The 288,358-nt window shown below is 36.5% G+C and overlaps 8 protein-coding genes and 2 long non-coding RNA genes across 14 annotated transcripts in view; 7 read left to right on the top strand and 3 right to left on the bottom strand.

The window, feature by feature from the left end:
• ntn1a (netrin 1a) overlaps nucleotides 1-33,923 on the top strand; it is a 76,397-nt gene extending 42,474 nt beyond the window's left edge. The window contains exons 2-6 of one of the 2 annotated variants that reach the window (XM_051896710.1): nucleotides 4,263-4,451; nucleotides 16,167-16,316; nucleotides 18,187-18,240; nucleotides 25,439-25,513; nucleotides 30,991-33,923. In XM_051896710.1, the coding sequence (XP_051752670.1) occupies nucleotides 4,263-4,451; nucleotides 16,167-16,316; nucleotides 18,187-18,240; nucleotides 25,439-25,513; nucleotides 30,991-31,319 (797 nt within the window). In that variant the 3' untranslated portion in view covers nucleotides 31,320-33,923. The remainder of the gene's footprint in view (nucleotides 1-4,262; nucleotides 4,452-16,166; nucleotides 16,317-18,186; nucleotides 18,241-25,438; nucleotides 25,514-30,990) is intronic. The other variant, XM_051896711.1, reaches the window with a different exon arrangement.
• A 571-nt stretch (nucleotides 33,924-34,494) lies between these two features.
• Nucleotides 34,495-100,318, bottom strand: stx8 (syntaxin 8). 3 transcript variants are annotated; one of them, XM_051896712.1, is made up of 8 exons: nucleotides 100,168-100,318; nucleotides 99,672-99,771; nucleotides 99,476-99,570; nucleotides 96,602-96,712; nucleotides 88,858-88,985; nucleotides 88,157-88,249; nucleotides 42,134-42,235; nucleotides 34,495-35,196 (listed from the first exon to the last, which is right to left on the bottom strand). In XM_051896712.1, exons 1-8 carry the CDS (start codon nucleotides 100,182-100,184, stop codon nucleotides 35,135-35,137), a joined length of 708 nt encoding a protein of 235 aa, XP_051752672.1. In that variant the 5' UTR covers nucleotides 100,185-100,318; the 3' UTR covers nucleotides 34,495-35,134. The 3 variants fall into 3 exon arrangements, with proteins under 3 accessions (XP_051752672.1, XP_051752673.1, XP_051752674.1); XM_051896713.1 differs by lacking the exons at nucleotides 34,495-35,196; nucleotides 42,134-42,235 and adding an exon at nucleotides 84,310-84,646; XM_051896714.1 differs by lacking the exons at nucleotides 34,495-35,196; nucleotides 42,134-42,235 and adding an exon at nucleotides 84,310-84,616.
• A 5,792-nt stretch (nucleotides 100,319-106,110) lies between these two features.
• LOC127514931 (TBC1 domain family member 24-like) lies at nucleotides 106,111-114,059 on the top strand. 2 transcript variants are annotated; one of them, XM_051898203.1, is made up of 7 exons: nucleotides 106,111-106,843; nucleotides 108,393-109,419; nucleotides 109,541-109,693; nucleotides 110,092-110,155; nucleotides 112,669-112,764; nucleotides 112,899-113,124; nucleotides 113,482-114,059. In XM_051898203.1, exons 1-7 carry the CDS (start codon nucleotides 106,441-106,443, stop codon nucleotides 113,652-113,654), a joined length of 2,142 nt encoding a protein of 713 aa, XP_051754163.1. In that variant the 5' UTR covers nucleotides 106,111-106,440; the 3' UTR covers nucleotides 113,655-114,059. The 2 variants fall into 2 exon arrangements, with proteins under 2 accessions (XP_051754163.1, XP_051754164.1); XM_051898204.1 differs by lacking the exons at nucleotides 106,111-106,843; nucleotides 108,393-109,419 and having other exon boundaries at nucleotides 109,428-109,693.
• A 2,348-nt stretch (nucleotides 114,060-116,407) lies between these two features.
• On the bottom strand, nucleotides 116,408-118,277 carry LOC127514933 (uncharacterized). Its single transcript, XR_007930738.1, has 4 exons — nucleotides 118,172-118,277; nucleotides 117,972-118,065; nucleotides 117,420-117,507; nucleotides 116,408-117,092 (listed from the first exon to the last, which is right to left on the bottom strand). It is a non-coding gene; the product is annotated as an uncharacterized LOC127514933 (long non-coding RNA).
• A 233-nt stretch (nucleotides 118,278-118,510) lies between these two features.
• On the top strand, nucleotides 118,511-130,029 carry cfap52 (cilia and flagella associated protein 52). Its single transcript, XM_051898205.1, has 14 exons — nucleotides 118,511-118,708; nucleotides 118,839-119,038; nucleotides 119,190-119,326; nucleotides 119,503-119,631; nucleotides 121,027-121,126; nucleotides 121,273-121,389; nucleotides 123,322-123,422; nucleotides 123,584-123,754; nucleotides 123,894-124,042; nucleotides 125,411-125,556; nucleotides 126,394-126,545; nucleotides 127,486-127,588; nucleotides 128,976-129,087; nucleotides 129,415-130,029. Exons 1-14 carry the CDS (start codon nucleotides 118,648-118,650, stop codon nucleotides 129,588-129,590), a joined length of 1,854 nt encoding a protein of 617 aa, XP_051754165.1. The 5' UTR covers nucleotides 118,511-118,647; the 3' UTR covers nucleotides 129,591-130,029.
• A 3,010-nt stretch (nucleotides 130,030-133,039) lies between these two features.
• On the top strand, nucleotides 133,040-237,848 carry usp43a (ubiquitin specific peptidase 43a). The gene is made up of 15 exons (XM_051896579.1): nucleotides 133,040-134,302; nucleotides 142,029-142,178; nucleotides 170,541-170,644; nucleotides 183,957-184,049; nucleotides 188,257-188,392; nucleotides 191,004-191,148; nucleotides 204,157-204,319; nucleotides 208,282-208,390; nucleotides 212,465-212,565; nucleotides 216,781-216,858; nucleotides 217,039-217,168; nucleotides 223,523-223,850; nucleotides 225,119-225,277; nucleotides 231,331-231,492; nucleotides 231,648-237,848. Exons 1-15 carry the CDS (start codon nucleotides 133,712-133,714, stop codon nucleotides 232,694-232,696), a joined length of 3,498 nt encoding a protein of 1,165 aa, XP_051752539.1. The 5' UTR covers nucleotides 133,040-133,711; the 3' UTR covers nucleotides 232,697-237,848.
• An 8,190-nt stretch (nucleotides 237,849-246,038) lies between these two features.
• Nucleotides 246,039-248,482, top strand: LOC127514134 (uncharacterized). The gene is made up of 4 exons (XR_007930572.1): nucleotides 246,039-246,577; nucleotides 246,724-246,780; nucleotides 246,890-246,943; nucleotides 247,766-248,482. It is a non-coding gene; the product is annotated as an uncharacterized LOC127514134 (long non-coding RNA).
• A 5,669-nt stretch (nucleotides 248,483-254,151) lies between these two features.
• Nucleotides 254,152-256,770, bottom strand: mchr1a (melanin-concentrating hormone receptor 1a). The gene is made up of 2 exons (XM_051896580.1): nucleotides 256,123-256,770; nucleotides 254,152-255,689 (listed from the first exon to the last, which is right to left on the bottom strand). Exons 1-2 carry the CDS (start codon nucleotides 256,187-256,189, stop codon nucleotides 254,695-254,697), a joined length of 1,062 nt encoding a protein of 353 aa, XP_051752540.1. The 5' UTR covers nucleotides 256,190-256,770; the 3' UTR covers nucleotides 254,152-254,694.
• Nucleotides 256,771-257,157: 387 nt separating this feature from the next.
• grb2a (growth factor receptor-bound protein 2a) lies at nucleotides 257,158-282,135 on the top strand. Its single transcript, XM_051896581.1, has 6 exons — nucleotides 257,158-257,587; nucleotides 259,194-259,432; nucleotides 276,327-276,424; nucleotides 277,421-277,543; nucleotides 277,997-278,165; nucleotides 280,073-282,135. Exons 2-6 carry the CDS (start codon nucleotides 259,355-259,357, stop codon nucleotides 280,256-280,258), a joined length of 654 nt encoding a protein of 217 aa, XP_051752541.1. The 5' UTR covers nucleotides 257,158-257,587; nucleotides 259,194-259,354; the 3' UTR covers nucleotides 280,259-282,135.
• A 1,440-nt stretch (nucleotides 282,136-283,575) lies between these two features.
• On the top strand, nucleotides 283,576-287,201 carry mif4gda (MIF4G domain containing a). Its single transcript, XM_051896582.1, has 6 exons — nucleotides 283,576-283,670; nucleotides 283,930-284,003; nucleotides 284,141-284,250; nucleotides 284,422-284,577; nucleotides 284,672-284,764; nucleotides 286,407-287,201. Exons 2-6 carry the CDS (start codon nucleotides 283,940-283,942, stop codon nucleotides 286,632-286,634), a joined length of 651 nt encoding a protein of 216 aa, XP_051752542.1. The 5' UTR covers nucleotides 283,576-283,670; nucleotides 283,930-283,939; the 3' UTR covers nucleotides 286,635-287,201.
• Nucleotides 287,202-288,358: the final 1,157 nt, after the last annotated feature.

Here is a 288,358-nt window from a genome sequence, read left to right as displayed (position 1 = left end):
TGCTACAACAGTGTTTTCCAGCTGTTGTGCTCATAAAAATTAAAATAAATCATTTATAATATAATAAAATAATCACATTAAATTAATAACGTCTAAAACTATTAGTAAATAATAAATTAAATCAAATTTTTGCTTAAATCAATCCTTTAGCAGGATGCATGGACTCTTGACTGTAGCAACTGCAACAAATTACAATCTAAGACTGCGCATGCTGCCCGATCCATATAAAACATCACTTCTTTTACCACATATTGTTTTAAATCATGTTATGAAGGAAGAAAGAATACAACGAAAAGGTTTTGGGGTGATGTCATTGTAATAACAGATTTTTCTCATTACTTTGGTAAAACATACTGTTGTGATTAGTTTTCTTAGTTTTATGTCTCTCCAATAGCAATATAAGGAAGTTTTGTGCCTTCAAAAAGTAATAAAATGTGGTACAATTTTAATTTTCGGTGAAAACAACTTGGATTTTCTGTTTATCAATAAGTTCAACAAGTCTGTAGAAATTTAAAGAAGCCGGAGGACGCATAGTGGATTGCATTTGCCTTGTTAGCAAAACTGAATAATCCATAGCTGGAGGGTAGGAAGGATCGGTTTCCAGTGGGATCCAAACGAGCAGGCAGAATTAATACCAACAGTATGCCTGTTTGAAAGCAAACAAGCCGTGCATGGAGTAAGTTTGAAGAGGAGACACTTCTAGGACAGGCCAAATTATCATTCTTTATGTCCTGCAGGCATGTCGAAAAACCTATTCCAAGTATTAATGTTTTTGGCAGCAAGTGGAAAATCTGTGGAGATGAGCCAAGAGTATTTTTTAGGAGACATTGAGTGGAGTTTTTTTTCCAAAAAATGTTAAGTCACTCTTTACTAAATACATAACATTGTACTGAAGTGAACAGAAAACAGACTTAGCTTCAAAATCAGAATGAAAATCTGATTTCTTAAACCAAAACTTGTTTTTAAGAAAGGGAATATAATGCCCTACACATATTGTCAAAATCAAGTTATGACCCAACTCAATATTTTACATTATTACTGTTTTCACTTTGTCTGAAGACCGACATTATGAGATTAATTGTGATTATTTTATTCTGTTAAAGGGTTAGTTCACACAAAAATGAAAATTCTGTCATTAATTACTCACCCTCATGTCGTTCCACACCCGTAAGACCTTCGTTCATCTTAAAAACACAAATTAAGATATTGTTGATAAAATCCGATGGCTCAGTGAGGCTTCTATTGCCAGCAAGATAATTAACACTTTCAGATGCCCAGAAAGATGTATTTAAATCAGTTCATGTGACTACAGTGATTCAACCTTAATGTTATGAAGTGATGAGAACACTTTTTGTGCGCCAAAAAAACAGAATAACGACTTTATTCAGCAATATCTAGTGATGGGCGATTTCAAAACACTGCTTCATTAGGCTTCGAAGCTTTACGAATCTTTTGTTTTGAATTAGTGGTTCGGCGCATGTATCAAACTGCCAGAAAAAGTCACGCTCCCCCCCCCATTGAAATTTCGAAACGCTTATGATGTAACAAAGCCTTGTTTACTGAAATCACGTGACTTTGGCAGTTTTATACACGCTCTGAACCACTGATTCAAAGCAAACGATTTGTAAAGCTTCAAAGCTTCATGAAGCAGTGTTTTAAAATCGCCCATCACTAGATATTGCTGAATAAAATGGTCAATTACAGTGTACTTACTCAAAGTAATAAGTAATATAAGGTAATATAATAAAGTAATATCACAACATGAACTTAATATGGGTTAAGATTAGGTTTATCTTACTTAGCATCCTTAATATCCTATATCCTATCCTATTAAGTAAGATTAGTTAGTACCTTATTATAAGTACAAAGTATCCAGATGTAGAACAGCAATGTAAAATAAAGTGCTGTATTAAAAACTGTATTAAAATAGTGTGTAGAAAGTTTTCACTATCAATATAAAATAAATATTTCCCAGATAATACTGTAATAATTTTAAGGTTGGCTTTTATACATGGAAAATATATAGCTGCCTTTATTTTAGGAAGGGGGTCAACATATTTGTGGTCCTTGGCATCACAAAGTATTCAACTATAATCACAGAAAACAAATTGTGAAAAATGATCACTTAAAAAAAAAAAAAAAAAAAAAACTTTAAAGACATTTTTTTCCCCCCATTCTAGTGTTGGTGTAGTTACTGCATTTGCTTTTGTCAGTTGTTATACCCTCTCATCAAAATGCTTATTTTGTCTTGAAGTCTCCTAGCATCAGACCAAATAAACACTCTTGTTGAAGTTGCTCGGAGAATGTGCATCAGCTATGCCTTGCCAACAGTTGTCTGCGCTTGATCAGCCCAAAGCATTTTGGTAGGAGGGTTGGGATTTATTGTTGAATAATACATGAGGAGGAGCCACACCAATGTCTCACCCAGGCTTAATGAAAGAGAACATGTCTGCACACAAATCAGTCATGAATAAACATCAGACAGTAATTAAACTTGGTGGCAGCAACTTTATTCATTAGTAAACAAGCAGGAGCACAGCTTCCTGTGCATGGTGAGGATTGGGAATGGAATGGTAATTGGAGGCCTTGTCTGATATTGCTTGGCATCATTGGGAAAGAGCAGGCCTGGTCAGAGAGAAAGCTCAGAAACTGACCTCATTAACAGAAGTTAATTCCCTGGCACTTAATTTGCTGCAGTTGGTAACAACATAGCTGTCAAACTGCCTGTATCTCTACTACATAATGATTAGAAAACTTTAGTTCATTCCTGATTTGGACTTTTTTTTCCCATGATTTTGATCTAATACCTTTAAGCATGTGGAGTGACTACAGGTGGTACTCAACAGATCTCTGAAAAATAACAAATATTTCAAATAAAATCAATTAATTTTCTTATGTGTTTTCGAGTTTCATATAGATTTGTGTGTCTAAATCTCTTGGAATATAGCTTACATTGAAAATAATGTTAACCTGAAGATGTTCTTCATGTGATGCGGTAAAATTAAATCTAGCAAATCTAAATGAAATATATGGATTAAATTGAACAAATATGACAATAAAGACATTAAGGATCTTAAATTAACGATCTAAGCGCATGGTCTAAAGCGCATGGCGAAGGTGCACTTAGGGTGTGTCCAAATCCTCTTTTGCAAGTTTAACGACGGAAAAAAAATGGTTGGTGCGCCAACCCAAAAGGGTTGTACCTAGTCTCTTAATGAGTCATAGGTGTGTTTTGGGTGTAACGTGCAATAAACCAATCCGAGTCTCATCTCCCATTCCCTTTAAAAACCAGTTGTGCTTGCACCATGGCGGATTCGCTATTTGCACGGCGGAATTTGCAAGCGGAAAGACTGAACGCTTCTCCAGAGAGGGGAATCCTTTTATTTTTTAATATATGGCATGCTTGCTATTTAAACAACGTGGCGCTGGATGTGAAAATGCTAAATGCGTCGGGCTGAAACTAGCAAAAAACACTTGTGTCGTGCCTGCCATCGCATTGCGCTGGGTGTATGATAGGGCCCTAAGAAGTCAAGTCAAGTCAAGTGAAGTACTTTTTTTTTTTTTTTCATTTTTCATTTTTTTTTCAAGCATTAGGCCGTGTGCCCACCAAAGCGTTTATTGCAGCGGGTAGCATACTTTTCAAATTGTTTTCAATGGGTGCGCTGCGTTTTTTAAACGGCACGAGCATAACGAGGCGGTGAGCGTCTTTTTCACTCTGAAGCACTGAGGGCTCTGCGTTTTTTACCGGTCGCCTCGAGTTGAAGAATGTTCAACTTTGAGTAAAATGCTGCTCTCATCACTGTCACCCCAGACAGCATAATAGTGTGGCCCAGATCCGGCCCACATCTGGTACATGTGAATTACACGCGGACAAGATGTGGGCCAGATCTGGGCCGACACTATGCTGCTGTCAGGGACTTTTTAGCCAGCCGTCTAATCAGAGTGTAGGAGGGGCGAGACAAATACAACACCGACCAACTGTCACAACATTCTTAATGTACAACAACATCAACAAGCAGAGAACGGAACAAAATGGATGAGAAATTAATATTGCTGGTCTCCGAACATACATAGCAAGTACTCTACATTGTGTCTTATGGTGTGTTGCTTACAATCCTTAAATTTGCACTCATAGCGAATAGAAAAAAAGAAGGGAGCATTTTTGTGACTATCTGTATTTGGATTTTTTGATTTGATTGTACTTGGATGTGATATCACAGAGGATATGCTGTTTAAACTTTTAACTTCTTCCTTTTCCGCAGCATGCAATTGTAACCTCCATGCAAGGCGCTGTCGTTTCAACATGGAGCTGTACAAACTCTCCGGGAGGAAAAGCGGAGGAGTCTGCCTGAACTGCCGGCACAATACGGCAGGTCGCCACTGCCATTACTGCAAAGAGGGCTACTACAGAGACATGTCTAAGCCCATCTCTCACAGAAAGGCCTGCAAAGGTACGAAGGGTACTGAATCTACACACCATGGGCACAAATGGCATCTGGGTTGGGTCTTAAGAGCCCAAAGTCTGCAACTTATCACTTATCGCTTCCTAAGGAAAGCAGAAAATGCTAACGCTAATGCTAAGTGATTAGCTGGCTGTTTTCTACACAAAGAAATTCACATAATACCACAAAGGAACCAATTAGATGAGCCGGTGACTATTCTTAATGTGTTACCCCTCAAATGAGGGAGTCAGCAGGTCCGAAGGAAGAATTCTCACATTCCTGTGCTCCTCCACCCCCATGAGACTCTGTCAGCATGCAGCCCAAGGACAGGGATGTGGGTGGGGGAGGGGTGGAGGAGGAAGGTTACATCTTTCTGACATAGAGTTATTGGGATTCATTTGGGGGATGGTTTGACAGGACAAGCCAAACAAACAGAGCAGAGGTGTGAACTGATCCTTGTTACAGGTCAGATGAGTGAGAGGAACTGAGGTTAGGGGGAGGATGGACAAGAAGCGAAGAAACGCAGGAGGGGAGGGAATAAGCGAGCAACTTTCCACAGGTGTGTAACTGGCGACAGCACAGTACGCTTACCTAGGAGCTGTCCAGAAGAAAAGAGAGAAAAAAGGCAGCGTATTCTTGCCTAACTTTGCCTTGGGGCAAGATGACAGGAGCAAAAGCTTTGTGCAAACAAGCCCCCCGTCACACCTTAGCATCTCCTCATAACAAGGTCCATTCTGCTGCTGTCCGTGACGGCTTAGGATCATTTACTTCCAGCTTTAGCCCTGGGTAAAATGTGCTGAAAGTTAAAGACTCTGTTTTCCCAAACAGATAAATAGGTAAATAAATAAAAGCATCCATCAATCTGACAATCAAGACAGTGGGGAATGTTTTTGCATCATGTGAGAATGTTATACTTGAAAGCTGAACAGACGGTGTTTGTTTTCCCGCAATACTGTCGGCATGCATGAGTCTTCATTTACAACATCCACACAACAAAGCAATTAGCCTTATTCCTGCTTTCACATAGAGGCAATTGTGGTTGTTTTATTTAGCTTTAAACTGATAGATCTAGAAAATGAATTTTTAGTTTGTATGTTTGAATTTTTAACTTTTAATAAAATGTATTTTTGTAGCATTTTTTTTAACATTTACATTTTATACATGACATTTGTGACCCTGGACCACAACACCAGTCATAAGTCGCAGGGGTATATTTGTAGCAATAGCCAACAATACACTGAATAGGTGAAAATTATCGATTTTTCTTTTATGCTAAAATTCATTAGGATATTAAGTAAAGATCATGTTCCATGAAAATATTTTGTACATTTCCTACTGTAAATATATCAAACATTTATTTTTGTGAGTGGATATGCATTGCTAAGGACTTCATTTGGACAACGTTAAAGGCGATTTTCTCAATATTTTGATTTTTTTGCACCCTCAGACTCCAGATTTTCAAATAGTTGTATCTCGGCCAAATATTGTCCTATCCTAACAAACCATACATCAATGAAAGCTTATTTATTCAACTTTCAGATTCACTCAGATTTCAGATTTTGTGGTCCAGGGTCACATTTAATCATTGTTGTGGCATATTTTGTAGTTTTGAATTTTGTAAATATGACTAAATTAAACTTTTTGTGGCATATCTGTTATATACAGGCAGTTGAGGATGTAAAGTTGTTTTATTTATTTTTTTTATTTTTTTAATTTTAAACATAGTAGTGACATTTTTATGGCATATTATATTTATATATTTTTTTAATATTATATTTTGAAATTTAAGCATTTTGTAAATTTAAGCAGTTGAACATTTTTTTGTGGCGTATTTTACATATAGTTGCTAGAAAAAGTATGTGAACCACTTGCAGAATCTGTGAAAATGTTAATAATTTTAACAAAATAAGGGAGATAATACAAAATGCATGTTATTTTTTATTTAATATTGTCCTGAGTAAGATATTTTACATAAAAGATGTTTACATATAATCCACAAGACAAAAAAAATAGCCGAATTTATTAAAATAACCCCATTCATAAGTATGTGAACCATTGATTCTTACTGTGTGTGGTTACCTGGATGATCTACGACTGTTTTTTTTATTTTGTGATGGTTGTTCATGAGTCCCTTGTTTGTTCTGAGCAGTTAAACTGAGCTCTGTTCTTCAGAAAAATCCTCCAGGTCCCGCAGATTCTTCAATTTTCCAGCATTTTTTGCATATTTGAACCCTTTACAGCAGTGACTGAATGATTTTGAGATCCGTCTTTTCACACTGAGGACAACTGAGGGACTCAAACACAACTTTTAAAAAAGTTTCAAACATTCACTGATAGTCCAGAAAAAAACATGATGCATTAATAGTTGGGGGGTGAAAACATTTGGAATTTGAAGATCAAGGTAAATTGTACTTAATTTGTCTTCCGGGAAACATGCAAGTATTTTCTGTTGCTTCCGAAGGGCAGTACTAAATGAAAAAAAAAAAAAATGATATTCAAGCGAAATAAGAAAAATTTGGACCTCTTCATCCTGTTCAAAAGTTTTCACCCCCCCAACTCTTAATGCATCGTGTTTCCTTCTGAAGCATCAGTGAATGTTTGAACCTTTTTTAATAGTTGTGTTTGAGTCCCTCAATTGTCCTCAGTGTGAAAAGATGGATCTCAAAATCATTCAGTCACTGCTGTAAAGGGTTCAAATATGCAAAAGATGGTGGAAAACTGAAGAATTTTTGGGGCCTGGAGAATTTTTCTGAAGAACAGAGCTCAGTTTAACTGCTCAGAATAAACAAGGGACTCATGAACAACCATCACACAACAAAAAAACAGTCGTAGATCATCCAGGTAACCACACACAGTATTAAGAATCAATGGTTCACAAACTTTTGAACTGGGTCATTTTAATAAATTCAGCTATTTTTTTGTCTTATGGATTATATGTAAACATATTTTATGTAAAATATCTTACTCAGGACAGTACTAAATAAAAAATAACATGCATTTTGTATGATCTCTCTTATTTTGTTAAAATTTTGCACATTTTCACAGATTCTGCAAGTGGTTCACATACTTTTTCTTGCAACTGTATTAGTATTTTTAAACAACATATTTTTTTAAATATTCCAATTATGAAAAAAAAAAAAAAAAAAACCACCTTCAAATGTTCAGATCAAGAAGAAATTCATCTGATTTAGGCACACAGTTTTCATGGAGAAAAAAAAAAAAAAGTAAATTAATGTAAAAGTGAATGTGTGTTGTTTTTAGTTCTCAGACTCACATTACACCTGATGAATATGAAAAAGATTAATGAGCATATAATGATATTCTCTGCATGGAAAGGCATTACAAAAATGCATAACCTAACCAACATATCCATTTTACCATACTCCAGACTGACATTTACCCCTCTCTGGGCTCTCGTTTGATTCTCCTGTCGACTTGGAATGCAAACAGACATTCATCATCCGACTGTGTGTTTCGCTAACCCCCATGCTATGTGTCTTATTGAGGGAAGAGAACTTCTTTTTGTTTTCACTTCCTTTCTCCTGTGGACAAGACTTGATTCTTTCAGCATCCCATTACTCTCATTGGTGAGGTTTGCTCTGTTGGGATATGTTGGCTGTTCAAATGATGCATTTAATTGTAGAATTTTTGTACACACTTTCCTAATAGTGTGCAAATGGAAAAGATGAGTCTGAAAAAGTCTTGTTTTAAAGTTTTGGGATAGAAACACTACAGATTCACTAGAAGTGGTTTAGTCAAGTTTGGCGTTAGATCATATCATTTCTGGCGCTTTCGCAAGGATTCCGTAATTAAAATCAAGGGTGAATAATCCTGCAGGTCTCTGATGACCCTGGTCCTTTTTTCTAAAGTTTTATTAAAATGATCTGCTTTGCTTGGAAAGTTAATGAACTCTTCTGTTTCCCTGAGATTTGAGACAGAGGCCATGGAGGATTTCCCAGGCACTTGGAATTAGGGTCAACAAACCAAATGGAATTCACTAATGGTTCAAGGAAAACTCTTAAAAAATAACACACTAAAAATAGCTGCAATACTCTTTAGATTGTATCAGAATTATTAATAATAGTTTCAAAATATTCATGTGCTACTATGAAAGATGTAGTACTGGATGAAAAATTGCGGAAAAACAATTCATCATTCATTGTGACCCACAGCCATTGAGAACTTTTCCTAATGCAGATACTTCATTTTAAGGGAGATTTGCTGAAGATGCCAATTCTTCTGCACTTATTGATTTAATTGAAAAGAGAAAGTTCCCAGCGCTTTGTTCACCTGTATGTTTGCTGTCTATTTGCATGCTTTCACCTCTCTCTATACATTTCTCATTAGTTTCGTTCTTTCGCAACAATCATCGACTGTTTCTGTTCAGGTCATTAATCTTCAGGTTTAACTTCCTCATCAGACTTTTGTGCTATTTTGAGCTGGGAACATTTATCAGCATCGCTACCATCATCACATAGAGTGGTGCAGGGACAACGTCAAAACCCGGTAGACTAATTTGCCAGTAGTTCCCTCGAGGTTTTCCTATGGGGTTTTATAATGGGGTTTTTCAATTTATGAAGGTTTGTGGTAAACACAACTTGACGATACTTGAACGTTTTGTTCTACAGTGTAACCTGCACACACTCACACCCCAAACGTTCTTATCTAGTTACCTATTAGGAACATACATTTTAAAAATAAAAATAACAGCTTTAAAATTCGCATTTTGGATATGGTTGTGTGCAGTTTACATTGTAGAAAAAAAAAAAAAAAAAACATTATAAAACCCCATAGGAAAATCTTGAGGGAACCACTGGCGAATTAGTCTTCCAGATTCTGAGGTCATCCCTATACCACTCTATAGGCACACGTTCAATACTTTTCTTTTTTTTTCTCACATTGTGTATTTCGATTTTTTTACTTGTTTGGATACTTATGTCAGTTCCCTCTGGGTCTCCTACATAACACACTCTTGAGGTCTTGAACACGGGAAAACGCTGGCACTTTTCAAATGAGAAGGAGACCTCCTGTTAATCTGAGCTGACTACCTCAAATCGAATGTTGCTTCATTTTAAATAGTTCTGAAAACACATTTCATCATGATTTACAAAATCTGTAATTTAAACAAGGCATTTTGTTCGTTTTAATCCTGAAATTTGCCAGAGTTAGAGCCCCTAATGTAATTACAATCAAACACTGTCCAAGTCATACAGCTGTATTAAGTTACATCAAAACAGATGTACAAAAAAAAAAAAAAAGCATGTGTGGTAATTACAGAAAGGTGACAAATGATATGAAGCATGATATTTCTTTCCCGCCAAAGAAAACATTTTCACAAGCTAAATAAGCGATGTATTGCAAGTTAATGAAAATAGGTGTAAGTATGTTGTAATATAAAGCGCCTCACTCCCTTCACACTCATTAATTTAATGTGTTCACTACATTTTTTCTATTTTCTTTTGACAAGTCACTACATTTTTAATCAGAGCAGTGAAATAGTGGCAATGGTATACTATAACAATTTATTTCAGGAAAAACACTTACAGTATGTGCTGCTCTTTTACTGAGCTTCAATTTAATTCAGGCTCCTGGCTTAGTGTTCAGTGCCTCCTACATAACTAATTTCCATAGACTTGATTAAATTTGTAATTTTGGAACACCTTGCAGCATCTTCAAATACAGATATTTGAGTCACACAGTTTTTTGGGTATGGTTGTTTAAGTAAATATAAACAAATTAAGAAACCAATTAGAATAATTTCATATATATACATAATATTTTGAGTTTCTGTTGATAAAACCAATCGCCTTTATTGTATTAACTCAAATTTTTAATTTCAATGAACTCAAAATTTTAAGGCAACCAGGTAACTTACTTTTTTTTTAAGTTAAACCAACAATTCTTTGTACAGATTTAATTTAAATTTAATTGATAAATAAAATCTATTTATGACAATATTTTTGAAAGCATCCTCACTTTACAGCCTAAACTTTTTTTTACAGTACTATAGTTTTGGAGGTAGGTTTCTTCAAGCATCTTGGAGATGTTGCCATAGTTCTTCTGGATATCTTCTCTTTAAGTGTAACCATGATAATAATAACATTGTTACAGTCGCATTGTTAAACCCACAAACAACTGCATAGAATCACCCTAGGTAAACTGAATGGAAACGTCACATTTATTTTATACTTTCTGTAAAGTGATATATCGAAATACACTTGTTCCACTAACATATCCTTTAAAATTCATGAAGAACGAGTTGGAGAGTCTGTGTTAGGTTAGCGCTTCTAATGAAACTTCAGCCCTCTGATTTGTGGCTTCATCCTTCATAAACCACACTGTAAACACACAAAGTGAAGGCAGCTTTGCAAGGTGCATCTTGTTCCTCTCTTTGAGTTGTTTGCTCCATAAGTTTCCTTTACTCTGCTTAGGAAACATTTGCTTCATCGTTTCTCCTGCCCACTGGAGTGAGCGACTCCTTTGAACTAGATTTGATTTGTTAAATGAGCCGTTTTGTTTTAATACAGTAAACCACACTTAGATCATATAAGTGTGTGGTGCTCTGCAAACTGTCATCCATGCTGGGCTATTGTCACCCCATTGGGTGGGCTGTTAATAGTTCATCCATTTTTGGTTAGCTTGGAATCTTGGTTCAGTATTATATAAAATGTTTGAGCTTATATGTATTGCTTAGAACTAGCAAGCTACAGAGAATGACATCAGCCTCTGATGGGATCCCAGGCAGAAAGATGTTAGTCAATGTGTAGTTGCCATGGGTTTATATACAAATAGACAAAATAAAAGGCTAATTTTCTCCCCATCCTCATTAGGGTTCTGGGAAAAGCTAAGAAAAGTTAGTATTGAGTACGCTAGTAGAGATTATGTTTGCAGTGAGAGCTGTGTGGTGTTTGCGGTCACGCTATTACGCCTTCCATTTCGACATGTGTCTTGCATTGTCACAAAACATTGCTATTATTAACCACAAGTAACCTCTTCTGTTGGGGATTTGAAAATATTGTTTTACATTACCTCATTTTGCGCATTAGATAAAAATAAAATAAAAAACTACTTCCTTTGTGGCTGGCTTCAATTAGATGAGAATGTAGTGCATAAAAATGACAAGTTTGGCAAAAACATTGTTGACAAAAAGCAGTTGTTTTCTTCGAGTGACATCCATAATTTCATTAAATTATTATTGTAATGCAAAAAAAAAAAAAAAAAGAGACTCTAAACATGAACTTAAGCAACAACAGACACTCGAAAGATATCAGAAAAACACTCAATGGTGCTTAGTGTGAAGCTGCTCTCATTTTTCTCTTCCTTTTATTAGCTTCAGACATTTTTTTGTGGGCCAGCAGAAATTGTAATCACTACAATACTGAGCCTGGGCTGAGCTGGCCCAACTCCAACAACACACAAATTACCCCACTGACTCTCAACATGATGTTTTTAATGGAGGAGAGGAGCTCAGACTTCAAACAGCAGCTTTATGGTAAACCATTGGCAGGGATCTAAACTTCTCACATTGTGCAATCTGCTCTAGTAATGCTGCCGCGTGCGGATCTCTTTCAAATGGATTAAATGCTTTTATCAAGCACTCAGTTTTTTGCCTTTACTCGTTAGTTGTTTTCTTCAGTGGAATACAGAAAGTATAAATATAAATGTATATAATGCTCCAAAAAACGCTTCAAACATTAAATTTACATATAATATACTTTGTCTTGTGAAGCCATGTAATAGGTTTGGAAAAGTGGAAAAGTGAAAGTAGAGTGACCAGGATATTCTTTCAAAATTCACCTTTTGTTTTCCAGAGAAGAAAGCAAGTTATACAGGTTTGGAATTATGTGAGGGTGGACACTTAAAAATCTCATTCAGGCTTGTATAGCAATAAACTCTTAGCTTGGTACTTCCAGACGAGGGACGTGGCAGTGCTGAGAGTGAGTGGATGAGGAGAGGAAAAAGTAGACCCATATCTACTCCAGGAATCTGGTGTAGCACCACCACTTCACTTTAAGTGGACAACCACTTAAACACTCTCCAGACAGGTTGTTATCAGGCAGCAGAAGCCAAAATGTTTGAGAGACATACACCTGCGCTACATGTGTTTTACGTTGATTTACTGATCAGCTCAGACTATCTGATTTAGACATTTGTCAGGCATTTTCTCCTTCTCTCTGAATCCTTCTTTCTGAAGTACCATTGGCCTAAACTGACATAGATGTACATAACTTCACAAGCTCGGACATTTATGACCATTTATGCCCTCAGACAAACCTCTATGACCTTCTTTGTTCTGTGGAGCAAAAAAAGATACAATGACAATACATTATTTGTCATTATTCACTGATAATTTCCACCTTCACTGGGCTATTAAAGGAATATTCTGAGTTAAGCTCACTCGAATACATTTATCGTATAATGTTGATTACAACATAAAATAATTCGGTCATCCCTCATTTATTTATTTATTTTTTAAAGAAAGTAAAAAATCAAGGTATGGTAAGGTACTTGTGATGGAAGTGAATGGGACTATTTTTAAAGCAGAAATGTGAAGCTGTAAAGCTGTTTAAATCATATTTTTTACAGCCATTTTAGGGTTTTTGGGTTTGTGGCATTGCATTTCATGGCGTCAAAAAATGGTTAATGAGCATTTTTGTCACATTAAAATCCTTTTAGAATGCATATTGATTACATGTGCTTATACTACTGAAACTGTATTTTAATGCTTACAGATTGGCCCCATTCATTGTACTGTATTGCCTCAATGTAACCCTTTTTTTTAGAAATTGAGATAGAAGTGGCAAATTCTGTGGTAATTTATATTACGCAAAAAACGCATTTGATTAAACATAACTTTTACTGACCTTAGAATATTGCGTGAGAACTGGTGCAACACAGTCAATAAGCCATGAGTAAAGGCCCTCAATTAATCCCATCACAACGGCTCAAATATATATATATATATATATATATATATATATATATATATATATATATATTGCAGCAGAAACCTCACTATTTAGTTCGTGTAAGACTCTACTCTTGAATTGATAATTAAGAGCTCCCATTTAAAGTAACCCATTTAAAACGTTCTGAAAATGACTTGCATCACGTTTGTGGCTGTGAAGCTGTTTCATTTAGTGAGGATTAGTCAGCTGAGCTGTTTATTGAGTCTTTAAGGTGTTTTACAGCACATTTGTCACGAGAGACAAAGTGTGGCTACTTTCTACATAGTGACAACTCCAAAGGACAAGACATAAACTTGGCTTTGATGACAAGAGAGTGACAAGTGACAAGAGACAGACATGCAAGGAGTGGCTGTCTCTGCAGTTCCAGCATTGGGACTGGAACTTTACTTCACTGCTCTTAGTAAAGGCTTAAAAGAAATAAAGTTTAGGCACAACTCTCTGTGCTTCATTACTCATAAAATACATGAGCCAATTTACTCATTTAATGTGCAAAACATTTGTCAGAGTATCACTTCTACAGTGCTGGTGGAGGAAATATTGAGTAAATGGCGTTGGGATTTTTTCAAAATAACTTTAATGTAACTACCCATGGTGGGAATTTAAGAAAATGGACTTGAAAGGGGTTTTGACACAAAGGCAATACAATCAGTTCACATGGTTTAAGAAGTTGAGAGAGACTCTGAGCCATATGTTAGAGAGAGACCTCCCAAGAGGGAGGAAATGTGACAGACATTATTGGCATAAGCACGTGTTTCATTTTTCATGTTCTGAATGAAAGAAAAGAAAGCACATGTTGTAGAAACATATTTGAAGAGAATGTTTTTATAAGATATTTTTGCCAGTTTGAATATTTATTGTTATACAGTGGTCCCAAAATGTGTTTGGACATTTAAAAAAATGTAAAAATGTATACATATTTTTGCATTATATAACAAAGTGGCATTTATTGTAAAGAAATATAGCAGATACTTTTTTTTAAACAAAATAGTTCCGTTTGTTGGGTTTCACATGATAAAAATCTTCTGGACTACTATTTTGGAAAGGAAATCTGAACTGTTGTGTAATTATGTAATGTGTGTGAGTATGAAAGTGAAGAGTAAACAAGATGGATGAAGTTTGCTACTCCTGTCTCGTGTGTTTCTTTGCTTAAAAACTCCTGCAGACACCACAAATTGGCAATGAGGATAAAGCTTTTTTTCCCCCACTACCCTTGGAAAAAGGAGAGCCATCACAAAGATAGCTGTGGCTAATGTGCCTTTCCCAAGTTTTTTCCTGACTTGCCCTGGTGAGCCTGCTATGGCTTTCAGCAAAGGGCTGCGGATCTTTGAAAATTATTTACGAATTATTGATGCTACAGCGGATGCTTGGCCATACGAAAAATGGAGAGCTGTACTGCTTCACTACTATTCTGCTCAGGTGGGGAAGAGGAAGTCATGCTTTCGCTGTGGATCGGAGGCGGACATAGCTAATGCTTTGAACTGCCCGGCTGCAACTGCAACATGCAGGAAGTGTAAAAAGATTGGACAATATGCTAAACTGTGCCAATCAGCGCAATCAAATATGTGCGAGGTCCTTGAAATTGAATTACCAGAAATCACTGTACTATATACGAAATATTCAACTTGTACTGACTGTATCTACTTCTTGGTGGTTGACACTGGGTCTTCCGTATCTATCCTGCCCTACAGCACTTATGCATGCCATTTCAGTAATGTTTTGCTGTCGCAACCTAAAGCCAGGCTTCTGACGTATTCAAAAGCCCAGATTCCGGCATCGACGCCTCTGCTTGGGTGTCACCAATTGTTGTTATGCAGAAAAAGTTAGGATGTGCATTGACCTCAGAGAGCCAAATAAAGCAGTGATCGTGGACTGTTTTCCATTGCCACACATGGATGAACTACTCTCTGCTCTAAAAGTTTCCACTGTTTTCTCTACCATCGACCTTACTATGCTTACTACCAAGTGCCACTGCATGAGGACAGTCGTGACCTCACTGCCTTTATTACTCACGATGGACTGTTACGTTTTTGTCGTGTTCATTATGGATTGGCTTCAGCGCCTGGGCCATTTCAGAAGATGATGACCATCATCCTGACTGGCTTATCAGGGGTTGAAAATTACCTGGACGACATTATCATCCATGATAATGTTTATGGGATGACAAAGCACTTCAAGCTGTCTTACAATTACTAGAAGCTGCTGGGATGCAACTCAATAAAGACAAGCGTCGCTTCCGACAAACCAGCCTGCTGTTCCTAGGTTATCCTGTTTCCTTCTTCCTGATGAATCACATGTACAGGCGATTCAAAATGATATATTTTTAATCTAGTGCAATGATATTATTAAGGGTGAATCGAGTGTCCAAAAATGTCCAGATATATTTAGGGGCCACTGTATACAGTTGTTCAGGGAGACTTTACCTTGAAGTGTTATGTTTTTATGTGTTTATGGTTTGAGTTTAACGCATACTGAGAAAAAAATAAATTCTCATGCCACTTCTCATGTAAAATTATTGACTATCAAACCCAAGTTTTGTGTTTAATTTGCATGCTCTTGTCACCAGAGACTGATCACCACTTTCACACACACAGCGTCTTTTTCAACTGCTTCACCAATCTTCACCCTCTATATCCCCAAACTTGGGCCCTTAAAGCTACTTTTATTGTTTATCTGTGCTTTTTGTATGTATGTACTGTTTGTATGTGCGTTTCCCCACACGTGTGTTCTTTTATCTCTTTTCTTCTGTTCCTCACAGCCTGTGATTGCCATCCTGTGGGGGCCGCTGGCAAAACCTGTAACCAAACCACAGGCCAATGCCCTTGTAAAGACGGTGTGACGGGTATCACATGCAACCGTTGTGCTAAAGGCTACCAGCAGAGCCGATCACCCATTGCCCCCTGCATAAGTATGTGGATCACTCAATGTCAAGATTTTTTTTTTTAACACTTCAATCCCCAATGAGCGATAATGCACAAATGTTCTTGTCCATGGAATGTATTGAAAAAATGAGATGAAACTCTTCTAAAGGACTGTAGGATCCATTTCTTATGGAGGAACAAGAAAATCTGCATTTCACAGTGGAAACAATTTGGAACCATGTCTTGTTAAGGTCATTCCACAGGATTATCACCTGCCGTTCTTTAAATTCTGTTTTCTTTACTTCATTGCCCAAATCAGCGATATTGACATTTTTTTGATTCTAAAAACTCGTTGTTTAAAGATTACAAAGTATAATAGCGGAATAAAGAAAACATATTATCCATCACTGGTGAAAGCATTTGAAATCAAACTGTTTAATTGGTGCTTTTGTCGACAAAACAACGCTTGGATATTAAACAAAGCAATTGGGGAAAAAAAGAAACGCTCAGGAGAAATTTTTGGCAGGGAGCTTAGCAGAATGAATTCAACCTATAACTTTCTGGAATCATATATCTTTGATTTTCTTGGGAAAGTCACAAGCATGAATGTGTGAAAGATAGACACTCTGGTAATTTAATTTAAAAATATTTGGTTTCTCTCATAATTGAGAAATAATGTTTTTATTTTAATAGCCCATATAAATTTAAGCAGTATCTCAATCCATGCCAAGCTCAGTTTAACACAAGGAAGTCTTGGCTACACATACCATTATGTCCTTTCATTCTGAAGACCATAAATCAATAGGATTTAAATATTTGTAACAGGCTTGTACTGTAATTTAATCTGGCATTAAACTCGTTCCCATGTTCTCCAAGATGTTTATAGCTGATATAGGAAGTAAGACCACCACAGAAAATGTATATCATTGTACAGTGCCTGTATAGTCTTGCCAAAATGCCAACAGCAAAATTACTTTCCTTGGTACTGGTAGTTCTTTATTGAACTATACTTAAAACCATCGATATGTTATGTGTGTTTTTGTCCAACGCGTTATTGATTAAAATACTGTGTTTTGGATGACTTTAAAATTTGCGATGTCATCCTGTATAAGTAACATTACAGATTAATATTATTATTAAGCGTTGTTTACTGGCCAAAAGCACCATGATGCATAACCGCAACAGAAACATATTTCAGCATGAGCATAAAAACATTTTTGGACCCCAGCAGATGACGAAGATCGTTTATATGTTTTTTTTTTTTTTTTTTTAAATCAGAAGACTTGATTCTTTCTTCCTTAAAAAAAAGCTCTTTTTGCATGCTTGTGCACCAGCTCCACAGAGCACATGAGCACTCTTTTATCAACTTCTTCATATTTCTCTTAGTACGCTTGAGCTGTTCAGTCGTCCTCTTGTTTTGTCCTCATGGCAGTTACTGCCTTTTCTTTTTGTATATTTATGTTCCGATAAAGCAAAATACTGTTCTTTTTTAGCACTTTTATGAATTCAATCACTTCAGTGAAAAGGTCTTTCCTCACGCATGGCTTTACTGAGTGTAAACTTCCCTTCGTTTATGAAAGGGCAATGGAAGGAGGAATGAAAGAATCAAGTCTTGGACAAGCATCTTGCTGTTTTTCATAACAACAAAAGAGGGATATAGATGGAGCAGTTCAGCAAATTGTGTGCCATTTTGTTAACCAATGTTTTGTAAACCTGTTCAATTCACTCTGTAGATGGATCCATAATGTGAATGGTTCAAAATAAGTAGAAAAAAATGTCTGTCTGAAAAGAAGCTAATAGTTATTCTTATATTGATCTTAAATTCTAATTATTATTTATTTTAATTTAAACCAATGTTTACAAGAATATTTATTTAACGTATTTTTTGCTAACTGTGCTCTCTTTTTTTCGGAACAGAAATTCCCATTGCTCCACCAACAACCACTGCAAGCAGCACAGAGGAACCTTCAGGTTAGTTCTGCTAACTAATATTAGCCTTAAAGGGTTAGTTCACCCCAAAATGAAAATTCTGTCATTTATTACTCACCCTCATGCCGTTCCACACCCGTAAGACCTTCGTTAATCTTCGGAACGCAAATTGAGATATTTTTGTTGAAATCCGATGGCTCCGTGAGGCCTACATAGCCAGCAATGACATTTCCTCTCTCAAGATCCATAAAGGTACTAAAAACATATTTAAATCAGTTCATGTGAGTACAGTGGTTCAATATTAATATTATAAAGCGACAAGAATATTTTTGGTGCGCCAAAAACCCCCCAAAATAACGACTTATATAGTGATGGCCGATTTCAAAACACTGCTTCAGGAAGCTTCGGAGCGTTATGAATCAGTGTGTCGAATCAGCGGTTCAGAGCGCCAAAGTCACGTGATTTCAGCAGTTTGGCAGTTTGACAAGCGATCCGAATCATGATTCGATACACTGATTCATTATGCTCCGAAGCTTCCTGAAGCAGAGTTTTGAAATCGGCTAAATAAGTCGTTATTTAGTTTTTTTGGCGCACCAAAAATATTTTCTTCGCTTTATAATATTAATATTGAACCACTGTACTCACATGAACTGATTTAAATATGTTTTTAGTACATTAATGGATCTTGAGAGAGGAAATGTCATTGCTGGCTATGCAGGCCTCACTGAGCCATCGGATTTAAACAGAAATATCTTAATTTGTGTTCCGAAGATGAACGAAGGTCTTACGGGTGTGGAACGGCATGAGGGTGAGTAATAAATGACATTATTTTCATTTTTGGGTGAACTAACCCTTTAAATGAGAATTGTGGAATATTGTATTAGCAAATTTAAAAATGATGTCATTAACCATAGGAGATCTTAGACTACATGCCTCACTATTAAAAAGTTAGGCCACTTGTAAGTGTCTCATACTAAGGAATGAGGAGCTGATGCAGTGCTGTTTGGGGGCTCATTCTTATTGATTTGTTGATTTAAGGTTTTATTCACTTTTGAGTGTAAAGTGGGATTTGATGTACCCCACAACCCATTATGGAAGAGGAACTGTTGAAATTTTTAGAAGCATCTAGTTTTACAATTGCATCCCTTGACACGTTCACTCTTGCCACAGATGTTTAATAAATATGTCTAAAAGTAAGCAGAACGTCAGACTTAACTGCAGCATCTGCCAAATGATTTCATTCAACATCAGACAGTACAACACTGTCTGCAAATATACAAACGCTTCCCTAAGATTTCTTGCAATTATAGACTAAGTGTCTCCTGATCAGATGTTTAATTTCCCAAGTTTTCTTCTCGGAGCCATCAGCCCCCCTCTCTCTCTCTCTCTCTCTCTGTCTTTTTTTTTTTTTTTGGTATTTTCAACATAGTGAGTGAACATGCTTTAGTTTGCCCGTATGGAAAAAGTATTTGTTGAAGAAATATTCGTCATTCTCACGGACAGAGGAATTCTAGCGTGCAAAAAATCTTTGCAGCTGTTGGTTGATCGTCGCAGACCTCTAATGCTTTACTGACAGATAAGATTGACAGCAGAGCTGCTGGTATTCTCTCTCTCTCATGGACCTCATTTCATTCTTCTCTGGGATATTTTCTCTGCCCCCACATTTTTCTTTTACCGTCTTTTATTCTCTCTACATTTCTTCCTCCTTTGTCCGAAAATACCCACTCACTCTCTCTAGCCCATCTGAAACCAATTCTCTGTTTCATGACTGGTAGTTTGGCTATTGCCAAATGTCAGAACAGCATTGTGAAAACTGTCTTTCCTTAATGGACTATCAATGATTTGAGATAGAGGGTGTTATGACCCATGCAAAATAAACAAATAGGCAAAGCGGAGGGAAAAGGTTAACCCATTTACCACAATGTGTTTCCATTTGTCATGGCCTGACCCTGAAGCATATGGCAGCACATGTGTAAAACTAAGAAATGCAGGATAGCTGCATTGTGCTTGTCTTAGTATTTTTGTAGAAAAGAAACAGTGCTGAACGAATATAAATGAATTAATTTTATATATAACTTAATGAATTATGCTTATTTGTTTGTTTGTTACATCACCACTGTTTTAGTGGTTTCTTTTCACAGAAATAAAGAGATTTTTTAATTACTAAAAATGCAAGATAGCCGCATTGTGCCAGCCAGTCTTAGTATTTTTGTAGAAAAAAAAAAAGTTAAAACAGTGCTGAACAAAATAAATACATTTTTCTCTGTATAAAATGTTTAAATATTACAGTAATATAAAAATAATTGTATTTGTCATTTTGTCACCACCATTTCTATTTTACAGAAATACTAAGACAGCCACATTGCAGAAATACTAAATTAGAATTCATTTCTGAAAAAAAGAGTTTATTTCAAACAAAAAAAAAGTGAAATTAATTCAATTCTAAGGTCAGAAAATGAATGAAATACAACCTTTCTAATCATGTAAAAGTATTCTGGCAAGCTATATTTCAAAATCAGCACATTTTTAAAATCTTAATTTATTTGCAAAGATTGCGTGACCTTTAATCTAGGCAATGGGGGCACTGCTGATTTTGAGCCCTTAAAACGTTTGACCCATCTGGTTTTGAGAACAGCCCTCCATGGAAACTGCAGAATTCCAAATCAAGCTGATGGAGAGGTGGAGCACAGGATAGACATATTTGAGTGCCCCCATCAAAATGGACGCTCCAGACCACCCACACATCCTGCTATGGGACTGCATACATTATACCTTCACTCCAGGCCCAGAGCTCACCTCAGGATAGCGCAATACGGCAGAAAAATATGACCTCATCCAATAGATGATTGCAAACAGATGTTCTTATCAGGGCACCTCCACCCTGCTCTTTAGCAGTTGCCCACTCAGACAGAGAAAGACTGAGATTGAGAGAGAGAACCTGTACGTTCTTGTACAGAAGGGTGGGGCAGGCAGCTGTGTAGCAGGTGTCTATGAGAATGAAATAGGGGAATGGCAGGAGGATAGAGGAAAAGTTGAGGGAGGAGAGGAGAAGGAGGATATTAATATGTCTTCAGCACTGCCACATGGAGGGGAGGAGTGCATTGCGAATACCTCTGATTGCTCAGCTCAGACAAAACACATATTGTGTGGCGAGGTCATGCATGGTGTGAGTCACCACTCCCAAGACCCCTGTACAATCCCTCAGACGCACACTCATCTATGACTGACAGAGATGTCTCTACAAACCTGTATTAGGAGATCAGCGCCTGTTGTTTATACAGTCACCAAAACCAACATGGTGGTTATCGTTGTCGGCATGGATTTTGTAGATGTTCTGTTGTTTTACGCAGGCTGTATGTGTGGAGTGGACTGGTGTGGACTAATTTTCTTAAATAATAGCAATATTTTACATAATCCAAAGGGTAGGTCAGCATTTACTTACCCTTATGTTATTTCAAAACTGTATGATTGTCTTTTTTCAGTGAAACACAAAAGATACATTTTTGAAGAATGTTGTGGCTGCTCTTTTCCATATAATGAAAGCGAATAGGGACTGGAGCTGTGAAGCTCCAAAATGATAAAAAGCACTATAAACTATCATAAAGCTATCAAAAGTCATCCATATGACTATGTGCACTGTAATAAGTTTGTTTGTAAATAGTTTTGTGTGGGAAACAAACTGAATTTTATTCAGTGAATGTTATTCACGCAGCTACTGCATGACATGGAATAAAGTAATATATTTTCTTCAAAAATGTACCTTTTGTATTACACAGAACATTGTCAGAAAAATTTAAATATGCACAAAAAAAGCTTTAGAGGGCAGTACTGGCACAAATACTATAGTAATTTATAGTAAATACTAGTGTTTTTGAACCATACTATAGTAAATTGTAGTATACTGTATATATTATAGTATTTACAACACTTTGTTAATGAATTCTACACTGTAAAAAATATTTTCATGATTTGTTATCATAACATTTTTTCTTTTGTCAAATCAACTTAGATAATTAATGTAGTTCAGATAACATAATAATATTTTAAGTTTCTGTTGATTAAACCAATCTCCTTCATTGTATTAACTCTATTTGTTTTATTTAAATGAACTCAAAATTTTAGGGCAACCAGGTAACTTTTTTAAGTTAAACCAACAATTTTATTTATTTTTTTACAGTGTACAGCATACTGTAGTATTAACTATAGTGAACTGATAAACTGCAATGAATACTGTAGTATACTTTAGTTTTTACTACAGTAAACTGTAGTGTATTGTAGTATAAAATACCATATAGAAAACTTAGTACAGTATTGGATAAAGTAATTTGTTTATATTACTATAGTTGTTATATTACCACAGCAACTATAGAATTACAACAACAAATTAATTCAAGCACTTTACTATAGTATGGTTCAAAAACACTATATTATTTACTATAAATTACTATAGTATTTTACCCCTAAAGGGTTTACCTTAAAGTGTAACTAGTTATTGTACTCAATGTGATGACAAACAGACGCCAACCATACCTTTTTTTTTCCCTGACAGGAAAGAAAGTAAGTCATACAGCTTTGGGACAACATGATGATGAGTAAATAATTTTCATTTTGGGGTGAATTATCGCTTTACCACTGTCACCCTTGCAGACCAAATGGTACCATAGAATTCTAGGAGGCTCCTAGTGATTATAAAAGGAACAAACAAAAAAGGGGGAGTGAGAGATAGAGGGAGGGAAAGTGAGAATTAGAGAGAGAGGGAGACAGAAAGAGAGTGAATAGTGTTGAATTAGTGTCTCATCATGAATGCAAAGCTCTCGTCTAATTTAAAGCTGGCCTCTCCTCTCTCCTATTTCACATTGTCAGATTTCGAGGGTTGGCGATATTCCCCACACATCTCTGGGCTTCATTTACAGTAATGAAGTTGGTTTCTACCCATTCTCTCCCCATTAGAACGATGCCACCGTGACCAAAACATACCCTGAATCAAAACTGCACACGCTGTCTGGTCTGTTTCTTTAAATTATGTCAGAATTCAGGAGACAGCTATTTTCCTCTCAGACTCTTGAATGGAATGAAAGAACGACAGAAAACGAGAAGGATATTTTGAGAGGTTGCGAGTAGAAGGAGAAAAAAAGCAGTTCCCTTTGGAATAGACCCAGCTTGCCCATTGAGTCCCTGCCCCAGTGGGAGCTTGGGGCTCTGGCTATAATCTAATTACATGCTTTATTTGCAGCAATTTGTTTCTCAATCAGTCTCATTCCGCACAGAGAAAGCCTTCCCCCTGCGCACTCATTCACACCTCATTGTTACAGCTCCCAGATCTGCGATGTGCGCATGAATAGCATTGTCCGTTCCATCAGAGACCCAACTGGAAACAGACCTCAGGTCAGCTTCAGGCTCTTTTCGCTAACAACAGAGTACAGTGTCTGCCGTCTTCAAGCATTAAAAGACCCAGCAGGTTAGATTGTCAGTGTTAGATGTCAAGGCTTTTCAAAAGTGCTGAGTGAGGCTGAATAGCGCAGACTCATTAGCTGTTCTTCGCCGAATCTCCAGACCAACAACTTCCCTCAATGTCTAGCGACGGAGAGAATTCGTCCACAAATGTTACCCCACAGGGGTCCCCACAGTCAGCGTGTAACCGGTGCCCTCCACTCATTCTTCAGTGTCAAACAAGCCTCACATTCAAACTTACACGCAGCTTTCTTTTACTCACTGGCACCGCTAGCAGCGCCACTGGACGTGGTGCCAAAATCTCTCGTACACAGCTTTCGCTTGAAAAGACGGCAGGAAAAACATCCATTAAGGTGACACCGGCCTCTGTGGGAGCATCATGACGGGACGGCGAGCTAACCCTACTTCCCCTAACTCAAGAGGGGGCACAATGAGTACATTTGTCTTTGCTGCGGGGGACTAGATGTTCAAATAGGAATCTCAGGGTGCTCATCACCTCTTTAAAAGGAGAGCTAATGAGAAATGATGGCTATCAAAGGGAAGTATCGTGATGGCATTAAACAGGGTTATAGGAAAACAAAGCAGCTGCTCTACAGTCTTCATTTAAATGGAAATGAAGCTGCCACAGTATGGACTCTCAATTTCATTTCGGTTACAGTTTCTCTGCCATTTCCAATCTACAGTGTGCACGGTTTGACTCGCCCAACCCCACCTTGGACTCCCTCGCGCAACCACTTCGGCGCGACTACTTTCACGGGCATTTTTTTCTGATTCCTGGGTTGCCCAGGCAACCTCATTCACAAAGAGAGAATAGAGAGTCCAAAAGAAAGTAAAAGGCAGGCATGGAGCGAGGGTCGGCCGAAACAATGAAGTTTGTTCATATGCAGGCGAGCTGAAAGGTTTTTCTCTCCCCCTCCTCCGTCTCCTCATTCCATCCATCCACTAAAAGAAGGCCATGACAATGTAAGGGGAATGGCAAAAGAAAACTTCTCCATTTAAACATCTGCATGCTCGAAAGAGGTGTTTTTAATGAATTAATCTTGTCCGAGTGGAAGGAGCAAGTCGTTTTATGTGGCTGTACTAAAAAACTGTAGAAGAGGCCCAATCAGCACCGAATCCCTTGTGCTTTTTTTGCCGAAACACCATGTTTCTTCTTTATTTTTACACACAACAAGCTTTTTAAACACTTTATGTGCTGCTAATTTCCCCCCTGACCTCCCTTTGTGCTTGGACAACCCTTGCTCCCCCTTCACTGCAACCTCCCTGAGTGCCGAACCAATAAATGCCAAAGGTTGAAGTGGTCTTTAGGGGTTGCGGTGGGGGAGGGGGCATTAGGACAGACGTACAGGGTGAGTTGACAGCACCGGGAGGGAGGAGTCGTGATTCAAAAAGCCCTAATCAGGCCCATCATGGCACTGACAGTGGAGACAAGGGTGAGAAATTAGCATGGAACTGAAAAAAAAAAAATCGCTGGGTGGCACAATACGCTTGGCCTCAGAGGGCTCCCATCAGAGCAGGGGAGGGTCCAGACATCCAGAGAGCAGAACGAGAGAGACCTTTTGTCTCCTGCTTTTCTAAGGAGCAAAGGACACTTTGCTGAATGCCTCACAAGCCCTATTACAGCCTCACAATTAAACTGGGCAGATGGGTGTCACAACAGGCCAGGGCTTTAGGATAGATGTGTAGTTTGCAGAAGTGTCTCTCTTTTTGACAATGTTCCCTTTTTTACATTCTTTAATAGTGTGTTTTTTCCCCTTTCTTCCTTTCTTCTTTTAACCTCCTAACTTAGACTGTGAATCCTACTGCAAGGCATCCAAAGGCAAGCTGAAGATCAATATGAAGAAGTACTGCAAGAAAGACTACGGTGAGTGAGAAAAGTGCACACAACACCGTACCGACAGCAGCACACTCCCACATTTATGCAGGTGGCTCAAATCCTTGCCCTCTACAACATCTTTATTCTTTATCCAAAGCCGAATTCCCTCGAGCCCCCTCAGTGTTGGTATATTGTAGTGATGGCTTACTTAGGGCTTTCAAGAAGAAAGTCAAAGGATCAAACAGGAGGAAAGGCCATCAGTGAGGGGTTTAGGGGAGGCTGCGTTGACGGACAGCCCAGCAGGTATTTCAGCCCAAAGCGGATCAAACCATGGCAGTGTGACGGGCAGAAGGGACCGGAGCGCTCACAGATATCCTCATTAAGGGAAGCGCACGTCCCTGTCCTGCATTCCTGGGGGCAGCAGGCCCTCTCTTGTCCATGAAAAGGAGCAGATGTGCAGCCCTAGAGGTGGGGTTGTTTCATCAGTCAAGCGAGACCCCGTGGAACTTAAAGAGCTTAGCAGATTTAATAACAGCCAGAGCATTTTAACAGCTCTTTTGACTCATTTCAGTCAGCATACACTGAAAATAAATTGGTGTAAGATTTAATTTTAAACTATTTTCATTTGTGAAATGTATTGCTCTTATCATTTTTTATTTACAGCTACAAAAAAATGAATTTTTACAGTATAGGTCATTTATTGATGTTGAATAAAACAAATATTATTTGGGTTTAAGTGGTAACACTTTATTTTAGGGTCCTTTAACTAGTTGCTTATTAGCATGCATATTACTAGAATATTGGCTGTTTATTAGTAATTATTGAGCACATATTAATGCCTTATTCTGCATGATTCTTATTCTATCTTAATCCTACCCAATACCTAAACTTAACAACTTCCTTACTAACTATTAATAAGCAGTAAATTAGGAATTTATTGAGGGAAAAGTCGTAGTTAATAGTGAATACATGTTCCCTATACTAAAGTGTTATCGTATAAGTATAGGTATAATTGTAATATTTTTGAATATTGCTATATTTTTGAATATTACCATATTATTATATGACAAATTAGAGTGCTCATAGTGGCTTTGGAAAACATTGAAATAATTTTCAATAAAAGTATAAATTGAATGACTCGTCATGTGGTGTAACCAAGAAAAAGTATTTGCATATTTTCCTCACACACTGTGTACACGTTAATGATTATAACGTTTTTAAATATCTTTTTTACTGCAAGAAGTATTATTAATTTATAAATATCATTAAGTTTTAGGGGAAATCGCACCACATGACACTTTACACACCAAACTAACCTTGACTTACTATTAAATAATCAGATATTTTAAGAGACTTAATTGATCTTGACACAGTCATGAGGGTCTGCAGGGGTTCTCGCTATGATGTTTAATTTTTTTTCTTCCCTGCATGGTTCTGCATGTTGGTTGCACCACATGACTTTGTTTTTCAAATATTAATAAGCATTGCAGTAGATTTATTTATTTTAAATAATAATAATAATAAAAATGTATGCCAGTCTACTTAATAAGGTTTTCTTTTTTAAAAAATCCATTCTGTTAATAAATTTCTTCATTGTGATATCAGGAAAGTTGTATCACCCTGATTATTTTTACTTTATGCCCCCCAAAATATCAAACTTAATTTTAATTTAGAAAATGCTTATCATATAAGATGTTTATTCTGGTCACTGTATGTATGAATGAAATTTTGAATTAATTTTTTTAATACATTAGGATTGTCATTTACCCATATGTGCCGGAATTAATTGAAATTTAAGCTAGAGAAAGTACTTTTATTTATAATGCCAATGCTGTGTACTTGTAAAGGTGGCATGTGATAAATGTAATAATAATTGCTTATGCGTTCCAACCAAAGACATGATATGATATATACAACTGTAACCAACAATGCCCAATAGACCTCTGTATGATTAAGGGTCTATTCAGGATGAAAAAAACAGGGAATCCCTGCAGCGTAGAGAGGAGGTCTGGCACACATCGGTAGTTGCATCTTACATGATGAATACTCAGTGCCATCACCTCCTGCAGACCGGCTTTGCATGATCTCCTTTCTACACTGTCATTACTCATTTAAGACTCATTTAAGAATTTATCCAGCTAATATGGTCCCCCGCTGACTTCAATTTACAGTTGTCCTCAGTTATGAAGAGCTGGCCAGCTCCCCCTTTACTCAAAAGTGAACAATCTAGGATAAACTCCCACATTCTGAGCATTAAACCTAATCCACTTTCCTTCTGCCTTCTCGAGCATCAGGGGGGCTTTATACAGCAGCACGAGGGGGGAAATGGCTGGAAATGGTATTGAACTTGAATATGGAGTCATCTAAAGACTTATGAGGGGAATCAGGCTTTTTGTGGCATGATATTTACAGCCTCATGCCTCACTGCCACATTACCCATAAAACACCACAGGAATCCTGACCACAGCTGGGCCTCCATGTGACATGTTGTTATCATTGGATAAATGACTTTCCAAATGGTAACAGTGACAGTTTTTCATAAAGTTAAAGATTTTGGATTTCATCTGTGATGATATTCTAGTGTACTTAAAGAATAATAATAAAAAAATATCTGTCATAATTTATCCACCCTTATTTTGTTCCAAAACTGTATTCATTTTATTTTTTCCGTGGAACACCATACGTACATTTCATACAGTATTCTGATAAAAACTAAGGCAGTTCAACTTAAAAAATTACAAAAAATAACTAGTCTTCTGAAGTCAATACATTTAAGTAGGAAACAACAAAATTAGTCATTATTCCTTGATAATCTTCTTCTCGACTAAGCTGTTTATTGCTACTACGACTGAATCATTGAGGCAGCGAGAGTCAGATGAGTGCAATTCCAGAACAAAATATTCAGAATGGTTATGTGAACTGCATTAAGCAATTCATTGAAAAGATCAGACCAAAAAGAATGAGTTGTTTATGAATAGTACATTGCTGCGTCTCTCATGAACAAGCTAAGGAGAGCTAAGCTTGACTGGATATCAAGATTTTTAGTGAATAACAACTTAAATTTCAATGTTACTCACACAAAGCTAATCAAATGGTGTCAGAAGATTTGGAATATTGTTAACGAGTCAAATGAACCACTTCAATTCATTCATTCACTTTGAATAGAAAAAGAACAGCCAGGGTATTCTTCAAAAATTCACTTTCTGTGTTCCACGGAAGAAACAAAGTCATATGGGTTTGGAACAACATGAAGGTGTGTATATAACAACAGAATGTTAATTTTTCTGCAAAATATTCCTTTAAACATAACTACAATTGATTTCAATGTATTCACAATTGAAACCGAGTCATTAAGCAAACACTGATATGTTGCGATTGTACTTATTAAACTTATCAAAACAAATCTTTAACATTTGGTTTCTTCTAATAATTTTTATTTTTTTGGCTATTAACTCTTTCCTGCCATTGACAGAATTTTCCGGCAATCCACGTTTTCACTTTTTTATGGAAGGGGGCACTATTACACATCTTCTGAAAGAGTACTGAATCTCCGGATCAAAACACAGGCGAAGCAGCAGCAGAAACAAACGAAACAAACATTGTTTATGCACATGTAAAATAATGCGATCATCAAACATTAAACAGCATGTAAATCAAAACTACCTAACGTTAAAAAATTAAATGTCGACCCAGGAAGATGTATAGGACTGTGTGTCATCATTCTGAATACGATCTGGACGTAGTCTTTGACAAAAACACAGTTTTCTCAGCTTTATGTTAGTGTTGATAAATTATTATTATTATTAGTTTTTTTAAAGCAGAGGCTCTTTCTTTTAATATACTGCATGTTCAGATATTCATTTAAAAAAAAAAAAAAAAAACGCTGTCAGGGAAAGAGTTAAAGAACTTTGCACATCCTGGCACCCAATAAAACTGAGAAGTCTAAACTCAGTCTAGTTGGATGCTAAGTAGCGCAAGATATAAATTGATTCTTGTAAATGTGAAAATGGATCCTTGTAAGGGTATTAAATAAAGTTGTGAATAAAATAAAATAAAAATGTGAATTCTTCTAAGAATGTTTGTAAGCTGGGGTTAAACATTCTATATCAGAGGAAAAAACAACTCAATATGGATCCAGTGACATGCATGCTCTGCATGTCTCTAGCCTTAAAAGCATGCAGACAGTGAGTAAAGTACGTAAAGACTGTAAATGGACAGATACGAAGATCACCAAACATTAGCCTGCATGATACTGCCTCAATCTGCAAAGCATTACGCAGACGAAATTAAATCTGCCTGTTTTGCTGGTCCTTTTTGTCAAAGTCACCTTACAAAGCACCTTGAAGGCTATTAATAATGAAAGGGGAACAGCATGAGTCTACAGGCAGTTTAAGCAGATTTTGAGGATTCACACTTGCAAGGATTCTCAAACTGCGGCGAGGTTTGAGTTACATGCTTTATTTGAAAGCACTTTAAACTGAAGGTTGACCTGCATTGCTTCAGCAACTGAGACGATACAAACATGTTAATCAGAATCAGAGCCAGACTCTGAATCTGCGGCAGAACTATCATTTCACTTGTGTCTGTGAATTCAGGCCTAGTATTATGTTGCAACCATTTTATGGCTCAGTGTGTGTATATATATTTATTCAACAAAGATTTTAGGATCAAATGAACATGCAGTCAGACCCCACATAATCTAATTTAAACCTGGAAAATGAATAGAAAAGGAAGCTGATGTAGGAATTCGAAACATTTAAAACAAACAAAAAAAGTTATTAATAAGGAAAACTATTTCTTGGCCACTAATCAAGACATGCCAAGTACTAAGAAATTAATGTAACTAATTTTTTCAGTTCAACTTTTCACTCAAATTGTGATGGTGAGGATATATTATATATATATTAAATTAGAAAAATTCAAAATAGAAACATTTTCACTAGTGGTGTCAGACATTCGGACCTCATTGTGTGCAAGGGAACATTTTGTGTAAATGGCCAAACTTTAAGTTTAAATATGTTTAATACGTTTGTTTGTTTTTTTTTCATTCGCAGATTAATTTTGTGAATGACACATGAATTTAAAAAGTACAAAAATATTCCATATAGTTTCTTAGTATTAAATGAAATAGTTTTAAATGAAATGTTTGGTAACACTTTAGTATAGGGAACACATATAAACTATTAACTACAACTTTTACCTCAATAAACTCCTCATTTACTGCTTATTGATAGTTAGTAAGTTAGTTGTTAAGTTTAGGTATTGAGTAGTATTAAGAATGTAGAATAAGGTCATGCAGAATAAGGCATTAATATGTGCTTAATAAGTACTAATAAATAGCCAATATTCTAGTAATATGCATGCTAATAAGCAACTAGTTAAAGGACCCTAAAATAAAGTGTTATACAAATGTTTTAATTTGAATGAAATAAATGAAGTATTTTAAAACACGACAGGAGACTTCTGAAAATCTGTGTTAATAGTGGAAAAATAATATTATTTTATTTTTTTCTGTTATTCTACAGCTGTTCAGGTCCACATCCTAAAGGCAGAAAAAGCCGGTGAGTGGTGGAAGTTCACCGTCAACATCATCTCTGTCTACAAACAGGGTGAAAGCCGAATCCGCAGGGGAGACCAGTTTTTGTGGGTCAGAGCAAAGGACGTGGCCTGCAAGTGCCCGAAGATCAAGCCCGGCAAGAAGTACCTACTTCTGGGCAATGATGAGGATTCCCCTGGACAAAGCGGAGTGGTGGCAGACAAGGGCAGTCTGGTCATTCAATGGAGGGACACTTGGGCTAGAAGACTCCGGAAGTTTCAGCAGCGGGAGAAGAAAGGAAAATGCAAGAAAGCATAGTGAGGGCAAAAGGAAAGAGGTGGCCATCCAGAGCTGGACAGAGAAACAACAGACGAGTGGTGGATGAAAAGATAATAAGGGAAAGGAAGAGAGAGGAAAAAAAAAAAAAGATGAACTGAACATCGCTGCTTTGAATAAAGGCATGAAGACAATATTAACATTTTGTTTTTAAAATAGGAACATGTGTGAAGGAGTTCACGATGCAGTTTTCATTTCTTATTTGTTTCCTTCAAGATTTGTTTGCTGTTTGCCAATTTTGCACCTGCGTCCATTATAAAGAAAGGTATTTGATGTTAAATGGCTTCATATTTCAGATCCATTTCTGGACGGTTTTGAGAATCAAATTAAGCTGTATTTCTTATTCTTAAACAAATTTTTAAGGTGAAAACAAATGTAAACATTATTTAAAGCAAGCCTCTTCAATACAAAAAAAAAATGAAACATTTTCATGAGTGAGCTTTAGCGTTTAAAAATTCATATGCTCTAACTTATGCATAATGCATAATGGCATCTGAGATGCCAACATTCCAGAATATTTCGGTAGGAATTTTTTTAATGTGACAGACATCAAAACAATTTTGGTCTTCTTTAGCCAATTTAAAAGGTTTTTTTTTTTTTTTTTTTTTTTTCTTCAAGGTCTGAAAAGTATTTTTTAAAAAAATATCACTTTGTAACAACACTGCATGAAAAACAAATGTATGCATATATTGGTGCATATTATGTTTATAATTCAGCATTATTAGTTGTTGCGATTTTCATGAAGTTGCATGGTTTAACATTATCATTGAATTCAGATGCAAAAAAAGAGAGAAAAAGACAATATAGGAAAGCTCTTGTACAGTGTAACATGTATATTTCATATAACACTACTCATTTTTGAAGACTGGTGCTGCTGGGTTTGCCCAGACTGCTACAGACTCCGAAACTGTCCCAGCAAATGCACGACAAAAGCAAATCAACGGTTTCTGTTCAAAGGTTATGTTTCTGATTGTCTTTTCATTGTAGGTGGCTTGCAGTTCACTACTTCAAGGTTAAAGAATCATCTAACAATTGCTGAAAAGAAGCCCTGTACATTTAAGTAGCGCCTATTTTCTTCAAAAGTCCCCACTAATATAGACTACATTTGGTAGAATTGACGATTTTTTTTTTTAAATAAAAAAAAACAATGTCTGTTTAAGCCATGTGTGTGAGTCTAAAAAAAAAAAAAAAAAATCTGTACTCATAATTGTTGAAAATGCTAAAAATGTAATGGCATGCTTGTACAAACCCTAAAATTATTAGCATGCATTTACAATTATTTTTGAACTTGGAATAAAACCACCATGTATATTTTTGTATAAGACATGATGATTGAGGTAGATGACATCATTTATTGCTCCATTTGATGCTCTGATTCAGTTGTTTATAGTCCAGACATGGACGATGACGTTCTTTTGTTAAAACAGAACTTCAGTGCGATGAGTCCAGTGTATAAACAGGCCTTTTCGTAAGTCCTAAGTGTTGGTATAGAATGGTGTGTATAGTTAGTATTTTTCCTTGTGTGTAAAACAGTATTTAGAAGTGTACGAATTACCTTTAACTAGTATTCATGAACTAGTATTTAGTTTTGTAAAGCAACAGCATCTCTCCTTTAACATGTCCATTTAGGGTCTGTGAATGTAGGAATGCATGTACAGTAATGTTTCACTACAACAGAGAATTCTCTTCACTGTGAGAAACGCTGCTCACACACACACACACACACACACACACACACACACACACACACACACACACACACACACACACACACACACACACACACACACACTTATTCTGTTACCGATGAGACAGAAGTTCTCTAAAGTACAGCTTTTTCACTGATCTTTGAGAGGTCACTTAACGTTTGATGGTGTGGTCAGTCCTTCACAGATCATTAAGAAAATAAACTGCAAGAACTGATCATTTCAGTATCAAATACCAAAAAAAAAAAAAGAGAAAGAAAAGACGGATTCGATGAATGGTTTACGTGTGCAGTAATTATCATCTTAACTCAATGATTGCTACTTGTAAATGTACACAATGTATGACATACAGATATTTATACATATGATGTATTTACCGGTTACAAACAATATTCGTAATACCACATGTAAATGTATTTTGTTTGGCACTCAGTATCTTAGTGCACACTCTTTTTTTATTTTAAGTATTACAACGATGTAAATTTATGTTCAGTTTTTATTTTTCGCAGCAGTGGAAAGATGGCTCATGTATTTGACATTACCAGCAGACCTTACATACATTGCTTCTTGTTCATATTATGAATTGTAAATTTAGCTGTGACAAATACAAGACGTCTGCAATATTGTTTTACAATGCATACTAATATATTATGGTTATTATAAGAAAATATTTAATGACACAAGACATTGTGGATTTTTTGTTTTGTTTTGACATCTTTTTACCTTTTTTGTTTGATTTTTTATTTTTTATTTTTTTTTTAATACAGTTTGTGGTTGTTTAGATGGTTGTGATTAAAATCCAGAGGGCAAAATAACTACTGAACACCAACCTGGTAGAACTACATTCAGCATTCATTTGGAATAAAATCTCAAAACATTACTAGTGTGCTTTCTCATTTTTTTCCTACTTATAAATTTGGTTTAAAAAAGTAATGTAATTCATGTAATCATTTAGATATTACTGTAAAGATGTAAGGAAATAAGAACTGAACATGTGACAAATATTAAATAACATTAATAAATACATATACATTATAAATATACAGTCAAACCAAAAATTATTCAGACATTTTTGATATTTTAGATATATTTTTACTAGTGGGTGCAGGACACTATACTTCATTTATGTAAGTGAGGATAACAAAATAAAATAAACTGTGATATATTATACCCAAAAAGTCTTCATACAGTGGACTACCAGTAAAATTTGGGACCAGAAATTATTCAGACCTGACCATGTTTTGCTTAAGTGTTATGTGACATAATTTTTTTCTGACACAGTTTAACTCTGAGATCTTGTCATATTTTTAACACTTTTTTTAACTATAGTGAATAAACCGTATTAATGAATGAAATGTTCAAGGTGTCTGAATACATTTTGGTTTGACTGTAAATACATTTACGACAATTACAATTTTAAGATTTTACCAATGAAACAGTTGAGATCAGGCTGTGTTAACTATATTTATTAGAATTTTTAACGTAAGAATGTCTAAGTCACATTCTCAGGGAAAAAAAAAAATACAGAAAAGTGTTAAGAAAATCACATTTTTTTTACTTAAAAAATAGAATCTGAACTGTAATGCATTTGAATAGATAATGAAAGATAGGTTCAGAGCTTGTATATTTTAACCCAAGAGCGGCGCTCAATATTCTGTATTGCATTGTGACTCACAGACCTTGTTTACATGATGGATACGGATCATTTTCTTTACTGCCAAACAAAGAATTTAAATGGGTTTTCCCCCCTTGGAGCATCTCAAGCTCATGGTTATATTCATAATAATATTCAAAACCTTTCAAAGCTCTTTTCTATTTTTCTTTCCATTCCGAATCCTACTTTGATCATTATCTGAGGAACTAAGAATTTCAGTTCTTCATAGTGGTCCATTCCTTGGCTTTAACCCAGTCATGGGTTCCATTACTTTCATAAATGCAGAAAAGGGGATAGGAGAAGGGTCTGGAGGGATGTGTATACCTATACAGCCTGCTTGGAAGCTGCGTGTATCCCTCGTTAACCCCCGAACACACTTCTTTTTAATAGTCTCTGTGGTCCGTATCTGTGCTGTCTTCTCTTCAGAAACATCCTCTTCATTGCCAAGTCGCCACGACAATGATGGCGATGAGGAGAAGAACAATCACCACCCACATCCCTGATACAAAAACACACACAAAACATCTGAATGAACCAACACTCTTTGAGTAGAAGATACCCTAACAGTGAATTGTTGTGCATGTGGACATTTAAATTCATAATTTACCATGCAAAAACATGACTGATCTTTAGCACATGTGCGTCCCTACCAGCTGCACCACAAAAACTTCAAAAAATCTGTTGTATATCCTCTGCGACTAAAATTAAAATTTTTGACTTCCTGAAGCTCTTGAATTCTTAACTATAATTTTAATGGTTTATTCATTTTATTTATTCATTATTTGCATTTTTCATTTATTACTCATTAAAATAAACACAGTAATGACTCCTAGATGGGGCTCTTGGCCCTGTGTATAATTCAAACTCGAGATCAACACTAAGTGAGGGCGAGAATGACAAACAAAATGTGGTGAAACTTTAAGCGATGCATCTGCCTTTCATTAATCCTCCTGATAGTCAAATTTCTCATATACTCTGTGTCGCTAGAGGAATTCCAGGAAGGTGTTGGAGAGGATGTCTCATCTCCTGTGAGTCACTTACATCAACCAGAACATTCTTACATGTGTTGTAGATCAGCTATTACAATACTCTGACTCTAAATTCGGATTAAATGAACCACGTTTGAAGTTGCGAAATGCCAATAAACCATCAACTGTGACTGAATAGTCTACATTATTTCTACATAAGTTAGTCTTGAACTGCTTATTAATCAAACTGAAGTTTTACAGTTATTAATATTAATGCATTTAATGATATACTGAATATGGATGTGTTTTATTAGCGCTTTAATTTAATACAATTATACACTTTAGCTATGTCAATTGTCAAAATCAGGCTAATTTTGACTGCCATGTTTAATTTAAGGGTGATTCTTCAATCTAAGGCTGATCTTTTAAAATCTTTAAAAAAATATTTTTCCATTTATGTTAAAATATTTATTGCATTTTAAAATCTTTAAATCCTCATCAACCTTCAAATGGATTTACATTGTATGATGTGGAATTTGATATTGCGGTAACACTTTAGTATAGGGAACACATATTCACTATTAACTATGACTTTTTCCTCAATAAACTCCTAATTTATTGCTTATTAATAGTAAGTTTGTTCTTAAGTTTAGGTATTGGGTAGGGTTAAGAATGTAGAATAAGGTCATGTAGAATAAGTCATTAGTATGTGCTTAATAAGTACTAATAAATAGCCAATATTCTAGTAATATGCATGCTAATAAGCAATTAAAAGACCCTATAATAAAGTGTTACCGATATTCTCTGTGATGGTAATGATTCGTTACTTTTTGTTGGATATATCCAATATCCTATTGGATAACACAAAACAGATCCTATTAGAATTATATCCAAATTAGGCCTATCGGTTATTTAAGTTTGAATTTACAAAAATAAAAATAAATTATTTCTGAATTAATATGTGAAAATAATCACTGATTTACTAATAACTCCTAGTTACACCTCAGATTGTAATCTAAAAACTGTCAATTACTACAGCAAATAGAAATATAAAAAACTAATTCTAAAAAATGTTTTCAAAAACGTTTGGCATGACATTAGTGACAGAAATGACAAATATTAGGGACAGCAAATCTTTATTATTAAACAAAGAAAATAAATAAATACTGTATACATAAATACCAAATTAACTGGAAATATGTGTTGATATGAAAAAAGTGTAAGAAAAAAGTAGAATTTTCCTGATTTTAAGACCTAACATTTTATAATAATTAATACATTTTAAACTAGTTATAAAATGTTAAATAAAATGATAATTTCCTATTTTTAATTGTTTAATTTTAATAATATAAAGAGACAAAAAATTACAGCTCATAAAATATATCCTTTAAAACTAAAATCTTAAACGTTTTCAAGTTCACGCTTTTACATATTTTCTGACTATGTTTGTCTCGAGCGTATCTAACTTCAGTGCTTCCTTTGTTTGTGCAAATTCTATAAGCAGACATGCCATCATCTGTCACGTAATTTCAAAACATGCTTATCTCGGCTAATCAGACAGGATTTTTGACATATGCGCCGTTCGTCATGGACACTGGCTAGTAATGTATTTGCAGTGTGATTCAGTACTTTAGTTTACATTTCTCTCATAGTTTGGCTCGGTGGCTGCGCATTCCCACTGGAGATCATAGCGCCAGCTGGCCAGCACTGAAGCACAGGGTAAAAGGAAGCCGTGCTAAACTAACTCGCGCTGGTATTATGAAATACCAACCTACCAAAACCTGCTGCGGGCAGGGCATGAGTTAGGAAATAACGCCACACAGCCGGCGTTATTTCCGTTATTTTTTTTTTTTTACAGTGACTAGGAACAATGCCACAATTACAAAAAACAGACCCCCATCCTACTGGAAAATTACTGATTTATTTAACAGAAAACTGGCAAGAGAAGTGAAATATCAAACATCAAAAAGAAAAATCAACCCATCAATCTTCATTGAACTAGTAAACCTGTAGAAAACCCTTTACCATGATGGAAAAACATCTCCAAGTGAACATTATCTTTTCTGTATAAAATGCCAAATGCCAAAATGTCATTCAGATTTAAAAGAGCCTAAAGAGAACTGTGTAAAACAAACCCTCATTCACACTGTGAGACTTTAAAGTGAGCTTCACACCCATGCTCATCTGTTTGCTCCTCTTTTTCACCTCTGAGAAACTGTCACAGTCCTATAAGCAATCGAATAAGCTCTGTAACCCAATCACGCTGCCCCAATGACAACAATAATATTTGCTAGACAAATAGATTAGTGTGCACAGAGGGCAGAAGACTTGTGAGGCCACCCAGGGGCAGAACAAAGGACACACATTCTTCCCAAGTGTCCTTTATTTATTTAAAATCAAAGACGAGGGAGAATAAGAGACCTGCAAAACTCCAAACTTCAACTTGTCATAGTCGGGAGCTGGAAGATTCCAAACAAAAGATGGGCCTGAAATCTATCATTTTCCGAACAGATGATTTTGATCTGCCTGTCAATGTTGTTCCTAATAGTCCTTTTTTCTTTTTCATCTTTTCAAAGAGGATGGTTGTAAAGTATTTGGTTGTAGAATGTAAACAAATTAAAAACAAATTACATGAATGGATTCCATCAGACTTCATGCATTCCAATATGACGACACATTTGGCTTTTAATTTAGCATTTGACTGCAGCACTAAAGTTCACGTCTAGTCAAATGGTCTATATCTATCTATACACTATTGTTCAAAAGTTTAGAATTAGATTTTTTTAAAGAAATTAATACTTTTGTTCAGCAAGGATACATTTAATTGATCAAAAGGGACAGCAAAGACATTTATAAAGTTACAAAAGATTTCTATTTCAAATGAATGCTTTTTTTAAAACGTTTTATTCACCAAGGAATCCTGAAAAACAATGGATTATGGTTTAAACAAAAATTGAGCAGTACCGTTTTCAACATTGATAAGACTATTACAATAATTTCTGAAGAATCATGTGACTTGAGTGAATAAATATATTAAAATATTAGTAAAATGCATTAATTATTTCATAATATTACTCTTTTTACTGTATTTTTGATCAAATAAATGCAGCCTTTGTGAGAACAAGAGACTTTTTTGCTATGTGCAAAAACCCACATAGCATGTTCTTCCTCTGGCTTTCAGACGACATACATCAAAACTAAGGCAGTTTCAACTACAGTAGATGAATGATTGTCATTTAAAAAAAAAAAAAAAAAAAGGAATAAACTATTCTAATATTCTGAGTGTCAAAAGGACAGAAAATAATTGTAGACACATACTGGAGACAAAGAATATGAATCTTCGACTGACAACTGATATTGTATGAAAAACATCCTCTTTTAGAAAGTACAGTATAATGTGAACACCCATACAGTCTGAAAATAAGAATGACACAGGAGATAAATACTGTATAAACCTTGTGTGTGCACAGGAGTGAAAGATTAGACAGCTGGAGAGACCTTAAGTGTTGTGGCATGTTGTATTTTCAACAATTTCTTTCTACAAGACAAAGACAAGTGTCAAACAAAGTTGGGAAATGTGAGGAGTGAAGTGAGTCAGGGAACAGAAGTTGAAAGAAAAGAAAAGAAAAAAAAAGTGGGGAACGGGCGACAAGGCAGTGAGGAATTTTTCCATTCATCAACCCCTCCTCTTCACTACCCCCTTCACAGAATACATGAATATGGTTAGGTGTTAAAAGCAGACACGGGACAAGAAGAAGAGGCGTAGAGAAATAAAGGAGCGAGAAAGAGAATAAATGCAAAACTCGGCAACTCTGGCCTCCAGCTCTGGGATCTGCAAACAAACTTTAGTCTGTAGAGTCCTCTGGACAAACAAATGCAATTATATGTCACATCAGAGGAGCAGGACAAAGCACAGCAATGCATTTATTTCCCAGAGAAATTCAAGACGGATCTTTATAGGGCAAAGCAGAAGTGATGTAGCCAAACTGGCTCTCACTATAGAAAAACTATCAGTTTTATTATTCACACCCTGCACATGCTCATGGTTATAATAAAAATGAATTCACGATCAATTCCACGTCTTCTACGAGGAGCTTATTTAATAAATAATGTCTTGATGTAACTTGAGATAGTGAAAAGCCCTATAAATAAAAGTTCTACTGGCATGTCAGCTCTTTTAAAGGGTTAGTTCACCCAAAAATGAAAATTCTGTCATTAATTACTCACCCTCATGTCGTTCCACACCCGTAAGACCTTCGTTCTTTGGAACACAAATGAAGATATTTTTGATAAAATCCGATGGCTCAGTGAGGCCTGCATTGCCAGCAAGATCTTTTCCTTTTTCAATGGCCAGAAAGCTACTAAAGACGTATTTAAAACAGTTCATGTGACTACAGTGGTTCAACCTCAATATTATAAAGCGACGAGAATACTTTTCGTGTGCCAAAAAAACAAAATAACGACTTTATTAAACAATATCTAGTGATGGGCGATTTCAAAACACTGCTTCATGAAGCTTCAAAGCTTAACGAATCTTTTGTTTCGAATCAGAGGTTCAGAGAGTGTACAAAACTGCCAAAGTCATGAGAACTACTGAAATTTCGAAACACTTATGACGTAACGAAGCCTAGTTTACTGAAATCCTGTGATTTTGGTGCTCCGAACCACTGATTCAAAACAAAAGATTCGTAAAGCTTCGAAGCTTCATGAAGCAGTGTTTTGAAATCACCCATCACTAGATATTGTTGAAAAGTCGTTATTTTGTTTTTTGGCGCACAAAAAGTATTCTCGTCGCTTTATAATATTAAGGTTGAACCACTGTAGTCACATGAACTGTTTTAAATATGTTTTTAGTACCTTTCTGGACACTGAAAAAGGAAATGATCTTGCTGTCAATGGAGGCCTTACTGAGCCATCAGATTTTATCAAAAATATCTTAATTTGTGTTCTGAAGATGAACGAAGGTCTTACGGGTGTGGAACACATGAGGGTGAGTAATTAATGACTAAATTTTCATTTTTGGGTGAACTAACCCTTTAAAGCAACAGCTCTCCCCAAAATGTCAATTTTGTCACTTCAACATTTGTCAAGTGTAAAAACAGTGGCACACAAAAAGGTTTGTAGTGGCAGCAGATTGGTTGAACATCTTTTATCACCCAAAGACATCAACATTAGAATTAGTTCACCCAAAATTGAAAACATTTTTAATCTCTTCCATGGAACAAAACAGGAGAAAAGGTATGACTTTCTTTCTTCTGCAGAAGAATGAGATCTTTAGCGGAATGTTTAAGCTGCTCTTTCCATACTGTAATATTGCAGAATTTACAATATTGTAGAACTGTAGAGTATTGTGAAGGGGGGCTGTCAAGATCCAAAAAGGAACAAAAAGGAAAAGGAAAAATGAACAAAAAAAAAAAGTGGTGCAAACAGCTACAGTATGTTCAGAAAGTCATATGATAGTCTTGTGTGAGGAACAGACTAAAATTTTAGTTATTCAAAGATCATCTTAAGTTTGCATCCATTCAGACATGTCACGTCCAGATGCATTTCACCAGGTTTGACAGCCCATGATCACCATCCTCTTTCAATGCATGAAAAAAAAAAAAAAAAGAGCGGCTTTTCACGGTTTTCACTGCTGAAGTTCATACATGAGAGTGAGTAAATATTGATAGGATTTTTGGGTGAAGTATTCCTTTAATGAAGAGCTTAATGAAGACAGATACTTTGTGTCTGCTGCTTGAGTATGCAGACATGCTTCAACATTTACCACATGTGAAATGATTTAAGTGCTCCAGACATGGTTGGCGTGCACAAAACTTGAGAAATCTGAGAGGCTGTAGTCATTGATCACATCACAGAAAATGCAATTAAAGGAATAGTTCAGCCATAAATTAAATTTCTGTCATCATTTACTCAGTTCAAATGTTGTTCTAAACACATAATTTAAATACTGAATGTTCTTCAAAAACTCACCGTTTGTGTTCCATAGAAGAAAGTCAGTAATACAAGTTTGAAACAACATGAGGGAGATTAAATAATGGTTTTTGGGTGTATTATCTCTAACAAAGACAAAATTAGACCCTAGAAGAAAGTACTCTGAAGTATACAGATGTAAAATAATGTCTTGCAGAACTTTCCAAAAAATCTGTGTAAATGACCTCTCTAAATGTCTCTGCCTGATCTCACCTTTACTGCCGTTCCAATAACAAACTCACAGATCACATGCAGATGGCCCTGTAAGAGCTCACAGCACTGAGACCGACCATAATGTGCAGTTCTGACTTTGCCATTTACAGGCAGTGGGCTTTAATCCCTTCAGTTCTGAAGACTGCTCTAGACGCAGTAGGGAGGAGAAAGGGACAGAGAGAGAAATAGATGGCCATAAATCTGAATGATGGACAGGCTTATTGTTGTCGGGCTCTTGATGCCGAGTACATAAAACCAGGGCTACAGTGGCAGAACACTCACCACAGGAAGTGGACTTCTTGTCCAACAGCCTGACTCTGCGCGTCTCGTTTTTGATGCGGCTGTCCGTCTTGTCCACAAGCTGAGTAATGTCATCAATGATCTCTGAAATACACAACAAACTAAATCATTACAAAAGATCATCATTTGTAATTACTTCCAAGACTTTCAAATGCAATAAAACATTAAAAACAGTTTTAGTGCATGATCCCAGAAAGCGTGATATACAGAGAGAGCAGCAGGCGATATGTGAAAGTATTCTCCTGCCGTCATTTTGTGGTTTGTATGTGGGATTTATAGTGGCCAGAAATGTGTGGTTTGTGTGTGTGCTGGTAGCTGTGGCTAAACCGCACACCATCTGAGGACTTAACGATTGTATTAGTAGATCCATGTTTGCCACCATCTGTATGATTACCACAAAAACTTGTGTCCAAACAGGCTGGACCACATTTACAAAATAGGAAAAAAAAACAGAGAAAAAAAAAAACAGATCATGTGGATGCAATTGTTGTGGATTAAGTTCTTTGATCAAAGTTACACAGTTTCGAGGATTTTCTTAAGTTACAGTGCCCCCTGGTTCCATAAAATAGGAGAAATGTGGCTTGTATGTTTAGAAGATAGCACTCACAAGATGTGTTCCAAACTTTCCTGATCAAATGCTTGCATCCTCTGATGTTTAAGAAGTTTAATTAAGGTTTTACTTTGAGAGGATACAGGAGTCATTAACAGTCACACCTAAAAAAAAATAATGGACTTGTTTCTATGAAATGATCTTATAAATCAAAATTCATTTGGTAACTTTTCATACAATTTCTAGCCTAAACATTTCTTAACTTTTTGTCATGACCATACATATCAAATGTTTTAGGAATCAGAAGAAAGAATGAGTTTGAAAAATAAAAACAGCATTTTATGTGGATATTTTTAAAATGTATATAATAATCATTTCTTTAGGGGAAGGTTTTTTTTCCAAGTGCTATTGGAGTTATTGCAAAAACGTAAATTTGCTTATTATAATGTCCAAAGGAGATATAAATCCCAAAGACCCCAAACTCAGTAATATGGTCCCACTATTCTGCAAGTATATTGTGTGTTGTAACCAAAGGTAACAGGTTCAAGGCTCAGTACAAGAAATGTAGGTGAAGGGAGTGAATGAACAGTGCCCTCTTCCACTCATTACCCACAACTGAGCAAGGCACGTAACCCCCAATTGCTCCCCGGAGTGCCGCAGCAAAAATGGCTGCCCACTGTGTGCGTGTTCAATATTCACTGCTCTGTGTGTGCACTTGGTTGGGTGAAATGCAGAGCAAAAAATTCCAAGTATGGGACACCATACTTGGCTACACGTCACGTCACTATTTTGATAGTCCTATGTTCATAATAAAAAATCTGTTTAAATGTCTGATGTATTATCTTGTCCTTTTAACAGTTAAGGGGTTTTCCCGTGACTGACAGCGCTAGTCAAAGCATTTGTTAGTTGCGTCTTGTTCTGTGTTCACAACAATTCGGTCTTTTCAACGTAAAAGTCTTCGCTACTGACTGACACACTCATAAAGACTCAAAGTCTTTGCCGCCATCTAATGGCGTAATAATGTAACTTCTGTTGCTATTCACGGTCAGGGACTATTTTTCCCGGTGGAAGGAAGGCTTTTAGTGAAAGTTTACTTCATGAAAGTTGCACTGATACATATTTTTGGCTTTAATATTTGTATTGTGTGGTAACCGTTTTATAAAAGCAATAAGATACTAAAGGCTAGTGCTGTATCGTGAATAAGTCACGGCTGAAGGGGTTGCTAACAATGCCCTTCAGCCGTGACTTATTCACGATACAACACAGCCTCTTGTACCTTATTGCTTACATATATATATCAGTAGGACCATACTACTAAGGTCTTTGGGATTTATGGACAGACACACAAACTCTTTCAGAGGAACAAACACAACTGATTCCAGCAGCTTTGGTGCATTTCCTGGAAATAGTAGGATAAAGTACTAAAGTTTATAATCTACTTTCTCTATCTAAGAGAAAATGTAGAAGATCTGGAGTGATACAGATGACACATCACTCCTTCTGATGAATATCACAGCTCCATACACACTGTGCTTTTTAGAAAAAAATGTATAAGTTGGTAGAAAGTGGCAGGAGAGTTGATGGAACGGGATTAAGACACAATGCGTCATAGATATGACATATTTAACAAATCTTTTTTCACACTAATACTGGACCTGCAATACTACAGTAATACTACCTATCACTAGAACTGTGCTATATTGTATTTAAATTACAAACCATCTGTATTATGATTTGCAGTGTTTTTCTGTCCGTTTCAGAGTCCTGGAACTAATCCACCATAAATTCATTTTTATGAGGTCAGATTTATCCTAGAAAATATAAGACAGTAGGGACTGAACATCATTGGGCAGTGTGCCATTGATAATTTCCCATGACAGTGTGGTGTAGCCATCAGCCTCTCAACAGGGCAACATATACAACACAATTTATATCACTGAACATGGACATTCTCACTCCAGATGATATTATATCTAATATGGGGATGAAACGCTGTTGCCAGACTTTTCCTTTATCATTGCACAAAGCTAAATATGTACAAAGATTAGTGGTGATTTTATTCACAAACAAATCAAATGGAATTTAGCTTTAATGTTTTTTAATAATATTACTTTAATAGCTTTCACTTACATGCAACATGGAATAAAAAAAATCTGCTTGCATGTCCCATACCTCTTCTTGTGTTTATGGAAACTGCATAGGCGCAACATGTAAAATTCCCTTAAAAATACATAAATGTGCATGGTGCAGTGTGCTGAGTTTGCCGAGAATCCTTTGAGACTTTCCAGCCCCATTTTTAAGTCTAAATCTATTATGCACGTTGGTACATTAACTTTGTATCACACGCTTGAGAAATACTGTGTTGAACCACCATCTGAACAGCATCTTCTCATTTTCTTTAAGCTGCTGAAATGAGCAGAATGTGAACTTCAGAGCAAAAAAAGCAGCATCTGACAAAATGAAAAGACAAAAAATATATATATATATATTAATAATAACTTAAGCACAAAATGCCACGGATCATTACGGAATATGTCCAATACAATATTATTTATGATTAAATAGAAAGTTAATTGGCCGTTTTGCTTTGGTGTAGATCTAGCTGTGTGGCTTCCCTCCACCCTGCTCTAAAAACACTAACCTTGCTGAAAGGCTCTTTCCAGAGTAGAGAGAAAATGAGTGAAAGAAATAAAACAGAGAGTGAGAAATAAAAGGAAATAATGAAACAGAAAGAAAAGGGAGATTAATGAGAAAATGGCTAAAACAAAAAGAAAGGACAAAGAAAAAGGAGCAAGAGTGAACAGGTTGACCTGTATATGGACTTTGAGGTAGAGCAGAACACACACTCGAACAGAAACCATGACTGTAAAAACGAGCAGCTTACTGACAGATTTTCAATACCTAGAAGCAGTGAGCTGGATGTAATTCAGTAGAAACGGGAAGTTGTACATTTTTTCTTCTGCTTGCTGCCATCAGCCTGCCAACTCAAATAAGCCTTGCTCCACTGTGCAACAAGCTGTTTTGATGAAGCTTGATGAAGAAGAATCTCCAACACATTTCAGACTCTGATACAGAAGCCAAAACAACCGTCACTCACAGCATTACTGTTATTGGTGGAAAGAGTGGAAGGACCAAAGGTTATGTATATAATGTGTCGTGTCAGCTGATAGGTACAAAAAGATATAAATCAAGAACCAAAATGAAGCCAAAAAACACCAATGGAAACACAATACCACTAAGAACCGCAGATCAAGGCATATTTTGAAACGCATTACGGTGATTTTACCACAGGTGAATGTGCGGTCAAAGCAGACTTCTATTCGTTTCCATTAAAACACATGCGAATAAGGACAGTGGAAACAAAAGCATATGTGTAGAAGTTACGCCTTTTGCTTTGTAATAAATTAAGTTTATAAACTCTGACCTGTAAATTTGTATAACGAAAAGTTGTTTGACCAATAGAGTATCAAAACCCATAAAGAACATGCATATGTTGTGGAAGGAGATAATATATCTTATAAAATATAAATTAAAATATATATTAAAAACTATGTATATGAATACATTTTATATAATTTAATATAAAACATTTTATATTAAATTGATTTTATATTATATTTATTTTTAATTTGTATTTTAATAGATTATTTTTTGTTATTTATAACAAAGTTAATTATATCTAGCTTTGGAATATTTTCACAAGGATGGGGAGAACACATGACCACAGAGGTCTGGCCAGAGGCATGTGGTTGGATGGAGATGCAGGTTTCCTGGCTGCGTTATAGACCAAGAACAGGTTCATGAGTATTAATTTGGCAGCTCTAGGAAGAGATCTGAACACATTTCTGAAGGACGAAAGCCAGTTTGGCAGCAGAGTTTTGATTACGGTCAAAAATGACAGATGTAGTCAGAGGTCAAAAAGTGAAAGTTTTTTTCACTTTTCTTCTTCAGAATATCACCCTGTTACAAACGCGTACTTCAGTTTCATTAAAAGAATGTTCCAATTTCAACGTTAAAGCTACAGTAAATAACTTTTTGTGGTTAAAGAAAACAAAAATCAGTTATTGAGCAAGTACATAAAACAGTGTTCAAAACTCCCCCTATACCTTACCCTGATTTTCAAAGGTAAGCTTATAAAAATGACTAATCATTTGAGCTGTTGGGTCCAATTTCGAGGGAAATGTCAGTTTGAGGTCACTCATCTTTGTGTGGTTACATCACATCCGTAAACAGAAAGAAGAAGACCCGGTTACTATGTGGCGTGCTGAGGATGCAGTTGCTTGGAAAAAACTTTACCTCTCATTGGTTTCATACGGATTACATAATCAGAGAAAATTTGTTTTCAATTTGAATTGGTTCATTTAAAAGTAGACATTTCAAGCATTCTATATACATTATTCTCATGAATGTGTGGCAAGTATACACTGAGTTTTGGTTCATTTTTGTGACGTGCTTTACAGTTTCAAATGATGTATTACTCTTATCTGCATGACCAAAAATGACAGAGTATTTTAATTTCTTTTCGCTGTTATCAGGAAAGTGAACACGCCAGTGCGTTTGGCAACCCCAGAGGGTTAAACGTCATCTAGATGGCTGATTTTAATAGAAAGGTCTAAACAGCAATCATCATTGACATCTGTGGAATCACCTTTTGTCAAAAACAAGAAACCTTGAACTGCAAGAGAGTATGCAGTAAAAAAGGGAAAGCGACAGAGCCCATGCTAAAATGAGAGTAATTATCGGCATGGCTTTTGAGAGGTGGCCACAACTCTGCAAGTAACTTGAAATTTTATATGTCAGTCAGAGACAGCAATAGAGAGGCAAAAGCAGCTTTAAGCTCTAAGCTCTAACAGTCGTATAACTACTACTAGTATAGCAATAGTTTGTTACTATGAAACTAGAGTGATAGAACCGGGTCAACTGACACACTGAAAAGGTCAGCCCCAAAAGAATAATTCATAAGTCATTTACATTTATGTATTAAAACAACTAAAAAAAGTATAGTTCACAAAAAAAAAAAAAAAAAAAAAAAAATTATAATTTACATGTCACTCCAGATATGACTTTCTTACGGTGAGCATCTATTGGGTTCGTTTTTGCAGTGTGTTCTGCGGAAGTTCACCCGATTCAGCATGTTGAGTCAGTGTTGGGTTGTTGGAAGAAATCGATCTTATTGGCTCAAAAAACTTTGTGTTCATATGTCATACATCTGGGATGGCACGAGGGTGAATAAATGATGAGATCATTTTCATTTTTGAGTGAACTATCCCTCTAAAAAGTGTTCAAGCTATACATTTCATTAGCACATGCATTTCCTGGGAATTGAACCCATGACCTTGGCATTGCTAGCACCATGCTTTACCAGTATGCATCGGACATCTCTACTTCTCCTATGAGAAAGTTCTACTCTCAAACACAAATCAGAGCTATGGTGAATGTCAGAATTTTCAGTGAATACTGACATAAATTCTGTCTGTTTTGCACTGTTTCTCTGGCTGCACTACCACTTTTATAGAAAGTCATTTGAATTTGGAACGTAAGGTGAAAAATAATTTTGGATGAACTATTCCCAACTTGTATGGAACCCATAACATTTCTTAAAGACATTACTTACTTGAGCTGAGACTCTCAAAGCTGCACGTTCATGTTGGGCCACAAAACCTCAGAAGTAAAGAACTGTGTCACATATGGCTTAACTTGAGGCTGTGCGTGGGGTAAGAGAAAATTAGCGTGTCCACCAGGGGGTCCAGAGACCACAAATGTGGACAAAGGCATGGAAATCATGTCAATAATGAAAAAAGCATCATGTGGAAAGGACATACAGCAGATTAATGGAGGAGATGAGACACATAATGGGAGAAAGTATTCAAGAGTGTCAAAGAAAAACAGACATAACAGACAGAAGCAAGTGCCCCAAACATAAGGTAAGATTTAGCTTCAGTCTCTCATAACAGCTCAGTAACTCTCTACTGGCAGGAGTGGACTCATGGGAAAACAGGCCTGCTTGCCGGTTCCCCCTCACACAAGCTTGCCATTCCAGTGACATAATTCTCCATTTCCGAACTCAGTGTTTGCACAGATATGACAGCTGCCTTCTCTGGCTCGGGCTGCAACTATCAGCCACATAACAAAGCGGAGCCTGTTACAAGCAAGGGCTGTTTATTTAAAATGCTATTATACTGAATAAACCTCTAAACCCATATTGTGGAGCACAGACATGTGTATTCACACACACATACTCACATGGAGTATGCAAGATATGTAGATGTGTATGGGTCAAAGACAAATAAGAGTATTCGCAATAAAGAAAAAAAAAAAATCTTAAAAAAAAAAAAAAAAAAAATAGTATTGTATTCCAACGTGATCTCATGAGAATACGTTTGTATTTTTACGTAAATTGTGGTTCTACCACACGTACATTTACTTACGTTTTCATACACACAAAAACTTACAACATTGACGTATTTAGAGGACTAAAACGTAAAAATACTTACGTATTAACAGCAATAAAAACGTAAATCATGTAACGTAAAGTGTGAATGTATATGAATTCCCATGTATTAATATTAAAATCGTGGCTTTAATGATTTAATGTTGTTTTTAGTCGAATTTATTGAAAGCAGTTTACTCATCTACTTAATATGAAATAACATTTCTGTTCGTGACTTGTGCTGCTCATTTCGGAGGATTGCATAATGTTAAACAAGACTACAATTTAAAACCTTATGAATAAATTTTCTGTAATTGTTTAACCATTTTGTAACATTTAGTTTGTTTGCTGGGCGACACAGAAGGCGTTTTCTCCTATGCAGCGACTGACAATACAACCATAAGATACACCACCAAAACACAACATAAATTCACAAATCATATCAATTTTATTTGTTCGCTGTACTCCCAATCTTTAGAATCCATATGTTTGTAAGGAACAGATCCAAATTCAGCCCTTTATCCATCGATCTTCATTTTGATTCTCAGCAACAGCGACCATCACAGTAAAAGCTCGCGCTCGTTATGATTCAAATTTGAAAGTAGCGCCACCCTCGAGAAGTGTTACGACATGGTTTACGGCACTGATATCAAACGCTCATTGGTTCTCACCTGCTTCGTCACAGATTGCGACATGCCGTGTTTCAGTGGATTGACATTTGAAATGAGTGTCGCGCCTTCACGGAGAGAAGCCGGATTCATCATATTTTCATGGATTAATAAATTAAATTCTGCTCTGTACCCTATAAAAACTATTACCGCCAGAGAGGACTGTGACTGGAACTCATCATCATTTGAACTACTTTTGGTACCACTTTTGACATTTTCGCAAAAAAAAAAAAAAATGATTGTGATTACGCTTGTTTGTCTGTCACTCTTTTATTTATATTAGTAGGTAGTTTAAAGAAATGGTTATGGGTAGGTTTAGGGGTAAGTGTAGGATTAGTGGCTCAAAATATCATTTTAATGTTATATTTTTACTAAAATTGTCATTTTCCTACACATTTCTGCACATTATGTTTTATTCTTTTAACATTCTGTATAAAATGGGTAGGTTTAGGTTCGGGATGGGGTTTAGGGATCTTACATTTATCTACAAAACGATAAAAGGGAAATTATACATATATCTTTAAGACATGATAAGAGTCGTAAATATTTTACGTTTTTTCGCTGTAAAAACGTAAGTATTTTTACGTTTTAGTGCCATAATTACGTCAATATTGTTCGTTTTAGCACCTTTCTAAACGTACAAAAATGTACGTTTTGTGTCTTTGAAAGTTACGTATTAATACCTACGTATTAACAATGAGACCAGGCTGTGTATTCAAGTTGGTTGCAGTGTTGAAAAAAATGTTATGCTATTTTCAAAAAAAGACAATTTAATGATAATGGCATGTGGTGTACCCATCAAGTTAAATAAGAAACAACATATTTTCTATGACCGTAAATTGATGTGAGTGTACTCATCTTAATCTTTATTTTCATTAAAAGTAAAAAAGACAAATTATCTGATATTTTAAGAGACCTATTGACCTTAAAGGGTTAGTTCACCCAAAAATGTCATCAAGTTGTTCATCTTCAGAACACAAATTAAGATATTTTTGATTAAAACCAAGAGATTTTTTATCCCCCATAAAAAAACACTGTCATTCAAGGTGCAGAAAGGTATTAAAGACATCGTTAAAACAGTCAACGTGACTAAAGTGGTTCAACCTTAATGTTATGAAATGACGAGAATACTTTTTGTGTGCAAAAACAAAACAAAAATATCGACTTTATTCAACAATTTCTTCTTAACCCTGTCAGTCTCGTACGCAGATAGATAATAGAGTCTATGCCAGACCTAAAACTATATTTACTAAAATATATGTACATTTATGACTATTAGGCATTTATGAGGGACAGAAGTGTGAAATTTGGCCCACAAACACCAATAAATATTTGAGGATATCCTAATGTCCACACTGCACGTGATGCTGTAAAAACGTGAGCCCTCAGAGAGAGACACCAATCAGACACAGATGTTCTTGCATATGACCTCATGTATGCATTTTCTTTCTCACCATCCTGCCGTCATCTCGAACACTTTAGGCCGCCCCACCTCCAGAACCATTAGAGCAACCATCTTTCTCTAAACAACCGGTCGTGATTAGCTTTCATTCACCGCCAGATGCTTTTCACAAGGACAAACCAAAGCAGTTAACAGGTCCATTTCCGTACCTGTTTGTAATGTGGAAGGGGACACTTCCGATTCTGGGAATAATAGAAGGGAGTGATTTGCTCTTGGATCTGAGCCGCCTTTCCAGGCGCTAACTGCCAATCGTTTGAAAAAGTCACTGCAAATCCTTCCGAGAGGCGGTATGCAAAGGAAGGGTGGATGTTGACAATCCGTGTCCTGTCCTGTCCTTGCTGCCAGCTCTCTCCCACTCTGTCTGTCTCTCTCAGCTTACAGCAAGCAATTCCAGTGTTCCCGCTCTATTCCCAAAACAGAGTCTTCCAGCAGTGACTCATTGGAGAGATTCCTCTGCATTCAAATCTGTTTCATATAAATTAGTCTCTGTTATCAGAACATGTCTCACGCTATGGGCTGCTCTTGTGCCTCACTTACAGGGAGAAATTATTTGAGCTGTTAATGAGTTTCCTATTAAAAGGCCAGCTTGTGGCTGCTATCATCTTACAGATGTTGTTTTAAAGATCACAGGAAGGTGAAGTGCATTGTTACATTTAATAATTCCTAAAAGTATATGTCTGTTACTTAATGCAGACTCAGTACAGGTTGTTGCAGTTCATTTTGAAACAAAATGTTGGCAAACAGAAAATACTTGGCTGAAATAACAAAAAAATGCATTTACAGTGAAAGAGTTTTGGAGGGCCGAAATCATTGACCAAAACAGTTTAAGCGCAGATTACAAGTTTTGACTTAAAAAAAAAAAAAAAGAAAAAGAAAAAGTTTTGTGCACAGAATGTAATATTTCGCAGCTCATGTATCGCCTGAGAGCATGACACTTTAAACTTTAAAAAAAAAGTATCCTTTAGTTGATAGTTGAATCCTTTTGTGAATGCATTCAAAAGATTCAAATCACTGAAGGAATCCCCTCCACTACTGTGAGCAGAACAGCATCTGTCTGCTCGCGTGTCTGGGACACAGGACATTACTAAAGTGCTGGGATTTATCACAACTCTCTGGGAGAAATTTACCCCACTCTCCCCATATGCCCCACAGGAAGGCTGACCTGCAGCCATGCAACTCTGCCAGGGAGCCTGTCACGAAAAATATGTCACCCTGAGAAACCCGTACCCCACTATTTCATGCAAAGCTGCTGCTGCGGTAGAAGAGTCCGCTGGGTTGCATGGCTGTGGCAGCTCAAGCGGTGTCTGCAGAAAAGAGATCCAGACAGCCATGCTGTATGCACCAATGTGGAGGATCGTTCAAAAAATTAAACACCCCCAACATAGACACTGAATGAAGACAAATGAAGTAATGGAATAAAAAAACGACTTTTTTTTTTTTAATCACTCACAAACAGCACAGCATAACTGCAACAGCAGACTGGGCTTGTGCTGTCAGACTGACATATCTGCTAAATAACATTGCTGTGGTTCTACACAAAAATAAATAAATAAGTGATTTCTGGGTTTCAACATGGACTATTTCCCTTAAAAAAAAGCCATAAATTATAAAATGATTATCAGGATTTGGTCACTGGAAATTACTACAAATTTTATTATCGAATTATTACAAATTTACATGAGGACATGGACCAAAGTTTCATCCAAATCGTAAGGAACAGGTAAGACTTTTTTCATACTTGAAACATAAATGAAGATATTTTTAATGAAATCTGAGAGATTTCTGACCTATCACTGAAGGTCCATTCCATCAAAACAATGACACTTCAAATAGTTGATAAAGAGATCGTAAAACATGAATCGAGTGGTTTAATCCAATTCTTCTGAACACGGTTGCATTATCTGATAGAGATTTAATTCATGATTTTATTCCCCTCCCCCCAAAAATGATCAATGCACATACATAGAGCAGATCAAATAAAAGCAAGCTCAAACGTGTGCTTGATGCGCCATTTCCAGTGAAGTTTCTTCTAGCATCACGCAAGCACGTTTGAGATTCAGCAAGAACCAATGGTTTGTTCTTGCACGTCAAGCAAGTGTGGTTAAGCTGCTGTTGACCATTTTTGATGCACTGTATATATTTGCGTTGATCAATATATGTGAATAACAGCCTAAATGAAACTGTTTCATCATATATTATAAAGCAACCATATCTGTTCAGAAGATTTGGATTAAACCAATCGATTCATATGGATTAGTGTCACGATATCTTTATGAACTTTTTGAAGCATCAAAGTTTTAGTAAAATGGATTTTGAATGGAGGGTCAGATTTTATTAAAATATTTAATTTTTATTAAATATTTTATGTTTTCAAAATGAACAAAAGTCTTAAGGGTTTAAAATGACATGAGGGTAAGCCCTAAATGCTGTCTTTTTTTTTTTTTGTATTTTTGTTTTAATGTATAGTTAATCTTCAGATGCAAACAACAGTACCAAAACTCTACAGTAATGCTTATGCTTACATTGTGAATACTGTATCTTGTTAATATGGGCATTGCTTGTATATAATAATATAATGCTGCTTTTGTGTGTGGTATAAATGCCTAAGAGCTGATGCAGACAGGAGCACTGCGGTTTCTTCCTACCACTGACATCCATTAAAAAGGGTCATCTGTGTCAATGACTGTGGTAAGATCAACTGTTTTAGAACAGGCAACTCTTCTATAAGAAATGTGTGTGCTTTTATTTAGTGAAATAGAACTATATATACACAAATGTGCTGTACTGTGACGAATGTATGTTTGCATGGGTGTGTATTCCTGCATGTGTGTGTTAGAGAAGCAGTCCTTCCCACAGCACTGTTTCAAGTTCTGCTTGTTTTTCCTTGCTGGTTCAATCACTACTGGGGCAGCGTGTTAATTCTCTGCAACTAACTGGGGTAATTTCTTCTCCTGGGGTGTGACAGTGAGCATTTGCCGCCACCACAATTCCTCACAACTGTTACCACTTGGCCCTAAAGCAGAACAGAGTTTAGGGGCCGTCTTTGCCAACAACAACATACAATATTGGCATCTCACTCTTCCCACATGGACCACACTCTCCATTTGATGATATAATGCAGGCAATTACAATATTTACAAGAAATTGTGCTTCATCGTGGAATGCCTCACATCCCGTTTCCTCACTGTTTTATCCTTGATGTAAACACTCTTTCAGAGTTAGGATTAGTTGGACTGTACTTCATGTTGAGAGTTTACAAGTTTATAAACGGACACTAAGCCGAAAAAGGCTTGCTGAGTTTCGGCCAGTAAGAAAATACACACTTGGGTTTAGCTTGAAGGAACTAAGAAAAGATGTTTGTGTGATTTTGACACATGCAATGAAATGATAACAAACATATTCAGATCTCCTATGAAGGGTCATAAAACAATAAAATAAGCTTTATGTCTATCTATGTACAATCTATATGATCATTTATAACTATAATCCAAAACATCAACATCTAACCTCTTTGTACATGGGTCAGTGACAAATAAGAGTTTGAAGAGGAAAAATTTTGTTTTAAAAATGCACTTTAAAATACATGAGTAAAGTTCTTGGCTTTCAAGTGGCTCATATTCATATGGTTTGAAAAACTTTTATATCATTTTATCATAAGTTTAAATGTCATATGATATTAACCATTTAGTTAAAAGTAAAAACCTTTTTTGCACCTTGAATACATGTGAGTGTAAAATGGAAGCCCGTTTCCGCCACTAAATAAAAAAATAAAAACAGTAATTGTGACTTTTTCTCTCACAATTCTGACTTTTTTTTTCTCACAATTACGAGTTATAAAGTCACAATTCTGAGATATAAACTCGCAATTGCGTGATATAAAGTCAGAATTGCGAGATATAAATTCGCAATTGCGTGATATAAAGTCACAATTGTGTGAAATAAACTCGCAATTGCAAGATATAAACTGACAGAAAATCCACAAAGTTCTCATCAAAAAGACCTCAGCAGGTTGATCCAGATGCCGTGTTGAAAGACGGACCCCTCCCAGGCTGTTTATCCAGATTTTGTCTCTTCCTTTAACACCTTCATTTCAGTTTTAATGTGAATGCTTCATTGTGTTTGATTCCTGCTCGAGGCAGCATTTCTAAAGTCAGAATTGCGAGATACAAACTCGCAATTGCGTGATATAAAATCAGAATTCTGACTTTTTTTCTTGCAATTCTGACTTTATAACTCGCAATTGTGAGGAAAAAAAAGTCAGAATTCTGAGATATAAACTCGCAGTTGTTTCAATTTTGCTTTTACATTGAAACCCTTTTCTCCACTGTGTATTGAAGTACCACACTCAGCCAGGTCTAGCGACAATACAGAAACACAGACACTGTATTTCCAAATGTGGTTTACTCTCAGTGATGTTGCAGATGGTATTAATAAGTGTCAAGAAGACCATTTTCATACATTAAACGATCCAAGTTGTGAAGGATGTGTGAATCACAACAAAAACACTAGTCCAGCATTAAGTTCAGTGGAGATGTGTGGGAAATGCTGCCTCAAGAGCAGGAATCAAACACAATGAAGCATTCACATTAAAACTGAAATGAAGGTGTTAAAGGAAGAGACAAAATCTGGATAAACAGTCTGGGAGGGGTCCGTCTTTCAACACGGCATCTGGATCAACCTGCTGAGGTCTTTTTGATGAGAACTTTGTGGATTTTCTGTCAGGTAAAAAAATATCTCTGTGGAAAATATATGTGACCTAAACAACCTTAAAGCTGGTCAAAGCACTGTCTGGGGATTGATAGAGCCTTTAGTCAATGAGCTTGACAAAGAGGTAGTGGTCTTCAACAGTTTTTTGTGTGTGTGCTAAAATACTGCTGTGTACTGACACAAAAAGGAGAAAAGAAAGAGAAAAAGTGAGACACAGACACATGGCACATGTGCACGAATTAGTCTCGCCATTGGATGGGGTTCACTTGAGCCCTCTAAATCTGGTGAGGTTTGTGCTCTTCACCATTCCACGAGAAGATTCATTGTTCTATGGGCACCAGAGCGGACGGTGGGTTGGTGATTTAGTGATTCTCAAAGGAAGAGCTCTCTTTTAAAGGTGGGACTTCAAAGTCAGATCCCAAATGGAAACCGTGTTGTCGTTTGAAGACAGGGCATTTTAGCTGTCAAATGAGCAGAAAACTGAATAGGTTAGTGTAGATTTACTGAAACAAAGGTCACAACTCAAGGAAACAAATCCATCAGTTAGATTTGAACAAACAATCAGTTGTCAGCCAAAGAAAATATGGTGCGTTATGATAGTTGATGCTAATTAAAGCTCGACAAAATGTTGTAAAATGCACAAAGGCATTCCTTAAATGTGCTGAAGTTTGATGTCTGAACTTCAAAAGCATGTGTTCCAGATTTTTGTTCAACTCAATTGAAGGGAGGTACTGGCAACGCAGTTGGACATGATCAGTATTTTGTGATGCAATAAACCCATGACTCACAAACTCATAAAACATAGGAAGAAAACAATCTCTCTTTCAAAAATCGCTTCAAAACGTTTCCTGGAAAATGAGAGAGGGATTGCTGAACCCAGAGCCTGAGGTACCAAGGCAGGAGAAGCCAGAGTTTCCTCCAAATACACACACATATCATACTATACAGCTCTCGTTTGTACCACAGCAGGATGTTGCGGTTGCCAGTTTCAGCTCAAAGCCTCAACGCCAGGTAACACCGAACAATGAGAGCATAATTAGAATGAGGGTACCAGCAGTGCAAAACAGGGAAGTGGATGAATATAAGCACACCATGACGGGATCTGGCAACCACTGGCGAGTGTTGACATTTTGAGGATTGATGCAAAAAAAGGATCTTATATTCTGACGTTTTCATGACAACTATAGCAATTCGCAGGTTAAATGACTGACAACTCGGTGTACCTCAGTGAAATGTAATGCTTCCCCCGCACCTGCGTTCTAAGTGAAACCGATTTATAAAAATGGCCACAGGATTTTAATTAGCGTGAGATCAGGTGAACCACAGTCTCGAGAGCTGGCTCACCAACAGAAATGCTGACTTCAAGACTACCTAAATTGAACAGTTCTTTTATATGCTGCTCTTACAGAGAAAACACAGTTTATATCTGTAAAAGATTCCTTCTTTCCTTTTTGCTTTTCCAGGTGCACATGCATTTTTTTTTCCTTTTTTGCAGCTGCAGGCCTCTTCATTCAAAGTGACCAAAGAAACCCAAGCATATATGCACTCAATATGCATTCAATGTATGCAGTATAATAGCATCAAGAAATCGCTCACGATTTAGGAAAAGGCATCTTCCGAGGTATAAATTATACAATTATTCATTGACATTTCATACGTTTAAGCAACACTGACAAATCAAAGCAGCTTCACTCCCAAGCACCAACATCTGAGGTAGTTCTTCAGTGGTCCACTCTACTGCCCACTGGTGGTTGTGGTCTTCACATTTTCACATGCCACTCTCTTAAATGCTGTTTATGGAGTTTACAGAGAACCTATGGGGTCCATACCATCCAATTTTTCAAAATGCAATGAGTCATGCAAAAAGGCAGATGAATTTGGGCCAAGGGTTTCTTCACTGTGCTTGGTTTTTTCATTTGCTATGATGAGAGTCTGCCTTGATCCAAACTCCACTGCAAGGCAGATGAAAAGATGGCCACTTTCAGCGGTGGAGCTCAGTCTTAAAGTGAACTCCATTCTCACTGATAAAGCATTATTTGTGGTAAGAGTTTATCTGAAAAAGTGATTACCTGATGCAGCAGTGCACACACAGTAAGGGTGCAGTCATATTTACAATCCAGTTTACACTAAATCCAGTTATTTCAAAAGGAATCCATCCGATTGGGGATTTCGTGTAAGGACCAAAGTTTTCCCCACACCGATTGTGCAATGGGTTTCACTGAATTTACCAAGAGAAAGCTGCTTTAACGTGACGCCTGTGTGAGTTTCATCACTAAGCTATTGATAACAGACATTAAACCTTTTTTGCCTGTAAAATGTTTTCTCTACTTTCTTCTACAGCTGTCAATTTGTATTTCAATTTTATTGTAAACAATTTAAAAAAAAAATGCAATAAAAATTATCATAGTTAGTCGTTTAGTGCGCCTGCAGTCAGTGCAGCTTCAGCTGTTAAAGGTTTGAGGAAAACATTCGAGGATTTTTCTCCATATAGTGGACTTCAATGGTCTCCAAACGGTTGAAGGTAAAAATTACAGTTTCAGTGCAGCTTCAAAGGGCTTTAAACGATACCTGACGAGGAATAAGGGTCTTATCTAGAGAAATAATCGGTCATTTTCTAAAAAAAAAAATTAAATGTATATACTATATATAAACAAATGCTCGCATTCAAAAAGCTTACGCTGTATGTCCTACACCTTCCCTATTCAACTTACGTAACGAACGTGGCGCCAGTTCCGTTTTTCTGTAAGTAGAATAGGGAAGGCGTAGGACATACAGCGCAAGCTTTTTGAAGAATACGAAAGTGCGGTTTTGGCGGAACCACTTGAAGGCGATCATTTGTTTATATAAAGCATATACATTTAAAAAAAAAATTTAGAAAATGACCGATCGTTTCACTAGCTAAGACCCTTATTCCTCGTCTGGTATCGTTTAAAGCCCTTTGAAGCTGCACTGAAACTGTAATTTTTACCTTCAACCGTTTGGAGACCATTGAAGTCCACTATATGTTGAAAAATCCTCAAATGTTTTCCTCAAAAACCTTCATTTCTTTTGGTGAGTGACTGAAGAAAGAAATACATGACTGAGAAATACATGTGAGTGACTGAAGAAAGAAATACATAAACATCTTAGATGACATGGGGGTGAGTAAATTATCATGAAATTTTAATTGGAAAGTGAACTAATCCTTTAATTCAGTAACATCTCACCAAACCAGATTTACAAATGGCACTTTTCCATTGCACAGGATGGCTTGATACGGAATGGTATGGCTTGCTTAAATAGTACCACCTTGGTGGAGGTTCCAAGCGAGCCGTACTGATACTAAATGTGACGTGTAAACACTGCAGTTCCCTGATTGGTCAGAGAGAATAGTCACGACCAGCATCATTGGATTTGAAACGAGACACACCAAACCCGCTAGATTTAAATAGTCATTAACAGCCACCGCAGTATCATTTGTTTCACGAAACGACTTGCTTTAAACGACTTTCACGCACAACTTGAATAAAGAAATGGCTGCATTGTGGTCAGTAGACGAGGTGCAGACTCATTGGAAGCCAAGGAGAGGTTCCACGGCAGTAGAGAACTATACAATCAGTCTATAATCCCACCCACTTTGAAGCAGTACTAAACTGCATTAGAAAAGCAAACCGAAAGTAAAGCGAGCCGAGCTGTGCCATACTGAGCTGAGTCGAGTAGTACCACTCAGTGGAAAAGCACCAAAGAGTAGGTGGAGCCTCTCACACAGGACATTTTTGCGATCAAAAAAGCTAGACGAAGCACAACAAAATAGAACTAAATGCAGCAGTTGAGAGTTTAACAGAAAACTTTTTCTCCAATACATTTTTAATCCACACAAGAAACTGGAAAAACAATGTGTTGGTCAATGATGTCAGTATATGCACAAACCAATAATCAAAATAATAATCGCAGACAGAATACACAAATACATCCCATGAGATCAGCCCATTATGTCTACTTCAGATAGATTGAACTCGATTGCAAAATGGACTGGACTGTATGCTATAATGATATATGTTCAATGATAAGGAAGAAAAACAAAAACAATTCTAAAGCCCCTTTCTGAAATGTCTATTCAATGATTTACTCATTTGCCACAATTATGTAATGACTTTAAACTATGAGGGCTTTATATTTGAGATTCTGCTTTTAATGAGATTTAAATTCCATATAATTTTTAAAAGACTGACAGCCTTACTTGTTACAAATATTATTAAATGCTAAATAGCCCAGATGACTGAACAATATTTGATTAAATATTTGATATCCATCCATCCATCCATCCATCCATCTGCTGAAACTAGCTGTTTCTACTGTACATGGCTGTTCAAAGTGTATTAAAGTACATTTAAAAACTATAAGATTACAAAATGGCGCAAAGCTAACAGGGAAAGAATCACAACACAACGCTCAAAGGCAATAATGTTAAGCCTCTGTGTGGTTTGGAACGCTGATCAAAGGTGGAGCATTTAAATCCGAGGGTACTCCTTTCTGACTCAGCGTTCCTGTGTTTCACATGCAAATGACGCAGAGGCTCATTAGTAAAGCAAAGGTAAAACATGAAGCTCTCACTCCTGTTATCGGTGCCATTGAATCTCATCAGCCTGATCTGTTTACCTTGCTGATTTCAGAAACTATGGACCGATAGATAATACATCAAACAGATCTCACAGACAAAAGCTCTCCTTTCTGAATCACTTCAAAAGCAGTATGGAAACCACGTAAGATGCGATAGCGAGCAAACCACGCTCTCTCAAAGGAGGGCTGCGGTTATGAGGGCCCTCTACGGCTGCCCTTGGCGATGACAGTGTCAGGTGGGTTACAGCGTTGCTGTTGGCAAGAGAGGCCGGTTTGAACAGCTGTGCTAACAGAACGCAATGTTAGCCGAAGATGGAGGTACTATAAAAGGAGGATGAAAGACAACATTGGCTCCTTTTGTGCTGTTCTGACATCATAAAGTGTAAAATCAATTCTTCTACCTGTATGATCAGTGAGGTGGGACTATCCCACAAAGAGCTAATGTAGCATCTGTTGCAAACTGTCCACAAGCTAGATGCTTTGTAGGGATAAGGACCGTGGAATGAAACCAGACACGGACGTCTGTGTATTTCTGAGGTGACGTTAGCCATATCAACTGCACCTTGGACATCATCTAAATAGACAGAGCTTGTGTGTAATATGGTGAAATATAAGAGAGTGGTAGTCATAAACTGTGGTTGGTTTTGGAAATGACGAGAGTCAGGCATGGAGACAGGATTGATTACACACTGCACAGCTACTAGCTCATTTCAAGTATCCCTTAATTCAAATCCAGAGCGAGCTGCCGAGTTGTTAATTATACTGCTCTCAGACTTTCAGCACAGATCAAAATACCCATGTTTCACCATCCTTCCCCTCGGCACAACAACAGTAAGACTGTTGACAAATGTAAGCATTTGTCAAGATTATAGTGCGAACAGCAACTGTCTCAATGACACCAGGATTAAGGTCTTTGCACACTGAGTCCGAAATTCGCATCCAAAATGTTTGCACGTTAAAAAATAAATACGACCTCATGTTGTGTCAATCACGTTTACACACTGCCTCTGAAACGTTCGTCCGTCATAAAAAAATTCGAATCAGGTTTAATTTTCTGCGTTTTTTGCATCCGTGGCACGCATTTTGAGAGACGTTTTGACAATTCAGAGCCACCGTACAAGCGAATGCCAAAATCCAGAATGCCATCTGACAAGTTGATCCACGTCATCTACAGCACAATGTAGCAGCACTGTATGAAAAACAAAGTGCGGAATACAAAGAGACAGAATATAAAGACAGATTGTGCCAGTATCACTAGCAAAGCATCAAACTGAGGCACTGACATGAAGTAAACTTTGAAACGCTCGGGATAATCACTCAGCTCCTTGATGAGATGGAACTCTCCTTCCCCTCTTTCTCTCTACGCAATCTCGGGACTGGATGGACTGTATGGAATCATACTCACTGCTTGAAGACTCCATTTTGTATTGTTTTGCGAATTTTTTCACAACGGATTCATTAACACGCATCGGACTCAGTGTGCAAGGTCTCTGTGCGTGACGAATTTTTAGGATCACGAATACGAAAAAACGCATACGAAAATTTCGGACTCAGTGTGCAAAGGCCTTTAGTTCACCTAGAAACGGAATTTTGAATTTACCCAATATCTACCCAAAACTGTGACAGTGACAGTGACTTACTTTCTTATGTGGAACACAAAAGGAGAAGCTTAGAAGAATGGTCATGATGCTCTTCAGTCTTTACCATGAAAATGAATGTGGGTGCACATTGTCAAACTCCAAAAATGACAACAAAGCATCATAAAAGTATCATAAAAGCAGTACATATGACTGGTGCACTACATTCCAAGCGTTCTGAAGCCATATTATATATTTGTATCAGGAATAGACTGAAATCATGTATTTTACTTGTTGAAAATCTTCTCCTCCACAATATCTTTTAGATTTCATTTTTGTATATTCAAATATGGTGTCAAGTTTGGCCTTAATGACTACATCTACACTGGCACAAATGTTGCGCACATGTAAACACAAACATTTGCACAAGATCTGATTTTTCTCATCAGCTCTAAGCCACTTGTAAATGTGGTTTTAAATCAGATATCTGGACATCTGACCTACTGTACGTCTAAACACTTCACATCCAATTCCCATTGGAATTCCAAGCCACCACAAGGCAAGGAAGACATATTTACCCACAAAGATAACTTTTCTTAATGTCATATTATGAAGCAGACACGCTCACACAAAAACTCAGCTTTTTTATTTAGGTGGAAACTTTATATAAAGGTAAAAGACTGTACACATACCGAACCATTCAGGAGAACAGAAACTTGTTTTCAGCTGCTGCCCTATGAATTTTAGAAAATAAAATAGCCTCACTTCTGAAAGCTACAATATATTTTTCAGCAACAATGTGATTTCACTGTTTTTGAAGTAATTCAACTAAAAGATTCTCTATACAACTTATTTCTCAAATCCATTCAAATAAATGTAATTTTACCATGCTACTTTATTCCACTTCAAATTTCAAAATAACTGTTATAAAAAAATTTTACGTGCATATCAGTATTTTTTTTTAATTCACGTGCCCTCGTAATCTTTAAATTGAAATAACTTCCCAAAGTCCAAACAAATTATTATTTTTTTTTTTTGTTCAAGAAGCGATTTCACTCAGATATACGTTAGAATAGGGAACACTATTGCAACTTCAGTTTCATGTCGACATTAAGTGAATGTATACAGGTGGGATTAAAAAACAACAACTTAAAAGGTCAAAAGATTTGAACTGCAACTATTGGATCTTGTAGTGTCAATGCAGTCAAAGATGCCAATCAACAATGGTTCTCCCATGTGGGTTTGAAATGGCATGAGTGAATTTTGACAGAATTTTAATTTTTGGGTCAACTAACCTTTTAATAAAGCAATGACACATTACGGCATGACTCTTCTAGCCTCTCCCTGTCTGGACCTCCTCAAACACTCCACACCCCCCCTTAGGACAATCTCCCATAAGTAACCTGAAGATAAATGTCCTGCCCAAGAGTACATTGGCAGCAACTTACTGGGCTCAAAGCAGCAACCTTCTGGTTACCAGGTCTGGGCTGACACTAAGGCTGTGTCCGAAATCACCCCATATATCTTTATATAGTGCACTACTTGACAGCTATTTGTAGTAGTGTCCAAAACCATTGTGGATATTTTTGAGTGCACTCATTCAATCCCATATTGAATCTCAATAAGGAATGTACAACCAATGTACATGTTTTACACGAGATGCACTTCTGGCGTCTGAATTAGCTCAATGTTTTTTCATTCAATGGACTATTAGTGGAGCAATGTAGGGAATAGTGAATGAGGGTTTTGGAGTCGATTTCGGATATAGCCTACACCTGTACAAGCTACTAAATCCATACAGATCTACATCTCTTTATGTCTAGCCCTCCCACCTTCCCTCTCTCCTATTGGTTTTATACATAATTCTTTCGGCTTTCTGTATGGAAACAGTGGGAAAAGATCATCTTCAGACAGACCATCAAAACCTCACACAGAACGTGTCTATCAATCTGCCAGCAAGTCACCTCAATAATTTCCTAATGAAGTAATTTCTGTTTAAGGCTACAGTGTAACTAGACTGCAGAGGATTTCAGTGCTTTGGTGAAACTAGAAATGGGAAACTGGTCTTTGCTTTGAAGTTTTCTGAAGGTCTACATACATATATTTAAAATAATTCTATAATAATTCTTAATAGTGCATTTCAAGTCAAAAATACTTATATCATAATGAAGAAAAGCCCACTTAAAAGAATAAAACCTTTTAAAAACAGTTTGGAATTTTCTTTTATTATTATTTTAAACAAGGGAAAACAAAAAGTCATGTGGTACAACCAACAAGCAGAATAAAAACTCATGAAACAGCAAATTATGTCATAGAGAGACACTGCAGACACTAACTGTGTATCAAGGTCAAGTTTATTAAAATATCAGATAATTTTTTTCTTTTTATGACATGGTGAGGTTAGTTCAAGTTCTAAGATGGTACAACCTCCTCAAAAATGCTAAAAATTAAGTTTAGGAATTAACGTTGTCGCATTTTATGTGACCAGACAAGTCATTGCTAAAGTTATCTGACCCCAAATACAGACCCTAGACTTCATCAGCATTTTTGACAAGAAAGGAAGGAAAGCCCTGTTTTGCTTTAACCTGAGGTGCAACATCTCATAAAACCTTTACCAAAAGATTCTCTAGACATGCCTAAGCACTACTATATCAAGAGCCTGAAATCAGTGTGTGTGTTTAAAGTGTGGATGGACTAAAGATCTTCTAAATCTCTAAGCTTCCTCTGGCTCTGAATGGGAACCACATGCTGCGGCACAGTACGGTTGTTACCTACTCACTCTATCGACTGCCCTGGGGCATAAGTTAACCTTCCCTCCCTCAGTCCAACATATACATATTCCAAACCCATGTGGTTAACAAGTTAGCAATTAGTCCCAGCACTAACAAAACTCCAATTTGCTCTTGCTGTCACCCACAATGACAGTCATGTGTGCACGGACTTAAAATATGATAGGAGGGAATCCTTTCACCCTTAAAAACAGGTTGGGGTGGGGGGTTACAAAGGGAACTGCCAGCTGAAATTGCAGCCTCCTCACCACATGGCAAACTCACTTTCCCCATAATGTGGAGAGAGCTCCAGGGAAATATTACTGCCTGCATGAAGACGTTAAGAGAAGTTTACAGGCAGACCATACACATTCTTGCAGGCTTAGGCAACACCGCTTTAAAAGTAATACTAAGGGGTTGAAAATGTGTGTGTGTGAAGGAATGATATTTTCACCCTTTTAAGAGCTCTAGCATTAAAAGTCATGAAAACATGGCAGGTGGGTCAACACATCCCTGGAAAGAGAGTAAGCTCCACCATTTAATAATCACTTTCACTCTAAATTAGTTTCCCTATAGCTCTATATAGACCCCATTGACTGTAAGGAGTTTAATCACTCCATAGATTCAAGGACAAGCCTGATACTTGAACAATGGTCCACATCTGCACATTCCATATGGTTTGATTTGTTTAGTACACGATATTACTAATAAAATAATATAAAAAAAACAAAACTCCTTAATCCTCTATTTCTTTCATCTTACATATTTTATTATTTAATGAAATATCTCATTAGTTTGCATTTTTCCTTTGCCAAAATCTACAACTGAGAGTAAGCAACTAAACCTGGCAATGCCAGACAATCTGGATGTCATTGTTTGAGCATCAGAATGGAATCAGTGCGGACATCTGGATTCAATCTGAAGTTATGAGGGGGGGACTCCCATAACCTGATAGCATCTAATCCACAGGAAAGGTAAGGCGGTAAGGCAGATGATTACATTTCACTACTTTCATTTCTACTATTGGGTTTTCACACTATTGTTAACCAAGAGCCATTGTAACCCTTGGCAAATGTCAGATTTCACACTTTATACCTTTACTAAGGAGTAAGGTGCGGTCACATTAACAAAATATGGTGGCCAAAAAATTGTCTAATGTAAATAGTGTAGCAATGTATGAAACACAGCTCACAAAGAAGTCACTTTTAAACCAACAAACATTGAATTTACGTGACCAACTTGAACCCATTGCAAAATCCGTGAAGAGAAATATTTCGCGAAATTTCAGATCGCGTGTATTCCTATTGAAATGACTGGATTTCTTCTGAGAAAACAACAGTAAATGTGACCGTACTTTCCATGTTTCATGATTTCACAATGGACATCTGTAAAATCCTTATTTGCATATTTAAGAGGTAAACAGATTGAACAAATACTCGTTTCAATAACAGCTTTTCCATCTGTGAAAATGCCGGCATGCAAGCGAATCTCTTCTTTACTCAAGTTTGCGTTTGCCATCACTGTTTGACATTTTTATTTTTGCACAGATGTTGAAACTAAACATTGCATGTGAAAGTTTCTGTAATTGTACAAAAAACATGAATATTTAATGAGGTATGAACTGTTTATTTTATGATTGGTTGTCAGTTGTTAAACAATTTGCTGTAACATTCTCATAGCACTGCACTTCAGCGCAACTGCATGTTTTAAGTTACAAATGGGAACTTTTGCTAAATGAAGAGCTAAAGATGGGATTAAAAGATGATAACTCGGGTTAACGACGTGTGAGTATCTACACTCAACAAACATTCCATTCATTAAAAAAAATAAATAAATAAAAATTGTTTCAGTGTCACTCAGGTCACAGTCACAAAACCAAGAGGCAGAGATACATGAGAAAGCAATCTGACCCTGGATCAGTTGTGGTATTAATCAAATTTATACAGAAAGATATGTATACAGTGGCTGAAATTAAACAAAGAAAAGAGCACAAGAAGGGGAAAAAATTGTTCCAAGTACAAAGTTACCAAGTTTTCCCCTAAAACTTTTCACAAAACAGTTAAACAACTCAATTACAGCTTCACTTGTAGGATGACTGTATGTTCTCTTCAAGCTAATGAGACCTTACTGATAGATAATGTGCTTTTTGAATGCTCTGGACTATTATTAAAGTTTCATTACATCTCATCTCATTTTTAATGCGCTAAATTCCACAGTGTTGTGAAAACACCATGTGCTCAATCTGTCGTCTCCTTCGATACTCTGTAGAAAATTATCGAGTTCTGCATCTCGCCATCATTCATAACACATGAGTGCACTGACATCAATTCACGTCTGTAAATGCAACTTCCTTCCTTTTCAAAACAAAGACATTTGTTCAGACCCAAAGCATACTTTTCTCAAAACAAATCTGTCTTGTGTCTTGACATGCGAAAAGTATGTAGAATACAACGAGAGGTGTAAAGCGTTCACCGCTCATCTTGGTCACACAGTTTGCAGAGCTCTAGATCACTTCTTCCTGTCGTCTGGGAATTCCTGCCACCGATGTTTAATGTGGGCCATGCAGCTAACGACTGTCACAAGCACACATTCATTCCAGATGTATCACGCCATATCAAAGCCAAGATCCACTAAGCAGCACTGCGGCCTGGGCGGCGGGAATACCGATTAGATGCTTTATGGCATCTATAAAAAACAAAAGAAAGAAATCTAAAATCTGAAAACAGCACTCTCAGCCTCTTAAAAAAGGTCTTTCAGCTTCCACTGCAATCTTGTGGCTTCATTTTCGAAGGTAACTGTGAGGGTTCCTCTGCTCAAAGAAAATATTTGCTATGCCTGGTCCATGAAAGTGAGATCAGCTCTCTGCATGCTGTCCAAGATGGAGGTTTTATGGTGGGGGAACACATGCATAATGTGTTGAGTGATAAAGAACGAAGAATTTGTGAAGTTTTGGAGGGGTAAGATTCACTTCGCTGACTGACCTGCGCTCCCGGATTCTCTTCCCACCCCACCAGCATCCTACCTGAAATGGAATCTCTTAAGTCAGGGGTTTTCTAGCTTTTTGATGTCAAAGACCCACAAATATTATATGATCCCCTTGCGAGGGACCTTCTTTAGAAAATATAAAGGCAGCTATACTGCATATTTCTATGTATAAATACACATTTTATACTGTGCGTGAAAAAAAAAAAAAAATTCAACTATAAAAAAACAACACGTTGTCTGGGAAAAAAAACACTGACTTTATATCAGGTGTGTCTTTTTTGATGGCCACCATTAGAATAATAGATGTATAAATCCCTTAAATTTTCTGCAGACCCTCTAAATCCCTTTTGCGACCAACTGTGGGTCTTCGGACCCCAGTTTGAAAACCCCTTTCCTTTGGAACGTCACTTAGGCAGGAAATCAGTGTGCCATACAAATGCAAGTGCACAGAAGACTTCTCTCACAATAGAAGTAACGTGACAAGAAGAATGGCTCAATTTAATTATCCGTATTTTAAACTACAACCCGAATTCCGGAAATGTTGGGACGTTTTTTTAAATTTGAATAAAATAAAAACTTTCATCACATGAGCCAATATTTTATTCACAGTAGAACATAGATAACATAACAGATGTTTAAACTGAGAAATTTTACACTTTTATCCACTAAATGATCTCATTTCAAATGTAATGCCTGCTACAGCTCTCAAAAAAGTTGGCACGGGGGCAACAAATGGCTGAAAAAGCAAGAAATTTTGAAACGATTCAGCTGGGAGAACATCTAGCAACTAATTAAGTTAATTGATATCAGGTCTGTAACATGATTAGCTAAAAGGGATGTCTTAGAGAGGCAGGGTCTCTCAGAAATAAAGATGGGCAGAGGCTCTCCAATCTGTGAAAGTGTGTAAAAAGATTGTGGAATACTTTAAAAACAATGTTCCTTAATGTCAAATTTCAAAGGCTTTGCAAATCTCATCATCTACAGTGCATAACATCATCAAAAGATTCAGAGAAACTGGAGAAATCTCTGTGCGTAAGGGACAAGGCCAAAGACCTTTATTGGATGCACGTAGTCTTCGGGCCCTCAGACGACACTGCATCACTCATCGGCATGATTGTGTCAATGACATTACTAAATGGGCCCAGGAATACTTCCAGAAACCACTGTCGGTAAACACAATCCGCCGTGCCATCTGCAGATGCCAACTAAAGCTCTATCATGCAAAAAGGAAGCAAAATGTGAACATGGTCCAGAAGTGCCGTCGTGTCCTGTGGGCCAAGGCTCATTTAAAATAGACTGTTTCAAAGTAGAAAAGTGTTCTATGGTTAGACGAGTCCAAATTTGATATTCTTGTTGGAAATAATGGACGCCGTGTCCTCCGGGCTAAAGAGGACACCTATAGAGAACATTTGGCGCATCATTAAACGAAAAATACGTCAAAGACGACCACAACTCTTCAGCTGCTGGAAACCTATATCAGGCAAGAATGGGACCAAATTCCAACACCCAAACTCCAGAAACTCATAACCTCGATGCCCAGACGTCTTCAAACTGTTTTGAAAAGAAGGGGAGAAGCTACACCATGTCCCTGTCCCAACTATTTTGAGATCTGTAGCAGGCATCAAATTTGAAATGAGCTCATTTTGTGCATAAAATTGTAAAATTTCTCAGTTTAAACATTTGTTATGTTATCTATGTTCTATTGGCTCATGTGACTTGAAAGTCTTTTAGTTTTCATTTTACTCAAATTTAAAAAAGGCCCCAACATTTCCGGAATTCGGGTTGTATATTTTATCAACACTTTCCAGTATCAAATGAATTATATTTATTATAGTCGCCATCTTGGATTAATTTAACAATGCATTATGGAATTGCCCTCTCTGTGAAGGATAAATGCAATACTAGCTTAGAATTTGGCCAAAAGAAGGTATTTTATGAGGCAGAACAATAAAGGTGCCAATCTTTTGGAACAACAATGCCTTAAAATCCTGCCTAAGGAGGCAACTCACTAGGTTTTGGAACAGAGATACTGTGTGAGCTCACACACCATTCTCTCTATAATAAGCATCCAAAATCTGCCAAACGGCAAAAGAACCTTACAGTCAAATGGCCAATGGTCAAGTTCATCCAAATAAGGAAACGTTTTACAAGTCATTTTGGTATACGGCTTCACCGTATAACCACAACTGGCAGCATCCACGAGTCCTGACCCTCAGCATATCATGAAATGACATGACTTGTGGTTTGAAAACAGGGGCGGCATTTACGTATGGCAGAGTATGGCAGTTATCATACCCTGGCATTTAGACAAAATAGGGGAAATAAACAGCTCGTGTTAGTTAGCTGCTCGTTAGTTCTGTTGCTTGAGTTGGCTTTTGGCAGAAATTGCAGCTTTGAAAAGCAAATTTAAACAGCCTAACACCGTGTACTAACCAGACATGATGCGATAAACCAGTCTCGACCCGAGATGCGACAAAATCAATCAAAAATCACAGCCAATCAGAAGAGCATGTGGGTGGGTTTGCTTTGTAAGCGCATTTGCAACGAAACGAATAAGTACATTATCAAATTCCTAAATCTTACACCATTTTAACATGATTAAAAATACATACAGAGTGACTGAAACCATCTTTTTTTTTTTTTCCATAAAATACACTTGTCTCTTCACCTTGAGTTGACAGTTTGAACTCTGTTGTTCCTTACATATATTTTCAAGACCTGAGGTGAATTAGCCTATCCATTGTAGCTTTTAGTAGGCAATGTCTACGAAAGGTCACGAAAAATTATATTAGAACTCACATTAAATTATTTTTACATTAAAGGGGTGGTTAACTGTTTTTTTCTAGGCTTGATTGTGTTTATGGGGCGCAGTTTAACATGTCTTATTGCTTCGTTTTTAAAAATACCGCCATATTTTTCATATATTTTACCTTCATTCTACACCACTGTTTCCATTCTCATTTGAACGGCCGGTTTGACTTCCTGATTCTATGATAGCACTCCCTCCGAAATACGCAATGTGCTCCGATTGGTTAGCTGGCCCAGTGTATTGTGATTCGCTGAAGCGTCCGGAAACGCCACACCCCTTACCATTAGTTGTTACATGTGCTTCGGTGAAAATGTAAATAATGGCGTCTATATTGCCGTATCAAATTGAGCCCGAATCAGACCCAGATAGCAGTAATGATGAAGAGGGTCAAGCAGAACCTCTGCAAGCACGGTTTTTAAAGAACGTTTCTGAATGGTAAGTATTTCCGTTTGTATTTGTGTCAAAGTGTTTAGATATGCTGTCACATGTTACTGCTGTTTACTTTAGCTTTCAATATACGGTTTTATCATGATTGAAGCTTTACTGTAGTCAAATACATGACTAAGTAATAGCATTTTTGTAAAGGTATCATTTAACTTATAACATGAACAACTGTTTGTCTATGAACATAGAAGTTTGATGGTGTTTGTTGCCATTTGTTGGAGAAGTCTGCAATAGAATTTAGCAAACTGGCTAGCGAAGCCAAACCGCGTTGGTCTTTGTTTACGTCCTTGATGCAACCAAAAAACAGCAACAGAACTATACATTTAAAAAGACATGTACAAACAATAAAACATACTTACAAATTCGGGCCCATAACAGCAGCTTCTCCTTTTAAAGTGGGAACAGCTTCATCTTTCAGTAATAGCCTTTGTGCAAATCCAGCATTGAACTTGTGTAGATTCTGGAAGCTTTTTTCAGTGCCGCATCCAGTGTAGACAATATCACTGATTATAATGGGTTCTATTATTTTTTGACGCATCACATCGCGCCGCACGCATCCAGTGTAGACAACTCTTCCGCTTCCTAAATGCCGCGCGACATGGCCTCGCCCACTTTGTTTGCGTGTTCCCGGGGGCAGTGTTTATGTTAATTGCAGGGTTTATGATGTCACCAACCCTGGAAGAAGCTTGTTGTAGTCCAAACTGGTCGTAATTGTAGGCATTAAACTGCCATAAATTTAAAAGACAATATCTCTGTTTGCACTGAACTTTCAAAGCTGTAACTTTGCAGATACTGTTTATGCTCAAGCAGCAACATTACACACTAAGTTAAAAAAGTGAAATCGCAATGAACCACCCCTTTAAACAAAGCACATAATCAGCACCTGAGATTATTATACTCTGTATGTTGTTCCAGCCACTGCTGGAAAGACACAACCATGACAAACATTTCCAGATCTATGAGTCTAACTAAAATGACACTGCGTAATAAGCATTGATGATCATAATAAATCTAGGGCTCCATTTCATGTGAATTTTGGATGACTGGATGACTGAGTCATCATTATCTTATTCTGTTTTTCTCTGTCAGGATGACAAAATGACAAACCACAACTCATGTTCATCTTAACTACATGCGATTATGCTTGTAGGTCATTTCCTCGACAAAAACCTCTTTGCTGTATTGTTTCACGTGGGATAGCAGTGGAAAAAAGATCTTGATGAATGAATCAAACTATGGAGAATAAAAAGAGCTGTGATTGATGATTCTATCTTTAAAAAGTTGTCAGAGGTCCCAAACATCCTCTATTCATGGGTCTCTGCTGGAAGGCCTAATCTTATTGTAAGTCACTCTGTACAGGCCGACACTGAGGCCAAGCAGAGGACTGAGAAAGTCAGGATGAAGAGAGAATGAGATGAGACATGATGGATAGAGGCCTGCCCCAGAAATGCAGATGGAGAAACCTTCCCAATGTCTTGTCTCGGATTCTTTATCACTCCATCAAGTCAGAATGGTAACAAAAGCCAGCAAGGACAACATCTTTTAACTTTTTACAGTTGCTCGGCTCTGAACTCACAGTCTGATACACTGCCCTTTGTGCAGATGTCGGATCTGTCAGAGCTGGAAAAATTGATATGTCTTTAATAGGGATAAGGAAAAAATGGGGGAAAAGTAGTAAAACAGAACATGGAGATGATATGAAGCATTTAAATATTTAAGTATAAAATCAGAAATTCAAAAGCCTGAAATAAATAAACTACAGCTGCAATATCATGCAGTTCCTGTCTGTTTTGTTACCGTTACCAAGTTACAAAGCACAAGACTGGTTAGTTACTGCACCTGCCTATATATAAACTTCACATTCTTTCAAAAAGTACAGACAGTATCTGTCTCCTGATGCCAGGAATGTAGCTGAGGCCATTTCCCATGTGTATAAGCATCACAGCTGTGTGAGATGTTGCATCTATTCAAATGAAACACCCATAGATATATGGATATCCTCCAATTTTTATACATATTTGTCATGCTTGTATTATTATTTTGTTTATTATTTTGTTACTTTTATAAAAAAAAAGTTTTACTAAAATTTTGAAAAGGGGAAAAAAAGACTTTAAAATAAATACATCTTTCAGGATGGGAATTATACTAGTCAAATAACTGCAGATGAAAACACAGAATAACGGTCTATGAACAACACATCTCATAAACACTGCTTCAAAATTCGCATTTTCGCTGTGTGTATTTTACGTTGTGGAACAAAACGTCAAAGTATAGTCAAGTTATGTTTACCACAGGCTTTATTTTACACATAAATCTTAAAACCCCATTATAAAACCCCATAGGAAAATCTTGAAGGAACCAGTCCTACCTGCACCACTCTATAGAAAAGAGAAGTAAAGAAAGAAATGATGGAAAACATGAAGGTTACTACTGAAAGCTTTTTTTAAAAGGAATGGTTCAATCACAAATAAAAATTTGGTCTTTATTTACTCACCCTCATGTTCCAAACCCATACGATTTTCTTTCTTCCATCAATTCCAAAAAAGTGACTTTCTTCCATGAAAAAGTGATTTAAAAAAATCCTCACCACTCTTTCCAATTATAATCAAATAGTGTTCATTTTGTTAAAGAAAACTATGATGAAAAACCGTCTATAAGCTTTTTTACCATGACATTCAACATTGACGAAAAAAGACGAGACTAAAATGTAGTTTAAAAAAATAAATAAATAAATAACTGACTGATACGTCTACTACGAGCCTTGCTGTTTGCGGTTGCCAGATGTTTTTAAAGTTAAAAGTTTTTAAAGCAGAGCATTTCTGTTAAAATGATACATATTCTGCCTGATGTTTTACTTAATCTTTGTAATCCAGCAACCATGTGCACACACTCTCTCTACACTGCGGAAGAAGAGCGGATGATCTGAAAACACAGACTAACATGTAAGCTGGACTTTTCTATTTGAAAAGCGATCTCCATTTGAGATATTCTGCTTAAATGGAAGTGTTATTCAGCCAGTCTTTGTTCTGTCACGAGCCGCTTGCGCTGTTTGCGGAGACTAAATCTGCGATCAAACCTTCTCAGTGATGAACTGTAATAAATCCAAACATGGATCTCGACTATATTGTTTGCGATTGTGGTTGCTGAATAAATGCACTTACACAACCTTTGTGTGGCAATACAGTCTTTTTTACTGTTTTTTTTTTTTTTTTTTTTTTTTTTTTTTTTTTAATAAATAGAAAAACATGAATGTAATTTGGAATTATTGGAGTTTTAATTTTTGAGAAAAGTTTCTTGTTTTACCAGTTTTGATGATGTAGACAGAGACTGTGTTGATTTATGAGATAAATAACCATAATAAATCAGCACACTAGATGAGGTAAAATAAACCATGCGTATGGGTTGACATTCTCTTGATTTGTGCTTATAGGTGAAAGTGCAATAATTCTGATAAAATGTAAGAATAAATTTCTCAAATGACAACAATCATTGTGATTTTAATTTTGAGAAAAAATAATCATTATTATCAGTTTAACCATTATGCAACATGGTGAAAATATGACTTAAGCTAGACTAAAATGCATAGACATTATGGCCCGGTTTCACAGATGGGGCTTAGCCTAAGCCAGGATTAGACCTTAGTTCAATTAGGGTATTTAAGAGGCTTTTATAAATGTACCTTAGAAAAAAAGGAAAAAAAAAAAAAACAGTATTGGTTTGCATCTTGAGCCAAAACAATGGCTCTGACATATTTTAAGATATGCCAGTGCAAGTTGCTTTCAGTTAAAACAGCTCAAACATACGTTTTAGTCTAGGACTAGCTTAAGCCTTGTCTGTGAAACCAGGGCTAAGTCGACTAAAACTTGACTATCATATTTAGTCAACCTTGTCCTGTTTTTGTTTAAAGACTAAAAAGTGCAAAATTAACACCATAATCAAACACTGACAACTGGGGTTGTCACTAAAAAAACTAAAAAAAAAAATAAAAAAAAACACCATAAAATATTCATAAAAGTGGTCCATACAACCTTGTAGAATAAACGGCAATAACTTTGAAGAAAATACAGAAATTTAAGTCATTATTTACTGAAAATCTTGACGTCCACCTTAGCTCTCCATCAGTCTACTTCAGAATGCAATAAAAAGTAGTATGTAAATCAAATTGTAAATATTGTGGCTTCAGAAGACATGCAATATAGTGTACAAGTCATATTGATCACTTCTACGGCCCCGTATGTGTGTTCTTATTGAAGCCTGACAGCATTCTTCATTTTCAGCAAAGATGCATTTAAGTGATAGTAAAGCATTTTATACCATTACAAAAAAAAATATAATAAATGCCTTTGAACTTTCTATTTATAAAAGAATCCTGTATCACAAAAATATAAAGCAGCTTTTCATCACTGATAATTTCTTGAGCACCAAATCAGCATATTCAAATGATTTCTAAAGGATCATGTGACACTGATGACTGGAGTAATGGCTGCTGAAAATTCAGCTTTTAAAATCACATTTATTTGAAATTGTAATTAAATATTTCTAAATATTACTGCTTTATTGTATTTTGACAAAAATAAATGCAGGCTTGGTGAGCATAAGAGATTTCTTTCAAAAACATATTAAAAAAAAATCTTACCAACCCCAAACTTTGGAAATTCATTTTTTGTGTTCCATGGGGGGAAAAACCTCATATGGGTTTACGACATAATGAGTAAACGATGACAGAATTTTCCTTTTTGGGTGAACTACTCCTTTAAAATCAACAGCAAGTGCACTTGAGCAAAGAGGTAATTTCCATTGCTTTCCAAATGCTGAAACAATGATAACCATTTCATATTTATATATATAACAATGACATATTAAACAAACCAATGGGATGTTCTAGACTCACTCTGCTCTTGGACCTCCAGCTCAGTTTTTATCTATATGACCGTTTTATGACTTTTGGCGTCCTCTCTATCCGCAGTAGATCTGCCATCTACAGAGCCTGTCTGCTTTCTCTATGGACTTCACCACAGACAGTCTTTACGCTCTAGGGTAGAAATGTGACATATCTATCAGCACAAAGACTGGTCGTTATATGTGAAATACACAGGAAAAGCCCTTCATAACCTCAGCTTGTAAATAACATAGCATTCAGTTCCTTAACACAAACAATATTCATGATGGCTCCATCCTGAAGGACTCATTGTAGTCTTTAGAGCGGATCGCCGCAACATGTCGGTTTTGGAGAATTTCCAAACTTGCCTCAACAGAAGTCATTTTAGTACAAATACTGGCAAAATAGTGTCCGTTCAGACGTAACACTGAGATGAGGGTTATTAGCTAAATGAGAAAAAGGCAAAGAGTGTGAGGACTCTGAGAAATATTCAGCACATGACTGCATTTTCTTCAGGCTGGTTTTATTTATAAAATATTATGAGAGATTAATTAATATTGATTAAACAACACTAAAAGGAGTGTAGAATGTAAATTAACTTAGCCGTTTCGCTGTCCAGGTTGAGAAAAACCATCTCCGGCAAAAAATCAGAACAAAATGCATAAGTATGCTATCCCAAAGGCCAATGAATGTTTAAACAGCAAATAACAGAAACTTTTGGCGTGCCATTACGACCCTTGTATTGCCAGTAACATGAGGCACCTTGTACTGACCCAGCAAACTTCAACTTCATTTGCCCTCTAAGGAAAAAAAGGTTCTTTTGCAGTGCACAGTCATCACAAATAACCACACTAATTCACCCGCCAATGACACACGCTGATGTCATAGTTCCAGGCCAAATATCTGAGAAACATCCACACCAATAAACTCAAACGATGTTGACTTTCAACACAAAAAAGTAACACTCTGTTGATATAGGACTTTTTTTGTAATACACAGAGGAATAATTGCTGCCATGTTATATTTGGAAGCCAAATTAAGTCTGTTTTCTGTGTTTTTTGCAGACAGACAGTATAGCACTCATATAGGTTCATTCCATAAAGCATTTTTGGTGATTTCATGTGAGCTGAAGGGCTGACTGGCTCATCTGCAACTAACCATAGTGGGTCCAAAAGTCTGAGAATACTAAATGCTTATATTAAATTTTTCTCATAAATTATACCAAAAATAATCAGAAAACATCAGATACTTTTTTGGTATCTGACACAGTATGTCCATCCTTCGCTTTAATAAGCTGCATGAACCTGAAGATTCATGTTATCCAGCATGATGTGATAATCTTCCAAAGAGAATCCTGTGTTTCAATGGAAGTAAAGAAATTTTTGCAAATTTGCTTAATGACGTAAAAGTGGTGAAGAATTTCAAATAACTCTTATTTATTTTACAAGTTGTTAAGTTGTTTCATAATTCTTTATTTCAAAATCCTAAAACTTTTTTTTATTATTATTTCCAGGTTTAAATTTGATTTTGAATTCTAGATTCTCTGTAAACAAGTCTCTATTTACAAAATATCTTCACCTCCGCATAGTTTTACAATGTTTGTTCTAGAAAGTCTTGGAAGCACTGCACAATGTAAAAAAAAATGATCGTGATTTTAACGGTAAAAGACTGTAAACATGCGACAGTAAAAATCTGTTGTTTAACAGCAAGTTTCCTTACAATTAACCTTACATTTAATGTAATTTTACTATCAAATACTGTTAAATTTACAGTTTTAGAAAGTGAAAAAGAATGTTTCAAGCTTGTCCACTTCCAGAGGTAGTCGAAAACACATTTGAACGGATTGCTTTCGTGGTGTAGACGCTCATGTGGTCGAATGTGTTGGAACAGTTGCAAAAGACCGCATACTCTACGCCTACTGGCCTAATGCGCAAACATTATGGAAAGCATGCTATCCAGACGGGACTTAAAGGGTTAACTCACCCAAAAATGAAAATAATGTCATTTATTACTCACCCTCATGGCGTTCCACACCCGTAAGACCTTTGTTAATCTTCGGAACACAAATTAAGATATTTTTGTTGAAATCCGATGGCTCAGTGAGGCCTCCACAGCCAGCAATGCCATTTCCTCTCTCAAGATCCATTAATGTACAAAAACATATTTAAATCAGTTCATGTGAGTACAGTTGTTCAATATTAATATTATAAAGCGACGAGAATATTTTTGGTGCGCCAAAAAAACAAAATAATGACTTATATAGTGATGGCCGATTTCAAAACACTGCTTCAGGAAGCTTCGGAGCGTTATGAATCAGTGTGTCGAATCATGACTCAGATCGCTTGTCAAACTGCCAAACTGCTGAAATCACGTGACTTTGGCGCTCCGAACCGCTGATTCGACATGCTGATTCATGAGCTCCGAAGCTTCCTGACGCAGTGTTTTGAAATCGGCCATCACTATATAAGTCGTTTTTTTTTTTTTTTTTGGCGCACCAAAAATATTCTCGTCACTTTATAATATTAATATTGAACCACTGTACTCACATGAACTGATTTAAATATGTTTTTAGTAAATTAATGGGTCTTAGAGAGAGGAAATGTCATTGCTGGCTATGGAGGCCTCACTGAGCCATCGGATTTCAACAAAAATATCTTAATTTGTGTTCCGAAGATTAACGAAGGTCTTACGGGTGTGGAACGGCATGAGTGTGAGTAATAAATGACATTATTTTCATTTTTGGGTGAACTAACCCTTTAAACGTACTAAGGTTTCTCACCATTCCTGATTTCTAACACGCACTCACAGTGTTTGGCGTGGTGTTGCGGCTGTCAGAATAGAAACAGAAGCTGCTGCTCTCCATATGTTTCTCTGTTATCTCCGGGTGCGTTCATATGTAAATTGCGTGAGCTCATTTTGTACATTAGATTGAGAAAAAAAAAAAAAAAAAACCCATACATTTACCCACCCAAAGACCCTCTCCTCGAAGAAATCAGGACAAAAGTGGTTTAAAAATTGGACAAAAGGAATGGATTTAATTACTAAATGTAAATTGGTATGCGTCTTGTGATCCGACCGAACAAAACAAATCAATACTAGGTGTAAACAGGGCCTTTGATTCATCATGTGACTTTCTAATTACCACCTGTTTTTGGTGGTTGTCAGTGTATTACAAAGGTACAACAGATACAGGTTGGTAAATTAACATTATATCGGTTAATGAAATACTTTTTATTTTAAATTTCATTTAAATCTGTAAAACCTATAATGTTGCTACAGTATTTTTTAACTGTAAATTTCTGGCAACCACAGCTGCCAGTTTGCACCATAAATTTCACAGAATTTTCTTACAGTGTACAACAGAGGAAGAGGGATGCTGTACACATACTGAACAACATTTAATATTTTTCACATGAACAGGCATGATCCTCTCCTGAAAGCACATCCGAGGGCTATGCAGAACAGAGTATATTTATACCATTGGAATCACATTGATCACTTTTACGCTGCATTCATGAACTTTTTGGAGCTTGAACGTTTTGATAGACTTTCAATGTACAGACAGAAATGTCTTTGATTTTACTTATTATAAAAATGTCTTAATTTGTGTTCTGAAGATGAAAACAAGTTGTATGGGCTTGGAAGTACATGAGGGTGAGTAAATAATGCTATTTTTTTTTTTTTTTTTTTTTTTTTGTGAACTAACCCTTTTAAGTACAGAAGTAATAATTTAAATGAACAGGGCATGCAAACTCCCTTTTTACTTTCCGGCTCTGGTTAAATGGGCAGCATGAGGATATTAGGATGTCTGAGCCAGGCCAGTTTTGCTAGTATGTTGACAGTACTCAAGAGTCAGCAGGAAGCTTCAGAGTCATGTTAACTACTGACCACTCTTCATAGCCCTGACCTTAAAAGGAGATCAGTGCTGCCTCTCACTTCCTACATTTAATGTTTAATCTATTTACAGTAAAACACTATTACAGAACTGGAGTGTTTTTGGGAGGGAAAAAAATGTGTCATTCAAAGAAAAAGAACATGTGAGAGGACAAGAAGGTCATACGGCAACAGGAAGAAGGTTTTTTTCTTGTCCTTTTTTGTAAAAGCGATCCATTTTCTGCTGTCTCTTTTAGGGCATTAAACTATCTTATTACTTTTTACATTGTCGATTATGTCATATAATACAAGAGTGTAATGGAGCGGCTAAAACACTGTCGGAACAGTGATGCCTTATTCTGGATGTTTAGTAATGATCAGACGATCTCTCTCAAATAATGCACACCAAAAAAACATATCTTCTTTCTATAGAAAACATTATTTTAATGTTATGTTGGTTTTATATAGGTGCTAACTAACATAGGTAAAAGACTGCAGTGAATAAGTTTCATAATTTGTGATCTAAGGAAACTGGAGAAATAAGCACAAGCCAACCCAATGCAATTCAATTCTTTGATGAAGACCTTGGGTTGTTCTTCTACTGCTAGACAGCACTGTTAGTGATCAGCTGACCTTTTGAACTCATCTGGAGCTTCCAAGTGGGAGATACTGACCTCTTCACATCACCGGACTTGTCACTGTGGTATCTGAGGTCTTGACTGCAATTCACATGCAGACAGCATGTTTAAGTGTGTGTGAAAGTGAGAGCCAAAATACATCATCAGTAGTGTATATTTAAAGAAGAAGACAAAAAGGTGTAAAGCCACACATGCAGTGGCCAGGAGGTTTGTTGTCGTTATACAGTGAAGTCGAGAGGGCATTAATATTTTTATTAAAGCATTTATTCACTACATCTGATGATTTATATGTTTTTTTGTTTGTTTGCTTTCATTCAAGTAACATATTTTCAAAATATCTAAAGGTTAGTTTTTATGCAAACCCGTAAGACTTTCGTTCATCTTCTGAACACAAAGATGTTTTTAATGAAATCTGAGACATTTCTGTCGCTCCATTGACAGTCTACGCAACTACCACTTTGATGCTTCAAAAAGTTCATAAAGAGATCGTAAAACTAATCCATATGAATTGAGCAGTTTAATCCAAACGAACAGATTTAATTTAGGCTTTTATTCACATATAAATATTCATCAACGCACACATACAGTTGTGGTAAACGGTAGCTCAAGCATGCTTGCTTGACATGCGAGAACCAATAAGGTTCATTCTTGTGCGTCAAAGCAAGTACGGTTGACCTACTGTTTATGTTTGGTGATCAATGTTTATATATGAATAAAAGCCTAAATTCAATCTGTTCATCATATAAAGCGACTGATTCTCTTCAGAAAAGGGACTAAATTAAAGGGACAATTTGGACTAAACCGTCTGATTCATATGGATTAGTTTTACAATCTCTTTATGAACTTTTTGAAGCGCCGAAGTGGTAGTTGCGTAGCTGTCGATGGCGGGACAGAAATCTGTCAGATTTCATTAAAAATATCGTCATTTGTGTTTAGAAGATGAATGAAAATCTTACTGGTTTGGAACAACATGAGGGTGATTAAATAATGACAGAATTTTAATTTATGGGTGAACTAACCCTTTAATAGCTCATTTTACAAGCTATTCAATTAACGCCAAGATCCCCACAACTGCAGATTTTTTCTTTACTACACATGATTTTTCTTAAAAGTGGTCAGAGTCATGTCAAACAGCAAGGGTTTTTCAAACTATTTTTAATATACCGCCAACCCCTGCAAGGACTTCAGATGATGCCAGCTCTGAATCAACATACACAACTGTCAAATTATCTATATACTGTAATCATTATGATCATAACTTGTAATGATTGCTTTAATTAGCTCATTGTTTCTGCCTAAAATGAATACATCTTAGCTAACAACAGTAGCTAACAAAAACATGTTAGCTAACAAAAGTTCTACATGATTTGTATTATCTTAGAACTGTACATTTCTGACATATGGACATTATTTTGATGCAGTCACCTCTGATAAAAGATTACTCTATATTTTAATTTAGAAACATGCATTTTCTGTAAAGCTGCTTTAAAACGATATGTATTGTGAAAAGTGCTATACAAATAAATGTGAATTTAACTGAATATACAAATCCGATGATCCCCTTGCAAGGGCCCCCACCCTAGCGAGCGCAATGGTCAAACATGTCCGTCTACCATGTTTACATAGAAAAATAATACATAAAATACACAATACATAAATAAAAATACATAATACATAAACAAATTAGCCTTTACATTCATCGTGTTTTGAATAAAGTAAACGCTGTTGTACTCATTCAAAGAACAAGTTTTTTCTCTTAGTATGAAGTTCAATTCAAGCTCTGGTATACGCAAAAATAAATAAATAAATAATTAATAACCGGTTAATAACATTATTGTTTTAATCAAACCGTTTTCAGAAATATAAAGCTAAAGAAGGAATGCATGAACACAAACGTAAAAATACTGATTTTGGTTTTTGTTTCCCACAAGAAGGGAAACAAACATTAGTTAATATATTTATACATTTTATATATATATATATATATATATATTTAATATATATAATATAGAGTTAAATAGTAAAATACAGAACTCAAAATCTCACATACTGTGCTGTTAAAGTCAATTTTTTTTTTGTCAATATGTCAAGGCAGACTTCACATAGTGTTCACATAACTTTCCAGCTACACTAATTTTTAATTGTTGGTCTACACACATGCGTCTGACAGATGTTTTAGTTTGTTGCATCTCACACCATGAACACCCTGGTTTTAAGGCGCTGTATCAAGTTTAAATGTATAGTCGAAACACCAACTCTGAATAACCCCTGAGTTAAACCGAGTTAGGTTTATTCTGGCATTTCACAACTAAAAACAGATCAGATCAGTCCAGTGGTCTGATGTAGACCTGTAGAACCTTAGAGTGAAATTGTCTGGAGGAATAAACGTCCTCACAAGGTTATAAAAATACTAGAAGGGTCACGTGTTTGCCAAGGAACACTGGGATATTCGCTGTTACCAAATGGAAAAAAGAATGGCAGAATCCAAACGTTACTAAGAGTAGGCCATCTACCAGATCGAATAATCAAGGCCAGAAGGTCAATTGCCAGAAAAATGATCAGAAACCAGCTACAACGCTGACAGAGCTGCAGAGTTCTTTGGATGAAATGGGGGAAACTACGTACACAATCAACAATTCCTTCAACACTTCAATGATTCTGCCTCTCTTCATGAGAATGGCTATAAGAACGGCAATTTCGAAAAAGACTGACATTACATCATGGCTAAAGTTTGCTAGAAGCCATGTGACAAAACTTTTAAGCCACTCCAAACCTTCTGGAAGAATTTTGTGGTTTTATTAGTCCAAGGTCGATTCACCTAAAGCAAAGAAGAATGTTTGGCGCAAAACAACCCAACATCAAGAATGGTAGTGGCAGCATCATGCCCTGGGGCTTTTGGAAAAACCTTGTTGGTATCAAGACCAACATGCATAGAGCCAAATACAGGTAAATACTGGGAGAGAAGCTGTTTGAGTCAGTCAGAGATCTGCATTTAGGTTGAAGATTAATTTTCCAGTGCAACGATAATCAACAGCACACAGCTAAACTATAAAGGGATGGCTTGGAAAAAAGAAGGCAGTAGTTCTGGAATGACCTAGTCAGAGCCCAGACTTCAATCCAAACTACGGCATGACCAGAAAAGTACATTGTGCAAATGCTAATTTGGTATAGTTTAAAATTCCAATACACCAAGCTCATAGAAATACTGAAAACTGACTGTGTTCTTGAACACAGAGCAACCATGAAGTCTTGACTTTAATCATTGCCCAGACTTTAATCATTTTTACTATTTTTACTAGAATTATTTTGAAACTGAATTACTTAAAATGCACAGTTTTCTGTGATTAATCATTCCCAAATGTAGAGTCATCAAATGCTGAATCCCCAAAAGTATATTTTAAATACACAAATATTTAAATATTTGTTTAATAGAATCTTTTAAGGTACAAAATTGCCAATACCAATACTAATCTATATAAATACAACGCCAATGCATTATGTAATTTTTTTAAATTATTATTTTTATATTTTTTAAGGTAAAATGACATCACATTACGCTTTGCTTTTATTTAGTTTGAAATAACTCCATATAAAACAGTTACAAACCATTTTGGTTCCTATTGACTTGATAGTATGGTTAAAAAAAAACATAAAAGAAGTCAATGGGAACCGAAACTGTTTGGTTACCAACATTCTTCAAAATATCTTTTCTGTGTTCCAAGTCATACAGGTTTGGACCGACATGAGGGTGAGTAAATAATGACAGAAATTTTAGATTATCCCTTTAATTGTGTTAATCAGATGAATTAATCACAGAAATTAATAATGTGTTGCATTTATAGAAGGGCAAAAAAATATGTTTGAATAAAAATAACAACACTGTACATGTGCTGTATAAAGTCTTTTTATATAAAGTGAGCACAAAGTTACAACATTTTAGAAGGAGCCCCTTCTGCAGAGTCTCATTCTGTTCCTTGAAATAGAGGACTCTGCTCAAGACTTTCTGTGACAGCTCTTCATGGCTGGTTTCCAGAGGAAAGCAGGACTTTAATACGCACATGGGAGATGCGTTATATCTGCAAGAAAAAGACTCTTGCAGATGAAATCTGCAGGAGAGGTTTGTTAGACTGTACAGTAGAACAGCACCGTAACTCTATCAGCTTTCAAATGTGAGCCCATGAAACAGAGACCATGCAATCTCAGTTACTGCTCTCAAAACTCTTGTTCTAGGAAACACTGACGCTGCATGCTTTAGCAAAAGAGGGAAGAAAATGTGAGGTCCCGTTCAAATAATTCATTCTCACTCCTATGTTTAGTTGGGGAAGGCGAGAAGCAGACTAAATCAATCACACTGATCCCTGCATAGACTGAGACGGGGCAGAGACGGTGAGAAGCAGCCAAGTGCCTCCAATTCCCAGCATTAGTCTCCACCAGAAGGTCACAATAATGATGAACCTTAGATTTGTTTAGGCTGTGTAAAACTGTATTATATATCTAATCTCCTGGACACACTTATAATGGTTCCATTATCTTTTTGAATCACTCTCTCAATTAATTCATGTTCATCTCTATTCAATAAAAATAAAAATTGTGACTTTGAAACATTTGGACTATGTCTTATGTTTTCAATGAGCCAGTTTTTGCAGCAGACAGGAAAGAGTAGTAACACTGGAAGTGGTCCATAGTAATTACACTGCCCCCTGAAAAAGTATTGTGGGCAACCTTCACTGTGCCAACAAAAGCAACAGGGAGGAGGTGAACTTGCATCAGGATTTCTTTTTTTAGACACAAGCTGCACAGACATAGAACTGAGACTTCAACTGAGATGTTTATCTATTAGATTCATGTGGATTTTTGCATGTAAGATTGTGGATCAGCAGCTTCATTAACTGTAACTAAGTTGGTTCACATTCCTGACTCTCAAGTTTGTGATGGCTGCTCTTCTCAATTGTTAAAGCAATAAGATAACATGGAATCTCAGAGTAATACCTAAAGCATTCACACATGATGCTTGATCTCTCGCTACAAAGCAGTTGCAACATTAGCTACGTCGCAAATGTAACTTGTGCACAAATTTGGAATATCGCATAAAACATTTGCAAATAAGGCAGCGTTTCCATCTAAAATCATCACTTCCTGATAAACTGGTGTTAAATATCCCTAAGAAAAATGGAAGTTGCTGCAGTAGAAGCCACTGTATATAATAATTTTCGTATATATTAAATTACTTGCGCCTCAGTGCGCGCAGATGAAACACAATAAAAGCTGTCTTGTTATCTTGCATTCAGATGCCTGCCGTTTGTGAACAAAATCGTGTGAGAAGCTTCTGGGAGGGAATTATACCGAACTACTTTAACGAAAGACTTCACAGAATGACCAAAACAGCATTTCAGATGCTGTGCAACGAGATCGGTTCGCTGGTTGGTCCAGTTATGCCGTTCCATCGCAAAGTCACATCTTCTTTGATGCACGTAAATTGGAAAAAGGTGCAACACTAACTCTTAAAGAAATCCAACTTTACTGGTTAAAAAACGTGACGTTTCGGCCATTGTCAAGGCCTTCTTCAGACATTAAGAGCAACAATCTCATATACTGCTTTGTACACTCTTGCAATTAGCAAAAGGTGTGCAACTCCACTAATTGTAAGAGTGGGGGGGGGGGAGAGAGAGAGAGAGAGAGAGAGAGAGAGAGAAATAAACAATAAAAAAAAAACTATAAATCAGTTTCCTGAACAAAAAAAACCCCAAAAACAAACAAAAAAAAGTGTAGTTTACACGCATGTTTTTGTATCGCATAAAAAAATGTATCCAACTCAGTTGAGCGCATACGTTTTTTATGCACATTTTTAGAATTTATGTGCATATTGGCATTTCCATCCAGCGTTATTTTAAGCGGTATCCCAAAATGCGCATAAAAGTAGGTAGATGGAAACATAGCTATTTAGGAACATTATTTATCCATACATCGCTAACATGTTAAAAGTTGCACTATGGCCAAAGAAGTACATCTAGTGCATAATTACTATTAATAACAAGTGTGCTAATAAAATTACTGTTTGATCAAAATTACATTTACAATCAATAAATTGTTATATTTTTATAAAATATTAAAGGATTAGTTCACTTTCAAATAAAAATTAGCCCAAGCTTTACTCACCCTCAAGTCATCCTAGGTGTATATGACTTTCTTCTTTCTGATGAACACAATCGGAGAAATATTAATAAATATCCTGACGCATCCAGGCTTTATAATGGCAGTAAGCGTTACCAAACGAGTATGAGCTGAACAAAGTGTCTCCATCCACATCCATTATAAACATATTCCACATGGCTCCGGGGGGTTAATAAAGGCCTTCTGAAGTGAAGCGGTGCATTTGTGTAAAAAAAAAAAAAAAAAAAATCCATATTTAACAAGTTATGAAGTAAAATATCTAGCTTCCGCCCTGACCGCCTTCCGTATACAAATTACGAAGAAAGTGTAAAACTCTCAGTTCAAAAAGCTTACACTACGTCCTATGCCTTGCCTATTCAACTTACGGAGCCCCCCTGGAGCCATGTGGAATATTTTTATGATGGATGGATGGATGTGGATGGAGACACTTTCTTCAGTTCATACTCGTTTGGTAGCGCTTACTGACATTATAAAGCTCGGATGCGTCAGGATATTTATTAATATTTCTGATTGTGTTCATCAGAAAGAAGAAAGTCATATACACCTAGGATGGCCTGAGGGTGAGTAAAGCTTTGGGTAATTTTCATTTGAAAGTGAACTAATCCTTTAATATGTTTATATAAGACTTCTTTCAAAAATTGACAGTCCCCAACTTTTACCTCTGCCTGTTGGCTTTTAAAAGAGTAACATCACTAAGTGCTGAATTACTTTATTTCTAACAGAGAGGAACATCTTTGGAATTAACAAACAACTACAGATCAGGTTTATTTGGCTTTTTAAATTGCTGTAACCCTGATTGTTCATACCAAAGTAGAACTCTTTAGTGAATGTCAGTGTGGCTGATCATTTTGAGAAAATATTGTATTTCAGCAAAATGATCTTGGTGGATAAAATATCTCACTTCAAAAATTCATAATTATGTATCTGTTTTCCCCACTTTAGCCTGTCTCACTTTACCAGCTATGCCAGACAGATTGAAGAACAGTGTGGGAAAAGTTAAAAGCAGCTGCGACCTTCAGATGAGGTCGCAGACTACTGATCTGAGCTCAGTCTCCTTCGTGTGACTTAGAGTAAATCATGCACTATGTAATTCCTCCATGTTCTCACATTCGAACTTAAATAGATTCACACTATTATCTGATTTCTCTGTGCAAAGGACACAGGTCTTATATTTTGGAAATATGTTTGACACTTTGCAACAGGTTGGAGTTTTAAAAAAAAAAAAGACCAGGTGAGAGTGGGTTTCCAAGTACCCAGTTCCACATTTTCCACTTTAACCCCAGTCTTAAAAAAACGGCTCATTTTAGAGCCAATGACATCATATGTAGTGTAGTAACAGAGCGACGTGACAAAATAAAACCAACCTGACCGCAAATTAAATGTTATTCACAGAAAAACTTCTGAATGTTCAGCCAGAGCTGTCACATACTGCGCTTTTCACTTACCATTCTGTTCATCTAGCTCATTGCCGATGTCCTGACCCATCTGTTTTTGTCTACTTATGACTGCAGCCAGAGCATCCAGGCCAGCATCCTGAGCTAAACACACATAAGAGAATAGGGACATATTCAGACAGAACTGTACAAAAGAAAGACAAAGACATATTAAAAAATGATGGTTTAACGTTCTCATATTTTATGTTTCTGTGGTTTAAATCATCATGTAAATTATCTATCATTGAAGGAAAAGCTAAATTCTCTTCTCATTTGGGTTGGAAAAACAATAGTAAAGTACATAAATTCCATCTAAATGAGCCTCATAGAGAGAGAAAACCATTAGCAGGCAGCAGGGTGTTGGCATCTGTGACATTTAAATGACATATAGTGTGATCTGATGTCATTTTTGACAGAGGCCGCTGCCACGGTGAGCCACAAGGTACTTTAGCTGTAACCTTGAAGCTAAAAGTATAACTTGGGTGGACAAAACTGCTCCTGATTTTTCTCAAAACTCCTACCAGTTGCTATTCTCAAATGAGTAGCAGGTCTCATAATGGGGCATAAATTCAAAAAAGGCTTCTCAAAATGTCTGATTTCATCAGAAGATAGATGATTATCTGGACAGCAGAGAGATGTGGCCAGATAACTGTCAGTTAGAAGCAATGTCAAGCATCACATCAGTTGTAAGACTGATCTCATATGCAACGTACCTTCGATAATCTGCTGCTGTTGCTGTTTGATTTCTCCAAAGCCAAGTCCTCTGGTCTCCTCAGGCTCATTAACCAGCCACGGGTTCACTGCAGGTCCCGACCCATATCCACCTGTCATCAGACTTGACCTGCAGTAGATGGAAAAAAAATGTACCAGTAAAATGTACCGTATTGTGTACATAATAAATTTGATGAGACAAACAAACAAACTGCATGTCAATGAATGAATACATATGATGTTATGAAAAAAATACAACAGTATAATATAAAACTATTTTATAAAACGGTTCGTTCCTGTCCTTGATTCTGATTGGTCAACAGCTGTTTTATTCACGATAAAACACGGCTATGACCGCTTCACCCAACGGTTCTGTGTATCACTACACAACACCCTTAGCAACCACTCTTAGCAACATAAACTGTTTGATCTCAATTTATATTATTCATTGACACTTACTGTATTATGTAGAAGAATATTGTGAGAAAGTATTACCTGCATTCAGATTTAGCATTTTCCTTCAGGTCAGTCCTATGCACATACTAAAAAATATGTTTAAATGTCCGCTGCAATATCTTGTCCTTTTAACAGTTAAAGGTTTTTCCCGTGACTGACGGTGCTAGTCAAAGCATTTGTCAGTTGTGTCTTGTTCCATGTTCACAACAATTCAGTCTTTTCAATATAAAAGTATTTGCTACTAACTGACACACTCATAAAAACAGTCTTTGCCGCCATCTAATGGCGTAATAATGTAACTTCTGTTGCTGTTCACGGTCAGGGACTATTTTTTCTGGTGGAAGGAAGGCTTTTAGTGATTTTACTTCATGAAAATTGCATTGATACATATTTTTTGGCTTTAATGTGTACTGTGTGGTAACCGTTTTGTAAAAACAATAAGGTATTCGAGGCTAGTGCTGTATCGTGAATAAGTCATGGGTGAAGGGGTTGCAGGCACTCTGCTTCGCATCATGCCTAACAACGCCCTTCAGCCGTGACTTATTCATGTTACAGCACAGCCTCTCGTACCTTATTGCTTACATAAAGTAACTAAAACTTATAGCCACTGGTTAAAAACATAAAAACTTCTAGTTAAATATACACTTCTGTGCAAAAGTTTGGGGTCGGTGTGATTTTTTTTTTTTTTTTTTTAAAAGCCTCAACAAGGCTGTATTTATTTAATCCAAAAACAGTAAAAAAACATGATACTGTGAAATTTTATTACAATTTAAAATAACAGTTTTTTATTTTAATATTTTCAGCAGTCATTAATCCGTCATTAAAGTAATTAATCTTCAGTCACATGACCCCTCAGAAATTATTATAATATGCTGATTTAGTGTTCAAGAAACATTTCCTATTAAGCAGCACAAATGTTTTTTTGTTTGTTTGTTTGTTTGTTTGTTTTTACGGAAACCGACAAACATGCTTTTCCGCTGCATAGTATGGTTCAGTATGGCTCTGAAACACGATTTAAAAATAGTCATTAACAGCCACCGCGGTATCATTTGTTCTTGCGACTTTTTTTTTTTTTTTTTTTTTTAAACAACTTGCTTTAAATGACCATCGCACACAACTTGAAAAAAAAATGGCTGTATTGTGGTCAGTAGACAAGGTGCAGACTCGATAGACGAGGAGCGCATCCACGGCAGTAGAGGCAGCACAACCATATGATCAGTCTATAATCCCACACACTTTGAAGTGGTACTAAACTGCAATGGAAAAGCAAACCGAAAGTAAAGCGCGCCGTGCCGTGCCGAACCGAACCGAACCAAACCGAGCCGAGCCGAGCCGATACCACGCAGTGGAAAAGCGCGAATTATGCACTATATTACTGTTACAAATTAACTCTTAATTTAACTCTAATGTAACACACAGCCCCTTTTAGCTTATTGTTTTAATAAAACATAAATGGGTACGTATGCATTTATGCATACAGCAGTCATCACTGTAATACACAAAGTCAACTTTCTCATTACATACACACACAGTAACTAGATTACATACACAGTGTAATATTATAGTTATTCCACATGCACTGTCAATCAACAGCTATGTGCACACATCAAATGGACACACATCATCTACTTTACAAACGTAAATAAACTTCGAAGCATGTCCGTGAGTTGTTCAAGAGCCACAGGCTCTTTCTACCAAACTCACATCTGTAGCACTCATGTGCCTTCAGAATAAATAACCTTTCTATTTTTTACCTCTAAAATAGCAAACAACATCCCCTACTTCGGACCTTGTAAGATCAGAGACCTCTGTTTATTTGTTCATATGGGTTCCACTTTGTTGGGCCCGGAGAGTGAGTTTTCATACCCTACGTTACAAGGACACAAAGCATATGAACCGCCTCTGGCTTTTATACAAGCTTTCAAAGCGCCGTGCCAAACCGAGAAGTGGCCTGTTATCCTGTGGAGACACTGCGTTGTGCTTTTGCACTTTTCTTTGATTAATGTATGAAACCTGTTCCCCTCAAGGCTCCTGGACAGCTCGCAGAGAGAGAAGTGAAGTTTAAAGGCTCTTCTGGAAAAGCTATCAGCGCTCAGCATCGCGCAGTTATGAGCCGGTCACTAGTTTGCACGGGTGTTCTGCATCCTGTGGGTTCAGAGACTATATTGAAGGTAGGATTAAGTAAAAATGTCTGTCGTAAATCCATCCATGTCAGTGATTACAAATCAATTTGATGTCTGGATAGTACAACTGTCCTGATATAATGAAGAGCAAAGCTTCATTAAAAGAATGAAATTCTTGAAAAGAAAACCATATTAAGTAGTTTGGGATAATATTTTACTATTCGGTTTTTAGAAAACCACTTCACTGCTTGCTTAATAATTATTTGAAATGACTGTGTGTGTCAAGGTCAATAAGTCTTTTAAAATTGATATTTTAAAAGACTTATTGACCTTGACACACACAGTCATTTTTGACATTTTTTGATATAACACTGTAAACCCGAATAAGTTGGCAAAATTAAAAAAAAAAAACTAAGGCAATCAGTTTCCTCAAAATTAAGTTAAGAAATTCCAAGTTTAAGTAAGCAGAACTGTCAGATTTTTAATTTGTACTACTCATACATTTTAATTGTTCTGAACTTGAAATGTTTGAGTACACTCATACATTTGACTTATCACGTGACCTCAATGCAAACATTTTTATTAATGTAAAATTAGCTAGCTATAACAAGCTAATTCAGAAAATGTTAACTTGCTAATTTGCTAACATGTTAACAATAGCATGGTATAGCACTTGCTGAATGAGTGCAGGAATATAAAGCATTTAACATACTTGCTCTCAAACCAAGCCACATACACCACTTGTCACCATGATGGTAACCCTCCAAAAACCGACATTAACAGACACTCTTCTAAATTAGCATAACAAACCATTAATCACAATTAAATCTCCCACTTAACATTAATCTTGCACAAAAAACTTTATATAAAACATAATTTTAGCATTTACTCTCCCTTTTGAGTGCCATGGGCAAAGCATGCTAGGAAATATAAATCCCAGCCCAGTTTCAGTTAAACTTAAGTTCATCTAAATTAAAATAAATAAGTTTATAAAACTCAAAACAATTGAACAGTTCAGTTTACTTAAAATATATCAGTTGTGTGAATTTGAAAGAAAAAGAAAGTGCTAAACACTCATAAAAGTTAATTTGACTGAACTAATTTGTTTAATTTAAGTTTGTCCTACTCATATTAAATAATTATTTTGAGCATTAGGGTTTACAGTGAAGGCAAGGTTTTAGATTGTAAACTGTCATATGGTGCAACTCCAGTAATTATTTTTGAATTAATAGTTAATAATATTTGTATAAAAAAAAAAATATATATATATATATATATTTTTTTTAAAACTTTTTGAAAATAATGATTAAGATGTTTAAGGTATAAGACAAATATGTAAATACTTTTTACTTGATGGTTACATTCTATTTTTATTATAGTCATTAAATTGAAACTGTAGTTGAAAATGCTATAAATGTTTGCCAAAACTATATGAATCCAACATGAATACAAAGAGTACATTTCTAAGAACTTGGCATGTGTGTTTTAAATTATATTTTTAAAAGATTTTTCCTCTTCTTTATCGTGGACACTCTTATATGTCATTGACCCACACGTAAAAGATTTATAACCATTTTTATACTGAGGATTTTTTTTTTTTTTTTTAATGTTTCCTTTGAGGATTATGCAGTTGTTCAAGAAGGTTAAGGTGAAACTGCATATCAAAAAAAAAGGTATTTGAGTAAAACCCAAATGACTTCCTCTCACTATAAGCGCTAGTTTTTGACAATGGCCCTTCTCTTTCGGTTAGTTCAGCATCAGTGGAGCTTCATTTGAGTTCCGAGGGGTCGCTAACCTCTGAAGAGTCTTCAGCTGGATCTGTTCCTCTCATTCTCATCAAAACGAGGAAGTTTACATCTCACACGCTTGGTGAGTTAGACCTCTTTCTTCCCTATTCCTCCACCTTGCTGATCTACAAACGTACCAAGCCAGTCCAGCAGCGCCTTTGAATCATCGTCTCTGTCCAAGTCCAAGCCTATATTAATCCTCTGGCCAGCGAGACAAGTGGTCAGCGGCGGATACTAATCTTTCTGACATGTTTGGCAACTCGTAGCTTGCGCCAGCCCCTCTCCACTTCCTCCGCTCCATCTCAGCGGTGTGAGGATTAACGCTTATCCAATTAACCTCCCGCAGAGCCCGCAGACTTAATCAGACGAGGCATCACACTGGAGCGAGACCTGGAGACAGACCTCGTCTCTTAGAGGCCCTATTTAACTAATTACAACTTTGTGCATTACGATCAAATATAAAAGAGAGGAAATTGGGGGAGGAGGGTTGGGGCACCGGGTCGGGGACTCTGAATCTTCAAATGAGCGGTATGTCATTTTGTGCTTGATTAGAGGTTAATCTTCAACAAAGGTATTGTTTCGCGAATGCCATAAGCCTGGTCTTATCCCTATGGAAAAAAAGTTAAATGGTATTTCAGCTTATTGAAGCAAAACTAACACCCCCACTGGCAGACAAAGACCACACAGTAAGATGAATCCAGGCCCTAAAAATCCTGCCAGGCTAACACCCTCATAAAAAATTCTTAAGTATTAAAAACTTGATCAAATGACTGTAATTTATTAGTGCTCTTTAGCTAAATGTGTGCACAGCGTAGCAGTGCGACGTGAACGGGCCCTATAAAGATAAAAGTTTAGCCCTCCCATGTTAAGGAATTAGAGGATTAAGTCCACAAAGACGGGTAGAAAAAAAAGGATCAGGGCTATAAATGATTTCTCAAATTCCCCTAATTTTATTAATCAGAGATAGTAACTAAATACCTTCTTCTCAGCCTCTATCACCCACTGAATCAAAAGGGCCACTCTATTAAAACTGATCTGGTTTCCTGTAAATGACAAAGCCTTTATATTAGCCTGTATTAGTGTTATTTTAGTATTATTTAACAATTACAGTATTTATTAATATTTTGATTAATTTTAAGATTTTAATTTTAATTTAGATTTTTTTATTTTTTTATTTTGATTTTATTGTAGTATTATTTAACAATTATAGTATTTATTAATATTTGATTAATTTTTAGATTTTAATTTAGATTTTATTTTATTTTATTTATTTATTTTAGATTTTATTTTAGTATTATTTAACAGTTATAGTATTTATTAATATTTTGATTAATTTTAAGATTTTAATTTTAATTTAGATTTTATTTTATTTTATTTATTTATTTTAGATTTTATTTTAGTATTATTTAACAATTATAGTATTTATTAATATTTGATTAATTTTTAGATTTTAATTTTAATTAAAATTGTCAATTTTCTCACCCTCGTGTCGTTCCAAACCTGTATGACTTTGTTTCTTCTGTGGAACATAAAATATTTTGATGAATATTGGTAACCAAACAGTTTCAGTTACCATTGGCTTCCACTGTTTAAACAAAAGACATTACTCAAAGTATCTTTTTTATGTTCCACATAAGAAGAAAAATATCATACAGGTTCAAAATGGCATGAGGTTGAGTAAATGATGATAGGTATTTCATTTTTGGGTATCTATCCCTTTTTTATATATAGTTCTACTTAACTTTAATTTATTTTTTATTTCAGTTTTAGTTTTTTTTTTTTTATCTAATATTTATAATTTTTATAATGTTAACAACACATTTTAAAAGTTCTAGTTGTAGTCGAAATCCTGTATTAAACTAAGCGAAGAGAAAAGAGAGTAATCCAGACAGATGGAGCTTTAAGCTAAAAAAAAAAAAAAAAGAATTCTGAATTTTTTATTAGCAGGTTGTTTTGTCTTCCTATCCTAGTCCGTGTAACCTGGATCAAGAAGGTCAAATCTGAATAACGACCATCTCATTTCTCTAAAAGAGTTCAGCTCCAGAGCTGTCATTTCGATTATGAGTCATAAGCGCACAGGAGATTGGCGGTGACACATTAAGTCTCTGATTGGTGTATTTTAGAGAGAGGATGTGAGCGCAGTGGAGAGTAGGGAAGTGTAAACAGTCCTGAAGGAGGAGGTTCAAGGCTCAACTCTGATCAGCAGAGCAGTAAAGCTGAACTGGAGCCCTCAGAGAGTGTGCACAGACTTCCGTTTTAGCACAGGTCACACCATTTCTGGCATAAAGTTACTCAACATTGGTACACTACTGCAAGGCCAAGCAGGAAAGATGGCAAGCACTTTTCAAATTAAGGTGAATATCAACCTACAGTCCTCAACAAAAAGGATGGTCCGCTGGACCGGGACCAATGTGAGAGAGTTAAGGCCAAGGCAAGTTGACGCAGTCATTTGGATCAGTCACTTCCTCTTTAAGGCCACTGCTGCGTTGTACAAGATTAATGAATGTACAATTTTCAGTGGCATCCATTATGCCTTGCAAACATATAGACATTTTGCTTTCTGTTATAAATTCTGCTGATTTGTCAACAAAATAATTTAATAATGTAAAATAATGTTTTTTAAGAAATTAATACTTTGATTCAGCATTACATTGATCAAAAGTGACCATAAAGACATTTATAATGTTAATAAATGTTTTCTATGTCAAATAAATGCTGTTCTTTTGAACTCTGTTAGTCAAAGAATCATTTATAAAAAAAATAAATAAAAAAAAAAATCACAGTTTCCACAAAAATATTAAGCAGCACAACTGTTCTGCATTTGACATGCTTCTTGAGCACCAATTCAGCATATTAGAATGATTTCTGAGGGATCATATGACACTGAAGACTGGATTAATGATGCTGAAAATTCACGTTTGAGAGGTAATGTACAAACCAATCAGTAATGTTTTGCATCATAGTGTGTTTATGAATTTATGGCATTTATGGAAAACAGAAAATATATTTTTAATGAACAAAATAATGTGGACAAGAAAGCTTGATATTTAAATAAAAATCTCAATATCTCAAATATTGAGAAAAAAAAAATACTGTTGACTCCTGGTATGATTGACTTTTTTTAACAAAATGACTTATATTTTCAAAAGGTTGATGCTGGTAACATTGATATAACGCAGATATATAATTTAACAAAAGATACTGTATAAAATATTGCTGAAATTAAATGAACACAACACAATGTTTACTGAATTTGTTTCATTTTAGTAAATAAATTTTGCAAATATAATATGTAATTAGCCATGCCAATATATCAACCGATCACTACTTTCTATCCATTCAAATTCATTGGTCAACATTCACACAGTATGTGTATGTACCTTGATGGCTCGGCTTCTGTGATGTCTCCTTTGAAAGAGGCGTTCAGTCTTGTTTCTCTTGTAGCAAGATCATCAACAAGGTTTTGTCTTCTGTCTGCTTCAGCTTGCATTCTAGCATTATTAGTTAAGGCTGAATCATCATAAACATCTACAACTTATGAACATAACATTCACGTTTATTTCTTGTACTTGTTTAAGGCTAGTACTTTCTAAATACAAAAATAAAGCAGAACTACTTCTGACCACACTGCAATTGGTTTATTATAAAACACTGCCACCTACAGGTGTTCATGAGAAATCACAGTTTTTTTCCCCTCTATATTAAAGAAAGTTCACCCTAATATGAAGATTTTGTGTTTGTTTGCTCAGTTCCATGTAATATTAATCTGTAAGCTTAATACGGTGGAACATAAAAGGAAAAATTTGAAGATTTTTTTTACAGCTATGAGCTCCTTAAATAACAAAAACAAAAAAGATTGAGAACCTCTGTGACTGGACCATAAAGCGTTGAACTCCAGAACTTGATTCATGAGCCATATCAACTGCTTCATTTAAAAAAAAAAAAAAAAAAAAAAAACACTTATTGACTAATTGGACTGATCCTGCTCTTGAGCTACCAGCTCTCTGGAGTGCATGATAATCAGCAAATAAATAATAAATTCAGTTTGACCTATTCCTCTATCATATGACTTCAGAACCCTTGGAATATATTACAGGGTTTGCTTGTTTGTTTGCTTTTTTCTTTCTTTTCTAGAGCTTGAAAGATGAGTTAATTTGCACTGTTGTTTGGAAAGGATGAGCGTGAAAATTTCATTTTGTGTTCCAAATAAAATGGGTTTGAAACTATTTTTGTATGAACAATCATTTAATGAATCTTCAAAACAAACACAACCAACCCTACACAAAAAATAACTAACAGATTACAAATATGATTATAATGTTGATGTATCACATTCTTCCTCTGGAGTAAAATATATCAGGGTCATTCTACAGAAACATCCACTTTTGGTATGGCAAGATGTCTTAAAATGTATTTAAGATGTATTTCTTTTTCTAACATTTAAACTTAGACCACATTATTAGCTTACCCTTTGACTTTATGAATACACATAAATGACAGCTTAATGATTTTTTTTTTTTTTTTTTTTGTGCATTTATTTAAAGACTGCATGTACCATTTTTTTTGTCACTGGTGTTACCTTACTTCTCTGGCAATTTTAAACATTTTTATAAAATATTATTTCTCAATTTTTTCAGCACATGCAGTCATTTACAGAAAAATAATGATAATGCAAAAAAATAAGATTATGTGTTATTTATTTTAATCAGGTTAGTTAATAGTGTGATTGAATGATGTTAGTTCATTTGCGCAACCATGTATTTGCTATAATGAAAATATTGGAAAAACAGTTATAAACAAGTAATGATGCGATCCTTTCAATCTTAATTCTTAAGTGTAGCAGAATTCAATTATGTAAAATTATCATCATGTCACATATAACACATTTTATTTAATGTGACAGACAAAAAACAGTAACACCAGTGACAATTTTCATAAAAAGGTAACACCAGTGCCAATTTTCATGAAAAATGCATTTTATAAAATGGCTGCTGCAAGGTATCAAACCACTCGTTGTCAATCATGGTATACTCACTAAATTAAGGGATTAGTCCACTTTCAAATAAACTTTTCCTGATAATTCAACTTACGGAAAAAATGTAACTGGTGCTGCATTCGTTCCGTAAGTAGAATAGGAAAGGCGTAGGACATACAGCGTAAACTTTTTGGAGAATACGGAAATGCGGTTTTGACGGAAGCACTTAGAAGGCGAACATTTGTTTATATAAAGCATATACATTTACATTTTTTTCGAAAATGACCGATTGTTTCACTAGAAAAGACTCTTATTCCTCGTCTGGTATCGTTTAAAGCCCTTTGAAGCTGCACTGAAACTGTAATTTTGACCTTCAACCGTTTGGAGACCATTGAAGTCCACTATAAGGAGAATAATCCTGGAATGTTTTCATCAAAAACCTTAATTTCTTTTCGACTGAAGAAAGAAAGATATGAACATCTTGGATGACATGGGGGTGAGTAAATTATAAGGAAAAGTTTACTTAAAAGTGGACTAATCCTTTAAGTAGTTTAATCCATTTGTATTCTAGTTTTTAAAATTCCCTAACAATAAAGTAGGTCATACCAGTGACTTCAACTAAAAGCTTCATATGAAATTATGATTTTCTAATTAAAATTTCTGATAACTGAAAAGAGATAGTGTACTTTCCATTGGCCTTTCTTCATTGATCTTCAGGAAATAGGAAGTCAAGTGATGTCATCAGTGTGATTTTTTTATTTCAAAAATAAGAGATTTTTGTTAAAGGTAACACCAGTGACACAACTTCAGGGGACCAGTACTTTGATTAAATATTTCATAATATTTATTAAGCATTGGTTTTTGTTTTTAATGTCATTTACATCATATATTTGATAGTTATGTATACATTATTGTATTTTAAATGGTAGAAAAAACTGTTTCTGACCTCAAAATAAAGCACTTTCCCTCTGTACATGACTGTGGGGACGAGCACTTCTGTGTTGGTTGGAATTTTTATAATTAATTAAAAAACAAATATTGCCCCATTGATGGCTCAAGAAGGTTTAACTGTTCAAATAACATATTGTTTCATTTTAAAATATAAAAAAAATTGTAATCCTAAAGTGTTTTTCAAGTGTAATATTTCTGTAAAGGCTAGGGACAGAAAAGTGGACGTTTCTGTAGAATGACCCAACAACATACTTATCTCTCAACATCTTTGGATTCCACTCTCAGGATTTGTGCATGAAATTAGTATTCATTTTTCTGAAAAGGATACATCTGCCTTTGAGCAGCAGCTCGATTCAGCGTCTCCCTGAGCTGTGCTATATTCTGTTTGAGCTTCTGTAATGATGCTCTCAGGGTCATGTTCAGCTACAGAGACAGACACACAAGAGAGACATTACAGCATAAAGAGCACTGACACAGAGGGCTCAACTTTAACATAATTATGAAGAATGAAACCCTGTCTTTACCTTGGCTGGATTTCCTCCAGTTCTCTGCTGTCTGTTTCTTTCATGGATGTTTTCCGCAATTTCTTGAGCCAGCCGACAAGCTGCATCATAATTCTGCAACCTAAATAAAACAAAAATGGCAGTTTTGTCAAACAATTTTACACCTATGACATTATGCTAATAGTAGGAGATCATAAAATGTGTGTTGCAAGTAATTTAATCACAAGATTGTCATCAACACAATCATGTGACACAAGTCTCAGCTAACCAGCCTGGCAACATTTTTACGTGTTTTTTCGCCGCTTAAAAATCACATATATGTACACAAATACATAGTAATTTACTAAAGTATGGGATATAATGAGCCATAAAGGAAATTAAAACAGCTGTTTTCAGTCCCAGCTGATGTGGCTGCTACAGACCCACCGAACTAAAAAGCGAATTGAGTTTTCTTAACTCTACTGTACTGACTGTAGACCTCAGATGTCAATAAACGATAACTGTATAAAATGCTTACCAGAAATCCTGTGACATATTGCGGCACTTTTGTTTCAGTTATAACAAGCGTTTATATAGAAACTCACTGCAAAATCACATCAACAAACTGCGCTGTGTTAGTTCCTGTTTTGGCATGACGTCAGACGGTGGCCTCCAACAGACAGACTTCATTCGGTAACAATTCATTCACATAATAAGAAAGCAAATAAAACTTTTTCTATTTGTGAGTCCTTTAATATATTTACATAATGTTTAGCCTCCCCCCTGGCAGTCTGTTTTTCTATGTGTATATGTATTGTTGTAGTTTTGACTGTACATTGACTTTGTTTGTTTGAAGTTTAATAAAAAATAAAAGGTAAAAAAATAAATACATTTGATAATGAGATACTAATAACTCACGTTCACTTTGTTCCACTGGGTGGCGCTTACATTAATATTCATGATATGACACTATTGTGGGCATGTCCTTGAGACAACACGCAAACGAATGGAACTGAAAATATTAGTGCACGCTCCTCAAATCACAAGTGTTTATGAATTATTTCGAAGATAAGGAAATAAAAGTTTCAATATTAGGCATAAACTGCAACAATTCAAATGTTCAAAAAATGCATAGTTTGTGTAACAAATCGTCTAAGCTGCTTTGCCTGATTGATTAAATGCATTCAGATAAATAGGTAACATAGTAAGGATAGCCTACAGCAGAGCAAACATGAGCGAATAACCTATGCTAGTCTAGGCTAATTCAGTTTTTTACTCTGATGTGTTTAGCTTTTTTTATTTGTGAGGCTTTAAAATTTATTTGAATAGTTTGATTAGTCTACTTCCTTTATCGTCATTTGGTGACTACAGTACTGCGTGTTGACAGCAATGCTTGAAATGAACCTCTACAAATGTATCTGTTGCCTAATAAAAGTGTATAAGCTAGTCTGAGTAATTCTGAGTCTTGAACTGTAAACTCCCAAGTGTCAGCTTTCTAAATATATTTTGATTATGTGTCTATCCAGAATGATTTATGAGCAGCAACCTTTTAATTTTGAGTAGGCTATGTCATTTATGCCCCACTTGCCAAAATAGGGGTGGCATGGTAAGGGGTTAAGCCCAGTACCAAGTCTCCTTCATCGCGGATGGTCCCGCCCAGCTTCCCTCTTCCTCCTCTACTGCCAAAGCCATTCACTTCATTAGACTCATCTCCGCTGTCTCCCTTCAGCTTCTCAGCTCCTCCAGTGGTTCAGCTATGCTGCACGGATCTGCCAGGGGCTTCCAACTCATCAGACCCGCTTTGACTCATGGATCCCTCAGCTCCTCCTCAAGCCTCCACGTCCCGGCCGGACTCCACCTCTACCATGACTGTCATCCTTCAGGCTTCACCTTGGTCCATCATCACTCTGGCTTCATGTCCTGGCCGGACTCCACCTCAGCTCTCTGACCCATCGGCTCCACCTTGGCTCAACGCTCTCTCGGCTCTACCATGGACTGTCATCCCTCAGGCTTCACCTTGGTCCATTGTCACTCTGGCTCCACCAGCTGCTGCGCCTCAACCTTTCACCCCTCTGGCTCCACCGTGCTCCTCCTTCCCGTGCTCCTCTGTCTCCACTGTGCTCCTCCAGTTCCTTCATTGTCCTCATTAGCACCATCTCAGCCCCAGTCTGCCAAGCACACGCCTACACTTGGACTACCTTGGTCTCCACCTCCATCGTATCCACCTCAGTCAGTCATCTCTATGATTCTGCCTGGCCCCCCTACCAAGGCTCCACCATGGCTCCTCCCTCCATCGTCTCCACCGTGGTCTTTCATGTTATCCTCCTGCTCCTCCCGTTATTGCTCTGGTTGTTCCTGTCTCCGCCCTGGCTTCTCCCACCTTCATCTCCCCCCTGATCATTGTCTCAGTGGTGTCTTCCTCTGCCTGCTCCTCGTCTTCCTCCAGAGCCCCCACACTCCCGCCCTCTCTCCCCTCAGATTGGACTGTATCTCAGCAGGAGGGGGAAGTTGTGTCACAATCGTGTTTAGTTTCACTGTCTTGTTTATTTTCATCGTCATTGCCTAAATTATTGCTTGTTACTATGGTTTCTGATTAGTCTTCACCTGTCTTTCTTGTTTAGTTTCATTATCACTGTTATTGCCTGAGTTTTTCTCATTTGTTATGGTTTCTGATTAGTCTTCACCCGTTCCCCACTCTATTAATTATCATCCTTTGTGTATTTAAAGGCACAGTATGTAGAATTTTCACCGCTAGAGGTCACCTATTCAAAACAAAGGCGTAGCTTGATGATGGCGAGTTTGAGCGCGGAATCTTGGGAGATGTCGTCTTCAACTCACAGGTGGAAAAGAATCGGGACAGGACTCAGGCAGAAATCATGTTCATGGATGAGATAATTAACGTTACTGTAGTATGAAGCAGAGCGGGGCCGAGTGCTGTGGGAGCTGAACGAGACTGCTGGAACGATTGCTAATGAGAGATGATCGCGACACACGGCTCGACAGCACAGGAACTTTTATTATGCCACAGTCGCCACTTCCGCTTCTTCCGGTCAAGCGTATGAGGTAATGCAGCGCTGTTTTATCATATTAGAGATGCTGCCGAGCGAACGCTGTGAGACACTTGACACTGCAGTAAGCTAGATCGATTTTAGAATGCTGGATGGCTTGTGCTGATAAATGGCATGCAATTAAATACAAACATATTGTATGATGGAGAAAATGCTGTATTATACTGTTACTAAACATAAAGCTGCATCTGATTATGCTATGTTAGCTACTTGACAAAATAGTGTTTTTTTTCTGAGGCATGGTAAAAGCATGGTACTTGCGGAAAATCAAGAAAATTAGATTTAAACAATAAGACTAAACGTGTTGAGCCATATAACAATAATTCGTTTTCTGTCTATAAATGTAACCAAACAGTTGTTCCCTTGTCTAATAAACCATGTAATATATTAAAGCGTCTTTGGTGTTTCCATGGTTTCTACAAAATAAAATCAGAAATTGAGGGTAACGCGGGTATGACGTCACTGATAGGCGACGCACGGACAGTTGGATATCTCCATGTCCTGGTTAAAAACAGCTTATTTCTCTGAATTTAAACATTCTTGGAAACATTTGGGATAATGTACATACACAAGTCAAAAAAATATATAACACTGCTCTAGTGGTTTTTGGATATTTTATTTCAAAAATCCTACATATTGTGCCTTTAAGCCTACAGATTTCCTCAGTTCATGGTCTCGTGTTAACGTTACGTTTATGTTTGTAGGCCTATTTGTCCCTGTTATTTATTAAAAGTGATTTCTACATTCTGTGTCATACATCTCTCTTGTGGATCTCTCTTGCACTGGCCCTACTTTTGTTACATCACATCAAACCCATTTGCAAAACTGGTTCATGTCTTTGTCAGAATTGTCCTGACATCTGATCTGTCAGTTGTTAAATTAAATGATTAATCTAGACAATTGCATTGAGTATTTGAGCATTCCAACATTTTTATCTTACAAATCAAAATGTGTCAACCTTATTCTAAAGTGTCCATTATTGAAAATAATTATTAAAAAAAAAACACATTTACCTGTAGCTTACTGCACATACTATTCTTTCTTTTGAAACTGTATTTTAAAGCAACTCCACTTTTATCAAGGAAATACAGCAAAGCATTGTATGTGAATTTTACTTTGATCATTACATTCATTTTATTTGATTCATATGGCATTCTCTGACTGCAATCACACTTAATATGAAGCAGCACAATGTTTATAAGGTAAACCTTAACCTAAGTGTGTTAACATGTAACATTCTAACAAAAAGAACAGGTTTAGCATCTTATTTAATGATATTAGCCCCCATTTTAAGCCTCACCAATTTGTTTCACATCCAAACATATGTATGTTTGAATAAATAACAGTGTGTTGAAAACAAGAAGCACAGACTTTTTGGATTTCCTGGAAAAACACTCATTAAAATGTGTCTGGTATCAACATTCTGTGACATTTCAAGAAGATTTTCTATGTTTCCAAACACAAAAGGAGTAAATACATTTCATATAGAGGTGTTATAACAGCCTTTGAGAACATTCTGCTTCTTGATGATTATGCCAATGCTGTTCAAAACGATATTATATATATATATATATATATATATATATATACAAACCCAATTCCAAAAAAGTTGGGACACTGTACAAATTATGAATAAAAAAGGAATGCAATAATTTATAAATCTCATAAACTTTTATTTTATTCACTATAGAATATAGATAACATAGAATATAGATAACATATCAAATGTTGAAAGTGAGACATTTTGAAATGTCATGCCAAATATTGGCTTATTTTGGATTTCATGAGAGCTACACATTCCAAAAAATTTGGGACAGGTAGCAATAAGAGGCCGGAAAAGTTAAATGTACATATAAGGAACAGCTGGAGGACCAATTTGCAACTTATTAGGTCAATTGGCAACATGATTGGGTATAAAAAGAGCCTCTCAGAGTGGCAGTGTCTCTCAGAAGTCAAGATGGGCAGAGGATCACCAATTCCCCCAATGCTGTGGCGAAAAATAGTGGAGCAATATCAGAAAGGAGTTTCTCAGAGAAAAATTGCAAAGAGTTTGAAGTTATCATCATCTACAGTGCATAATATCATCCAAAGATTCAGAGAATCTGGAACAATCTCTGTGCGTAAGGGTCAAGGCCGGAAAACCATACTGGATGCCCGTGATCTTCAGGCCCTTAGACGGCACTGCATCACATACAGAAATGCTACTGTAGTGGAAATCACAACATGGGCTCAGGAATACTTCCAGAAAACATTGTCGGTGAACACAATCCACCGTGCCATTCGCCGTTGCCGGCTAAAACTCTGTAGGTCAAAAAAGAAGCCATATCTAAACATGATCCACAAGCGCAGGTGTTTTCTCTGGGCCAAGGCTCATTTAAAATGGACTGTGGCAAAGTGGAAAACTGCTCTGTGGTCAGACGAATCAAAATTTGAAGTTCTTTTTGGAAAACTGGGACGCCATGTCATCCGGACTAAAGAGGACAAGGACAACCCAAGTTGTTATCAGCGCTCAGTTCAGAAGACTGCATCTCCGATGGTATGGGATTGCATGAGTGCGTGTGGCATGGGCAGCTTACACATCTGGAAAGGCACCATCAATGCTGAAAGGTATATCCAAGTTCTAGAACAACATATGCCCCCATCCAGACGTCGTCTCTTTCAGGGTAGACCTTGCATTTTCCAACATGACAATGCCAGACCACATACTGCATCAATTACAACATCATGGCTGTGTAAAAGAAGGATCCGGGTACTGAAATGGTCAGCCTGCAGTCCAGATCTTTCACCCATAGAAAACATTTGGCGCATCATAAAGAGGAAGATGCGACAAAGAAGACCTAAGACAGTTGAGCAACTAGAAGCCTGTATTAGACAAGAATGGGACAACATTCCTATTCCTAAACTTGAGCAACTTGTCTCCTCAGTCCCCAGACGTTTGCAGACTGTTATAAAAAGAAGAGGGGATGCCACACAGTGGTAAACATGGCCTTGTCCCAATTTTTTTTTGAGATGTGTTGATGCCATGAAATTTAAAATCAACTTATTTTTCCCTTAAAATGACACATTTTCTCATTTTAAACATTTGATATGTCATCTATGTTGTATTCTGAATAAAATATTGAAATTTGAAACTTCCACATCATAGCATTCCTTTTTTTCTTTTTTATTCACAATTTGTACAGTGTCCCAACTTTTTTGGAATTGGGTTTGTGTATATATACATATATAAAGATGTTTTGAAAAAGATGTTATGTATTTTCAACCATATTTCTGTCATACATCCATATGCGTTTGATCCTGTAACAATGATGTTATGGCTTCTGCTACACAAAAATATATGACTGAAAAAACATGTTAAATAATTGTATATATAAAAAAGTTATATATATATATATATATATATAATTGTTGTTTTTAAGTTATTACCTAGTGTGTATATCTTTATTTATTATATGTATTAAATTACTAGTACCATTGCTATGTTATGTCATAGCTTTTATTACGTAAGTGTTTATACTCCAGTATTCACAGTTGATTGCTAAGACAAAAAAAAAAAAAAAAAAATTACAGAGGCAGTCAGAAATTTTCCACTGTGTACACAGTAGTATTACAACCACCTGAGCAGATCACCTGACTGTCACATCATCTGAACAAAACCCAGGTGTCTCAGGGCATCACAAAGAGAACAACAAACCTACTGTGAACTTCACTTTTTAGTCTTTGTTATGTGAATTGGTGAGGCCATGCTTCAGGTTACTTCAAATGTTGCATGTGCCCATTTTGGCTCCACAAATGTGAATGTCCGGAATGTGGAGGGTGGCAGTAATGCACAGTTTGCAGACCGGACAAATTGTGGCAGACTACGTTCTCGATCTCTTTACAGTTCTAGTGAGGCAAAACACTCAACGGGAGAAACTGACAAGGACAGAAGCCATACTAGACCTCGTTCAAGATCCTTTTATGCTTGTGACACAGATGATGAGGGACCAGGTAATTTTAGCAGATGCAATGCTCTCAGACCAAGATCAAGATCACTACACCGTGAGGATGGGAAAAGAAACACTGGTGGGACATGTATCACTGCAAAGCCTCCAATAAAAAGACCTAAAGGAAACTCAAGCAAATGGGCCAGCAAGGATCATGCAGGTGCGTGAGTCAGATCTTTTTACCTTTATAAAAAAAAAAGTCACATTTAAAGCACTTGGCCAGCATTGATAAAATCATAAATAATCACAAATATAACACATCTGTGTACAGTTAATTTAATTTCCCATTAATTTAGCCCTGAAATGCACACAACTTTATATCCCAAAATAATGCATATATGGATAATTATCATGGTGAAAAGTAGGAGCTTTTTTTAAAGGAAAGTTAATTGTAATGATAATTGCATTAATTGCATTAATAATTTGGAAAATACATTTTCCAAATCAGAATAAATTTTCAAAGAGTGAATTTACATATCACAACTTACATAACTATTACTATAAAGTACAGTGAAATATTAATTTTGGTTTTTGTGAAATTAATTATTAAATTATTAGTTTTTAACTTTAATTGAGTATCTGAAAGTAAAAATATGAGAAATGAGCAATGAAATAAGCATGCACATTCACTTTAAACCCAAATAAGTTGGGCTAACTCAAAAAGTTTGAGGTAATCAGTTATGAGTTATGATGTTCCCAATTTTAAGTAAGCAGAACTATCAAGTTTTGAGTTTGTAGTACTTATACATGTTAGTTGCTCCTAACTTGAAGTATTGAGTTAGCTAACTCATACCTTTTGATAGCAATTAACATAAAATTTTTAGTTTACTTTTTTTTTTTTTTGAGTTCTTGCAAATCAAATGAGTTATTTAACCCAATATACTTAGTGACAGTTTATAAAATTCTTTAAAGGATTTAAAAATTACCCCAAGCTTTACCCACTCTCAAGCCATCCTAGGTGTATATGACTTTCTTCTTTCTGATTAACACAATCTGAGATATTTTAATAAATATCCCGACGCGTCCGAGCTTTATAATGGCAGTGAGTGGGACCAACGAGTATCCACATCCATCCATCATAAACGTGTACTCCACACGGCTCTGGGGGGTTAATAAAGGCCTTCTGAAGCGAAGCGATGCATTTGTGCAAAAAAAATCATATTTAACAAGTTATGAAGTAAAATATCTAGCTTCCGCTAGACCGACGTCCGAATTCAACGTACGTACATACTCGTTGGTCCCGTTCACTGCCATTATAAAGCTCGGATGCGTCAGGATATTTATTAAAATATCTCTGATTGTGTTCATCAGAAAGAAGAAAGTCTTATACACCTAGGATGGCTTGAGGGTGAGTAAAGCTTGGGGTAATTTTCATTTGAAAATAATATGAGCTGATAACCAATATTTACCGATATATATATTGTGTATCCCTAATGCAGAGTCCCAGCCTAAAGCAATATCCAACTAATAACTGATAAAACTGACAAAATAATAAGTACACATTGTTATAGACATCCCAATTGAGACATTTCTGAAGTGTCAGATGACAAGACATCATGTAAAAATTACATTTTTACATTTGGGTTGAATATATATAATAATTATAATATTACTATTATAAAATTATTAGTGCTGCAGCTTTTTTAGACTTTAACATACCAAAGATACTGTCACAGCTGGTTCTGAAAGATGCTTCATCATTTAAACAGGAAACAAAGGAAGTTTAAAGGGTGTACCCATGATGACCATTTCTGAGGTGGATAACTGGGAGATAAGCTCTTCTTCTAGGATGAAATACGGTCAGTATGTAGACTGGGAAAAGATTTACCCAGAGGCGGCCATCTGTTATCGGAAGATCCTCTCAAGTGACCATTATGAGCTCAAAGCAATGGGCCGTACAGGATTCTGGTCCATGCCTCATACTCTCAGAGCCAAGGCTTACCAGCACATCATCCACAACATCGAGACCACATCCACCAACGCTGATGTGGACACTTACCATGGCCTAGTTGGGAAGCTCTTTGTGGATTTTCAAACAAGCACACACCCTTTCCCAAAGTTTATGGAGGATGGAGAAATTCCCAGATACTGTCTAAATAAAGCAGGACTGAATTCAGTGAAAAAAATTCTCATTTGCATAAATCATCATTTTCCTGATGTCACCTTCTGTCCCATATTGCCTGCTCTGGTGTCCCTTCTCTTGCACTTCAGTGAGGATGAAGCCCAGTGCTTCCACAGTATTTGTTCCCTGGTGACCTACACAGATTCTAAAAAGCGTTACATTGACCAGACTTTCCTCACTTCACGCGCTTCATGCATGACCTTTGGTGATCTTGCCAATAAATACTGCAGGGGGATCCGGAAGCTAATAGCTAGCTCTCACCAGAACCTGTTTGAGTTCTACTCTGACTGGATCATGTGGATCTTTGCCGATCTACCTTTTACATACGCTATCAGAGTGCTGGATGTCTATCTAATGGAGGGCTACAAAGTTTTATACCGTGTAGCTCTTGCTCTACTCAGCCTTTACAAAGTCTCGGTGTCCTCACGAGTGGCCCACGTTGATGACTTCAGACAAGACATTAAGAGTTTTGTGCAGAATGTGGCACGGCACAGTACTATTGACGAACTGCTTCAGAGGGCTTTTAAAATACAGCTGCCCACACGCAAAGAACTAACTTATCTTTTCAATGCCAACAAGCACGCACTAATTCATAAGGACATCCACAATAAGAGGTGAGGGGTTTGTGATGTCAATAATATATATATATTAAGAATTTCTGAATTCCTATAACATATAAAACTCTTTTTTTTTTCTTTTTTTTTTTTGCAACAAATGTTATCTTTTATCTCCTAGTTCATACCAAGCAATGGATTTTCGGAACTTCAGCTCCTCTGTAGTGACTGAAACAGAGATGAGGGTGGTCTGGGCTTGGATTCCAGAGCGATTTGCTCTATTCAGTCCTGTGCAACTATTTTGTACAAATGTTCATGGCAGAAGACTCTCCTCGTATGTTATTTCTACACAGGCACATGCACATCAATCATACCATGAATATAACCTAATAATTTGGGAAGATGAATTAATTACATAAATCATAAATAATGATTAATGATAATAAATGCTTAAAATATATTTAAACTTAAACTGCAATTGTCATCATCATCATTACTGATAATATAAATAATAGTAATATTAATTATTAGAGTTAATACATTCATTTCATAATCAAGAGGTCATATCCAAGTGATTGAAATACATTAAACAACAACCCATGACCCATAATATAAATAACATTAATATAATAATATTTATTTTTTATAAATATCAATGTGAATAATATTAATGATATTAAATATTATTTTTCATATGCATAAATCTCAAAATATGTTTTTTTTTAAAACTAGGTTTTATTCCAAGGTTGAGGGGCATGATCCAACTGTTTTACTCTTGAAAACTACAGATGAGGAGGTATGTCTATATTAATCTGTACACTCTTAAAAAAAAAAAAAAAAATTCTAAACAGTGCCAGATTAGGGTTCTTTAGCTTGTAACAATAGCAGAACCCTTTTTGGTGCTGAATAGAACCTTTTTTTAATAAGGTTCTATAAAGAACCATGCTTTAAAAAGTGCTATATAGAACCTTAAATGTGTTATAAAGAACCTTCTTAATAATAGTGTCACAGTTTGAGTTCTGTTCATTTGTTCTGAGTGTATTTCTAAAAGAGATTTCATTGTGTTCAGTTTCCTTGTGTGTCTCATTGATCCGTTTCACCTGCTGTCTCCTCATTAGTTCTCATGTGTTTGATTCTGTTATCCCTGTCACCTGTGTCTTGTTAATCATCCAATTAGTTCCTTTGTTTGATCACTGCATTTAAGCCATGCATTTCAGTCTGTTCTTTGTCAGTTCCCTGTTGCATTAGAGAATGTTGTGTTTTACTGGTTGTTCTGTTCTTATTTTATAGTGAAGAGTGTTTTTGTTTTTAGTTATTGTTAATAAACCTTTTCAGTTGCACTTAGATCCTGCATTTATCCTTCATTTGCAACCACATGTGACAGAGCTGGTGACCGTGACAGTACTTCCCTCTCCCGGAAGGCGTGAGCTTGTGCCAAAAGGAGTCCAAACGGGGCGGGTGTCCTGGAGCTGTGGCAGGTGACTGACAGGTTAATAGGGTGGTTGGACTCCTTTTGGTTCCCGCCCACCTTCCCTGGTTGGACTCCTTTTTGGTTCCCGCCCACCTTCCCTGGTTGGACTCCTTTTTGGTTCCCGCCCACCCTCCCTGGTTGGTGACGGCCCACCCTCCCTGGTTGGTGACGGCCCACCCTCCCTGGTTGGTGACGGCCCACCCTCCCTGGTTGGTGACGGCCCACCCTCCCTGGTTGGTGACGGCCCACCCTCCCTGGTTGGACTCCTTTTTGGTGCGAGGTCGGGCCTTCTGGGAGGGGGAAGTACTGTCACGGTCACCAGTTCTGTCTGAACTACATTTCCCATCATCCCTCCTTCTGCTCACTGTCTGCAATCACTCATTCACAATCACTGATCACCTCCAGCTGTTACCCATCACCATCTGTCACATGTGGTTGCAAACGAAGGAGAAATGCAGGATCTAAGTGCAGCTGAAAAAGTTTATTAACAATAACTAAACAAAAACACTCTTCACTATAAAATAAGAACAGAACAACCAGTAAAACACAACATTCTCTAACACAATAGGGAACTGACAAAGAACAGACTGAAACAAATGCACTGATCAAACAAAGGAACTAACTGGATGATTAACAAGACACAGGTGACAGGGATAACAGAATCAAACACATGAGAACTAATGAGGAGACAGCAGGTGAAACGGATCAATGAGACACATGAGGAAACATGAACTGAACACAATTAAAACTCTTTGAGAAATACACTCAGAACAAATAAACAGAACTCAAACTATGAAAAATAGTTTATTTTCATTAATATTATAAATTATTATATATTATTCTTATTGTGATTGGTCCCCTTCGGTCTACCAAGTCTTATAATACATTGCAGCCTCTATTAGGGTTTTACATACTTACATAAAAAGACTGGCAGCAATTTGCCAATTAGGTACATTTTATTGACATGGGAAATTGCAGCAAAAATTAATAAATAATACAAATAATAAATGGTAATTGTCAGTGAACACGAAGAAGAAACAAAATAAATGTAACAAAGGCTGTAATGAAGTTCCAGTGAAATGTCTTGACAATCCTCTATGAGGTTTTTATGTCTTTATGTGTGCATTTTGATGTAATTGAGTGGCAGTTTCTCTCTGCAGATGATGAAGTTGTGCTATTACAGCATTTGTCTGGGTAGAAATACACAGTTTAGAGTTGCAGTGTGTCTCATCCATTTGTTTAAGTAAAATTAAGTATATAAAGGCCGAAAGCCATTGTATATGGACAGTATGCAAGCCCTTTACAATGCTAAAAGGATAAATGATAAAAAGTAATGCGTCATCTTCAAGTCATCTTTGTCACTTACTTGCTTACTAGTAAAGATGAGGAGAAAAGTATCCTTAACTGAACAGAGCTGGTCTCATACATGTTCTTTAAAAAAAACGAAAAGAGAAAAAAGACACGATTGGCAGTTACAGTTTGAGAATTAAAATTAATAAACATTTTAGGAAGGACATCAAGTACCTGTTGAGAGTGTGTCATGACAGTCTGGGTCAGATGGTTAGACTCCAGAAAATCAATAATGAGGCTTTGAAATGATTTTCTTAAAAAAAAAAAAAAAAAAAAAAAGCGGAAATAGAGAGCCCTAAACTTTAACACAAAAACCATTTTAGCATAAAATGGTTCTTCAGGATAATATGGTTCTAAATACTGTTACTATGTGTAAAGAACCTTTAAAGAACCATCTTGTTTTAGAGTGTAGCTGTACAAAATCTTACATAAATGCTGAAATCTCAATATTTTGTTACATTTACATTATTTTGATCATGTCATCCCAGATTTGTGGAGCTTTCTTGTCTTCTGATTGGGCTCACAAGAATTGCGATGAAAAGGGATTGAAGTTCTTTGGCACAGGAGAGTGCTTTGTTTTCACTGTGAGTAAGTCTTCATTTGCCATTTAATTCAATTGATTTGTTGTGCTGTAAATTGTACTTGACGTTGCATTGTATGCACCAGAATTTGATTTGAGGTAGATTACTTAATTCATAATCACAAATCAACTTTTCAGCTACGACCAGGAATGGAGCGGTACCAGCGTACAGTGCTGCAGATCTCTGGGATGTCTGACAAACGTGATTCCTCTCAGGATCAAACTCTCTCCACTAGCTCTCGAATAAACACTTGTGTTGACAGACTAAGTGCAACCTCCCAGGACCAGAGATACGAGTCTGCTTCATTCTGCACATTGTCAACTGCCAAATTCATGGCAGGAGATGATGAGACACTTTTTATTGGTGAGCTTTTTTCCCACAAAAGACTTGTTTTTAAAACTTATGTGAAGTGTGAAGGAATATAGGGGTGAATTCAGGGTGATTGGGACACTTTTTGACATTGAGATGACTTGGGAAAAATATACCAATCAACCTGAATTCACCCCTATATTTCAGGCTCAGTTATCCCCTATTGTTATCATGAACAACATGGCTGCCTCTCAGGTTTCATATTTGCATACCCTGTGAGCAAATTTCACCTACAAACATGCTGGAACATTGCCTATGTGTCAACATTACTGGGAAAAACAGTCTCTTCCTTAATGTAGACGAAATGTTGTGTATACACTCCTTTACCTTTACTTGCGGCCTATCCTGTAGGTGGCGACGGTGGCCATGCGCTCTACCTGCGGGCTGATCTGACAGCTGGCAGTTCTGAACGCTGTGATACATTTGAGAGTCCACCTCTCTGCAGGGGATGCTTCAAGATCCAGTCTCTAGAGGTGTGGGGTATCCAGCATACTTTGTCTGTTCCACCGCTGCTTTCACACTGAAGACATTGCAAGGGCTGTGGAGAAATGTGTCAAAATATATCAAAGGTCACACTGGCAAAATGACATCATGCCTTGAGACAAAACCAAGGATATTGTGTAGTGTAGTGTAAGACTACTGTACACGTACACTGTTGCTGCACTACTGCAGTAGGCTAACAAAAAAAAAAAAAAAAACTGTAAATATCATTTAAGATTCAAATTTCCGCAATGTTATTTATTTATATTTTCAAAGACTTTTTTTATTATATGCCTTGTTAGATTATTTTTGTAATATCCGTAGTCCTGTCATTTACTGTATTTCTGTACTAACTGCAGTTTTTAAAGACAGTATTCGAATAGCAGTTTGTTGAATTTTAATAAACATTCAAATCAAAAATGTTTTAAATAAAAATAGAACTTTTTCACCAAAGAGATGCAACTGAAGTTGAATCATGGCTGTGGTAAATAAAGTGGATATAAAAAGCGAAGTGAAAATGTTGAAATGTAAGCTGAGTAAAATACTGAGGCCTGTAGCAGAAAGCCAGTTGCAATGGCTAAGTTTGAGCAAATTCTGGAAGTTCAAGAAGGTGGATTGGTTTTTAGCTGTGTTCATTGCAATGATAACTTACTTTGCTCCAGAGCAGGCTTTATTCTGGGTAAGAGATCGCAAAACAAAACTGAACCAATCAGCTGTGGGCAAAGTGACATATTTGTGTGCAACTCTGGCCCTAATGGTCCACTGTCCTTATAAGTTTAGCTGCAACCCTAATCAAACATACCTGAAAAATCTAATCAAAATGGATGTTTGACTTCGGCTGCAGCTGGATTTATATATACAGTATCTCACAGAAGTGAGTACATCCCTCACATTTTTGTAAATATTTTATTATATCTTTTCATATGACAACACTGAAGAAATGACACTCTGCTACAATGCAAAGTAGTGAGTGTAGATTGTATAACAGTGTAAGATTGTTTAACAGATTGTATAAAAGTGTAAATTTGCTGTCCCCTCAAAATAACTCAACACACACACCATTAATGTCTAAACCGCTGGCCACAAAAGTGAGTACACCCCTAAGTAAAAATGTCCAAATTGGGCCCAATTAGCCATTTTCTCTCATGTGACTTGTTAGTGTTACAAGGTCTCAGGTGTGAATGGGGAGCAGGTGTGTTAAATTTGGTGTTATCGCTCTCACTTTCTTATACTGGTCACTGGAAGTTCAACATGGCAACTCTCTGAGGATCTGAAAAAAATAATTGTTGCTCCACATAAAGATGGCGTAGGCTTTAAGAAGATTGCCAAGACCCTGAAACTGAGCTGCAGCACGGTGGCCAAGACCATACAGCGGTTTAACAGGACAGGGTCAGCCTGTCAGTGCTCAGACCATACGCCGCACACTGCATCAAATTGGTCTGCATGGCTGTCGTCCCAGAAGGAAGCCTCTTCTAAAGATGATGCACAAGAAAGCCCGCAAACAGTTTGCTGAAGACAAGCAGACTAAGGACATGGGTTACTGGAACCATGTCCTGTGGTCTAATAAGACCAAGATAAACTTATTTGGTTCAGATGGTGTCAAGCGTGTGTGGCGGCAACCAAGTGAGGAGTACAAAGACAAGTGTGTCTTGCCTACAGTCAAGCATGGTGGTGGGAGTGTCATGGTCTGGGGCTGCATGAGTGCTACCGGCACTGGGGAGCTACAGTTCATTGAGGGAACCATGAATGCCAACATGTGACATACTGAAGCAGAGCATGATCCCCTCCCTTCGGAGACTGGGCCGCAGGGCAGTATTCTAACATGATAACGACCCCAAACACACCAAAATGACCACTGCCTTGCTAAAGATGCTTAGGGTAAAGGTGATGGACTAAACCCTATCGAGCATCTGTGGGCCATCCTCAAACGGAAGGTGGAGGAGCGCAAGGTCTTTAACATCCACCAGCTCCATGATGTCGTCATGGAGGAGTGGAAGAGGACTCCAGTGGCAACCTGTGAAGCTCTGGTGAACTCCATGCCCAAGAGGGTTAAGGCAGTGCTGGAAAATAATGGTGGCCACACAAAATATTGACACTTTGGGCCCAATTTGGACATTTTCCCTTAGGGGTGTACTCACTTTTGTGGCCAGCGGTTTAGACATTAATGGCTGTGTGTTGAGTTATTTTGATGGGACAGCAAATTTACACGGTTATACAAGCTGTACACTCACTACTTTACATTGTAGCAAAGTGTCATTTCTTCAGTGTTTCACATGAAAAGATATAAAATATTTACAAAAATGTGAGGGGTGTACTCACTTCTGTGAGATACTGTATATACAGTATATATATTTTTTGTGAACCTATATAAATTTAGTATTAAGTAAAAAGAATATAATGACATTGTTAAAGAAACCCATATAAATCGAGTGATTTAATCTTCTAAAGAGATATGATTGCTTTATATGATGAACAGATTTAATTTAGGCTTTTGTCCTTAACATGGATCATTGCACATACACAAAACACATCAAACAGGTTAAATGGAAACTCAAATGTATGCACTTAATACATAAAAATAAACCTCAATGGTGTGCACGTTTGAGCTTCCCTTTACCATGTTTGATGATTACTTTTACAATGTCTTCATGTAAATTTTGAAGCTTGAAAATGTTGATTACCTAGACTTTCAATGGATGGACAAGAAAAAAAAAAAAAGATGAAAGAATATTAAAAATATCTTCATTTTGGTTCCAAAGAGGAACAAAAGGTGGGTAAATGATGACAGAATTACCAGTTTCAAGAGAACACTTTATTCACTTTAATGTTAATTAACTAATCAACCAGTCCTCTATAACAATTTATTAAAGAAACTCTATTTTCATTGCAAAAAAAAAACAAAAAAAACAACAACAACTTGACATGTTGTAAGATGTCTGTCAAAGTAAAATATGGCTATATTTCACATATGCAATGACAAAATCACCAAATTATTGTATAAAGTATGTAATATATTATATAACTTATGAACTAGTTATACTTAACTGTTAACCAATAATTGGTATTTGCAACAATAAGAATATGAAAACAACAACCTTTTTTTATTATTATTATTATTATTATTTTTTTTTTTACATTTACATCTTATCAACGGTTCTCTCCAGCAGGTTTAATAACTTTTCCTCTCTTTCCTCTGCTCTCCTCTCCCTGGCCTCAGACCGCTCTGCCTCTCTCTCCAGGAACTCCAAAACTGGATCCTTATGCTGCCTTTTTGGTGGCAAGGGGCTAAACCCTGGGTCGCTGTCATCTGTTTCAAGCAGCTCTGAGGAACTATAAGTAGGGGATGCTGAAGAAATCAGAAAGGGAGGCTGCATAGATGGCCTCCAACCAATTGCTTCATTCATCAGCTCAAACCACTTCCAGCTCCTTGCATTTGTGTCCCCTGACTCGCTCTCCACACCTGATGGTAGCTGCTTCAGTTCCTACAAATATTTTGGGCAAAGATAAGAGTGAAACTATCTCAGACCTCATGTAATGAAATGATACAGTGACTAGTGTCTGCTCCAAAATGGAAAAATCACCATAAAATGTAGTCCATAAGAATTGTGTGGATATTTCATAACTATAGCCGTACTGTTGACATTAAACCTGACAGGACAACTTTACATGCACAATTTATTTAACAACTATTAAACTGCTAGAGTAATACTGATTTACTTTTGAGAGCTCCAGTAAGTAATAAAAAAATACTAAAATAAAACAATGCATGATTTTCAATTTTATGTTTGACAATAATGCAAAAGACAAACCTTAAATTTTATTTTCAGGTTTTCCCACTTCTTCCCAGCCCTTGCTGGGCTGACTTTATCAGCAAGACCAATCTCTTTAAGAACAGTTCTGAAAAACGAACATTTCACCATTCAAAAATTCACACCTCAAAGAATGATAAAAGTAAAACAACAACTACATTAATATTAAGATATTAAAGATAACAAAGAGATAACACTTTTACTAATTTGTTGAAAAATGGAAATTTAAAATGGAAGCTGCAGCTAAATGGCACTGGTGGCTATCTTTATGAAAAACAGCACTGCCTAAAAAAAAATATCTCCACAACACACACTATTCTTTCTCATACAGTATTGTGTGTTATGTTATGTGTCATAGAAGTAAAATTGCAATTTATATATCATGAGCTAAAATAGCTAAACTCTTGTAAGTTACTCCAACTTTTTAAGTGACTGACGAAGAGGCAAAATAAAACAAATAATTACATAATATCACCTCACCTATTATTGTTGTTGTAATAAATTTATTTCAGTGCCTAAACTAGCTGTAATAAAGATATATAAAAAACTTACTCCCAACCAAGCTGAGCGTCATTTCTTTTGCCAGAAAACATCTAATCCTTCTCCGCCCTTAGACGAATAAGCTTTTCCACATCTTCGTCTGTCCCTGAGGTAATCATTGACACTTAGCTAATTGAGTGTTCAAGTGTATGTTGAAATCTGTCAAATAAACTGAATTAAACAATTTATCAATCAATTAAAAAGGAACTTACACCTGTATTGTTCTACCGTGGACTCCATCTTGTGTCGAGACGCGAGAATTCATCCGAGGCATTTCGGACATAAGAATCGGTTCTGCTCAGATTTTCAAGTCGAATCGCTCTCGCGGTACTTTGATGTCATACGTCGATCGGTCCGCACAGCGCCGCTTCAACTCGAACGCGCACCTAAAAGTTGTGCAAGGGCTCCCGGGAAGACTTATTTAAAATTACATTTAAATGACTCATCAGACAAAACAAAATCGCTTAAATTATTTAGACATCCCAGCAATAACTTAAAATAAAAAACTGTGATTTTTTGTGTCCTCTAAAAAACAGTTCAAATGAATCGAATCAGTGAAATGAACTCTCTTTACGCTACTAAGCAACGAGTCCAAACACAGCGTGTCACTGTTGCCTAGATACGTGTGTTTGGCTCCCGAAGCCAGCAGCCTTTTAAACACATATCCGAAGCTTAAAGTTCTATCACGATGGCAGAAGACACGCAAGAAGTCCCTCAACTCGCATTAGAGGCTGTTATTGGGTTTAATGGTAAGGTGAACTGTGAACCCTTTCGCATTTGATTGTTTGGTCTTTAAAATTTAAACAATAGGCCAACTCTCGATATTTGCTAAGATGAAAGTATTTCAACGGTATCAAAGCATCTACATTGTTTATACAGGGCATGTGTTTTCTGGACTCAAAGTGCATCCAGACAGAGAACATATTATTTATCCTCTTGGCTGCACTGTTATTATTAAAAGTCTGAGAAGTGGAAAACAAGATTTCCTTCATGGCCACACGAACAACGTCTCTTGCATTTCTGTGTCTAAAAGTGGACGCTATATTGCATCTGGACAGGTCACTTTCATGGGCTTTAAGGTGAGCTAGTGCAATAAAATTGGGAAAACACAATCTACACATGGCTTAATAACATCATATATCGGTAGATGCTTTGTTTTACTAGAAGACAGTGCTCCCTTAATAGTCCATTCTTATAACCTTGGAATGAGATGACCATTTCTCATTACAGGCTGATGTTATTATCTGGGACTATGAGAAGAAGGAGATTTATGCTCGTCTTGCGCTCCATAAAGCTAAAGTTGAAGATCTTAGCTTCTCCCCAAATGATAAGTATCTGGTGTCTCTGGGTGGACAGGATGATGCCAGGTAAAATACTTCTTACTGCAGTGATCTAAAATTGATTTCCAATTGCATATTTAATTGTTTTTCACCTCTTGTTTCATTGTGTGGTTTGATTAAGCAATATCTATCCTCTATATTAACCTAGAATCTAGATGTACATTAGAAAGTCCTGTCTTAGCATGTTTACTTTATGGTTTTAGTATCGTTGTGTGGAACATTGAGAGTAAGGAGGCTATATGTGGCAGTCCTGCTTCAGCACAGAGTGCTGGTCACTGCCTCACCATAGAGTACACCAACCTGAATGATGAAATCTTTGTCTCTGCTGGAAAGTAAGCCCAATTTTGTGATACTCCTTTGTGTAAGAATTTTAATCTAAAACAAAACTTTTATGCACACTTAATCTCACATTATTTTATATTATTAAATTATTTCTGAACAATCATGTGACACAGAAGATTGGAGTTTTTGGCAAAAAAAAAAAAACTTTTAACCAGTAGATATTTAAAAATTATTAAATGCCAATGAGAAGGATGCAATACTAATGCAGTACTGGAAATTGCAAAGTTGAGGCATCACCATTGACAGCGACAGCTGCAAAATAATTAAGGTGAAGAATTAAGTGTGAAACCATCAAGAATCCTTTAGTCTCCAGCGCCACCATTTTCCAGAACTGCAACCTACCTGGAGTCTCCAGAAGTGCGAGGTGTCAGGATCTCAGAGACTTAGGTTAGGTAAAGAATCCCAAAAAAATGACCCCCACTTAATAAGAATCACATACTGAAGTGTAGTAAAATACATGAAGAAAAAATAATACATGATTTTTTACAGGCTTTATAGACAGATACTGTAGATTGAGAGTGACTCTTGAAAGACCAGCAGCACATCCTCTTGTACCACTGTTTGAAGAATTTATCTTCCAGAATCTGGCAGTATGTTTTGGGAGTTAATTTTTTGTCCATCTCCTATCCTGAAAAGTAAAAACTAAAAATGATCTTCCAAAACTTACTGCCAGATTCTGGAAGATAAATTCTCCAAACAGTGGTACAAGAGGATGTAGTGCTGGTCTTTCAACAGTCACATCTTTGCAGGAACTTCAACAGTCAATCTGTCTGTCTATAAAGCCTATAAAAAATCTTCATCTTCATGCATTTTACTACACTTCAGTATGTGATTCTTATTCTTATTCTAAAAGGTTCCTGATGGTTTCACACTTCACCTTAATTCTTAATTATTTTGCAGTTAACATGTGTCATTTCTTCTCCACCTGTTTTTGTCTGACCCTGCTGACCCAATGAGCATTTCACTGTCCAATGGTCATGCTTTAACTTTGCAATTTCTAGTATTGCATCCTTCTCATGGTCATTTAATAATTTTTGATAATTTTAAAACCTGCTTAATAATTATGCACACCTGAATATAAGGTGTTTTTTACGTCCAGCCTTCATGAACACTTATAAATTATTAAATACAAAATGAATAGTAGTTATTAAGACTGATATTGGTTTGGAATTGGTAAAATGTGCTTGGAAAAAAATATATGATCAGAATATCAGCTTGCATAATAATTGTGCACGCACTGTATATATATTCTGATGTCAAGTTGGGCAATATATATACTACAAATAGATGTGTGTGCGTGAAATAATGTGCTTATCGCTTTCTGCAAACGTTAATTTAGTGTGTTTTCATGTTTGTTTGTTGTTGTTGTTGTTGTTTTTCTTAAGTGGAACTCTACGTGTCTGGGAGCTTGATTTGCCCAACAGAAAGATTCGGCCCACAGAATGTCAGACTGGACAGCTCAAGAGAATTGTCAAATGCCTTGAGGTGAGTGAGAATCACTGCTACTGCCGGTTCTGGTTCTCTCATTTTTTTTTTACCTGCTCATTCCTTGTGGTTTTGAAAGTGTTTTGTATGACTAAAACTGGTACATATAAAACATCACTAAATGTAAGTGTCTTTCTGCCTTGAAGATCCCAAATGATGATAGTTATTTCTACTGTGGAACTACAAGTGGGGATATTCTGAAAGTGAACCTGAAGACTAGGTTGCTCAACAGCTGTGGACCTGTTAAACAAAAATTCAGCAAGGTGAGTCTTCTAATTTTGATTTAACACAGCAAACAGCTAAGAATTAATTTTGCCTATATATACAGTATCTCACAAAAGTGAGTACACCCCTCACATTTCAGCAACCATTTTAGTATATCTTCTCAAGGGACAATACTATAAAAAATGAAACTTGGATATATTTTAGAGTAGATAAAGTGCTGCTTGTATAGCAGTACAGATTTACTGTCCACTGAAAATAACTCAGCATACAGCCATTATTGTCAAAATAGCTGGCAACAAAAGTGAGTACACCCTAAGTGATAAAAGCTGTACATCGTTTAACCATGCAAAGCTACATGTCCTATTCATCATGTTCATGTTTTTGTCTGTTTGATAGGACCATACAAATTTGTGTATCTTGTATTAGAGCAGTTAAAATTTGATGCTTTGAGAACAATTCTCTCATACTGACCACTAGATGTTCAATATTGTACTTCATGGCAAAGAACTCTCTGAGGATTTGAGAATTAGAATTGTTGCTCTCCACAAAGTTGGCCTAGGCTATAAAAAGATTGGTAACACCCTGAAACTGAGTTACAGTACAGTGGCCAGGGTCATACAGAGGTTTTCCAAGACGGGTTCCACTTGGAACAAGCCTGGCAAGGGTCGATCAAAGAAGTTAAGTCCTCGTGCTGTGCCTCAGGTGCAGAAGCTGGCTTCAAAAAACAGATGCATGAGTGCTGCCAGCATTCCTTTAGAGGCTGCAGAAGCGGAAGGTCAGCTTGTCATTATTCAGACCATACGCCGCACACTTCAAGTCAGTTTGCATGGCCGTCATCCCAGAAGGAAGCCTCTTCTGAAGCTGGCTCACAAGAAAGCCCACAAACAGTTTGCTGAAGACAACCTGTCCAAGAGCATGAATTATTGGAACCATGTCCTGTGGTCTGATGAGACTAAGATAAACTTGTTTGGCTCAGATGGTGTCCAGCATGTGTGGCGACGCCCTGGTGAGAGGTACCAAGAAAATTGTGTCTTACCTACAGTCAAGCATGGTGGTGGTAGCATCATGGTCTGGTGCTGCATGAGTGCTCCTGGTACTGGGGAGCTGTGCTTCATTGAGGGAAACATGGATTCCAACATGTACTGTGACATTCTGAAGCAGAACATGATGCCCTCCCTTCAGAAATGGCAGTTTTCCAACATGATAACGACCCCAAACACACCGCCAAGATGACAACTGCCTTGCTGAGGAAGCTGAAGGTGAAGGTGATGGAGTGGCCAAGTATGTCTCCAGACCTGAACCCTATTGAGCACCTGTGAGGCATCCTCAAGCAGAAGGTGGAGAAGCGCCATGTGTCTAACATCCAGCAGCTCCGTGATGTCATTATGGAGGAGTGGAAGAGGATCCCATCATCAACCTGTGCAGCTCTGGTAAATTCCATGCCCAGGAGGATTAAGGCAGTGCTAGATAACAATGGTGCTCACACAAAAAAATGTACACTTTGGACACAGTTTTAACATGTTCACTTAGGGTGTACTCACTTTTGTTGCCAATTATTTAGACAATAATGGCTGTATGTTGAGTTATTTTTAGAGGACGGTAAATCCAAAAAGTATATCCAGTTTTCATTTCTATAGAATTGTCCCTTGAGAACATATAATGAAATGGTTGCTGAAATGTGAGGGGTGTACTCACTTTTGTGAGATACTGTACATGATATGCATGACTTCTGAGAAAAATGCACTGGTACATTTGATGTGAATTGTTTTCAAAATAATGCACTGAAAATATGTCATTGACTGTTTTATTATCTCTTTGACTACTGCTATTATTTATTACACTACACAGTCTAGGAAACACAAATAAACAGAGACACACAAAACAAGCTGAACAACAAGTTTAACAAAAAAATATTTAACAGACCTCTTGAGTAAAATTATATTTTATAGTGCTTTGTCTTGTTGCCGCAGGGAGTGAACACTCTTAAAGTCTTGAAGACCGGTGATATTTTAGTGGGATCAGGAGATGGGATGTTGACTTTGTGCTCAGGAGGGAATTTCAAAACCATTAAGTATGTAATAATCTTTGTTTCCTCTTCTTTCTTCTCAATTTTTTTTTTCTTTTTTTAATATGCTCTTTGTTTTCCTCCTTTTGTTATTATTTATTTATTCTTTCTATCTGCCTTCCTCTCGTTCAACCACTAATTATGGTTAACTTTATTATTTGTGACAGGAGTGTTCAGTTGGAGGGAGGGGTGACGTCTGTGGCCTTGCGTGGAGATGGACAACAGTTCTACGTCGGGACAGAGGCAGCACAGATCTACAGTTTAGGCTATGCTGACTTCAAACCAGAGCTCATTGCTACAAATCATAACAGTGCTGTAAAAGATGTGGCCTTTCCTTTGTGAGTGATACAACTGCAATGTTTTGTGAGAACCTCCCTTCTGCCACCAGAGGGAGATGTAAGCTTTGTATCAGAGGCCTATGTAAAATACATTGACCGTCCATCTATTTGTGCAAATCCTCTCTATCACTCTCAACAGTGGGACATCAGAGCTCTTTGCCACCTGTTCACAGAATGATATACGAGTGTGGCATTCTGAGTCCTCCAAGGAACTTCTGCGTATCATAGTGCCCAACATAAAATGCAACGCTCTGGGCTTTATGCAAGATGGCCGGAGCATCTTCAGTGGTCAGTCTCATACAGGATGACCTGTTGAAATGGTTTTAGGAGCATAGCTTTTCTGTGTTGATGTATTTTCCATTTGAAACACTGTATGTACACTCCTGGGGGGAAAAAATGGTCAAGCCAAAAATGGCAAAATATTTAGTGGTCTTTTAATGGTGTTAACCATTTCAATCACAAATCACTGGTCAGGAAATTGGCAAGAATTGCACAAATACTGTAGATGAAGTCACTTAGCACGGAATAGCCTTCCCCAGCTTGCAGACAGATTTTTACAGGAAGAAGAGTCAGTGTTGTTCCACTCAATGTTAATGGCTTCAAACAGTTCATGAGTATTTAAAAATTGTCTCCCAGTTCATTTGAGTTTAATGTGAGACCAAATATTCACTATAGGGTTCAAATCTGGACTCTGACCAGTCCAAAACATGATACTGATAGACTCAAGACACTTCTTGGTTGTCCTTGCAATTTGTGCAGGAGCATTGTCTTGAAAAACAACAATCTGATCATTCCTCTTTATACAACTTTTCATTTGTGGGAAGCAAGCCATTCTGCAATATTCTCCTGTTCTCCAAAGCATTAAATGACTTTTCATAGTGAAGAAGTTCACCAATACCAGCAGCTCCCCACACAATGACACCTTTTCCTCCATATACTTCACTGTGGTAGAGATGCATTTATTATTATATTTCTCACCATATTTTCAAAGACACCGCTCTGGAGCATCACCATGCAACTTCATTGTGATTCATCACCACTTCCCATATTCTGCCAAAAACTTCATTCTGTCTTTGATGTTTTCTGAGACAGCAATGGCTTTTTAAGTTGTGCATTTACTTAAATTTTGCTAATTTTCTGACCAATAATTTGTGGTTAAGACTAGCTTAGAAAGCTTAGTGTTTAGCAATTTTGGGCTTGGCCTGTTTCTTTTGCCCTGGAGTGTACAAGCTGTATCTTAACTGAAGACACAGACAAAACATAATACTACTTCGTATTGCTAGTTTGATGCTGGTTAGATTTATAATTTTATTATAAATAATATATAATAAATGGATTTTTAATATATTAATACTGTATATATATATATATATATATATATATATTATTGTTTTATTTTTTATTTAAATATGATTTTTTGGATGATTTTATTATGATTTATTGGATTATTTATTTGTAATCAGTTTTTGCAGTACAATAGAATATAGATGACCTCAAAACTAAAATTTATTTCACAGGTCTTTTTTATCAGTATTTAATAATAATAAAAAAGTTTGAATTATGCACAAACGTGTTAATTAATTCACTCATTTAACCTGTTTGGAGTTCAGTACAATTCAGTCACAGCTTTCTTTATTTGTTAACTTTTTTTGTCAGCTTGGAACGATGGGAAGATTCGTGTGTTCACTCCAGAGAGTGGGAAGCTGAGGCTGATAATTCATAATGCCCACAGTATGGGAGTGACTGCCATAGCAGCAACCAATGACTGCAAGAGGATTGTCAGCGGAGGGGGAGAAGGACAGGTACAGCATATCAGATACACATCATAAACTCACTCTTGAGAGCTGTGCTCATGTTTTAGATTAAACACATGACATTAACCCACTTGGTTCATGGCTACCTACCAAATACATAATAACAAATAAATGAAATATTAGTTTTAGATTAAATTAATTCATTTTTTGAGGGAAAAAAAGGGCTATGGAGTGAAACAAGTGACATCTAGCACAACTACACAATACTGTTCAAAAGTTTGGGGTCGCTAAGAACTTGATACTTTAATCAGCAAAGATGCATTAAACTGATAGTAAAGACATTTATAATGTTAAAAATGATTTCCATTTCAAATAAATGCTTTTCTTTTGAATATTCTATTCATCAAATCTTAAAAAAATTAGTTTCCACAAAAAAATTCCAAAGCAGCACAACTGTTTTTAATATTGATAATAATAAGAAATATTTCTTGAACAAATCAGATTATTAGAATGATTTCTGAAGGATCATGTGACACTGAAGATACTGCAGCTTTGCTGTCACAGAAATAAATAGCATTTTTAAAATATATTAAAATAGTGAGAATAGTAGACTTCCTTCAAAAACATTAAAAAACCTTTAAGACTCCAAAGTTTTGAACAGTAGTGTATGTAGGAAACTAGTTTCCTTGGGAAATGATCAAATACACAGTTTAAGCTTTCATTGTACAACAATATTCATCCACATAATGGCACATTTGGCCAATAAGAATCTATTTTACAGAGCCATGTAATAATAAGTAGACATGTTTTTGTTGTTTTTAATCTAAAACATCCTTACAATAATTGCAAAATAAATGTATACCTTGACATCTCTCTGTAATGAAGGTGAGAGTCTGGGAGATATTCCAGAAATCTCATCAACTCGTTGAGACCATGAAGGAGCACAAAGCCACAGTTAACTGTATTAAAATCAAGAGTAATGACAAGGAGTGTGTGACGGCCAGCTCTGATGGAGCCTGCATCATCTGGGACCTGGTGTAAGTTCGAAGAGCATTAGATCATAGATATTTAATCTAGACATACTGAGTGAAGGTCTAGCCCTCAAGTTATGAAAAATCAATAAATTAATCAAGAAATGAAAAGTTATCAAGAAAAGAACATTATGTCATTGTAAACCCGTAAATATTTGGTTCATTTTCGGAACACAATAGACCTTAGTGAAGGTAGTGCCATGTTTAATTTTTGACATGAATGAAAATGAGCCTGTGAAGGATAAAATACAGTGCGCTCAGTGGTTCATACTGTTGTTTAACAACATACTGATTGTTCAGCTGATGAAACGTCTTTACAGAAAAAAAAAAAAAAAAAACTTTCAGTAGACAAGAACTCTGTGAGTTGTGAAAATGATCTACCTTTATGCAGTGTATGCCATTGTAAAGACTGTACATCTATCCCTCACTGCCTTGTTTTCATCTGTGTTAAATTCAATATGGCATCTAACCTGACTAAAGTCTATTGAAGATATTTTTAATGAAATCTGAGAGATGTCTGTCCCTCTATCAAAAGTCTATTACTCTATTCACCCAAAAACTTAAGCAAATGCGGCTGAGCTTCCGTTTACCATATTTGAGTGCTCTATGTATGTTCTCTGAACAGTGTTTATATGTCAATAAAAGCCTAAATTAAACCTGTTCATCATATAAAGTGACTATGTCTCTTCAGAAGATTTGGATTAAACCGCTCGATTCATATGGATTTATTTGACTGATTAATGAAGCATCTGAGTTTTGGGTGAATACATATGACAGTGAGTAATTGATGACAGAATTTCCATTTCTGGGTGAACTATCCCTTTAAATCATACACCTGTACACATTAACCAAATTTTCAGGCTACTGATTTGCTTTGTGAAAAAAACATTCTATTTTATGTAATCTTTAACTATGTTTGTCTGGGTTCTTCTCATTTCCCATTCAGGAGGTTTGTCAGGAATCAAATGGTCTTGGCCAATACCCTGTTCAGTGTTGTATGTTACAACCCTGAGGAATTCCAGATCATCACCAGTGGCACTGACAGAAAGGTACAAGACTAGACTGATCTAGACTGATGTACTGGCATGAGTTTGAGAGAAACGTGGCCAGAAAGAGAGAGAGAGAGAGAGAGAGAGAGATGGATAGGTGAGAGAGTAGAAAAAAAAATCAGAGATAGATACTGTGTACACAACAGCAAGCTGACAGAAAGCTCTCCCAGTCTCCTGTGGATGTACTATAGTATGATCCGCTCATTCTACCGTGTGCCAAATAGTCCATCTGCTAGTCTTAGGGCACAGCATCAGTGTTCATTTAAAGAGCTTATTAGAATACGTATGGTCGGCTGTGTACATACAGTACGTCCATCACACAGAAGCAGAGGAAAGACTGACATTCTCAGTGCTTTCATTCATATTTTATCTGTGGAGAAGCAAGAGTAAAATTTTATATCATGATGTTATGTTTTATTTAAAGACCTTATATTATTTGCAATTGGCTTAATTTTTTGTCAACAATGGTACTAAAGGAGAGCGTATAACATATTTGCTGCATTTGGACAAAAAACAAACGTGTTCAGTTCAATTTCAACCATCTAATAGCAGTAATTAATAATACTCCAGACTGTAGCCAAACAAACACAAATGTAACTCCATTGTTGTCCAGGAAAAGCAGCCAAAACCAGCACAGTAGGTACAGTACTTGAAAGGACACAATGCTGGGGTCATGCCGGATACCCAGTGCTGGCGCAAAGCCTGCTGGGACAGAGCCATCTCAATGAGGCGTACCAGACCTGCTCTGTCTGCAGTGCTCATGCCTTTTAAAACTTGATAGAACTGTTCTGTCATAAATCATCATTCTTTTTTTTTTTTTTTCTTTTTTTAACAGCCTCATAAGTATGAAGTTTGATTCATTTTGACAGGATATTTTAATGAATTAAAAGCATTTAGAATCAGAATTTCTTTAATTTCTTTGTTCTTGTTTTTGTTTTAATGAATAATCCAATTATCAAAAAAAGCAAAGCCATATCCCAAAAGTGAACATCCCCATTACTGCTAAAATGCAATCAGTGGTTTACGGAAATTAGATTTATGTAATATCTGTTGTATACAGGCTCAGATGCAACATCCCAAGACAAAGAACAACAGAAGGCTTAGAGCCATTTGTTTTTTCTTAAGTTGCACTATAACAAATTACATCTTGATATTTATCTTGCGATTACATCGCATATAGCTCTTTGCCTTTGATCTGAAGAAATTACATTGTTTTTCTCTATTTTTTTCTTCTCATTCTTTTATTGTTGCTCTCTTACTCTTCACTATCAGATTTGTCAGCCATTTTTAACCATTAACCTTATTTATTTGTTTCCTATACCACCATTAAAACTAACATTTAGACCAGGATAAGACATCTTACATGCAATCTTTAACCGTTGAACAGATTGGCTACTGGGAGGTATATGATGGTTCAGCAATCAGAGAACTTGAGGGCTCCTTGTCTGGAGCTATAAATGGCATGCACATTTCTGAGGACGGAAAATATTTTGTGACTGGTAGGTACCTTCACATGCAGAGTTATTTTCACTGAGTCATTCTTCTGTCATATGGCGGATGTAACAGTAACAACAGGTGGCACAATAAACAATATGAACGAAAGTATTTATAATGGTGCAGAAAAGCATAATTCGCAAAACAGTTGGATAAATGTCTGCTCACCAGGTCTAAATAAACACTTGCAGAATTCAAACTGATCCCAGCAGTTATTTTTAAATGAGTTTCACAGTTTGAATTGATAAGGTGCTAATCTAACATTTCTGTTGTTAGTGTGTATTCATACTGCTTTCTGCAGTTTAATGCTAAACATCAAACGTCTCTTTCAGGTGGAGATGACAAACTACTAAAGCTCTGGCACTATTCAGATGGTGAAGTGACCCACATTGGCATTGGGCACAGTGGAAGCATCACAAATGTGAGGATCTGTCCCAACAGCAGATATATTGTCAGTACCAGTGCCGATGGAGCTATCCTAAGGTGGAGATACCCACAGCCCTCATAGAACCCTTAAGAGTGAATATGATCATCTAATGCAGTTCAGACATGATGATTGTTAGAGAAATATACATTTGCCTTGCAAGTATCGTTTTCAAGAAATTATTTTTTGGTATAAATTTTCTAAAGATTTAAAACCCAACAGAATTGATATTAAATTTGCTGTGACTTTTTTTCTTAGGAGCAAATGCAGGCCCTTTGGATTTCAGTTACTAAATTTAAACATAGTATTACACATTAATTTGGCACCTTAATCTGCAAGAAAACATTATTGTATAATAAAGTATTTTAATGTAGAACCATAGAACCAAAAAGACAAATGGCATTCCTTTTCCTTGCAAATAATTGTATAACAAATTAGGTTATGAAATCTAATGAGATTTAAAGGTACCATTAAACAGTCCTATTCCAGTCATTTCATTGAAATAAAGCAGCCTAGAGCCCCAGTTTTTTGAGGACTTTTTGTGAACTGCACTGTCAGCTAATATATCACCTGAGAATCTCCAGAGAGCTGGCGGGGGAGGTTTGGAGAAGTACAGCAAGGCATGAACCCAGCATCTGGATGTGCCTGTCCCAAATTTCCTCTCACCTCCGAGGAACAGTCTCAATAATGAATATCTTAACCCCTAACAGTAAGGATTCAGTCAGAAAGGGGGTTTTTTGGAGGGGGATGGGGGGTGCTCTGCTAACTTGCACATTTTGGCAATAAAAGTGGTTTTGTATGAGGTTTCAAAAGTAATTTGGTTGAGATCTAATTAGTAACTGAAGATACGTGTCAGCAGTGTTGGGGGTAACACATTACAAGTAACTAGAGTTATGTAATCAGATTACTTTTTCAAGTAACTAGTCAACTTTTTCAATTTACAACAAAATATCTAAGTTACTTTTTCACTGTCACTCTATCCATGTCACATTTATTGACTAAAAACAGTAAAATGCAATCTCAGAATTTTACGCAAACCTGTAATAATTAACTATATTAAATTACACAAATGTACTTCATGTGTTTAATCTCACTTTATTAACCAATATCTTTGCTGCTGACCTTCAATGATCTAATTCAACCATACTAATAAGCAAAAATTACTTTAGATTAGATTTAGAAATAAGAGTGTTAAACTTTGTTCTGTGTCCTATTCTTCTTTAATCCAGAATGGCAGCACAGCTGAAAGGTTTGTTTGAGCTGCGCCCTCTACTGTACAGGCATAAATATAAGCCTGAAGGGGGTCGCACACCGGACGCGAAGCTCAGCGCCATGCAGCGCCGCGCCACGTCTTTAAAATTCAAACGCATTGTTTTCAATGAGTGTACGCACACCGGTGGTGACATTCGGAGCCTGTCCGCGGCGCCCAGCTATGACTCAGGAAGTTGTTCAAAATCCTGCCACGCCACAGAGCGCCATGTACATTGTTTTACATTAAATTTATATTATATTTCTCTCAAATCATCGTTAATGTACATACTGACTTCACCCTGCTCTGAAAGATACATCAGTTTTATATTCTTAGTTTAACAGCTTGAATAAAGTCTAAAAATGTATGATAAACGTAGCTTTTTCTTTCATTTTGCTTTGCTGTGCCATTTTTCCATGTACACTAACCTCAGTGCGAAATATTAAAGCCTAGGCATATGTAACGTTTCCCCGTCGACTTAAAACTCACCCATCGTGCAGCTCTTCTATCAGGAGTTGATTCAAAATTGAGCTTGCACGTATTTAATGTGCGCGGCCGGTGTGCGATACCTGTGAGTTGTCCGAGACGCGGCGCGGCGCTGAGCTTCTTGTCCGGTGTGCGACCCCCTTGAGGCTTAGCCATTTCACTTTTGGTGTGAAAGGGCCTTTACATTTGCCAAAAATAGAACTTTTTTGTTGTTGTTATTAAAAAACAAACAAGCAAGCCCAGCCCAGGTGAGAAAAAGTAACGCAAAAGTAACGTAACACATTACTTTTCATAAAAAGTAACTAAGTAACGCAATTAGTTACTTTTTTGGGGAGTAACGCAATATTGTAATGCATTACTTTTAAAAGTAACTTTCCCCAACACTGCATGTCAGTATTAACAAGTCAAAATTATGCCATGCTTTACATTGTGACAGTTCATTGGTATAGCCTACACCATGGCACAGTTCAGACTATCCAATGAACTTGTTGTTGTTGATATAAAGAAAAAAGTAGCAAAGTCAGTGGGCGATCCAATCATAATTGTTCTTAGTAATCAAATAAACAGTATTTATCTGTCTGATAATATAGATGCCTATCAAAGGATAAACCTGTACAGGGTGTCTGATAAGACTAGAATTATAAATGTTGGTGTTTTACAGATTAGATGAAGTCTGTAAAATCCTGTGTTGAGTTTACTCTTTATTCTTTTTCTGCTCTCAGTCTTCCTTGCTTATAAGCATAATGGGGCTACAGTTATGAAAATACACGAATATGATTGTAGACATGAATATGAATAATGGACACACTTTTAAAAGAAAGCATTCAGGGCAACAGTAGGGGGCTCCTAATGCATTATGAAAAGACAAATGACAACTGTGGTATAATTGTTTATGAGCCTCGGAATATTTATCATAATCTAAGTTTACACCAGTGGTTCACAAAGTTTTTTACTCCACGGCCCCCCATTGTCTACAACAATATTAGGAGGCCTCATTTTTTCTGATTTACCAGATAAGGATTTTTAAAAAATATATTTTTTACTTACAATTTATACCTGATACAATATTTTAGAGTTTGATATAACTAGAAAAAAATAATAATTATAGAAATGCCCATGGAGTTTTATGATTTTATTAATTTACATGATTTTCCAGATCTAGAAATAACACTTTTAAAATGAGTCTTTAAGAAGACAGTAAGAACCCTGGTTCTTCAAAGAAAAAAAAAAAATGCTGAGGGGGTGAAATAAAATAAGAAACATTTAGATTTTTAGTTGTTTTGACATATTTTAATGCTTGAATGAATTTTAATACTTGAATGATATTTTCTAATCATTTAAGTCATCTTGGCCCCCTGATTGAGAGTCAGTCTACACAAGAATATTTATTTTCTTTTATTTTTAATTAATAAATGAAATGAATGAAACTCTGAATACATATTGTCATCCACATTTACAGGACCACAATTATTCTGATATAAATGAAGTTAATCATATTCTGATCATTTAAATATTCCACTTTCAGGAAATCTGAATATATTTCTGCGTATGTCGAAATGAAGATCATTATGGATGATATTATATACAGGCAGTTGTGAAAAGTGACACTTTTGGATGACATTTTTGGAACAAGAAAACGTTATTTGTATAAATCACGTGACCGACGTATTGCCAGTCATCACATTCTTGTTTATTGTGAAGGTAGTGAATGAGAATTATTGGGTTAATTAAAATAGCATACTGTCGAAAACGTCAATCGTTTTAAAGAGAGAGTTTATTCAGATCATTATAGTTACGTGTATACAATAATATTCCAATAGCTCCATCTAAAATGTTTTTAAGAAAGGCTTAATCAGAATGTAAAATAATGACGCCTCGACAATTAGATACGGAATATACATTGTGTTTGGAGAGCATATAGGTGAGCAGCGATGAAGCAGGTACATACAGGTGTAGATGGACTTCCGTCTTTAGGCCATTCATTTCTACGTTCACTTCTCCCAATACATGTTCAAAGTAAACCAGGCTAATAAGATTCATAGTGGGAGGGTAGAAAGCCGTGTAGCCTATCTAACATTCAGACGCACACTCCAACAAGAAGCCAGATAAAGAGAGCGGAGAAAACAGCCACTAATGGGCATCACACACAAGCACGCATGTAGGTGTGGTGTAAAGAACAAGAGTTGTGTCTGAATGGAGTTGAGCCCAGTGTAATTTCAGGTGCGTATAAGAGCGTCATGGATAAAGCGAAACTAGCGCAGCTGAGATCAACGATAGGGAATGTCGGGGACGCGTTAGTCATCATGAGCCTCGGTGCCGACACCGGTGCTTTTAGAGTCTGTTTTTCGTCGTCGTGATGGTTTAGTGATGAAGAATTTCGAGACGCACAGGACGCCGTGTCTTCACACCGTAGTGCACTTGTTTCTCTTACTGACTTCCACTGATCGGTTTGGGTGAGACGGACTTAAACATGGATACGCCGAGGGAAACCAGGAAACAAACAATCAAAGCCAAATCAACCAAGCGCAAAAATAAGACGCACAAGTCCCAGAAGCTGTTCAGAAGGAAATCGTTGAAATCGCTGGGAAATTTTATGAGTAGGATTGTCAAAACTTTGGGCACTTTAGCACACTTGGGGGACGCGGACCAGCCGGACGCGGCGGAGGATGATGATGGAGGGTTTGGGGACACTCTGAGCGCCCACAACTCTGGGAATTACAAAGAAAACTCGACGAGGAAGACAGCTGCGCCCCCATCATCTTATGGATCTGTGAAAGAAAGACTGTCATGGTGCTACGGCGAGAAAACTCCGGGAGTTCAGGGTCTGAAAAATCACGGAAACACCTGTTTCATGAACGCCGTGGTGCAGTGCCTGAGTAACACGGAACTTCTGGCAGAGTATTTGGGTCTGGAGCAGTATAAATGTGAATTATATGAGCGGAGGATCAACGGGATGATGAAGAGTGAGGAGGTCAGGGGGGAGGTGACGGAGAAGCTGGCATCGCTAGTGAGGGCGCTCTGGACGCTCGATTACACGCCTCAGCTGTCGGTGGAATTTAAGGTGAGTTTCGACCAACTTACAGAATGGTGTCTAGACGCGACTCAGCACGCCCCCGTTAATTAACCAGTGTAATCAGTGTAGACAACTTCTTTAAGAGATCCTTTGCTTCATTTCAATGTAGACTGGAATTTTTATTTGAGTTATGCTGAAGCTAAGATCATATCAACAGGTGGGTTTGTTAGAGACTGATTCAGATTGATTTTGAGAACCGGATCAAAGATTCAGTGAAACGATTCGAGTCTTTTGAGCTACGCTATTTTGACTCGGATCTCAAATTCGGTCTGAACGATTCGTTCATGAATGGACTGCATCGGTTCCCGCGTCAACCAAACCAAATAGATGAAACATTTTAGCAAACTTTTAGCAATAATAATAATAACAACAAAAATAATAAATTAAAAAATAAATTGACAAAAATAAATTAGTTAAATATTAGTTATATATAGTTATATAATATATATATATATTAAAAACAGTCTGTTTAATCTAATTGACTTTTATGAGCGGAATCATGCATGGCTGCAACAAACTAAACTAGGACACAGAACAACACCTTTATAAACAACATCGTTGTTTAAAACGTTTTGGAGTATGTAGGCTATGTCAAGGACCACGTAATTACGAGATAAGACTGAACCACTGAATTTTTCTAAATTGATTCAATAAAACGAACTGTTCAGAAGAACCGATTCACACAAATGAGTAGACTTCCTCATCACAAATTCAAAAGTCTGTAGTGTCTGTGGTGGAAGTGGGAGGGGCTTAGAGAGACCTGTGAATCACCTGTGAACAATTCGACCAACTTGTTTTGCAAGAATGCAGAATGTTTTTTATAGTCAAAAGGAGTTTTGTTAGATCAGAAAAGTCATTTGTTTTTATTCTGTTTTTCTTTTTGCAGGAAAATGTGGCAATAACACTGTCTACTAACTGGCAATAACACTATATTAAACATTATGCATTTAAAAACAATCAGATAAACAGCATAAGAATCCTGTCATCCACTAACAACAATCATAGATTGCTCGCGGCTGTTTCGTTATGTACAAATGCCTTGAAGGCACAGTATCTAGAATCTTGTAACTCAATGCTTGCCGAGAGAGAGAAAGAGAAAGAGAGGGGGCGCGAGTTGCACATTAGTCCACATTCTTAACAGACTTTGCCCCTGGTGTTCCCATTCATTCAGATCTGCCGTTCATCCTTTATACTGTGGACAGTTCTGCTCTGTCTATAGACCTCATTAGCTTACAGTATCAAGTGTATCAAAATGTACCTTTTTAAAAATCAGCCTATCCCTATAGGATTTCACAGTAAAAGTATTTTTAAAAGCAGTTATTATCTAACATTATTTCAGGCGTATGTTGAATGCTCAATTTTTTTAATTTTTTTTTTTACGTTGTAGTGCACAAATATTTAAAGAGTCATTAAGCAAAACCCTTTTAAATTTGTCTTATTATGGCCAAGAGTTAAAAATGAATTTTAGTATGATTTATAGTGATTTAAGAGTTTAAATGTATTATTCATACATTTATTGTTATAGTGGCCATAAGAATTTCTTCAGTGTATTTGTAAAACTAAATTGAAGTGTGTGTGTGTGTGTGTGTGTGTGTGTGTGTGTGTGTGTGTGTTTCTGCGTCATCTCGGTTACCCAGCAATGTGCAATACTGATACACACACCACCTCAAGCACAGCTTGTGCTCTGCTCAGACATCATCCTAAGATGCATGTTTCTGATATCTAAGCCATTTCCATCCATTCCCCTTAACTTCTCAACAACACCTTTTTTTTTACAGGCAACGGCTATTTACACTAAGTGCAAATAGCGATAGCAATTAGATGCTATTTACACTATGGAAATAGCATATTTTCTTAGCGATAGATGCTATTTACACTAAGTGCAAATAGCAATATATATTTACACTAAGTGAAAATAGCAATGTATTCTCTTTACACTAAGTGACAATAGCAGCATTTTCTTAGCGATATGCTATTTACACTAGGTGAAAATAGCGATAGATGCTATTTACACCATGTAAAAGTATCAATTCTTTGCAATAAGAGTAATGGTAATTCGATTCTTTCTATTACTTTATATTGGCAGATACTATTTGCACATCATGATTTTTTACATTAACAGGATGCAATAATATCATAGAGTGTAAATTATTATATTTATTAAAATTATTAAATGGATGCTGCTTATTGGGAGAATAAAAACCTTCCCTACACCTTCCCCTAACCCTACCCAATAAAAACTTTTAATATTATTAAACACTCGTTCGCAGTTTATTTCCACTTTTGGAACATTATTTTCATTTTTATTAAAAATAAATGCAAGCTTGGCAAAAGGCGGATTCAAACCCATGTTGATCGTGCTAAATGCCAGGACTGTGAGCCTTACTTGCTATTGCTGCACCACTGAAGACATTGAATTCTGTGTCTTTTTTTAAAACTTGAGTGGCCCAACCAGACATTGGCAGGCGGAGTTAGTGTAAATAGCGTTTGCCAACAAGGGATGCTATTTGCACTCAGTGTAAATAGACACTCCGTTTTTGATATGAATGTATATTATAAAAAAATAGAATGTATTTAGTTCCTCCATCATAATGAATGGCACTTCAATTGGAACAAATGCAATATGATATAATATTAATTAGTTTTATTAGTAGTTTTGTTGTAGTCTTGTTTACAGGGTTTAGTTTGGTACTGAATACAGTAAAGACATGAAACTCTATGGTAAAGGCCACAGTGTATATTCAGTCTCTGAGGTGAGGAGATAAATGATGAGGGTGAGATGAGGGTCTTCCTTCCTTTCTTCCTTCCTTCCTGCCTTCCTGCCTTCCTGCCTGCCTGCCTGCCTGCCTGCCTTCTATGTTCAGCCTAAATCAGGGGTGTCCAAATTCAGCCCTGGAGGGCCACTGTCCTGCAGAGTTTAGCTCCAACCCCAATTAAACACACCTGAACAGCTAATCAAGGTCTAAGTAGAACAGGGGTGTTCAAACTTGGTCCTGGAGGGCCACTGTCCTGAAAGTTTAGCTCCAACTTGCCTCAACACACCTGCCTGCAAGTTTCTATGCCTAATTAGACCTTGATTAGCTGATTCAGGTGTGTTTAATTGGGGTTGGAGCTGAACTCTGCAGGACAGTGGCCCTCCAGGACCAAGTTTGGACAGCCCTGGTCTATTTCAATCATGCAAGTGAAGGAAAAAAGTAAATAAAAATGTCCTGGTACAGTTTACCTATGCACAGAATCATCTTTATACTGATTTATTAATCCGTATTGGGGTAAAATGTAAGCTAGTTTACTAATTTCTTTCACCAGAGGCTTTTGGATTACATACAGAGCCTATGCCAAACAGGTGGTAATTAGGTAGTATCAATCACACTCAAAATTTAACAGCTTTTTAACAAACAGAGTCAAATTTGTATATAACCTGTACACCTCATTGTTGTGAGTGACAAATTTTAAAGTGGAAAAATTAAAAGGGTGCCTCTGAGACGGTTGCATATCTCACAGGTCAGATTGGATTCCACAATGCGCCATATTTGGCCAACTGTCCATGTCTTTGACACAAAAAATAAACTGATATAACTGCTCCATAAAAACTTTATTTTAACAACGTGTCTTTGACACCCAGATCTAAATGGAAAACTAGTTAACTCTAAAATCAAAAGATGAACGTGGTAAAGGCACATTCCAGCACGTCTGTCTGGAAAGCTTAAGCATAGGAGGGAAACTCTGCTAGCAGCGCTGAAGCTGAGGTTATGTAATGCCGTCATTCATCATGTTGCTTAGTGAATTGGCAATGGAACCAAGACAGGTCGTGTTAACCTGCTAGACTTGTTTGTCATTCTTGTGTAAAAGAAAAGAAAGGTTTGTCTTCGGAAGTGAAGGGAGCTCAGTAATTTATGTCTAAACTAATTCACACACAAATGGTATTGTTTGCCCATTGGAGCTTTATATACTAAGGTTGAAAGAACAAAAATGAAATGTTTTACAATTTACAGGGTTTCAAAGTCTCTGTGCTATTATGTTTAGATACTTATATGTAGTTCAACAGTCTGCTGCAGTATGAAAGGGTGGATGGTTGATCCATGGCTTGCTTGCAACTAGCTGGGAGAAAGAAAGTCAAACCCAGTCAGATAAGTTTAAATCTGTTTAGAGATGGGTTTGATTGAACTCAGTTGATTTTAATTTCCTAAATATCCTTATCCAACATGGCATGTCTCATACTAGAACACCTGCAGTGGCTAAAGGCCTAAATACATGTAAAAAAAAAAAAAAAAATTACATGCTGTTTTTCACATTTCTGTTTCATAGAAGTATCAGTTTACAGCCTGCAGTCCTGGTTAGACAAACATTCATAGGTGTAAATGTCATAAAGCTGCAGTACAAGGACATCTTGGAACTTTGGACCCAGTTTACTCATGCAGACATGATTTGAATTGATAATTCGAGACACAAAGGACGCCATGTCTTCACACCGAGTGTTTGTGAAGCAGGTGAGCTGTTGTGCCAAATAACACCCAGTGTGGAACAGTCAGTGTGAATGCCCTTAAAGGAACAGAATATCCAAAAATGAAATGAAAATTCTATCTTTATTCACTCAACCTCATGTCATAGCAAACTTGTAAGACTTTCTTAGGAAACATAAAAGAACATATTATGAGAAATGTTTGTTCTTTGGGTTATGTTGTCAATGGAAGTCAAAGGCAACCAAAACTGTTTGGCTATATATAACATTTTTCAAAATATCTTCTTTTGTGTTCCATAGAAGAAAGAACTGCAAATTGGTTTGGAACAACATGAGGGGGAGTAAATAATGACCATTTACATTTTTTGGGTGAACTATTTCAAGTCATTGAGTTGAACTTGAGAACCGAAAACAGTCCAATTTGTGAATGAATCATTTAGACCAGTTATAACTTGATTGAAATGATTCATAAGAATGACTTGTTCACTAATCGGACAACACTACTTCTCTCTCGATCTTGTCAAGGAGAGCTAGGATTTGACTTTTTGTTCTTTTTCTTACACAAAGGTTTGTATGGCTTTAAAAGACAACCATTTTTATCATACTTTTACGGTGCTTTCGCATCAGTTTTCATTCATTGTAACTGCATTGAAATGAGAAACCATTTAGCTTGAGCAACCAACAAGCTGACATGAGGGTGAATAAATGAAGACTGAATTTTAATTTTGGGCACACAATATTTCTTTGAAACAGTTGAGCAAACACCATAATAGTGATAAATGTTTTTCATCTTATAAATAAACATTTTGTGCTGGTTAATGTAATACCAAAAACATAAGAAATGACAAATAAACATTACATTTTCTGTGAGGAGTGGAGAATGCAATATTTGAGAAATTAGCAAAATGAGGTGCCATTATAGAGGTACAGAAACCCATGTATTTCTGGTCTTACTGAAGCTTTGTGATTCCCAAAATCTGCCTCTATCCCTGATCAATCCAAATATATGTAGATAAGGAGATTATTATGATCTGATTATGTGATCAGATTTCTTTACATACTGCATGTTGCACAGCCCTCAGTTATGTTGGACACTCAAATGACAGTGTGCGAGTTTGACATATTCCTGATGTCCATCTTTGTTCAAAGGTCACACCTGGCATTTTGTGCATGTTAGTTTTTAGGTCTCAGATAAAATGACTTTTCAAACCTTGTTAATGTTTGCATTGAGAAAAGTGGAAAATCTCTCTTCGTTAAAGTCAGTGTGTGGACTCTAACACTACACTACACTAACAGCACCTGTAAATTAAACTGCAAATTAATTAAATAACATCTCACCTTGTATATTTTCAGAATATTGGTGATATTATTTATACAACAGTTAAGGGTCGTTCACACCAAGAATGATGACTATAAGATAACTATAACTAACTATATTGGCATCAAAACATTTTGTATACTATTAGTGGGCGCTGCAGTCATGTCGTCTGCCACTTTAAATGCTCGAGCTCTTTAAGCTGTCTTGGGAGGATTTTGATTGGCTGTCACTGTTTTTTTTTTTTTTTTCATTCATAGTACATGAAATCTCTGTTTCTTTTCCCAAATCTTCACTCACAAAGGGGATTATAAACGTTTCTTTCTATCGTTCGCATTTAGGCCTATTATAGGCTATTCGCATTCTTTACTGTGGTAAAGTAGAAAAAACACCGTAGGACAGAAACCTTTTTGCTTGCACGTCAGTTTCTATTTAACACAGTTTGTGCTTGTTATTAGACTTAAGGCGCGTCAAGTTTATTTGTATAGCTCGTTTCACACACGCTGGTGATTTTTACTTTCGCTTTTTTCTGGCAGCGCAAAATCAAACATAGCCTGAATGTCTTGCCCCTGCGGAGGATAAAACTCACTCTTCAGACCTTTTACAACAAGTGTCACTTGTAATATCAGGAGATAACATGAAGGTATTATTAAAGAGAAATGGTCCCTTTCCTTCTCATGTCCCACATCCCTCTCAAAGAGAGGAAATACAAAAACGAATGTTTTAAAATAATATTTAACTTTCTTATTATTTAGGTTACCATTATTTACCGATATTTATTTCATAGTTTTACAGGCTGTAGTGTGTTGTTTCACTGACGGAATAGCTAAAATAAACACGCACGTCTGTTACCCCTGTTGAAAAAAACAGCATATGCTGGTAAGGTAGGTTTTGAAGCTGGTATGCTGGTTTGAGCTGGTCCATGCTGGTCCAGGACCAGCTTAGGACCAGCATAGGACCAGTTTAGGACCAGCACTCGACCAGCATAAACCAGCTCAAACCAGCATACCAGCTTCAAAACCTAGCATATACTGGTTTTTTCAACAGTACAAAATGGATGTTTGAGCATTTATTTTTTTATTTTTTTATATTTCAAAATTTATTTCATTGAGGTAGCCTATATATAATATACACACACAAACATACATGCATGCTCCAAATCATATTTAATATGTTTTTAAAATAGGCTATATAAAATAGTAAAATAGTTCCAACAGATTTTGCTGTGGTACCGAAATTGGTACCGAGAACCGTGAAATTTTCATGGTATTGGTACCGACTACTGGAATTTTGGTACCGTGACAACACTATTCAGTGGAATAACTAATGGAATATTGTTAAATTCTCTGCTAATCGGGTGACCAGATCACGATTCACAAAATAAAGCTTAAATTTATGGACTCGCGTACCTCTCTCATTCGGCATGAACCAAAATGTTTCCATGGCTGCGATGTCACATTTAATTGCTAACCTATTATTTCTTTTGTAAACAAAGCTTTGTGCTTCACTCGTGTCATATTCAAGTAAATACTAACACAGCCCTATCAGTGGGTACCGAATATACCCGGATTCTCTGTACTACCGGTACTACAGAAATGCGAGTATCATCACATTTTCAAAATTTCAATACCGACTTGGTACCCGAAGTACTGGTACTTTTGACAACACTAGTTCTCATTGTTATAGTTGTGGTGTGGACTTCTTATTCTCATAGAATTAGAGCAAATATTAAAACTTCATATAGTTATAACTTCGCTATAGTTAAGGTTCTTGCTGTGAATGGGCCTTTAGCTGTGGTCCACAAATTTGATTGGTTGAGTAGTGTTCCAAGGATACTGCATTAGTATCCGGTGATGTGAAGGGAAAAAGATTTGTATGATTGAAGTTAAAACTGTCCAAAGATCAACATTTATCTGACACAGTCTCCCGCTCATCCCTAGAGTGCTGTGTCCAAGTATGGCTCTCAGTTCAAGGGGAACGCTCAACATGATGCTTTGGAGTTTCTGCTCTGGCTCCTGGACCGTGTGCATGAGGATGCCAACCTCTCCACCAACAACAACCACAGCAGCAGAACCAAATCATCCAGCAAGGTAACATACCACCATCAGTCCTTCTAAACGCTATTTAAAATATTTTGAAAATCAACTAATTGGTGAGACAATGCAGCCACTAAAGACATCTACAGCCATACACAGTGGGTTTCACCATTCAAAATGTCTAACAGGCATTGGAATTAAAGGGTTATCACTAGCAATATCAAAACTTACAGTATATAAAAAACCTACATAAACTAAAAAACTAAACGGTTAAATTAATTCAGTGAAATGAGTTTGTTTCACTCAAATAATAATGAAAGTTCATTGTACTTAATAGAAAAAAGTTGCTTGAACTCAATTTCATTGTAGCAAGCTGAACTTAATATGATTGAGATGAGTTGCAGAAGATTTGTAATTCCCAACATGCTTTGCATCAGACTGTATAAGTAAATGTTAAAATTAAGTGTTACTTTGTGTGTTTTTGCACAAGATTACCATAGGGAGACATACGTTAGTGTTTAATGTTGTGTTATGTTGGGATTTACAGGGGGTTCTAATTTTGTAGGGTTACCATTGTGGTGAAGATTAGAGCCTGTGGTTAGAGTATATACGGTCTTACAAGTTTTGCAGCCCATCCTCAACCTATGTTGTTTGATTATATACATGCAAGTATATACAAGTAATGACAGTCTCTTTGAATGTTATAATAGCATGTGTTATTTGCTATCTAACATTTAACCAAGATCTGAATGTGATGTTTATGTAAATGAACTGTATGTAATTAACATTATGATGAGTTGGGCGAGGCTGAGAACTGTGGGAGCAAAGGGATGCCGGTGACGTGATTGTTAATGAGAGACACCTATGCACCACACTGGAGTTGCTCTGCTTCCACAGCTCTAGGCCCCATCCCACTTGTCACAAAAATTTTAAGTTCTACTAACTTAAAAAATAAAAATAAAATAAGAATTACTAAAATCTACTAAAAAAAAAAAAAAAAAAAAAATAGTTTACTTAAATATTTTGAGGTAATAACTTTCCTTGAATGTTTTGAGTATTCTGAACTTATTGAGTTTTACAGTGTAGTAGAAGGCACTACACGACTTTCTAGTAAGCCAGAAGACCTTGTCTGTGTCCGAAATCGCCCCCATACCCTTAAATAGTGCCCTATTTGAAGGGATAGCCATTTGTAGTGGTGTTCGAAACCATGGTGGACGTTATCGAGTGCACTCATTCAATCCAATAATGCACCACAATAGCAAGTGTACAACTGATGTACACTCAACAGCTAGATAATACCCATAATGCACTGTGAGGGTCACGGCGAATTAATTTCCCCCATCTTGCCAGAAGATGGCACCCACGGCTGAATCATCCTTCCATCTATTTTCCAAACCTCTGGTCCAATGTGGGTACAGCGTAATTGGTAACACTTTAGTATAGGGAACATGTATTCACTATTAACTATGACTTTTCCCTCAATAAACTCCTAATTTACTGCTTATTAATAGTTAGTAAGTTAGTTGTTAAGTTTAGGTATTGGGTAGGATTAAGAATGTAGAATAAGGTCATGCAGAATAAGGCATTAATATGTTCTTATTCATTATTAATAAGCAGCTAATATTCTAGTAATATGCATGCTAATAAGCAACTAGTTAAAATACCCTAAAATAAAGTGTTACCGCGTAATTTCATACAGGTGTAAATTCCTTTTTAATTGGTTATTAAATTGTTTATTTAAGGTTTATACATAGTTTCCATGACAGAGTTCAAGATAAATATTTTCGTCTTACTACTGGAGCTGCCAGTTTGCTAAGTTTCAAATAATTATTAAACAGGAAGAAAAAATTATGCAAAAGTGGCAGCCCTTCCGTCTCACTCAGTGTCCGAATTTGCTCACTCGCTTTCATTCACTCCCTCAAGTGAACTATTTTAATGGACTAATGTATGAATAGTGAATGAGGGTATAGGGGGCGATTTCAAACTCTGCAGGAAAGTGGACCTTGAGGGCCAAAGTTGAGAACCCCTGGACTAGTCTGTTGCCATGACCAGTCCTTGCTTAGGAGATAAGTGTTTTTTTCAGCACACAACATCATATAAACAAATAGGTATTTTAATAACATATTTGAAGATATTTAGTTCATATAAACTACAATAAGAATGACTAGAGCTAGAACATCCCACTAACTTTAAAGAAATAGTTTAAGGGATCGTTTCTGTTTTTACTCACTCTCGTGTCGTTCCAGACCTTTTTTAAAACAAGCGCTTCTGAGAAAAGCAACTAATCTCTAGACTTGCTCCAGTCTGTGAGGTTCATGCCATTGTGAAAAGTGGTAAATGGCTAAGCTTGTGTCTTAAAGTTTGCCAACAAACTTTTTTCAGAGTTGTAATGCTTATTACAGCACTTGGAGGGAAACTCTGAACGAAGTTAACACACAGTTTCTGCTACTTTTTTTGGTGTTGTCTGCAGTCCAATACACTGCAAACTACTAATTTAAATAAGATTCCACTGCAGAATAACACTGTAAACCTCATTAATACCTTTTAATAAAAGGTATTAATAAAAAAAAAGCTTCCCTTAAAGTGCTATTTCCACCTGATTAGAACAAACAAATTTGTTTTGTTGGTATAAATGTATTTAAATTGATTCGGTGATATTAAATAATATTTTTTACCAGTTAATTGAGATGTTACCATTTTTTGGTGTACAGACCTCTAGTTGGGATTTAATTTGGGATAATAACACATTACAAAATTATAATCAATTGTTCTCAGTTGTAATTCTGTTAACTTAAAATGCTTATTTGTGTACTGGCATACATTAAAAAAAAATGATTTGGTTCCCCCTTCGTGTAACTGCATGACTAGTTTTTATTTTTCTTCTATTGTTGAGGCACTGAATCCAAACTACCAGTCATCTCTTGTGTGTCTCTTTAAATGGTGTTTCTAAAGTCTGAGGTCTGAAACTCCATTAAGCTTAATGAGAAGGAAGTTGCAGCCTAAGATACGACTCCCCCCTGTGTATGATACATTGGCTGACTAGTTTTCTTGTTTCATTTGTTAACTTTTGTGCTAGAGAGAGGATGTAGGAGGGAAACATGAGTGGGTGGATTGGTGTGGGGGTGTTGTGAATGTGTTGTAATGTTCTGTATATTTCAGTGAGACCTTATTGTAAGTGTTTGTTCTCTTTAGAAATCAATGAGGAATTAAAGAGCGTGGTATGTGCATAATAAAAATTCACTGGGGTGTTTAAAAGAAGGTGCATGTTTGATAATCACACATAATCACCCTCTCAGAGTTTGGAGGCTGTTAGAATGCAGTGGATTGTACAGAGTGTCAGACAGCAGCAGGTCAGCTCAAGTCTGTTTTGGCAGGGAACACACTTCAGCCTTTGTCTGCTGTAGTGGCAGCAAACGAAGACGCCAAGCCTGCATGGTAATGTGGCAGCTCCATCAAGAGCCATTTTTAGACTCATCACAGAATGGGTCCATATCTCTGGCCCCATCACATCACACTCCGATCCAAACAGAGACATCCAAACAGAGACACAATTATTTACAGCTGAATGACTTTCAGACCCCGTTATTGCTTACAATTTGACATTTGAGTTCTGAACTCTCGCAAACTCCCATTTAAATCAGTGAAGCTTTACACTGTGTCTATGATTTGTTGATTATAAAAGGTATTTTAATAGTTTTGGTGTGTGGTTTGCTCGTGTCTATATTGAAAGTGAGCAATGCAACATGAAGCGAATTTAAAATAATTTCTTTTTTTTTGTTTAACTTGTCATGTTATTTGTATTTGTCTCTCTGCCATAATGGCTTACAATATTTCAATTAGCCACAGCAAAAAAAAAAAAACATTAGAAACATTACAGGGGAAAAACAAGAAAATAAAGAAAAGATTATTTTAATCAGAGAAGGGGGTGATGAAGTACCTCTGTATGTTAATTGATCAGAAATATGGAGACAAATCACAGTAATCTAAAGGGTAAGCCCATTGAGGATCAGAAGCTCAAGATCAAGCTCTTTATTGTCGTTGTGTTTGCGTGAATCGGGAGACGTGATCAGTGGGCATAATTCATGGTGTTTAAATAAGGTAAAAAAGCAGCTGTATAACTGTCAAGGGGTGAAAGATTGTGGGAAAATAGTGATGAACTTTGACCCATCTACAAACTCTGTCACAGGTTACTTTTCATAGATCTGTGGCTGTTAACTAAAGAACAGTCTAGTCTGTTGACACTGTAAGCCAATGACATATTTAGCAGTGTTGTAGTCAAGACCAGCTCTTTAGAGGCCGAGACCTGAGTAGGATGAGTCTGAGTCAAGGCCGAAACTAAAAGACCCTTCAAAAAGAAGTACACTTTAGCTTTTTTTTTTTTTTTTTTTTAACTTTTAAATAGAGTACTAATTACTGAAATTCTATATTTTAAAAGAATATATTGAATATTGAATGTAATGTTTTCAGAAATTTGCATGTTATTAAGAATTAAATGAAAATGTACAGTATCATAGTTTAAATTTGTATAATAAATGCAATACTTTGATCTAGTTCAGTAGGACATAAATGCTTCTTTATATGTAATTTCATTATTCTATTGTCTTTAAAATATGGTTAAAGGGGTGGTTCATTGTGATTTCACTTTTTTAACTTTAGTTAGTGTGTAATGTTGCTGTTAGAGCACAAACAGCATCTGCAAAGCTACGATGTTCAAAGTTCAAAGCAAAGGGAGATATTTTCTTTTAAAGAATTCTTTGTTTAAGGACTACAACAAACGGCTGGTAGGGACTCTAACAAGCTTCTTCCTGGGTTGGTGACATCACTAACCCTAAAATTTACATAAACCCTGCCCCCGAGAACACGCAACAAAGAGGTGAGGCCATGTTATTGCAATACAGTATGTAACACAAATGCAACAGCATATCATAAAAGTAAGATGCCAATATAAGTTATATCTGTAATTAAACTAAACTACACCTGTTCTATCTTCATGCAGCATATATTCTCTGGCTCTGTAGGCATCTTACAACAGTTCCCACACGAGCGATTTATAGATTATCATGACAAAATATGCTAATCAATGACTTTAAGATATCCTACATCAGCTATAAATTAAGCAACTAACCATTCAGAAACGTCCTGTTGCATTCTACATATTGTCACTTCTTGAGCCTCTTCATCATTGTCCGACTTCGGTTTGAACATAAAAGGCTGACATTTTCAGTGAGTCTGCATGAGGTAATCGACGCTGCTAACACTATGTGCTAACAAGAGCTCTTGAAACCCTGCCCTCTGCTTAGGAGAAGCAGCTCATTTGCATTTAAAGGGACACACACAAAAACAGAGCGTTTTTGCTCACCCTCAAAAAGTGACAAATTTAACATGCTATAAAAAATTATCTGTGGGGTACACATACACAAACTTCACATACACACTCTGGGGTCATCAGAGACTTATTTTACATCTTGTAATATTTTTTTTTTTATTATACCACCCCTTTAAAGTGTACTGACAAACATTTATGGTAAACTAAAATATACTTTAATGCATTTTCTATTAAAACTCATACAGCATGTCATTTATAATTTTAATAGTTAAAATTATAATTAAGTATGTTAGTCAACACATAAAAAAATTGTACTTCTTTAAAGCATGACCAAATATTTTTTAAAACAATGATTTAAAATGTACTTTAAAGTAAAACTTTAATTTGATATTATTACAAATTGCACTTTTAAAAGTGTACTAAAGTGTGTCATGAAAGTGTACTCTCTTTAACTACACTTGGCCTTTTATTTCATTAACATTATATTATCTGCAGTTTTAAAAAATATACCTTTTAAGGTTTGAATTACACAACAGTTGCACATTAAATACAATTAAGCCCACTTTGTTTTCACAAGGGGATGGACTCTGGAGTCTGAATCAAGACCAGGAAATATGGTCTGAGGCTTGGACTTGAGTCCTGTCTTGAGTCCTACAACACTGATATATTCACAATGTAAAATGTATCAAATATTTTAAACATAGTTAAAATGTTTTGAGAGAGATGGAGGGAGAGAGAAAAAGAGAAAGAAAGAAAGAAAAAGAGAAAGAAAGAAAAAAAAAAGAAAGAAATAGAGTAAGAGAAGGCAGGTCAAGTGTTTTTCCTGGGCTGTTTGTCAAAGAATGTCAGTATGATTTGCCATGAAAGTGCTCACTTCAGTGGTTAACCTCAAAGGATTGAGATTACTCAGAGATTACAACTCGCTCAGTCTGTCTTGGCTATCGCCTGCTGCACTGGGCCTACATGATCACAAGATTCTATTTCAGTTTGAATGAAACATGTATATAGTTGTGACATTCAGAATCATCCTAGTGCTTACACTTTAATAGGATTTACCCAGCAAAACAAAACCTCTGAAGGAAATATTACTCAATATGCTTCCACTGCCTCAAGCCCAGCTGTCCATCTGTAATTTACCTTCATCCATTTAAGTGATTTGTTTTTTTTGTTTTTTTTTAAAGATCCTGTTCCATTGATGTATGGAAAAATAAAAGTCATCAAACTGGCACTCTTCTCCACGTAACTCTTACATTGTTCACACTGTGTGCTTAATGCTCAATTCCGATTTTTGCTCAGATCTGATTTTTTTGTATAGCTGTCACATTGTTGTTTTAAATGTGGATTTCCACATTTTTCCACTGTGAACAGATGCGCAAATGAATGATACAAACGGGGTTGCCAGGTTTTTACCACAAAATCCACTCAATTGCTTCTCAAAACTAGACCAATCGTGTTCCTTGGGGTAAAAATCATGTTAGTGCAATCGCTTCAACCCACGGAGTTGCGAAACAACCCATGGCAACAGTGAAAAAGTAACCCAGTTCTGCGGGAAAATCGCAGACTTGGCAACACACAGCGGTTTACGGAAGTAAACACTGAGGGCATTAAAGTAAGTAATTACGTGTTTACTTATAGTGTGATCTGTTGCGGAATCCAGCAATATTATGCACAGGCAATATGAAAAATAAAGACAATGATGTGACAAAATAGAGCAGAGTTTTGAAACTATTATGATGTGAGCCCTCATGTTTTGCTTGTATTATAGAGCTGTCTCTGTAATACTTACGAGTTCTGACACATCACTGCCCTTCTACTGACTACCTTTCACAACTGTCTTGATAACGTTGGGTACGTAAAATCTTTGAGTAGATTCCCATGAGCGCAAAATGTTGACAAATGTTGATCTCGAGTGATGTAAAAATCACATGAATTCCAATATGATTGCGGTCGCATTACAAAACATCTGACCTGTATCGGATTTATATAAGTGTACAAATCACATTTACCTGCAGTGTGAATGCAGCCTTAGAGACTTTCTGGAGGTGAATAATTTCTAAAGTGAGTAGTTTTACACTTGATCAAAGCTGCACTTTCTTTGGCTGTTGTCACAACTGTCCCACTGGTACCCTTACGCTACATTCACTGCATGTAAATGTGGGCCAAATCGGATTTTTTTTTTTTTTTTTTGCCCACATGTGACTCACTGTTGCTGCGATTTGTTTTGCAACTCCATGGGTTGAAGCGACCGCACTAACACGATATTTAACCCCCAGAACGGGATACCCCACTGAACACAACTGGGCTAGTTTTGGACTAGTTTTGAGAAGCAATTGAGTGGATTTTGGGGTAAAAACCTGGCAACCCTGTTTGTATCGTTCTTTTGTGCATGCAGGTCAGTTCAGAACTATGATCTCTTCACAGTGGAAATCTGATATTGGCCACATTTAAAACAACATTGTGAACAGCTATACAAAAAAATCAGATCTGAGCAAAAATCGGAATTGAGCAGGCTTGCAGTGTGAACGTAGCCTCATACACTGAATCTAGACGCTGTGAGATATTTTTGCCTTGATGGAAGTGGTGCTTATAGGAATATAATGGATTTAAGGATTGTCTGTTCACACAGATTGACTCACTGGTCTGTCTTTCACTAAAAATTGTGTAGAATATTTAATAATTGTAAGCATAGGAGAATTTATCACAAAAAATGTCTGCCTAATTCACAACACATGTACATACATGAATTTGTTCTTAATCTTGTTCTAATGTTAATGAATTTGGAGTAGCCTAATCGAAATGAGCAACCACCCAAGGTTAGTTATTTGCATAAAACATGCCCAAACCATCTCCATATATGGGCTTTCCATACAACCTTGCCTTAACAGCCTCTCTCAGCATGATGTTCTCTAAAGATGCACTCTTGCCTGAGAGCACTCACAGCAAAATCCTTGAGCAGTGCCAGTTGTGCGTACTTCAAAACCAGTTCATACACAATAAACACCCTTTATGCAGACCTCCCATTAGAAACTTCACAGGTTAAGCTATAATGCAGCTTTTCTTACTCTTTCACTGTAAATGATGAAACAGACTGAAGATTAAATATCTATGTATAAAATTTCACCTTAACACAATTATAAGACCACCCAGAGTATGTGATTTTTGCATTTGTGTGGTTTCAGTTGTTCCTACATTTTTTGATAAATATAGAATACATTTTATGAATGTTATTGGTGAAATATGATTTGTTCGTGAAAACATTTGTACGCAAACTTTACACACAAATTATTGTGTATGCACACTTGGTGAATGAGACACATTAGCTGCGTCCCAATTCAGAGGCTGCATCCTTCAAAGGCCGCATTCGAAGGCCGATTGCGTCACTGTGGCGCAACAAAAGCTGTCCCAATTCAAAGTCTCCTTCAAATGCGGCCTTGAAATGCGTTCTTCGTTTCGCTGGCAATGAACGGTACAACGGATGGATCATTTGCATCCTACCCTACCCCACAATTCATTGTTTTTAGAGAAATTACAGGATTACAATTTTTACATGTAAGTATTGGGATTCAGCTTACTCTAATAATCTTTTGCATCTAAATGTAAAAATAAAAAATATATACACTGCTCAAAAAAATTTAAGGAACACTCTAATCAGAGAATAGCATCAAGTCAGTTAAACTCCTGGGATATTGATCTGGTCAGTTAAGTAGCAGAGGGGGTTGTTAATCAGTTTCAGCTGCTTTGGTTTTAAAGAAATTAACAACAGGTGCATTAGATGGGCAACAATGAGACGACCCCCAAAACAGGAATGGTTTGCTGGTGGAGGCCACTAACATTTTTATCCCTACTCATCTTTTCTGACTGTTTTTCATTAGTTTTGCATTTGGCTGGGGTCAGTGTCACTACTGGTAGCATGAGGCGATACCTGGACCCTACAGAGGTTGCACAAGCAGTCCAGGAGGCCAGAAGGTTTGCTGTGTCCCCCAGCACAGTCTCAAGAGCATGGAGGCAATTCCAGGAGACATGCAGTTACTCTCTGAGAGCTGGACAGGGGCGTAGAAAGTCCTTAACCCATCAGCAGGACCGGTATCTTCTCCTTTGTGCAAGGAGGAACAGGATGAGCACTGCCAGAGCCCTACAAAATAACCTCCAGCAGGCTACTGTTGTGAATGTCTCTGACCAAACAATCAGAAACAGACTTCATGAGGGTGGCCTGAGGGCCCGACATCCTCTAGTTGGCCCTGTGCTCATTGTCCGGCACCGTGGAGCTCGATTGGCATTTTCCATTGAACATCAGAATTGGCAGGTCCGCCATTGGTGCCCTATGCTTTTCACAGATGAGTGCAGGTTCACCCTGAGCATGTGACAGACGTCAAAGGGATTGAAGCTGTGGAGAACGTTATGCTGCCTGTAACATTGTTCAGCATGACCGGTTTGGTGGTGGGTCAGTGATGGTCTGGGGAGGCATATCCATGGAGGGACGCACAGACCTCTACAGGCTAGACAATGGCACCCTGACTGCCATTAGGTATCGGGATGAAATCCTTGGACCCATTGACAGACCCTACGCTGGTGCAGTGGGTCCTGGGTTCCTCCTGGTGCACAACAATGCCCGGCCTCATGTGGCGAGAGTATGCAGGCAGTTCCTAGAGGAAGAAGGAATTGATACCATTGAATGGCCCCCACGCTCACCTGAATAAATCCAATAGAACACCTCTGGGACATTATGTTTTGGTCCATCCAACGCTGCCAGGTTGCACCTCAGACTGTCCAGGAGCTCAGTGATGCCCTGGTCCAGATCTGGGAGGAAATACCCCAGGACACCATCTGTCGTCTCATTGGGAGCACGCCCCGACGTCAGGCATGCATACAAGCACATGGGGGCCATACAATCTGAGTACCATTTTGAGTTGCTGCAATGAAATTTCAGCAAAATGGACTAGCCTGCTGCATCATTTGATTTTCGGGGTGTCTTTGAATTCAGTCCTCTGTAGGTTGATAATTTTCATTTCCATCAAACGATGTGGCATCCTTTCGTTCCTAATACATTACCCAGTCCATATCAGTATATCCAGATATCCAGCATGATATTTTCCCCCATTGAGATCTAATGTGTTTTCAAAGTGTTCCTTTAATTTTTTTGAGCAGTGCATATAAAGCAGTCCAAATCTTGACTTATATCTTACCAAGATGCGATTTGATACAGTTTATGTTCTTTATTATGTACATAAATGCACCAAGGTGAACATATTTAGACAGTTTTTGTCTTTGGGCAGTTAAACATATAAAAAGTCCAGTACAAACGTTACTGCCACTCATGAGAACAGTCCTCCATAGAACAAGAACAGTCCTCCATAGGCTAGACCTTCCCATTTAACAATGCTCGGTCCGACCTTCGTGGTCTTCGAAGGTGTGGACTTTGAAGTCCGAGTCCTTCGAAGGATGCAGCCTCTGAATTGGAACGCAGCTATAATGTCATGCTGGGTATGAGTGTAGGCTACTGTAGTTTCAGGCACATCTATGAGCTGTTCACAGATTGTCTTGCATATTGCTATATAAAATTGGCAATTCCAATCTTTTGATAGTTAACATGGCTTTCCATTTGATTGTATTTGAATCCAGCGAAATTGATGTAGGGAGTGACAAATTAAGAGGGGATGGTCTTGACATGGATGTGGGTGAGTCTTGCATGGTAGTGTATTAAGTCTAATTGAAAAGCCCTTTTAGATTGCATTTTTATTTTATCTAATTTGTCTAATTCAATCTCTTTATTTTCTCTATAGCAAATATAACTCTATACAAGAATATTTCTTATATAATATTTCTTATGTAACTACATTTTTTTGACTGCATCTAATAATACTTGGTGCAAACAGTAGTCTTCTCCTCTCCTTCACCACACACTGAATGCAACATGCATCCTTCTTGAGGAGCAAATGTTAACAGAAGCATGTTTTCAAACATCCAAACGTTGACAACAGTGTGTTGTAATTTTAATTTTAATGTTCATCTTTGTGCTTGTTGGATGAATTTGATTTAGTTCATTATTCGTTTTGTTATTATTGGTGTTTCCAGATATGTCTTTATATCATTCAGCATTATTTGAAGGAGCTGCCATTTTTGCCACACTCTGTGCACTATTTTTGATATATTATGCTATCATTGGTTGTTTGATAAGGCTAACCCCAAGTGCCTGAAAAAAATCTGCGGTTGGTAAATTTCCATGTCGATCAGATGGCTTCTCCCAACAGTGGCATATCTAATCTGCAAGACTCTGAATGTAAAGCCAAGCCTGTTCGCTTGAAGTGGAGAGTCTGTGGAGAGACTGCTGTCCTAATCTGATCCCAGCTGTCCGGACTTTCCTTCAGATTAGTAGGAAACTTTGCAATGTTGATTTTGCAATGTTGTTTCGTCTTACTTTTCATACAGACCTTTCAATGTTAAAGTATTTTAACTTTTTAGAAAATTTAGCATTAAACATTGTATCCACATTCTTAAAACGTTATTTCAACACTGAAACACCAACTTATTTCAGCCATATTTCAATGTTGAAGGCTGGTTCCATGCTTGCTGGGTTTGATCAAGGTCTGGTGGACCCTTATTTTTCAGGGCTTCCTTAAGACAGACTAGTTGGCACAACACAATTACTAGCTGATTTTGCAAATCCTTAGTTAGCGCATTTAGCGACTTGAATGCTTACTAGGGTAGCGACGGAAAATACAACAACCAGGTGACCTCCATTGATTAAAATCACTGGCAATGGAGCTTTAGTATGTATTCTGGTATTGTCTCCAGGGAGTTGTCTACTATTTCTGTTCTGCTATGAATTCAGACATTGTCCCAAGAACATCTGCTGTGAAACAATAGTACAGTGATGACTACTTTTTTCAATAGGGGCCCTCTAGGTCAAACACACAATAAAGAAAGATCTTTAGAAGCAGTGAACTCTATCACACTGGATCACTTTTGGACAAGCCTCTATAAACACAGCTCTGAGATTGAGGCATCATGCATATTTAACAAGTTCAACCTAAGAGAGACAGAGAGAGTGTGTGAGAGAGCGAGGGGTTGAAGTCATAGAGAGAGGGAGGCATATGCCACAAAAGAGAGGAACATTAGACTGGAAATTGATCAGCTGAGAGGGCAGAATGCACATCCGGCTCACCATCACCCGCTCCTGAAACCTCAGGGGTGCTTTAAAACTGCACCATACACTGCATAATGGCACCCTGCCCTCTTTATGAACCCTTTAGAGGTGAATAGGTGTATTTTAAGCACTTTTAAACGTAATAGACTTTTAATGACCCCCTTGTGAGGTGTTTTGCTTTTTCCCCCCTTGGTTTTTCCCATCATATTATGTTGCTTTCACTAGATACTAGATATATTCTTTGTGGCGAGGACTTTTTAAAAATGTGCACTTCTGTAAATTGCAGATTAAAATCATCAAAAATTGAAACCGAGTTAACAATTGCATAGTACAAAAAGTATGGAAAAATATTCCATAATATATTTATACTGTTATAAGGCACAGTGAATAGAGCTGTATAAATTTGTAATAAAATAAAGTGTATGCCTGTGATCTGAGCTGTTCATAATGTCTCTCTCCTGTGATTAAGTGCCATCGGTGTCCATTCAAACCCTCAGCTAGCAGGTACCCACCTGACACACTTACATTTTCCCTAGACACTAAGGGCCTGTAGTGGATTTCACTGCTGCTTGAAATATTTAACCCTTTTTTAGGAAAATTTGATTAAACCAATAAATATTTCAGAGAAACTCCGTAAATAGTGCAGAGAACAACTAAAATATTCAGAGGCATCTAAACTTTTGTCTATTCTTTGAAGTGAGATGTGAACAGTAGAGAATGTGCTGCTGAAGGAGGTGTGGACTGATTTTTTGTGTGTGTGTGTGTATGTGTGTGTGTGTGCGTGCATGTTCAAGGCTCTACTGTTACACAATTGTATCTTAATGCTATATAAAAATCTACACACCCCTCCCTGTTAAAACAGCTGGTTTTCTGTGATGAAAAAAAATTAAAGATAAATCATATCAGAACTTTTGCATGTTTAATGTAAAAACTTGGAATAACTGCATAAGTATGTGCACACCCTTTTATAACTATGTGGCTGTTTTCAGAATTCCCTAATCATCAAGCTCATGTGAAATTGTACACACCTGTCTTGACCTGAAGTGACTCTGACTAACTCCATATAAATATATGGGATCGCTAAGGGGAAAAAAAGAAAAAGAAAATAAATCAGTTTTCAGGGCTCGGAATAATGAATGTGAATTTTTTCAGTTTTTGCTTTAGTCAGTTTTTATCTTTTGATGAAAACAGTTCAGTATTTTTTCATTCATTAATTTAAGTCAGTTTTACTCTTAATAAAATGACATCTAATGTTCATTCACTGATCAGTGTCAGCTCATATTGAATATGATTGGATTATTTGAAGTAATCATGTTCTTTCTAGATATCTCTTCTTTAAACATACATTGTTAGTTTATTAGTTATTACTCTTCCTATATTTTTGTCAACGGTATGTTTTAAAATGGTTTAAATAAAGCTACAAGTGGCAATTATCAGGGTCCAAGCACCATGTAGCACTATGTAGACAAATAGGTGATACAACTGCCATGTCCTTCCAGATATTTTGTGCTTGTACTGCAAAGTCAATAGTCTGGAATCTCCACTGATACTGCGAGTTAGGGTTTGATGAAACAGCTTATAAACATGCATGATATGAAATCATGAAATGTTCAGGCATTCAAATTGATGGAAAAAGATTAGAACTAACAGCATTTCTTATAAAGTGGAAAACATTAGTATTATAGCCCTCATCTGTCATTCACATTGAGAAAATGCTTAAATTTGATTGGCTGCTGAAGGATATGTTTGTTCATTTTTCCAACTTATTACAGGCCGTTTACATGACACTATTTTCACCTAAAAATGGAAAACTTTTTATGCGTTTTGGCCATTCATTTACATAACAACAGCGTTTTCACATTTTAAATTGGCCTTTTAAAAATGTGAACTTTTGAAAATGGGTTTCAAAGTATGAGTTTTTGAAAGTGATATAGTTACGTGAAAATGACAGAAAGAAAATTTGTGAAATGGTGACGTCATGCACATGCGCATTACATGTTCAGTCTAGTAGTGTTTCTTTAAAAATTTACATCGGCAACTACAGGCCTGGCATGCATAATACAGCATTTTTAGTCTGTGTGAAGAGGTAATGTTGTACGCTAAAAACGCAAAGGAAAAAACTTTTTTAGATAAAGTTTTTAGTACATCATTGTCATGTAAACATACCCTTAAAGAACATGTTAGCATGTGTACCAAATTAATTAACTTGTATCTTTGCAATGCTTTGACTAATCAAAATTCTTTTGATAACTTTTTTTGTCTCTCAGTATTGTTTTATAGTTTTACAAGCACAGCAGTAAACAAACAACAAACAACAAAACAGCAGCAAGATGTCATTACAAATGACATAAGTGCCTAAATAAAGTACAAAGGAGGAAGATAAATCACACAAAAATCATAGTATAACAAATGTATCATCTCTAAACTCTACTGTCATGTAAATGTTGGAGGAAGGGACCCCAGGAAAATTTATTAAGAGACTTTGCGTCATTAAACCGTATTTTTTCAAGGTTTAAAGAGTTAGTTCACCCAAAAATGAAAATTCTGTCATTCCACACCCGTAAGACCTTCGTTCATCTTCGGAACACAAATTAAGATATTTTTGATGAAATCTGAGAGGTTTATGACTCGTCCATAGACTGTAATATAATCACCACTTTTAAGGTCCAGAAAGGTACTAAAGACATCGTTAAAACAGTTGACGTGACTGCAGTGGTTCAACCTTAATTTTATGAAGCAACAAGAATACTTTTTGTGCGCAAAAACAAAAATAATGACTTTATTCAACAATATCTTTTTTTCTGTGTCATTCTCATATGTTGTTTTCATCCAGCACTTCCAGGTTCTACGTCAGAATGTGGGCTCAGTATTGTCCGGCTCCTGCGTCAGCATCACACACGCGTCGTGCTGCTCACGTGTGCAACTTTGGCCCATACTGAGCCGGCATTCGGACGTAAACACGGAAGCCTTCACTGTGCTTACTGTGACAACTGCATAAGGATAATGGCAGGGAAGAGAAGAGATTGTTGCGCACAAAAAGTATTCTCGTCGCTTCATAAAATTAAGGTTGAACCACTGCAGTAACGTCGATGGTTTTAACGATGTCTTTAGTACCTTTCTGGGTCTTGAAAGTGGTGATTATATTGCTGTCTATGGACGAGTCATATACCTCTCAGATTTCATAAAAAATATCTTAATTTGTGTTCGAAGATGAACGAAGGTCTTACGGGTGTGGAACGACATGAGCATGAGTAATTAATGACAGAAATTTCATTTTTGCGTGAACTAACCCTTTAAAACAGATACCATCTCAGCAAGCCATCTCTGAAAACATAAGGGAGCAGTGGCTTTCCAATCCCTCAATATAATTCTCTATAATTCTCCCACAACCATGCATTAATGCCATCTGCAAATAATAAGGCAAAGTGGAAAATGTGTCAGAATAGCCAAAGATGGACAGTTCCATTTCAGGAGGGAGAACCTGATCATATGCTGCAGAATACAAAGAAAAAATATTTTGCCAATAATTCTGGAGTTTCAGGCAGAACCAAAAAGAATGAGATAAAGTTCCCTCTGCAGCCTGATATCGATCACAAATTGGAGACACAGCTGGGCATATCTGGTGGAGTTTGGCTTTAGAATAGTGTAATTTGTGTACAATTTTAAACTGAATTAATTGGAGTCTTGCACTGATGGAAGAGCTATGTATTCTCTGCAAGATTTCGGACCAGAGGTTGACAGATAAATTGATGCCAGCCTCCTTTTCCCAGACTACCTTGAGATAATTAAAAGACGTATTTAACTGTGAAGAGAAAAGGGAAACAAATTGTGAAACCATATGCCTAGAATCTGGTGCATGCCGCACTAGATTATAGAAACGCTGAATCCTATAGTCAGAAAAAGCCTGCTGAACATAATGTCGAATCTGCAATGATGAAAACGAGAGTGAAAAAGACCAAATCTACTAACAAGGTGATCAATAGATGAAAAGTGACCATCTGTGTACAACTCGTTAAATGTAGAAAGACCCTTGTTATTCCACATTTGGAAGGTTCTATCATTCAAAGCGGGTATAAAATTATGATTCTCACAAATGGGAGAATGTAGAGAAGGCTGTGTAATGATACATTTTTGTCGACAGCGCCTGTGTATCATGCGTGCCAAGTTTGTGCATGTCAGAGACTTTTTTTTTTTTCTTTTTTTTTTCTCAAACAATTCAAAATGTCAGAAAAACGTTGGACATGGTGAAAATGAAACTTCCATTCTGTTAGATTAAAATAGAATACACAAAGGACCTTATTATAGCACCACCTTTTGTATGACAAATGTGTGTACGCATGCCTGAGATTATGCCACCCACCAAGTTTGAGGTCTCTGTGATGTTTGGTCTCTGATGCCCAGACATTTTTAGGGCAGAAAAATGGTAATATGAAAATCCTATAAATGCAATACATTTCCAGCACTTCATGCTTGGACCCCTAATTATCGTCATGTGCAGTCTTTATCATTGAAAAAAATAAAAAAAACTCTTTAATATTTGTCAGTAGTTTTCAATGAGATGGTTTTGAATAACATGAGGGTGAGTAAACAATGACAGAATTTTAATGTTTGAACTATCCCTTTAAGGGGGCCATTGAGGTGTTTCAGGTAAGTATGAGACCCCTGTGAGAGGAGATGAAACTGTCACCTCAGTTGTCTCTTTCTGAAGCTAAAGATTGGCTCTGTAAAGCACATAGCTCATGCTGTGAGTGGGTGTGTATTTTGGATGCGTGTGTGTGTGTGTGTGTGTGTGTGTGTGTGTGTGTGTGTGTGTTTTGAATCGTATCCTAATCTCAGCTGGATTACATTCACCGTGGGGGTGTATAGGATGGTAGGCTGGCATGCTGTACCGTGGAGAGGTCTAGAGATTACTCGCATAGCAGGGGTTTGAATCCTCGCTGTGTGTGCATGTATGCGTTTTCACACCCAGGTGCTTTTTGGGATTTTTGTGCATTTTTCCAGTCATCTCAACTTTATGCTCTATTTATCATCTGAATGACTGACTGATCAGCACCCAGCTGCTGTTCTTCCGTTATCAAACATGGGGTTAGCAGTATCATCTATATATTGTATGATATTCATGGTTATCTATAAACACCCCATCATTGAAGATATTGTGTTGACAATATTTCTATGCCTTTTTGTAATGCATTCCTCTGCAGACCTCTAAAACTGTTCTTCAGAAGTAAAGGGGGGAATGTTATCTGATCTGATCCCACACATTTTATTTTACCACAGATCAGTCTGCAATGTTCCTTTCTTTGCACAGAATTATGTTCACTGCTTTTTGAAAGATTTTTGACTAGTACAGTTAAGTCACTATACTGCAGGACATTCCTACTACTTTATTTCAAGAGCCAGATCTGTCGGTCTGTCTGTCAGTCGGTCGGTTGGTCGGTCGTAATGGCTGCTGGAAAATCAGCTTTACCATCACAGGAACAAATTACATTTTGAAATACTGTATATTAAAATACAAAACAGTATATAATGTTTATGTGTAAGGTTGAAAATGATCTAAAGATACCTTTTCATCATCTGTTGATCACTGGAGTTTGTTTTATATAATAAATACCTTTGTTTTGGAACCTTTTGAATCTTTATCATCATCATCTGGGCTACACCGTTTCAATTAGGCTATCAGGTCAGACTACAAAGTTCATGTTGCTTTAAAGCCAACTTTACTTTAATACTCTTTGACTCTAGTCAAATTACATTATGCATCCTGGTTTGTAATACTTTCAAGTATATACATTTTCAATGCAGTAAAGTTCTCTTCTGCAGTAAAACATTCTCTTCAAGCCTAATTCTCTTTTGGGAATTATCAACTAGTTTTGATAATGTTGCACAGTTAAATGTTACCTATTGCATTATACGGTTGTTAAGTCTGACGTCACGCGGGAGCGTTTCCGGGTCCAAACAACAAATGGTGCTAATATACACACATGATGTGGTGTAATACTACAAAAAAATTATAATCATAACCTTTATCTCCATACCAAAATTCCAGATGGCCAGACAGTGATTCATCTTTTATAAATCGTTAAAATATTAATGCCTGTGATGTTGTGAGCATGGAGACTGTTGTGTAGACTGTAAGTATTTATGTTTAACTTTTTAAAATGATTGATGTTTAATATGAATAAATAGTGCTCATAAACGGCCGCCGATGGCATTCTCAAGTGAAACGTGTCGAGGCTTGGACCCGGAAACGGCGTTCCTTACGTCACGACTTAATAAGCGGATGGCCCATTCTAGCAGTGCTCTCCCACATATATTAGAACTGTGCTTATTTCAGTCATTGAAATAAGTGGCTGAGGGTGGCGATAGACAGGAAATGTACAGTTGTATAGCATCATGCTGTTTTGCCATTAATTTATTTATTTAATTAACTCACGTTTTCACATTTTGAGCACAACAGCACTACAACTATAGACAAATGCGACACATCGGTTTAACAATCAAAGTTGGGAGAGTTTATTTATTTATTTATTTACAAATCAGTGTGGTGTTATGATCATAAGCTGATGTTTTGCTGTATCAACTGCTGAGGCTCTAGAGCAGGGCTATTCAACTGGCGGCCCGCAGGCCACATCCGGCCCTCCAATCATCTTCATCCGGCCCGAGGGCACCCCAACTTCCCTCTTCCTCTTTTCCTGGCGGTGCAGCTAAATTTGGTTAGATACGTGGCCGCAGTGGTGCCTGCAGCTGTACGACTATATACCCACTGCACGCTCCTCCGACTGACCTGAGAAACATTTTCCGTGCTAATATTTCAGCAGTTATTATGTTTGTCCCGTATTTCTGTCAACTGAACCAGCTATACCAATCATTTGTGAATTAATCATTCTTTTGGCTCGATTCTTTCTTTTCCATGAATTGGCCAAATGCGCTTGCATAATGATCTGAAACGATTGGATTCGTTCGGACCGCTCTGTCACTGAATCATCTGAAGCTGTTACTCGATCAGTAACAACAAATACAGAACAAATAGCACTGTTTTCATGTGTTTCACTAGTTTATTTTGAACTACGCAGTAAGGACCAGTGGATAGCGGAATGAAAGCTTAAAGGAGCTGTGTTTATTCCTGGCCCCGGATACCATTATTAAACAGTGTTGCGACATCCAGTGAGAAGCGTTTCAATTCGACACACACCTCTCAGTTACAAACTACAAATCAATCACTTGATGATTAAACTAGTTTTAAATTGGATGAAACAGCCTCAACATTCCCAACAAGACTGATGAGGAAAACGGGAGACATTACTGACAGCTTTGTTTCATTTAAATTACATAAAATTTAAAAAAGTTTAATCAATATGTTTTATAGAATTTAATATTAATTAATTAAAGACCCCCCTGTGGTGAAAATCAAGTTTTAATGTTGTTTATATGTCTATGTGGTGTTTTTAATAAGCTTTAAGACAAACCTTGTGCAAATTCATATGTCAACACCATTGCTGAGTATTTTCTCCTTAAAACTTCAGTGAAAAAAAGACAGTCTCAGACCCACGGTTTGAAATCGCTGATGTCTGTGACATCACAAACTACCTTGTAACCAATCACGTCAACGTGCCGGCAGGCTTTAGCACATCATTAACAGCAAACTAGTAGGGGAGTCTCGAGAGAAGCCAGGTTATCCTGGTATATTTTTCTGTTGATATGAAAAAACGCATGAAAAGTGTTTCTAAGGATACTGATTGTTAGAAGGCAGCTGTCTGACTTGTGAATGTGAACATGGTTTGTGTAACATTAGCAACACATTATTAGCTGTTTGATAACATAGTCAAGCAAAAAGCTAATCATATTAATTACCGTTATGTGTCCAATGTTGTAAAGAGCGATATGATTGTGCAGCGTTTACCTCAGTAAGTTGACCAAGTGGATCTCTGAGCTGGTGTGAGCAAGTGGAGGCGGGGATAATTTGCATATTCATTGATCCCTGTATACTAAATAAGCCAAGGGTGTAGACTTACATTCAAGCTATTTTAAGGCATGAAGAATTTTTTTTCACAGGAAAAAATGTTTAAATATGTCATTTTGGTGATCAAATACAAGTTTTAAGGGATAAAATTATTCACTACAGGGGGACTTTAAAGGGATAGTTCACCCAAAAATGAAAATTTGATGTTTATCTGCTTACCCCCAGGGCATCCAAGATGTAGGTGACTTTGTTTCTTTAGTAGAACACAAATGATGATTTTAAAGTCCAACCGTTGCAGTCTGTCAGTCTTATAATGCATGTCAATGGGAACTCAATCTATAAGAGTTAAAAAAAAAACATGCACAGACAAATCCAAATTAAACCCTGCGGCTCGTGACGACACACCGATGTCCTAAGACATGAAACGATCGGTTTGTGTGAGAAACCGAACAGTATTTATATAATTTTTTACCTCTAATACACCACTATGTCCAACTGCCTTGCACACAGCATCAGGTGCGTGAGGTGTGTACGCGATCTGGCGTAGTTTAAAGGATTAGTCCACTTTCAAATAAAATTTTCCTGATAATTTACTCACCCCCATGTCATCCAAGATGTTCATGTCTTTCTTTCTTTGGTCGAAAAGAAATTAAGGTTTTTGATGAAAACATTCTAGGATTATTCTCCTTATAGTGGACTTCAATGGTCTCTCCAAACGGTTGAAGGTCAAAATTACAGTTTCAGTGCAGCTTCAAAGGGCTTTAAACGATACCAGACGAGGAATAAGGGTCTTATCTAGTAAAACGAAAAAAAGGAACTGGCACCGCGTTCATTCCGTAAGTTGAATAGGGAAGGCGTAGGACATACAGCGTAAGCTTTTTAAAGAATACGGAAAGCGGAAGCACGTGCAATGCGATCATTTGTGTTTGTATTTGTATTTTTTTAGAAAATGACCGATCGTTTCGCTAGATAAGACCCTTATTCCTCATCTGGTATCGTTTAAAGCCCTTTGAAGCTGCACTGAAACTGTAATTTTGACCTTCAACCGTTTGGAGAGACCATTGAAGTCCACTATAAGGAGAATAATCCTAGAATGTTTTCATCAAAAACCCTAATTTCTTTTCGACCGAAGAAAGAAAGACATGAACATCTTGGAAAATTTTATTTGAAAGTGGACTAATCCTTTAAACTACGCCAGAGCGCGTACACACCTCACGCACCAGATACCGTGCGCAAGGTAGTTGGTTGGTGTATTAGAGGTAAAAAATTATATAAATACTGTTCAGTTTCTCGCACAAACTGATCGTTTCGTGTCTTAGGACATTGGTGTGTCGTCACGAGCCGCAGGGTTTAATTTGGATTTGTCTGCATGTTTTTTTTTTTACTCTTATAACGCATGTCAATGGGAACTCAATCTATAAGACTGACAGACTGCAACAGTTGCGCTTAAAAATCATCATTTGTGTTCTACTGAAGAAACAAATTCACCTACATCTTGGATGCCCTGGGGGTAAGCAGATAAACATCAAATTTTCATTTTTGGGTGAATCCCTTTAAAACAATCCTGTTCATATTAGTTTACAGTGTGTTAACTAATGTTAACAGATGCAACATTTGATCTTAAAAATGTATTAGTAAATGCTGAGATTAACATTAAGGTTAATAAATGCTGTAGAAGTATTGTTCATTGTTAGTTCATGTTAACTAATATAGTTAAAAAATAAAAACTTAGTGTAAAGTGTAACCATTTATATCTCTTAAAGTTGCCATGAAATGAAAATTCACCATCAATTTTGTGAATGCATGTTATAGATCTTATTATAAATTATTCATCCAGGTCTATGTTTAATTTTTTAAAGAAATTTTAAAAACCTTGTAATGTTTAATCAAAATGGCATAACTTGATTTTGCAGTGAAAAGGACAGATCTGTTTCATTACGACTTTAATTACATTTGCAAGCTCAGGCGTGTGCCCGAGACACTGTTGGCACTGATATATTGCTACATGAAATACAATATAATAAATAAAAATACAATATAGCTATATCTAATTTCTGAGGGTCATGCAGCCTTAACCATTTTTTAAGCATTCTGTAAAACTGCTTTAAAAAACTCTGTGTATTTTGAAAAGTGCTATACAAATAAATTTGACTTGACTTGACAAAACAGCCTGCAAACTCACATGCTTCCTTTCTGCTGAAAAGTGATGTTGGAAACACTGATACAGGGAACCTTCTAACCTTCTAACTCGGTATCCCACTATTATATGAACAGAGTAAAAGATTGATCCATTCGTAGTGTTAGGCCAAGTGAGTAAAGGCAGGAAGATCCTGCTCTACTCTGCTCTTTGACTCAAGACATGCAAGCCAGGTAATGTAATAAAAGTCCCGGAATGTTTTTCAGCAAGTGTGTTTGGGGATGAAAAGAGGTGCGTGACCTCTCTAAATGAATAACAAATCACTAAAAACCCAGAAGATCAGAGCCTCTGGGGAGCCCTGAGAGTGAGTACTGAGAGTGAGACGAGTCAGAGAGAGAGAGAGAGAGAGAGGGATTGTGAATGTCTAATTGAAATGCAGAAATGGAAAAATGGAGAGATAGATAAAGTGCCATATGGATAAACAAATACAGAGATAGAGGGTTGTTAGAGTGAAATGCCTGTCAGGGTTTTTCCTATCCTGTGAGTCCCAGTGTTTGCTGTGATACCGTAAGCCCCAGCTGAATAGCCTGAATTAGCAGCTGCTATGTGTGTCTGAAAGAATAGCTGTGAGTCAGCCCCTTTCCTGCAAGACTAGCATTTCATCCCCCTTTACATGCCTCTCTGTCTGTTCCTCCATTCTCGCTGACCTCCCACCTTTCTTTTCACATGACTGTTGGTGCCGCCCAACTGATGGAAGAATAAAAGGTTCTTGGAGGGGTTTCTGGTAAAGAAAGTGCCCTATGCATCACAGAGTTGAGCTGAAATCTCTATACAGTCCTTAAATGCCTGTGATCACAGAGAAAAAGCTCTGAAGGACACCAATTAACTGCCCTTACTGGACTGTTGAGGAAGTGGACTAACAACAGAGGATTTCAGTCTGTCTGAGCATGAGCAGATATGGCTCAGAGGAATATTTCTTGTGGAGGTTGTGTTTAAATTTTGCTCGAAATGACAACATTTTTAAAATAAATTAAAATTTAAAATCTTTCAAATGTCTTAAACTTCCATTCAAATATAATAGAGAATCATTACATATATTAATAGTGCATATGCAATATGATATGCAATATAATAAATAATCTGGAACTACATCTAAAATTAATTATCGGCGATAAATAAATACTAATAACATCATAATTTTATATTTTTTGCTATGAAACCTGGCATGATTTATAATTCTTCTAAGACATTTTGCTTAAAATGTGTGCTGTATTTCTTTAAAATATATTCTAACTCTATATTTGATATTTCATTTTGTAATTTACACTTTTTTTGTGTGTTATTTAAGTGTACATCTTGTACATTTTATACCAGTAATGATGGCTTATTTGCAATATATTTTGTATAAGAGGTTGGATGAAAGATATAGCTGTACATGCATCTCTGACAGCTGTCTTCGGGAAAAGGTTCCATGTCAAACATCTCTACCTGATTTCTTGTCAACTTCAACAGTCTTTGTTCTTATTGTGAGAGACAGAAAAAGAGGGAAGTTTTAAAAACTATTTTATAGATTTTAAAGCCATATGCTGTACAGAAAGTTCTAAACTGTTGACCAGAAAGGAATAACTTTTATTAACTCTTGTAAACGGCTGTGTATATTTATAACGAGTCATTCAGACACATCTTGGAGTAATGCTTCTGTGAGAGTAGGTAAAAACTTGACATGTTTCTGATTCATTTATTGCAAGAATGTTTCAGCTGTTTTCATACTGCAGGGAATATATAGAGGAAGAGAGAAATAAGGCAGGAAGCAGAGATCTGTGAACCTCAGTGGATTTCCTTACAAACATCCAGCTCCACATGCAGGAGGGTGCTCACACTGTCCTCCGTGGGCAGACAGATGGATAGGGCAGGGGTGGGGAAACTCGGTCCTGGAGGGCCACTGTCCTACAGAGTTTAGCTCCAACCCTAATCAAACACACCTGAACCAGCTAATCAATTCATTCAGGATTACTAGAAGGCTAAAGGCAGGTGAGTTTTATCAGGGTTGGAGTTAAACTCTGCAGGACAGTGGCCCTCCAGGACTGAGTTTACCCACCCCTGATGTAGGGGATAAAAAGAATTTGAAGATTCAGCGAGATTCATGCACTTTTCATTTCAGCCCTTTATTTAATCTAAGTCCTTCCTTAACTTCTTTATAACTCCTACACTTCCTCACAGCTCCCCCTTCACTTCTGCACATTTTTTTTTTGCACACTTCCTCACAGCTCCTCCCTCACTTTCTTCCAGCTGTTCTCTCTCTTCCTCAAAGACTTCTCCTACAACTCTCACCCACTTCAGCTCTGCCTTCACTTCCTCACAAATCCTCCCTCTCTTCCTCAGGTCTCTGCCTTCATTTGTTCAAAACTCTTTCCTCATAGTTCTTCCCTTACTTCCTCAAAGCACATCCTTTTCCTTGTGCACAACTCTTCCTCACTTTGTCACAGTTCTGTCCACATTTTCTGTCAGCACTTCCTCATGGGCAATTCCTCAATTTATCATGGCTCTTCCTTCTATTCTTCACACTTCTGTCCTTACTTCCTCATAACTATTCCCTCACTCCATCACAACCCTTCCTTTTATCTCTTCCCATAGTTCCCTGTTGCATTGAACCACTTCCTCAAAACTTTCCTCCCTACTTCCTCACAGTAAGGGTATACTTCCACACAGCCCTACTATCTTATAGCACTTCCCTCTCCAGAAACCTGTCCCAATTCTCCTACTACCCTTCCTTCACTGCTTCGTAACACTTCACACATTTTACCTTCCTTTTAAATCTTGCCACAGTTCCTTGCAGTCTTCCACCACTTCCTCACAACTCTTACCTTATTTCTCCATAACTCCTTCCTCAACTTTTTTTTTCTCTTATTTTCAAAATTCTTCCCTTAATTCCTCACACCTTTTCTCCCACAATTCTCCCCCACTTTCTCCCAGGTCTGCCCTCACTTTCTCTTCCCTTACTTCCTTTACCATAGACATTCCCTCAATCCATCATGGCTCTTCCTTCTATTTTTCACACCTCTGCCCTTACTTTGTCATAACTCTTCCCTCACTTCATGTAGCCATTCCCAACTTCCTCACAACTCCTTTTCCACTTCCTCACAGCTGATTTCTCTGATTTTCATATCACTTCCTCACAGCAAAGGCTCTTCCAAACATATCTTTCCCTCATCCTCACAGTTATTCCCTTACTTCCTCACAGTTCTTCTGCCACCTCCTCACAACTCTTCCCCATTTCCTCACGGTTCTTTCCCCATTTCCTCACAGTTCTTTCACCACTTCCTTAGGCCTCTTTCCCCACTTAACAGCTCACAGCTCTTCATTCACACTTATTTTTTAACAACATTTACTTACTGCACACCTGAGTCCTTGAAATCTCAACATTAAAGAAAGTGACAACTTTCTTTATATGAAAGAGATGTTCTTAACTAAACTTAACTTAATAAAAAAAAAGATCCATAAAAGACAGTGATGTTCAATAGACATTCATGTGCATCTTCAGTGACTCTACAGTAAATAATTCAGAGGACAGTCATTGTTAACAGCAGCAGTTCCTCTGCAAGGGCGAGTCCTTGGGCTGGAGTTTGTCTGCTGAATGAAACAATCTGATATCTAATACCCATGAGTGTCTGTGTGGTCTAGCAGTTTCTATTGTTTTGCTGATGCTAGTGATGGGTATCTGTTTGACCTCCTATCTCTTTAAAGGCAATAACTCATTCAAACCTCATCCCAAGTTCTGTGATGAGACAAACAGATAGGTACATAGACATGAGCTGCACCTTTATATTTTTATTATGAAAACATGGTCTTGAATTATTTCCTAGCATATGGTCATCTGAGGTTTCTTTAACAACAAATAGTCACTCTATTTCTGCAGATGTCTACTTTGTCTGTCCTTTTGAAATTTGTCGAATTTGAATTAATTTCAATCATAGAGTTTTTAGTGACAAAAGTCTTAAACAGTTTTGATTTTAGAGTTCTGCAGTTACTGCTCCCAGAGAATAGAAATTAGATAATGTTATGGGAATGTTGTAGCAATGTTCTCCAGACATCATCAGTTGATTCCTGTTAAATTTCTGACTGTGCACTGCACTCCTTGGTGGTTTTTGTTCTACACACCATGTGTGTTTTGCTACTAGCTGGTCAGTGCTATTTTAGACCCTCACTATCAGCACCTAAAGCAACAATATCAAGTTATATCTAGCATATTTCTGTATTTGGTAAAAACATTTTGAGAGAGAGAGAGAGAGAGAGAGAGAGAGAGAAATGCTGCCCAGTTTTGTCACTGAGGCATCTATTCTTTGTTCTAAAGTCCAGCTAAGTGGCTTTTGACCCAGATTTGAGAATGTGCTTCTTCAAATGTGCACCGAACGCTTGGCAATTCATCTGATATGAATAAGGAAAAAAACCCACAGCCAGTTTGAGTTATGCTCAATCTCTCTCTGTCTCTCAATCTAACTAGCTGTACAAGAGTTCTTCTTACAAACAATGTTTCCTATTTCACTCTTGATTTATAACAGCACTGGGAAAGGGTTGTTGCCTCAGTCTCAGTGTGAATATGGCATTGTTAGCACCATGTCTGACAGCACTCTTTCTGCCTTTTAGTTCCCCAAAGGTACTAGTTTCTTTTCTTTCTTTTTTTAATGTGTGTGTGTGTGTGTGTGTTAAGGTATTAATTCATCTCCCTCTCTTCCTGTATGGAAAGATTTTATGTAAGGACATGTTTAATTCCGCAGTTAGGATTTGCATTGAAGAATCAGACGACTTTTATCATATTGACTGTTTCGTTTTTCTCCTCCCTCTGTATAGACTAAAATTTCATTTTCTCTGAATGTTCCCCCTAATTCCCTGGATGTCTTAATCCCTGTTTGGAAGACTAGTTGTCCCTGAGGAGGTTAGGTACATTCGAGATGTTCTTGACATGATTTTAATCCCATCCAAATCGAACATGTCTGTGTTTATCCTTGCATAACCTCAGTAAAAATTATGAAGCAAAATTACCTGTTTTTGGATATTTCAAGGGCTCTCAGGGAATTCTAATCCCATCAGGAAAATAATGTCTGTGTGTATATATATATATATAATATATATATATATATATATATATATATATATATATATATATATATATATATATATATATTTTTTTTTTTTTTTTTTTCTACAAAGCTTCTTTTCATTTATTTTGACCATCTTTCAATGCCATAAAGCAAAATTTCTCATCACACTTGCTGGTGTGTCTTCATTGTGGGTTTAGACCTTTTGCCAAGTTTCTTAGTAAAATTGATGGTGGTTCAAGTATTGCTGGCATCTCATCCAATATAAAAATGAAAATTAAATAAGTTTGATTATGGACTGCTCAGAATGGCCCCTGTAGTAACATTATAATTTTTTCATATATGAACTTCCATAATGCCCACATCCTGACACTTCGAATTTAGTGAAAACTAACCAATCCTCAACTTTCCGAACTACAATTCAAATTAATTTTATCAATGTTCATGTGTTTTGTGTCATTATCTCTGTAGTAGCAATAACATTTCTATGAATGGAAAACAATTAACATTGGCTATATATCTGTCTCAGTTAGAGATTAATTCATGGCTTGTATTTCTCTAAATTCTGAAAGAAAAAAAAAGCTGGTTGTATTGAAACATTTTAGTGCAATATCTAAATGCTTTTTTAAAACCCTCACTGTCTAATCTACATATACTTTCCCTGTGTAATCTGTAGATATACATTTCAAAACCAATGTGAAAAACAGCTAAATATATATTTTTCCATTCATTCCTTCTGTTTGCATGTCTCAGGGTCCTGTGGAACTGGAAGAGAGTCCATGCCCCGGCCCAGCAAACTCACAGCAGCCTGGAACTCGACACAGTTTCGTTCAGGAGCACTTCCAAGCTCAGTACAGGTCAGACACACCCTTTAGTCTTTAATTTAAGATCAAGTCCACCCTTTATCTGTCTGCCTGAGCTTTTGAATTCTACTGGGACACTTGTGTGGTATTAGGCGTCCTTGACTGTGTACTGTATACAGTATGTTATGTTATCATACTGTAGTAGCATGTAACAACCTGCATGCAATTATACATACAGAAAGACCATTGTATGCTGATAAGTAGATAGAAGGGTTGCACAATTTGGTTAAAAGTCATACTGTGAATATTTTCACAAATATTGTTGATAAACATTTACAGTAACATCTCATATCGCTGCTGTTTAGAAAAATGTTAAAAAAAACAAAAAACCCTAAAATCAAATCCCATGTTAAATAGGATGTTTGAAAACTACATCTTACAATGGGTGCATCACTAGTTCAGTAGTCAGGGCACTGATCAGGGATTTGGCCATTTTAAGGGCTGTCTTATTTGTAAAATCCTTCTAGTGCACTGAAACATTCGCTCCCTAAAAAGTCCCCTAATGCACCGTGAAAACAGGGAGCATTGATGCCTACTGTGTTCCCTTAAGTTCTGAAGTGCGAAACAACCACATGAGCCAACTCACTACACATAATGACACACGATAGATTTGATGTATATAAAGATATAAAGATCAAAATAACAGTATTTATTTGAAGTAGACATTTTTTACTAATATAAAAGTCTTTGTCACTGTTTAATGCACCCTTGCTGAATAAAAGTATTAATTTCTTCAAGAAAAAAAAAATAAACGACCCCAAACTTTTGAACAGTAGAGTAATTAATCACAATTTCCCAAAGAAATAGTGTTTAAAAAGTAACTTTTAGTGGAAAAATATTAATAATTTTCCCCTCGCACTAATAGTTTTGATTAAATGTGTCAGTGCAAACAAACAAATCAGATCCGCAAAATCCACATATGCATATGATCGGAACTCCACGCAGCTCTCATTCAACTCTCTTTCAACTCTCTTTATGAAATAAATGACTTCTGCTGTTGTTTACAATAGATAGTGAAAAGGTGCTTCAAGCTGTTGAAACGAAGCGGACGCCGGTGTAGACACAATGTTAGAATGTTGCAGACCAGATTCATTTGCAAGTAGTTACAAGTTTAAGCTCTGTCCGATGTTCTCTGAACGTCCCTATTGAGAACCACTGATGTAGACTTATATAAACTCAAAAAAAAATACACTCAAACACATCACATCCAAAGTATGTTTATCTAAAATTGTCTTTTATTGACCAATGAGGGGACCGTTTCCTCACATGTGAGTAGGGATGGGTATCGTTTTAATGGTGTTACATGTTTGTTTTGTTAATTTAAGAAAAAAAAGAAAGAAAAGAAAACAAACTATGAACAGAATTAACATTTTCTGAAATAATTACAAATAAATAAAAAATTATCTGTATCAAACAGTAATGTTTGAACAAATCACGAGTGTACAAACAAAGCAAATGTGTAAAAAGAAAAGAAAAGAAAATGTGTAATGTTGTTTCATCCAAATGAAATTAACACAGTTTCAACATAAAGCAAACCAATTAGGGACATTTTTTGTTTTAAATCACGTGCTGTGTGAACTAAGAGGAGAAGTGAAAGGTGAAGCGAGAATCTTTTTGCAAGCAGTTTATTAACAAAAAACAACAACAAAAAAAAAACAAAGACATACGAACAAGAAACCATAATTCCAAACAGGAAGATGAGAATAACCCAACAGGAAATGCAACGGCTTTACAACAGAGATGTAAAGACAAAGACTAAAACACAGGGGTATATACACAGGCTAACAAGAGGTTAAAGGGTTTGTTCACCCAAAACCGAAAATTCTGTCATTAAGTACTCACCCTCATGTCATTCCAAACCCATAAGACTTTTGTTCATCCTTGGAACACAAATGAAGATCTTTTTGATGAAATCTGAGAGCTTTCTTTCCCTCCATAGACAGCTACGCAACTGAAACTTTGACGCTTCAGAAAGTTCATAAAGAGATTGTAAAACTAAGAAAATCGACCGTTTTATATGATGAACAGGTTTAATTGAGGTTTTTATTCACATATAAACATTGATTAGTGAACATAAACAGAAGCTCCACCGAACTTGCTTGACGTGTGAGAACAAACCTCTTCCGGAAGCTCAAATGTGCTGTCCAACACGAGAATGAACCTCATTGATTTTCATACATCAAGCAAACATGCTTGATCATCCGTTTACCATAACTGATGTGTTTGTTGATGAATGAGTATATGTGAAATATAAGCCTAAATTCAGTCTGTTCAGTGTATAAATCGTGTCTCTTCAGAAAATTTGGACTAAACCACTCAATACATATGGATTAGTTTAACGATCTCTTTATGAACTTTTTGAAGTGTCAAAGTGTCAGTTGCGTAGCTGTCTATGGAGGGACAGAAGCTCTTAGATTTCATCAAAAAGATCTTCATTTGTGTTCCGAAGATGAAAACAATCGTTACGGGTTTAGATCAACATGAGGGTGAATAATTAATGACAGAATTTTCATTTTTGGTTGAACTATGCCTTTAACATGGCACAGATGGGACTGATTAATTATTATGTTGACTAACAAAGGTAACTAAGGAAACAAAGGCAAACAGGAACTAAACACAAGAAGTAAAAACACAGAAACAATAGAAAAGGAAATGTATTTTCTTAATTTCTCCAGTAGCGAATGCAGAACCGATAATGGCCAGGTTTTGGTACCCATCCCTACATGTGAGCTCATGGTCTTTTTCTCTTATTTATTTAATAAGCAAATATTGGTGTTTTGCCTTGTGAAAATGCAGAATTCACTCTGAGTATTTGTTGTAGGTTACAAACAGATCAGAGTGGTGTCCCTTCAATTTGATCAACACAGCTCATGCAAACTATTTAGTTAACTTACAGTCAATTGCAGTTTAATTAATTGCATTAGATCACACAATTTTCAATTTTAAGTTCAATGGATTAGTTGCATATTAATTAGTAATATTTTTAGCCTATAATTCTTGCAGATTCCTTAAATATTCATGTTCACGGTTTATTCAGATATCCATCAATGAAGAAAATGACTGGTTATCATCTGTACCGCAGTTTGGCTGAGAGTTTGTCTCTCCTCATACAAATGGGCTCATCCGGCACACGTTGTGTGAGCTCTCTAGAAAACAGCAGGCTTCATGCTATTCACTGTCTCTCTCAGGCTGCAGGGCTGTTGAAACATCTGCGCCGGAACTTTCTGCAAAGTGAAAATGATCAAGTAATCCTCAATGAAATCACACACTCTGCTATAGAGAATATTACGAAAGCATTATTTTCACCTATTTTTGGTGTTACAAAGACCTTCTCGCCAACAGCATTTCTGCTTCTGCAGATGTGAGCAATATGTAAATGCTGAATATTAAGTTTTCAACTGAGCAAAAGTTAGTTGAGTAGGTTTAATTAGTTTTTTTTTTTTTCTTCAATGCTACACATTCTAAAGCATCAAAGCTCTTCATAAATTTCCCAATTTTCCCAGCTTCATGCCCACTCACATTTAGACTCCCAGAACTCCTCGCCAAGTAGAAAGGCAGGTAGAAATAGACTCAGCAATTTTCATCAATTGAGAAAAAAGCTTCCGCTTCTCAGTGATCAAGAAGTTCTCGCTTCTTGATTTCATGGATTCATTTTGTAATTCCATTAGCTGTGTTGGCTGTTCTAACTTCGAAAATAGAATGACTAACATTTCAGATTGCACCCTGCTTGTTTATTCATATCTTTGCCACGCAAACACTGCTGTGATATCTGCTTTCAGCATTTGTTTATAATTAAGGTCAATCTGTCTGTCAATCTGCCATTGCATGTGGTGGTTTATCTCTGATAAGATATGAAATGTAGGTAGACAAAACACTTCAGCTGCGTATATGATGTGGTCATTAAAGTCTGGATTCATTGTTTATCCGCAGCTGTGAGCATTTCTTGTGCTCGATAGGTGTTGAAAAAAAGATTCAAAACACTGAAGTATCCTCAAGGACTGTGATTATACAGATGGCTTTACAGTGCGAAAGTTTCGGACTACTGTATTTGCAGTTTTCTGTGTATGATGGTTTGTGCTGCAGTAATAACAATATTCGCTTGCCATGTTAGAGCTGTAGTAATGCTGGGCAGTGTATTGAATAGTGTACAGTTAAGCAGCATCATGATTATTGTTATGATTTTAATGTTTTACTAAGGTGCCATTTACACAACACACTTTTCAACTAAAAACTGAAAACTTTTTATGTGTTTTGCCCATTAATTTACATGACAACAGCATTTTGGCTACCTGAAAATGCAAGTTTTTGAAATTGGATTTCAGTTTAAGTTTTTGATCTCCATGTTAACAGCAAAAACGCACATTTGTGAAAACGGTGACGTCATGCGCATTACGTGTTCAGTCTATAGGTGCGTAGTGTTTCTTTACAAAGTGACATCGCCAACTACTGGCCTGGCATGCATATCACAGCGTTTTTAGTCTTAGTTTTTGTGGATTCTTGTGAACGGGAATCGTTTTGACAATGTTGTCATCTGTATGTGAAAAAAGCAAAGGGAAAAACTTTAGTTTTTAGTACATCATTGTCGTGTAAACATGCCCTAAGTTTCATAAAGACTGCATCATTAAATGATCATTAGTTTTATGATTCCTCTTGTCTTGCAGCTCATGAATATGAAGTTTTATTAGTGCTTAAACCTCAGTATAGCAGAAATTGTTAGAGTCTGAGTTTGAAACATGCACATCAGTCCAAACTGTCCATTTTCAGTGAATCAATTCAAATTCAAAATCTTGTCTCGTGGGGCAATTTAAAATGTTTTAGTAAAATGTACAGTATGCTGGTAAATACAATTTTAAAAATATAACTATTGAAATAATTATATTATATAAATAATAGAATTGCAAATATAATTATAAATAAAATTATACAAATACAATGATATTGTAAGGATTGGGTCAACGGAGTGAGGATCCATCTGCAGCTTTTATTGAAGTGTAGTTCACAGACACTGTTTCTGCCAGCGGCAGTGATCAGGGTAGGCAGCAAACAATCAGAGTCCCAAGGCAGGCAGAGATCAGGGCAGGCAGAGATCAGGGCAGGCAGCAAACATACACAATCCAGGAACAGGCAAGGGTCAAGGCAGGCGGCAGAGAATCAGAAACGAGTAATAGTCCAAGGTCAAACACAAGAATACAGAATCCAGAGGAAACACTCAGAAATGTCAGACTGGGTTAAACAAGACTTTGCATGGAGGTGTGGGTGCAAGTGTCTTTTATGTGTGAGTGAGTGATTGTATAATGGGTAGCAGGTGCAGGGTGATCAGTCCAAGGTATGAGGGTAGATGGGAAATGGAGTCCAAATGATGTGTAGTCCAGGGTGGAGTGCCCTCTGGTGGCAATGAAGCCTGGATTGAGAGGTTGTGTACCAGTAAAGAAACCATTTATTAGTTTTATCAACTGTAAAAAACACTTTGCATTTGCCAAAGAATGTAAGGATTGGAGTATGGAAGATTGGAGCCGCATTCTGCAGTCAGACAAGTCAAAATTTAACAACCTAACGTTAGATGGTTTGTTCGTAGGAGACGACTGGAGTGTTTTAACTCTTTCCCCGCCAGCATATTTTTAAAAAGTTGCCAGCCAGCGGCAGCATATTTGAACATTTTCACAAGACTCATGTCATGATCCTCAGAATATTTTGTTGTATGAATATCTAAATATGCAATATATCAAAAGAAAGAACACACCCATTTTATTCTAGCTTCATTAGAATATTTATTTTATTCCCATTTTATTCTAGCTTCATGAATTCTTTTTTATCAACACTTGAATGTGGGTAAGTTTCATTAAAAAGAAAGCAACATTTTAAAGAAAAGGCTGAGAGAAAAATCACGTTTTTGTCAAAGACTACATCCAGATTGGATTCAGAGTGATGAGCAAAACATATATGGAGTAGATCACTTCCATCAAAACCCTCAAAGCTTGCACACTCTTCCTGGGTCGACATTTCATTCTGTATCATTAGACAGTTGTCTCATAAATGATGGAAAATTCATCCATCAATGGTGGGGAAAGAGTTAATACCAAATGCATGCATGGCACTATTAAGCACAACAGGGGAAACATAATGGTATTGGGGATGCATGTCTGCAGCAGGTGTTGGAAGGAAATACAAAGTTGCTGGCTATTTGAAAATGGACCAATACTTGAAGATCCTGCTGAACACAATGTAGCCAAGTATAGAGGATAGGTTTGGAGAGAAAATGTGTATTTTCCAACATAACGATCCCAAATACACCACAAATGCAACAAAGTTGCTTGCAATAAGTGTTCATGCTCAGTATTTTGAAGTCTTTAAGTGCCCTCCTCAGTCCCCTGACCTTATAGCCATTGAAAACCTTTGGGAAATTATAAGCCTTAATAGTGATAAGTCATGCAGGTCATCTAATGAAGCTCAGTTTTGGAAAGCAGTTAAGCATGACACATGCACAAAGTTTAGTGAGTTAATAAACAGCAGAATGGCTGCTGTAATCAAAAACAAGGGAGAACTAACAAAATATTAATAACTGATTACATTGTAGTCACTGTATGCATTATTTCCTGTTAGCTTTTTATTTTTCTATTTATTTTTTTGCATAATACTATTAAACCCATATCCCACAATATGCGGGAGATTGCCTTTCTTGCCAAATAATTTTGTCATTTTAATACCTTAACCAAGTTTAGTGTATATTCTTCCTCCCAATATATTATATACACATATTTTGATTATTTAATTGAACCCAAAGGGCCATCAAAAGCAAACATTGTGCAAATATCCCCTCCGGACATCATTTTTGGCCACTACTGTGTTAGGTTCTGCTTCAGCTGCAGTAGATGATTGAAAGACAGGCACAAATGCTTATCTTCCGTCTCACTGGCAGTAGGATTGCAGCATTGATAACTAATCTAGGTTTGGTTGCCATATTAAAAATAGATTTTAGCTACATATCAGCTAGATGACTTGTGAAAACACCCTGAAACCAGCCATACGCATTTGATGTATAGGATATTTGATGTATAGGACTGCACAAAAATATTGCAAAAAGATCCCCCCTGATGTTGCTAAAGTATTGACTAGGAGTTTGGAGGACCTTGTGTTGATTTATTTAGAAGCTGCAGTTGTTTTTAAATATAATCTCAGACTCCGAACAGATTTCTGTATCTCTTTAGGCTGGTCTCAGTTTGCTCTCTTTAGATTGTTTTGACTGCATTTTTTTTTTTTTTTTAGTAGAATGTATTTTTGTCCCCTTAGTGATAAAACTGAATAAACTGAGTAAGAATCTTTTTTAGAAAAGAACTACATGTTCCTGGACTGAAGTTCAGCCTCTTTTGTTTGGGGAAAAACCAGTTCCACCTGCTCTGCTGTTGACAAACTGGTACTAAGTTTTTTTGTTTGTTTGTTTGTATTTTATTGTATATTATCAAGAACAAAACATAGTTTACAAACAAGAGTACATACAGGTGCTGGTCATATAATTAGAATATCATCAAAAAGTTCATTTTTTTATTATAAATTATTTTTAAAAATGAAACTTTCATATATTCTAGATTCACCACATGTAAAGTAAAACATTTCAAAAGTTTTTTTTTTTTTTTTAAATTTTGATGATTAGAGCGTACAGCTCATGAAAGTCCAAAATCCAGTATTTCAAAATATTAGAATATTTCCTAAGATCAATCAAAAAATGGATTTGCAAAACAGAAAAGTTCAAGTTCTTTAAAGTATGTTCTTTTGTGCACTCAATACTTGATCGGCAGGACATATTACAGCAAATGACTTGCTCCTAGCACAAATTACTGCATCAGTGAAGTGTGGCATGGAAGTGATCAGCCTGTGGCACTGCTGAGGCACTATTGAGCCTTCAGATCATCTGTATATTGTTGGATCGACTGTTTCTCATCTTTCTCTTGAAAATATCCCATAGATTCAGGTCAGGCATATTGGCTGGCCAATAAAGCACAGTAATATCATGGTCAGCAAACCACTTGGCAGATGTTAAAGTCCTGCTGGAAAAGGAAATCAGCATCTCCATAAAGCTTGTCAGCAGATGGAAGCATAAAGTGCTCCAAAATCCCCTGGAAGATGGCTGCATTGACTTTGCACTTGATAAAACACAATGGACCAACACCAGCAGACGTCACGGCCCCCCCAAATCATTACTGACTTCAGAAACTTCACACTAGACGTCAAGCAGCTTGGATTCTGTGCCTCTCCAGTCTTCCTTCAGACTCTGGGACCATGATTTCAACATGAAATGCAAAATTTACTTTTATCTGAAAAGAGGATTTTCGACCACTGTTCACTGTCCAGTTCTTTTTCTCCTTAGCTCAGGTAAGATGCTTCTGACGTTGTCTCTGGTTCAGAAGTGGCTTGGTAGTCCTTTTCCTGAAGATGTCTGAGTGTGGTGACTCTTGATGCGCTGACTCCAGCTTCATTCTACTCATTGTGAAGCTCTTCCAGGGGTCAAACAAAAAGCAAAAAAAGAGAAAACGAGAGGAAAAGAAAAAAAAAGGCATTTTACATGAAGAAATTGTATCTATTAAACAACTGTATAGTTTTCTTGCTTTCAAATTTTTGCTTTTGGATATTGTCTCTAAATATATTTTAATATCTAGACTGGTACTAAGTTGCTGGCTGCCAAGGCCCCTCATTGCAGATTGAGTGAAGGCAACTGAATGCTTATAAAACAGAAATTTTGATGAATGTCACTCTTTCAGATCCAATTAAAATGGATAACGATAAAATTACATTACATTGAGTCTTCTGAAGACGTGATAACTTTGTGTGAGAGACAGAATTTTTTTTTTCTTCTTCTTCTTTTAAGTTGTTTTTTATCCTTTTGAGTTGGATCTTTTCACTGCCTCATTCAGTTCACAAAACTGATCTTAATAATCCATTAATGAATTGGACTCATCGGGTCCTCAAATTCATTGATTCATTGATCCAGTTGCAGTGCTAATTTAGATGTCAGCTTACTGGAGGGGAAGATAATTTAGTGTTCCACAGAAGAAAGGAAGTCATGTAGGATTTGAAGGAGTAAATAATACAGGGTTGTCAAACTCAGTTTCTGGAGCACTGTCCTGCAGAGTTTAGCTTCAACCCTATTAAACATAACTGAGCCAGCTAATTAATCTTTAGGATTACTAGAAACTTCTAGGCAGGTGTATTGGAGCTGGTTGGAGTTAAACTCTGCAGGACAGCAGCTCTCCAGGAGCAGAGTTTGACACATGTGATATTATGACATTTTAAGACACTATATTACACTATATTAAAATTCTGTATGTGAGATCATGGCGAGCACAAGATTAACAGTAAATAATAACATGCATTTTGGTCTGTTTCTCACACAAAGCTATCGTACGGCTTCAGAAGACTTGATATAGTGCATGAGTTGTATGGAATACATTTACAGTGCTTTTCCGTTACCTTTTATTTGTGTTTATTTTTGGAGTTTGACAGCCATGGCAGTGGTGTGCACAGTGGGGGGGGGGCCTGCCCCTTTGATTGCGAAAGTGAAAGTGCACTTTGCGGTCGCATCGCGGTGCCCCCACGTTCCCATTTCTCCCCCCCCGGAACGCGATTACTACCGAGGGAGAACCCAAACACCCAATTAGCTGCCAATAAGACAAAATGTAATTCTATAGATCCCATTTATGCTTGATCATTAGCAAGGAAGAATTATTATGATATGTAATTCTAAAAAGCTGTTACTGTAATTTATTTGTATATAGTAATGTAAAGTAACTCCAAAATAACTTAAAATCTTGATTGTTTTAGCCCTCTAAACAAAAACAGCATCTGAATAATTAAAAAATTATAGATTGTAGCAATTGTAGATAATTTATGTATTATCTAAGTGAAGTTGACAGTCAGGATTTACAAAGTACTAAGCTAAAATGAGAAACAAAAGAACTTCATTGTATATAGATCAAAGCACTGCAATAGAGCAAAGTGGTTTGACTTTCTTTTGTAAAATTATTGTAATTGTCTCTCATGAGAATGACATTCACTGAATTAACATAACAGAACAATTTGACTCAAGACTTTGTGGAAAGGGTAAAACAGAGATACAGTCTATTCACTCCACCTTAGCCCAACAGACCAATGCTCTTCTGACATGCCCACCAGACTAGTTAAAAGACAGTTTTCTCAATGGATGTGCTTTTAAGTGGCACTGTGATTTACTGCAGCTTAACGACACAAGTAGGCATGGGAAAAGAGGCACCTTTACTTATGGTGTGATTCTGTAGGGTACAAAAATAGGGCCTAAAAAAAAAATATTTCTAGGCAGTTTGCAATTTTTGCAACCATGTTTAAAACCCTGATTTGTGTAATTTTCTAGAAATAAATACTAAATAAACATCAATTTACATTTTAAATAAACATATTTGTATATACAATTCAATTTTTGTTTATAGTTAAAGCTGCAGTCCATAACTTTTTATTTGGTTAAAAATGATCCAAAATCAATTTTTGAGCAAGTACATAACCAATATTCAAAACTATCTCTTTACCTTAGCCCGATTCACAAAGGTAAGCTTATAATAATGTTTTATAATAAAATTGGTACTGGTGGGTTTCTAAGGGAAATTTGAGCATGCAGCCATTCGTCTTTGCGTCATTGTCACGTCTGTTTACATAAAGAACAAGTCCCAGCTAGTAGGCTATATGGCATGTAGAGGAAGGATGCTGCTGGTAGCGGATCATTTATAGCCTTTTCTTACAGCAGCTGGAATAATTAAACTTATTATTTTGATGGTGGATTATAAACCAGAAAGGTCCAAATGACAATCATCAGTGACAACTGGAGATTAACCAGTAATCAAAAGCAAAAGACTTCGGCTACAGAAATTGAAATCTACAGGTAACGCTAATACACACTAATACACATAGTCACGCAATGCTGATGTTGTTAACATTAAAAATGTGAGAAAAATTTATGAAAAAAAATAATTTGCACGGTTTGGCGTGAACCGAGCTGAACGATCGTTAGATTTAATCACCGTTGGTAGCGCGATTTATTGTAATGCTTTTTTTCTCAGTTGGTCAGAACAAAAGTGGCAGACATGTTATCTGATTCTGAAGTACAGTATCCACACCAATGTGGTGACTGACAGCAAACATTATTCATCTGCGCTGAGGAGTGGTGCCAATGCACAACCCACGTAAAGATGATAATTCTGTAAATAACTGCAATTGCAGGTTTCAAACAGAGCTGGCGACGAACAGGCAAAACTTACAGACCGCAGCTGTAATGACTTTATCTCATAAAATAAAGAAAATATTATAATGTTATTTTCTTATAGCTAATAGCTTAGGCAACAGAGTTGAATGGCTAAGCTTTACAAATGCAGTCAACACAACTTTTGTAAAATTAAGAAAATGCAATGATTTTATTTGCTTGTATTCCCACCATGATATAGAAAATGCCCAAATTATGTTACTTTTAGAGTGATGTTATTTTTTGCAATGATGTCTAATCGCCGTAATGGGGATGGTTTTTATTTTTACATTTTGGTAATTATACTTAAAGGGTTAGTTCACCCAAAAGTGAAAATTCTGTCATTTATTACTCACCCTCATGCCGTCCCACACCCATAAGACCTTCGTTAATCTTGGGAACTCAAATTGAGATATTTTTGTTGAAATCCAATGGCTCCGTGAGGCCTACATAGGGAGCAATGACATTTCATCTCTCCAAGATCCATAAAAACGTTATTTTGTTTTTTTGGTGCACCAAAAATATTCTCGTTGCTTTATAATATTAATATTGAACCACTGTACTCACATGAACTGATTTAAATATGTTTTTAGTACCTTTATGGATCTTGAGAGAGGAAATGTCATTGCTCCCTATGTAGGCCTCACAGAGCCATCGGATTTCAACAAAAATATCTCAATTTGTGTTCCGAAGATTAACGAAGGTCTTATGGGTGTGGAACGGCATGAGGGTGAGTAATAAATGACATTATTTTCATTTTTTTGGGTGAACTAACCCTTTAATGTTGTTATACCGTTTTATGATTCCTGTCCCACTACAGACTAGTGCAAAGTTCATTCTGCCATGGCTCTAAACCGCATAGTATAAGCCACAAAAAATTGTTGTACCCATTTGAGTTTAGTCAAGTGGATACATGTGCACAGTTACTAAGCAGCCAATTATTATCATTGCTGATGTTCACATGGTGTCATTTTCACAGCTCTTCATTATTTATTTCACACTAACTCCCCATACACTTTTTCTTTCTAACAAGTGCGTAATTTGTTTGTGTGCGGTGCAAAACACATCTGGTGAGTATCTATAGCTGTAGTAGGTGTGCGCTGCTATTTTAAGGGGTCTCCACCGGTTGATATGACAGCTCTGCCAAGTTTACAAGAGACAATTGGACCCCAACATGATGCAATCTCAGCCACATTCTACATCTGCTGTTCCCTCACTTTCTTTTTCATTTATTCCACTTACAGATGTCTCTTCTATCTTTATTTCTCACTCTCATCATCCTCTTTGCCTCTGCGTTCATTTTTCATCATTCTCTCTGTACTCGTGTTTTTATTTATTTATTTATTTATTTTTTATTGCTGAGATATTGAAATCAATGCATTCCAGAGCTTCTTATCGCAGTCAATATGAGAACATGTGCCCATCTCTGCTGGTTTTCAAGCTGTCGTCTGTGCTGCAGGTGAACACGTTGCACCTGCAGAACCCAAATGCATTTCCAGTGTTCAGCTGTTGAGTCATGAAGGGAAGCTCTATATCGGGCTCAGAGACAGACGTGCTCAAGCAGGCCCACTGTGGACATGATGCCAAACAAATGTGCTTTCCAAAAAATCTTCAGGCAAAAATCTGTCTTTTTGTATTGTTGTTGTCCAGTAACACAAGATAAATAATTTGAGTTGGAAAATTATGTAATAGTAAGTAGAGGTGTGTCTCGCGATATTATCATGATGGAGTTGAGTTTGTGGCAAAACCTTTTATAGTGCTTGCATTATATTGTTTTCCTTTAATGCATGTGATAATTCATACTCAGAAAGTAGAACTAAACTGATATTCATTACAAGATGATTAGTTAAAACATTTCAAAATACACCTGTTTTTAAATGAATTTAAACTGCACAGAACTACACAGAAAATCAAGCCAATCAAAATAAAATCAAAATTCATATTATTATTATTATTATTATTATTATTATTATTATTATTATTGGTTATTATGGTTGAGTGTTTTAAAGAAAAAAATAATTAAATGTCTCATGGTCATTTTTGTTTCAGGTCATCACTGACGTGCCCTCATTGCCTTAAACAGAGCAACACCTTTGACCCTTTCCTGTGTATTTCACTTCCAATCCCACTGCGACAGACCAGGTATGTTACTGTGCCTTCTGTCTTTATTTCTTTGGAATCTATTAGGACTCATTGTCTGTATACTATATGTATTTTTATGTCTGTATACGTGTTTGTATGTATATGCGTCTGTGTGTATCTTCGCTATTGTGCGTTTCAGTGTGTTTGTGTCCTTGGCCACCCTGAAATACTTCATGTGATGAATGACCAAATGAACAGCTCTTAACAGAACATTGTCTCAATTTTCTTAAATCTCAAAACCGCCAGTCAGCAAAATCTCTCCTGTGAGACTGCCAACCTGTCAGACAGACTGATAATAGAATCTGAGAAATATATGGAGAGAACTATGGCTCATCATGAAGACTTGTACAGTACCTTCTTTCCTAAACACTCAGATTTCCCAGCATGCTCATCTCTGAATCACTAACCTCCAGATGTAATAATCTGGAGTGAAAAAGGCATATCTAGCTGCACTGAGAGCTTAGGGGGGCAAATTTGAAGGTCTTTAGTAAATGTCAACGGGAGTTTTACCATACTTATTGTTATGAATTTTTATGAAGATTACAAATTAGCTTAGAGACATGCTATGGACAGACAGAAACACTTCTGTCAGCAGTCCAGCATTGCTCACATGTGAGCTGAACTCCTTGGCAAGTTTTTAAGGAGCCAATCAGGTTATCCAACATCTCATGTCAACATCTCGCTAATCAGAAAGATTGAATACAATGAATGATCAGACCAGTCTCTTACATTGAGCTGCCATAGTCAGACTGTACTTTTCAAAGTAGTTATGCACAGAGATGGGTACAAATACATCAAAAAGTATTTAGTCACGAATTACAAATACTTGCTCATCAAATGTATCCAAATAAAATTCAACACACTGGTGTGAGAAATATATTTAATTAAATACATAGTCATACCGCCCAGCCTTATTCAAGCTGACAACAAAGATTAACTGTGGTAAAATTTTATTTAAAGGTGACATAGTTACACATTACTAAATGTACTCACTATAGTAATAGCAGTAAATTATGCATAATTAAAAGTAACTAATCCTAAACCAAACTTTAACCCTAACTGTAACTATATAGTAAGTTCATGTTAATGTTACTCAGTACTTATTTAAGTACAATGTAACTATGTCACCTTAAAATAAAGTGTAACCTTAAAGGGATAGTTCAACCAAAAATGAAAATTTTATGTTTATCTGCTTACCCCCAGGGCATCCAAGATGCAGGTGACTTTGTTTCTTCAGTAGAACACAAATGATGATTTTTAACTCCAACCGTTCTAGTCTGTCAGTCGTATAATGCATGGCAATGGGAACTCCATCTATAAGAGTAAAAAAAAAAACATGCACAGACAAATTCAAATTAAACCCTGAGGCTCGTGATGACACATTGATGTCCTAAGACACGAAACGATCGGTTTGTGCGAGAAACCGAACAGTATTTATATCATTTTTTACCTCTAATACACCACTATGTCCAACTGCCTTGAGCATCCGGGGTGTGAGGTCTGAAAACTCGCTCTGATGCCGGAAATGATCTCTCGCGCGTATACGTCAATGAGTGCGAGAGATCACTTCCGGCGTCAGAGTGCATTCAGACCTCACACTGGATGCTTAAGGCAGTTGGACATAGTGTTGGACAGACCGCCTTCCTTATTCAAGTTACGAAGAATGTGTAAACTGGCGTCGCGTCAGTTATACCTTTTCCGTAAGTTGAATAGGGAGGGCGTAGGACGTAGCGTAAGATTTTTGAACTGGAAGAGTTTTACACTTTCTTCGTACGTTGAATACGGAAGGCGGTCTGGCGGAAGCTAGATATTTTACTTCATAACTTGTTAAATATTAATATTTTTTTTCTACATAAATGAATCAATTTGCTTCAGAAGGCCTTTATTAACCCCCCGGAGCCATGTGGAGTACACGTTTATGATGGATGAATGTAGATGGAGACACTTTCTTCAGCTCATACTCATTGGTCCCGTTCACTGCCATTATAAAGCTCGGATGCGTCAGGATATTTATTAAAATATCTTCGATTGTGTTCATTAGAAAGAAGAAAGTCATGTACACCTAGGATGGCTTGAGGGTGAGTAAAGCTTGGGCCAATTTTTCATTTGAAAGTGAACTAATCCTTCAAAGGGTTAGTTCACCTAAAAATGAAAATAATGTAATTTATTACTCACCCTCATGCCGTTCCACACTCATAAGACCTTCGTTCACCTTCGGAACGCAAATTAAGATATTTTTGTTGAAATCTGATGGCTCAGTGAGGCCTCCATAGCCAGCAATGACATTTCTTCTCTCAAGATCCATTAATGTACTAAAAACATAATGCTCCGAAACTTCATAAAGCAGTGTTTTGAAATCGGCCATCACTATATAAGTTGTTATTTTGTTTTTTTTTGGCACACCAAAAACATTCTCGTCTCTTTATAATATTAATATTGAACCACTGTACTCACATGAACTGATTTAAATATGTTTTTAGTACATTAAAGGATCTTGAGAGAGGAAATGTCATTGCTGGCTATGCAGGCCTCACTGAGCCATCGGATTTCAACAAAAATATCTTAATTTGTGTTCCAAAGATTAACGAAGGTCTTACGGGTGTGGAACGGCATGAGGGTGAGTAATAAATGACATTATTTTCATTTTTGGGTGAACTTACCCTTTAAGACTCATATGGTTAATCTGCCTATGGATCCAACAGTATGTGTCATGTGATTTACTTGCATCTAGCCAAAAACTGTGATGGGCAATATTTGGTGGCTATATTTGGTAGTCCTATTAACACCGGTGAAGAAAGTTGTAGTATTATTTAAGAATGAAGTGGCATATTTGATTCAGTATTTTAAGTGTTTCAAATACAAAATGTAGTCTCTCAAAGTATTTAATGACAAATTACAACTGAAGATGTATTTGTCCAGCAAAATACAAAATAGACAGAAGTATAAATACATTTAATTGAAATACTGGCCATCTCCCTGCACAAATATGCTAGAGTTAACACATCCAACCTGTACTTTAACACAAAAAGATACTCCCTGAAATCACAGAATTGAACACACACACACACCGTGAACACACACCCTAAGCAGTGTGCAGCCATTTTTATTTATTTATTTATTTTTTGCTGTGGCGCCCAGGGAGCGATTGGGGGTTAGTTTCATATAACTGAGTGCTTTTGTTGCATTCAGCATTTCACATACAGCTTTCAATAATGCAGCAGAGAGAGGCATTTAAAAGTCTGTCCAAGTCTCCAGAGCCATAATGTCCGGAACTGCAGCTGCAGTGAAAAATGCTGCTGCACTGAGACCATCAGCTGCTGTGCGACTGGATAGTGTGTGGCCATTTTCATTCAAACAAATGCAGCAGGAAACAGATCAGCTCTCAATTATACTGTGCACTGCACTTACAAGGTGTGTGTGTGTGTGTGTGTGTTCTTGTATATATGGTTTATGAGGACACAAATGTGTATAATAACATGGGTATACTTCCTGTGTCCTTGTAAACCAAATGGCTTAAAAAACATACTAAACAGTGTTTTTTTTTTTTTTTTTTTTTTTTAAATTCAAAAAATGCAGACTGTTTCCTGTGATGGGTAGGTTTAGGGGTAGCGGTAGTGTAGGGGGATAGAATATACAGTTTGTACAGTATAAAAACCATTACGTCTATGGAGAATCCCTGTAAACCATATATGTGTGTGTGTGTGTGTGTGTGTGTGTGTGTGTGTGTGTGTGTGTGTGTGTGTGTGTGTGTGCGCGTGCGTGTGTGGCAGTGTTAGAGACACGTGCTGGTTTAAATCAACTTTCACAACATGTAGACACACAACCAAACATATCTACACTCCTCAGACTGTAGCCCTACATGTAGCAAATTGATTTTAATTGGTTACTCACTCTCTCACACACTAAGCAATCCTGTTTGGTGCGATGGTGTTTAATATCTGTGACAACCTTTTGTAGTCCCATTTAGCCACATATTAGCCACGTATTAGCAAACCGCCTTCAAACCATTTCAAGACGGGTAAAAGTTTTTTTTTTTTTTTTTTTTTTTTTTTTAAATTGCATTAATGTTGCAAAAATGTACAAGTCTGCTATGGTAAAAACACCTAGGAACCCATGGTGAGTTAGCGGAATTTGCCTACAAATTGACATCATGACTGAACAGTTGTATTAGATCATGTGCTAAATATGTATGTTATTGTGTGTTTAGGGCCCTGAATGTGACACTGGTGTTCAACAATGAAGGTCAGCGGTTTCTGAGAGTAGGGTTGGCTGTGCCTCTGTTTGGGTCTGTCTCAACACTCAGGGCCATGGTAGCAGAGGAGGGCAAGATCTCTCCAGACCAGGTGAGACCTGCTGTCTGTCGTATTTGCTGGTGTTTTGTCTCTTTTACCTTTTCCTATTCCTGAACTACACTGTGTGCAATACACACTCACCCCATTAGTTCATAATAAAAAATATTATATTGTACTGCACACACACACCTTATGTAGTCTTGCCAAAGATGAATTACTCTTGCATACTGTTACGTGTTTGATGTTAAAAATGGGATGTTCTCATAACATTTAAGCGAGACAACTGTTACCAGGTGTGGTGCAGATCAAAGATGGTACAAACAGGGTAGTATTTCAAAGAACTTTACTTTGGCGTTATTAAGGAGTTTTACAATGAAAAAAATATAACATTAAACAAAGGAAACAGGAGTGTCACCCAAATAAAAGAAATAAACAAAATAAACCAATCCTTACAACTAACCTCTAAACTAACAAAAGAAAATATGAAAATAAAACCGAAATCTTCGCGTATACAATGCCCGAACTAAATTACTGTAATCTACAAACAAAAATACAAGGGTGGTGTGACACTCACAAACCTAGGCAAACATAATACAAATTAACCTAATCAAACAACAAGCAGAAAGCTCATATCTACTGGCTATGTTCTCGAGTCATGTCAAAAGGCATATTTAATCAAATAGATTAATTTTAACTTGACACGCACAATGGCAGGACTAAAACTATAACACGGACATCGGTAAATGAGTCTATAAATAGATCAAATCTCACGACACAAAGCATGACTGCACAAAGCGAGATAACCGAAAAAACAAGTGGCATTATCACAAAACGACTGGCCGCATTAGAGCACGAGGTACGCTGGCATGGCGCCCACCACACGGTCAAATCAAGTCCTTAAATACAGCTGGCGCGTCAGCAAATTGGCAGGACATCATGACGTCAGAAATGATGATTGACAGTCGAAGCAGCCAGTAAACACCGACCTAAAACCAGAGGGAAAATAGGAGGACAGAAGAGCGAAAAAGTATACACATAACACACGTGGAACGTAACACATACATCTTCCAGGCTCACGAAGAGTAATAGTGAACAAGCACATGTATCTCTGTTCATACTCTATTAAACTGCTTCCTCTGAACACACTCCGTCTGTAGGTTAATGGAAACTACCCAGACTTGCTCAGCCAGGGCTCAAGGTGTTATTGTGCTGTAAGATACAAATGTTTAATGACACTGTTATAATCATTTTTATAATCCTTGAACATACATTCATTCACATACTCACTCATTGAAACCTGGTGCACACTGTTTGATTTTGGCTTTTGTTGAGTCCAAATGCAGGTGGATTTCAGCAGTTCGATGTAACACAGTCACTCCTAGTAGCCACTTTGGCAGGTTGAATTTTGTATATAATATATACATTTTTCAATTGTATTCTTTTAAAAAGACATCTGAAATAATAAACTAAGTGTAACGTATTGTTGTCAAAAATATAGATTTTTCGATACATATCGATACAGAAATATCTGAAACTCTTCCAATACTCATTTACCACAGAACAGATACGATACCAGCTGCACTTTCTCAGTCTCTCATCTCTCCGACAGCGAGTTGACACACAAACCCACCTCCCCTCACTCACTGGTTTCATTTTCTCCAGATGAATATTATCGGTGTTACAGGGCTTGAATATTGCGCATAATTTTACTCATTCCCGCAGATTTTTATCGATGTCAAAATTATGGCCAGTGAAAATACTGAGTTGCTAGTAAATTTGGAAAACCACTAGCCACAGTGGCTGGTAAGCAAAAAAGTCAATGTCAAGCCCTGGTCAAGACTGTTAATCATGACCAAAGTTTATATTGTACAGTCCATTGATGTACAGTCTGATCATGCTTATTCACTTGCACCAAAATCTCTATTCTCAATTCATTATAGTGTACTGTCGTGAGGTGACGGTAATTGGACCATGTTTTTAGTGCACCATACCAATAATGCACTCAGATTAAGAAGAAGTCTATAACTTATACACTGACCAATGCTATTATTTTCATAATGCAAAGGGCATGTTAATATTCCATGGCAAGGCAATTTTATTTATAGCACATTTCATACACAATGGTAATTTAGTGTGTTGTACATAGACATGATAAAGAGAAAGAAAAATAAAGACAGTAGGTACACTACCAGTCAAAAGTTTGGAAACATTACTATTTTTAATGTTTTTGAACAAAGTCTCTTATGCTCATTAAGGCTGCATTTATTTCATAATAAATACAGACTGATAATTTGAGATGAAACATTTTGAGAGAGAGAGAGAGAGAGAGAGAGAGAGAGAGAGAGAGAGAGAGAGAGAGAGAGAGAGAGAGAGAGAGAGAGAGAGAGAGAGAGAGAGAGAGAGAGAGAGAGAGAGAGAGAGAGAGAGAGAGAGAGAACAAGCAATAGAAACTGACCTATCACTGAGCCTAATAGTTTGTCATGCTGAGCGGTTGAGCTGAATTCCCCTAATCTGTTGGTTTGTGATATGACATCAGCTTCTGGAAAACAGCTGGAGAAGAACCTGAAATCATCTTTGTTTACTAAAACCCAAGTTTCTTGTTCATCAGAATAATCTATGCATGCAAGGCCATTTGAGATGAACATTTCTCTTTCTCTCATAGGTGATTTTGACAGAGATTAACTCAAATGGGTTCCAGCGCTCTTTCTCTGATGAAGATGATATGACGAGTATCTCAGAGAGTGATGTCATCTACGCCTTCCAGGCTCCACCCCTGTTCACCAGAGGAGGCTCCATGCGATTCTCAGGTAACCATAGTGAAATCAGGGCAATGCTTCAGCTAATTGTATATTGACAGTTAAAGGTGCTGTAAATGATTTGAGAAGTTTGCTAACTTTTGTCTATAGTTTCACAAGGTCAGAATTTTCACTTTTTGTGGCAGCTTATTCTGGCCAAAAACTGCCCACTTAGACTGGAAGAAACCACCTGATTGACATGACCAATCAGGATTTGTTTTGTTTTTATGTGCTATCCAGGGGCGGGGCTGATCAGGCCAATCAGACTGGAACTGGCTATTTCAGTCAGTGCTTGCCTTTTTTTTTTTTTTTTTTTTTTTTGTGCAATATGCCAGTAAATGGTTATTGAATGGTTCGAGACTAAATACAAAGTTCTTTCATGAACCTCTAGATGGTGCAGGCTAATATAGGTCTTTTAACTCGACCTGCTTGCAATCACATTATTCTCTGATTGGTTCCTGCTGTTTGAGTAGTCAATGAGCTTCTGTGCTCAACCTTCAAATACTTGGCTAGCATTTGCCTATCAGTGCAATGCGCTTTCAGAAAACCTCCACATAAACAACAGCAGCAGTTGTGGTGTATCAAATCTATTCTGCCAAAACCAAATACTGTATATCAACATTGTCATGCCCATTACCATGCCAAACACTCCCAAGAGTTGTCGTGACAGAACTTGAATCATTAACAGTCCGGGAATACTGTATTTTCCAGAAGAAAAAAAAAAGTTGTACATGAATCTGTGAAAAGAAGCACAGATAAGTCCTACTTTATTACATTCAGAAATAATGTAAAATACTAGTAAATGAATATTAGCTATGAACATTATAAACATGCATTTTAGTTCCCCTCCCTGAACAGCAAAAAAAGAACAAATGTTCAGAACCGAACAAGAATGAGTGTTAGAGGTAAAAATAAATTGTATTGATTATAAACAATCTATTTTAAATGCCAAGTCTAAATTAATTTATCAAAATAAATTAGTCTCCTCACTTTGTTTGTTTCTTTTTTTTTTTTTTTTTCCCCTTGTATTTGTGTGCATATTTTGTTTTATGTGCTTGATGTTAATTGCCCTTTGTAAGCCATGACATATTTCTTATATTCTAACTTTAATTCTGGAAAATACAGTATTTCTGATGAAAAAAGTGCAAACCACTCCCTTGACAGGTTTTTTTATACTATTATTATTATTTTGCCGTTTTCAGTGCCTAGGGCTGTCACAAACAGATTTGATTTCTCTGGACACCTGTTTCAGTGATATCTGTCAGGTAGTAGGGACATATGTGGTATTACACAAAAATATTAGCTTACAGCACTTTTAAGAAAAATGAAGGCATAAAAGGCAATGTGCTGAAAAAAATGTAGCATTACAGAGATATATTTACACAGGAATATCTCATGTACGCAGTGACTTCTCAGTCCAGTGATGCATTTATGTGATAGAAATGCAGCGTGACTTTTTCCTTATAAATAAGCTTACATTTTTATCTCCCAGCTATGTTATAGCAGTGTTTATCTTAAGTTCACTGAAAGGTCAAGAAAACTTTCTCCTTCAAAATTAAAAAGCTCTGTTGAATTACAGATTAAACCCTATTTATAAGCCTGTATAGCATGTTTTTGTAATATGGCTGTCAGGTGGATGGTTGAAGATTGATGACAAAGCAAATTGTGCCTATAAGGTGGTCAAAAGTGGAGGCAAAAAATTAACACAGCTGGTCTTGTGATCTCAACATGGCTGCCCCCATGAGGGGCGACTTGTTCCATGTAGAATAAAACAACCTTTTCTAGCTACTGATGTGACATCCTTTGTGAAAAAGAAGACACTTTAGTATACTTTAAAAAAAATAAATAATAATAATAATAATAATAGTATAGTTAAAATGTACTGTCGACTGTAGTGACAAGCATTTATGTAAACTAAAATATACTTTAATGTAATTATATTGAAACTTGTATGTCATGTATTTAAATATATTTGTAATTACATATTTGCAATGAGGCTGTTGCAATTTAAAAACATATCAACTTTAATATTGAATACCACACTACAGTTAGAATTACAACTAGCCTTATTTACATGTGCTTTATTATGCTAGTCAACACATCAAATAAGTGGACTTTCAAGCATGACAAAACATTATTAAAAGTTAGTGATTAAGTGTACTTTAAAGTAAAACTTTTGATATTATTACAAAGTGCACTTTTTATTAAAAGGTGGTTTTTAATAACATAAAAAAAAAAAAAAAACATGGGCAAGAAAGTGTACTTTAAGTACACTTAAAGGCACACTATGTAAATTTTCGCCACTAGAGGTTGCTTATTCTAAACAAAGGCGTAGCTTGATGACGCCTTGATCTCGCGGAAGCATGGGAGGTGTTGTCTTCACGTCTACAGCTGGTGGAAAAGAATCGGGACTGGACTTGGGCAGAAATCATATTCATGGATGAGATTATATGAAGCAGAGCAGGGCCTAGTGCTGTGCGAGCAGAAACAAGGCTGCTGGAGTGATGATGAGAGATGAGCGCGACACACGTCTCGCCGCTTCCGCTTCTTCCAGTCAAGCATATGTGGGGTAAAGCAGCGCTGTTTTATCATATTAGATGCATTTGTGTGTTGAAAGTTGTTATAGTGCTACTCTGTGTTCGCTCTGAGGCTACTATGAGACGCTTAATGCACACTGCAGTAAGCTAGATCGATATTAGGCATAGTAAAACATGGTCTTCTCTGTAAATCAAGAAAACGAGATTTAAACAATAAGACTTACTGCGTTGAGTTATATAACATGATTAGTTTTCTGTCGATGAATGTATCCATCCAAACGGCTACTCACCTGTCAAATAATATATTAAAGCGTCTTTGGTGTTTCCATGGTTTCTACAAAATAAAACCGGAAACTATATAGGATAACGTGGGTATGATGTCATTGATAGGCGATGCACAGTCACGGTCTGTGTCCTGGTTAAAATTGCTTATTTCTCTGGATTTAAACATTCTTAGAAACATTTGGGATAATGTATAACCCTAACCCTAACCCTAAGTACACAAGTCAACAAAATATATAACACTGTTCTAGTGTTTTTTGAATATTTTAATCCAAAAATCTTACATATTGTGCTTTTAAGATTTGAAGTACAGGTTGAAATACAAGTGGACATTCAATGATGATCTTCTCATGTGATTTTACATCATTAAAATAAATGTAAAATGGGGAAAAACAACAAATAACATTATTAATACTGCATGTGAATATATGTATTCACATGAGAGGTTGTGGAACAACTCATAATATCAGTATATTATACAAGGTTCACATGGTTCTGTCAAAACATTTTACTTGCTGCTCATCTGGCTATCAGCGGTTGGCTAATGAGTATATTTTAGCTCTTTGCATATTATCCATCTTAATTGCATTGCTGATCACAGCAGCCACAGTTATCATCATGTAGGTAGCATCAGTATAATATTGTAAATTACTCATGACATGATGAAATATCATATAGCCTACAGTATAAATTTTAAATATGGCTAATATTGAAAATACTGAATTAGAAGTTTAATGAAGTGTAAAGCAAATCAGGCTCATATACTGTAGATCTAAGATGTCGCCTTTCTTCTCTCTGATTTGGCCTTTTCTGCTGTAATGAAATATATTTTTTTCTTGGGTCATTTCCAATTAGATGAGGCTGTGCTGGGTGTCTGCCAAGGCTTTTTTTTATTGAGAAATGAACTTGCTTGTGCTTGTGTTACATTTAGAAATTGATATTCCATCTGATGAAAAATAACAACACTGGGATTACTGCAAAGAAAGACAAATGGATTGGGAATTAGAGTGTCTGTCCTTGTTCTTATCTGTATGCAGCTTTCTTTTTTCTAAATAAACTTTTATTGTGGTATAACCTTCTGCAACAAATAGGATAATGAAGGGATCCATCTGCAAGTTCAATTGAAGTAAATTATTTTAAAATGTTTTTGTATAACACTTTGTACAACAGTAATTGCCTGAAAAGAGTTTAAGGGGTATTAGAGCTAGACCTTCAATGACCAAGCCCATGGTTACAAGAAAAAGTACCGTAAAATAGAGTTAGTAAGTAACCTTGGGCAGAACCAAAGATCAAAGGATAAATCTTCGTCTACTTGGCCTGACTGGAGGCCATTTTAAAATAAGCAGTAATGTGTGTTGATGTATTAAGGCATGTAGACAGTATTTTCACCTGACCCATTTTTTTTTTTTTTTTTTTTTTTTTTTTGAGAACATTTCGTTTGGTCCAGTTGCAAAAGTGTATTATCATTAAAACTTGAACACTTGTACTTATTTCACTTCTGAATGTTTTAAGCCTATGGATTATCCCTTTTTCCAATTGCCATGTGCTAATGTGCTTTTCACTTGGTTCTAAAACAAGTTATCTTACAGATAGATAGTAATTATAGCTCATCTATCAGAAAACAAGTGCTGCCCAGCTTTGTCATGGGCCTCATTTCTTTTACAATGTGCAGTATATTAAGAGTGTTCATCAAGCTATGAGAAACTTTAAATTATTATAAATAACTATTTGCTGACTTTGCTTGAAGGCATGTTTTATACACATGCTGCTGCTACTACTGCAGCGAAAGCTTCAGAGACAGTTTGTCATGACTCTGCCTCATTACAGGTGACAGTTACCGATCTGCATTAAAATGTGGGTCGCTCTCTTCTGTCACTCTGCAATTATGTCACAGCTTTTTGTTCACATTAAAATTGGTGTATTTTGAACTGAACTTTATAAAAGAATTACAAAGTAGTATACAAATTAGGATAGTGTATACATACATAGTAATACTATGTGATGTAATACCTCTACATTGTAGTAGTCATTTTGTTAGCATATCATTGCTAAATGAGAACAATATGCTAAATGAGAATTATTCATAAGAGCTTGTGACTAAACCTCGTCACTCCATTAGATCCTCAAACTGTCAATCAAACCTCATGGACCTTATTTTAACGATCTAAGCACATGGTCTAAAGCACTTGCCGGAAGTGCATTTAGGGTGTGTCCGAATCCACTTTTGCTAGTTTAATGATGGGAAAAATGGTCGGCGCACCCTGGAGCATGGTCTAAACGGCTTGTCCTTATTCTCTTAATGAGTACTGGGTGTGTTTTGGGTGTAACATGCAATAAACCAGTCAGAGTCTCATCTCCTCTCATCTAAAAGGGCCCCATAACTGCACCCTCCTCTATCGTGAAGGAAGTGCTGCACGTAGTTTGGACCGTCCCTGCTTGTTTGCAGTGCAAGGGTATATAAAGAGCTGGTCATTTGAATAAATACAGCACACATGTCAACAGTAAACCCAAATAGCTACAGTAAACTTTATAACCTGTAAGTTGATAAAAACACTTACTGCATCGGCCGTTCTAATTAAAACGTATGTATGAAATTCTCCTAAATTCGCTGGTCAAAAACCTAGTAACTCCATTTGAGCTTGATTTTGGTGAAATGTTAATATTATAATACCACATGCAAGTGTCTGACAATGTATAAAGCCACTATATTAACTTTGACAATGGTGTGTTAATTTTTTTTTTTTTTTTTTTTTTTCCCCCAATTCCTAAAAAGTAGCGTTTTTTGGAGATACAAGGTTTCCGCCCGACAGTGACGATATGAACTTAAGCAAAGAGCATTGCGAGAGAAAAACTGCTGTGATTGAAATAACTTATTAAGAGTCTGTTGGCTCTTCATATGGCCTTAAAATAAAACAATGACAGAACAGATGTCCTGTAGTTCAAAGAGTAGGGCCTGTTGATAGCAACACCAAGGTCACAGGTTCGATTCCCAAGGATATATAAAAGAATATATATAAAATCCTTAAAAGAAAATACTTTGAGATGAAAAGCAACATTGCATTAAAAAAAAAAAAAAGTAGTAAGATATAAGAATATGCATATTTTTCACTTTTTCAAGATACATTCTATAAAATCATGTCTTAATATCTTATGCTGTAAAGAGTCCAATGAAGGCGAGCGTAGTGAGAACCCAAGTGCAGTATTTATTTAACATAAATGTGAACAAAATACAAAAACAACTTGACTTGACTAAAACATGAACTCACCAAACAGAGGTTTACAGGGAACAAAGCTAGACAAGAGAACAATGAAACATGAGGGCTATATATATATACAGAGAGACTAATGACAAACAAGGAACACCTGTGAACAATCAAGACAATGAACCAATCACAAAACAGAACTGATAAACCACATGACTAAATCAACCAATGAGAAAACACATGAGACTGGGGAAGCACATGACATGATCACATGAGGGCAAGGGAATCACATGACAACAGGGAGCACACCGCAAACATAAACAAAGCATTGAAACAAAGCATGAACTTGAAAATAAAACATGAAACATGAACATAAACCATAATATCCAAAACAAGACGTGACACATGCAGTATTAAGTAAATTAATCTTGTTTAAAGAGATTATAAATATTTTTTTACAAAAATATCAGGAAATATTTTTTTTGCCATGTAGTTACCATTGTTGATTCTAATATTTCTGTTTAATTATTATCTTGTATTAATAATTCATTATTATTATCATCTCTTTTCAGATGTTGACCTCCTGTTTTAATAAAAGAAACTGTAGCAGTGTTCAGTACAATCTGCACTGTAAAAAAAAAAAAAAAAAAAAATCCTGTTAAATTCACAATTAAAAAACATCAGAAATTCACCCTACATTTTTTTCATGTATTACGGGATGTCATACACACAGACAAAACACCATCAGGGTAAAACACATGACTACAATAATGCAATAAACAATAATAACAAAACACCTTAATATACATTACTGGCTACGAAAATAAGAAGAAACAAAACTACATTTCAATATAATCATATGTGATGTCACACAGGAACTACTCTACTGTTTTTCACTGTAAATTGTCCAGTAATTCATAGTTTTACCTGCATTGAATAAATTTGTTAAGGTAACTTACAGTTAACCAATTAACTGTTTTTTTACTGTAGCATTTTTTACATCTTTTTTTTTTTTTTGTTTCCCCTGTAAAAATTAACAAATATTTTTACAGTCTATAGTAGCTCACATTTGGTAGCAGGTACAATATCTTTGCCCTCTTTTCCAGTGCTTATACCAGATTCCCTCCCTTGAGGAGATGTGATCGACAGATCAGGTTAGAAGGTCATCTGTCTGAACTGTTCTTAGATCAGCTTACATCTGGGTCTCTCTGAAGCTTAAGTTGATAGAGGTTTGGTGAGGTCATGTGTAACTGAGCAAATACACACTCCACTTGAGTGCAATGCTCTTGCAGATTTGCCTGGGATTGTCTGGACTCTCTAGCCCAGACCAGTGAAGAATTCATTCTGCATGGACTGCTCTTTTACTGCCACTTTAATAGCAACATTAGATATTAGTAATTTATTAGAGTCGTCATTTTTCTCAGAGCTGTTCTGTCATAGTCCAGGTTAAATACAAGTTAATCTTGTAAACGATTCAAAATTAAAGGGGTCCTATAATGCCCCTTTTTACAAGATGTAAAATAAGGCCCTGTCCCAATTGGCACCCTAAACCCTCACGGTCTTCCTCTGAGTCCGCACTTTCACGACATAATGCCGCTTTGACTGCTGGGTAGAAGTCCTCTGCGTAGCTCACAGAGTTGCAGGCTCAGCAGAAGTGCACATCGAGGTCACATAGGGGCGCTCACGAGCACTCTTCTTTAAGCTTAAATGACGAATGGGACACCCTACGGTCACCCAGCGGCCATTGTAAGTCCACAAGACCAAAAGTGCACATGAAGTGTGCCATTTGGGACAGGGCCTAAGTCTCTGATGTCCCCAGAGTGTGTATGTGAAATTTTAGCTTAAAATACCCCACAGATAATTTTTTATAGCATGTTACACTTGTCACTTTTTAAGGGTGAGCAAAAACGCGCCGTTTTGTGTGTCCCTTTTAAATACAAATGAGCTGCTGCTCCCGGCCCCCTTTCAAGAAGCAGGTGAAGCTTCAACAGCTTGTGTTAGCATTACCTCACCAAAGAGCATAGAACCCAGGAGGCGAAACTCTTTGGGAGCGTGGCAGCCATTTTGGGGTGAAAATGCCAACTGGACAATAGAATCCATCACATTTTACACAAACAAAATCGGCAAATCTCACAGCCAAATCAGGAACGGAATAGACAATTTCTCAAATTCAGTAAATTTTATGACCCCTATACAGTAAATGTTGTATTGTCTAAGCCTGTGTATGTTTTATATTATCAGTTGTGGAATCCAACCATTAACGTACACATCTGAGGTAACGTAGTTAGCCTACTTTGAGTATTTCCATTTTATGCAACTTTACATATTTACAATTATTAGTAAATTAATAATTAATAAAGTTAAGATCATCATGTTTGTAGCGTGATCCAGGGGATTAAAGTGGAGTAAATTACTCCACTACGTCTGAAATATATATACGTTTTCCCCTGGATTACGCTACAAACATGATCTTATAAAACATGATGCATTGCTGTGTCTGTTATCCCATAATTCCCACTTTTGGACGCAGCGGCTTTGTTTTTTTGTTTACATAGTCTTGCTTTAACAGACATTAATATAAGACAACACTGCAAAAACAGTTTACTGTCAAGCTGTTATATATTTATTGTCCTACATTCCCAATTTTTCTGATGCATGTCCTTAATTTAATTTCATATGTTGGTATTAATTCAGTGTTTATAATGCTAATACTTGAACTTAAAAGAATTTTAACCCAAACTGACTGGGTTTCTAGAGAGCAAAGGTTTTATGAAAAAAGTGGAAGACTTAGCTAAACACAAAATCTGTAAAATAAACTGTTAAAATGTTATTAGATGATCACTAGTGATAGTATTTTATTCTGTGCTGTCATCATCATCATCAGGTTGGATTTCAGCTGTAATGTACGTTTTTTTTTTTTTTTTTTTTTTTTTTAACAAAGCAGCTGATATTGCCGGAGAAACTAGTGGACTGTGAGTCGCTTTCACCCCAAAATGGCGGAAGCGTAGGGCTGTTGTTGGGCGCTGGTCTTGCAATGGAACGTTCTATTGAGTTTCACTTCTTGTCAGTATAAGTTCTTTGACCTCACGCAGACACGCACTGAAAAATGATTAAGCCTTTTATGTTCAAACCAGACTCAGACAGTGATGGAGAGACTCAAGAAGAAGTGACATGTAGAATGCAACAGGACATTTCTGAATGGTTAGTTGTTGAATTTATGTAGCGGATGTGGAGTTAACTATCTGCAAGTCATTCTGTCATGATAATCTATAAATCGCTATGTGGGAACTGTTGTAAGATGCCTACAAGGCCAGAGAATATATGCTGCATGAAGATAGAACAAGTGTAGTTTAGTTTAATTACGGTTATAACTTATGTTGTCATCTTGCTATTGCATTTGTGTTACATACTGCATTGCAATAAATGTGAAAAGATGGATGCGACAGCTTAAGCAGACTCCTAAATGTGCTCTACTACAACAACTCTTCCTCTTCTCTAAAGGCTGGTTCACACTGTGCGATTTTGGCCACGATTTGGTCGTCTGAGACAAATTTTGCAAATCCTAAAAGATTCCTATAATCCTAGCCTAAAATCTGTAGTCTTTGATCGCTAGTTTGACATGCTCCCAGACCGCCGGTTAATGACCGTTGCGATCAAATTTTACCTCTGACGAAATTCTGGCAGTGTCAGAAGATTTGGCGCACAGTCCTGCTGTGTGACTTCTCCTACGACGAACGTCAAATTGTCTTGCCGTGATCAAAATTAACGCTAGAGATTTCTTTGTTAGCCACCATTTCAGTCCCGCGTGTAATGCAGCTCACAGTCACCGAACGTGTTTGGGTTGATGATGTAAAACTCTGGACAAGTTGTCATGCGCACGTCCGTTTTTAACGTGTCTTGACTGTCTTACAGTCTGACATAAATGACAGCTGAGATCCCACAGTGTGACATGAGGATCATGTTCGTACAGTCTGACAAGCAACCATCGTAAAGGACTATTATAAATCGCACAGTGTGTACCCGGCTTAAAGCAGCCCAACATGGCCTCAACCCCTATGTAAGGGTTTATGTAAATTTTTGGGTTTGTGATGTCATCAACCCAGGAAGAAGCTTGTAGTCCCTACCAGCTGTTTGTTGTAGTCCTTAAAAAGCCATTTTTTAAAAAAGAAAATATTCCTTTTGCTTTGAACTTTGATCATAGTAACTTTGCAGATGTTGTTTATGCTCAAACAGCAACATTACACAATAACTAAAGTTTAAAAAAGTGAAATCATAATCAACCACCCCTTTAATTAACGTTATGGTACAAGTAATTTAAAGAGATAGTTTACCCAAAAATGAAAATTCTGTCATCATTTACTCACCCTCAAGTTGTTCCAAACCTGTATGAATGTCTTTCTTTTGCTGAACACAAAAGATATTTTGAAGAATGTCGGTAACCAAATGGTTGATGGGCCCCATTGACTTCCATAGTATTGTTTCCCCATACTATGGAAGTCAATGGGGTCCATCAACTGTTTGGTTACCCATATTCTTCAAAATACCTTCTTTTGTGTTCAGTAGAAGAAAGAAATTTATACAGGTTTGGAACAACAATTTGAGGGTGAGTAAATGATGACAGAATATTCAATTTTGGGTGAACTATCCCTTTAACTTGTATTGAACCAGGAATAGTCTTTTAAAGGCACAGTGGAACACATGACTCCTATAACAAAGTAATGTCAAATCTGTTCTCATCTTCAAAGTATTGCACTATATAGTGAGACATGGTACTGAGTAAGGTAACAAAGGAAAACTGCTGTGATTAAAGGCAATTACCTTATTAAGAGCCAGTGGTTGATAGATTACTTACAAATTGTAGTATGTTATTTCAAATTACATAACAAAAGTTAAGAATAATGTAATCCATTACATTACAGATTTAAGGTAATATAATCAGACTACTTTTTGATTACTTCTAGACTACTTTTGACCTAACCCATTTATCACATTGATTTGAATAGGATAATCATGTACCATATTGATATAAAAGTGCAAAGATAAATAAAATATATTGCTGTTTTTGTTATCAACAAAATGAAGAGCATTAAACATTACATTACTGTACATCAGGATTTCCAAAACTGGTGTTGAAGGAATTGCAGGGGGTTCGTAAATGGATAAATCTAATAATTAATTAAATCATAAAAATGTCCAAATAAAATAATTCTAAAATAAAAACAATCAAAGTAAAACACAAAAAGACGTGACTATGTGACTGTTACCCGACATCCGAGAACTGCAATCATGCAAATGTTTTGTTTTGGAATCTGGTTACGTAATCCAGATTACATACAATCAGTTACAGCTAACAACTAACAACCTACAACTAACCAGCACTGTTAAGAGTGTCTATTGGCTCCTCTTTTGGCCTTAAAATAAAACCATGACTGAACTGAAGAATTCTGTCATTATCCAAAAGAACTGCATTGTTCTGGAAAGGCATTCAAGCTGCGGGTTGGTCTTAGTGTGTTTGTGTTTGTGTCTGTGAAAGTGTGAAATGTGTGTGTATGTGTGTGTCAGTGAGGGCCAAGTTTAATTATGGCTCTCACAAGCTCACAGTTCCCCTCTTCAATCTGCTCCAGCTGGCCCTCAAATGAGACTCTGACGAGTAAGGCCTGCTGTGAGTGTGCGATAGAAAGCAAATCAGAGAGTGAGAGAGAAACACTTCCATCCTGCCATGAAAGGAAGATACTGTACATAAGCACTTGCAACATGTTATCTCATTGGATTGCTAAGGAGAGCCAATATTTATCCAGAGCTTATTTGGTGTCTGTCAAGTATTCGTCTATGTAACTGTTCATATTCTAATGTCTAGGAACAGTCTACAAGCATAAGAGTTCTGTCCGACATATTACATGAAATGAAAGGCTAATCACAAAAATGTGCTATTTAATGTTTATTTTAGTGTTTTGCAAGCTTAAATATATACTGCCATTCAAAAGTTTTTGAATTAATGCATTAAATTGATCAAAAGGATTGTTGTAACAATATAAAAGTCTTTAAATGACAAAATAATATACAGTATGATTTGAGCCCTTTATGTTTTTATGTTTTGGACACCCATCACTGATGAGAATCTGATGATGTCACACAAAACACATATTTCATTTTGTGTGTGTGTGTGCGCATGTTTTTGTGATTTGTGGACACAAATTTGTATAATGACATGGGTATTACACGGGTATTACAACATAACATGAAATATTAGGACATTTCATTTGCGTGCGTGTGTTGTCCTGCATTGTTGGCTTTTAATCACAATGCAGGATCAAACATCTACTTCTGATTTAAGTTTAAGTGAAAGATCAGAGCATGCCAGCAGTCACCAAGGAAACCAAAGAGAAGTTATAAGACTGATGCAGGAATAAAATGATACATGTATCCATGTTTCAAATGCTACTTAGTGTCTACACATCCTGATACACAAGACACAACATATAGAAAACACGAGTAAGAGCTATATAACGGTCACAACACTCCCGCCCACCACTTTACATTCAGACCACTTATAGAAATTGAGCTGCAAAAATGGGTCATTGAGAAGTCATATATTGACATGACCAAGAGCATATTGACCACATATTGTACGTTTACATATTCAGTGTCAGTACATATGAAAGCAATAAGCCCCAAGAAGCTGTGCTTTACAGTGATTTTATAACAGCCATTGTTAGGCATGGCACAGAGCAGAGTAAATGCAAACAATTAAAAATAAAAATGTAAAACTTAATGCTATGGAATTGTAGGGTAAATGCCCCTTTAACTCACTGTAAATGGATGAAACATAACTGACCTTCCTTTTTATCTTTATCAAGTTTTGAAGGCACAATGTACAAAGTTCTCCTTTTATCACTGAACACTTTATGATAATACATATTCTAATAATTTATAATTATACACTCTTATTTTGCAGTACTTATAATGTTCAATGCTTGTTTGTTTTTTATCTTTTGTAGGGTTCCATCACTCCCTCCCTTCCTCCCCATACACTGCAGAGCACGAAGGTCACAGGTTACCACCCTCAGGGACGTTATCATCAGAATTCTTGAATCAGGGTGGTTCTTCAAAGATCCTCCTGTTACTCTGCAATGTTGCTGGATCTGGCCAACAAGCTACAAGGTGACTAAAGCATTACATCTTAAACCTAATGTTACAGAAGGAACCCTCTAAGGGTTTCCCAACCTTTTTTGCCAATTGAACACCAAATTGGGATTTTCTCAGAGAGGAGATCTAAATCGTCAATTTTGAACATAATCAGAATTATCAGCTAATAAGGGTAAATCGACGTACTCTGGTAGACTGGAGGGAGCGTGAGCATTTTCTATATAGTCTGAGTTGGGTTTCCACAGAGTTGTACCTTCACCGGTTGTAGAGATCTTTGATGGAATCATGTCCTCATGTTCTGATATCAAAGACATGACATTCAACTTATATGAAGTTCTTCTCTGTTTGCTGGTCGAACGGGAACAAAATCAATTACAGTTGCAATAATTGAAGTTCAAATCTTGTTTTTCATGGCCCAAGAGCAATAAAAAACACATAGGAAATAAATTAAGAGTTCAGATGCAAAAGCCGCTAAATGCCACCTCTGTCAAAAATGAGGTAATGATATTGAGTGAATGCTCTCAGCACATAGTATACATTCATCAAATACTTTAGCTAAATCTGCTAAATCCCAGCATCAGCCCATTCAGAAATCCCGGTTCGTTTGCAGAAACCGCTAAACGCCACTTCCCTTTGTGAGCAAAAGCCTCTAAGTCCACAGAAGAACCAATCGGAGACGCAAATCGAATCATATGATTTCAAGATGAATGACTGTGTGTGCATGAGCCGGCTTTCAGTTGCTGAGCGAGCTGCAAGTTTTTATCATGTTTTGTCCATTGTTACAGTGGCAATGACAGGATTTCTCGAGTAGCAAGTAAACACAACAGTGTTCCTTTTGCTGCTGTAAAAATTACAGAAATGGACGTTTTACTATGTCTTGTTCTCCAAAGAGGTGGACTTAGAGGTTTTTGCGAAAAAAAAACACACACAGACTTAGCTGGTTTTGCAGCAAAAGACAGTCAAATTTGTTAAATACCAATGAATTGACTAAAGTGACATTTATGAAAATAAGGCATTTCAATAACTGACTAATAACCTTTTCATTGCCATTAACGTGAAATTACTGAACCTAAACATAGGAGCCTGGTAAAATAAGCTCATTTAAATGAAAAGATGTCAGAGGTTTTTGCAATGGAACTCTTCAAATCCTGACTGTGGTTATCATAATTTATGCATTAAAGGGTTCATTTAATTTGAAAAATGTAATTCATTTATTTCATATTATATTAAGTATTTGCAATATATAAAACAAAATGTGAAGCAGATTTGTGTAAGGCTGCAGCATTCAGTCATTTGCTATAGTTGTTTGTTCCTGCAGACACATTATCATGTGATTAAAAGACCATTTAAAATCCATGTATATTTATCATTTTAAAGATCCAATATCCCAAACGTGCTGTTCTACGAGTCAAGTGATTCATTGGAAATTTATTTCAGACCTACTGGTACAAGAGACATTCTAGATGCACAAAGACATTAATTTATAAAAGTCAGATCAGTAAGTGCTGTCATAATCAATAATCCAAGTAAGTAAACTGCAGCACAGGATTCATCTTACATGCTCCAACTATAGCTGCACTGATTGGCTGGACTCTGGGGAGTGCTGCATCTGGCATAGTCTTTGTCACTAACCTCCAGCTGTCAATCAAAGCCGCAAACAGTCTCGCTCTCTCACCCGTGGACACAGGGCAATGGGTGAAAACAGATGACGGGTATTCCCCTGGAACACCTACAAATGTCAAGATGACATTTTAGGGCCCAAAGAAGAGGGGAGAGAGGGAGAGAACGAGGAAGTGTTTGTGTACTGCACCTTAATGGCAGATGCCTCCAGCCTCTGGCCCACATTTGAGAAGTTTTCTCTCTGATTCAATGATTGCAACAAAATATAAGAGTTATATCAAAAAGTAGGTTAATATTTTCAATGTGAGAGGGTGTTTTAATGGTGAATTGTGTAACTTTTGCAATGTTAATTTGATCCTGTCCTAACTTAATGTGCAGAGACGGCTCCAAAAAAAATAAAAAAAATCCATTCGTAGGTTGATTTTCCCCAAAGAGGGTGAGTGCTTTGGCTCTGTAGCACTTTCAAAACATTGCTCTGTTTGCTTGAGCAGTCTGAAGTGTCAGCTTCTGACTCAACTAATGTCACCAGTTAGGGGCGGGACTACCTGTAATATCTGATTACTGGGGAAGTGACTATTTTGTCAGAGTTCTTGGGAAATTTTTGTGTGTGGTGCAGCAGTTTTGCTAGCCAGACTAAATGACAAACCACACTGCTACTTGTTCTGGCCAATAACTGTCCATTCAGACAGAAAGTGATGGTCTTAAAGGGTTAGTTCACCCAAAAATGAAGCCTTAAAGTATGAGCATGTACAGCACTCAATACTTAGTTGGGGCTCCTTTTGCCTGAATTACTGCAGCAATGTGGCGTGGCATGGAGTCGATCAGTCTGTGGCACTGCTCAGGTGTTATAAGAGCCCAGGTTGCTCTGATAGTGGCCTTCAGCTCTTCTGCATTGTTGGGTCTGGCATATCGCATCTTCCTCTTCACAATACCCCATAGATTTTCTATGGGGTTAAGGTCAGGCGAGTTTGCTGGCCAATTATGAACAGGGATACCATGGTCCTTAAACCAGGTACTGGTAGCTTTGGCACTGTGTGCAGGTGCCAAGTCCTGTTGGAAAATGAAATCTGCATCTCCAAAAAGTTGGTCAGCAGCAGGAAACATGAAGTGCTCTAAAACTTCCTGGTATACGGCTGCGGTGACCTTGGACTTCAGAAAACACAGTGGACCAACACCAGCAGATGACATGGCACCCCAAACCATCACTGACTGTGGAAACTTTACACTGGACCTCAAGCAACGTGGATTGCGTGCTCTCCTCTCTTCCTCCAGACTCTGGGACCCTGATTTCCAAAGGAAATGCAAAATTTACTTTCATCAGAGAACATAACTTTGGACCACTCAGCAGCAGTCCAGTCCTTTTTGTCTTTAGCCCAGGCAAGACGCTTCTGACGCTGTCTGTTGTTCAAGAGTGGCTTGACACAAGGAATGCAACAGCTGAAACCCATGTTTTGCATACATCTGTGCGTAGTGGTTCTTGAAGCACTGACTCCAGCTGTAGTCCACTCTTTGTGAATCTCCCCCACATTTTTGAATGGGTTTTGTTTCACAATCCTCTCCAGGGTGCGGTTATCCCTATTGCTTGTACACTTTTTTTCTACCACATCTTTTCCTTCCCTTCGCCTCTCTGTTAATGTGCTTGGACACAGAGCTCTGTGAACAGCCAGCCTCTTTTGCAATGACCTTTTGTGTCTTGCCCTCCTTGTGCAAGGTGTCAATGGTCGTCTTTTGGACAACTGCCAAGTCAGCAGTCTTCCCCATGATTGTGTAGCCTACAGAACTAGACTGAGAGACCATTTAAAGGCCTTTGCAGGTGTTTTGAGTTAATTAGCTGATTAGAGTGTGGCACCAGGTGTCTTCAATATTGAACCTTTTCACAATATTCTAATTTTCTGAGATACTGAATTTGGGATTTTCCTTAGTTGTCAGTTATAATCATCAAAATTAAAAGAAATAAACATTTGAAATATATCAGTCTGTGTGTAATGAATGAATATAATATACAAGTTTCACTTTTTGAATGGAATTAGTGAAATAAATCAACTTTTTGATGATATTCTAATTATATGACCAGCACCTGTGTGTGTGTGTGTGTGTGTGTGTGTGTGTGTGTGTGTGTGTGTGTGTGTGTGTGTGTGTGTATGTATGTATGTATGTATGTATATGTATATATGTGTGTATATATATATAATATATATATATGTCAGATCATATATATATATATAGATCATATATATACAGATCATATATATATATATATATGTCAGATCATCTTAGACTTAGACGATGCAGGGAAAACTAAATACATCTCAAAATTGGTTTATCACTGACTTTTGACTTGCGTTTTCTCTCTCCAGGTTTGGGCCTCCGCTCCTGATGAGAGTAGAAAGGACTCTTTCTTGGGATCATCTGCAACAGAGTGTCTGCAATAAGCTTTACTCATTTCAAAAAAATACGATCGTAAAGGTGAGTGTGAGCTGATGTTAGCTGCATGTGCTGCAGTTAGAGTTAGGGTAATAATGGGATATCAAATTTCTTTATTATGACAGAAGCCTCTTGATAATTATGACACTGCTCTCCCTGCAAGCTTAAATATGCACATGGGGGAAGGATAATCATACAGACCAATTAGTTGAATACAGGAGGTGGAGAGATGAGGAGAAAGAGAAATGGTCATGTGTACAGGTTCTCTTTCACTCTTATGAAATACACACCTGTTGGAGTTACTGACTGAATATGAATAAATGTGTTCATTATTGTTCATCAGTCATTCCCTGTTAGATACATGCTGAAGCACTTTATTATTTCCTTAGAAGTTTAAATATACAGGAATGTCACCATAAATGGTCATGTGCCAACGCTGCCTCTGAGGGTCACTGTTGTATCCATTTTTCCCAATTAAGAGATTCCTGTTTAACACTCAAAGTTTGTCAAAGTCAGTGAATCATCTTTAATTAATATTTAAAATACATTTTTAATTATCTTAGTAGAATATATTTAACTAAAAGCTTTAGTCATATACATTAAATGCCATTTAGTCATCTGAAGTGCCTTTAAAATGTCACTGTTTTGTAACACCAGCCCTGTTCATTGACTCAATATTTTTTCAATGCTAATTCTTACAGTTATTTGACCTTACAGTATTAGACCCATTAGATTGTATAGGAGACTTGAGCCGTACAACAAACTAAATGTGTTAGAATATGTTTTAGAAAATTAATGATATAGAAAGACACAAGAGATCTTACATTGTCTTCTAATTGCTTCAGTACAACAAATTGGCCAGTACTGCAGAGAGCAGAGTTGTATTGTTGTAACGTCTTCTCAGGATAATAAATTAAAGGACCAATATAAACTCACCTTCTCAAACAAAAGACTGCTGCAGTTTTCATCTGTTCATTGGTTCCCATTAAATCTTTAATTTATCACCCTGTGCGCTTGAGTACAGCTCCATTTTGTTCTGTTTCTGCTTTAAATAGCATCTTTAAAGCTTGATGTTCCTCTCTTCCTCAGTTCCACTATGCTGCTGTCATTCCTAGAGAAAGAAATAAACAAATGCCTTTTTCAAACCTATTTTAATGCATTAGTTCACCCAAAAAATATTATCAAGAGAATTTCATCATTATTTTCAGTGGAGCTAGAAAGTTTATGAATTCTCCATATTGCTGCAAACATTTGATCTCCATTGTGATCAGATCTTATTCTAAATCCTATATAAAATGTTAAAATTTGTCACAACATACAAGTATGTGAACCTTCAGAATTATCAGATATTTAAAAAGGTCATTGGAATAAGGTAATTAGTTCATCTTCAAAACACAAATGAAAATATTTTTAATGAAACCTGAGTGATTTCTTACCCTCAATTCAAAGTCCATTCCACCATAACTTTCAAGCTTCGAAAATTTCATAAAGAGATGGTAAAAGTAATGCATATAAATCAAGCTGTTTAAATCTTCTGAAGAGGCACGATCGTGTTCTGTAATGAACAGATTTAATTTAGGCTTTTATTTACATATAAACATTGATCAACGCACATACAAAGAAATCATCAAATAGTGTCAATGGCAGCTCAACTTTACTTCCTTGAGCAAACCTCATTGGTCTGTTCATTTTAAATTGAACTCTCATTTCTTGGTCAACTTCCAAAAAAAATGCAAAAAAAAAAAAAATCATTATTGATCCAAAAAATCATTATTGATGCTTCCCAGGCTGGAAAAGGTTGCAAACCTATTTTTTTTCACCAAACAGATTACAGTACATATTTTTTACAATATAAAAGTGGAAGAAGCTCAGCTACAATGTTACTTTACCTAGGAGTGGTTATCTAACAAATATAACTCCAGGAGAAAGAGAAAATCTTATACTGTAGAAAGAACCCCATGGCAACATCTAAGGACCTGTGGCCTCTCTTACATTTATCTAAGATTAGTGTTTATGAATCCAACATTGAGTAAACATTCTCCAAGAAGAATATTGCTACCCATCTAAAATTTGAGACTGTGAGCCAGAAGACTATTGGAAGAATGTCTTGTGGACAGATGAATCCTAAATATAACTTTCGGTTTAAATGAGAAGCATTACATTTGGGGAAAACCAAAATACTGCATTCAATAATATGAACCTCATCCCAACTGTAAAACATGGTGGTGGCATTATTATTGTTTGGGGCTAATTTACTGCAAGGCTTGCCGTCATTAATGGAACAATGCGTTTTCTACAGGGTGTCAGTCCTTGAACTAAAGCTCAACAGAAAGTCGGTAAGACAACAGCCCTTAACATGCATAGGTCTGATCCCCATTACCGAAAATGTATTATTGCTGTTATTGTCACTCAAGGTCACACCAGTTTCAGAAGGCAAACTTTCACTCTTAATTTATCATTATTAGATAAAGTTCTATCTATGTACACTAAAATTGTTTGATCAAAAATACAGTAAAACAGTGATATTGTTATATATTATTTCAATTTAAAACTGTTTTCTATTTTAATATATTTTAAAATGTCATTTTTTCCTGTGATGGCAAAGCTGAATTTTCAACAGCCATTACTTAAGTCTTCAGTGTCACATAAACCTTCAGAAATCATTATAATATGCTGATTTGGTGCTCAAGGATCATTTCTTATTTATTATTGTCAGGGATTAGTGTGCAGCACGCATGAATGAAACAAGGAGTAAACAAAACAAACAGTCTTTATTCTGAATCAGTAAAGCTACAATATGTAAATTTTCGCCGCTAGAGGTTGCTTATTCAAAACAAAGGCATAGTTAGATGACGCCTTGATTTCGTGGAATCATGGGATGTGTTGTCGTCACGTCTACAGCCGGTAGAAAAGAATCGGGACGGGACTCGGGCAGAAATCATGTTCATGGATGGGATTATTAACTGTACTGTAGTATGAAGCAGAGCAGGGCCTAGTGCTGTGCGAGCAGAAACGAGGCCGCTGGAACGATTGCTAATGAGAGACGAGCGCGACACATGGCTCGAGAGCAGTGGAGCTTTTATTATGCCGCAGTCGCTGCTTCCGCTTATTTCAGTCATTCATATGTGGGGTAAAGCAGCGCTGTTTTATGATATTAGATACATTTGTGTGTTGAAAGTTGTTATAGTGCTACTCTGTGCGTTCGCTCGGCAGCTGCTATGAGACACTTGTTATGCACTGCAGTAAGCTAGGTCGATATTAGGCATGGTAAAACATGGTACTAGCTGTAAATCAAGAAAACAAGATTTAAACACCAAAACTTACTGTGTTGAACTATATAACATGATTAGTTTCCAAAATCCAAATATTTTACATATTGTACCTTAACTCTCAGGGAATTGTAGTAGAAACGTAGGAGAATAGCAAACCAACATAATCCACAAACGAGAACTGGCATAGATGATAACACGTAACCAAGAAAACAAACAAACAAACAAACAAACAAAAAAGTATGTATCAGTAATCAAGGAAACTAAACAGTGCAGGGAAACAGGAACTAAAGGAAACAAACCAGAATATCAAAATAAGAGTCCATAACACAGGGCATACACCTGACAATTATCAATGCTGAAAACAATTCTGCTGTTTTGTAGAAACTGTTACACTTTTTTTTTTAATTTTTTTGTTTTTAGGATTCTTTGATGAATATAAAGTTCAAAAGAACAGCATTTATTTGAACAATATACTGTATTATTGGTAACAATATAAAAGTCTCTGCTGTCACTTTTGATCAGTTTAATGAGTCCTTGCTGAAATAAAGTATTAATTTAATTTAAAAAAAAAAAAAAAAAGATTAAAAACCTTTTGAAACTAAACTTTTCAATGGTAGTTTAGGTCAACCCCCCCACCCCCTCCACAAACTTTCTAGCATCACACAACCCCATGTCATTACAAACCTCTGTTATGTTTCCATGGAACTCAAAATTAGAATGTTTTTGAAGAACCTTTATGCAACTCTTTTCCACGTACAGACTTTTTAGTTAAATGAAGCAACACATGGAGTGAATCAATAACTTGTTACATTTGTGATAAAAACCTGTATTTTGCCTTCCACAGACTACTGAACTGTTTAAGATGCGTGTGGTGGGTGGGTCGGCTTCCTGCAGTTACCTGTCTCCCTACGACAGCAGACCTCTGTGCCATCCAACTGTGGACAGGTGAGCCCACATACCCCACCTGAGGAACTAAAACAGTAAATATACACTACCATTCAAAAGTTTGGGGTCTGTATTTTTTATTTATTTTTATTTATTTATTTGGAAATAAGTCTTTTGCTCACCAAGGCTGAATTTGTTTGGTCAAAAATACAGTAAAAACAGTAATATTGTGAATTATTTGTACAATTTTGAATAACTGTTTTGTATTTTAATATATTTTAAAAAGTAATTTATTCTTGTGATGGCAAAGCTGAATTTTCAGTGTCAAATCATTCTGATGTGATGATTTGGTTCTCAATTAACATTTTTTATTATCACAGTTGAAAAACTTGATATTTTTGTGGAAACCGTGATAATTTTTTCAGGATTGTTTAATGAATAGAAGGTTCAAAAGAAAAGTATTAATTTGAAAAAGTTTATTTTCTTTATCTTTTTTTTCCCCTTTTTTTTCTTTGGAACAATGTAAAAGTCTTGTCACTGTCGCGACGCAACAAAAGACAGAATTTATGACGTACTTCAAGCACCTTCGATACTTATATAGATACTTACAGATAGTTACTGATTATGTTCTTCACCTGTTTCTTGTTTAGTTAATTCATAACTCTTGCATTTATATCTCAGAGTTTTAGTCTTTGGTTGTTGGTTATTGTCTTAGTTTGACTAAGCTGTTTTGTTTCTAGTTTCTCTATTTGATTATGATCGCCGATATCATTGTCTCCTTGGATTATCGTTGTTTTGCTTATTTAAATAAAATATTTGCATATACATCTTCACCTCAAATACACCTTCCTGCAGCGTTAAACATCCTTGCAGAATAAAAGTATTCTTTTTTTATTTTTATTTTACTGACCCCAAACTTTTAAACTGTTGTGTATGTTTAAAAATTCCTTGACACAGTATGTGTTCTATACACCCTGAGTGTTCATCAGTGCTGCTAAAAGTTAATATCTACAGCTGCTTTAAACTTTTTAATTGGTCTCCAAACACCCACATCACAGTATTTTAACCTAGTTTGGACTAATTGTATCCTCTTCTCTGCATCATGTTTGTGAGGCTCTAGAGAGACAAACCCAACAAGCCAAACCATGAAGAGCTCATCCTCTCAGTGCTGTAGGTGTAACGCACACAGTCTCAAAAGCCAATGATCCATTTCTCAATTTAAACAGCTTAAAACTCAGTTCCACAGTCGTGACTGCAGCCTCATTCACTCATGTGCCTGCTATTCTTGGCTGTTTCCTTCCTCTGAAGTGAATATAACAAAATTATGATGTTTTTATTTGTAAATGTGATTTACTTTAAAGTTCAAGGTTTTTAAATGAGAGATCAGTAGAATAGAATTTGAGAATCTTTAGAACAGATTATGTATGAAACCACAAACTAGATTAAATAAAGGTAATGTGTGCATTTGTGTGTGCGTAAAGAAATGACAGGGATAGATGGGATAGATGACGTGACGCATGTATAATAAGAATGTTTTTATATCTGAATTAGAATTCATTTGAATATTTTGAGGGGCATAAAGTCACAAATGTCAGGGTGAAACAACTGCCCTGATACCATAATGAAGAAAGAAAAACTTAATTTGGCATAAACTTTTAATATTTCTTAAGAAAAAAAAAATATATATATTTCAAGAAAACAGATCACTGCTTGTTAATATGACTTTTTTTTTCTTTTTTTAAATGTGGTGTGACCATGGAAGTCATATGGTGCAACCAAAAGGCATAATCGAACAATACCTCTGCAGATTTATAATATCTGATATTTTGCCCTGTTTATGACAAGGCAAGGTTAGTACCGGTTTTAGTTTTAATATGTCATGTGGTACAACTCCCAAAAGATGTAATAACATTTACTGACAAAATATACTATGGAATTACCATGTTTTTGAACTTGCACCATGGTACCATATCATAGTTTTTTTCCAAGTAACTTGGATTTACCATGGGAATATCAATATATATGAATATAGTCATCATTCAGTGCCATGGTATATATCAAAGTACCATGGTATTACCATCTGATATATAGCATCACTATACCAGGCTGGAACAGTACGTTTTTGTAAGGTGCAGGTTGAGAGATGTGAATGTTTTTAACATGTTGCAGAGGTGTCCGATCAACTTTTCTTACTAAAGCATCGTTGTTTACTCTTATTTATGTCCGTCACTGTATAAATAGGTTGTTTATTTGTAATTATGATGTTCAGATGATAGCAGAGACGTTCCATTTCTCATGTGGTTACCTGCTGTTCTCTGACGCAAGCTGCTGCTCTTGTGTGCTGAAAGCCAGCAGTGTTTAACTGTGCAAGTAATTAAGTTTGTCAGCCATTGCTGAAGATGTATTCATTCATCTATCTAGAGGTTTCACAAGGAAGATTGAGTTAAGAAGACCACATTTTCCAAGTAATTACAGTAAGCATATGGTTGCCACAAACATTTATCATAAAATAGATGGGTTTTGTATGAACAGAAGTTCAGAGAACAGAGAAAAAGCATGCAAAGTTTCAGTGTGTAACTACAGAGACGAAGGGGTGTGTGTGGGTGGGTGGGTGGGTGTGTGTGTGTGTTAGGTCCCCAAAGTTTACTTTGAGATAAGGTAAATTGTCAGTGTAAGACAAGATAAGTTGTTCGGTTTAAGATAAGAAAACTCCTGCGTGTGTGTGAAGCTTTCTTCTCAATAGGCCAGAGATGATGAATCCAAGTGAATTCCCCTCACGTCTCTGAATTATTGTTCCCTGCTTTTAAATCCTCTCAGAAACAATTGCAATTAACGCAGACGGACTGTGCGTCAGAATTAATCTGGCTTTAGCCCAGCTCTCAGAGAAAAATCAGCCATGCTCCAGTCACATCTTCACATTACCCCGCACTCCTTTCTGCCGCAGTTTTTCCCTCTGTCATATTTGATCGATTGTTTGCAGAATTGCACTGGGTGAACAGTGAGGGCCGAGGCTGTGAATGCTGTGTGTTTTCTCTCTCTCTTGGCTATTTAGCCAGGTGATTATTGCCATGTGTGTGCATAGGCTATTTTTTTCCTCCAGTCCGAGGACCTGTAATGATAGTGAGAACTACAGATGAATCCTACTGGTAATTACCATGAATAATGAAAAAAGCTATTTTTAGACTTGCAATTTTAAAGGATAAATGAACTGGCCATTGTCCTGTGACTTTATTTTCTGGACTTTTTATTCTGTATATTTTTCGCTCTCCCTCTATATTTTGTCTTGTTTTGTAATGATGAAAAAAGTTAAAATACATGTTCTTAAAAGAAAACAAAATGACAGAGCCGTATCACAGCAGTAAGACATAATCATCATAGTTGAATCTAGTCATTACCCAGTTGCATGGGTTATGTTCAGTCATACCTCCTGTCTTGGTAGTTTCTTTACCCTCCCTCCTTTACTGTACAATAAAAAAGCCAAAAAGCCATAAGTTAAATTTTATATATATATATATATATATATATATATATATATATATAGATATATATATATAGATATAGATATATATATATATATATATACTATACATTACGGTCAAAGGTTTGGGGTCAGTATGTTTTTTTGTTTGTTTGTTTTTTGTTTTGTTTTTTTCATGCTCACTAAGGCAGCATTTGTTTAATCAAAATACAGTAAAAAAAAAAAAAGTTATATTGTGAAATATTAATACAATTTAAAATAGCTGTTTTCTATTTTTAATATATTTTAAAATGTAATTTATTCCTGTGATGGCAAAGCTGAATTGTCAGCATCATTACTCCAGTCTTCAGTGTCACATGATCCTTCAGAAACCATTGTAATATGATGATTTACTGCTCAAGAAACATTTCTTATTATTTGCAATGTTGAATGTTCTCAGAATTATTTGATGAATAGAAAGTTCAAAAGAACAACATTTATTTTAAATAGAAATATTTTATAAATGTATTTTACTTGCACCTTTGATCACCTTCAGCAGTCCTTGCTGGATAAAAAAAAAGAAGTATAAAATATAACTTACCCTAATCCTTTAAACGGAAATGTAAATTTAATTCAATTAAAAATAAAATGGCAAAATAAAAGAGAATGGCAGTATCAGTCTGCCAAATTATAAGTTAACTGCAACTGTCTTGCTGTCTAATGCTATTTCATTCTATGAAATTCACAACACTGATTATAGTCTTCCCCCTAGTGGCTGAATAACGAACTCACAGTTTGAATTATGTCTTTTCTCATAGGGCCCTGAAGTTCTGTGGTCCTGGTGGTCCTCTGCATGTGAAGCTCGTAATTGAATGGGAGAACAGAATAAAAGAATGGTGAGATACATGCTGCTATATATATATTTATATATATAATATTTTTTTTTTTTTTTTCTTCAAAGGCAAAGACGTTCATTTAATTTAAAACCATTGTGTAAATTTCCCAGTATTAGTAAGAGCCTTCTCAGTAATATTATTTGAATTTTAGAATTCTTGTGTGATTCATATCTGTTTCAGTCTCTTTGGTAACATTCAAGAAGAAGTTATTGAGGATGCAGAGAGTGTGAGAATCCAGCAGCAGAATCATGTACAGCAGCACAGCTGCACTCTGGATGAGTGTTTTCAGCTTTACACCAAAGAGGAGCAGGTACTCTTTCCTCTAATCACACTCTCTGTTTATTACTCTTTCTAAACTGTGTCATTTACTCGACTCAATACATCTCATTATATGTGTGGATATGGTGACAATGTTTCAGTGTTTCATTACAGGATGTATGTGTATGTGTGTGTGTGTGTGTGTGTGTGTGTGTATATATATATATATATATATATATATATATATATATATATATATATATACACACTACACTGCCAAAAGTATTGGGACACCCCTCCAAATCATTAAATTAAGGTGTTCCAATCACTTCCATGGCCACAGGTGTATAAAATCAAGCACCTAGGCATGCAGACTGCTTCTACAAACATTTGTGAAAGAATGGGTCGCTCTCAGGAGCTTAGTGAATTCAAGCGTGGTACCTTGATAGGTTGCCACCTGTGCAATAAGTCCATTCATGAAATTTCCTCACTGCTAAATATTCCACGGTCAACTGTTAGTGGTATCATAACAAAGTGGAAGCAATTGGGAGCAACAACAGCTCAGCCATGAAGTGGTAGGCCACGTAAAATCACAGAGCGGGGTCAGCGCATGCTGAGGCGCACAGTGCGCCAACTTTCTGCAGAGTCAATAGCTACAGACCTCCAAACTCCGTGTGGCCTTCAGATTAGCTCAAGAACAGTGCGTAGAGTGCTTCATGGAATGGGCTTCCATGACCGAGCAGCTGCATCCAAGCCTTACATCACCAAGTGCAATGCAAAGCGTCGGATGCAGTGGTGTGCCACTGGACTCTAGAGCAGTGGAGAAGTGTTCTCTGGAGTGATGAATCATCCTTCTCTGTCTGGCAATCCGATGGACGAGTCTGGGTTTAGCAGTTGTCAGGAAAACGACCTGACTGCATTGTGCCAAGTGTAAAGTTTGGTGGCGGGAGGATTATGGTGTGGGGTTGTTTTTCAGGGGTTGGGCTTGGCCACTTAGTTCCAGTGAAAGGAATTCTTAATGCTTCAGCATACCAAGACATTTTGGACAATTTCATGCTCCCAACTTTGTGGGAACAGTTGGGGATGGCCCCTTTCTGTTCCAACATGACTGCGCATCAGTGCACAAAGCAAGGTCCATAAAGACATGGATGAGCAAGTTTGGTGTGGAGGAACTTGACTGGCCTGCACAGAGTCCTGACTTCAACACGATAGAACACCTTTGGGATGAATTAGAGCGGAGACTACGAGCCAGGCCTTCTCGTCCAACATCAGTGCCTGACCTGCGCTTCTAGAAGAATGGTCAAAAATTCCCATAAACACACTCCTAAACCTTGCGGAAAGCCTTCCTAGAAGAGTTGAAGCTGTAATAGCTGCAAAGGGTGGGCCAACTCCATATTAAACCCTATGGATTAAGAATGGGATGTCATTAAAGTTAAGTTCATGTGCACGTAAAGGCAGGCGTCCCAAAACTTGGAAACCCATTCCATGAAGCTCTCTACGCACTGTTCTTGAGCTAATCTGAAGGCCACACGAAGTTTTGAAGTCTGTAGCTCAGCCTGCGCTGACCCCGCTCTGTGATTTTACGTGACCTACCACTTCGTGGCTGATTTGCTGTTGTTCCCAATTGCTTCCACTTTATGATACCACTAACAGTTGACTGTGGAATATTTAGTAGTAAGGAAATTTCACGAATGGACTTATTACACAGTTGGCAACCTATCACCGTACCACAGTGAATTCACTGAGCTCCTAAGAGCGACCCATTCTTTCACAAATGTTTGTAGAAGCAGTCTGCATGCCTAGGTGCTTGATTTTATATACCTGTGGCCATGGAAGTGATTGGAACACCTGAATTCAAATGACTCATATATGCTCAGCGTAAATGAGTACACCCCCTTTGAAAAGTAATATTTTAAACTATATCTCAATGAACAGAAAAAAAAATTCCAAAATGTTGACAAGACTAAGTTTTATATAACATCTGTTTAACTTATAACATGAAAGAAAGGTTAATAATATAACTTAGAGAACAAAATTTTCAGTTTTACTCAAATTAGGGTGATGCAAAAATGAGTACACCCCACTGAAAGTCTCTGGAGCAAAGCTAAATTTTAGACTACAAATGTCTAATTTAACAAGAATTCAACCACAGGTGAGTCTAATTATTCATTACACAGGTGTCCAGCAGACAGTTGACTATAAAAGGGTGTTAAGGGTGTTTAAACCCTTTTTATGCTGTCAGCAATGGCACCACATGGAAGAGAAATGTCACAAGACCTGAGAAAGAAAATAATTTCTTTACACCAGAAAGGTGAAGGCTACAAGAAGATCAGCAAAGCTTTACTTATCAGTCAGAATACTGTAGCAAAAGTGGTACAAAAATTTAAAAAGATGGAACTGCAACCATCTCACAGAGACGTCCAGGTCGTCCACGGAAGTTAACACCTCGACAGGAGCGTCTTCTGATGAGAAGGGTTGAAGAAAATCGGCATGCAAGTTCACTGCAGTTATCTAAAGAAGTAGAAAGCCAAACTGGGGTGATTATTTCCCATGACACAACACAGCGTACACTGCTGAGGAATGGCATTCATGGGTGCCGTCCACGAAAGAAGCCTCTCCTAAAGCCCAGGCACAAAAAAGCCCGCCTAGAGTTTGTCAGGGCCCATGCTGACAAAGATGAAGACTACTGGGACTCTATACTCTGGAGTGATGAGACCAAGATAAATGTTTTTGGAACTGATGGCTTCAAAACTGTATGGCGTCGCAAAGGTGAGGAATACAAAGAAAAATGCATGGTGTCTACAGTGAAACATGGTGGTGACAGTGTCCTTATGTGGGACTCCATGAGTGCTGCTGGTGTCGGGGAGCTGCATTTCATTGATGGCATCATGAATTCACAGATGTACTGCTCTATACTGAAAGAGAAGATGCTACCATCGCGTCGTGCACTTTTCCAACATGACAATGACCCTAAACACACATCTAAGGCCACTGTTGGAACAGGGTGAAAGTGATTCAGTGGCTCCTGATCTGAATCCAATCGAACCTATGGGGAATTCTAAAGAGACAAGTTGAGCATCACTCTCCATCCAGCATCCAGTCTCTAAAAGAGGCATTCTTGAAGAATGGAAAAAGATAAATATTGCAAAATGTCACCAACTTGTTCATTCCATGCCTAGAAGAATTGGTGCTGTCATTAAAAGTCATGGAGGCCATACAAAGTACTAGATGTAGTAGTTTTTGTTGTGGGGTGTACTCATTTTTGCATCACCCTAATTTGAGTAAAACTGAAAAATGTGTAATCTAAGTTATATTATTAACCTTACTTTCATGTTATAAGTTATATTGTTGTGTTATATTAAGAATGTTATATTAAACTTAGTCTTGTCAACATTTTGGAAATTGTTTTTGTGTTCATTGAGATATTGTTTAAAATGTTACTTTTCAAAGGGGGCGGACTAATTTATGCTGAGCACTATATGTGTGTGTATATATATATATATATATATATATATATATATAATTATTCCTGTGATGGCAAAGCTGAATGCATTTTCAGTATCATCACTCCAGTCTTCAGTCACATGATCCTTCAGAAATCATTCTAATTTGCTGATTTGGTGCTCAAGTAATATTTAGGGCCCGAGCACCGATGGTGTGAGGACCCTATTGTAATTACTCGGTCAATAATTCTTCTTCTCCGAAATTAAACGCATTTTTGAGGGCCTAAACATGCTCGAACACTCTGCACACGCATCAGAAGTGGTGAAAATTTATGCCTGTTATGAGTTTCAGAAATAGTTGTGGCAAAATGGCTCGATAGCGGCACCTACAAAATTTCAATTAAGCGGCCTTCGCGCTATGTTTCACGTACAAGTATGAAATTCGGCAGACACATGTAACAGTCCAATACCTACAAAAAAGTCCCTCGGTGCAAAATCTGAAAACCCAACAGGAAGTGAGAGATTTTGAATTTTCTCTGTAAATTTTTTGCAGTTTTTGCTATTTCCAGACATTGTACTTTAATGAACTCCTCCTAGAGCTTTAATCAGATCAACGTCATATTTGGTCAGTCTAATCTAAAGGCCTTCGCGACATTAAATTGCAAAGATATTGAGTTTTCACTGAAGGGCGTGTTTGTGGCGGCCTGACAAATTGATGTTTCGCCATTAAGCAGGAAGCTTTTGTAACTCGGGCATACAATGTCCGATCTGCCCCAAATTTCATATGTTTGATAAGAGTCCTGGCCTGAAGACATCTACATGCAAATATTCAGTTAGTCATAGCGCCACCTGTTGTCAACAGGAAATGGCATGTTTTACACTGTAATTCACTCCCTGAAACACATTTAAATATGCCACAAAGTACCAAACATGCTAGAAACACTTCAAATCATGCAACACTTGGCTAAGTGCTAAAGTATGCGAATAACGCCAAGAAACAGGAAGTTGTTGTAACTCAGGCATACAATGTCCAATCTGCTCCAAACTTCACATTTGATAATAGTCCTGGCCTGAAGACATCTACATGGCAATATTCAGTTACAGTCAAAGCGCCACCTGTTGGCAGCAGGAAGTGTGGCACTCTGAAATGACTTTGCCATAATTCTCCTGTATTTACACGCTTACATGCATGTCGCCCACTGTTCACTGTTTTCCTAAGGCCAACGGGCGGCGGTGAGCCCGGGTGCAAGGGCCCTTTCATCGCTGCTTGCAGCTTTAATTCTAACATTATTATTACCAATGTTGACAACAGTTGTGCTGCTTTGTGTTTTTTTGGAAACTGTGATAATTATTTTTCACAATTCTTTGATGAACCGAGAGTCAAGAGAACAGAATTTAGAAATAGAAATTGTTTGTAACAATGCAAATGCCTTTACTGGCACTTTTTTTTTTATTCAGTTCAATTTGTGTAACAATTCTTCAAAAAAAAAAAAAAAAAATAGTAAGAATATTATTATAAGTTAGTAATAAAATACTTTTCAACCAGGGCTGAAAAATGACACAGAAAAGTAGTTCCTATATATATATATATATATATATATATATATATATAATGTGTGTGTGTGTGTATGTATGTGTTACCTAACTTTTGATATATTTCATGTTTTATTCTAGGCCTGTCTAGTTATGAGTTTAGTGCCTTTGCAGACATTCTGAAGTGGCCTGTTGCTCTCATCATTTAATGTTTAAGTATATGAAGTGGGTTTTGATGGGGGAAGAAAAAAAAAAAAAAAAAAAAACTAAAATCAGCTCTAAAAAAAAAAAAAAAAAACTTGAAACAGTGATTACATTGAAATCTCTTGCAATGTAAAGAGCTCTACAATCTAACATAAGAGCAACCAATTATACAAATTTATATTCTAGCAGCGCATTTATGTTGTTAGGATCTGAACCAATTATCTTGCTAGTATGTCAGGAGCTTTTGATTTAATTTTATGTAACAGCCATAACTGTCCAGACTGAGAATTTATTTCAATTAATTGATTCAGTTGGACAACATGCTGTATTTTAAATTGTTAGAAACCAAATATGTACTCATATAGTATATAAAAATGGTAATGTTCGACACTAGTGGGGATTAATGCAGTAGAAAATGTTCTCTAGATAATTTATACTTGCAATTCAAGGTGCTAGACATTTTGATTAGCAGGACTGATCGCTATTCCATATTCCAAGATTATTCAAGACAAAACCCACTTGAGGAGCAAATGGAGCTGGTTTCCCTCCTACCGTCTTTGTCTCTCATATCCCACATACACTCACTCTCTTTGGAAGGTCACTCTGAATTCATTCTTCTCTATATACTGCCTGTTCTGGACAAGCAAAACATGATAAATCTTACCCATGAACCCCTGAGAGTTGCCTCATCATGATTGGCTCCACAAATAATTATCGATCCTCTAACAGTTTCATGTCGTTACTGAAGCAACACTTATACCAGGATTTCAGTTATATGGTGCACAGTGCCTGTGAGAAGAGAGGCTGTCCAGCTGGAATTAAATCATGCCCTTTTCTGTAATAAATATTTTGAAGTTATAAATAACATGTTACTAATGGTCCACAGAGCTTCTGTAAATATTCAAATCTTTGTTGTTCTTTCCTCTCTGCATGTTCACTGCATTCCAGCCTGTCTCAGCAGTGTATTCCTGAGACATAAATGTTTTGCTGCACCACACTGAGACAAAACAGGTTCAGATAATGACATGGATTAGTTGATAATGGAGAATCGCATTCTGCATGCATTGCATTTCAATATATCCCCACAATGAAAATGTTAGTCGTATACCTGTGATCATGAATCTTACATGGGAGTATCAGACTAACTACACTGATTTGTTGTCTGTGACATACATCACTAATGTGTAGGCCTATTAGTCTGTTTATAGCAAATGTTTGTCTTGCAGCTGGCACCAGACGATGCATGGAAGTGCCCTCACTGCAAGCAGATGCAGCAGGGGATGGTGAAGATGAGCTTATGGACCCTGCCTGACATCCTCATTCTGCACCTGAAGCGTTTTCGGCAGGTGGGCAAACGGCGAAACAAGCTGTCCACCCTCATCCACTTCCCTGTGAGCGCTCTGGATATGACACCCCATGTGGTGAAACGCAGTCAGAGCATGAAGAATCTGGCCCCGTGGCCTTCAACTTGGAAACATGGGGATACTGACTTCCTTTACGACCTGTATGCAGTCTGCAACCACCACGGAGGCATGCATGGAGGCCATTACACAGGTGAGTGCGATGGGATCTCAGCAGGGGGTCTAAAAACCATTTCTATGTTATTACTGTTACTCAAGGGTTTTTTTTATTTTTCATCAGCTCTCTGTGATTTTGGCCTTGTGGATTTCATTAAGTAATATAAAACTATAAAGACACATTCTTACTAGTTTTTTGTCAACTAACAGTGTCTTGCAATTCATATATACATTGCATTTTAGGTGAATTCTGACATTTTTGTGCTTTTTTGCAGTCATTTCCACAAATCAAATCTCAAACTATGAATTGTGTTTAATATTCTACAATGGAAATGGCATGTTAAACATTTTGGGAATTGAATGAAATTCATTTTTTTCGTGCAAATGATAATATAACATTTTATGTATCTTAAATACAATCATAATGAAAATGGCACAACTGAGGGACAGGCGTAATTTGTGTAACAATGGATATTTCATGTTCACAAATTAAATATTAATATGATTTATGAAGGGAATTTTTAAACTGGGGTCCACAGGCAATGTTAACTTGAAAATATTATTTAAAAATGTTTAATACAATCATTTTTTTCCACATTTACTTATATTACTGATTTATTGATATTATGGTCTCATTCTGCTTTATAATGACTAGTCAGAAATCATGAAATCAGATCTTGTTTTATCTTATTGATATTTTTAGATTTATTGTATCAATAAATTGTATTTATTGTATTGACAGCCCCTTTTTTAATAGGATTGTATGGAAGCTTGTTTCTGCCATGGAATAAAAAAAAAAATTATATAAACTTGCAATTCTGACTGAGGGGATAAAAATGTCAGAATTGTGAGCTTTTATCTCATAATTCCGAGATTATATCTCACAATTCTCAATAAAAAAGTCATACCAGTAGTCATACCATATATATAGGATCCTTTACAAGAGGATTCATCTTGTTTGGAGGTCCTTGCCCATGGTTTATGATGTTTTCACTCACTTTATTTATTTATTTATTTATTTTACTTTGCTTTCCTCATTTATTCATTATAAATTTCAACCTAAAAAATCTTAGGGGGGGAAAAGGTTATGCCTATGTTTCTGTGGACTACTCAGATACCAACCAGTTCAACAACATACAAAATGCATTTACATTTCTTTTACACTTTTTGTTTTGGCAAATGTTCCCTAGAAACTCATCAGTGAATGAGCCACTAAAGAAAACCTACATAAATAAATAAAAACATGAACAGAAGTTTAAATCAATAGATGTGAACACACCACTCAGCATACGTCTGTGCATACAGCCTATTGTAGGAACTCCGTGGACGGCCACTGGTACAGTTATGACGATAGCAGCGTGGAGCTTGTGCCAGAGGAGGAACTGTGCACACGAGGGGCATATATCCTGTTCTACCAGAGAAGAAATGTCATCCCTCCCTGGTCTGCCAACAGCTCAGTCAGAGGTCAGTGAATGAACCTTTGTGGCCATGTTTCAGATGGAGGTTGACTGACCTTTCATTTGTTGCATTGGATCAATGTTAGCCAGGAAGCAAATCTGTGTTTTTTTTTTCTTTTCTTTAATATTGCAATGTGAATGTTCCACAGTCATGGCAAGAATACATTTGGTGTTGTGACAGTGACAGAATTTTGAGTGTAGGACCAGTTTTTCTGAATGTCACTTTATCTTAAAGTAGTTCAGTGCAAATTAAAGGCCCCTGATATACTTCAAGCAAAATCGAAGAATGAACTAATATGGCATCATTTCGAACAAAATCAGGAAAGTTCCAGAAAGTTTGCGTTACTAGAGTGCTTAATTACAGAGCTCGTGCAAACAAACATATCCACGTTGCTATGATCAGCTGCTTTTCTTATGCTTTATTAAAATGCTTGCTGTTTTCTCATTTTTGTTGTGTTGTGTTTTGTTTTGTTTTTTGTTATAGAGAGGAAAGCGCGAAGCACATATTCATTTAAACGCTGCTCTGAGCAGTGTGGGTGGCGTCAGATCTTCGATAACAGTAAATCGCTGCTCACGTATTTCTTTTTACCCCTAAATGAAGAACAAAAAAGAAATTCACCGTGTATATATCAGGGCCTTAAATCAAAAGCATTTTCAGTATGGGTGTGCAGCCAATATATGTATCTGTATATAATTGTATCTGCCCCTCGTGGTTTGGGTCCAGCAAAAACAAGTTAGATGAACATTCCCTGCCTAGTAAATCACAGCCTCTGCATCAGGGCCTGCCGTTCTTTTCGGACCTCCTCACTGACCAGGGTTGAAGAGAGTTCACAAGTTATCTCTCCCCTGGGACTGCATCGTCCCTTAAGGCCCTCTTAAGGTCTCTTTGTGCCACCAAGGAGACAGCTGTGCCATCTGCCCGCTCCATGGCAGCTATGGTGGCTACGGAGAGACATATGGTTGAAGCTCCCAGACATAAAAGAAAAAGACAAAGGCTTCCTGATGGACACCCCACTCTTGCCCCCTGGCCTCTTTGGTGACGTAATCAACACTGTCCTCGAGAGGTTCCAGGAGGCTAAAAAGCAAACGGCCGCCTTCCAGAGGCTCATCCCTCGCCAAGGCCAGGCCCCTGCCAGGGAGCAGCCCAAGCCCATAGCTAGCTTTTCGCACCGACAACAACAAAAGGAGAGTGTCACTTCTCGAGCCTTTGAGGGCAGACCCCTCTGGGGTCAAAGTGGCAAAGTGTGCCTGCTTCTTCATGGTGCCCTCAGGAAATTGATTTTCTACCCCCTCCACCCTCTGTGTTTTGGGGGCGCAGTGGTTTCCAGCGAGCCCATTGCAATGGGTTAGTCAGCCCAATCCCATTGTAGCACTGAGCAGCGTGTTCGGTTGTTCCTTGCTGCTCATCTGCTTCAGGGCACCGGACTCAGTAGTCAGAGAGCACCAGAGGTCAGTCTTGAGAGACTGATTCCCTTAGTAGAATTTTTTGGCAATGTGGAAGCTTCTGCCAAACGTTTCTCAATGGGTGCAGATTATAAAAAAAGGGTACAGAATTCAGTTTGTCAACCTTAATTCAAAGGAGTACTAACCACGATAGTCGGACCCTTTTTTTTTTTTAGCCACGGTTTTTGTTTCGGTTCGGTTCTGACGGCTTGGCACATCAGAGTGTTTTTTGTTATTCTATGCATTCTATGCTTTAATAAGAATCAAAGTTTTTCAGTCAAGAACAGTGGGTGATTTTTCTCTTTGTCTTTTGTTGTTTTATTGACAACCCCATTGACTATTTAAACACATGTGTCTGAAGAAATCTGCTGGCTCTGATGGTATCTTGTCCTTTTTATTAAAAGTCTGTGCAGAGGAATTGTCCCCGGTTTGTTTTTTCTATATTTCAAAGGTCTGTTGACTACAAAGTAGTTCCAGCTATTTGGAAAAAATCTCTCATTATTCCTGTGCCAAAAACTTCGTCCCCTCGAGAATAATGATTTCAGGCTAATTGCTCTCATGTCAGTAGTGAGAAGTGTATGGTGTCAATGTTTAGAGTAGATGATAACCAATTAGATCCACTTCAGTTCGCTTATAGGAAAGGTAGAGGAATGGGTGACGCTATTAATAGTTTGCATTCGGTTTTAAATCACCTAGAGGTTTCAGATGCTTGTGCTCAACTGCTTTTTATTGATTTTAGTTCAGCAATCAATACTATCCAACCATATGTTTTAATTAAAAAATTAAAGCAGTTAGGTGTGAATCCTGCAATCATACAGTGGAGCTATTCCTTTTTAACAAATAGAACTCAGAGAGTTAAAGTAAGCAATAGTCTGTCTCAAGTGAAATACTGTACTGGTACTTTAATAGGCACCCGCAGAACTACATTCTGTAGTATTCTGATGATACAGCTATTCTAGGTTTATTGAAAAAGCAAGACTTTTCTTCTATTCTTTATTCTGAGATTATGTCATTTATTGATTGGTGTGAGGCTAATTTTGTGAACACAGAAAACTGAGATGATCATTTTTGATCCTAAGGGTGTTGGAGACCATACGCCTGTATGTGTTGTTGTTGTTTTTTTTTGTTGTTGTTGTTGTTTTTAGGACATTTCTGATTGTGTATGGATGTGGATGTTTATTGTGCGTATAGTACTTGTAATATTTTTAGGTGTATCAGGTGATGTTTGAATGTTGCTATTGAGTCCACTCCAAATTTCCCTATCAGGTACAATAAATTATATTTCATTTCATTTCAACATTAGAGAGATAGTTCACCCAAAAATGAAAATTCTGTCATTTATTCAAGCTCAAGTTGTTTTAAACCTAAATGAAGTTCTTTCTTCTGTTGAACATAAAACATATTTTGAAGAATGTGGGTAACCAAACAGTTGCTGTTCCCCATTGACTTCCATTGTAGGAAAAAAAAATAATAAAAATACTATGGTAGTCAATGGCTATCGTGAACTGTCTGCTTACCAACATTCCTCAAAATATCTTCTTTTGTGTTCAACAGAAGAAAGAAATTAATACAGGTTTTTGGAACAACATTAGAGTGACTAAATAATGACAGAATTTTAAATTTGGGGAGAACTATCCCTTTAAGGACAAGCTGCAGCATGTTTACTATTAGGCTGCTGTCACTTTAAGAGCTGTACGCATCTAATATACAGACACACATCCGATTTTCTCTCAACTGTTTACTTTCACTTTAGACATAACCGACTGTGTTTATGTTAACCTTGTGTGTAACTGACAGTATTAGCACTATAAGATGTGAAAGATAACTGTTTGACAGGCTTTTAGTGTGCACGCGCTTCGAGTGCACACTCAGAAAAGCGCATGTCAGAACAGCACGCACATAAAATGTTTAACCAGCAAGGCTTTAAAACACATGCAAATAATTAACTTTCGTGAGCATAATTCTACCGCTGCATTTACATGATGTGAATGTATGTCGCATTGTACAGTAAATTGGGACCGAGGTGCCAGAGCTGCAAATGTTAGAATGTGTACTGTAGCACAATACTATGATTTTTATTCAAAAGCAGATTGTGGAGACATTTTAATCATCCACAATCAAAAATCATAATATCACACACCCCTACCCACACCACAGATTTGAAAGACGGTGGTGCTTCCTCGTATTGCAGCCTCACTTCACTGCTCACCTTGTTAAAGTGTGAAATCTGACACCAGCATTGCAAGCTTGGCTAAGCACCCCCTAACTTTAGTGCATAGTGATTGGACATTTACTCATCTCAGCGTGTAGACTCAAGGGTACACACAAACAGAGCCAATTCAGAGAGAAATAAAATGCAAGGAAATTATTTAAATGCGAAGGCGAAGAAAAAAAACGCAATTCACAAGCACTTAATGAACCGTGGATGTCGTACCGAATGGTTCAATATTATATTGAGAATTGTGGCATCCCTAGTGTGTACACATTCTAACCCTCATCATCAAAGTGAAAATAACATTTTAAAACATTCTGGAGGATTATTAAAAACTGAAAAACTAGAATAACAGGGTTGGAAAATTAAAAAAATCAGTCCCCTGATCTAATACTTTGTAAAGGCTTCTTTTGCTTTATTTACAGCCATTAATCTTTTTGGATATGTCTGTACTAGTTTTGCACAACTAGATCAGGGAATATTTGCCCATTGAAGAGATGATGCTTCACAGTAGGTATGGTGTGTTTTGGGTGGTGTGCTGCGTTTGCTTTTCACCAAGCATAGCACTGAAAGAAAGAAGCCTTTCCTGAAAAAGTTCCACACTCTTGTCTTGTTTGCGCTATGCAAAAACACACCTGGAAGACTCTGATGCCATCTGGCAAAATGTGCTATGGTCTGATGAGACCAAAATTGACCTTTTTGGACTGAACTCTAAGCACTATATTTGGCAAAAAAGCAAACCATACCCACTGTGAAGCATGGTGGTGGCAGCATTATGTTGTGGGGGTGTTTCTCTTCACTGGGACTGGGTGATTGGTCAGGATTGAAGGGAAAATGGATGCTGCCAAGTACATCCAAATTTTTGAGGAAAACCTGCATCCCTCTGCTAGACAGCTGAAGATGGGCAGGTCATTCAAATGTCCTTGAGTGGCCAAGTCAGAGCCCTGACTTAACTCCGATAGAAAATCTGTGGACGGACTTGAAGAGAGCAGTTCATTGCCGCTCACCACAGAATTTGACTGAACAATTCTGCAAGGAAGAATGGGCAAACATTCCCCAACCTAGGTGTGCAAAGCTAGTACAGACATATCCAAAAAGATTACTTGCTGTAATTAAAGGAAAAGGTGGCTCTACGAAGTATACTGATGACTATATATACGAAGAGACTGATGATTTTCCAACCCTGTTATTCTAGTTTTTCAATTTTTAATAATCCTCCAGAATGTTTTAAAATGTTATTTTCACTTTGACTATGAGGGTTATAACCTGTACATACAGCTCAAAAAAGTTAGACTTTATTTTATTTTCCAGGGTGTAATGTGACAAAAGGTAAAGATTTTTACAGGGTATGATGACTTTCTATAGGCACTGTACATTCTTGGGTACCTGAAACAGGGAGCAGACATCCTGTCAAATCAAGGAATAGACACTTTAACCAGAGGTGGTGAAGTTGATTTGGAAGGAGTTCGGCCAGGTGGAAGTGGACTTCCTGTTCACTCTGGTTCTCCCTAATGCATCCAGCTCCACTAGGGCTGGATGCCATGGTGCAGACGTGGCAGAGGCTGTGTCTGTACACATTTGCCCCAATTGCCCTGCTCCCAGGGGTTCTAGAGAGGGTTCGCCAGGATGGAGTTCATCTGCTGTTAGTAGCCCCGTTCTTGCTGGCCCAGGTTTGGTTCTTAGACCTCCAATTTCTCCTGGAAAGCTCCTCTTTTGAGATTCCACGAGGGACCTTCTGTTGCAGGCCGGGGGCACAATATATCACCCCTGGCCAGAGAAGTGGAAGCTTTGGGTTTGGCCCCTAAGGGAAACCAACTCTTAAACTCCACATAGAGCTCCCTCCACAAGTAAACTTTACACCATGAAGTGGAGAGTCTTCACTTCATGGAGCAGAGAACACCAGTTGGGCCCAGTTAACTGCCCGGTTGGTTTAGTGCTGGAGTTCTTTCAGGCGCTGTGTTGCCTTGCCATACTTCCTGCATGCCTATGAGCGACTTGTTTTTATTATAATCAGAAGCTGACAGTGTATTGTTGCAGGTACCCTTTATAGCTTCCATGGTACACCACCATGTATTACGGGGTGACGTAGCACCAGTGACAATGGATATTTGATTCAGATGTAATCGGACAGGAGAGTTCCCTTATCATCTTTACAACAGACACAGTGTCTCATTTCCTTCACCATGATTTACAGATGTAACCTGAGACATTTTTTAAGTTGATTTCAGTTAATTTGACAGGCGACTAAGATGCTGCCACTGGGTATTTGTTAATTGGTCGTCATAGAAACAATAATACAGGACATAATTTTAGCAATAAAAAGTCAAGGGGCAGCATACTCCATGTCCTTGTCTAAGAGAAACATGGACTAGCCACTAAACAGTCTTTATTGTCTCCTTGTACAGGTTCCACTAGCTCCTCCATGTCAGACCACTGGCTCATACGTTTAAATGGTGACAGTAAAAGAGGAAGTATGGTATCACGGTCTTCCACAACATGCCCTTCTTCCATCCCAGACTCCCCAGAGTCTCCCGTCTTTCAAAATGAGCCCTCAATTGAGAAGAGAGGTGAGTTTACCCACCAAGTTTGTTTTAGTCATTGTAAATAAGAAATGTAAATAGTAAAAGGATGTTGCTTGACAGAGATTTTTATCATAGTTCTTTACTTGTTTTGTTGTGGGCAAGTGTTTTCCACAATGTACTGAATATTGTGTAAATGTTAGTGTCTTTAGGTGGGTTCGAAAGTAGACCTTTCGTGCGAGGAATCCAAGGGCGTAGCGTAAGCATGAAAAGTCCCACCAAGACCAGAGTTCTCCCACTGCGATGGTCCTTTGGAAACAAAGACCGCCACAAACCTGCCTCAGCTCCTGACCCGGCTCCTGCAGAGCTAGTGGAGTATTTAGAGTCTGGGAGGAGGCCAAGATGCACCAAAGACCCCATTGTTGCCCTAATGACTCGACCTTCAGATAAAGAAGTCAATAAAGGAGACGATACGAAAAAACCTGCAGCCAAATCTTCAAGCCACAGCAGCCTCGAACCTCTGGAGTATCTCAAAATACCACAGGGTCAAGAAAGAAGTAGCTCAGAGAAAGCAACAGGCCAACAGCCCAGCAGCAACAGTAGACCAAGGGAAGATGGGACTTTAACTAGACGGAGCAGCAGAAAATCAAAACAGGAACAATCGCAGTCCAGAAAGAGCTCTAGTGCAGGGATCCAATCCAGTTCCAGTGGTCTAAGTGGCTGGGAAACCACACAGAGGAGTGACCCAGGCAAGGAGCGAGACCAACCAGAGGATAAACAGAGAAAGGGACAGGAGACAAAACGTCACGATAGTGTCTTCACATTTCTCAAAGGTGGTTTCATGAAGAAGGACTCACTTCGGAGGTCTCGAGACAATGAATCTGTGAAAATGGGTGATACGGGGGTGAAGAGCCCATCTGGAGTTTCGCTCTCCAATGGGACACATAATAGAACTTCAGAAGCTAAAGCCAATAGCAATAACCAAGGTCGTAGCAGACTCAGTGGTGAACTTGTGAACGGCAAGGTGAGTCGTGGGTCGTCAGACATCAAACGGTCACAAAGTTCTTCCAATATTCAAAGCAAGGCTGATCTAGGCTTAAGAAGAACAGCATCTTTACACAGAAATGGCACATCGGTGGCTCAGCCACAGAGCGCACACGGGGACAGGGGCTCTCAGAACACTCCGCAACGCACACGCTATAGCACAAATTCACTGGGCAGAAAGAAGGCCGTGCCTGAATCGAGCTTTTGAGACTTCACTACACCCAAATATCACAACAGGGTAGCAAATATCTAAAAGCCCAAGTAAGAATTGTGGTATGAAAGGTAGGTTTAAAAATGATCACTAAAACCTGGCAGCACACAAATTATGAAGTTGCACATACATTTGGAACTAGTGGATGATAATTTTGTTCACTTGTTTCTGTTTATATGAAGTGCCTCTGAACCAGAGCTATTTTTCAGATTGTTTTTTGCCACTAGAAGTACATTACACACTGGCCTCTACACCATGCTTTTGAATTGAAAAATGATTTGCCTCAGATTTGATTTTCTTGTGCCACTAAATATATTTATCACCTGTAATACATGAAGGAAATTGCTATATATAACTTTTCAGTTTCATGTCTTATGATTCTACAGATTGTACTGACAGGCTGCTAACCTCTCATGGGTTTTCATGACATTTAACAAAGATGTCAGTTCTTGCACTTTCAGTGAATTTATTGCACCATCTGATTTAGTCATGATTTCAGACTAAAACATAAAGTTTATTAATTTTTTCTCTTTTTTTTTTTTTTTTTTTTGTTACATTTACACTCTGCAAAACAACTCTTAATGAGTATTGTTGTCTTGTTTTCCAGTAAACTGTCATATGACTTCAGAATATAGTAACCATCACTAAAACAAGAAAACTTTACTGGAGTAAACATTTGCTGAATTGAGTATAATTTTCTTAACACCTTGGTAAATTATTTTAATCATGAACCTAATTTTCATCAGTTTTATACTTACAACAGGCAAATTGCAGGTTTGATAAGAATGCACTTCATTTAATAAGTATTACCCTGGTATTTACCTTGTATCAATGATTTAGATATTTTAACTGCACAAGACCAAAATACTGATTAAGAAAGTGATTTTTCCAATGCAGAGTTTAAAGGTTATTAATGCAGTAAACATTAAGACATTTACAAATTCATATTATAAAATTATTTTTTAAAAATATAAAATCACTGAAACCTAAAATGTGTGCTTTAGGTGTTGTCACATATAAAGATGGCATGTTGACAACACATTGTATTAGACATAACTTAAAGAATAGTACAACCTGAAATGTTGTTCCAAACACATTTTACTTTTTTTATTTATTTATTTTTTTTCCATCAATAGACCACAAAAGGAGACATTAGGCAGGATGTTCATGGTGCTCTTTTCCATTTAAAAAAAAAAAAAAAAAAAAAGTGAATTGTGGCCAGCAACTGTCAAGCTCCAAAATGACAAAAAAAAAAAAAAACATGAATCCCTATAAATACTACTGTATCATATCTGATAGATGAATTTCTAAGGCCTTTAAATTATCAACCAAATCAAAACTGAAAAACCTTCTACATGCCCTCTGATGGATAGTTCCTTTTAGTAATTGTAAAAATGTCCACCAGTTTGTGTACACGTCTTTTTGCTGTGAAATCTTTAATTCATTTTATAAAGTAAATGTAAGATTTACTGGGCTGAAGCAACTTAAATTTACTTCATTATCCATATATTATCATCCATCATATGGATAATTATTATTATTATTATTATTATTAATGTGTGAGCATGGACGAGAAGGAGCAAGAATCCAAATGCATGCACAAGTTTATTTTAAAAACACAAATACAGATAATCCAATCGAGGAACAAGAGTACAGTCCACACATCAGGAGCTTATAGTCCACACAGAGAAGGCAGAAGAGCAACAACATAGAACACACATACACTCCCGACAAAAATCTTGTTGATTTACATTACAAGAATGTCTTACGTTTTGGCCATATGAATAACAATATCTGTACCAAATTGCATATTTTTGTCCAGTTTGGGCCTCTAAAAAAATATATTTTTTCTATAGTTCTATATTCTCACCATATCATACTATATGGACCATAAGATCATTAGTGATTAATGATAGACCTAAATTTCAGTCTTTTTCCTCTCACAAAATGATCATATGGCTTGGAATTTGAAATTTATCAAACATATCATATGGACTACTTTTACTTTTACTACTTTTACTTACTACTTTTAGTGTGCTGTTTGATATTTTTGGAGCTTGACACCCCTTAATCACCACTGGCTTTCATTTTATGGAAAAGAGCAGCGTGAGCATTCTGATGAATATCTTTTAGTGAATCAAACAGGTTTAACATGGGGGGAATATTCCTTTAATCCAGCTCATCTGAAAATTATTGATGTGTTCAAATAATGTGGAGCTCTAGCAATGCCAATGACTGTGGAATAAAGAAAAGCCTCAGTGTAAACAGTAAAGTGACCTTAGAGAATAGACATCCATGACACAGATTGTGTTTGGCTCTAATTGCTAAAGCTACAGTCAGAATATGTCATATTGTCTCCTTCCTATTTGGACTAATTGGGTTCATATGCCCATTAATCTTATGAATAAGACAAAACTAACAATCATACTTGTGTATCGCTATCTAGCAGCATATAAATAGTCTGAATGCAGCTCATAAAACATTGATATACACTGCAAAACTCATCCTCTTACCAAAAATAATATTTTAGAATACATTACTCATTAAAGGATTAGTTCACTTTGAAATGAAAATTAGCCCAAGCTTTACTCACCCTCAAGCCATCCTAGGTGTATATGACTTTCTTCTTTCTGATGAACATAATCGCAGAAATATTAATAAATATCCTGACGCATTCAAGCTTTATAATGGCAGTGATAGGTATCAATGAGTATGAGCTGAAGAAAGTGCTTCCATCCACATCCGTCCATCATAAATATGTGCTCCACACAGCTCCGGGGGGTTAATAAAGGCCTTCTGAAGCGAAGCGATGCGTTTGTGTAAAAAAAAAAATCCATATTTAAACAAGTTATGAAGTAAAATATGTAGGTCCCGCCAGGCCGCCTTCCGTATTGAAGTTGCGAAGAAAGTGTAAACTGGCGTCACGTCAGTTACACTTTTTCCATAAGTTGAACAGGATTGTAGGATGTAGCGTAAGCTTTGTGAACTGCAAGAGTTTTACACTTTCTGCATACGTTGAATACGGAAGGCGGCTCGTGCAGAAGATAGATATTTTACTTCATAACTTGTTAAATATGGATTTTTTTTTTTTTTATTACACAAATGCATCGCTTCGCTTTAAAAGGCCTTTATTAACCCCCCAGAGCCGTATGGAGCACATGTTTACGATGGATGGATGTGGATGGAAGCATTTTCTTCAGCTCATACTCATATTTATGACTATTTCTGCAATTACGTTCATCAGAAAGAAGAAAGTCATATACACCTAGGATGGCTTGAGGGTGAGTAAAGCTTGGGCTCATTTTCATTTCAAAGTGAACTAATCCTTTAACAAAGATTTAAATTGATTCTTTTCTCTCAGTGTGACTGTGAGTGAATTAAAACTCAATCCTCACTCTGAATCAAATTCCCGCATTTGTGTTTTTAACAAGACATGAACCAAACTGTAAGTGTCCTTTTGAATATTGCACATGATATGGTATATATAGCTCCTCAAATGCTATTTGTTTTTCTTTGCTTGTTGGAAAAACGTGCCTCTACCACCATTTTTGCAAAATTCCAAAAACTTACCTATAAATACAATTCACTGCAGTTTCTAGTAGCCATAAAACATCAACCTCTATTTCTTTTTCACACAAATTATGATTACAGGGGCAGATTATCAACTAATAAAGTCTTATTTTGCATGGTTCCCTTGCACAATTCAATGTTATGACCCAAAATCCTTTTACCATAGTGCATGATTTGTACAAGTTAAAGTTTGCATCACATAAACAGCTTAATATGTAAGGCTTTTCTTACGTAGTAAACTTGCTGGGTAGCTCACCTGGTACAGCACTTGGGAAGGAGTGCCATGAAACAAAAGTCATGACACTCAATAAATGCTCAAAGACTTGTAGAAGCAAGCTAAAAGGGCATGGCGAATGGGTTTTTATCTCGTGTTTGCTTTTGTTAACACTATCGGTTAGGTTTATGGTACTGTTTAGTGTAGGTGGTACATTATTTTTAACCTTTTAGCGACACCTACCAGGGATTTCATTACCAAACTGGTACCGATACGTACAACAACCAACATAATAAAACATCGTCAGATTCGGATTCACTTGTTTCGAGGAGAGTTCAAAGCGATTTCAGTGCCACTCACTAGATATTTAACTTTGAAAGTTCTGTGATACATGCAAGAAGCAATGTAATATCATTTTGCAGAAATGTATTCACAGGCACATTTTTTCAGTGAACCTGGGTACTGTATGCAGTAAAGTTTGAATTGCACTGTAGAATATGGTTTAATGATTGTGGTAAATTTAAATCTCAGTTTACATATTATTTTTGTTGATCTGAATAAGCAAAGATGTGAAGTGATGGTTTGTTTGTGTCAATGCTCAAACTCTTTCTGCCTAGATGTTCTGAACACAGGATGTCAATTTAAAAAGAAAAACAACATACTTTTTTGTATTGCATTTTTGTTCATTACAGTTCTCAAAAAGTTGTTAGGTGCTATCACACCAGAAGAGAGATGATTCACAGTTCATATATTGAAAAAATCAAGTAAAAACATTTTTTTAGCTTAATTGAAATCCGTGTACGAAACCTACTAAAGATTTTTGTCATATTCTGTCAACATCTAATCATCCCTGTTATTCTGTTGAGTATGTCAAATGGTTATGTAAAAAGCAGCAATTACATGACACGTAACAGGATTTGTGTAGACACAAAGGTCTGCTCCCCAAGGGCATTTCTTTTTTCCACTCCAATGCTTCCAAAGTAATCCTACTTTTCACTATGCTTAAAATAATAAGCACTTGTACTGACAAGACAATGAATGAAGGAATCTTACCCTGAAATCTTCTCTTTTTTTTTTTTATTTGGTTTTTGAGATGTTTTATATGCAACTTTTATAAACATTTTGTAATGTCTTTGTATGTGTGTATGTATAAACAAAAAAATCTATTGTTAATCTATCTGGGAACAGCATATGTAGGGATAGATTATATGTACAATTCAAATTATCTTTGAATTATTGCACAAGGGTACATGTTCTGTTAAGATGACTACATACAGGTTTGTGTGGACCTGTGTCTACAATAAACTGAATATAAACTGATATATTTTTGTATAATTGCTGAAATTAAAAAGACATTGGTACTCATGTTTCTTAGACTCTTTTAAAATTTACTGTGCTTAGTGTATCAGTTCATTTTTCATTAAGCATAAATGAATTATTAGTTTAGCATTTATTTTGTTTGTCATCTAAAAGAGTTTTATTTGCATACTGAATGATTGTAAGGCTGTTCTCCTCTCTGCAACATTTCGACTGAAAGTCTCTTTGCATTGGCTTCAGTAGCTCCAATTCCTGAGGGAGTCTTCACAGAGCACTCAAAGAGCAGCTTGATCCATTCCTCATCAGCATGCACTACCCTATAGTCTCAAACTTAAGATTGAAGACGTTGGTGTCATTGTTTCAGTATCTCAGCTGTGTCAAACAGAAATCTAAATTATGGTATTTATTCAATTTATTCGAAGGCTTGATTTACATTTTGAATGCAAATTTCTAAAAAACTCATTATGTACTTCAGAACGATATAATTCTTTCATAACTGTTTTTAATATATAAAGAGCAGAAGGACAAACTTTGTCTGCCCGCTAGAGAACTGTAATCATCTCAGAGATGTTTGAGACCTCTGAAAACTCTCTGTAAAAATCACACACAGCCACAAATGTACATACAAACTAAATTCATGTTACCGATGCTGTATATGTCAGCATACTGTTGCTATTCTCAATAACAGACAACAGAAGGGATAGTCATCATTCTGTCATCATCCTCATGCTGTTAGATGACATTCTATTAGGCACAAAATGTTAGGGACTGACAAACTCACCATATTACACCAATCTTACGTTCTTTGCACTGGCTGCCAGTCCAATAACATATCGACTACAAGATTTTGTTATTTGTCTATATAGCTCTAAGAAGCTTTCTGTTGGACAACACAGCGACCAACGTGGGGAATGTTTTCGTCCTCATGCTAAACTCCCGATTGCATAGATTCCTATTGAAATGACTGGCTTTCACCTGCAAAATTTTGCCAAGCAACTGTAAATGTGACCGCACCTTGAGGCTATCATTCTGCTTAACATTTCATTTTGTATTTCATGGAAGAAAGTAAGTGACTTGCAGGTTTTTATCAACATGAGGGTGTTTCACCTGTCTCTTTAAATATATTGTACGTTTCTTTAATACAGGCCCATTATTACTACTGCTACATTTAAATGGGCTATATGTAGAATTCAGATACTCTTGCAATTAGTGACACCAGTGTTCGTTAAGTGAACTGCAACCAGCAATTTATTGCTCGTGCTTGCATTCGCACACACATTACAAGATACTGAACGTGATTTAAGGCCCTGATATACTCACAGCAAAGGTTTTTTTTTTTTTTTTTCGTTCTTTGCTTAGAAGTAAAAAGAAGTTGGAAATACCTTGATATCCCGACGCCATCCACGCTATGAGAGCAGCATTTAGATGGTTATGTAAATATGTGCTGCACACTTTCCTCTCAATAACACATGACAAAATGACAGTGGTGAGAAAACAGCAGTTAAGAAAGAATCTGATGGAAGTGATGTGGATATATTTGCATCAACTCTTCAATATTTGCATTGCGACAGATGAGGTCATTAATTTACGCCGTTATGATAGTTTGATTATAAAGTAGGCTATATTTGAGACTATGGACTATGTAGATCTGGCTATGTGAGACTATATCCAAACATGATGCCATCACATATTACCAATTCACCTGCTAATTGTGGACAGTTTAACTTGGATATTCTGTAATCTTTTGACTTTTATTTTTCCTCTGTCCCAACATTTTTGCAGTGTGTTGCAGCCATCAAAATTAAAATTTGTTTATATTTACAAAATGCAATTAATTTGGCCAGTGAAAACATTAGTTAAAAGTTCAAGAGACTTAACAAATCACAGATTCTTGATTTTATTGCATTTTACAAAATGTCCCAACTTTTTTTGGGGTTGTACATGAAAATGTTTTACATATAGCCCCTTAAATATAAGCCAAATAATAGGTCCATATAAGACAAAGAAACTGCTCATTTAAAGTAAACAACACTTGATTTTAACCTTAAATTTGTTTTAAGCAGAAGCAATTGACCTTTTATTTTGTTTTTTTCGTAATGTTATTTTTACTGCATGCCTCTGACCTCAAGGTTTATGTCAAATCACATGAAATAAATAACAAAGGCTTCTGAATGAAAAAATAAATAAAAAATAAAAAACAAAACACTGGAAGTAGATTTATGTAACATATCACTGATCAAAGGACTCCTTTGAACTCTTCTGAGATCTGCATCCATCAATAGTTCTTTAATAACCAAATAACCCAAGAGCAAATTCATAAAACACCAGTAGAACAAGATGCCCCTCCATGGATCAAGGTAAGTTTAAGATGCACATGTGGAAAAGAACTGTAAAAAAATAGCTTACACTCTTAAAAATTAAGGTATTTATTGGCATTGATGGTTAAGAAAAAGTTCTAAGGAACTGTTCTTTTTTCCTAGAACAGTTCTTTTTAGAACTGTTCACTGAAAGGTTCTTTGGGGGGAAAAATGGTTCTTCTATGGCATCACTAAAAAAAATAAATAAAAAAAATAACTTTTGGAACCTTTATAAGAGTGTACTTTCCATTCAGAAAGTTTATATTTATTTATATATATCTGTGAATTTACATTATGTTAAAGTTTATATGTCTGTTTGTTAATGGGGGGTGGGGGTGTTAATTCATTAAACAATTAGATTTGAATATTGTTTGTATTTTGAAGTGAAAAGTTAAAGTAAGGCCCTTAGAAATGGGGCAGAAGGCCCCCAGTGGCATGTTGTTGTTGGTGTTTCTATTTTATTTTATGTACATTTCACATCTTCATTATCATAATAACCTAGCTAATTGAGAATTATGCATTTATGCTATCTCAAATCATATTTGGTGACATCCCTTTAAATATATAGGCCTATATAAGAATTTTACATATAGTGTAATTCAGATGCATCTCATTAACTGAGATGCTGTTATTTGTCATTATTCAAATTTTCAGCTGTCAAAATGCATAACTTTACACAGAATGTGTGATTTATTGTTTTAGTTTAACAACATTTTAAATGTGTGTGTGTGTGTGTGTGTATATATATATATATATATATATATTATATATATATATTATTTATATTTTGCAAAAAAATTAAAGAAATAATAATAAATAAAATCAGAGGTCAGTTTACATCAGTGATAAATCAGTGGGCCCGTGGTCTGCATAATACAAGGTTGGCAATGGTTTTCACATTGGAAAAAGTCCATATGCTATTGTTAACTGTGTGTCAAGGTAATCACAGCTTAGAGAACTTAAAGCTTGTTATCTTGAGTATCTGCTCTCTTTTAGTATACTCAGAAACATCACTAAAGGGATGCGTCTAGAAGGATGGGTCTTAGACTTCTTTAAATCTTTCTAGTATACAACACACATGTAAGGGTCATTGACGAATAAGGTTTTTAAAAGTGTAAAAAAAAAAACATAACGGAGATATAATTACTTTTGAAGTTTTATTAACTGTTAATGAGATTATGTGGTTTTTATAATCAATTAACACTGCTTTTGTCATTTTTTACAAGATGGACAAAATTTCTCACCAAGAAAGTAATTCGGTTTAACCAAAATTTACCAGAGTTTTACCGAATGACACTTTTGTTTATACCGAATGACGATATTTTTGAACAATGCCCACATTGTTATCTGATGTCTAGCTAGCTAGTTAGTTAGCTTGCTAGCTAGCAAGCAAAAGGACAATTAAACATTTTATATTTAGTACAAGTTTTTAAAATATTACAACATTTTCCATGTTTTATAGCGGTTGTACCGAATGACCTGATGTTTCGGGACATGCGTATGAGCAAGTGAAAACATTCATTTTTCAAATAGTTAAAAGAGAGTTAGTTACTTTGCTTCACAACCATGTGGTCCTTTGCACGTGTCTGAATGACGTCACATACTGTCACATGATACTGACCGCATGACTTGATCCAAAATGGTTATATTGGTTACTTTGAATGACATCAATGAAATTCATTTTTTTGGATATTCTTTCTCATAACAAAGCAAAGACTTCTACCAATTTTAATACTATTTTGCACTATGTTAATGATGTTATAAAACCATGCCAGAATAAAAATAAAATATATATATATATATATATATATATATATATATATATTTATATATTAGATTTTAAGATATTTTAATCACAAATGAAATGGCTATATTGGCCTTTGGACGGTTAAACCGAATTACCTTTTGACACCTTTTTATATGTACCAAAATATAATTAAAACCTTTTGGATTCAATAAAAGAGATCTAGTTGTACTACCTTACGTCATATCTTTGTTTTTTATTATTATTAAGGCCTTTGGACAAAAAAAAAAAAAAAATGCCATTGACCCATAAACAGCTCAGTAAGAGAGATTGGTGGTTATAACATTATTCTCTTTATGTGTCATATATATCCAACATAGGCCTATTTTAATAGCTTGTGTAGCACTAGGGATTGAGTGACAAAACACAAGGAATTTCAATCTTGTTATATTAATATTATATATAATATAATAAACTTAATATTCAACATTATCTTTGGTCTAACTGCACTGACACTATTTGATGAGAAATGAACTGAGATGGACGATGACATCACTGTTTTCTGCAGAGTTGTTTTATAGCCAAATTGAACTAATTTAATAATTTGGCTGTAAAGCAGCTCTGAAAGGAAAATGCCAAATTGAACTGAATTAATCATTATTTTCCTGTTTATCACTGTAAAGCTGCTTTGAAACAGTCTGTATTGTATAAAGTGCTACAAAAATATGACTTGACTTGTTATTATGCTATATTTTGTGTAGCATATAGGTCAGCGACATGACACTTTGTATGTGTCAGCATCTATTAATTTATATTAAAAATATACTCAATGGGACTTGAATAAACATATATGATGAATACTTCTGAATTATAGGCTACTTCATTTTAATATTTATCAAATAAGTTCAGCAATGTCAGGGTGATTGTCTGGAATCACAACAGAAGAAAAAAAGCCTGATTAAAAGAGTGAAATTTTTGAAAATAAAACTCTTGTCTTGTGGTGATAAAAAAAACAACAAAAAAAAAACAGGAAATTATAATCATAGAGCAGACCCAGACCCTAATGACTGTATGTCGAGGTCAATAATTCAGAAATTTCAGATAATTTGACCTTTTTATGACAAAGCGACTAGTTGAGGTTGTAAAATGTCATTGTAGCAAAAACGACAGTGCTCAACTATTAGCATACAATACTTAACAAGTGGAGGGGTGACCAGACCAAGTCAGTTGCTTTGGTCAGTCACCATTTTAATCACATTTTAGCTTTTCTGTACGTATTCACAGTCCATACGGTCTCTCAATTAATAAGATGTTCTAAATTATACTGTACGAACTGCCTCTGCCTGAAATTAACTACACATCTACATGTAACTTACAGTAAAACACTAAGACAAATTTTTTAAAATTAAACAAAATATACATGATGAAATCTAAAATATGACGTAACCAAATATAAGTGATTTTACAATGACAAATGTAAGCACATGAAGTTGTCATGGCAACCAGAATCACACACTGATTTCTTGTATAATGGTTGCACTGTTTTTTGCCACGCTAAACTTTGTGCACTATAAACATGTTTATTAACACAATATTTTACAAAGTGTACTTTTATTAGGCAAATAAAGGACAGATGTCTGTTGAGCATGATCCATTTTTTTCTATGAGCTCCATGAGCCTCACGGTTTCATTTTGGTGCCCATATTAGATGACACTATTTACTCAAGTTTACACTGAGTAACACAGTATTCAGGTGTTTGTGGAATAACCTGTAACATATATAAAAAAAAAAAAAAAAAACACTTTTTCATTCAAGTGTGCTGCACAAACCTATCCACTGTCTGCCTCAAGAAGCCAAATCAAAATTTTAGTTTCATTTCCCCCTTTGTAATTAATAGATGTAATCCTTTTTATTTTAATTTTTGATTAGTCTTATCATAGCATGACAGAAGTGCTCAACACCATTGGTTCCAAACCCTGGTCCTGAGCTGCATCCTAATTAAGAGGATGCATTGTGTCACAGCAGCGCAACGAAGGCTGAGCCTGTCCTAAATCGAAGGCTCCTTCAAATGTGGTCTCGAAATGCGTCCTTCATTTCCCGGGCCATGAAGGATACAACAGTGAGAAGTGAAAGTGATATGCGAAGGCCAAGTATGGTAACCCCCTACTCGGAATTCGTCCTCTACATGTAACCCAAGTTAGTGCACATTAGGAGTATTGAGTAGTGAACACACACACACACACACACACACTGCAAGCTGTGGACACACACACCCGGAGCAGTGGGCAGCCATTTTGCTATGGCACCCGGGGAGGGATTAGGGATTAGGTGCTTTGCTCAAGGGCACCTCAGTCATTTTCCTGCCAGTATTGAGAATCGAACCCCCAACCTTCTAGTTACCAGTCTGACTCTCTAACCATTAGTGCTAATCCTTTGTATTTTCAGTTTTGATTATCTCTAACCATTAGGCCACGACTGTCCCCAGATGGATCAGATGAAACAGATGGATGGCCTAGCCTACCCCAGAATTCATTGAATTCTGGATTACAGGATTTTTGAGATAAATTGCCGGATTGAAACCTGCACTTGCAGTTATATGCGGAATTATTATCGTTATGTGCGTTGTGCATCGGCACAGCTCCTCAGTGCGGATGAATCTAATGTTTGGTGTCAGTCACCACGTCGGTGTGGATATTGTACTTCGGAAACACAGATTCTACATCTTGGAAGTATGACCAAAATAAGAATTTTCACCGGAAAATGTCATCTGAACAAGTAAGTAACCGCGCTGCCAATGGTGATTAAATCTAACGATCGCTTAGCTCGGATCATGCCAATCTGTGCAAATTATTATTATTGTTATACTTTGTTTTAAAAATGTTAATGTTAACAACATCAGAATTGCATGACTATGTGTATTTAGTGTGTATTAGCGTTACCTGTAGAATTCAATTTCTGTAGCCACTCCACAGTTCGACGTCTTTTGCTTTTGACTACGGGTGAATCTCCAATTGTCACAGATGATTGTCATTTAGACCTTTCTGGATTACAATCCGCCATCAAAATGATAAGTTTAATTATTCCAGCTGCTGTGAGAAAAGGCTATAAATGATCCGTTACAAGCAGCATCCTCACATGATATAGCTACTAGCTGGGACTCCTTCCTTTCTGGTTACAGACGTGACGTAATGACGCAAAGACGATCGGCCGCATGCTCAAATTTCCCGTGGAAACCCACCAGTACCACTCTTATTATAAAACATTATTACAAGCTTACCGTTGTGAATCAAGCTAAGGTAAGGAGATAGTTTTGAACACTGGCTGGTTATGTACTTGCTCAAAAATCGATTTTGGATCATTTTTAACCAAAAAAAGTTACAGACTGCTGCTTTAAGATATGATGTTATATAGTACTAGACAACCTCTATTTGTGGATATGATACCTCAAAATTATCTGTGCAAAATACAGCTTTTTAATGTGTTTGTATTCCGAAAGAGCAAGCACAACAATGGTTTGCCCAGAAACCATCTTAGTTTTCTGAGCTGTGTACTGGAACATGGTCAACTCAGGTGTGACGTCATTCCAAGCTCCGACATCCCGCTTCCGAATTGAATGGAATGCAGAATTACTTTTGCTATTTAGGTGTGTTCACACCATGTCAGAATTACTGCAATTATGAGATTCTGACGTGTAAAAAAGTATTATTCAACTCATAATTAAACTCTAAAACAGTGTTTTAAGAGCTCTGACTTGTACTACATGACTACTGTACCCACCTGACCGCTGCAGATTCATTTTGGCGTTGATAGTGATGCAATTGAAACTTCTGAGGACATGAACAGCTCCAAGTAGAATGTGACATGTTGTCATCTTCATGCGCCCTCTAGCTGGCGTAAAAATAATGACAGTGTCGTGTTACGTCTGTCGTCATGAAATGACGTATGACTGTCGTTACCAATCAAAATGCGTGTTCAATTAAATGCAATGTGTGGACGTTTTACACCATTTACCAAAACTCATTTTTTATTAACAACTACACCCACCCCACCCCTAAACCTACCCTTAGTGATTTATAATGCATATACACTTTATGAGTACATGCGTTCCCTGGGATCGAACCCATGATCGCATGACTGCATATTGTTATATATTGCAATGCTCTGCTACGCGAAACCTGAAACATGATGCAGATAAAAGGCAACAATCCATCAAAATGAACGTGACCTGTTGTCGATAGGGGCGCAACTTTAGCAAACGCTCCTATGGGTCGTATTTCATGAATTAAAATGAAAGTGTCCTGTTGTCGATAGGGGCGCAACTTTAGTAAACGCTCCTACGGGTCGTATTTCCCAAGGACAACAGCGCCAGACCAAAAGCCTGTGGCCGGAAGTGGGCGAAGTAACAGTCTCACGCCGTATGTGGGCGGGGTTAGCGACAAAAACAATGGCGGAAGACGAGAATACGGTAAAAAGTTTCTTTCTGTTATGTTTTAATCGATCACGTTTATTTATTGGTTACATTTTCTAATACTCACCAATGTTTATGTGGATTTTTAGAGGCATATTAGGATTCGGAGAGGATTCATTTGCAGCGATGCAAATCCCAGTGTTTACTGACGGCACAGGTTGAATGCACACCTTCAAATTCACTTCAAAAAGGCTGTTGTCCATGGAGGTATGAACGTTTCTTTTATATTCTGAATTTAAAATGTTGTTTTTGCAATGCAGTAAGTAGTAATTTTGACTTTAGAACAACGAAACTTGTCTCTCTTATGCATTTTTTATGGTTATATATTTTAGTTTTTCTGTTTGATTTTGCAGTGCAGTAAATTGACAAGCAGAATCACCCCAGAACAATGGAAGCTGGTCAAAAACAAGGTTAGTTTTATAAGGCGTCATAAAGACATAAGCTACTTATACAGATGGTGTGTTGTTATATCTGTCAAATCTTTTCCAGGAATAACTTAATAATATTGTATTGTTTTAGAAGGTTCCACAACAGTTGGCCGGCTCTATTGACTGTGGGATCTTCATGTTAATGGTAAGAAAAAGAAGGGAAATTTGAAAGTTTTTAAAAATGTATGAACTTCTCTTTTCATTAGAATGAAAAACAAATATGAGGGCTTTTCATACTTTAAATAGTTTACCCTGCATGGGTGATTGTTAACCCCAGGTAAATGGAATCCTGGGTTATCTTGATTTCACACTGATCATCATTTACCTGAGGTTAACAGTTAATCCTGAGTATTCATACGCAGCGTTTCACACTGTACATTACTAAACCCTGGGTCAACGTCCTTATTTGCATATTTGCAGTGTCAGTGTCATTGATTGGATGAACAAAGCACACAATATGTTTACATAAATGCTCAGGCATTGTACATCCTCATATTACAATTAGCCAACTTCACTATCAAGTTTATCCTGAATGGACATTTCAGACTATAAAAGAATTAAACAGTATTTTCTGCACTGCAATTGTTGCATTTTCTGTCAGCATTTGTTGTTTTTTCTTTCCAACGCTGAATTTTCTATTTATATACAATGCACAGTGTTTCTGTGACTGTCAAAAGCACGTTAATATACAAAGTGGTGTTTAGAACGACGATAACCCGGGCTTAAATGCAGTGTGAAAAGCCCTATGAATTGCTTGCCTTTTTAAAAAAAATTTAAACTGAACATGATTGATTCATTTTTATTAGTGACAGGGTATGATTTGTGTCTCCAATATATAAACATGAGAAAAATAAGAATGTCAAAACTTTATTATACATGCTATGCTACATCCTAACTACAACACAAAGTATTGTTAAATACACTTCCAACATTTCATCCCATTTGTTTGTACCCTTCTCTCATGAAGGAGCCACTGATCACAGAAGACCTCTGCGCTGCACTTAAACAGCTGCACAACAACCAAAAGTCTTCAAAGGTTTAGTGGAAGAGCTGTGCTTTCTGATATTGAAAGAGGAGGACCAGGAAAAAGCCCCTCTTCAACTTTCACAGGCTGAAACGGATGATGACAGACAACTGGCCAAAGAGCCTTTAGTGTTTTGCTTCCAAATTAAGGATGATATGGACATTTTTCTTAATGAGTGTCTGGACAAAAATGTTTATGGAGAATTTTTTTTTTTTTTTTTTTTTTTAAATATATTTAATTTGTCATCATGTACCTGCTGTGCAATAATTTGTTCAATTTACTCTCTTTTTTTTATTTTATACTTTTTGTTTTAGAGCAAAGCACAGCTAGTATATGATGCATTTGATACTTAGGGGGAAAAGTAAATTTTATTAATTAAATAACTTTTGTGTTTTGGTTTTGATAGATCTGAATTTGCTTAATTCATGTAATCTAGTGTACAACTGTGTAATGTGTATTATGTACTATAAAAAATGGTTCATTCATCATGAAATGCTTGAGTAAAATATACATTTTACGTCAAATAAATAAATGTTTGTCATTTTTAGTGTTTAAGCTTTGTGTTCAATTTATATTCAGTTAATCATTTGTGAAATAAATTGCTGAACTTTAACTTTAAAAAATATTTAAAAGGTTACAAGGGGGTTTAATACAACATGTATGTTTAACACATATATCCTTGTAACTTTTGTGTGTGTGTGTATGCATATATTATATATATATATATATATATATATATATATGCATACACACACACATTTATATATATATATAAATTTATATGATTAAGCTATTAACAAAAAGCAAGTATCTATAATTTCAGTTAGTCCGTTTTAATAAAATATTTGACATTAACCTGGTTTTAAACTTTAAAATGCTCCAAATGGAGGAATGCCTATGAAGATAAATTTGCTCCGCCCTCAGACTGTTCAACGTGATCTCATGAGAATACGTGTGTATTTTTACGTAAATTGTGGTTCTACCACACGTACATTTACTTACGTTTTCATACACACAAAAACGTACAACATTGACGTATTTAGAGGACTAAAACGTAAAAATACTTACGTATTAACAGCAATAAAAACGTAAATCATGTAACGTAAAGTGTGAATGTATATGAATTCCCATGTATTAATATTAAAATCGTGGCTTTAATGATTTAATGTTGTTTTTAGTCGAATTTATTGAAAGCAGTTTACTCATCTACTTAATATGAAATAACATTTCTGTTCGTGACTTGTGCTGCTCGTTTCGGAGGATTGCATAATGTTAAACAAGACTACAATTTAAAACCTTATGAATAAATTTTCTGTAATTGTTTAACCATTTTGTAATATTTAGTTTGTTTGCTGTGCGACACAGAAGGCGTTTTCTCCTATGCAGTGACTGACAATACAACCATAAGATACACCACCAAAACACAACATAAATTCACAAATCACATCAATTTTATTTGTTCGCTGTACTCCCAATCTTTAGAATCCATATGTTTGTAAGGAACAGATCCAAATTCAGCCCTTTATCCATCGATCTTTATTTTGATTCTCAGCAACAGCGACCATCACAGTCAAAGCTCGCGCTCGTTATGATTCAAATTTGAAAGTAGCGCCACCCTCGAAAAGCGTTACGACATGGTTTACGGCACTGATATCAAACGCTCATTGGTTCTCACCTGCTTCGTCACAGATTGCGACATGCCGTGTTTCAGTGGATTGACATTTGAAATGAGTGTCGCGCCTTCACGGAGAGAAGCCGGATTCATCATATTTTCATGGATTAATAAATTAAATTCTGCTCTGTACCCTATAAAAAACTATTACCGCCAGTTAAGACTGACTGGAACTCATCATCATCATTTGAACTACTTTTGGTACCACTTTTGACATTTTCGCAACAAAAAAAAAAAAAATTATTGTGATTACGCTTGTTTGTCTGTCACTCTTTTATTTATATTAGTAGGTAGTTTAAAGAAATGGCTATGGGTAGGTTTAGGGGTAGGTGTAGGATTAGTGGCTCAAAATATCGTTTTAATGTTATATTTTTACTAAAATTGTCATTTTCCTACACATTTCTGCCCATTATGTTTTATTCTTTTAACATTCTGTATAAAATGGGTAGGTTTTTAGGTTCGGGATGGGGTTTAGGGATCTTACATTTATCTACAAAACGATAAAAGGGAAATTATACATATATCTTTAAGACATGATAAGATTCGTAAATATTTTACGTTTTTTCCGCTGTAAAAACGTAAGTATTTTTACGTTTTAGTGCCATAATTACGTCAATATAAGTTTTAGCACCTTTCTAAACGTACAAAAATGTACGTTTTGTGTCTTTGAAAGTTACGTATTAATACCTACGTATTAACAATGAGACCAGGCTGGACTGTTAGTCTGGCGCTGTCGTCCTCAGATTGTCATGACGTACGGTTCTGCGGTGCTGCAGTTAGTCCTATCTCGATATTATTATATAGTTTCACCATCAGCAGTTTCTTATTAATATAATGTAACACTGTAACATATAGTTCTGTTTTGGTTTGGTTTCTTGAGTTTTGTTGTAATTCTCCTGTTCTCATTTGCCTGTGTTCTTTGTTCCTAGGTTGTTAATTAATTCCTGCACATGTTTCTGTTCTGGTTAATTATCTCTCTGTGTATTTCAGCCCTTAGTTTCCTCAGTTCTTGGTTCGGTCTCATTTATGTGTAGTGGTTGTGTTTTCTAGTATTTCTCTGCAATCTCCTGAGAGTTCTTAGTTTAAGTGTTAATAAAAGTTTTCTGTTGAATTCTCCTTTGTTGTGCATTCACTGCAGCCACTCGTAACAAACACCCAATGGATGAATTATTAGAAAAATAATGCACACTGACCCGAGGTCGTATTGTGGCCACAACACAAAGCGGACCTCGGGTGTAGATTATATTTCTAATAATTCAACAGCCCGGAATCAATTATTCCACTTATATTGGTTACCACACCTCAAGATATTGTTTAGATATTTTGTAAGGTTTTTGTCTCACCCCAAGCCTCCATTGTTATTTCCCAAATGTCATTTTAGAGCTACTAACGGAGGCTTGAGCCATTAATATGCAGACTAATGCAGTTATTAGAGAGAGAGAGAGACAGAGAGAGAGATTGCTTGATTGATCAATTGATTGATTGAGCAAGCATGTGTGAATTAAAAGGGATAAGTGTAATGTGGTCAAGACCTGCCTGAAACTACATTAGCTGTACGTTTCCTGAAAATTAATTGCACTCCTTAAAACATTCTTTAACCATTCAGAATCAACCTTTCACCAGCCCCGTAACACACATACAGTATGCAAACACCTTCTCTACCTCAGCAATGCAGCATCAAGTGCTCCTGTCTATGATAATATCATAGATGAGTTTGCTAAAAGAAAGACAAGGTGAGTAAGTCTGAGGAACAATGCTTTATTATTGCACTAAGGTTTCTCTAATATTAATATATTTGTGCAATACTTTTGTATCTTGTGCAATTTATATTGTAATATACTTCGTTTTTATGTCAATTGTTTCTTTAATACTGTTTTTATTTTGTGGTGGGGGGGATTGGTTTCTAAAAAAGAGAAAACCTCAACAACAAAAGCAAATGTTGCCTATGGCCGACCTTGCAATCTTATGATGTTTTGATCGTCCATCACTGTGTGTGTATATTTCTGTGTGGAGTGGCAGTTCCTCTTTGCAGTCGATAAGATTGTGGCTGAAATAAACAATTCGAATGACATAAGTATTCAAGGAAAATATGTTACTACCTTTTACTTGTGTTACACCACATGACATTTATTCATTAAATTTAAACATTTCTTGAAATGGTATGAATGTTTTTCAAAACCATTTGAAACATAAATACACAAAGTACAATTCTAAGAATGTTGCACATTCTGAACTTGGCATGTTTTAATCTTTAAAACGTTTTTTTTTTTATTTTATTTTTTTTTTTATCGTGAACATTCTTATTTGTCACTGGTTAGGGTTAGTATAGGGTTATGTGCTTTATCAAATGTAGGATGAATTTTTATTTTTTTATTTATTTATTTTTTCATGTACGCTATTATATACATGTAAGGTTCATAACATGTAAATGGTTATACCTTGTCTGATGAACCTGCTGTTGTATATGCCAGCAAATGTGTGCAGTGTCTGTTCATCTATGGACTTTAGTCTTCATTAGTTTGAAGACATTGGGCATATAAAGGGGCAATGTATGAAAAATAGATGACTCTGTTACCATGAGACTGTCTGTTGCTATGACAAAATGTATTCACATTTCACATCTTACACATTAAGACAGCTCTGAGGAAGCATTTGCCTCTTTAAACTCCCTTTTACGACTCAAGGACTTTTCTATTTACTATATGAGCAACCTCCAATATCTATATCTTTAGTGGCTCTACAAAACCTCAAGATGATGTGACCATTTTCTGTGTCATTAGAGACACAAAACAAAAGGGCAAAATTGTCAATGCACCTCTCAAGCATCATTGTGTCCAATAGGAACTGTCTTAATAGGACTTTCAAAAAAGCCTTGAACCACAGCAGCCAGCATCAAGTTGAATAACATCATTGCAAGATTTCATTTTAAGTTTAAAAAAGATGTGTACTTATGGACTTTTATGAAATTGAAATACATTTATTAAGAAGGGATGCATAAAATTGTTTCAAAGTGACAATAAAGACATTTATAATGTTACAAAATATTTCAATTTCAAATCCTGTTCTTTTGAACTTTCTATTCAGAAAAGAATCATGAATAAATATTATGTTTGCACAAAAGTATTAAGCAGCATCTGTTTTCAACATTGATGATAATAATAATAAACTTAAGCACCAAATAAGCATATTAATGATTTCTGAATGATCATGTAACAATAAAGAATGGAGTAATGGCTACTAAAAATTCAGCTTAATCATCACATAAATTATTTACATTTTATAATATATTAAAACAGAAAGTTATTTTAAAATTGTAATATTACTTGTACTGTATTTTTGATTAAATATACTGTTAATTGTCACAATACTAAAAGATATGACTCAAGACATAAACAAGTGTGCTTAAATTAATTCCTCATCATGCATTGTCCTGTCAACATTACCAGTAGCGTAGAAAAACTGGTACTATTACATTTTATTAATTTTAGTATACCGAAGTACCAGTACTTTTGACATACCTACTACAAAATATTGAAATATTATAATAGTTGGTTGAGAGTGTAGAAAGACTGATTTGATTTTGTAATTTTCAATGCTTATGGGAAAGCGTGGTTACTGCTGAGCTCCATTTTCCATGGTAAGAGCGATTTCACCAATTGGTGGATTTATCTTCAGGGTTTATAGGTAGGGAAGTTCTTTATCTAGAATTTAATAATTATTAAAACTTTTTTTAATTATTCTTATCGATTGTTTCACAAAAAAGTTAAAAATAACACTGGACTGATGGCTTTTACAGAAGCATACTTGTATCATAGCTTAACAACACATGGTAATTACTTAAATACTTTTGAATATACACAAAGGGGATCTACCAAAACAATGATAAAATATCAAACACAACCAATCACTTACTGCTGAACTGTTTCCTGTTCTAATAAGTAAAAATCCAAGTATACATATAACTTTAAGGGTTAGTTCACCCAAAAATGCAAATAATGTTATTTATTACTCACCCTCATACCGTTCCACACCCATAAGACCTTCGTATTTTTGTTGAAATCCAATGGCTCAGTGAGGCCTGCATAGCCAGCAATGACATTTCCTCTCTCAAGATCATAAATGTACTAAAAACATATTTAAATCAGTTCATGTGAGTACAGTGGTTCAATATTAATATTATAAAGTGACGAGAATATTTTTGGTGCGCCAAAAAAACTAATTAACGACTTATATAGTGATGGCCGATTTCAAAACACTACTTCATTAAGCTTCAGAATGTTATGAATCTTTTGTGTTGAATCATGATTCGGATCACGTGTCAAACCGCCAAACTGCTGAAATCACGTGACTTTGGCGCTCCAAACCGCTGATTCGACACAAAAGATTCATAACGCTCCGAAGCTTAATGAAGCAGTGTTTTGAAATCGGCCATCACTATATAAGTCGTTATTTTGTTTTTTTGGCGCACCAAAAATATTCTCGTCGCTTTATAATATTAATATTGAACCACTGTACTCACATGAACTGATTTAAATATGTTTTTAGTACATTAATGGATCTTGAGAGAGGAAATGTCATTGCTGGCTATGCAGGCCTCACTGAGCCATCGGATTTCAACAAAAAATATCTTAATTTGTGTTCCGAAGATGAACGAAGGTCTTACGGGTGTGGAACAGCATGAGGGTGAGTAATAAATGACATTATTTGCATTTTTGGGTGAACTAACCCTTTAACATTTCAGTGAATCAAATAAAATGATACAGTTACACTATTACACATTTACTGTAAACATGTTCATGACTTAGGCATGATGAATAAATACATAATGCAAACACACACACAGTGCACAGAGATAACATGATCTATTGTTCCATCACAATGTTTATACTTTCTAGCTTTTCTTTAACTTTAATTAACATTTTATGTATATAATGAAACAGCATATTGTTTTAATGACAAGCAGCTGCTGTGTTTTGTGTTCTGCCTGTGATGGACATTGTTATTCGTCAGCATGTAGTTGCACAGCTGCTCAAAGATTCTTCACTTCATCCTGACTGTTCAACCAGACTGTCAGTCATTCTATTGAGCTCTGCAGTGCATACCCTTGCTTGTCATAAGCCTACATATATATTAAAAGTATGTTCCATCTGGACCAAGAAAACAAATAAATCCTATCACTCAAGCCGTTAATCATCTGTAATTACTCTGAGGTATCAGCAGGAATATGTCTTTGGCAGTCTGCAGCCAGACGGAGGGACACAGTGGCCTCTGTGGTGCTCGGGTTGACCCGAAAGTGGTTGTGGGCAGGCTGGATAGCGACTATAAACTGCCGCTTAAAGGTCTTACTTAGAATAATATAGAGAAAAGGGTTAATGCAGCTGTTAGCGTAGCCCATGCTAATGGCAAAATGATAGACATAATAAAACGAGGCACTGGGTTTCTGTATTCCCAGATGGACAAGTTGAAGGATGTAGTACGGAGCCCAACAGATGAAAAATGCCAAACAGATGGCCACAGCCATCCGAGTCACACTTTTGGTGCGCACTTGTTGGTTTCTCGGGGGAAGAGGTGCCACTGTGGTAGACATATGCTTTAAGATTTTAAAGAACACCACACAGATAATCATTAACGGAAGGGCAAACGCCAGCACAAACTGATAGATGGTGAACCAGCAGATACTGGTGGATGGATTCGGTAGCAGGAGAGCACATCCCACTTGGCCACTGTGGAGAGGCATCAAGCCAGTGTACATTAAGACAGGGGTGATGGAGATCAGAGAGAGTGCCCACACCATCCCCACCACAGTGCTGGCGACACAGGTCGTCCGGACATGATTAAAGCGGAATGGGTGGACGGTAGCCACATAACGGTCCAAGGTCATAACTGTAAGGATGTAGGTGCTCACTGTCTGGCTGTTAGAATCTAAAGCAGAGATGACTTTGCACATGGTGGCTCCGAAACACCAAGATCCGTTTCCCAGGAGCTGATGGATGAGAAAGGGCATGCCGAGGAGGAAAAGCAAATCCACAATAGAGAGATTGAATATAAAAATGTCTGGTACCGTTTGTTTAGCCTGGCATTTGGTCTTTTTAAAGATGGTGTAGATTACAATAGAATTTCCAGTGATGCCCAAAATACATATGGTTCCAAAAATACTGGGAAAGATGGCATTTCCATACTGGACTCCCATGGTCACTAAGCACAAAATAGAAGCAATAGAAGAAGTGAAAATGAATTTAAAAAGTCCAGTGGTGTATACAGCATTTATTAAGCAGCATTTTGCTAATTCTTTTTAGATTATGCTGTTTTTATGGTAAAAAATAAATGGTGCCACAGTGCCTATACACTTTCTCTTATACGTTCACAGAAATCAAAATATCGATCTTTATTAAAAGAAAAAAGAAAAACACTTAATGACATGTTATGCACCACCTACATATCTATACCATATGTATATAACTAAACATTTCTCATATAGGTTAATAATAATACGAAGAATAAGCTGTTGACGTATTCTGTAGACAATGTTTTATTCGCGAACAAGTTCAAAACATCAGTTCTGTTTCTTTGAAACAAACTAAATTCACCTTCACTTCCACAAAACTGATTCCCAGCAATATCTACCTACCTTGTGTATGTTCCGACGAGTTAAAGAAAAGCAGAGATGAGTTTTCAGAGTCTTCAGAGATATCCATGGTGAAAATTGCGAAAGAAATGCTGTTTCTACATCTACCTCATGCAGACAACAAACAAAGCAGCTAATAACTAATAACTAAGTCTCGCAGTGCAGGTCCCACCTTTAGCACTGCCTCACATTTTCTAGCCTACTTATACACAATTTTCAACGTACACACTGCTGTATGAATGAATAAAGACAAGTAAAAACGAAAGAATAGCCCTAGGCAAAACTTGTTTGAAAACGCACGAGATGATGAGCAGCAGCATCCAGAGTGTCTCTGCAGAGAGGGGTTAGTCAGTCAACGCTCACTGTCTTTGGACACCAGCTGACACCTCCAGTCATAGAATGGAAACTGCACCTTTATCCATCAGGGCATCACAATTTCTTCTCCTATTTGCAAATGTTCTCGTTTATTCATAGGTTTGCAGTTGTTCAAATATCGATGGGGGGCGTGTGTCAGTCTATTTGTGTGTCCTAACCACTGCACCAACCCAACAAGTCTTGCTGTTTCTATTGATTTCTTGACGTAACAGCGTATTCAACATAGTACATAAATCGTTAAATTGCATATAAGTTTAAATATTTATCTCTAAATTTTAATATAGCCTACAGTTTTGATTTGTACATATATATACATATATATATATATATATATATATATATATATATATATATATATATATATATATATATTACATATTACATATTACAAATTTAATTTTACATTAAATGTACAAAAATAGATATTTGAAAAATACCCTCACATCAACATCCCACCTACCTTAAAAAAAAACAATAATTAGCCTACCTTTCCACTGGTATAAATGAGGTGTTTTTGTGGGTCATTTTTGTAATGTAATTTATTTGAGCATATAAGTAATTAAGTGCTGTTGTTCTGAAAATGTTTGTAAAATTGACTTTTGCAGCCAGACTCTTCTTATGGAGTGCTGCATTTCACCCTTTAACCATTAGATGTCGCTCCGCTCATCTGTGTGTCATGCTGCATTATTCTCATGGAGAACTGGAACAACCAATCTCTCTCCAGTTTTATGCCAAATCTGTACTACAATCTTCAAAGCGATGTTAAAAGGTTTGGATAACGGGCCACGCGCGTTTAAATCGAATCTCTGATCTATACTGCCCTGTCGATTTATGTAGGCTAGTTTCTATTTATTAATTCAGTGTGCGAAGTTTTTGTTTGGACCTTTCCATCTTTGAGGACCATAACACGAAGGAAGCGGAAATTAACAGTCCGCTTGCTTTTTCCAGAGCTACTCCGGAGTCGGGAAAATGAACTGAAACAGTGAGCCGTATAATATGATTTTACTGTTGTTAAAATAGTTTTATTTAGATCTTTTATCTTCAATGCGTAATTGGGATCGGAGAGGGAAGACTCTGCACCTCTGTGACTTGGGTAAGTAGTGTTTCTGTTTGCTTAAGAACTAATGTTCGACTCGTTTCAATCAGATCGATTTCTTGATAGAAAAAATATTTATATGCGGTGGAAAGAAAATAAACATATAACGTTACGAAAAAGATTATGTTCGAGTGATGTTGGTGAATGATTTGCAAGGCTGAAAAGTTTAGTGTTAAAACAAAGGATCGCATCTTCACAATCACATCATTGAACGAATCTGTTCATGTAACACTAACTATTTATATAGAACCTTAGCCGATTATATTAACACCTATTACAATACATATACTGCTGCAAACGTGCGATGCGAAGCGACAAAACAAAACGCTCCTGTTATAATCAACGCTGTCTACAAGCGACGTGACTGACGCCCAGGGCCCACATAGTTCAGCGCGAGCTGTCCGGAGGTCAGTCTGGACTGTCGCGAACTCGTTACATTGTTGCAGCGTGTTGACAACTTGATTATAACGGCAACCTTCTAGTATCTCACATCACTAGCTGTGTCGAATAGTGGATTGAACAAATCTTTTAAGTGAATCGTTCTCGTTCAATCCCATGCACTGACTCGTATTTTGTTCATCTAAGTCAGCACATAACTCCATTGGTCGCCTTTCTAGTCCTCAGACTGACGATAAGCACGAGCAAATAGCATTCGAGTGTAGACTGAGAAGGAGCATTTTCAATGGTTGGGTCGTTTGGACGAATACGCCCCTTTACTGAACGAGACTCGGAAGAGTGACACTGAACGCGATACATTTCGTTAGTGAGCGATTCGAACTGTACGATTCTTAGGTCAACAAGGATCTGCTGACCGACTGAAGGAACCGTCGCTCGTTCGTTCTGTTCGGTTCGTCACGTCAATCAATATTGTTGACAACCAGGAGAAAAGGGAGAATTATGACCATACACAATTAAAATAACGTTTACTGAAACTCAAAACTATTTTATTTATTTTGCCCTCGGTAAAAGTCATGACTAGCAGTTGACTAAATGAACGAATAAAATGATCTTTGTTGTCATGTATGAGTAAAACGCAAATGGTCCTTAAACAAGCAAAAATATCTTAAGATATACGTAAATACAGACATTTTAATAAAATATAATGATTGTTTTAACGAATCGGTTGAGTGAATCATTGATTCAACTAAAAAGGCCTCTGAACAAACTAGTAAGCGAATCTAAATGAATCTTCTGAGTGAATCGATTCAAATGATTCAAATGAAATGTATGAATCAAAACACCACTACTGTAGAAAAGCTTTAAACGTGATCTTCAGACATGAATGTATGAAGAATTTATTTGTACTTGAAATTAGTTGACATTTGTTGTGGGGCAAATGTGTCAGAGCTATAATGACTCAAAATCTCAGCAGCATCCAGTATCACCAAGACACCCCCATTACATCTGATTCCTCTTATTGGCTCATAGTCAGTTGCAAGAAAACGTCAGCTCGACCCAGTTATTTCATGCCCTTTATATTTGCATACATTGCACAGCTGCTTCATACCAGATCTGATTAAAAGGCAAAAACAATCTTTTTTCCTGATGCTTTGTCCATATAGGTTAACTACATTTGTTTAAAATCTTTAATGTCTGTCTGCAGGTTGACAGCACCCAGGCAAGGAAGATCTGTCACTCCACGGACAGCAGGGACAAGGACAGGAATTAGGAGATTGAATCAGATCAGTTAGGGAAGTTATTCTGTCTGTAGAAACACTTCCTTTTGGAGCTTTATATCTGTCTCGCGTCCACACAGTCCATGCCATGGAGGCAATAGCTAAATACGATTTCAAAGCTACTGCGGATGATGAATTAAGTTTCAAGCGAGGAGAGATTCTAAAGGTAAGTGCCATTTATTGCTGCAGCTTTTTTTTTTTTAATTTCTGTCTTTCTGTATGATAAAGCTATGAGAAACCACTTATCTACAGAAATCTCTAGCTTATCTGTTTAACTTCAATTAGTGTCGAAAATATGCAGCATTGATTTCATACTTGCAGTGATGTCATGTTAATTATCTTATTTGTATAGTACTTTTCTCAGTGTACATTGCTTCAAGTCAGCTTTTCAGAAAATCATGATGTTAATGTTTGTAATATCTTCATGCCTTATAGTCAAATTTAGCAGATTAGAGCTGGGCGATAATATAGTTTACATTTTGGGAAGATATAAACAATCAAGCAGTTGATGTGTGATTGTAGCTAGAAATTGTAGCCCACATTTGGTCTGCTGTTAGGAACTCAGTTACATTGTGATCATCTCTTGGATATCATGTAACTTTGTTTATCTACTTTAAAATGACCACTTTAAAACAAAAATTGCTTTTGAAGTTGGAATAAGAGAGGATCTACTAGCCTCGTCAAAGCCATATATGACTTCTGTTCAATCAATATATCATCCATTATCATTTATATTTTTCTCAACTTAAAAAAAAACCCCTTATACTTAAATATTACTCATAACTTTTTTTATTAGGCTATTGCTGTCTTTTTACAGCTTGATAAGTCCTGCTTTAAAATTAAAATGATGTAAGGTTGTAAATCACAAATATTTCATTATATTTGTTGTTTGCCAAGGCCCAGTTCTTTTTGGAGGGCTAAAAAAAAGCATGCAATGGACTTCTACTTTTCTCTGTCTGCTGCCTTTGATGTCACAGCTCAGGATAATCACTAGTGAAGGGTTTGGGTCTGTGCACATTCTTGTGGTGCCATCAGCCAATCTGTGTTGTCATAATATAATTTTAGTGTGGCTCAGAGATTAGTCGTGGCTAGTGATTAGTCGTATGGCATTTAGGTTCAGATGATTGGCTCAAAACAATATGGCACTCATGAGCAAAGATGGCAGATACTGCACCAGGGGTTCTGTGCCAACCAAGCAACTGTCATTAAAATGAATGGGAATGCTAATGAATAGCTTTCAGACCTCCTTATCTGCAACTGACCAGTAAGTAGCATGCTCTATCTTTTAAATGTATGGGGTCAGTAAGAATTATTATTATTATTATTTATTTTTAATTTTTTTGAAAGAAATTAATACTTTTATTCAGCAAGGATGCATTAAATAGATTTTTTTTTTTTTTTAAAGTGACAGTAAAGACGTTTACATTGTTACTTTTTTTTTTTTTTAAATAAAATCTGTTCTTTTGAACTAGGTCTTCACGAGATGACTTGAATAGCTCTATTTGGAAAGAATTAATTATTCTAGAATGATTAGGGTGATTTTGTAGGGGAGTGAGTCTGCATAGAAATTAATAAACAAATTACAAGCATAGATAAATATAATGGAACAAAGATACAAATGAAATACAGAGTGCATTATGTTTTACAGCTAAGGCTAACAGTATTCAGAAATTGAATAATCAAATATAAAATAACACTGCATAAATTAAATATAATTAATCTTTGTTAAAACTACAAAAGTGATTTTCTCTTTGTATTTTGTTATTTGATTAACATTAATGACAGAGACAGCTGCAGGAAAATTAAGCTACTGTTACTTTAAGACTAAATGCGTGGATCCAATAGAGTGGTGCAGGTATGACATCAGAACCAGACTAGCTAGCGTCTGTCACACGTAGACTCTCGTCTCGTCTCGAGCCCCTTTGCATTTGCATTCATCGTACATCATCACAAACTAAAACAGGACACTGGGCAATATATATATATATATATATATATATATATATATATATATATATATATTTATTTATTTATTTATTTTTTTGGTGCTATTATGCACATCAGAGTGAACGACACTTGGGTTTATTGTATGTGCTTTGCAAGAGGGAGGCTTTCTGCTGCTTGCAAACGGACTCTTTTGAGGAAACAGTGGATTGCAAGCCATTCGTTTGCTGCTCAGATTACACTCACTATGCACGATTACACTGCACACTCACTCTCAATCGTATCCCAGGTATATAATCACCATTGTCATCCCCTACATGCGTTTTGTTGAACTAATGAAGTTGTCATTGGCTAAAACACATGCACATGTTATTTTGCTTCCTGAACAAGTGCGCACCAGAGTCCGAGTTTCTTTCACATTCACACAAATCGCACCACAGTTCCAGTGCATCCAAACTCGGTCCTCCTCCCACAGGTAGTCTTTGGGTTCAGTACTCCGGTGCGCTCCTGGGTCTGCATTACAGCTTTCACATTACCAAATTTTCATGCAATCCGTGCTCCACTTTGTACTAAACTGCCAGTGTGAAAGCACCCTAATTTGCTGCTGGTTCCTTCAAGATTTTCCTATGGGGTTTTATAATGGGGTAAGTTACACACACCCATAGCGAAAACGCGAATTTTGAAGCAGTTATGTTAATTTTTGAAAATGTATGTTTTAAACAAGTAACTAGATAAGGCAGTTTTGGGTGTGAGTATGCATGTACGTTGTAGAAGAAAACGTCAAAGTATCTTCAAATTATGTTTACCAAAGGCTTCATTTTACTTATAAATTGAAAACCCCCATAGGAAAATCATGAAGGAACCAGCGGCGAATTAGTCTTCCGGGTTCTGATGTCATACCTGCACCACTCTATATATTGATATTGATGCACACATTGCGATATAGATGTTAAAATAATATAGTACAGCCCTATTTTGAACTTCTATTCATCAAAGAATCCTGAAAAAGTGTATCATGGTTTCAACAAAATATTAAACTTCACAACCTTTTTTCAACACTTATTATTAATTCATCACAGGAGTAAGTTATGCGCACATTGCGACATCGATGCTAAAATAATATATATACAGGTGCTGGTCATATAATTAGAATATCATCAAAAAGTTGATTTATTTCACTAATTCCATTCAAAAAGTGAAACTTGTATATTATATTCATTCATTACGCACAGACTGATATATTTCAAATGTTTATTTCTTTTAATTTTGATGATTATAACTGACAACTAAGGAAAATCCCAAATTCAGTATCGCAGAAAATTAGAATATTACTTAACACCAATACAAAGAAAGGATTTTTAGAAATCTTGGCCAACTGAAAAGTATGAACATGAAAAGTATGAGCATGTACAGCACTCAATACTTAGTTGGGGCTCCTTTTGCCTGAATTACTGCAGCAATGCTGCGTGGCATGGAGTCGATCAGTCTGTGGCACTGCTCAGGTGTTATAAGAGCCCAGGTTGCTCTGATAGTGGCCTTCAGCTCTTCTGCATTGTTGGGTCTGGCATATCGCATCTTCCTCTTCACAATACCCCATAGATTTTCTATGGGGTTAAGGTCAGGCGAGTTTGCTGGCCAATTAAGAACAGGGATGCCATGGTCCTTAAACCAGGTACTGGTAGCTTTGGCACTGTGTGCAGGTGCCAAGTCCTGTTGGAAAATGAAATCTGCATCTCCATAAAGTTGGTCAGCAGCAGGAAGCATGAAGTGCTCTAAAACTTCCTGGTATACGGCTGCGTTGACCTTGGACCTCAGAAAACACAGTGGACCAACATGGCACCCCAAACCATCACTGACTGTGGAAACTTTACACTGGACCTCAAGCAACGTGGATTGTGTGCCTCTCCTCTCTTCCTCCAGACTCTGGGACCCTGATTTCCAAAGGAAATGCAAAATTTACTTTCATCAGAGAACATAACTTTGGACCACTCAGCAGCAGTCCAGTCCTTTTTGTCTTTAGCCCAGGCGAGATGCTTCTGACGCTGTCTGTTGTTCAAGAGTGGCTTGACACAAGGAATGCGACAGCTGAAACCCATGTCTTGCATACGTCTGTGCGTAGTGGTTCTTGAAGCATTGACTCCAGCTGCAGTCCACTCTTTGTGAATCTCCCCCACATTTTTGAATGGGTTTTGTTTCACAATCCTCTCCAGGGTGCGGTTATCCCTATTGCTTGTACACTTTTTTCTACCACATCTTTTCCTTCCTTTCGCCTTTCTATTAATGTGCTTGGACACAGAGCTCTGTGAACAGCCAGCCTCTTTTGCAATGACCTTTTGTGTCTTGCCCTCCTTGTGCAAGGTGTCAATGGTCGTCTTTTGGACAACTGTCAAGTCAGCAGTCTTCCCCATGATTGTGTAGCCTACAGAACTAGACTGAGAGACCATTTAAAGGCCTTTGCAGGTGTTTTGAGTTAATTAGCTGATTAGAGTGTGGCACCAGGTGTCTTCAATATTGAACCTTTTCACAATATTCTAATTTTCTGAGATACTGAATTTGGGATTTTCCTTAGTTGTCAGTTATAATCATCAAAATTAAAAGAAATAAACATTTGAAATATATCAGTCTGTGTGTAATGAATGAATATAATATACAAGTTTCACTTTTTGAATGGAATTAGTGAAATAAATCAACTTTTTGATGATATTCTAATTATATGACCAGCACCTGTGTATATATATATTAGTGCAGCCCTATTTCGAACTTCTGTTCATCAAAGAATCCTGAAAAAGTGTATCATGTTTTCAACAAAATATTAAGCTTTACAACCTTTTTCAACATTTATTATTTATTAATCACAGGTGTAAGTTACATTTTAAAATATATTAACATAGAAAACAGTCATTTTAATATTAATATTATCATTATTATTATTTTACTGTATTTTTTTTAATCAAATGTAGCCTTGGTGAGCAAAAGAGACTTCTTTCAAAGACCTCTTTCTGTCCTGCTTCTGAACCAAGGTCAGTCAACCTAGCAACTCAGACTCCCCCCATCCACCCACCCCTGAAGGCTTCAGCTCCATCCAAAGGATTTTGGACTGGATTCAGGAGCGCTTGCCATCCTACTTTAATTTAATTTAGGTCACGTATCAGCTATTCTTGCCCCCTGGACCTTTCAAAAATGCAAGGCTTCAAAGCTGCACATCTTTCTCAACATTCCAGACAACTTTTAATCTGCTTTTGCATTCTGCCAACTAGAATATGATCACACACTGCCTTTTTCACCTGAGTTTAACTGAAAGTTTCTTCAAGAATTTTGGCACACAATTGTAGGGATAGATATACTGTGCCAAGTTTAACACTAGCAGAAGGTCAATGAAGGACCATCTCGCAAGAAAACCGTTAAGACACAGGGTCATGAAATGCATATTTTATTATCTTTAAAATCTAAATTTGCCAGAGTAACATGACAGATAGAAAAAATTAAATGATTCATGTCTCCTGGCAAAAATTGCCTGTTCATTTGATAAAAGTAAATTATATTTAGTGTCTATGACAGGTCGGATTAATCTTAGTAATCACTAGCAACTTTTCATATCATTTTTTTTATTTTTTTTTATATATAATTTATCATTTGCAGGAGTGTAAAGCAAGGAGTGCCACACCTGTCTTCTCTGCTTGTTGCCTTTTGTTCATTGACTTCACCTCTTCAGAAAGAAAGCTGGGGGCTCAAGAGAGTTAGTCTTGATATTTTCCTCCCCTGCTCTTTGGCAATGCCTGCAATCAATCAATCAATCAATCAATCAATCAATCAATCCTTTTCAGAGCAATTTATGGAAGCTATAATGTCAAGGCAAAAGATTCCATATTTTACCAGACCAGTTGAATTGAATGTGTTAGGACTAATTGTATTGTTGAAAATAATGCACACCCACAGGGGTGTGCATTATTTTCAACAGCAATAATGCACAGGTGGTAACGTTGCCATAACTGCAGGTCACCTCAAGTGTACATTACTTTTATTTTTTTTAAATAATTCAACGGTTCATTGTCAGTTATTCCTGTATTACCTCAGTTATTTTCTCAGTTATTTTTTATAAACAGCCCAAGACTCCAAGGGCCCTATTTGTTATTTGCCCCATTGTTATTGTGAAATAATTTGGCACAGTAATATGGAACTGTGATGGTCTCAAGACCTGTTTGGAACTACTTTATCCGCAGTTATTGAAGAATAATTAACACATTAGAATATCTGCCAGCCAATCAGAATAAAGCATTCTAGGTTCAGCCATTCTGCCATGGTATAAGATGAAATAAAACACTGGGTACAACAAAATAGTCCAAGAAAAACAGCATGGCCGAAGGAGTCAGATACACATATAAATGAATCGGTAAAAATGACTCTTGAGTTTGAATCAGCAAACTACTGAACTCCATCAGAGCCAGTACTTTACTTACTGTTGTTTTAATAAGTGGTGTGTATATATATATATATATATATATATATATATATATAACAGTGTTCTGTTGAATAAGTAACAGAATTCTGTTGGAAACGTGGATCATATAGTGAGGGATGTTTCCAATTTTGCTGTTCTGAACCTTTTTTTTTTTTTTTTTTTTTTTAACGGGGGAAGGGGGAATAACAGCCTAAACGTATCCCATGGGATAACAGCATTTGCTTCTAATATGTTGTGAATATTCCCAAGCCCCAAGAGTCTGTTAGGTTGGCCTAGAAATCCTGGCTAATTACTGTATCAGCCTTCTGACTGCAGGATAGGATTTGATCTTCTCACTTGGGTTCTGTTTTGAACCTCCGGCTACAGGGAACTCAGCTTTTTCCAGAGTCTCTTGTGATTTTGGTGCTTCCCCCACACCTCCCCCAAAGGCAGCATTGAACATTTTAGCTGTATGTCTGATATATTTATATATTTATTGCCCTACTTTCCTAGTTTCATGGGAGTTGATTTTGCATTCATGGGATTTGCACCAAAGAACATGCCACCTGCAAAATAAGAGGAATCCTCTCACATATATCTCTCTCTTCCTTTACTCTCTCTCTCTCATGATGTAACAAACCCTTGACTTCTTTTTATGACTTTTTCCCTCCGTGAAACATTTTGAATAACATATTTGGCACTCTTTTCCTTGCTACTACGGTGAAAGAGGGAGTAGCAATTGCTCAAAGGGAAATATGTATAATTAATTATGATGAAAGACCAAGATCTGGCTCAGATATACAGGTGCTGGTCATATAATTAGAATATCATCAAAACGTTCATTTATTTCACTAATTCCTTTCAAAAAGTGAAACTTGTATATTATATTCATTCATTACACACAGACTGATATATTTCAAATGTTTATTTCTTTTAATTTTGATGATTATAACTGACAACTAAGGAAAATCCCAAATTCAGTATCTCAGAAAATTAGAATATTACTTAAGACCAATACAAAGAAAGGATTTTTAGAAATCTTGGCCAACTGAAAAGTATGAACATGAAAAGTATGAGCATGTACAGCACTCAATACTTAGTTGGGGCTCCTTTTGCTTGAATTACTGCAGCAATGCGGCGTGGCATGGAGTCGATCAGTCTGTGGCACTGCTCAGGTGTTATAAGAGCCCAGGTTGCTCCGATAGTGGCCTTCAGCTCTTCTGCATTGTTGGGTCTGGCATATCGCATCTTCCTCTTCACAATAGAAAATCTATGGGGTTAAGGTCAGGCGAGTTTGCTGGCCAATTAAGAACAGGGATACCATGGTCCTTAAACCAGGTAATGGTAGCTTTGGCACTGTGTGCAGGTGCCAAGTCCTGTTGGAAAATGAAATCTGCATCTCCATAAAGTTGGTCAGCAGCAGGAAGCATGAAGTGCTCTAAAACTTCCTGGTATACAGCTGCGTTGACCTTGGACCTCAGAAAACACAGTGGACCAACACCAGCAGATGACATGGCACCCCAAACCATCACTGACTGTGGAAACTTTACACTGGACCTCAAGCAACGTGGATTGTGTGCCTCTCCTCTCTTCCTCCAGACTCTGGGACCCTGATTTCCAAAGGAAATGCAAACTTACTTTCATCAGAGAACATAACTTTGGACCACTCAGCAGCAGTCCAGTCCTTTTTGTCTTTAGCCCAGGCGAGACGCTTCTGACGCTTCTGACGCTGTCTGTTGTTCAAGAGTGGCTTGACACAAGGAATGCGACAGCTGAAACCCATGTCTTGCATACGTCTGTGCGTAGTGGTTCTTGAAGCACTGACTCCAGCTGCAGTCCACTCTTTGTGAATCTCCCCCACATTTTTGAATGGGTTTTGTTTCACAATTCTCTCCAGGGTGCGGCTATCCCTATTGCTTGTACACTTTTTTCTACCACATCTTTTCCTTCCCTTCGCCTCTCTATTAATGTGCTTGGACACAGAGCTCTGTGAACAGCCAGCCTCTTTTGCAATGACCTTTTGTGTCTTGCCCTCCTTGTGCAAGGTGTCAATGGTCGTCTTTTGGACAACTGTCGAGTCAGCAGTCTTCCCCATGATTGTGTAGCCTACAGAACTAGACTGAGAGACCATTTAAAGGCCTTTGCAGGTGTTTTGAGTTAATTAGCTGATTAGAGTGTGGCACCAGGTGTCTTCAATATTGAACCTTTTCACAATATTCTAATTTTCTGAGATACTGAATTTGGGATTTTCCTTAGTTTCAGTTATAATCATCAAAATTAAAAGAAATAAACATTTGAAATATATCAGTCTGTGTGTAATGAATAAATATAATATACAAGTTTCACTTTTTGAATGGAATTAGTGAAATAAATCAACTTTTTGATGATATTCTAATTATATGACCAGCACCTGTACTGCTACAGAAAGAATAAAGGCAGTTACTTTTTTTGTCCAATCTTTGAATTTTTCGGTTTACATCATTATCTGAATAATCCATTGTATTTCATGTGTCATCACATAATTTTGGATAATTATTCCTTTAAACTGTTCGTAGACACTTTATGAACCAGGCCGAACTCTTCTGCTTAATAAAAAAATATATATATATAAATATAGTTTGCTCTCTGTAGTGCCCTGACAGAAGCCCTAGAAAGGATGTATTTTCAGTATTTTTAGCATCGTTCTCACTGACTTAGAACATTCATCCAAAAGCGCCTCTGGCACAAGGCAGAATGCCACTAAAAAGGTTCTATGCTTTTAGTTTTGAGAATTTGACATTGCGCTAGAGATGTGACTAGCAATGCTACAGAGAATATTTGCAGTCAAAGGGTTAGTTCACCCAAAAATGAAAATAATGTCATTAATTACTCACCTTCATGTTGATGTACAACCGTAAGACCTTCGTTCATCTTTGGAACACAAATTAAGATATTGTTGATGAAATCCGATGGCTCAGTGAGGCCTCTATTGAGAGCAAAGCCACTGAAACTCTCAAGGTCCATAAAGGTACTAAAAACATATTTGAAACAGTTAATGAGAGTATAGTGGTTCTATCTTAATATTATAAAGCGACAAGAATACTTTTTGTGCACCAAAAAAACAAAATAACGACTTTTCAACAATATCTAGTGATGGGCCGATTTCAAAACACTGATTCAGAGCTTTACAAATCGAATCAGTGGATCGGAGCGCCAAAATCATGTGATTTCAGCAGTTTAGCTGTTTGATAGGAGATCCGAATCACTGATTCGAAACAAAAGATTCATAAAGCTCAGAAGCTTCATGAAGCAGTGTTTTGAAATCGGCCCATCACTAGATATTGTTGAAAAGTCATTATTTTGTTTTTTTGGTGCACAAAAAGTATTCTTTTCGCTTTATAATATTAAGATAGAACCACTGAACTCACATGAATGGTTTCAAATATGTTTTTAGTACCTTTATGGATCTTGAGAGTTCCAATGGCTTTGATCTCAATAGAGGCCTCACTGAGCCATTGGATTTCATCAACAATATTTTAATTTGTGTTCCGAAGATGAATGAAGGTCTTACGGGTGTAGAACGACATGAGGGTGAGTAATAAATGACATTATTTTCATTTTTGGGTAAACTAACCCTTTAAAGCTTTTCTTATAGTTTCAGTCAAACACCTGGTTTATATGGGAGACTATTAAGAGAGCAAAATGCAAGGTGCAGTCTTTAGAGTTTTTATTTTACTCCTATTTTTCTTTATGAATACATTGAAACTCTTTCTGGATGGACATCAGTTATTATGCATTTAAACAAATTGTTGGATTCGGTGGGTTCTTCTGGTGTAATACCTTTGCAGGCCTGCTATTCATTGATTCAGTGGTTGAGTGCAGGCATTTGGGTTGACATCACTTTTGTCCTTACTTCATAAAACTTTATATTGCCCACACACTCTATGACTTTGAAGATTGTCGGATTGCTGTTCTTTTCACACAACACAACTGTGTTTTGTCACTGATGTAATTTCCAGTCAGAACACATTTCACACTGCAGGACTTGGATCGCAGACAGGTCTAGATATTTAACCTTCTAAACATCTCTGGGGCATCTGTGCTTCTCTTACATTGCATCTTTGAAAATGTAGCACACATGGCAATCATATGCATAGACATGGATTCAAAGCACCTGATGCCCACTTTAGTGACACATCTCTCCGTCTGTTACAGTCTTTTCACTGTACTGTTATGATCTTCTGTCTGAATGTCCATGACTCACAGAACCAGACTGCATTTCATGCATCCTGTGCAGCCTCCCGTGCATGTGTGTCTGGAGTGTGTCAGCCTGTGATTAACTGCTTGGCCTTCAGGGGATGTTTGGACTCGTAATATCATGGCTAATGCCAGTCTGATATCATTGGTGGTGTCATTTATTTATTTACAGAGGAATAAGAAGCAACTCACAGATTCATTAAAATACATCAAACATAAATGAAATGAATCATCCTTTTCAGTGTGAAAAAAAAAGTTACTGTACTACTTTCTACTACTACTAATAATATTAAGTTTGAATTGGTGCTGTCTGTCTAGTCTCAGCTACTAAAGACGATTTAAATTCTTTCCAACCAGCATCAGCTCTCCATTGCCCTTGAGCACAACAATAATCTGTTTAGGTGGGTAGGCCTGCTGGAAAGGGTACATGCCAGACATGAGGTGAAAATCTTTGGATTAGAGGATATTATTAGCCTAATATGGTTTGCCTGTATAGTTAATTTAATATTTTGATTATCACTGAATAAAGATCCTGCCAAATTTCGCCCCCTGCCTGAATACTTCATTTTCTATTTTTGTCTCATGAGCAATTATGCTTCCTTTGCTTTAGGCACACTGGACCATATTTCCTAGAAAAATTGTAATGGCCTACATTTTCCAGATTGGTTGTGCAGTGTGACCAAAACCCTACAACTCAATATATGTAATGCTTTATTACTGTCACATTATATATGCTACCGTTCAAAAGTTTGGGGTCAGTATTTTTTTTTTTTTTTTTTCTTAAGAAATTAAAGCTTTTATTCAGTAAAGACATATTTAATTGATCAAAATTGACAATAAAGAAAAAAATCTAATTAAAATAAATGGTGTTCTTTTGAACTTTCTATTTATCAAAGAATCTTGAAAAAAAAAAAAAAAATTTAAGCACACAAAAATATTAAGTAGCACAATGGTTTTCAACACATACAGTAATAAGAAATGTTATTTGAGCTCAAAATCAGCATACTAGAATGATTTCTGAAGGATTGTGTGACTGAAGACTGCAGTAATGGCTGCTGAAAAATGTAAACACTTTAAAATTTATTAAAATAGAAAACAGTTATTTTAAATGAATAATTTTACTTTTTTTAATTTTACTAAATAAATGCAGTCTTGGTGAGCAAAAGAGACTTCTTCAAAAACAAATTTTACCAAACCTAAACCTTTAAAGGGTTAGTTTACCCAAAAATGAAAATTCTGTCATTAATTACTCACCCTCATGTCGTTCTACACCTGTAAGACCTTTGTTCATCTTCGGAACACAAATTAAAGATTTTTTTGATAAAATCCGATGGCTCAGTGAGGCCTGCATCGCCAGCAATAACACTCCCTCTTTCAATGCACAGAAAGCTACTAAAAACATATTTAAAACAGTTCATTTAACTACAGTGGTTTAACCTTAACATTATAAAGCGACGAGAATACTTTTTGTGCGCCAAAAATAACAAAATGGCAACTTTATTCCACAATATCTAGTGATGGGCGATTTCAAAACGATGCTTCATGAAGCTTCAAAGCTTTAAAAATCATTTGTTTCGAATCAGTGGTTCAGAGCGCCAAAATCACATGATTTCAGTAAACGAGGCTTCGTTACGTCATAAGTGTTTTGAAACTTCAGTAGTTCACATGACTTTGGCAGTTTGATATGCGCTCTGAACCACTGAATCAAAACAAAAGATTTGTAAAGCTTCGAAGCTTCATGAAGCAGTGTTTTGAAATCGCCCATCACTAGATATTGTTGAATAAAGTCACTATTTTGTTATTTTTGGCGCACAAAAAATTTTCTCGTCACTTTATAATATTAAGGTTAAACCACTGTAGTCACATGATCTGTTTTAAATATGTTTTTAGTAGCTTTCTGGGCATTGAAAAACGGAGTGTTATTTCTGGCGATGCAGGCCTTACTGAGCCATCGGATTTTATCAGAAATATCTTAATTTGTGTTCCGAAGATGAAGGAAGGTCTTACAGGTGTGGAACGACATGAGGGTGAGTAATCAATGACATAATTTTCATTTTTAGGTGAACTAACCCTTTAAACAGTAGTGTGTTTTTGGTGGAAATTTGGTAAAAATACTTTATATGCATTACAAATTAAGTAGATACATAGTATGTCTATTTTTGGATAACCAATAAAATGAATTACTTAATCTCATTTTTCCTTTTTTGTTTGGAACTTGAGTAACAAAAACAGAACTGTTTTATGTTAACTAATACTTGAGATCAAAAGAAAATACTATTAAACAAAATACATATAAAATAAGAATAATTTCTGATAGCATGAGCAATGTTAGAAACCAATAAAGTTGTCGGAGCCGATAGCCTCATGTACAGTGCTCCGACATATGGTACAACTGTCTCCGGCGACACGAGTTTGATTCCCGGCTCGAGGTCCTTTGCCGATCCTGTTCCTCTCTCTCCACCCTGTGATTTCCTGTCTGATCTCTACACAGTCCTATCCAATTAAGCCATAAAAAGACCAAAAATATAACTTAAAAAAGAAGCCAATAAAAATACAGTTATGCACAAGATAGTCTTGGTCAGTTATGTTTCTATCATGATTATGCTTCATAGTGTTATCTGATTTGTACTGCATTCTCTGGTGCTTGCATTGGTGTGATTTGTTTGTTCTAGGCAGGGTGAGTAATAATGTGATATTCACATGAGCCAATGGCAGTCCATTGTGATCCAAGCTGGGGCAGCACCACAAGACATAAGATAAGATCATAAGACAATCTAATAATCCATTAGTCTTCTATTATTTTGCTAAGTTTTTGCATTACAGTAATTTATGTAGCAACGTGTCACATACACTAATATAGAACATTCACTCACATGCGTGCGTTTACAGCATCGTCGAAGGTGGCTCGTGCAATCGGATTTTGGAGTAAAAACATTCATTTTATATTATGCCTTGAGTCACATGCACAGGCTTGTCTTGGGTTGTGAGTGTTTGTGTGTCAGTATGAATTGTCTTGGATTTCTAGGGACGGAGCTTGTCAATATTAAGAGCAAGCTGGTTGACAGATGTGGTCAGAGGCTTTGTTGTGACTCAGCTCTTTCCCTGCATGAGTGTTGTCAACACCTCCAGGCTTACACTCTGTCTTAACCAGGCATAACATGACAACTACGACCAGAAGTTATTCAATTTCACAGGGAGTCAATGAACACAGCAACTGGTGGTGATTTTATGCAAATGCAGCGAGTACCAGTAGGAATAAATAATCCGTGTCCTTTTGAGGTAGTGTAGTGGCATGCAGGCAAGACAGAGAAGTTCATGTTACTGTGAACAATTTACCTTCCGTATGGTTTGTCTCTGTCGATATTTCTGATGAGATCTTCTGAGTACTCAGATACTTTTGCCCATCCCCACTAGTGGCTAACAATACTGCAAAAGTGTGAATGGGGCCAAAATACTCATGTTCATGTCGTTCTAAACCTTTCTTTCTGACTTTCTTTCCTCTGTGGAACATTTAAAAAAAATAATAATAATAAATAAATATTTTGAGAAATTTTAATTTTAATTTTTTCTTATCTTTTCTTTTTTCTTTCCATACACTGGAAGTCAATGGTAACTGAAACGGGTTACCAACATACTTCAATATATCTTCTTTTGTGCTCTGCAGAAGAAGGTCAAACAGTTTTGGAACGAGATGAGGGTGTGTAAATGATGGCATTGTTTGGGTCAACTATTATATACAACCCGAATTCCGGAAATGTTGGTACGTTTTTTAAATTTGAATAAAATGAAAACTAAAAGACTTTCAAATCACATTTTACACTTTTATCCTCTAAATGAGCTCATTTCAAATTTGATGCCTGCTACAGGTCTCAAAAAAGTTGGCACGGGGGCAACAAATGGCTGAAAAAGCAAGAAAATTTGAAAAGATTCAGCTGGGAGAACATCTAGAAACTAATTAAGTTAATTGATATCAAGTCTGTAACATGATTAGCTAAAAGGGATGTCTTAGAGAGGCAGAGTCTCTCAGAAGTAAAGATGGGCAGAGGCTCTCCAATCTGTGAAAGAGTGCGTAAAAAGATTGTGGAATACTTTAAAAACAATGTTCCTCAATGTCAAATTGCAAAGGCTTTGCAAATCTCATCATATACAGTTCATAACATCATCAAAAGATTCAGAGAAAGGAACAAGGGCAAAGACCTTTATTGGATGCCCGTGGTCTTTGGGCCCTCAGACGCACTGCATCACTCATCGGCATGATTGTGTCAATGACATTACTAAATGAGCCCAGGAATACTTCCAGAAACCACTGTCGGTAAACACAGTCCGCCGTGCCATCTGCAGATGCCAACTAAAGCTCTATCATGCAAAAAGGAAGCCATATGTGAACATGGTCCAGAAGCACCGTTGTGTCCTTTGGGCCAAGGCTCATTTAAAATGGACTGTTTCAAAGTGGAAAAGTGTTCTATGGTCAGACGAGTCCAAATTTGATGTTCTTGTTGGAAATCACGGATGCCGTGTCCTCCGGGCTAAAGAGGAGGGAGACCTTCCAGCGTGTTATCAGCGTTCAGTTTAAAAGCCAGCATCTCTGATCGTATGGGGGTGCATAAGTGCATACGTGCATTAAACGAAAAATACGTCAAAGACAACCACAAACTCTTCAGCAGCTGGAAACCTATATCAGGCAAGAATGGGACCAAACACCAAAACTCCAGAAACTCATAACTCGATGCCCAGACGTCTTCAAACTGTTTTGAAAAGAAGAGGAGATGTTATTCCATGGTAAACATGCCCCTGTCCCAACTATTTTGAGACCTGTAGCAGGCATCAAATTTGAAATGAGCTCATTTTGTGCATAAAATTGTAAAATTTCTCAGTTCAACATTTGTTATTTATGTTCTATTGTGAATAAAATATTGGCTCATGTGATTTGGAAGTCTTTTAGTTTTCATTTTATTCAAATTTAAAAAACGTCCCAACATTTCTGGAATTCGGGTTGTATTAACATGGAAGAAATAGCTTTTATTTCTTATTTTATTGCCATCATGTGTTACACACTCGACTCCCTGTACTCTATATGGGCGCAAATGCACCATCGATATTTAAACTGTTCATGTATTGTATTACTGTTTGAACCGCTTCCTCACTCTCTTTCTGTTGCTATGCTCTTTCTGCCTAGCAACAGTGCTTAGCTGCGGGCAAGCATGCTGCTGGTAGTATGATCTCTGAATAGGGATTTAGTGGTTGTGGACTGGGGCCGGCTGACATCTCTGAGCCACAAACCTGTGTTGTATCATTTGGACTTGGTGTGGGCATCACATTCATCTATCTGCTGTATTACTTTTTGTCTTTAACAAAGCTTGCTCTGATTCTGTGTTGTGTCTAATACCAGTTTTCATCCAACCACTGCAAGGGGTTTTACTGGAAAGAGACAAAATTGGGGCAAATTTTGCATATGCAAATTCTCCTCTGCACCCACACAGAGATTTCCTAACATTTAGATTACTTTCTTTCACCAAGATTAAAAGAGTAAAAAAAAAAAAATTATTTTCCACTCTATTTGTTAGTGCTTACAGTTTAAGTGGATTTTAAAAGTATGTCTTTATAACTGAGACTGTTCATTTTTCCCACCAAGACCTACTTTAATTTTTTTTTTTTTTTTTTTTTTTTTTGACATTTTGGCTTGTTTATAATTTCACTATTTTTCTTGAACGCAGAGAAAAGAGGCGCCATAGCATGGTTGGTGTGAGAGCAGATTAATGGTTGTTTACAGAGAGTGAAGGGATGGGGAGACCATCTTTCAGAGCTGTGAGAACGTTCCAGGCTATAGGATAATATTCCCATTTATCTTAGATTGTTGTGTCATAACATACTTGACTTAAGCAAGACTGAGAGAGTGTCTTTGAGCCTGAAGTAATCACATTAAGTGATGCTTTTCATATTTGTTGACTTCATCTGTTTCAAATGAAAGCCCTCCACCTCTGAGATTGTCCACAGGTCAGTAATGGACTCCTCTCTTTATTTCATATTGGAAGGTGATTGTCATTACTACAGACGGTACTTCAGTTATGAAAGAGACATGAAATCCCAGCCATCAGGACTGATGGTAATGGTCCACATCTTTTTGCGCAATTCATCTGGTTTAGTTTTGCAATTCCACAAAACAGGGAGTGTGCAATGTATTTCTCATTAGTGCCAGAGAAGTCTTATGTATACAGGATGTTATGTGTGGCTTAAAGCTGAAATGATGGATATTTCCTGTATCCTATTTATAGAGCAAGGCCTTGGGTTTTAAACACCACAGCCAGTGATATAATTGGCTCCATAGCTCCTCTGTGTTCTGAGGGAAGTGTCTTCTGTGGGCTGACTGGAGGTTTACTGTGTGGACACTGTGTAATGACAACATGCTGGTAAACTTCTGAAGTGTCTATTGTTTTGTCATCAGGTTTTAAATGAGGAATGTGACCAGAACTGGTACAAGGCAGAACTCAATGGAAAAGAAGGATTCATTCCTAAAAATTACATAGAAATGAAGCCACACCCGTAAGTATTTGCTCTTTTTAGTCACCAAAAGAATAAATATGTGAGGAAAACAATCTTTACAAGGGTTAGTTTATCCAAAAATTAAAAATTCTGTAATCAATTACTCACGCTCATGTCATTACAAACTCATAAGACTTTTGCTCATTCTCGATTTCTGGCCCTCCATCAAAAGTTCAACCAACTAAAACTTTGACACCTCAAAAACTTTATAAAGACATTGTGAAAGTAATCTATGTGAATTGAGTGGTTTAATTCAAGTCTTCTGAAAAGACTCAATAATTTTAAATGATGAACAGATTTAATAAAGATTTAACATTGATCAACACACAAACATGAAATATTCTTAGCCAATGAGGTTTGTTCTGAGCTTTCGCGAAAACCAATGAGGTTTGTTTGCATGCCTCAAGCAAGAAGTGTCCTGGTTTGGTTGAATGGACTTTCAATGTAGGGACAGAAATCTCTCGGGTTTCATGAAAAATATTTTCAGTTGTTCCAAAGATGAATGGAAGTCTTTTGGGTTTGGAACAACATTAGGTTGAGTAAGTGATGACAGAATTTTCATTTTTTTTTTGGTGAACTATCCATTTAATTCATTATTTATACAAAGAAAGACACATTAGTATATGTAGGAAAATAATGCAATAACCATATTTAAAATTACAATGTTGAAATGGATCTGTTGAAGGTCTTTAGTTGTTTCTTTTTGTTCCGTTTGCTGAACTCTGCAGTTGAAAGTCAGCTCTTGTTACATATTGTCAATGTAATGTCTGATTTAGTACCCTATAATATGAATCAATGCCTCTCTTAGAACAGTACTTCTCATCTAATATATATTATTATTATTATTATTATTATTATTATTCATTAAAGATGTGCTTCTTAGTGTCATAGCTGCTTTGCAGAATTTCTCATTTAAAAACTCTTGTATAATTGGATGTCAACAGTACATTCTACAACATCTTAACCATTGCTTTTGGATTTGTTCTGAACACACAGCTGGTTTTATGGGAAGATTCCCCGTGCCAAAGCAGAAGAAATGTTAAATAAACAGAGACACGATGGAGCTTTTCTCATTAGGGAGAGTGAGAGTGCACCTGGAGACTTCTCACTGTCTGTCAAGTGTGTATTTGTCATTCTATTCTGTTCTATTCTACTCAGTTTTGTTTGTCTGTGCTAAATAACATTGCCAATTTGTATATGACTGTTCTGAAGTCAGAGTAATAAACACTTAGAAACAAAGGCTGCTGATTTTGAAATTTTGATGCAGTAATTGAATCTGTTCTTGTAAATAGGGGCATGTCAATGAATAATTGATGCCGTGCAGCACAAAATATGGCTGTTTCAGCACTTTATTTTTGCGTTATTTCGAATTCTTTTGTGTGGTTTCTAAACTAGGCCAACACTGTCTAAATCATTCAAACAGTTCTCCACAGCTGCAGACATCAGATTTCATAATAAACTGATTTTTCTTTTTTCTTTAAACTATAATTGCAGTATCCAAGTACTATAAATGCAACTGGTTATGATGTAATTCTCTAAACACTGTTTCTTTCCCCCCCCCCTTTCCCATAGATTTGGGAATGATGTCCAGCACTTCAAAGTCTTACGGGATGGAGCAGGAAAATACTTCTTGTGGGTGGTCAAATTTAACTCGTTAAACTCTTTAGTAGATTACCATCGGTCCACTTCTGTATCCAGGAATCAGCCAATTTTCCTCAGGGACATTGAACAAGTACCACAGGTAGGACTGAATCAGTGCTGGAACATTTTACAAATACTGTATGGTGCACTTTGGTGTACACTCATTTTTAAAGGTGCAATGTGTAACATTTGGGAGGATCTATTAACAGAAATGCAATATAATATACATAACTATGTTTTCAGTGGTACATAATGACCTTGCATAATGAACCGTTATGTTTTTATTACCTTAGAATGAGCTATTTCTATCTCATACACCGCAGGTCCTCCCTCCATATCAAGTCGCCATTATGCGCCAGCATGTTTCTACAGCAGTCCTAAACGGGCAAACACTCTACAGAGCGTGTTTTGTCACTATATTGTTGTTCTTCTAAATCGTTCATGTTTTTAGAGGCAGCTTGCATCGTCACTACGTTGAATATGCACAAAGTACTAGTAGTAGTCGTCTGGGTTATTAAAAGCAGAAACCGTTCTTTGTTAGAAGTAAGAAGAAACCTCATTGCTTCACACAAGCTACTCTCTGCTCTCTCAGATGACGTCGGCCAGACAGCCACCGTAGCTTCTCTGAAAGGGAGGGGTGCGAGGAGTGTGTGTCGTTAGTTGCAGTTCGCAACCTCACCTCTAGATGCCACTAAAATTTACACACTGCACCTTTTTTAAAGCATTAAATGCACAAATCCTGTATTTTTGTAACACCTTCTTGACTAAATCCAACAAATAAAATCATGCAACATTATAATTTTTATATAAGCAATTGAATTGAAGTAAATTGTATTAAAAAGCTAGTTCTTAATAATAAACTAATTTTACTTATCAACAGTCTTATATTTAGTTGTCACCCTGTTACCAGATGATTTCCCCCTTGATAACTGTGACACTTGATTAAAACTGTAACACCTTTCCCCCAAATTGTAGTGTTGACGGCATGTGCAATCATTCCACCCTGTTACCCAAGTTATTTAAAGGGTCATGAAACCATAAAACACATTGTTGGAGATGCAAACAGATCAGGCTGCACTTTAATGAAAACAACGATAGTACTCATTATGCTTATTATTATGGGAAAAGTGTTTATTTTTTTGTTTTTCTGAGCTATTTTGTTCTTCTAGTTTTAAAAGCAAAGTTGAACCCACGTCACGAAAAGTGAGGTATGTGCATTTACCTCATGGTGACAAACTGCACATTTTAGAGTGGCCTTTTATTGTGGCCAGCCTAAGGCACACCTGTGCAATAATCATGCTGTCTAATCAGCATCTTGATATGCCACACCTGTGAGGTGGATGGATTATCTCGGCAAAGGAGAAGTGCTCACTAACACAGATTTAGACAGATTTGTGAACAATATTTGAGAGAAATAGGCCTTTTGTGTACATAGAAAAAGTCTTAGATCTTTGAGTTCAGCTCATGAAAAATGGGGGCAAAAACAAAAGCGTTGCATTTATAATTTTCTTCAGTGTGTGTATCTATCTATCTATATATCTATATATATATATATATATATATATATATATATATATATATATATATATATATATATATATATATAGCCTTTGCGGATTTTTTTTTTGTGACATTTTGTGATTGTACTGTATAATCAACATTTTGGAAGAAAATATCTACCATTTCACATCTATAAATGTAATTTCTTGGTGCACCAACAAAACACATGGAAATCAGAGTAAAATAAGCAGGAGAACTGTCCAATTATTTCCAGAAAATATCGTTTTGTGAGAATCACCCTTCAATCTGATAGTTTACTTTGCTGGATATAGCAAATGATGACAAAATAAACGTGTTAAACAAGATAAATGATGTATGCTTAATTTCACAATAAATACACGATAAACACAGTTAAGATTGCAGTCATAACCAGGCATTAAGCCAGATTGAGTTTAAAGCAATGTCATAATTGTAATGTTTCTCAACATTTCTACTTCTTTTCCACAGCATTCCACATATGTTCAAGCTTTGTTTGACTTCGACCCTCAAGAGGATGGAGAGCTGGGTTTCAGGCGTGGAGATTTCATCCAGGTCCTGGACAACTCTGATCCTAATTGGTGGAAGGGGGCTTGTCACGGACAGACCGGAATGTTCCCTCGTAATTATGTCACACCTGTCAATCAAAACATGTAACTTTCAGAGAAAATGTTTGCCTGCTTAAAGCACTTGTGGACTTCCAGCTGGGTTGCCACAGAAACGGAAACCACAGAGTGGAGAGAAAAGGCTCAATTGGTGACGTGAATGTCGATTGGCCGAAAAAAAAATAGAGACTGTGCTGTTTGAAATGGTTGACATTTTATGAAGCACTATTGGATGTGTGAGAAGAATGTTCCAGACTGATATTTTATTCATGTACTGTGTATCACACATCAGCTTTGCTTTATATGCAACTTTATTTCATGTTATATGACATCTGCTGTACTAAAAAAAAAGTCTTATGCCACAAAGAGAAGGTTGATATCACTCAGCACGCCACTGCGTTACAGTTTTGCACCAGGATTCATTTTAAAGCACCATGTTATCTTTGATTTGTATTGTTAAAATGCATCATGAATTTTTCATGCTTTTTTTTTTTTTTTTTGTATTTTGTCATGTTTCCATAAGTAGTGTTGCTGTGTTATTGGTGATCAAACATAAACTCATTTCATGCCATAGTAAAATTACATTGTCTTTTTCTCTTAAAGGAACTGTTCCCCCAAAAATGAAAATCTGTCATTATTTACTGACCCTCTTGTCATTGCAAATGTGATATATAATTTGTGTTCCACAGTAGAAAGTCACACAGGTTTGGAACGACATAAAGATGATGCCAGAATTCTTAGTTTTGGGTGAACTCTCCCTTTAAATCAAAATAGCTTGAAAATAATGTAATGGTGCCAAAGCGTCTGTAGCAGATCAATGATCAAATGTAAAAAATTAGGAGCATTTCATGAATCCCTTTAAAATGGCACTGGATGTGATTACATTTGGGATCTTCATAGAGTATGTTGGATACTCTGGATGATTCCTGTATAAATTACATAGAATAAAGATATTTCCAGTGAAACCTCCCAATGCACTTGTACATTTTTTTTTTTTTTTTTTTTTTTTTTTTTTTTTGTGGAAAAATATTAATTTGATATTAAATGTTTGATTGCTTAGTAGTGGGGGGAAAAGAAAAAAAAAACTTTAACAAATTAAATTATCTGGTCTTTGTGCCATCTAGAATGATGCCATATAACTGGTAACAAAGGGCTAAAATTGCTTTTTTTTTTTTTTTTTTTTGCAATATCATGAAAGTTTATTACACCATTTACAGGGGGCATTAGGTGCCTCCTTTTGAAGCTGCAGGCTGTACACAGTGTCTGATGTTATTTGAGATATTTCTTTATTTTTGTTTCTCTTTTTGAGTTTTAGTTTTGGAGTTTGTCATTGTGTGGCACCAGTTTAACTAAAAGAAAACTATCAAACGTATACACTAACGTGTGCCAATTTTTGATGCTTATTTTTTTTACCTTTCAAATGTAAAGTTGTAATATACATTTTGATAGATTTTTAAAGCTTCAGTTGCTTTCTATTTGTCAAGGTAATTTGTTCTCTCTGTGAGATTTTACTCCACTATTCCACCAAGGCACTAAAGTTCTCTAATGTCTGGGGGGACATGATTACATGTGGTTTGACACTGCGAGGACGATCAGCTGTCCTTCCTGTCTCCCTGCATCTTACATTACGGACATTGCGTTTTTTTGCTCTGGCCACATCTGCAGTCCTAATGTCTCCCTGCAGCAGGACTATGGCATGTTCACGATCAAGTACCTGGGCATCTTCTGGTGTTTTTCAGAGTCCGTAGAAATGTCTCTTTTGTGTCCTAAGTTATTGTAACTGTGCCATTAATTGTCTTTCGCTTGTAAACTGTTCGTGTCTTACATGCACCTGTTCCACATGTGCATGTGCAATAATTATTTATGGTTCACTAAACAAGCATGACAAACATTGTTTAAACCCTTTCCATTAAAGATCTGTGATGCTTATTTGAATTTTACAAAATTATCTTTAAAATACAGTATCCTGAAAAAGGGACTTTTCTGTACCTTTTTTAGTTTATTTACCTGTCATATAATGAAATAATGTTTTAGGTTTAGCTGCAGTAAACCTCAACAATAGAAATGCACACAAGGCATCAGTTTGCTGTCTGAATAGTGCAGTTTCATAATGCTGGAGATTATATACACCTGCATAATGTAGATTATGAGAGAAATACATTTCATAAACCAACAAGTGTTGCTTTTACTATTATGTTAATTAAGCTGTGTATTAATAGTGTTTGCAATGTGTAATTTCTGAACAGTAAAATGGTAGTGTGGTTGGCACATGGACTAATAAAAGAATAAACAATCATTCATACATTTACCTTAATACATACATAATACACACAACATATTTGTCCAGTATAACATAAAAAGGAGGTGAAGGGAACTCTAAAGTCTATCCACTTCTTATCTACATTATTTAAAATGCCTTGTCCCATGCAGGGTCACAGGAATGCTGGGGCCAGTCCTAGCATCTTGGGCCATAGGCAGGGAAACACCCTGGGTGGATGGCCAGCAACTTTAATCCTGAATTTGAAAATAATTAGGAATGTTTATGTGTATTTAACCCAATAACTTAACTGCATGCTGCCATCTTCGCTCATGGGAGCTCTGTTCTCGGCACAGACGTTTTTAAGCCAGTCACCTGAGCCAAAAAAAAAATGGTATGTGACCTAATGTACTCTGAAGCTGCTGAAAAACGACGACATGACAACGTTGATTGGGTGCTTTTGTCAGAATACTGCTACTGGAGTTATTTTTGGGTAGACAATGGAAAAGAACAGCTAACTACCCACATCCTGACGCATTGGGACACAAACTAGACCTACAGGACTCAATATATTTTCAGGTAGATCTTTAACTCTGACAACAACTGTGTCCACATAAAATAAGTAGGCTATTCGTGAGCAACATGTAGCCTTAATCATATAAACACTCTTTCGGTGGCATAAAATGCTCATGCATTTTCAATTCCATTGTAACGTTATTATTATAATTCAGACAGACTTGTTTCTCTTTTACCTGTGGTGAATAAATTGTCCATGGCGAAAATGTTTTCAACTGTAGTGTTTATCACTTTGACTGTATTTATTTTTTTCTTTTTTTTCTTCAAGAATTCCTTTTCAGGTTGTCTCAGGTTGGAGTAATGCGTACCGCAAGGTAACAACCACTTGTTATTTGTCTCCCCCTAGTGACAGCTTGCTAAATAAAGTAATTTTTCAGAACTGCACACAGATGACGAGTAATATTGTGATAATTATGTAAATAGTTTACAGAAGCTCTGTAATTAATACGCGAATACACATTAGTTCGTTTTAAGTGCATAATGATAAGATACTACATGCCATGGTGGTGAACGTGAGTGTTGAACTCAAGTACCCCCAATATTCGGAGGTATGTCCAACACCAACAGCGCATGCGCACTGAACAGTCCACGCCATCAGGAAATAAACACGCGCGAGGATTCCGCGTTTGAAGTAAGAGAGCAATATATGAAATGTGTTATTTCGCAATTCTTTTGCCATAGATTAACTTCTTAACAAAGCTAGAAATTGTGCTAACTTATAAACTACTAAACAATTTAGCACAGCGAAGTCAACGAGATGAACAGTGCACGCGAGCGATCCCTGTCATGTTCTGTGTTGTTGTCATGTAATTCAATTGATAAATGAATGTATTTGTTTATTGTTTGTCTGTGCTCGTCCCCTGTCCTGATTATCTTATATTCTTGCTAAGTTCGAGCAGCATGGATTCAGCATGGGTGGCTTTTGATACGGAAACCCAGACTATGCTTCAAACAGCGATTAACGGTAAACTTTACCTGACTTCTCTGATAGTCCATTAAAATGCTTTGGCAGGATTTTGAAGTAGCATGCCATTAGTATACCTTTGCAGGTTAAGAACTTTAAAAGCACAAATGATTGTATTTTAAACCCCTTCCTCACAGATCCAAAGACAGTTGATTTGGAGAAGCTTTCTAACGCCATTGTAACCCAGTCATTGAAAGACCTCTCATTCTGTAAAGATGCTGGCCGCATATGTTATGCTGTAGTTCAGGTAAGTATTTCTTATGTTACTCATTAACTTGTGACCTTTAATCTAGCTGAAACACAAAGCTGTTTTCATTAACCAACATCTTGTTTTTGTCTGTAAAAACACAGAATGAAATGAACCTCCATTGAAACCCTGTTTTTGTTTTATTACATGGTGAACTTTTGTACTTAATAGGCAGAGGCTCAGAAAGCTGCAACCAGTGAGTTCAGGCGAAAGCTGTTGAATCGTCTACAGCAAGAGTTCATTGCCAGGGAGGAGACTAGAAACCGCTCTGTGCAGGAGTGGGTGTGTGTGGTCACGTTTATTTGCAGCATATTTGATTACATCAAGGTAAAAAATCTAAGTTGCAAGTAGGCAATTTTTAATTTATATTGGATGGTCTGTTTTTCCTCCCTGCATTTTTGACTGGCTTGCTTGTTTTTAGGTAAACAATGCTCCTGTTGTGGCCCTTGTAGATCCAATATATGACTGCCTCTTTACTTTAGCTCAGCCAGATTCCTTGATGAATGAGGAAGAGGTAAGATGTATTTCGGCACATAAACATTTGGAAGTAAATTTCATTTTGGAAAGAATGTATTGCTGTCCATCAACACTATAATTTTTTGAATGTCTGCTGCATTGGAATTGAAACCTTGTTTCAAATTAACATTGTCGAATGCTTGATAAATAGCTTTGTACTTGTAAAACAATTTTGTGAATTTTTTTTATGTCAAATGAGCAGTATATCAAAATTCCCAGCATTCATAAAACTGTAAATAAATTAAAAATACAGAATGACTTGAGGCCCTGACAGTCTTTGAACAAAGTTCGAAAAACCTGAGTAACGAAATACTGATTTCAAACATTCAGATGCCACCCATGCTGCATGTGGTGTTTAGATGAATATTTAAATATGTGCTGTGGACTATCCTCTCAATATTACAACAAATGCACAACAAATATTTACAGCGGTGAGAAGGGAGCATTTGATCATAGGGATGTGGATATGTTTGCACCCGATCTGCAGTTCGGCACTTCAGTCACAGCAAGTCCAGTCATGTAATGTTTATTTATACACCACTTTATACAATACATGTTGCTTCAAAGCAGCATAATAAAAAGGAAAAAAAATAGCATCACTGTTGCCAAGTTCTTTAAATTCAGGAGTCAGAATTTCAGTTATAATTACAACGTCAGTTTTAACTATAAAACAGCTTTCCAGTTTATTCATTTTGGATCAAGTCATGCAGTCAATATCATGTGACAGGATGTGACATCATTCAGACACCTGCAAAGGACCACATGGTTGTGAAGCAAAGTAACTAACTCTCTTTTAACTATTTGAAAAATTCATGTTTTCACTTGCTCATACGCATGTCCTGAAACATCAGGTCATTCGGTACAACTGATATAAAACATGGAAAATGTTGTAATATTTTAAAAACTTTTTACTAAATATAAAATGTTTGATTGTCCTTTTGTTAGCTAGCTAGCTAGATATCAGCCTGTTAGCATTGTTTTAAAATATCGTCATCCGGTATAACCAAAAGGGTCATTCGGTAAAACCGAAATTTTGGTTAAACCGAATGACTTCTGGTGACAAATTTTGTCCATCTTGTAAAAAACAAATATGACAAAAGCAGTGTTAATTGATTATAAAAAAAAACACAATCTCATTGTTAACACTTAATAAAACATCAAAATTAATTATGTCTCTCTTTTTTTTTTTTTTACACTTTTAAAAACCTTATTCGTCAATGACCCATGTACATGTAGTGGTCAAGTTGTAATGCGTACTCTAGCATCAGTTGATTTTATAGGCCATGTTTTGACCTCTTGCACACATTATTTCTGAAAGTGTTTGTGCTTTATTGATTTTATCTATTACACTTTTAAAGGTGATTAATTCATTAACTCATCGATTAACAGTTACTCATTGACATCCCTATGCCAAATGTAGCATGTCCGGATTGTGTTCATACTACATGGATTTTACAGAACATACTACTTTTTAACAGTCAGTGAAGTAAGTTTTTAGTTCATCGTACCATACTCTGACAGTACATGATTTTGGAAGATGCAAAAGACAATATCTTTGGCCATTTGTAACAGATTTCAGCTTTTACTTATTTTGAAACCATGACAATTAAATACAGGAATTTCTTTTGTGTTTCTAACAGGTGGACTGCCTGGTCTTACAGCTTCATCGTGTTGGCGAGCAGCTGGAGCAAACAAACTCCCAGCGCATGAATCAGCTCTTTTACTTGCTGCGGGATGGATTTCTTCTTCAGGAAGACCTCAGCTCCATGACAAGGCTGTTGCTCCTAGAGATCTTGGAGTTCAGGGCCAGTGGCTGGACCCTCACTGAAACTGCACACAAGTACTACTACAGTGAAGTAGCTGACTGAGGAGAGAATGAGGTTCCTTGTTTAGCATTAGGTTTTCAAGAGTTTATTGTTCAAGTTCTAAAGAGTACTTCATGGGAGAAAGAAGTGGAAACCCCATGTAACAGTACTGTGGAACAGTAAGGCAGAGCTCGAGTTCATGCATTTGCATGTGTTTTGTTCGGCGTTTGAGTTCAGCTCAGAATGTTCAGATTTGGTGTTCTCTTTTCTGGAATCTACACTGGATGATGATTCGATGCAATAAGAAAAGCTATCGCTACCAGCCCCAAAACTGAGTCACCAGCAGTATACATGAATGGCAGTTGTATTTTCTTTTCTTTTTTTTTTTTTTTAGTTTGATACAGTGTACACTTAGTTTGTACAGTTTCATTTTTTTTTAATAGTTAAGGGTTAGTGCCATATCAGTGGAAGATGCTCTGACTTTTACCTGTGTTGTAAGTACATTAGGATGCCTTGTAAAAGTTTCTTAATTTTATATTAATTTATCAAATGGCCTACATTGTCAAAGTTTCTGTTTGGGCCAATATGTGTGAAAATAAAAGTTCAGTCTTGTTGGCTGCTGTAAGATTATTTTACAAAGTTTGGGTGTATTTTCATTGTTTTGTTTATGTACTATGAAGTCTGCTATTTTGAGTTTCATAATACAAAGTTTTGCTCTCTTTTCCAAGGTATAAGCATTTCCTAAATCAAATTGATGTGAAATAGCCAGTTCAGAAAGTAAAACTAATTTTACTAAATTGTAATTTAGTAATAAGTTACTTTATGATTATAAATGGTGCCAGATTAGTATCACTGAATAATATGACAGATGCCTTAGTTGTAAAGATTTAGCCAAATGTCTAAAAAGAGCATAGTCTCCAAAAAAAAAAAATTATATACATACACATACTTATAATGTAGAGCTAAATGTATAAGTTGCATACAAATTATGGCTTTATATGAAAATTGGAATGACTCATTCTGGGGCCATATGTATAAAGCTGCTCAAGAGTAAAATTTTAGTCTTAAGTGTGTCAAAATTCTAAGAATTTCTATGTAATTTTACTCTTATTCCTAGACTTAGGAACCTTTATGAATCATACTTATTCTTAAGTGTTAAGACTAGATCTCAGCTCCTAAATTATTTGAGAGAGCTGGAGAGGTCTCCTAACCTAGTAAGGAGTAACAAGATGGCAGCATAGAAGAGGAGACGCACGCTTTCCAATGATATGATGTATTGGAGTCATATGATAACATGGAGTTGATAAAATGATATAAACTTGATTGACAATTCTTTTTGTAACTGGCCTAATAAGAAAATGTAATAACTTTAAATAAATGTAATACATTTAAATAATATTACTTAATAATTAAATACATTTTAATAAATTTAATGATTTTGAATAAATTTTATAACTTTAAATAGAACAACTCCCACTCTTCAAATCAATGCTCTAATTACATTTTTGGTGACTGGAAAAAATGCAGCAGTGCACCAGTGATGACTTGGACCCATCAGTCCACAGTAAGCAGGCTCTAAAATAGTACTATTGTTAAACTTACCACACCAAACACAGTGGCCAAAATTGATGAAAAATTGATTGAAAGGGTTGTTGTTTTTTTTGTTAAGTGACCCTACAATTATTTAATATGAGGGAAAATATTTTTAATTTTAATGTTAGTATTAATATTATTTAAATGTTTTAAAATATTAGGGAAGAATAAAATAGTAAACTAAGCAAAGGTAT

The sequence above is a fragment of the Ctenopharyngodon idella genome, chromosome 6 (assembly GCF_019924925.1).
Source record: "Ctenopharyngodon idella isolate HZGC_01 chromosome 6, HZGC01, whole genome shotgun sequence".
Lineage (NCBI taxonomy): Eukaryota > Metazoa > Chordata > Actinopteri > Cypriniformes > Xenocyprididae > Ctenopharyngodon > Ctenopharyngodon idella.
This window is presented reverse-complemented; position numbering and strand designations above follow the sequence as displayed.

What these genes read in the sequence shown, in the direction of transcription:
- stx8 (XM_051896712.1), bottom strand. An exon ending in ACAGAAGCCGAGCCATCAAG is followed by an intron (nt 88,986 to 96,601) that starts GTACATACACAT and finishes CATCTACTGCAG; the next exon opens with GTCAAGTCTGATGACAGGTG. An exon ending in TGAGCTAGATGAACAGAATG is followed by an intron (nt 42,236 to 88,156) that starts GTAAGTGAAAAG and finishes TGTGTATTTCAG; the next exon opens with AGATCATTGATGACATTACT.
- LOC127514931 (XM_051898203.1), top strand. Translation starts at nt 106,441, where the DNA reads ATGCTTCAGGTTACTTCAAATGTTGCATGTGCCCATTTTGGCTCCACA. An exon ending in GGCCAGCAAGGATCATGCAG is followed by an intron (nt 106,844 to 108,392) that starts GTGCGTGAGTCA and finishes TCATTTAAACAG; the next exon opens with GAAACAAAGGAAGTTTAAAG. An exon ending in GAGAGTGCTTTGTTTTCACT is followed by an intron (nt 112,765 to 112,898) that starts GTGAGTAAGTCT and finishes TCAACTTTTCAG; the next exon opens with CTACGACCAGGAATGGAGCG.
- cfap52 (XM_051898205.1), top strand. Translation starts at nt 118,648, where the DNA reads ATGGCAGAAGACACGCAAGAAGTCCCTCAACTCGCATTAGAGGCTGTT. An exon ending in TTAAACAAAAATTCAGCAAG is followed by an intron (nt 121,390 to 123,321) that starts GTGAGTCTTCTA and finishes TTGTTGCCGCAG; the next exon opens with GGAGTGAACACTCTTAAAGT. An exon ending in GGGAATTTCAAAACCATTAA is followed by an intron (nt 123,423 to 123,583) that starts GTATGTAATAAT and finishes TATTTGTGACAG; the next exon opens with GAGTGTTCAGTTGGAGGGAG.
- usp43a (XM_051896579.1), top strand. Translation starts at nt 133,712, where the DNA reads ATGGATACGCCGAGGGAAACCAGGAAACAAACAATCAAAGCCAAATCA. An exon ending in AGGCTCCATGCGATTCTCAG is followed by an intron (nt 191,149 to 204,156) that starts GTAACCATAGTG and finishes TATCTTTTGTAG; the next exon opens with GGTTCCATCACTCCCTCCCT. An exon ending in TGCCATCCAACTGTGGACAG is followed by an intron (nt 212,566 to 216,780) that starts GTGAGCCCACAT and finishes CTTTTCTCATAG; the next exon opens with GGCCCTGAAGTTCTGTGGTC.
- mchr1a (XM_051896580.1), bottom strand. Translation starts at nt 256,189, where the DNA reads ATGGATATCTCTGAAGACTCTGAAAACTCATCTCTGCTTTTCTTTAAC. An exon ending in CTCGTCGGAACATACACAAG is followed by an intron (nt 255,690 to 256,122) that starts GTAGGTAGATAT and finishes TTTTGTGCTTAG; the next exon opens with TGACCATGGGAGTCCAGTAT.
- grb2a (XM_051896581.1), top strand. Translation starts at nt 259,355, where the DNA reads ATGGAGGCAATAGCTAAATACGATTTCAAAGCTACTGCGGATGATGAA. An exon ending in AGCGAGGAGAGATTCTAAAG is followed by an intron (nt 259,433 to 276,326) that starts GTAAGTGCCATT and finishes TTTTGTCATCAG; the next exon opens with GTTTTAAATGAGGAATGTGA. An exon ending in ACATTGAACAAGTACCACAG is followed by an intron (nt 278,166 to 280,072) that starts GTAGGACTGAAT and finishes TCTTTTCCACAG; the next exon opens with CATTCCACATATGTTCAAGC.
- mif4gda (XM_051896582.1), top strand. Translation starts at nt 283,940, where the DNA reads ATGGATTCAGCATGGGTGGCTTTTGATACGGAAACCCAGACTATGCTT. An exon ending in GCTTCAAACAGCGATTAACG is followed by an intron (nt 284,004 to 284,140) that starts GTAAACTTTACC and finishes CCTTCCTCACAG; the next exon opens with ATCCAAAGACAGTTGATTTG. An exon ending in CCTTGATGAATGAGGAAGAG is followed by an intron (nt 284,765 to 286,406) that starts GTAAGATGTATT and finishes TGTTTCTAACAG; the next exon opens with GTGGACTGCCTGGTCTTACA.